Source organism: Scleropages formosus, chromosome 13 (genome assembly GCF_900964775.1).
Source record: "Scleropages formosus chromosome 13, fSclFor1.1, whole genome shotgun sequence".
NCBI lineage: Eukaryota > Metazoa > Chordata > Actinopteri > Osteoglossiformes > Osteoglossidae > Scleropages > Scleropages formosus.
The window spans coordinates 25,134,116-25,422,473 of record NC_041818.1 but is presented as its reverse complement, the minus strand read 5'-3'; the positions used below and the strand labels follow the sequence as shown (position 1 = coordinate 25,422,473).

The following is a 288,358-nucleotide window of genomic DNA, read 5'->3' as shown; positions in this document are numbered from 1 at the left end:
TTTCTGTCCTTTAGGTCCATTTCACATGCAGCCAGAGGCAGGGGCAGGTATAGAAGTGTCCCTTATTTCAACCATGTCTTCATTCACTTAAATGCAGCATTCAAATTGTTGTGGGAGGCGAAGCAACATTCAAAGGTTTGCACCTCATCAACCTCGGGTGACTCGCACTCACTAAGAGTTTGCACACTTTGAGATTTCATGGCCCGTTTAGCTCTTTTTACAGATTCATGTCACAGTTCATCTGTTGAGACATGCAACATCAGACCAAATGTGTACAAAAAGACAACAGAAATACTTCCAAAAGAAGGGGGTTAATGGAATTGTGCGAAAAAGTTTTATAAATATTCATAGAAAGCTGATGTTGGTTAAATGTAATGTTTTCTTTGGACAGTTGATTAATTTCCACAGCATTGCACTGGACAGTAAATGAATCTGAGAACTGAGCTGGTCTTTAGCAAAATGCTGATGAATGTTGTCGATGGAGTATAAGTCTGTCATTAATCTCAGAGGAATCACCCTATCAGATGCAAGACTTAAGGAGGTGCTTTAAATATTGTCTGTTCATGAACAATTCACATGTTCACATGGTGTGGTTAAAGCATTTGTTAGCAGGGCTTCACATGTACAAATATTATCATGACACTATTGTAATGATACAGGGATGCCAAGCATTACACGTAAAACTATATGTACATTTACATTTATTTATTTAGCAGATGCTTTTCTCAAAGTGACTTCCAATCGATACTATGTAGTGCTATCAACCCACACACCTTATTTACCAAAGTGACTTACACTGCTAGATACACCACGTACAATGGGTCACTCATCCATACATCAGTGGAACACACTCTCTCTATGTATAACTGTGCAACTGTAAAACCTAATGCCAAACAAATTTTTGGAGGAAATTTATCATTTCTCTAAAATATAGTATTGTTAGGGGCATGGTGGCACGGTGGATTTGGCCAGTGCCCGCTGTGTGGCAGGTCAGGGGTTTGAGCTCTGCTTGGGGTGCCTTGCGACAGACTGGCATCGTGTCCTGGGTGTGTCCTCTCCCTCTTCGGCCTTTCCGCCCTGTTTTGCTGAGTAAGGCTCCTTCTCGGGACAAGCAGCTGCTAACAATGGATGGATGCATTGATCTCACTTGGGATGGTAGCTTCAGATAACCACCTATTCTTGCCAGGTCAGTGAATGTTACTTCAGAGGTAACCAAAAACATTTGCTTTAGGGGCACTTTAATGTGGGGGGTGCGGTGGTGCAGTAGGTTGGACCGGGTCCTGCTCTCCGGTGGGTCTGGGGCTTGAGTCCCGCTTGGGGTGCCTTGCAACGGGCTGGCATCGTGTCCTGGGTGTGTCTCCTCCCTCTCCAGCCTTATGCCCTGAGTTGCCGGGTTAGGCTCTGGCTCCCTGCGACCCTGACTGGGACAAGCGGTTCATATGGTGTGTGCGTGCATGCATGTGCGCGCACTTTAATGCCCACGTAGCCTCCAGATGCTGGGTAACAACACATTAGCCATTTTGCAAATGGAATAAAATTATGTGTGACTGAAGTTTGGAACAATTGTTTCTTTCCCATCGATGTATTAGGAAGAGGAGGCCACGAAAATAGATCTCCTTAAATTGTTACATTACTTAAGCTTACAGGTCACATTATTCTTTCTATACAGCCCGCAGATCTGGCAGACCTCATATTTTATTCAGCACCCTGAGACAGCTTGAAACTGACAAATCATGGGTTGAGATCTTGGTAGAGAATGAAGTGAAGTTCAAGTTACTCAGAAGCAATACTTCTAGAAAACCTAACACAAGAGTAATTAATAAAGACTAGATGACTCGTACTCAGTAAGAGCTGAACATGATGAACTAGTCATCTCAAACTGAGATTTGGCACTTTTGGAAAATTTTAGTGATACTACGCAGATGTGACCCTAAAATGTCTGAAAGTATGGCGATGTTTTGATTTTCACAGCTAAAGAGGTAAAGAGTGGTTTCAGAACGTAGGCCCTCAGCATTCATTAATGCTCCATTTTTGAAGCCGAGGTATCTGGAGTTGTGCAGTGCTTCACCGAAGTTTCCACCGCCGTTAACATGCTCCACTTAAAATTTTCGAAGGTTTTTTCGAAGGAGACCTAAACTGTTCTTTAGTGCGATTGCTGAAGTTACTATTTTAACATCTGGCAAGAGGAGCTTTTTCAAACAAGCTGCACAGTCTTTTTAGAACTGAAAAAACACTCAGAAGTGATGTATTAGATAAAACAGGAATGATCGGTGGAAAAGTGAGAGCGGGTTGCGCTTGACTTCAAATTGGACTACTGTTTCTGTGTTGCATGAAGCAAAGTAGTCGCTGAAAGTTGGGCCCTGAATCCTGGATTTGCAAAACAGTATCCATGGGAATCACTGCCTGCCATGGGCTAAATGAAAATGTTGCCTTTGGGTCTCCTGACGACAGCATTTAAAACACACTGCCACATTTCTATAACGGATGAGTTTTGTAATTAAGCCCGACAGCATTCTCTGGCAATGTGGCAGCCGCCAGGGGCAAGTTTCTTCGTAGGGAGCCCAGCTGTGCATGGTGGTTCCCCTGCCTTAGCTGCAGGTCCCAAGAAATCATTCTGGTGGTTTCCCCAGGAGGGCACGGTGTGTTTGGCTTTGTGCGCATGCCCTTTGCATTCCCCGGTGCTGCTGTCTTGTATCTCAGCACTGTAGTCAATGCATGCCTCTGGTTGTATATCGCAGAGTCTCCATTGTATCCAGCTGGTTTCATGTTTTCCCTCTTGGACCTGGCTGGTAAGCAGGAGTCGTGGAGGAGGCGGTGATGTATTTGTTTTTTTTTGGAGCTGGAGAGATGCCTCATCTGTGGCCGTCCAGTTTCATCAGCAGCAGTTTATAGAGGACAATACAGATGATGGCACGTGTCCATTGGGAGCCCACAGCCCATCTCTGAGCCAACATTCACCATTGTCTTAATAACAGGCGGTTATTGTTTACAAGGCTGAACACATAAAACCAGCCTCAATCTCCGACGCCTGGTCGATGTTTGCTGTGCCATCCTTGTTATTGTAAGCACTCAACATTTTGTTTGAAACAATTAAGTACCCTCTTTATCACTGGTGTCAATGTAACTTCAATGTGACTTTGTACAATTTAATATATACTGCTGATCTTAAATATATCATAGAAAAACAAATAAAATGAACCCAAGTTATGCAAGATATAATCTTAATTGTAAAGACAAATGCTTGTGCTTTTTAATTATAATTTTTATTTATATGTATACATAGTACTGTTGTACTATGTTTTGTTCTTTTTTGCTTTTGGCAAGAAAGTCATGCAAAAAAACTCTGGCTGTCTCATTAACGTAAGAATTTAGTCATTCCTGATAAGTTACCATATGTTCCCTGAGATGAATGCATCATTGTGGGGAAAAGGCTGTGAGAGGAAGTGACACATTTGTTTGGAATAAAACCCTTTTTTCCTGACTGTGCATGTGCTCCTATTTGGAGGATTTAACATGTGGTTGTCACAAAACAGATTTTACTGCACAAATCTACATATGGTTTGGAAAGTATTGTCCTTCCAATGCCCACTGAGCTTCCTGGTTTAATGGGTTTTTTTTGGCCCTGCTTGATGTTTTTCTTGTGCATGGTTTATCTTTGTGGGGTCAATCCTTTTGAGAGACAAGCTTTCGCAAGCAGCTCACTGTAGTAAACAGTGTTTACAGGTAAGCAGGTACCTTTGCACTATATAGGGATGCGGCACCGGGCTTATCAAGTGCTAGCTTGCAGCGCCTGCCTTTCCAGCGCACGCTTCCCTTCCCATTTACTGGCGCAAAATCTCAGCTCCAATTTGCTAGGCAGATGTTCCTCTGAGGGCCTGTCAAAATCAGACACTTTTAAAAATCACAAAGGTTTCTGAGTGAACTGCACACTGTGCATGACATTTCCGCCTTTTTCTGTACTGCCCATATCTCTACCAGTGTTAATGAGAGAAAACAAAACCTATTTTCACATAGGCACTGCAATAACACACAAATAGGTTTGCTTTGAAACGTCTGTAGAACCCAGAACTAATCTAACGGCCATTAAATCTGGTGTTCAGTCTCGGATTTTCCGAAAGAACCTCAGTTATTTCTTTTTTCTCTGTCTCTTATTTCTATTATGTCCTGCAGCAATGATTCCAACTGACAAAGACATTATCTGCAACTCTATTGTATCTCAAATTGCAACCGTATTATTTCATGCTGTATGGGGACTGGACGCTGTATTACTAAATATTGATTTGATGCTGTTATTAACTATTGATAGGGAAGGACTCCTCAGCATTCCAGTATTATTTTTGAAGTAGTCAGACAAGGTTTTTTGTGCATTTTTTTCATTTTTTACCTCTGCACCATAATGCTGAGTTACTTTACGTTGAAAGAGCAGTCAGATATCCTATACAGTCATACACTGCTTAACATCGTTTCGCTTATTGACTGAGCCTATATACGACGTTGGTCCCATAAAATTATAATAGAGCTGAAAAATTATTATCTATTGGCGACGTCGTAGCCATCGTAACATTGTAGTGCAACGTGTTACGTGTTCGTAGTGGTGCTGCTGTAAACAAACCAACTGCGTTGCCAGTTGTATAAAAGTATAGCACATACAATTATGTACAGTACATAGTAGTTGATAATGATGATGATAAACACTTATGTTACTGCTTCATGTATTTACTATACTGTACCGTATCATTATTTTACAGTGTACTCTTTCTATTTATAACAAAAGTTTATTGTAAAACAGTATGCTTTGTTATGCCGGTAGCAGAGTCATAAATCTTGTGTTTACCGCGTCTCTTGACTGCATCGAGGCTATACCATCTTGGTTTGTATAAGTACACTCCATGGTGTTCACAAAATGACGAAATCGTCTAACAACACATTTCTCAGAATGTATCCCCATCATTAAACATCGCATGTCTGTACACTGAACTACTGTTCAAAGAGCTGTGCTGAGATTCAGAGTAAAATTAGTTAATCTATGATTTAGCTTTGCTAGTTTGCCAAAGAGGCCTCATGTAGATAGATAAGAATAACTAGCTTCACTGTTGTAATGAAAAAAAATTCCTATGCATTTGACTATAGTGCTCCCACTTTCAGTATATACCATTCACAGTCAGCTACTCAGGCATGAATAAGTACATCTATAACTTGCACTTGTAACAGTAAAAATTCTCAGAACCATTAAAATTTTAATATATACAATAACAGTGCAGTGATCCTACAAGCTTTGTTAAGAGATTCGGGCTGCTACCTTCAAGTGCAGGAGACTGAGGTTTGATTCTCATGCCTAGCAGTCCTACAGGTGGGCATTAAGGCCGAGAATGAAACCCAGAATATGTGCACCTTGGTCCTGCGCTCAGTGCTAACTCGTGTGGGAACTCTGCCGGTGAGTGTGAGGGTGACGATCCTCAAAGCCTTATGAAGAGGCCTTGGCTTACTATTTGCAATGTTGCGAAGGTCTCTGGCTTCGGTGAAGTTTAATTCCTGTCATTGGCTATGGTAACAACAGGAGTAATTCATAGACATATTCAATCAGTAGAATTCATTAAATTTATCTTACCCCTAATAAGAAAGTCTAAGCAGAAATGTAACGTTGTGGTAAGAGCTGTTGTCTCTGAACCCAAAGTGTCACGCCCCCGAACGCATGCCCAAAGACCGTACCTGCAGGAGATTAAGGAAGAGGGGTTTAAAAGCAGCAGCCTAGAAACACCTGATTGCGGAACCTCACTGTTAGGAAGACACAACTCGCTCCTCGCTCCGCAACCTAGGACCTGTCTCCTTTCTTTGCTCCTCATTCTCTCCTCTCCGCTCCTCGTCTCTTCCCTCCTTGTCCCCGTGCCCTTGTCTCGGCCGATCCTCGATTCTTTGACCTACGGCTTCGCTTCATCGACCATGGTTTTGTGTCATTCTCCGAACACTGTTTGCAGATCGCCTGACCCTCGCTTGGCCCCGACCACGCATTCGTCTTTCCCTGACCGGACCACGGCACTTGCGATTGAGTCCGTTGAATCGGTCTCCCAGCATGACACCAAGTTCGTACTTCGAATTCCACTACCAGCTGTAATACCCTTGAGAAATGTACTCTAAACATTTCCCATAAAGAAATTACCCAGCTGTATAAATGGGTAAAGAATCGTAGATAGCTTAACATTACAAGTCGCTTTGGAAAAAAGCCTCACCTACATGAATAAATGCAAATTCAGGCATATACCCAAAAGGAAATTAATCATACCTGTTCAAAGAATCCTGCAAGACATGTGTTCAAAAATTTAAGAAAAAATAAAAACATGTATTAGTCCTTATAAGGTTCATATTGAGTCATAATGGTATAGAGCTAGAGTGTACAGAGGGGCACGTCACAGTTTAAGGCTCTGCTTGGGTTAAAATGAGCTAGCGGGACCAAATCACCCAAGGTAAGAGTTTGTAAGTGTGATTGGTCTGTCCTCACTCCACCTATCCTGAGGAAGAGAAGTGGCACTCAGCTGGCAGGCAGGGAGGGAGGGAGCGTTGCTTTTTTCTGGACAATGCTGATCATTCTCATGGTGGAAAAACCTGAGCCTGCAGCATTACAGACCACACTCTAAGTGTTCAGTTCTCCACTGACTAATTGTTTCTATCAATTTACATTTCATGGTTACTATTACTGAATAAACAATAGTGTTTTAAAAAAAAACAGTAATACAGAAGTTCTGACAAGCACAAACTTTGCCTTTAGGGTTAGGTTGATTAAAACTCTTTATCTTGTTAAACCTAGTAATTGCAGCTTTACTAAATGAGCAGTAAGGACCTCATATGTGTTCCCTTCTATGCACAACTTGGAACTTTGTTCAGCCCTCTGAACTGTCCTCTATACTCATTTTGACAAAACTAATCCTTTTCTCTGCCCGCTGCGTTAAGCTGAAGCTTCATCGTGAAAATCTTGCCCACCAGCTGGCAAATGACATTATATGAGACCCAGCATGAGGCAGCTGGTATATGTTTAGTGTGTGAGTGACAAAGAGAGTGTGTTCAACTGATGTATGGATGAGTGACCCAGTGTAAGTAGTGTATCTAGCAGTGTAAGTCACCATGGTGAATAAGGCATGTGGGCTGATAACACTACATAGAGTTCATTGGAAGTCACTTCAGAGAAAAGTATCTACTAAATAAATAAATGTAAAGGTAATACCTCAGTCCAAAACAGTCCAAAGTACCTTTAAATTTCAGCTCATTGTTGGGTATGATGTTGAAGATTTAGCAGCAGCCGGGATACTTCGCTGAGCGATAAGACCGGGGACCAGATTTGTTCTGACGCAAGTAACACAGTGCGACCAGTGACCTTTTTCAACTCCCTGTAAATTCAGCACTTAAGGACTGTTTACGAGTCAGGCTGGAAACCAAAATGTCCTCAGAATACCCTATGAATGTGAATAAGCCGTTTGGCATGACTCCTTATGGGCCTTTTGCGACTGTCCAGAAGGATAATACTTTGAAAATGACCACCTGAGACCTCTGTGAATGGGCAAAGTTAAAGACACAAAGTTTTCTTTTCAAACAAAGTGAAGAATGTTTTAAAAGCTGAAATGTTTTAGAACCTCAAAATAAACACGTATAAACAAATTGAGCACCATCATATTCTACGTTTGCACCCACACCAAAGGAATGTTTGTTGAGCGGAAACAAGCACCAGGTGCGGCACGTTGGACCAGCTGAGGTTTTCCACAGAGAGAGAGCCAGGAGAAGACTCTTGAATAGAGGTCTGAAGAATTTTTATTTTATCTTGGCTTTGTGGTATGTTGAAGCTGAGTTTGCGGATGAGTTTTGACAAATTTACTCTGAAATCCTGGTTTTGTTAGCCATTGTGATTTACAGGTGGTCCAGCAGATACATACACAGTCTGAAACCATTTATTCCAAGCGGGGTTGCAGCAAACCGGAGCCTAACCCGGAAACGCGGGGTGCAAGGCTGGAGGGGGAGGGGACACTAGCAGGACGGGATGCCAGTCCGTTGCAAAGCCCCCCAATCAGGACTCGAACCCCAGACCCACGAGAGAGCAGGACCCGGCCAAACCCGCCGCGCCACCGCGCCACCTAAAACAGATGATATTACACACATACACACACTTTCCAAACCGCTTGTCCCATACGGGATCGGGGGGAACCGGAGCCCAACCCGGCAACACAGGGCGTAAGGCCGGAGGGGGAGGGGACACACCCAGGACGGGGATGATATTACAATATAACAATAATTACTATAGCTATGAGCATACTAATTAAAGTTTCTTCTCAAGAGTAATTGCCTTCCTCTTCTTCTTCTCACCAGTATCACGAGACACAGATGGGCATTTTGTAGACATGATGGATGCACAAAACACTAAAAAATGCTGACAACACAGAATACTGTAGCGTATTGCTTGTATACACTAGTGACCGCATGGCAGACTGGGAGATGTGGATTGCTGCCGCTGCCCAGCATCACGAGAGAGTATTGCACCCCATATCGCTTGCCCGGGGGAAAATCAAAATTCGAAGTATAGTTTCTACTGAATGTCTATCGACAGCTCACCATTGTAAACTTAAAAAAATCGTAAGCTGGACCATCGTAAATCGAGAAACATCTGTACTTTTGCACGTCAGTCATTCTTACCAGTTTTTGGTTTTAAATGCCTGAGCTGAGTAAGCATTATTAATTTCTCACAAGAGTAGAGACAACAAAAATTTCTCACAAGTACTTGGTCAGCCAAGATCACTGTTGCTCCAAAAAAAGATGCCATTCACAGAAAAGAAAAATGAAAATACAAGCTAATTTCATCACAGCTATTACTTTCCACCCCCTTCACTTCCCAGACATGGAACACCTCTCCATGTCCTTCATGTGTTTTATCATTATTAACTTTTTTTTATCTCACACCTTTGTCCAAGGTGACTTGTAGTGTTGGTTAATAACCTACACAGTGACTTACCCATTTTCACAGCTTTTATTCTTTTACCTTGATCAAGGATACTATGGCAAAGAGGTGGATTCAGGCTCAGGATTTTAAGCTCTATCCAGCACACTACCTGCTACCCCTGTGTGTCTGTGAACTTATTTGCATGAGTGTAGAAATCATAGAAATGTGGAAACCTGTGTTTTTTGTCTAGCCCAATTCTTATGGATCCACTAGTTTACCCGGAGTCCTTGTCTCTTTGCCCCTTTGTCCATCCATCCCCGAAGTGGCTCCCATCACATCCTATTCAGCAGTCACGGTTTTGCAGCAGCCCCATATGCTACGTGGGGACAAAATTGAGATCCATTTACAAACAGCCACTAACACACTGTTCAGGAAAGGACCGCGGCCCCCGACTCTCACTCTGCCGCTTTAATTTTGATTGATAGCAAGCTTAACAGGCCGTTGGAGGTTTTTTGTCAAAGCTTGCTTTATTGTCTGTACTCTTGGCTAGAGAGCGAAATAAATCACTCAGCAAGGAAGCCTTAAAATGCTAACCACTTACATCAAGGGCTTTGTGATTGATTTATCATGAATTTCTCAACTTTTTTTCTTTTTTTTTCCCAGATTATATTCTCGAGATTTGCAAACAAAACAAAAACGTATATACAGCGGGCCCATGCTTTTTCACAGATGCCCGATTTGGCCGCGCTGTGGGAATTGTTTACGTGGACGGCAGTGTTTTGGTTCTTCGGGCTGACCTTGGGAGACAATCCCATTCTCCCGCTGAGAGGAAACGACGTCCATCTGCTCCATGGCAAGGTTGAAAGAGCCCGGGTTCCGCCGCTCTCCAAAACTAATCAGTGCGATCCAACAGGGAGCGTGCGTACATATTGTGTGCGGGAGCAGCGTATTGTAACTGATTTTGAAAAAAAGACTCGGAACATCAGCTAAGCAGCTCTGTCTGTGTGCTGAGGGACAGAACAGGAAGGAGGAGGAGGGAAAAAAGCAATATTTAGGAATTCAGCAGCATTTTCCCAATGGAGGAGTCTGGGCTGTGACAAGTCGGGGGAGCTGCTGAAAAGGAGTGCTACGGTCAGATGGTACGTTCCATCGCAGCTGAACGCCATCTAGTACATTTAAGATTCGTAATTCCAAAAGACTAGGCACTCCGAACATCATCAGCCTGTTTTGCGTCTTTTAAATAGCTGTGATAGTTTTACACCTCCTTGCCAGTGTGTAACACCGAATACACTGGAGGCCAAAGCCGTGAAGGTAACAAAGCAAGCAATTGACACGGGGCAAACGTTTCAAAGTGGGCGGCAAAAACTCGAAACCGGCGACGAAAAGAGCGAGTCTGATTAATAGGAACAGGCAAAGTTGTCGTTGTAGGAAAATCAAGCGATGGCTCCCTGGGGGATGCGGTGACATTTGCGTTGTTTTGTTCTGCCGTCTGCGAGGTCGCGCCGGCGGTTTTTGTTATGCTAATGGTGGAGGGGGGGTAGCAGCGGATCTGCGCCGAAAACACTAAAGGTGCGTTCTGTTCTGATTTTCTTTTAGTTTATTTTCCATGAGGAAAAAAAAAAAAAAAAAAACAGAAACTAATAGTTGCTCCGGGACATGGCCGGGAATGTCGCGCAGAGCGCGCAACTGTGAATGACAAGGTGAAAGTCAGAGAGACAGTCGTACGCTGCTATCGGCAAGAGGACCAGTGATCCTTCGCAGTTTAGTTCCCGCTCAGGTGCCTAGAGAGTGCCAGCTGTCGAACGCACTTTACTCACATCCCTTGAGTTTCAAGGCCTTGGGTGGAAGAGAGGGCTGAATCCATCGCTCTATGCCTGCCTTCTAACAACAGGAAGAAGAAGCGGGGAGCTAGTTGTCTCTGTAGCGCTCTTCCCTCTTGTTGTAGTTTGGCATCTTTATTTGTGGTTCTGGAAGTAGCGTAGTCCCCCCCGTATCCGCGGGTTCGCCTTCCGCAGTTTCGGTTACCCGCGGTCAACCGCGGCCTGAAAATATGAAATGGAAAATTCCAGAAATGAACAATTCATAAGTTTTAAATTGCACGCCGTTCTGAGTAGCGTGATGAAATCTCGCGCCGTTCCCCCCGGGATGTGAATGTCGTGACGGGACAAGGGATGCCGGAGCGAAGGTGAGTCGGTCCAGTCGCGGGTTCTGTTTAATGAGCAACAAACCCAAAGCACGAGACAAAAGCAGTAGTCGGGGACAGGCATGGGTCGGGCGATGTGCGTTCGGGGTTTCGAGGACAGACAAGGAACATAGTTGAGGAAACAAAGCGAGGTCAGAAGCCAGGAGAGCAGGACGTAGAACGGACGGAAAACGCTGGAGAGACTGAAGTCGCGATTGCTCCTGAGAGGTTCCACAATCAGGCGTGGACTTCCAGTCCTTTTAACCCCTGCCGTCTTGACGAGGGGCAGGTGAGGGCTGGGTGCGTGTGAAAGTGAATCATCCCTTTGTCGAGCGTATCAACGCTGTATACGCTACCTGCCCGTTAGTCACTTAGTAGCATCTGGGTTATCAGATCGACAGTAGCGGTATCACGGTACTTGTGTTCAAGTTACCCTTCTATTTTTTTAAAAATCAGTACTTATGAGGACCTGGTCATTGCCCCTTAGTTTTCTTTCTTCTTCTTCTGTGTAGGAAAGACATAGTATATATAGAGTTTGGTACCATCCACGGTTTCAGGCATCTGCTGGGGATCTTGTTACATATCCCCTGCGGAAAAGGGGGAACTACTGTAATTTTTGCAGTTTTTTTTTTTTTTTTTTTTTTGCTTTTCTTTCAAGGATAGGTTTTGCATGAAGGAACCATGTCTTGTATGAAACGTTTCTTCACGCTGAAGAAGAGAAGTTCGTTCAGTTTTCTCGCACACAGCGCAGGCCAGTCACTTAAGAGATGCCGTGTGGTCAATTTTTAATGTCCGCTCCTACCGCGGTCTGCCTGAGGTTTAGAGGGGAAATCTCTGCTGTGTTTTAGGAAGTTCAAAGTATTTTTACGAAATCCGGAGAGTCGTCCACGTAAAGTATTAATGAGCCCAGGAGGTTGTTATGACCATGCTGCCTCTTCTCCTTTCTGTCCTTCTTTCTCTCCCTCTGCTCTTTCAGTCCATCTGGGCAGATTCATTAGTTTTATTTTGTTTCATATAAAAAGATCCCAGCGCTCAGATCTCTTGCGCTTGATTGCATGGCTAATGCTGCCGTGAGAGTAAAAGGGCTCTCGATGGGACGTCTAGGACCAAGCAGTGCTGATCCTAAAGCTGGGATAGCACCATGGCAGGCAGGCTGCTGGTGGGGGTGGTTAAAGTGCTTGCAGGTTGACGAGGGTGTCCGCAGAGACAAACTCACTTAAAAATGTCTGACACAGAAAGGAAGCGGGCCAGGGGAGAGCATATTCCTGAGGGGATAAAAGGCAGCGAGATGGAAGAGGTTCATTCCCATTCCTTCGCCAAGGGGTGCACTTATTAATTCGACAGGGCCAGCCTTGACAGAGAATGGCACTGACAAAAAAAAGAAGCCAGAAAAAATGCGGATGAGGAACCCTCTCATTATTATTTTATCGTTGTGCATTTTTTAATCCCAGTTGGCTTAAAATTTATCTATTTAAACTACAGTTCAGAGTATGTCAATTTGGGTTCAGTACTGTTCCCAAAAGTAAGATTTAAGATTTATGTAAGGTTTTTTTTTACAATTATTATATTATCCTATGTTCTCATTAGAAAAAAAAACTTTACGATGAGAAATTCCATCTTGCTACAGCTACAGAATTTATCTGAAAATTGTTTCAAGTACCTTGATTAAGGGTACAGGAGCACAACAATCTTTTGATATTAACTCCAATTCCATAATCACAATCATATCAGTTGTCCATTTTATGTTGTCCCCATGTCATCATAAAATTACTATTTGTGTTTCTCTAAGTGTTTCATACGCTAGTTGTACACAGGGGTGTTCCAGGATTAATATATTCATCCATTCATTCTCAATAACTACTTATCCAGTGCAGAGTCCACAGCCCATTCAGACCCTGTGTGCATATCTTCTGTAAGCAATTTAAACCCTGGACAGGAAGCCAGTCCATTCGAGGACAAACAACACTCATTCACTCGCACACACTTATGATAAAGTCATTAATCCCCTGGAAACACACGTCTTTGGACTGTGGGAGGAAACCAGATCACGTGGAGCAAACCCACATGAACACAAGAAGAAACTGCAAAAATCCACACGGACTAAATTGAATTCAAACCCACATCAAAATGCTCAGCCAGGAGATGTGAGGCACCAACGCTACCCGTTGTGCCATCAGGATGTCTAATATGATATATGTAGTATTAATATCATTTTCCCTTTTGACTCAGGAAATGACAGGGAAATGAACCCTTGCATGGCATCCTTTCTTCTGTCAAATCTACTTTTTTTCTTTTGCAAAGGAAGTTCTCAGAGATACCAGATGACCACATCCCCTCACCTTCCACAATCCCAATTACATAAAACATCATCGAAGTGCTCATTCCACTGAAAGGCAGGTGGGTGAATTACAGACTGGTCCATGATGTGCTCCTGACCACTATTAATGTGTATGGGTTCATGGGTGGGGGGGGGTGTTGCCTGCGCGCAACGGTTTTTCCTGCCTCTGAAAGGCAGCAAGCTGTGTGCATGACTCAATGGCAGACGGGGAGCAACCTACTACTGGGAACCAGGGGGCGGTGTAGGCGGGGCAGGCTCAAGAGAACAGCCCTTCCTTCCTCCTACTGCAGTTAAGCTCTGGCGGAAGCCTAAAAGGCCCATGGAGAGCAGTGTGCTAGAGTGGCTCATTTGAACACAGTGACGGGCCTTTGTGGAAGCCTGTGAAGAAATGCCCTGAGATGGATCAAAGAATACGGTCGGAGCTGTCTCTATAGCAACGGCTCATGAACTGCAGACAAAGAAGAAAAGGATGGAGGAAAGACAGAAATGGAGAAGAGGTCAGTTTGCAAAACGTTATCGCGTTACCCTCATGGCCAAAGAAAGGCATGTCCTTCATCAACAAAATCATGAGCCTCTCTACTTTGAAATGATAGCTGGAGGTACGACATTTCAACACTTCAGCCATGCTTTGGCTTCGGAGATTCCATGTGCAGTGACAAATTGTGAAAACCATCTAATAGTTGTGGTTCGTGTCACCCTGGTGCTTCTCTACTGGAGCATGTTCGGTTCAGTGAACAGATCCAACCACCGCTGCCAAAGAGTCTCAACAAACCACACTTTGTCCTCATTAGAAGAAGGAAGACTCTCCTTTTAGACCCACCAGGACAGAATGAGTTCAATTTCCAGAAGAAACTCTTGTTCTATTAGCAGCAGCAACACTGGGTCAGAGCAACATAGAAACAGAAAGAGCAACACAGAGAGATCATGAACACATCCTCAAATATAAGGATGAAAAATTACAAAAGTTGGAAAAGTGTCATCAAGTACCACTGTCCATTAAGTCCACTGTCCAAAAAGATGTCCAGAGTTTGTATGAGTTGTCAAACAGATAAGTGTTCATTCTTTAAGGGAAGAAAATTTATCACTTGGGTCATCCATGTCCGGTATGATTCAGTATGACATTGTCCTCTCGCACCACCCAGGCATTGTGAGACAGCAGCGCTACTCGCTGTGCCGCCCTGTATTTACTATTTTGTCTTGCTATAGCTGTCATCATGTGTCATATGCATGTGAAATTCCAAGTAGGGATTAATAAAGTGCACATCCTAGATTCCCTGGTTCACCTGGAATTTACATTTACGTTTGTTCATTTAGCAGACGCTTTTCTCCAAAGTGACATACATCTCACAGAGAATACAATGTCCACATAACATTGGCAGAAAGAGACATACAGGACTGTGCAAAAGTCCTAGGCACTTAGATGTTTCACAAAAATATTTGATTTACACAGTTATTTAATGTGTTCTCCACTACTGTTAATGGGAAAGAGCAAATTTTACATTTCCAAGCATTCCTTTTGCAAAAACTTATAGTATTACAGTAAGGGTTTTGTATGTCGTTAAAGAAAGAAAGTATGCGCGCACGCACTGGCTGAAACCGTGTGTCCCGAGCGGGGTTGAGGCAAACCGGAGCCTAACCCAGCAACATAGGCCTCAAGGCTGGAGGGGGAGGGGACACACCCAGGACGGGACACCAGTCCATTGCAAGGCACCCCAGGCAGGACTCGAACCCCAGACCCACCGGAGAGTGGGACCCGGACAAACCCGCCATGACAGTTTGTGTGTGTACCTCACTCGGGACAAGCGGTTGTTGACGATGGACGATTACTAAGCTTTGCAGGAAGTGTATTAATTAAGAGCATTATTTTTGGAAGCATTCTCACGTTGCAGCTTTTTTCCCCCCAACCAAGTGCCTAAAACTTTTGCGCCGTACTGTAGATGCAGACAAGTGATTCTAAGATTTGAAATGTATGATTTGGGGCTGGATTAATACATTAATATAAAACTTTAAATGTGCAGTATGCTACAGCAACTTCTGATTTTCAAAGAAAGCGATGGTTTCCAGTTGACTGCATTTTTAGACTCACTTTATCCCTGTTCTTTAAACGGTCACTAAAATGGAATTGCACATCTGTGTTTGAGAATTTGACGGGTGCTCCAGCGCTCTGTCTGCAATATGTCATCGTAGGGCTCTTGCTTGGGGAAATCGTTATGGCGCACATCTCTGAACTGCAGAGGAACATGAAAAGAATCCATACGTCCCATTTGTCGTAGTTGCCGTGGTGATCGTAGACCAGCAGACATGTCCGTCATGCTGTCTCATTGGCTTGTGGTTGATGGCTGTTAGCCTTCTGATCTCGGCTTCAGAGCCTCAATGTTTTTTAATGCTACAGAGGTCTCACCTGAGAGTCTCTAAGGGGGCTTCTATCAGGCTCCCACATCTGCGTCACTGTTGACTTTTCCCACTTCTGGCAGCTCTTTTGCAGTTTGTTTCACTTCTGAGAATATTTGGATCCCGCCGCCTCTGTGAATCACTTGAATCATCGGCAAACCAAGCGACCTGCTCCGTGAGCACATGCTGTCTGAAGTCAGCCCACGTACAACGTTTGCCAGATAGGGGGGAAAAAAATTGTTTGTGCTGGAGAATCGCGTCAAAATGATTGCCAAAAGAACTTGCGATGGCTCTCTGATTTCATTTTCTCATTTTGTCTCGCTTATTAGAGCCTTAGCTGTTAAATGTATTCCAATGAGAGGACTGCGAAGCCAGCTCTGCTGTTCTGCTATGTCCATACTGGACTTGGCGAGCTCTGAATTGGTCCAGATTTTCTAAAACCTCCTTACTTCCCTTGGCTCTGACAGCTTCTTGCAGGATCTTGCAGTGCATCTGCTCTCAAGTGTAGAAATCCACATGTGAGGCCAAAACCCGCCAACCCCTTTCCCACACTCCTCAGCCGTAAGGTTAACATCAAAGACACCAGTGGTTTATTAACTAGGCCCTCATGAGCTGGAGGAGCTCACAGGGGCTTTAACCCCATGACCAGAGTCTGCTGAAGCAAGTACTTAGGGAACCTCTTGCTGCACCCCTTGAAAATAAAAAGTTTTGCTCTGGATGAATTAAACACACTGCTTGGTTCTGGCAAAATGCTCGGTCTGTCTAACCATTTTCAATAATCGCTTAAAAATCGTTTATCCAGTTAGTGTGATGATAATTTGGAGGTTGTTTTGGGAAACCTAGACGATAGGCAAGAAGCTATCCATGCACATAATTACAGAAAGAGCAATTTGCCATCGAGACATTAACATACCTGTAAATGTCTCTGGCTCATGGGAGACAACCTGGAGGTGAGGACCCCCCCCCCCCCGAGACCACAGTGTGAATGTAGACTGACCCAAAGCCAGATTTATGCCTCCAGCCTTAGCAATTCGAAGCAACAGTTCTGCTCACTTGGTAGGAGTAGCGCTAGTCCTTCATAAAACTCTAAAGGCGAGGCCATACATCAACACACTGCCAGCACAGCTTTAGAGCAGGGGATGCAGTCCAACTGCGCAGCTCATGCGAGACACGCCTAATGTCATTAACTCCTTTCCCAAACAATGCCTCTATGAAGGACTCAAGAATGGATTCATCCAGAAGAGCAGCTGTATCCAAATCAATTACAGCAAATGCGGTGTTCATGAGAAGCCATTTGGAAATGAAAAGCAGAGATTGAGGGGAAGAACGCCGAACTCCCTGTTCTCACCCATCCTCTGTGAGGTCGTTGCTGGTTCTTCCAAAAAAAGGAACCGGTTACTAAAATTTCTCATCGAGATTTTGTAAATGTTTTTTAGGATTTTTGAACATTCACATGTTTCATTGTTTGGGAATATAAGGAGTACAAGGTTTATAGAGCTTAATTTCTGGACTGATGATTTCTGGCCTGGTTGTTTTACCCATGAAAAAGACATTTAAACCGAAAAGCACAAGTAAAATATCCAGATAATTGGATACAATGTCAGTTGCTTCTGAAACAGTGTCAGCCAAACATCCAGATACTACTATTACAACTAATAAGAATAATAATAATAATAGTAATCAAACATCACTGTGGTAATTATCCTGTATGCCTCTGCTCTTACAGTCCCATTAAGTGAACTACACATATTAATCTCCTGCAAATTATCTCCCCCTCCCCGGACCAATAAAGGCATTTCCAGTTTGGGGTTTGCTTGATTTGCAGCTACAGCTCCTTTGTCACGGTTCAAGGAGAAACTGCATACGCAAAGGCCCAGCCAGCAACAGGTGTCTCCATGCACTTCCAATCCCCAATTAAGGGGACTGTGTTCCACAGAAGGTGAAACGCTGATCTTCTTGCCAAACTTGAGCCTCTGCATGTGTCCGTGCAAAGAATATTTTGACTTTGGCCAAGTTTGCAGACACTTGAGTCCTGCGCTATGCAAGCGACCTCCTCAGGCGAGGGATGTTTGTGTGAAGATGGCTGGCATGTAACATGTGCCAGGTAAAGAAAAAATCTGGAACATTTCGTGGAGAACAGCTTGTGGACGTTCTCTTATTCCACTGCCTCGTCTAATTTTGTTTCTGGTCCCACGCAGAAATATACCTCTAATTTCCCTCATGTCTCAACGGGTTTCATCAACTGTATTAGAGTAGCTTCCTTACCATAATTTAAACTCACATACGCTAAAGGTGCCTAAGATACTGTGGAAAGAATCGCTTTAGATTCAGTAGTATAAGTATACAAGTATTTTGATGTGCTTTTGTGCTGGACTAACTGCAGTCATGACCTGTCATTATTCTAGACATGTTGTAATGTGCCATGGACTTGAAAAATGTCATGACCAGAAAAGTAGCTCTACACCATCACATGTCAGCTCCTAAAACACCCAGTGTTTCTGTTTTTTTGACCAAACCAAGTCTGACTTCAAGCAAGTGTACTCAAACTTTTGACCCTTTTGAGGATGTACACTGGTGTGAATTCATATAAATTCCTCAACATGCTAGCTTTTCGCCATCTTTCCAAGGTATCAGCAAATATAGGTGTCATAAATCACTGAGGCGGAGCGGGGATGGATCCAATCGCTGAGTTTTTATTTGACAGGAGCAGAGCAGGATCGAGGTTGTGGGGCAGAAACGAGGGCGGAACCCGCGAAATTGTAGCGGGGTGAAGACAGGATCATAGTCAGGTACATGCTGTGTCGAAATCAGTCATGAGATCTTCGGGATTTGACGAAAGTCATGGTTGTGGGACAAGCAGGGTCAAAACTGGAACAAGGAAGCACTGGGTGCGATAATCCGTAGTTATAAACTGAACCGGGTTGAAGCCGGCCAGGGATACTCTGAGACAATAAGGCTGTGGTTCGAAGACAAAACTGGGTCAATACCTTAGTCTGAGAAGGATTTGTTTATCAAGGAAGCCTAAGTTAAGGCGTCGAAGTTCTTACGAGATTCTGCATCTTCCCTATTGTGGATCCCTCCTATATGTCATAAGTGTTGTTCAGGTGTGCTGGGCTCACGTCTTGGAAGTGCTTGCGGAGGGCGTGACAACAGGCATGTCTGTTTTCCTGTCAATATATAGATGACATTGATCAGCAGTCCCAGTTATCCCAGCAGATCCGGCATCCTCAGCCTTTCCAGCCAAGTCGCCCCCACCGTTGGTGTTGTTCTTTAACTTCCATAGCACAGCAGTACACAACTGGCCCCCCGCTGACTTACAGCCGCATATCGAAACGACTTGGAAATGAAGTGTGATGATTCAGACCCATCTCCTCCCACCTTTTCCACAGTGCTCTGCAGACTGAGTGATGTCCTGAGCCCCGCAGCCCGGGAGCTCGACGGCACGGCCACTTTGTCTGAAAATGCGAAGTCCGTTTGGCGAAATGAAGACAAACAGGCATCGACAGCGAAAGCAGCAGAGAGGAGGAGGATTTGCTCTCGTTTATCCATGAGATGCTCGGACTGGGACCTTAAAGGAAGAGTTGCGTTGCACCTGCTCCGGGGCCTGGGGCAGGCGTGGTCTGGACTGAGATCTTCAGGGTGATTTCACCTAGCTGGGGCACCAGACCTTTACCGAAGCACAGGCCCTTAGGGTACGAGGGTGATGGGGGGGTCATAGGGTGGGGGCGGGTGGGGGCAGCTGGGGGCACAGGCCCAGCAGCGGAGTAGGAATGGCCCTGCTGCTTTTGTTGATTACCAGCCTGCCACAATCTCACACAGAGAGAGAGAGAGAAAGTGGGAGAGAGCAAGAGAGCAAGGGATCTGGGTAGCGCAGCAAAGCAAAGCAAAAATCAATGCTTTATCTGCGTTCCCATGCCTTAAATCCCATTTGGCAGAACATCAAGATAATTGCATCCACTGCTTTTTAGTGCCATCGCAATTGATTGGATTATTCAATTAATGAATGTATTTCTTGTTTCGGTCGCAAACTTAATCCCGCATACTTTGCTTATCGTCCTCGGAAGTCGCTCGCTTGCTGTAGGATCCGGGAAGGAAGTTAATGAATTGTCATGTAACAGAATGCTGATACCATGTGGGTCGCATGCCGTGATCGGAAGGGCTACACCGCGGTGCCATCCATGATGATCACTAACCAGCTTCACCCACAATTAGCCTATAATCACAGGAAATTATTGGTGCTGTGGCCTGGTGTGTGATTATTACATTATTGTAGTAGAATGATAATTCATATATATATATGAACAACAATCCTAATGCTCGATTTCACACACACACACACACACACATTTTCAGAACCGCTTGTCCCATACGAGGTCGCGGGGAACCGGAGCCTACCCGGTAACACAGGGCATAAGGCCGGAGGGGGAGGGGACACACCCAGGAGGGGACGCCAGTCTGTTGCAAGGCACCCCAAGCAGGGCTCGAACCCCAGACCCCCTGGAGAGCAGGACCCGGTCCAACCCACTGTACCACTGCACCACCGCACCCCCTCATCCTAATACATTATAATACAAATCTTAAATGAGCACAGGGCATACTGTTAATTTTACGGCTGAAATGATGCTTTGACGCTTCGTAGAGATATAACATGATTTTTTTAAAAAGTCAACGTTGTTTGGGCCGTAAAAAGAAAACAAAGGGATCATATGTTTTTTCCGACAAAAGCAGCACGTCGGAAAGGCAGGGTTAGAGCCGTGAAAAGCGAGCTGGCCAGCAGTAAGAGAGCAGTGGGCGATGTTTGTGTGTTCTTTTTCCCTCTGCGGCTCAAACTCTCCTCCCTGTCTGTGGGCGAGCGCAGTGAATTGTGCCCTACGCCTCCGTTGCGTGCACACACAGAGGCACGGAGACGCACGCACGCACACACACACACACACACACACACACACACACACACTCGTGCTCATGCAGCCGCCCCCACACCCTCTACCTCCTTTCTTTCAAGCCGGTCACGGGTTCGTTTGGCCGGCTATTCCGAGCAGGAGCACCCCCCCGCTGGGGGCGGCAGACAGAACTGGGAGCCCCTTGGCAAAACCTGTCGGACCTTGGAAGATCGACCCGGCTCAACGCGTCTCACCCATGCCTTCCCAAGCGACAAGTGCATACAGTGTTAAAATTTAGTATTCTCAAAATGTACAGAATATAAATAACAAAACTGAGCAGACTCTAGGATCTTTGTCATGACATCAGAGAAATGCATTGTGGGATGTGTCAAGAGGACGTATCCCAGCAAGCAGACGGAGAAACAGTATTCTAGATTCACACGTAGCATAGCGGTGAAGGGGCGTGGAGCCGAAGTAGATGCCTAGGGCCGGGCAGTTCTGACCGAGCTTGATGGAGGGCGGCACCGGTCAGCCAGCGCTTGTCGACACAGGCCGCCACGGTGGCCGATCGATCCGTTTACTCGTTTCTGTTCAAATGTGAGGCCCAGAACTGGGGCCATGAAGGACCACCGCCCAGTCCTCTACTGCCCTCCTCTGCTTCCGAGCAGCGTTCTGTAGATACCGCCGTTCCCCTTATCGTCGGGGCGACTTACTTATGGCGAGTTGCTGTGCCGCTCACCACATCCAAAGGGTGGTTATTGGGAGGAAAATTGAACTTCTCGGTCAGAAATTGGGTGACTTCAGACTGGCCAGATAAACAAAGGCTGTCTAGCACCCTTGCCCTGACAGTGGTTGGTCGTCGAGCCTCGACTGTGTGAAGAGATTATCGGCTGGAGTTACCCTGCGCATCATATTGATTTGTTACAGGATTTATTTTTATTACAGCAGCATTCTGTCAGACACCTGGACTTTAAACGAAAATGCTCCCAGTTCTGTCCAAAGAGGGCTCCCGCTGTTGTACCATTTGCCAAGGCGTTTGATCTAAATTTACATCAATCTGACACTTTTCTCCAAAACATCTACAGGTATTTACTCTTTTGCACTGCTAGGTAGTTTTTACTTGAGCAGTTCAGGGTAAGTACCTTGGTTAAGGGTACTACAGCAGGAGGTAGCATTCAAACCTGCACCCTCCGAGTCCAAAGGTGGCGGCTTCAAACATTATGCTACCGATTGCATCCAAGAAATAATGTCAGTACCATTATCCAGCTGTATTAAAGAACAGAATGTGTTTCATAAATCTTTTGGCAGAAGCATTTGCTAAGGCACAACGTATAAATTATGTAATTATTATTTATCAGCTTAGCTGCGCTCATGATTTTTCACTTTATCCATTTATACATTGCACCTTCATTTACGCATTTAGCAAACGCTCCAGAGCGGTGTAGTCATTGAGACAAAGTAAAAGAGGTGCAAGTAACAATTCCCAGGAGAGCCGCAGCATCGGCAGTATCCTCATTAATCACGTAAGTGCATTAGTGCGTCTGCAGGAGTGAAGTGCTAGAGCTGCATGGGGGATGGGGTGGTAGGGTCAGTTGAGGCACAGAGTAAATAAGTGCAATCCAATTTCTCACTGTGCATTAAGCACTGCATGTATTAAAGAGAGAGGCAATCGAGTTCTGGGGCCAGATGTGCGATCTTTAGTCCAAGACATAGAAGAGTACATGTCTCTGTAAAGGTGTTGACAGGTGTTGGCAGGTTGTTCCAAAACAGAGGAACTAATGTGTTCTGGCAGGACAGGAGCCACTAAGCAAAAACCTGGCTGAGAGGAGTGCAGAGGATGATGGTATTTTGAACATGTCGATGTTTTATATCACAAGACAGATTCAGGTGTGAAACCTGAGTGGAGGCACCATTAGCAAGCACTGGAAGGAGGACATCATCAAAACTTGATATCATAACCAAGGGAGGTCCAGGGATCCTCAGTCGAGAGCTTGGCCCAGATTAGAAAGAGCGTCGTTTTAGCCTCCTGAGACCTAGCCGTTTATTTCTGACCACTCTAGAGGAGTTAGTTTATAGAAGGCCATCTTTGATTTTAAATGATACAGTATGTTAGGGGGTAAGACTTGGGCAACTTCCTAGAAATTGTAAGAATATATTCAAAAACCTTTTTCACTGGGTCTCAGGATGTTAGGAAGACATGGAAATCCAGGAAAACATCTGCAAAGACACTGATGCCACAGCTGAAGAAACTTGGGATGTAGGATGGGACAAGGAGACAAGCATCCTCACAGAGAATGTGAAGAAAGGAGACGGGGCACAGCTCATCGGGTTCTATGGAAGTCCTCTACAGGAGAGATTCAATGTGTGCTTTCATAACCAAAAAGGAGAAAAAACCAGCAAAAAGGGACACATTGATCACCAAGGGAAATGCAAAAGTCATTCATGTCATGAAATGTCCTCAATAATTCAGTACAAAGGTTCGTTTCGGTTCCAGTCTTTTGGTTCAAAGTTCAGCTTCCTAACCAGTATGCTGAAGGAATATTTTTGATGCAAATACACAATTTCTTGTGTTAGATCACTGAATGGAGCAGTTGGTTAAGAAAGCAGCATGGAAATTCCTCTACATCTGCCAAGATGGGCGGTACGGTGGCACAGCGAGTAGTGCTAATGTCTCACAGCACCCGCGTGGTGCGATAGGACGTGGGTTTGATTCCCCTCTTAGTCTGTGTGGAGTTTGCATGTTCTCCTTGTGTCTGCATGGGTTTCTTCTAGGTGCTCTGGGTTCCTCCCACACTCCAAAGACATGCTGTTCAGGTTTATCCACAATGTGTGAGTGACAGAAAGAGTGTGTTCTACTGAAATATGGATGAGTGACCCAGTGTAAGTAGTGTATCTAGCAGTGTAAGTCACCGTGGTGAATAAGGTGTGTGGGCTGATAACACTACATAGAGTTCATTGGAAGTCACTTTGGAGAAAAGCATCTGCTGAATAAATACATGTAAATGTAGAACCTGCTGGTATGGGTGACCCTAACCATAGTAGGTGTATGCCAGTGCAGTATTTACTACATGTGAGAAATAGCATTTCCCCATCATGAGGCTTTTTGAAATTTCCCCAGTGCGGCCCAGTTAATGTCCCAATTTTAGTAATGCATTGAAAAGTCTTTTTGATACAATTACTAATGCGATCTCTTGCGTGGCTCTGTAACACATCTGGGCTGTTCGACACGGAGGCAGAAAGGAGGGAGTGAGGAAATAGAGAAGTTAATTAAGCCCTCAGAGGGAAAACTGTGTCAGATTTATCTCGTGTTTTTATCGGGCTGCAAAATGAGGCTTGAATCCACAAATGTCACTTTGGCGGCATTAGGCTGGGAATAATCGGAAATACCTGGGAAAGGATTACTGAAGCCCTATGGAAGACAACCGTGTGAATGGCCTGCACTCAGCGTTTCCGAAAGTGCTTACGAAGCAATTGCAGATGGAGGATATTTAGCGGAAATGTTAAAATTTTACTGGTTTTCGAGATTTCAGTCTTTTTGCCACTCTTTTCCTCATTCACGTCCTGAAGCTGTAAACCACCGGCGGAATTTTCTTTTTCTTTCCTGGCTGTTTTTTCTAATTAACTAAGAAAATGGTCAAACTTATTTAGAAAAGGCTAAATAAATTCATTTCAGAACTCTTATGACGTTCAAAGCCAAATATATACACAACACCCAAACTTGAGAGAAAAATTAATTTCTCTAATTTTGTCACGGCTGCCGTGGGGCGACGGACCCAAGCGCGGGTGCACAGTCTCACCGAATGCAGAAGCCGAGAAGGGACGGGAAAAAGCGAGAACCGAGGGACAGGCAGAAGGTCTTTGGGGGCAAACGTCGTTCCGGAGAGAATTCGAGGGTCGTGGTCAGAAGGCAGGCCAGAGTCAGGGAACCAGGGAAACACCGTGATGGGATAGGTCAACAAGGGAACGGGGAAGTCGAGGAAATCGCTGAATACGCAAGGCGTGGACGTTGCGGTGCTCTCAAAGAGGTTCTGCGACTGGATGTGCCTAGGTGCCATGCTATGCCCCTGTACCCTGATCTTCTACAGGTGGGATGGCCCCGTGGGGGGCTTGACAAATTTATTGTAAACAGACATTTGCCATTTGTATTTTAGTCATGTGTAACTCATTTTTGTATCATCTTGTACTAGTGTGACATAGATAACATATCTAATAGAAAGAGAAAATGCTAAAAATTGTATGAAACCCTATCTGCAGAGTGAATATTTAGCTATGCACCAAGCTGTCATACAGCCATACTATCAAACATGCTTCTTGAAGTGAAAAAAATATATGTATAGTTTGACAAACAGTCTCACAATAACACTCATACGGTAACTTACAATGGGTTGCCCACCGCTGCTGTAAATGAGTGATGAATCCATGTGCCGTGTGATATCATAACAGCGGGGTGCGAATCTAACCAGATACACTAAAGCACATGTTCATGGGCATCTTGACGGTGGCAACACTCAATTTTCACACGGAAAAAAAATTCAAGCGGCGTTCGAAAGCCGTGTTTGCTAACAGATTCGAAACCGGGAAAGCTCCTCCTATTGATTCAACAGCGGGTGAGTAATTCCACACTGCGCTCCCCGAGAATTCAAGAATGAAATTGGGTTACGTAACCACGGGCCATTTCCGTCACATTGAACTGTCGGCGGAAAAATGCTGAGAATCGGCCGCGATTGCGCGGGCGAGCCGTTTCTGTGCAGCGAAGGGCGCAGCGTCATCGCTTTTTCTTGTCCAAGTTATCGATGAAAAACACCGCGCAAGGCTGAGGGAGCCCTGCGCCGGTTGACGGACGAGTGCAGGAAGACGTGAAGAGCAGAGACATTCTGTACTTTTGTCAACTTGGGCGGAAAATGACAGGCGTCTCCGGGAAAAGGCTGCATCGATGCGTTGACAATAAAGACTCTTAGACACTGGACTGGTGTCACATGGGCACATTTCTCCCGCTGTCACATGGAAAAGCGATTCGCTTCTCAAAAACTCATATTCAAATTTAAAATGATAGGTCAATTAAAATATGAAAGAGGCCCAATTTTCTTGGCTTGCGGAGAGGCTGTAGTTGAAGAGAGTAATATAACTTCATTTGGTGAATGATACATGCACTTTACACTTGGAAAGATCTATTACCCAATTAACGTAATGCAGGGTTAGCTGAGCAGAAAAGGTGGTGGTGGTGCTGGGGTATTTAAAAGAATCCCGATAAACTGGATGAAGGGACGAATCAATTGCCGGCAAATAATTGATGATGCAAGTTACTCAAGTACAAATGATCCGAACGGGTGACGAGACATGGAATGCACACCTGGACAAAGTGGTGCGTCATGAGATTAGTTGCTTTAGACTTTGTGGTGCAGAATATAGTAATACCTGTAAAATCTGAGTAAAGACAAGCAGATAGATAGACATACATACATAACTCACAGTACGTTCCATAACTTCTCCAAAAAAAAAACTTGGGTGATCTAAAACCAAACTCCTTTCACATTGCCAAAATAAATGTTCTGAGGCACCAAGAGAAGCTACAGTTGAAGCACTACTGAGAATTTCTGAGCAAAATCCAGTGAATACATAGTGGTTAGTGTACAGTAAATTCAATCAATGGGTTTAGAATTTTATTTTGCGATACTCAAAGAAGTGGCCCCATCTTCAAGACTGTCCCTATCTCCTCACCAGACATGTAGTGACACCCGTAATAGTAACGGCCACAATCCCAGTCTTCGCATCATACTGGGCATCGAGCAGACGACCACCCATAAAACCATGAGGCATGACGGAGACGGAAGGAGGCATCTGGGTTGTGTCTCTTTGTCCTCTCTAATCTATCAATGGACGTAATTTCTCTCTGTGAGGTCCCGTCCATCTAAAAACTGAAGACCGAAGGCTTACTTCCAACGGACGGGACTCATAAAATGTAAAATGAACTTCGACCCCCTTTGGAGAATTATGTGATCTGAATTTACAACCTTCAACTTGCCAAGCAGAGGGCTCTTTTAGATGCCGTCGCCTGGCCTGGGAAGGAAATCAGAAAAATGTCTGGAGCCGAATTAATGGAGACGGCATGTATCCAGAAGGCATTCACACTGAGAGCGGATCAAAGCGTTGCAAAAGCGGAGCGCTCGGTTAATTGAAGAGCAAGTCATCTTTACCCTCGGAAAAGTCGGATATGAAAAGCCCCGTAATAGAAACAGCGCTCAGTTATTTGGGAGCGGTACCTGCGGTGCGTTAACTGTCTGCAGCGGTGACCCGGAGCGGACCTGAGCAGGCCCAACGTGAATTGCAGGGGGATTAATAGCATAGAGGCGTTGCAAAGGTCTTGCGATCCTGGCCTCTCTCCCAAGAGCTCGGCGTGCCGGTACAATCCCTGCCTCGGCAAACTGTCCGTGAATAGAGAGCCGTTTGCTTCTGTTACTCGGCCCCCTGAGTATAGGAATCTCGGTCCCCAAGTTGACGGTCCACTGGTATCCGTCGGCAAAACACGCATTTATCTGAAAGCAAACACACTTCATAACGGTTTTCCGCTCCCCCCCGCACACTTAGAAGCGCTCCCTGTAGGTTACGCTGCACGGAGTCGACGTGATTCAAATTAGCGTTGTTCATCGGTCCACACGTATGCGGTTCCTTTGTCTCGCTGTCTTGTTATACAATACGCGGCACGGTAACGCACGGGTCGGCCGCGGGACGCGCGCAGCCGGAATTAAACGGGCGTCTCGTATTTAGAAGATCGAGCCTGTGCTCCTTCCCAAAAACAAAAGGAAACTCACAGCTGTGACCATGTAAATAGATGCACAACACGTTTCAATCAGCAATAACAGCAACCGTAGAGGAAATGTAGCACAGAATTATAATTTATCGCCGGAATTCGCCTTTTTTTTTGCAAACCGCGGCAAACGACAGCCGACTGGTTTAATTTAATAGACGTTTTCCTTTGTGATTCAAGACAAATTATTTTGAATTATGAAAGTTACTGATGCAGCGCAGGGCTGGGAAGGTGTAAATAAATACACAGACAGGAAGAAGCGTTGCAGAAGAGGGCCCAGACATCACTCAGGTTTTATGTATGTATGACTCTTGTGCTGCTGGCGCATGCTGAGTCCATGCTCTACTTTAGTCATAAAAGTTTGATAACAAGAGATATGTAATTCTTTCAGCTGCAATATATCTCTGGATCAAGGAGCCCACTTACCGCACATACCGCGTACGGCCATTATTTATGACGGCAACATTTAGATGAAACCTAGAATCACTTTTCAGTGAACTGCAGCACAGTGAAGGTAAAGTAAAATGCACAAAGAGCAGAGTATGATCAGGGCTGGATGGCACCTTCAGGGAACAAGGAAAAAAAACCTGGATGGTGATTGGTGGGCACCTTGTTTCTCTTTGTCTCGTTCGGCTAATAAAACGTCTCTCCGGCACATGACATATTTATTCCACCACCTGATTTGTAGCAGGCTTTGCGTAAGCTTTCCTCACACAGCAGCATTTTTGGCGGGTAGAAAAATTCAGGGATTAAAAATCGTTACTCCTTTTGTACTGTTTTGCCTCGCAGTGAAGTCCACCTGCAGCTCATATCCGTGGGAGGTTCCATCTGCAGATCTCAAAGTCCTTGTAAAGTGCTTTGAGATGGGATGCAATACAATCTCCAGCCCTTGGTGAAGAAAATTATTAATGTTTAATGGCACAAAGTCTTGGGTTTTCCATCCACCACTTTGTTTAAAGTACTTTCTGAAACTGAATGAGTTTCCTTGGAAAAATTTTGATATCCTCCAGGGCTAGACTGACCACGCAGAGGGAATAAGTGCATGGAAGTGTACATCCGCAATAACTCATTTCCAAAAAAAAAAAAAAAAAAGAACATTCAGGTTCACTGAATAACCCAAACAACAGCTATATAAGCACTCTAAAGACTTTAACAACCAAACTAAACAAGTCCATGTGACCTGTGACCCTTCTGTCTTCCTCCTCTGAAATGTGACTATAGCCTATATATGAGACTCAACCATTCCATTCAGTAGCAAAAGTAGAAGTTGCTGATATCACATTATTTACCACAGTATTATAAAATGAATAGTGTTGATATTCTCCAAGAGTACTGTAATTTCCATTTTTACCCCTTGTAACCCAGATAACCGGAACGAGACAAGTTTGCTTGTTTCCATGACCCGGCACTCAAATAGATTCTTCCTGGTGACATTTAAAGAACTCAAATTCCCATAATTCCCTCTTTGCCTTGTCACCATGGTGATCATGCTACCATTTTACCTGCCGGTAAGGTGTGTGCTGTTTTATAAACTTATTCCAAATGATTTCCAACATTATATGATTACAGACACTATGAATATAAAAATATATTTATATACTGTATATGTGAGTGCAGAAGGTGCTCCATCACTTCCTCTTCATACATTAGTATAGATTGTCTTTCCTTCTAATGGTTTTTTCCTCTCTAATTCAGAATAGCTTTCCAAACATCCTGGATGGAATTTCAGCTGGACTTTGGCAGTGGATTTCATGCTTCACAAAAGGCAAGGTACCCTTTCATTTATACAAACATCTATGAGTTATATTGGAAAAACACACGTTCTTCCTTTTGCACATACAAATCCGCAAATGTTTTCAAGATGTATTTGTTTTTATTTGCATTTTCTTCACGTATCCGTCTTCTAAATTAGCTACCTGTGTTTCCGTGCACACGCAAATGGAACAGGAGTGCGGGGGCACTTTAATTTAAAAATTAAAATGCATTCCAGTAATTAGATTTTTATAAAAGAGGTCATATTTTTAAGTTAATTTTTGTCTCTAAAAATATGAAGGGTCATATTGTAAATAGTTAGTTTTTTGAGACGGTGTTGAAGACTGCTAGCTTGTGTAAGGCTGAGTGAAATCCCTACAGGCATCATTTAACAGCGGTTCACGTGACTGACCCAGCGGGAGGTCGGGATCACCAGACCCTCTCACTGTGGTGCATCCTGTAGGTGGATGGTGTTTCTGTACCCTCCCCATCTGTGTCTCTTGTCAAAAGAAGCAGGGAAGCAACTAAAGCCCGCTGCTTTTCAGAGCACAGAGGTTGCCAAAGGCAACGGTGAGGAGCTTGGAGGTTTCAACGTGGGCTGACAAACATAATAAGCGGGCATGTCCCTTTTGGCACTGAGGTTTACTGACGGGCCTGGACCCTGCGGTGGGAAGGATGCCAGGCACATGCTCCCAGGAGCACTGCTTCCATTTGCTGTGAAAACCATAAAAATTCCCGCACATCATTATTTATGGAGTGCCAATCGTACCCAAAATACGATTCACCTAAAATGACCACAAAGCTGTGGCGAGCGTCCCGCGTTTGCCGTAACAATTCGTTGATATATAACAGACGTAGACTATGTGATCTGTACTTCAGTCCAAAATAAATATACTCGAAGAATCAGGAGCAAACCAGCTAGAAACAGTTCCAGTGCGGCCACAAAAATCTCTGCACTCTTGTTTTCCACTTAGAACATGAAGCCAGTATGTCTTGGGTTCCTCGGGGGTTTCATAGGGGTCAGAGCAAGCCAGAACCTGGGACGCGGTCGGTTCGTGTCGAACCGCTACAGCCATCGTGAGGGACAGCATAAGTATGGTCCCTTCAGAGGAGAAGAAGAGGTGGTCAGTTCACCTGGAGCACAATGAGGTCACACTGAAAGACCACTGCGCTCGGAGGACAACCTACCAATGCTCCCATTGGAGAAGAAGCAGCAGATGGCCGTTAACCTGCTCTGGAAGCCAGGGTTCCGTGAGGTGAGCTGGCAGCGACTGAATGAATCAACATGGGTTTGGCCTGCAGCAGCAGAGCTATCAGCAGAGCCACTTCACATCTTCTCACATGTGGTCGGCGCAGCTTGTTTCTTGCAGGGAGCTCCTCACCCTGGGCTGATGTTTATTGCATGAATTACAATGTCCGGCAGCATGTTACCCGCAAGCCCTATCTCAGTAACTTGTTTTACACGACACCTGATCTACATCTGCGATGGCCACGTGATTTTTGACACAGATTACAGTACAGCCTAGTCCTGCAGAAACTGCATCGATGAGGGGAGTAAAAAACAAAATGCAAATGTATGCTACTATAGCGCGCTCGTGGTGGATGCTTCTTGGAAGCCTTCTGATCCAGTAATAAACTGTAACAACTTTGGAACATCTGATCCATCCCAGGATAAATAGCAAGATACAGCAGATTTAAACGCATACAAGACCACAAAGACCAGACGAAGCAGATACGTTTACATAACATTATTCGCTAGGAAAAGAACAATGAGTCTTACATTTTCTATGTTCAAATGTGAAGAATATTACTGTCCCACTTTTCGAATCAACTTTGTGGCTGTCTCTGCTAATGGTCCCAATCGGTACGACATCAGTACTGACATCACTGCTGGACTGATGGACTGATGGACCAGGACTTGCGCTGCTGTGTGAAGTGGGACTCAAACACATGCTGCAAGCTGGATTCCATACCAATCAGCTTTGCTGTGGTAAGCAGTGATAACACTGGCAGCACATCGCTCACCCATCGCGGGTTTCCAGAGCCAGTTTTGCTACTCTTATTTATCGTTCAAGGTTTAGAAATGGAGAGGTGGAAGGTGAACATTTCTCTGTCACTCAAAAGACAGGACTGAAAATATGAATTGAGTATCAAAGGCAGTTTCTCAAGACCACGGCGTCCAGTTCAAGGCTGCCTTCACCTCTGCCTTTTATAAAGTCCTTTCTCCTTTTTTCGGCAGCCTTGTCAGCACCGGTTGAATGGTAGACTGGACTCACTGCTTAGCCAAGTCAAAGGTCCAGGTGCAATGGGGTCAAGATGTGATTTGGCATGGTGGCACAGTGAGTAGCGCTGCTGTTTTGCAGTGCCTGGGTGGTGCGAGAGGCTGCGGGTTTGATCTCCACTCAGTCTGTGTGGAGTTTTCATGTTCTCCCCATGTCTGTGTGGATTTCCTCCAGGTGCTCTGGTTTCTTCCCATAGTCCAAAGACATGCTGTTCAGGTTCACCCACAGTGCATGATTGACAGAAAGAGTGTGTTCCACTGATGTATGGATGAGTGACCCAGTGTAAGTAGTGTATCTGGCAGTGTAAGTCACCGCGGTGAATAAGGTGTGTGGGCTGATAACACTCCATAGAGTTCATTGGAAATCGCTTTAGAGAAAAGGACCAGCTAAATAAATAAATAAATAAATAAATGTAAGATTGAAACCACAAGGTGGGCACTGTTCCAGAACTGCACAAAACAACCCGGTTCTGCAAGAACAAACTGCAACTGCAGCTATGGAGTCATTACATTATATCAATGTCAGTAACAAATGATAGTAATTGCAGTTTCAGACTGTACGGGAAGTGTGTTAATATAACTCTGTTACCTCTATCAATGTCCAAGCGCGTTCGATAGATAGATAGCTGTTATTTTAACTTATTGTCAGAGATTATTGCCATGTGCCGCCAATAGCCATAAAAAATTATTGTTTGGTTCATCTCTGACCCAAAGGTGCTCATTTTGGGATTTCTAGTGAGTGGTGTTCCTCATCCTGCCCCTTCGCAATTTTGTTGGGTCGCTTCCCTTTCAGTTCAGAAGCACTTGGCGCCACCTCGCAAATCGAATTACATGAAGGGAGGATGACTCGAGACATCTTCCTGGAATAAGATTTTTAATTCAAGACAGCGCCATTCCCAGAAGGACTGACACACTGACGCAGAGCGGGGAGAACTGACGGACGGCAGGAATGAAACACAAGCCTAATAAAATGATTAACACGAAATAATAGCTAACGAGGGAAAGACAGCAGGGCAGCAGGCGAAATCATACGTCGAAAGAAAAAAAAAATACAAGAAAGTAAAAGTAAAAAAAAATGCAGCGATTGCAGTGCACTTTCTAAACTACGATGAATAATGAAACGGACGGGTACCACTCAGCACTGCACTGGGTACTTTCAAGTCTCGTAGTGGGCGGGAACGGCAAACATCGCAGGAGCGTGGCGCTAACGCAGGAAGGTGGCTCCAGGCCGCTCTCACGGTGCCCAGCTGGGGGAAAGATGTTTTCCTGCAGATTGCAAGGTCCTGCTGGAAACGACTCCCAGGATCTCAAGAGCAGCAGCGAAGAAGTAAGGAGGAAGGGGGGGAGACGTTTAAAAGGTGTCAGACGTCGCACCACGGGACGTTGTCCCCTCGGTCGGAAGCAGATGGGGGCGGGCAGGTTCTGGGATTATGGCTCCCTTCTCAGCACGAAGGTCGCCTGGATCGGAGGCGTCACAAACAATGTTCCTCCGCACCCCGCTGCTTGACGGAGAAGCTTGCTGGCAATTTCATCAGCAGACTCCCTTTACAAGGCCTGACAAATGCCTTCAATACACACCGTCGCCATGGCCACCGTGACTCACTGATCCTATCACTCACTTTCCTCCATGGTTATTCGCGACATAATTACTCGTTATTTGTTTGGCAAGGACGAACCTAGCTCCGGCTCCTGCCCGTATCACCCGCTCTTGTAAGCTGTGCCGATCTGGACTGCGAGTCCTGAAAAAGCGGGCGGCACACGTTACAGCCGCGGAACGGATGCGTTCAAATTTTTACACGACATCCCTCTAAAATGCCTCGTTCAGCTCTGGTTTCGCTCCTCTGTGTCTCGATTGTATGGCAAACTTCTGTGGCTGCTGTCAAACTCCAAACCCTGCTCCTGTCAGTTTACTCTTGAATACAAGAGCACCCCCCGCCCCAGCTTCATTACCTGTTCCATTTGAAATGCATGAGCAATTTCAATTTTCTCTCCCTCTCTCATCTCTTACTCTCTTATTTCTGCACCATATGCGTAATTAGGATGGGAGTACAGGTAGCTGCGCACACTGGAGAGCAGGTCGGAGGGATGCCTCCAGCTCTGCTCCAGAAGCGTCTCCATAACCAGTGTCCGCATTGGAGATCACGTCCAGCCTTCTAAGAAGACCTACACAGACTGTCAATTCAGTGTTTCATCATTTGCTTGTTTTGACCGTGTCCTCAATTTCATTATTCCTTTAAAAGATTGTAGTGCCCCTAAATGTTAATCCTCGCATAAGTCTGATCTGCACCAGAATGGCTTAGACGGTTATACTTAATTGTTTTTGTGTCCGTTAGGCATCAGCGCTAGTAGACGAGCTGCACACTTCAAGTTTTGGCCGCAGACTTAGAGTGAAAAGTTCGCCAGGGACTTTGCGGCAGGTTATCGAGGGCCCGTTGCGGTGCCTCGCTCATCTCAGCGGGGTTTTCGCCCAGCGGGATGCTCTCATAGAAACTTCAGTAAAAAGGCTCCATTATTTCCTAGGAACAAGGCAGAAAGCATTTTCCTGTCTCTCGGTCGGTGCTCTGAGCCAAACTACGCAAAGCCGCCGCCACCCACCCGCCATCCCTCCTTGTGCCACCTCCAGCCCTCTTGAACCGAAATAAGGGGGGAAACTAGTTTTGTTTTCCCACAGCTTCCAGGCACAAGTTTCCACTCTTCAATCCAGCAAACTCCACAGCTTGTCTATCTCCCTGCTGCCCTCTGGCTACCACCAGGAAGACATTTACATTTAAAATACATTATGCTCTATAAAGTGTGTTTGTCCCCCCGCCTACCTCCACGGGAGGCTTGGCACCCCAGAGGGGAATGTGTGCAGAAGTACCTTGTTTTCAACTTTGTGACAACAACATAGAAACTCCCCATCCTCAGCAGCTCACGGTTCAGAGCGGCCGCCTTACGCGTGCCACAAACAGAATTAAACGCAATGGCTAACAAGCATGTAATCGGTCTCCCCTTGTTTTTTATTTCCGGAGTCATACCGCCTCGAAAGCGGCGTGATGTTGCACGCCACATTTGCTATTCCCTTTCTTCGCGTGTGGCTCGGCGCAGGGATGGACAAGAGCAGCATTGGAAATCTATCTCTGGGTGTCTGAGCTCTTCGGGGGGACTCGTATCATCTTAATGTAGTCGACAGAAAGACAGCCGGTCCCTCTCAGCTGGGAGTGAGCCATGGGGCAAAGAATATGAAACGAAACCTGATTTTGGGGTGTGGCCTGTGACCACTTTCCCCACTCAAATTTGATCGCGTTACAAGAAGACACCTCTTCTGCAGCACTGGGCTGGCGATTTTTGTCCATAATGAAAGCCCTACATATAGTCTTGGCTGGTGCCTTATCCCTGAAAACCTGATATGGACTTGGACACTATGGCAAAGGTGACCTTTGAAGAGAGTCTCGGAATTGCTGTGAGCCCAAAGCTGGGCATGGTGAGGATGGAAACTCTACAAAAACAGCTAGTCAAGTCTGATTTACAAAGTCTGGTTTCGAAAGTCATTAGTGATGTCAGGCCCTACAAAATTAATTGGCACCCCTAATAGGAATTTGCTTTGGCCGTTGATCATCCTCACTTCCACTCAGACAGGAACTTAAAGGTAGACTTTAGTCATTTTCGTGGAATACGTGGACATCTGTTACATGGGCGCAATCAATAAATTTGGACGTGTTATACAAGGAAAGAAGGTAAATCATTCAGACATCAGCTTTGACTTTAAATATTTAATTTTCGCAAACCACACCAAGGGAAATCCGCTTATACCCATATCCACCACAGAGCTATCAGCTCTTTTATTAATGAGCCCTATCTGTTAGAGGAAAGCAATTACAGGTGTCACGCTTCGAGTTCTATTTATAACAATGTGCCACCGAAAGCCCCGACAAACTCATGGTCTCCGATGAAAGTGCGACACACCTCGGGAGCAACAAACACGGAGACGGAGTTACAAGGAAGCGTCCTTGACAACTCAAGTAATTACACTCACAAAGTGTGCAGGACTGCAAAATCCTCACCTTCTGACAATGCTGTCATTCTGCACCTTTATCTTGTTTCCCAAGCACTCCTCTGTCATGTCAACCCGCTTATTCTTCTGTTTAATTTCTCCCCCGGTTGAGAGACCACACACAAGTGGAAATCAAATGAGTGACAGCCAATCGGCCAATTACCTTGTCTATCATCAGTTACCAGGGTGGTGTATTGCTGGTAATGTAGCGGTTAGAGCTGCTGCCTTTGGATCTAAAGGTTGTAGGTTTGATCTCCACCTCTGGCTGTAGTTCCCTTGAGGAAGTTACTTACCCTAAAATCACCCGGCTGTATAAATAAGTAAATCATTGTAGCCTTAATGTTGTAACTCACTTTGGAGAAAAGTGTCGACTAAATGAATAAATGTACATGATGAAAATGCATAAAAAGATGGGAAGTTAAAGTGAGCGGAAACCCAACGTCCTTGTTACACAAGACAACCGAACTTCTTACGACGGATGCTTTCAGGGGGTGGCGTGCAGTTTGTTTTCACGTTAATGCCATGATTCGTCTCCTCGTATCTCCGCTGGGCCGTGTTCCGTTGCCGAACGAGGCCAGCCGAAGGCAGGGAAACACTGAAAAAGTCAAAGAGGCACAAAATGTCCCCGAGGTCTGAAACAAGAACGAGCATCAAAATGCAATACCGGCCTCAGAAGTTTTAGCTCCTGCACTTTCTTTGAGGCTTCAATTTTGTGAATTTGGTGGCTATCGGCTGATGTCACCCGTTGCCTCAAGTCGTAAATGTCACAGCGCCCGTGCGGTTCTACGGTAGAGCATCCTTACCCTGGCACTTTGATCGCCGGTTGCTATTAACAACAGCGTCACCGTGCTGTCAGGCGAAGCCTTGTCAATCCTGGGAAAGAAATGAACATTTGTGTTCTATTTTCTCGACATCACAGAGGAGTGCCTTATGCTCTGATCTCTCACTTCACCGAAAAAAGAAAGAAAGTACGAAAAAACTCTCAAAGAGCACGCCTGGAGGAGTGGAGCTCCGTAACCGCTTTTTTCTGTTATGAATTTACAGGCCTCCTTAGTCTCCGAGTCGCAGCTGGAATAGCAAATGAGAGAAGGGGGCAATTACTGTCAGCGAGGGCCTGAATAAAACACTGATAAATTCCGCTGTTATTTTTACTCCTTCCACGGCCAGCTCGACTCTGTAGCCCGCTACGCTGTCATCGGTGGCGATAATGCCTTGTTGCGCTCCGTGATGTTTACCTATCAATGCCTTGTACGGAAAGCAACGCCGAGGACAGAGAAGCGAGTCCTGGTACTCAGCTCAAGTCTTCCTTTTGCTTGAGGTTAGCCATCGTCTTTCGGGGCAGTCGGTCTCACTCGATAATCCGCAAAGGCCTATTTATCTCCATGCTTCTGCTTAAATCTCAGGCAAAACGGCAGCTCTAATGATGATAGTATCTGTGCTCCAGTCTTGCCACTTGGGTATTTAAAACTACTTTGGATTCACCTTAGGCCCTATAGTCATCTTTTCCACTCATCTTGCCGGAACATCTTCCCCAGGAACGCGGTCAGGAGTGCGAGGCTCGCGATTCTCACCTCTTCCGCTGTGCAGAACAGTCAAGCAGGCGTGGATCGCAGCTGCAGAACAACTTTAAACGATAACATCAGTTTCCTTTCTCAACCAGCCTTTAAAACTTGAAAAAGGTTCTTGTTTATCCTAATCTGGGAGAACTGAACACATTCCAGAGCCCCAGGATGAAAAAAACCGTGGAGACGATGGGGCTGGTTGGGCACGGGAACGACTCGTCTCCCTCTGAATTCGTTTGGATGGTAGTCAATAGATCCCAAGGCGTGGGACTAACAAGCCTGGAAGCTCTCGACTTGAGTGTTCCCTACCCCAGGAAATCATTTTCAAGTCCGCTGTGAGAGGAGAGACGGGACGACGGCGCACACCTGAAGGCTCCTCGTGTTGGTCCAAGCCCCGCGGTCCGCTCCTCGCGGCCCCTGGGATCCGGCTCCATCCTGGTGACTTGTACAGCCGGAGAAATGAAGCTTCTAGCAGAATTTACGCCACAAATTAAAGAAGTACGGGCAGAAAATGAGCCGGGCATAGATTTACACCCGTGAAGAGATGCGGTGCCTCTCAGTAGAGGTCCTGGCAAGTCCCTGAGTTCAATAATGATCACCGCATTGACTGCTTTTAATGCTTCTTCCTGCTACAAGTGCCTATCAGGCTCCTTTCGCGATGACGCTCCATTTAGATGGGATTGATTTTATAGGCTGCTCTTATGTCATTTTAATCAACCCTTTCAGAGAATCCAGCACAATTTATTTTGTTGCGGAGAAGCAATTACAGACTTTGAATTGCAGCTGTTAATATGAAATTAGCCCACGGCTTTATTTACAGTTTCATTTAGTCATGAAATAATGGATCCACCTAAGGTTTTTGGTATGTCTTCATACCCTGTCTGAAAGAGAGGCCTCATTAAGGACCCAAAAAATTTTTCACACTAAGCTGAAATAGAAGCTGCTAATTATCTCTCTAATTGCCAAAAAGAAAAACTGCATCTGACAGTTGGTGAGGTGGGGAAAAGTACAGCTATTTATGGGCCCCAGAACTGTGGCCAGCGTTGGACTAAGTATGTCTGCTGGACAGGGTCTAATGGTTGTTTTCTAGAAGTTCTGTGAGGATTGATGAGAGACTGCGGGCACACATATATGGCACGAGGAACCTGGGGGAGATGGCAGGGTTTCATCTACTCTGTGGAGGAGCGGAATGGACTGTTGCAGGGGTTCAGACTCTCGGGCTACATCACTGCATGAAGACGCTGCTGTGTCTGCACGTGGACGGGTTTACGTCCTCAGAACTTCCTGGCTATTTTTTCAAGGTGGCATCAGGACACTTATGGTCCAGTGAAATTCCGAAGGAACGGATGCAAAAGGGGGGTTTCAAGCTGTTAGAAATGATTGACTTAAGGCAGGAGAAGGAAGGGTCACCACTCACAGAGCCCTCGAGTCACGGGGAAAGGCACCTGACCGCTACATCCTGTGAATTTTCTTCGAGGTGCGACCTTCATCTTCAACCTCCATTCGTCTGACTGCCGATGCTCAGCGGAGCTTTCGTTCGCTCGTGATGAGAGTTTGTCAAGGCGAGCTTTGATCGTGCTCTCTATGTGAAGGGAGCTGCTGCTAGGGAGAGTCGCTCTGCCCCTTTAGAGATACAGCAGAGGGTGCAAGTACTCTCAGTGAAGAACACGGATCCGCCAGAAAGCCGGGAGGTCGCCAGCCGAGTCTGTGTTTTCAGGGCATCTGAGGCTTTAGACTCCATTCTGAGGCGTGGTGCAAGCGCTGGCGGGCCGACCCGTCCTTCCCCAAACACGGGTCCCGTAAACGGACGGCGGCCACCTTTAGAAAGACCCAGAGAATTAGTGTGAGTATCGGTGTGGAAATGAATCATTCTGAAGGCCCTCAGCCCAGTGGTTTTAACCCTTGAGAATACCTGTCAAGGGACTTATGACTAATTCTATTTGGTTTGTGCACTCAGAAATCTTCACTCGGTTCATGATTGGTGCCCGAGTTTTATTACCGACACGGCTGATGGAACAGGCCATTACAGATTGCTGTGGAATTTTCTTTTTCCTCCATCACCGAGGATCATATTAAACATTGATCTTGGCACAAGACAAAATTTCTCATCTGTATTCTACATATGCTAAAAGAAGATAAAAGATTAAAAGATATCTCGCAGCGTCGCCAGAGCTAACAGTGAAACTAATTAGAAAGTCACCAGAAGATAAACAGGTTTTCTATTAATAATTTCAGAAGCTCTGAGTGATTGGGGGCAATGTTAAAGATCTGACAGAGAATCCCGGAGCTGCCACCGCACGGACCACCAACAGCCTCCTTTGTCCGCATTGTCGCTTCGCCGAAAATTCCGGGAACCTTTTATTCTACGCATTAAATTAGGTAATTAGCAAAGGTGATTAATAAAGAATTAATGGTTAAAAAAAAAAAAAAAAAAGAAAAGATTAAGCAGATGCATCAGTGAAATGCCTGCATGGAGAAGTTTTATGTTGCGCCATGCTCTCTCCATTTAAGACAAAGCCTTTTCTGTGAGCATCTGCCAAGCTTTTGTCTACCGCCTCAAAGCATTGTAACAATTTAATGAGAAAAGGAGATGGTATCGGAAGCTCTCCGAAACACAGTCGGCATGACTCACGTTGGACTATACCGTACTGCATAAAGTTGGGAAAAATGTAAAATAAATGAACTGTGCAAGCCTTCTACTGTTTATGATGATATTATGTATTTGAAAAAAAAGCACTTAAATAAAAACATGGCTCTTTTCTGCTGTGCTATTCAACACTTTTACTTAATGTCGGCGCAGCGGGGTGGCGTAGTACTTCGATCGGTTCCTTTGCAATCGAACCCCACTCCTGCTCCGGTGCCCTTGATGAAGGCACTTTAATTTGCAAATATTTACCGTTGCATAAATGGGTAAATTGGTGTAAACAGCAGAGTGTACGCACCTAACCTTGTAACATCCATTGGAGATAAGCTTCATACAATGGAATAAATGCTCATAATCAGCAAATGTAATACTGGGAGTTTGCAACCATGTGAGTCACAATTCAATTGTTACTGTTGTCAAAGGAAGTTCTGAACAGCTCTGGTCCCCAGGGGTTACAGTCTGTGGGTTTTAGTTAATATATCACTTAGAGGGGACAGCAGGTAGGATATCGCTTTGAATCACACTCGTGGGATTCGAGCCCAACTGCAATAGATGTCTCACAGCGCCTGGGTGGTACGAGGGGGCATGGGTTCGAACCCTGCTCAGTGTGTGTGGAGTTTGCGTGTCCTCCCCATGTCTGCGTGGGTTCCCTCCGGGTGCTCTGGTTTCCTCCCACAGTCCAAAGACATGCTGTTCAGGTTCACCCATAGTGTGTGAGTGACAGAGAGAGTGTGTGTGTTCCACTGATGTATGGATGAGTGACCCAGTGCAAGTAGTGTATCTGGCAGCGTAAGTCACCGCGGTGAATAAGGTGTGTGGCCTGATAACACTACATAGAGTTCGTCGGAAGTCGCTTTTGAGAAAAGCGTCTGCTAAATAAATAAATGTAAATGTACTCAGAATGGCTACAGAAAACACCCTACTGCATAAATGGGCAAATCACTGTGGATTTGCTTTGCCCAAGAAAAATATAGTAAGTCACGTCAATGAAAGGCATCAAGAAAAAAAAATAGTAATTGTTGTCTGTTTGACACCAGCAATACAAGGCAACATGGAGACGCTGTCAGGTTCAGAATTCCAGTGTTGTAATTAAGAGCCGAGGTGAACAAAACCAAGCACCCCCTGCGGCTCTTAATCCGCGGCCTTAATATACAGCAATAAAGAGGAATAAGAACATCCTCCTTCGGTCCAGCAGGCTTAGGGACCACGTTTACGGGGTTCAAAAAGCTGATACAACAGGACATTCGGATGTCAGAAGGAAGGACGACATGTGAGGACAAGTCCCCCCCCCGAGACGAGAGATTCGGCAGCTTCGCTGTAAAAACATTCAGCATTGGGCCTAATAAATCATTGTGATCAACTGGAAAATAATAAGCAAACATACCAGAAGGCAAGTTAGCACAGCCCTCTTCTAGAATTCATGTCTGCATGTCAGATTCAAAGGAAATGTGATGGTTTACAGTAAACACGACAATGTACCATGGTAAATACAATACAATATAAATGTGGTGTTGATTTTTTAAAATAGTTTTCACAACTGTCTAATTCATCTTATTTGTTCATTGTTGCAATGCTGTTTTTGTTGGTATTGTTGGCGTCAGTGAATTAAATATATCCGTTGTCAGGATTTATTCTAGATTTTTCGACTAAGGTTCTAAAGAAGGCAGGTGACAGTATTTAATATATTAATATTATTAATATTACAATATGCAATGTTCAGTTTTATTGTTCTGATTTGGTAGGAAACCTGAGAGTCTGAAGTTTCAGACAGCAAGCCCCTTGCTGTGCCTTGTCAAGTGGGTACATTTTTCTATTTCATTTTTTATCAGACTGACATCAACCGTGATGATGAAAGTTTTTTTTTTTTGGGGGGGGGGGGGGGGTTCCATCAACACCTGTGCATAGTTATGCTCCGTTCTGCATGCAGTCTATGCCCTGCACATGTGTCTTATTGTATCGAGCCTTTAGATTATCTACGCGTGGACCCTGAATTCGAGCGGGATCCTTCTGCATTTATGGAACTCCATGGCAACAGGTAAACGTGGTGGCGAGTGGGCGCGCGCTTTCCGGCGACTCTGCGTGACTGAGAGATGCCTCGCGTGTCACCGTCGCGGGAACCGTCATCGGGATTCGCGAGGCAGACGGCGCTTAGACGCAGCTGAAGGTTAATGGAAAAAGATGCTTGTGTGTGTGCCTGTGTGTGCGTGCTCTCACGAAAGGGAGCGAGGAGACGAAGGCAAGGGCTGTCCTGCATTTTTTTAGCCGCCTATGTTATCATTTACTGTAAAATGGTTTCTTAATGTGACTGGCTGTCACCCTAATGCACCCTGTAAATAAGTTATGGTCGCTAACTTGCCATTAGGCCCATTATGGAATACTTTTGCTGCGGCAAGAAATCCTCCATGACACAAAATGTGGCCATGGATGCTAAAGGCCCGAGCAAACCAAATTTCATAAACCTTTGATTTTGGTACCATGACCCTTTACTGCCTTGATATAACATTTTTATTTCCCTGGAATTGTAGAGCTCACCTTTAATATTCTCTGAATGATTGTGTATTTTGCACTGTTGTCATCCAATTTCTCGACACCGTTATTGCTTTTCTTTTCGTGTTGTTCAGGATTGTTTCTGGTCGATTTTATAGTTCTTCTGCCTTACGACCTTCCGGGGAGCTTGCAGCGCTGCGCTTGCGAGTTCCTGACGCAAGAGCCATAAAACGAGGTAAAAATTCAGTAAGAGCACTTCAGCTAACGTTTAAATCTGTGCAGAGCCTGCTTCCCGAGGGGTGTACAGTAGGTGACGGAACCTCTGATCGATGGTTGTGTGGGCTGCTTTCGTTTTTTGGGGCTTTAAGCTGAGTGAAAAATTACAAATAAGGACCAGTTTGAAAACAGGAACCCTCCCGTTCGGCGCATTTTGTCAATGACTTTGTTTGAAAGATGTACAGAACATCGTTCTGACATCATACGACGATGTCACTCGGTGACGTCATACAATGACATCAGTGACATCAGGCAGCGACATCGCTCTGTGACACCACGCAATGACATCATTCAGTGGCATCAATCACCAGTCTGCAGGCTGTTCGACCATCTCCTCGGCTGCTGTCACCAGGGAGAGGGAAACCTGTGTTCAGATATTTATCATATAAACATTAATTGTTCCGTTTACCTTGCGGTCGTTCTACTGCTGAACTAGAATTTCCTTCATATTTTTATCTGCCATTTCCTGTTCGTTTTGAAATTTAAATTCAAAGTGGCCTTGTTGACATTTGTTTTCCCATAGCCCATGCACTGCAGGTAACTAAACAGCACCCCGCTCCCCCCCACCCATCTCTCCTGTTCCTCTCCATCCCTCTTTCACTGAAAGCCCATTATGCTAATAGATGGGTGCTGTTATGTACCAGACAGTGCCATCAGCTGATCAAATGCTGCTTCGACCCACTGCACCAACCCATCGCCCAGGGATGATGGGGGGTGGGGGCTGCTCACTGGCTATCATGTCCACCCATCACACCGGACACCGGCCCGCCATCCCCCCACCCCACCAGCTGCTTTGTGTACCCCTCCGCACACAGCGCTGCACCCATATGGTGCCGGAGGGGGGTCTTTCTTGGTCTATGAGTCATCTTAGTCCCCCCCATCCAGGGAGAAGACCCTGTGCATCGCTTAATAATAATCATAATCAAAATCACAGCCGTCACCTGCATAGCAATCATAACACATTTTATTTAGATGGTGCTTCTGCTGCAACATATTCAGGGATTAAAAAAAATGCATAAATGTGGGGACAATTAAAATGTTGTAAAACAGAGAAGGAACGCAGAGGCAGCTGATCACGCACGTTAAACAAGTGTACAGTGATACGTTAAAAAAAAAAAAAAAAAATCAATGGTAGCGCACCGAACACCGAAAGCGACGAACAGGTTGAAGAAAACAGGTGGATAAACAAAATTAAAGCGGACAGACCTCCGAGGCAGAGGCACACTGAGAGTGCAGATGTATGATTCACGCGGTCGGCTTCCCGTGAGCCGCCCACCCCGGCCCCGCTGCCACCGTCTCCGGGAACGGGACAGACCCTCGTGGCTTGCTGACTTGGAAGGAAACGTCGTTTGTGACGTAGACCCTGCTAATGCCTTGGGCACTTTGCTGGATGCATGTATAATTCATTGCTTGGACAAAAAAGGGTTTATAATGTGTATTTAGCAATGCTTTATTAAAATGGAAGCAGAGTGCTGCAAATTATTTCTCGTTTCCCTCAGTGAGCCCTTGTGTGTGTGTGTGTGTGGGGGGGGGAGAGACCCACGGAGGACGATTGCTGCAGTCCTCTGGCCGGAGGCTCGCACCCCCGTTAGCTGCCGGGAATTCGTGTCAATGGAGGAACGCGGGGGGCGGGGACACGTCGGATACTGCAGCGCGGAGGGCATCCGCACCCACACGGGGGGCCAACGCAACCACAGACAGGGACCGCCACCGGAGTCTGTGCCCTGGGCCACTGCTGCCACGGTGACATCAACGCAGTACCAGGCCTCCTTCCTCCGGAACCCTTGTCTGAGGAAGGGGGGAAAACACTTGACTTTGCCTCATCTCACCTTCAAGGCTACGGTTTATTTTTATTACCGGGCTTATTTGATGTTTTCATTTGCACAGTTGTTTATCTTACATAAGAGATTCAGGTTAAATACAGGTCCTTTTTTTCGAAGGGCACAGCAGCATCTCCTCTCTAGAACCAGAAAGCTTCTGCTTAAAAATCAATGTCCTCGGAGGAAAGGTCACCTGCTGCCCAGGTGAGCTGAGCCTGCCTCCTATTGTCACCTCAGCACCAGGGTCACCGTTACGGCAACGCCCAGGAATAGGGTATTCAGCCTTGTGCCAAACCTCGAGGGCAGGGCTGAAAGTGGGTTTCCCTCTAAAATACAGACTGAAGTGTCTTCACTGAGAGGGGGTGCGGTGGCACAGTGGGTTGGACCACAGTCCTGCTCTCCGGTGGGTCTGGGGTTCGAGTCCCGCTTGGGGTGCCTTGTGACGGACTGGCATCCCGTCCTCGGTGTGTCCTCTCCAGCCTTACGCCCTGAGTTGCCGGGTTAGGCTCTGGTTCCCCGTGACCCCGTATGGGACAAGCACACACACACACACACACATTTTCAGGACCGCTTGTCCCATACGGGGTCACGGGGAACCGGAGCCTACCCGGCAACACAGGGCGTAGGGCCGGAGGGGGAGGGGACACACCCCGGACGGGACGCCAGTCCGTCACAAGGCACCCCAAGCGGGACTCGAACCCCAGACCCACCGGAGACCAGGACTGTGGTCCAACCCACTGCGCCACCGCACCCCCCTATGGGACAAGCGGTTCTGAAAATGTGTGTGTGTGTGTGTTCGACCTGTCTTCACTGAAGGCCAGCGGTGTGAATCAACCGCAGCTCTTTTCACTGGGATAAGTCTTCAGTTCTGAGTCCAAGGAGATGATGCCCAGAACCCTCATCCCCTCTGAAGCACGGACCGGTTCCTGATACACGAGAGGAAATCAGACACAAGGATGCACGCAGACCTTTGGAGGTGTGTTCACTGTGCATCTAATCCCGACCCAGATCCTCACCCAGAGCCTAAGTGGAGAAGAACAAAGGCTCTCCTCAAACGCAGAGGATTCGGCGAGAGCCTCGCTCTCTGGACAGGTGCACAAAAACCATGTCCAAGTGGAAGCAGTTTTAGCATCCTGGAGGATGCAGCAGGATGTCTTGTGCGGCGTGACGTCAAGCGCTCGTGAAAAGGGACGGGAGACAGATTCCATCAAGAGAACAAAGAATAGAAAAGAAGAGAAAATTTGAAGGGTTGCTGTGTAACGCATCTACGTACAAAAGAGCGCAGCTTCAGGTGGCTCATAAACCGTAACCGCGGGTTCAGGTCTGACTCATAGTCGTAATTGAATAACACGTAGAGAAATATATGTAAAACCGCTCGGGTTCACTCGAGTGAACGGGTCCTCAGCGCCGCAGATGAGTTCAATTCTGAGCGACAAGAGCTGACGTTGATTGCCTTTTTTGATGCCGAACGGCAGCACCGTTTTGGGTCAGGGCAGCCTGACCTGCACCGTGCATTCCGGAACCGACAATAGAACGGGGCAGGAATATCGCGCTTCTCATACGATAGGCCGCAGCCCGTAATGAGCGTAATGTGTCACGGAACAATCCGGAGCCGCCGGTGACCGGAGAGCTGGATCGCTCACCGCGACCCCCTTCCATCCCCCGCGGTAAACCTACAATTATGTCATCGCCTGTGTCGCCAATGGTTCGGTCCACCCGCCGAGTGGAAACCGAAAGGGACGGTGCGGTACGTGTGCTTCAGATGTCCCGCTCGATTTGTGCCTCATCTTAAAGGTAAAACGCCGAAATGAGGATGCAGAGCGAGAGCGACGTGTACTTTGTCCTGCCAACAGAACGCTTTACAAACAGTAATTACATTACCTGCTATGATTAGTAAGTATTGCGGCGGGGGGGGGGTCACAGTTGTAAGTTGACGCACGTGGGGCTAAACTTTGACGCAAGTGCCATCTTGTGGCCGCTTCCCCCCGCTGCACCCTTTCGGACGGTCAGCTTCATGACCGCTGGTCCATATCCGCCCCAGGAGCCGGTAAAAAGCATGATTATTATATTTCGCGAACAGATCACGCAGCATCGCTCAGACCCTCTGCGTCAGACGGGAACCCGCCGTGCGCTTTCCTGTCCACTCTGTGAGCTGGGTCTCCTTGTGATTTCCAGCCCCGACGACACCGTCCGTTCGGCTGGCCTTCGGCCAAGGAGCGCTAACCGCATGCATTAATGTCGCCTATAAATAGCAGCGTCTCAAGACTAGGACAAAGAGCCGAGGAAAAAAGTAGGAAAACCAACTGCGTTTCATATCTTTTTGCTGTTGCTTTTGTGAGCCGGCTGCGGGAGGGCGCTTGGCGCAACCCAGGGTGCAGGGGAGTCGCGAAGTCGGTCCATGCAGGCATTAGCCCTTTAAATGTCAGACCGCGGTTCCCATGGCCTCTTTTTTGGGGCCCGGCGGAGTCTCGAGCCACACGCTTAAACACCTGACCCGGCAGCGGGTCGGATCAAGGTCACCGTCCCGTTTAATGGGACCCTTAACCAGATCCCAGGCTGCTGGCTGAACTTGCACCCCAAAGCCCTAAGAGTAATTTACTGTGTTTATCTTACTGGGGTTCGTCTCGACCTACTCCAGCTTCCTTCCCAAGAGCCCAAGCTGAAGCACCTGCCATGAATTTTCCAATTTTTTGGTTCAAGATGGAAGAACCAGGGGGTTCTCTTCGTGAGAAAGCATTGGATGTATGTTTTCCTTGCCCAAGCTGCCGGTGCAGCAATGAGTTCTTTTTTTCCACCTATCTGCTCTGTGATTAATACCCCTTATCAATTAATTCCATTAATCAATTATCTGTTAGTCAGTATAGATTTTCATTCATCATCCATCTGCCACATCCATTCCAGGCCTGCAGCATTCAGTCCGGCACAATAAAACCGAGACCGCATTTGAGAGCTGCACTAAACGTCTGTGTGAGAGACTGCAGACGCACTGCATTGTGGGAACTGTGTACCCACGCTCTCGGTCACAGTCTGGCACCGTCTGGTCTCACATGTTTCTGTTACCATTCTCTGTTTTCCTCCACTGTGCTCCAATTGTTTTAATCATTCATTTATGTAAATGCGATATAAAGCCTTTGTCTTCTTGTCCAGTCCATGCACACCATCACGGGAAATTTACTTCCTGAAATCAGTACTTTTTAAATCCATAATGTCAGAAGTTGTTACTTGTTATACAGCTTTTCTCCTTATATGTGACATCCTTTAGCGTGATTTTACTGTGAATTTTAGACAAAATAGGCCCCTTAGGAAATAATGGAACAAGCGATTTCACTGGGTCCCGTTCTCTGGCGGGTCTGGGGTTCGAGTCCTGCTTGGGGTGCCTTGCGATGGACTGGTATCCCATCCTGGGTGTATCCCTCCCCCTTCAGCCTTGTGCCCTGTGTCACCGGGTTAGGCTCCAGCTCGCTGCGACCCCGCTCAAACCAAGCGGTTTCAGGCAGTGTGTGTGTGTGTGTGTGATTTCATTGTCTGGTTTTTCGACCTTTGTCTATTTTTAGGAACGAATGAGGACGGGATCACAGGGATGAGTGTATCTGATAGCTTAGCTGAAATTTTTTACCAAGAGAGGTTATGTTTGGCACCATGTGCATCAGCAGGGCCCCCTGCTGGGATCTGAACCAATACCCTTCTGGCTAGTGTTTGCCTTTCACTGCTTCGATACATGCTGGCTCCCGGACAGAGGGAACCTGGCAGGTTGCGTTGTATTTGACTCGGAGGAGACAGGCGATGGAAGCCGCTCTCTCCCAAGCGAAAAGAACCAGGACCCAACAAGCTGCTCGCCTGTTGTCTTCCTCCCCAGCCGGTATCTCGGGCGTGAGCATCTCCCGCGTTGTCGAGGCTCGCCAGCATGAGAGCGAGGCGCCAGCTCAGTTGAGGAATGGAACAGGTGCTGCAGATAACCTTTCCCCCCCCCCCGAACCCACGCAACTCTTTTTCTTCCTTTTCTGCTGCGGAGGCACCGCTGTAACTAGATTTGCCAAACGGCGGCAGCGTCCTGGACCCAGGATGCTTCTCCTTGACAGGAGGGAGTGAGAAAAGCCATGGAGGTGGGGGTGGGGGAGGGGAGGCCCTGGCAAGGGTTCCTTTCTTCCCATCTGGTTAAAGTGTTACGTCCTCCACGAGTCCCACTCGGCTATGCGTGGCTCATGCTTCCCTACGAAGCTGGTTTACCGCGGTGCCAAAGAAGATGATCCTTTGGACCTCGGCCAGGTGTTGCTAATGCCGTACACACCCCTCCCGTATCCATCCCTACCACCCCCTCACTGTTTCTGTTGCGCCACAGAACACGGTACTGCACACCATGCCGCTCAATTAGGGGCATTGTGTTTGTGCACAAGGCTGGGAAATTATTGCTATTAATATTTTTGAGTGGCTTAGCAGGAGAACACAAGTGACTTGCGCAGCTTACACTTTTACAGCCGGCTAATTTATAGAGCTAATTCTAGTTAAGTACCTTTTTCTCCCTCTCCCGGAATCTTCCGGTCACAAGTCCGGATCCTTAACCGTCGATGAGGTCAGTATGCAGATGCAGATGCAGATGCGGAAGTAATGCTGAACCCACCACCCCCTTCCTCCAGAACCTCCACAGGATCAGATGGCAGGTCTGTTTGTTGTGAGGTGTCGCCAGACGGTGTGGAGTTTAGGGAGAAGGTTCTGGGTCCGTGAGGGAAGCCCGGCTCATCCATCACTCCGTGCGCTACTGGGAGAGGGAGAGAAGTTCCGCAAGAAGCAGAGGGCCACGAGGAGGGGGCATCTGTCGAATTGACGCTCCACATCTGCACCACTGGAACAAGTGAGCAGGAGGAGCACGGCGCCTCCTTCAGAGCCACCAGGAGGGTGTCTGGGACTCCCCATTACATTGGCTCCTCATCTTACCCATTTTCAAAGATGCAAAAGTTGTCCCGTTTATTTTTAACTCTGTTTATTTTGCTTTTCTATTTTTAGAATTATCCGATTGCCGCAGAGCGAGCTCAACCTGCGTTTACATGCCCAGCCGATAGATGGCAGTAAAGAGCACCAAAACAGAACCGGCGTGTGGGACCGAATTAATTCAACTCATCTCCGCAGTGCTTACAGCCGTTGTCCGGTGCTCCAGGGTGTCGGTGAGGGTTACACAAGTTGCGAACGTAACGGCATCGAGTAAGTCCTCCTGGAAATTAAATACTTTCACTTTCTGTCATTTTAAATTAGCAGTAATAATTTTAACGTAACTCAAAGCTAATTGAAATACTGAAATGAAAAGCTTTACGTTGTACTCTTTATCACTGTATCTGAGATTTTTTAGAAGCAAACCCCTGAGTACAGTGAAGGAAATCTGTATTGTTAACTTTTTAATCAGTGTGAAATAAAGGTACAGGTGACGTGGGAGTTACTGACAGGCTTGTGGTACGGCTGATGTCTGTAAGCTGACACACCTGTGTATTCTTATTATTATTGTTTTCATCAGTCAACACTTGCATCACGCAGAGCTTATAGTTTCGTGTATTTGTACAGTAAGAGATTCACATGAGAAAGTCGGGTACTGCAAAAGAGCCTCTTGGGGGAACTCAACTACCGCTGTTCAGCCTTCAAGGTACAAGTCCATGTCCTTAACCGCTACGCCACCTGCTGGTGGTGGCTGATGGTGCTCGAGATCATCGCTGGTCTGCATTCGTCTGCTGTCGTTCCCTCTTCATCCACGAATAACCTTCCATCCGTCCTCTTTGTCCTCCCTGTTCAGGCACAATGAACTAATGTGCTGCCAGTGTGATTTCTGTTGGGACGGCCATCGCACCGCAGCCGCCGCTGGCAGCACCATTAAAGCACAGCTGGCTCTAAAGTACCGGTTGCCATTTGAACGGTGCTGTTTCGCTGCTGCCATTACGTCACCTGGCCGCCGCGCTCACCATGCGTCAGGCTAATGGAGCTGCACCTCCCACTTCTCTTACCTGCCTGGCTGCCGTCGGGGGAGGGCTGCTCTATCTCTACAGCGGATCAGGCCAATGCAAAATAGTTACTCATCGCTCAAAATCAAACATATACCCACACACTAAATTAAGGGATTATGCAAATTGAATTATTAGCCATTTTCATTAATTTAGCAGAAACCTTTGTCCAGAACAGACTTTCCGTCTTCCAACACACTATGCACTTTTTGCTGATTTTTTTGCAGGGCTGGGTTAAACGCCCTACTGTTTTTCAAGGGTACAACAGCAGTGTTAAAGTTTTTTTGGCTAGTAGGGGGCAGTAGGTGGCATAGTGGTTTGTGCTATTGCCCTTGGACCCAAAGAGCACAGCTTACATTCCCACCTCCTACTGCAGCACCTTTGAGTGAGGTACTTAGCCTTCATTGATGAAGTAAAAATTACCTTGCTATATAAATCATGCAAATAAATATACAGCATCATGTGGTCTTGTGAACTTCTCACATTTCTCTGCTGATGCACAAGGCTTTGTTCTTGCTTTCTTTGCCCTTTTCCATTCATAATGGTGATAACTGCGGTAACATGAGTGCTACGGGTGAGATTTACCTTGGTGGACCTTGCAAGGCGGTCCGGCACAACACAGATCAGAACGGAGATGCAGAACCGAGGTCCGAAGAAGAAACGCGAGGCCTCTACTGGCAGTGGTCCCGCTTTACGTGTCTTTAAATGGTCTTCAAATGACAAAACCTTTGCCTTGCCTTCATGCTGGTATTTTTAGGCAGCTTGCTTTTAAGACTGAGAAAGACTGGATTATTTTTATCATCTCTTCAGCGTGCAGCGATAACGTGAATTCGTGCAGTCGTGCGTTTTGCTGGACCATTTTTACACGGAGGCTTTTTCTCAAGAGCGCAGCAGAAGGGCTTTTCGCGTTCCTTGTTCCCACCGCTAGTCCAGCGGCCGTGGAGGATTCCCACTCTGTTCGAAGCTCCTGGGCAGGACACAAGCGATGTGTGAAAGGCCCTCCCCAAACGACGGCAGCCTCCTTACTAACCCGGAGCTCTTCTTCCTTCAGCGCATGCCGTAATTTAACCGAAACGCGGCTGCCCCTGTGCGCCGACACCCTCCAACGGTGCCCCCCCATGGACTGGTCCCTAATGGCGGTCTAAAATGGAAGCGGATGAATAATTTACCGCATTTGATATTGTCACAGAGGGACAGAGCCATTCGATATTGTGCCTTTTTTCAGCGCCACAGGCTTTGATTTCTGCTGCACCAGCAAGTGAGGCTCTCCGAATATATATGTATAATTTGACTTTAACTCTGAGCCCAAGGGAAGGAACTCTCTTATCTTCTAAGGCTCCTCAGAAGCCTTCGCTTTATAAGGGGAGGAATGATGGCAGGGAACCGGACACATGATGAAGGGCGAAAGGTTGCGTTCCACGCTTCTCATTCCGAGACAGGTGGTCACCTCCGGGTTACCATCACCTCCCTGACTCCCCCATTCACTGAGCTCAAAATGGGCTTTCATGTATGCTGGCTTTTTGTGAGAACTTACCCCTGGCTGCTGCAAGGGGAAACCCTGGGCCCTGTCAGTTTACCCCCAGCATTTAGCGGTGGGGCAGAAAGAGGGGCTCTGGTGGCTCATTACCGCACTTCATGAAGTTTCCTGTTTCACATAAACTGTGGACTCCCTCATCCTTGTTCTAGAAGTCCTGTTTCATCCTTGTGCAAGAGAAGATCCGGGTTTTTTAAGACAGTGCACAGGTTCCTCAGGTTATGAATGCAATTGCCCATGGAGCACTGTTCGCAATTTGATTTGTTTGTAACTCATAACACGCTAGCATAGAGTGACTCAATCAACAATCAACACAATTTTAATAATAATAATAATGATCATTATAATCCTGTCTTTACAAACTGTAGACTTTGTAAAGATCTCAGATATTGTCATAATAAATGAAAATAAGTTGCTGATTGTTCATAGTTGTTAAGTTGTTAATATTCTGGTTTATTTCAAGCCATACTAAAATTAAAAGTAATTTAAAATGACTGACAAAAAAAAAAAAAATCCTTCTCTCAGTGGTGATTGTCAAATGATTCCATTGGAAATGTAAACACAGTAAACACTGTGGAACTGAGTTGAATCAAGGTGGTACCAAACATCCATTCTATTTATTTGCTCTTTACTGCCATTAGAAGTCACTTTACTGCCACTACGTGGATTTTAGACAATAGAAGAAAGATGAAAATGCAATTAAAAACAAAAGGGAAAGTTGTCGCATCTTCAAAAATCTATAACTCAACCATCTGTATTGACAAAGTGTACTAATGAAGTTTAACATTCACATCCTACAGTGGTCATTTCCCGAGAACAGCAAGGGGGAACATTGCAAAGCCAGCACCTCAGAAAGGGAAGACGCAATTAAAGTCGGTGTTACGGGACTTTTCCGCCCACCGCCCCAAAAGCACCTCCGTCCACCAATGTCTGAGCACAGTGCTGGACCACGTGAAGACCCCTCATTTGTTAACCAGTCCATTCCAACTGCTTGTTAGCACAAGCCATGCCCAGGATCTGGCCTCTGAGTGCTGATGCATTGCGCTCCTAGCCAAAGAGTCAGAAATCGATATTTGCTAAATGTCACATGCACCCCCCACGCTCCTCGAGACACAAAACACTTTGCATGTGGAGTCGCGAGTAGGCCAAAGTGGTATACACAGCACACCGTTATTTATGCGCCTCTTCCTTTCGCTGATGGTAAGGAATAAAGGATTCAAGGGCATCCCTGCTTTTATTGTCGTATCGATTTGGGGGACTCCAAATTTCATTTATGCATGCATTCATTGTCAATAACTGCTTGGCCAGTGCCGGGTCACGGCGCTCCGCAATCTGTCCCGGAAGCCTCGGGCGTGAGGCACGGTACAGGGTATCAGTCCTTCACAGGACTGCAAACTTGCATGTGCAATTTTTTTTTTTTTTTGTGTGTCTTCGAAGTAATCTATTTCCACTGAAGCGGCGGCTGGAAATGAGGCTCGTTTCGTGAGTAATCCTTTAAATTAAATGCCGCGAGCGCTCGTTGCCATCTCTTGTTCTCGAGGCAGTGAAATAGCCTTGACTTCTTCAGACTGTAAGTTAAAAAGTCTGCTGGAGTGGAAATCTCAGACCGGCTCGCTGCCTGTTTAAAAGTTCTAATCCGCGTGGGCCGGGTATTGGATAGCGTTCAGTCCGGTGAATTTAAATGAATGCAGAAAGGCTGTCTTTTCAGGTCCCCTGTAGAATCCAGGCCTCTTTCTCCATTCCAAATTAAATCCCGCTGAATTATTCACACGATGAGAGGAACGCTCGGCCTGATGAACCTGCTCTATAACGCAATGCCCCCACGTCGGCCTGTCCCGCCGAAGATATTTACCCAACAAATGGTCTTTTAAAGTGCATGTCCTGTGAGTCGGAGGAAACAGAGGTGCGGCCGGTTCTGCTCCTCACCCGACATTGGTGTCATGCGGCCGGCTCCCTGATTTGTTTACTGGGCCTCCTTTCCCGAAGCATGAATTTTGCATACCAGTCCTCCGCTGTCGCAGGCGATGTGCATTAGATATGCAAAGACCCTCTCCCTGATGGGGAAAAAGAACCTGCGGAGCCAGCCAAGGCACAGCAAGATTGTTTCCTCCGTTTTTAATCTTACGGTTAATTGGTGCTTTGGCCCTGATGCACCGAGGACATGGAGCACCAAAGCTGGCTGGGGTAGAGGAGGAGGGGGCGAGCAGGGGTATGGACGAACTACTGGGGTGTCCATTGTCACAGCAGGGCCATGCGATGATGTGTTAGCTCTCCCCAGTGATGTTTACGAGTGAGGTAAGGTCAACTCCATCTATTCTGTGCATACAGACAGGTCAAATGCTGGTCTTTTAAACAAAGGTCAGATGTTTACTTCAGAACCCTTTGTGAATTTGGTTAATTAATTTTAGAACACGCAGATTTAATTATTTGTCTGTACTTTTAATGGTCTCAGGGGAAAAGTTAACTGTTAATCCAATGAATTGTTGAAATAATTTTAATTTTGAACTTGATGATTGTGTGTCTGACAGCAATTTGGCAAGAGAATGTGTTGATGGGGTTAAAGACTATTTAACTTCTCTACTGAATAATTTTGTGAGAGTGATGAATGACGAGGATCTAGACTTATTTTGGAAACACATTTGGAAACAGTTGCACATTTTATGCATTTTTTGTTCACTCACAAACACTCAAAAGTTTGAGAATACCTGCTTGACATCAGACTTATCTGGACCAAAGAAACACAGAAACATGATATTTGAGCATTGTGTGTTGGTCAGCTATTGAGTATTTTAAGGCACGGTAAGGTGCGGCGGACACTGTGCATCATGGTGGTGACAGTGTCATGATGTGGGGAAACTTTGTTGCTCACACAGTAAGTGACATTTGACAAGTTCATGAAAATCTCAACGAGCATGGCTACAACATCATACCTCTGAGGCACACCACTCCATCAGGGTTATGGCAACTGGGCAGTCCATCATTCTTCAGCAAGATTTTGACCCAAAACACACCTCGAAGTTGAACAGAAACTTATTTGGAAAAGAAGGAAAGTGAAGGGCAACTCAATCTTCTGACTTGGACATTAAAGGATGTCAGTTATGAAAAAACTGTCCTCCAGCAAGTGCACTCAAACTTTTGACTGGTACTCAAAGAGTTATGCCAGCTCTTGGCTTTTTCTAACGATAAATAAATTTGTCACCTTCACCGCAGTACTTGCAGCTTAGCCATGACAGTCATAACCACAGGGCGACCTGCTGCCACAGATGTAGGTCCGTGCTGGTGGTTGATGAGTGGTTTAGTCTCTCATTGCCCTCATGGGAGGATTGTTGCACAACAAGGAGGTTTTACCAGCATACGGTGCAAGTCCACGTATAGATTAAGCCGTTTTGTCTTGACACCAGGGTTTTCCTCATACTGTCGCCATCTCTGGGCACATTTATTCAGATTCGCATCCAGTTCGCCAGTCTCGTTTTGTTTGTTTGTTTGTCTCTGTCTCCCTGTGGTCCTCATTAGCTTAACAAAAAGTGTCGCCAAAGCTCTGAGAAGCTAGGCCCATGAGGACACGCACTACCTGTCTCCGTTCAACATGCGATCGTCAGAGAAGCCGTTCCTCCCCTTCCTCCACCGTGTCTAGAGAAATCCCTTTTTTTCAGGGAAGCGGGTTTGAGAGAACAAAGCCTGTGACCCAGAACGGGTCTTTTCCCTACTGGAAAGCCTTCCGTCAAACGCGTCATCCTGGGAACCGTCAACATCTGTCAGCGCAGCTTCTGCTGGTCGATTGTTAAAAAGCAAAACGTCCTAAAATCCTGTCTCAACTAAACCAGCCTAGATAAAACACAATAATTAAGTGCTTTTAACCGTAATTGTATAAAATACTGCTTTAATGAACCATCCAGGCAATTAACTACATGAATAACACCAGGCGGTTGAAGAAATTTCTAAACCATCTTCTGAGATCTAATTTACATTAAGAATGCAAATTGTAAATGTCAAATTGATTTTAAAACAGTAATAATTTAGGCAATTACGGTAAACTGTGAAAAGGCCTCATGATGAATAGGATGCTTCTGCACATCCAAAAAAAGCACAGATTTCAATCATACTCAGTGTTTTCCATGCAGTTTCCTATCGGGGGGGGCGTAAAAACGAACCTGTGACTCGAGCTCAGCACACGGACACATGCACGCCACTGGCGCTGGTGGAGGTAATTCTGTCGGGAGGGGAGGGCGGCACAGCTGTTATGCGAAATCCAGAAGGATATTTTCTAACAAAGATGCATTTAGCCTTGTCATGGGTCGGCCCCTCCCCTGCTGGGCATGCAGATCAACAGCCGTAAGGGTAACGGCGCTGATCGTGGCGACGTGAAGGATGGCGAGGGATGGGCCGGCCGGCCGCCCTTTTGCAGCGGCATTGCGCGAACCTGGATTAAAACATTTATCAGATGAACTCCCAGGTGTCATAAAAAGATCAGAATGCCTACAGGAATAGGGATAATACACTCAGACAATGTAGGCGGAGGATAAGCGGAGTGGTATTGGGGGGCGGGGGTGCACTAGCATTTCAAACCCACCTTGACAAGCCAACAATTTTCTCCAAGGCGACATAAAAGGTTAATCTACTTTTACACAGTTAAACAGCTGGGTGATTTTATCAGAGTAATTTAGGGTAAATTTCTTGCTCAAGGGGACTACAGCTAGAAGTGGGATTCGAACCAGTGACTTGCAAGTCAAAAGGCAGCAGTTCTAACCAGAATGCTCCCCAGTTTTTTTTTTCTTTGTCTTTTGATTGCCGTTTAACTGCCATGCCCCAGAAAAATCTGATTAAACGTGAAATTCCATCTCCAGCTGTAGTACCTTTGAGCAAGGTATTTCCCAAAATTACTCCAGTAAAATTACCCAGCTGTATAAATGGGTGAATAAGCGCCAAAGAAGCTTAATATTGTAAGCCACTCTGGAGGAAAGCATCACTTAAATTAATAAATGTAAATGGAATATGGGTATTTTTCACTGTGTATTTCACTGCTATGTTCTCAAACACTTTCAGAAACAAGGAGCCCATTGACCTCTGACCTCAAACTCAAGTGCCACGTGTACCCTCAAGTCTCATTTTCATTGGTTTTAATTTCACGTTCATTATTTAACTTTTGCTCTCCGCATATCATCTATACATTTATTTATATGCATAAGCATACTACCACAAAGAGGTTGTTCTGTTTTGGGCAGCATGTGGTGCAGGTGAGGTTCGAATCCCACCCCTCTGTAGTACCCTTTATCAAGGTTCTTACCCTTAATTGCTTCAAGGAAAATTACCCTGCAGTATAAATGGTTAAATCAAGGTAAGTAGCGTACTATTCTAAGTTGGTCTGGAGAAGCATCAACTAAAAGAATTAATGCAAATATTTTGTACTGTAATTATTTACCAGTTTATCCAGTTGGCGAACGCTCTTGTCAATTTCTTGTGTGTCTTCCGAAAGGACATGAAAAAAGTTTAACTTCCAGAAGTGAGTATTAACCTTGAGAAGGTGTTGGTGGAAAGGAGCGCGGCCCACCGGTGCGTGTCGGGCCTGAGAGCAAACGGGCCTGATGACTCACTGTGCCAATTTAAGGTTGTTATTTACCATTTCAGCACAGACAAACAAACAGACCCCCCCCACACACACACACACACACACACACACACACACACCAGTTTTTTTTATTAATAATTCTGCTGTTTTCACAAACACGGAAAGTAAAGTCAAACCACAAAACAGGCCACTTTGTCGTCTCTTCCCTGGAACTCTCCAGAACTCCCTGGAGCGGTGCCTTCGGTTGTCACGCCTACATATGGTGTGCCACAGCACCTGGGTGGCACGAGGGGACATTTGTTCGATTCCCGCTCAGTGTGTGGAATTTGCATGGTCTCCCTATGTCTGCGTGGGTTTCCTCCGGGTGCTCTGGTTTCCTCCCACAGTCCAAATACATGCCGTTCAGTTTCCCCCATAGCGTGTGTGTGTTCCACTGACGTATGGATGAGTGACCCAGTGTAAGTAGTGTATCTAGCAGTGTAAGTCACCGCGGTGAATAAGGTGTGTGGGCTGATAACACTACATAGAGTTCATTGGAAGTTGCTTTGGAGAAAAGCATCTGCTGAATAAATAAATGTAAATGTGTTGCTATGCTGCTGAGGTCCTGCTATGAGGGACTAGATCTTGTCTCTCCCTGCTTTTATCGCTTTTTGTGTTAGTTCACCGTAAGTGGCGAATCACTCCGAGAAGGTCACTACACGTGAGCAAGTAAACAAATCAGCCCCGTATTCGGGTTACTGTGATTTTCTGTTAGTTTCAGCGCAATATCAGTAGCGCAAGGTGGAAGGTTGGGCTACCTTTTTTTAACCCAAAGGTTGTAGGTTCAAATCCCACCCCTAGCTGTAAGACCCTTCCATAAGGTAATTACCCTAAATTGCTCTGGGAGGGAGGTGTTTCCTGGTGGAAATCCATCAGCAATGTAAGTGAACTATAAGAAGCGTTTCACCAGCTCAGTGCCAAAACACCGCGCTCCTTACCGCGTTTGTGCCAATTTGACGCTGTTGAATTTCAGTACCTGATTCCTGAACAGAAGTTTTAACCAGAAATAGCCTGGGTTACAGTTCCTGCGAGGGATCCAATACCTGTATGAGGAGAGTTCATTGCAAACAAAACAATGACGCCCCCACCCCCACCCCCATGACCAAACATAAAGCGTTTGTCCCCCCCGGAGCCTTTTAGAGTCGACCACCTGATTCAATCAGAACCTAATACCTTTTACTCTCTGTTGGCCTGTGCAGTGCAAACTCGTTTCGGTGCGATCGCTCATTTATGCCAGTAGGATGGAGTGGAGCGAGGACACGGTGTGCTCTCTTTACCGTGTCCCGCGGTAAATTACTCCCCTGTGAAACGGCCAGGTGTGTTTGCAGGTGATCGTTGAACACGAAAAATTCATATGTGCATTTGGAATGTTCTTCAATTCCTCAAGAGCTGCACACGCAGCGGGGACGTTCGTTCAAATAATTACCCAGCATGCACTGCATATATTCAATGGGAGATTTTGCATTTTTATGCATTTCTAGCGTGGCTACCTGTTTTGGGGCAGCTGGTAGTTTTGGGTTTACAGCTTGCAATTCCCACTCAAATAACCTGGATTCAAATCCCACCTTCTGTAGTACCCTTGAGAAACACTTAACCTGAACAGATACACTAATTTTACCCTGCTGCGCAAATGGGTAAATCGGTGTAAGTTGCTTTGGAGAGAAGCGTCAGCTAAATAAGTAAAAATGTATTTTTATCGCAAAGCAAACCAATTTCCAGACCAAGGAACCAACTGCAGTATAAAACTCACATTCTTTTCCTTCTGCTTTAATACTCAGATTCGAACCTTTCTGAAAATTATTTATTATTAAAATGCAACGGAAGGACTTTTTCCTAATTTAAACCGAAAACCTCCCGGTGACAGATCCGTGTTCTTGCCCGTGCTGCGCGTCGCCCGCTGTATGATGGCCACTCCGAGGGATAAAAGCGCGGTAAATGATGACAGCCTGTGCTTTGCGAAGCGAAGAAGATGGTGGGGGGGGCTTTGCGGTGCCCCCGTAATGGTGTGATGATGGAGACCCAGGGCAGGAGGACACAGATCTGTTTTCAGCACCACTTTAGGAACTTGTTCCTTCGGAAATGGAATAGAAGCGAACCCCCGCCCTTCTGTTTCCCCGCTTTTTGTGTCGGAGAAAAGCGCAAGAGAGCTCACTTCATTTGTGTTTCTTTTTCTTTTAACTCAGATGGAGGATCAGGGATCAGGGCCCCGGAGGCAAGTGCCCCCCAGGCAGATCAAGGGCTTAGCGGCTGGAGATGGGAAATTGTGATTTGGCCATTTCATCTCCCCTCTCGCCCTCCGTCTGAGAGGTCGCCGAAGAGTCCCCGGAGATCTGGACGGCCGGGGAACTAAATTGGACAAAATCGCATCCCTTCAGCCTCAAAGCGGCTTCAGTGATAGCGCTGTCATTTCCAACTAGTCGAAGGCTTTTTCCATCCACCACAATCGAGTATTTTTTATTTTTCTTTCTCGACTCGTCGGCCAGATTGGGTCGTCTGGTTGGCCGTTGTTCGGCCGAGTTCTGCTCCCCGCCCCCTTCGCCTGAAACGGACGAGCGGCTTTCGGAACCGGCAGGCAGATCGCGTCTACGGGGAGAATCTTGAGACGGAGGTTTTCGTTCGCGTCACCGGCATTGCGGACCGATTCGCCCTCGAACCCGGGCGCCCACGCTCTCTGCCGTGACCCTGAGGTTCGCCTGTCCTGTCCTGCGGAGTGACGTCAGCCTTCAACAGGGATGCTCCGCCCTATGCCTGGAACACCCCCCCCCCATCCAAAACGCCAACAAAGACGACGAGGCCCGCCTTCGTTCCGTTCCTCCCACAGAGAGCGCCGGCGAGCTTTTATGCTCACACACACAATGCTGCTGTAATCAAATATAATAGCATTCTTCCCTGATTTCCTCGGGGAAGCTTATGAAGATTAATGCCTTTATTTCCCAAGCTCATAAACTTCAGCCAGTCTCTCTTTTTTCACTTTAATTTGATTTCCCCCGACTCCTTTGGGGAGACAGTGTCATTTAAAATTTGCACCCACGCAACAAGGCGCCAGCTCGCGGGCTCCCTCGACTGCTATCCGCCCGCTTCTCTTTTCGAAAAGTCTGCCCCTGCATCCCTCCTGCACCCGCGAACGCTGCTTAATTTGCATGGCAGCGCGATGCGTCCGCTCTGTCCTGCGCGCACCTCCTGTCCGCAAAGACTCGAACCGCTGGCTGCGCTTTGGTGCCGCCCCGGTGCATCGTCCTCTTCAACCATCATAAGTGCTTCTTGAGTTCATCTCAGCTCCCCCACTGTGGGTCTAGACTGACTTTGTGCTCGCTGCTGCCCCCTTTGGTCGTGTTAGGGTACTGCAGGTGAAAAGACGCGCATATTTTATGAGGGAATTAAGAAGGAGGTTGTTCCCTGGGCTACACCAGCCAGCTGTTACATCAGTCAAACATGGTTCTATCAGACAAACACACAGTTAGAGACATTTAATTAAAGGGTTTTTATTAAAAACAAGCCTGGATGAGTCTCAGCTCAGCGGTACACCTCATTAGGCAAACGCAACACTCTGCTTTGGGATCGACCTGGGATTTGAGCACAAAGGGAATCGGGAAGGGGGAATAAACGGCGGGGTGGGGCTCCGAGAGCCGTGATCTTCGTAGGTCACAAGAGGACACAACACACGGCCCACAACACACACACTTTGACTGCAGGAGTCGCTCCCAGGAGAAGCTGCTCTGCCGGTTTCCAGGTTTCCCACGCAACCTGGCTGCGGGTCCAAGGGGTGGTGGCCAGGAGGCCTATTTCACATGTGTCGAACCACCCCCCTCACCTCCAGATTCCTGTCTGCACAGCCAGTAGCCATATGGCAGCCGGCCGACGGCCCCCTCCTTGTCCAAAGAGGCGTGTCTTTGATTCGGTCGAACTCCATCAAAGCACCAACATGACAGGTTCCACCATCACTAAAGCGAGCATGCAGGGGATGTACTGCAGGTCACGTGACCGTCGACAGGAGGGTGCGGCGCAGCTCCGCAGGCAATGTTTACTCAGGTTTTCACAAGCTTCTCCGGGCCCTTCATCAGTATGGGATCGAGGGGGTCCGTCAAGGGTTCCTGCTGAGTCATCGCAAATGTTTTGTTCACCTAGGTCACCCCTGCAAGGATTCGTAATCAGTTTACCCCCCCAGCCCGTTATTCATGCACTTCCTGTTCGCTCCCGCCCTGCCGTTCATGCCTGGGGCCAGGAGGTTGCCGACGGGAGAGCAGCACACCCCGGTCTCGTGTTTTCTGACTGAATACACCACTGATTGCAAAGTGGAAGTCTTCTAGAGGCTTCCCCAGCGCCTCCTACAAAGGATCAGGTGCGGCAGCCCAGCCTCCAGGAAGCCTGCAGAGGGTCGGATGGTTCAGAGCTTTCCACAGAGAGGTCTGGCTATTCGTTTCTGGGTGCTCGACCCCCATCCCGAGGGCTCACCTGAGGGCCTCATGGCTGAGTCCCCCCAACGCAGCAGTGACATGGACACTGGAGATGCAGGAACTCTCCAGCCTGTTATCCCTCCTCCTTCCCACAACACATCAGAACAGAGGATGGCGTGGGTTCGAGGGATGACACATCTGACCAGAAGGTTGCAGGCTCATTTTCACTGTATCAGTTCAGGGTAAGTACCTTGACTATGGGTACTAGAGCAGAAGATGGGAATCAGTGGGATTCAAACCCGGACCCTTCAGATTATAAGGCAATAGCTCTAACCACCACGCTGCCCGTTGAGCATTGACGTCGTATGAAGGTACATTGCGGTTCAACCAGAAGAGCACCTAGAGCCGATTCATGACCATCGAGTGTGGCATGCACTGCCTCGAACCCTGGTTCGTCTAGCCAGCGAGTCCCATTGTCCCGTTGCTGCGCAGCTGTGACCCATTGGCAAGGTGCAGGTGTGCTGATGTATGACACCATTGAAATAGAGCAGGTCCCACTCCCCTGCCCCTCCCCTCCCCCCACCACCAGCACCACCCGTGCGAACGGCCCCCCCTGGAAAAAGACAGGCCGGACAGATCTGCAGCCATCGCTGCAGCCATTCATTTCTCTGCACCTTCCAGGCACGAGTTCAGCAAATGCCAATACCGCTTAGCCTCACCGTGAAGGTTAGCGCGCACTTTGTCTGCCAGCTGGGAGCCTTCTCCCCGATGTGCACCGCGGTAACTGGAAGTGTGTGCGTCTGCCCATCCGCTTGATGAATGTGCGCATCCGGTCCAAAGCGGTTCCTCTATCCCAACGACTTATCGCGCGTTCTCCCCCCGTGACAAACATCTCACGGACCGCGTGACAAAATCTCTTACTTGGGTCAGGCCACACATTTACCACATTCGCATTCATTCATTCCTTATTTCTACAGAGTGACCAACAGTGTTAAGTTACCACGATTTACCCATTTATACAGGTGGGCAGCATTTCATTTCTTTTTTCTTATTTTTATTATTGCTGCTTCATATGCTCATTTGGTTGTGCTTTATGGGGACAGTGGTTTGGTTTACTTTGGTGAGACCAGAGGTTTACCACATTTATGCGTATTTACATATCTCGTACTTTTCCTTAAAGCTATTTACACTGATTTCCTCATTTACAAAAGAAGGCTAATTTTGTTGTTTCACTTCAGGGTAAGTACCATGCTCAAAGTGTGTGGGATTCGAACCTAGGACCTTCATGTGTAAGGGGGTAGTGCTAACCAGTAGCCCCTCTCTGTCACACTTTGCCCCACGAACATTTCAGCGCCGCAGAATTAGACAGCAGTCCGTCTGGTGCGGAAGTGGCGCTGAACAGCAGATGGCAGTGCGGTGAAAGTTGTCTTCTGGGTTAAGCAGAAGGCTGCAGGGTCAAGTCCCACACAGAGTATTAACGTCGCACATTTCTGGAAGATAAGTCATCTGAAAGGCTACAGGATATATCCCTGTAACTTGCTGCGGATGGCGTTATTCGCGGAGAAAATGATGAAATACATGATGATGTGCGAAATGGCTTGTGCCGTAGCGTAATATCCCCGTCCGGAAAAATCTTGCGTGTCAGCAATTCTTCATGCACTTTGTTTCTCTTTCATCATGAGGAGACTGTAATTATGGCCTTTCTCCTGAGCAAAACAGAGGCTTTAGGCCGGCGGAGGCCGTAATGGACCTTCGCTTCGCTTCCATTGTTGTTAAAAAGAGGGGCATCAATCCGGCAAACTAGCGGCGTTTGGCAGCAAATGGCAAACCTTCAGAGGCTCATTCCTCCCAAGGAACCCAGCTCGCTTTTGGAGCGGCGACGGGTGTCTGCGGGGTTCGAGTCGAGCATCCCGGCCTAGGAGGGAGGCTCGACGCCAACCTAACACCCCTTCGTGAGCAGTGTTGAAGGCACGCTACTCGCCGTCTTTCCCTGTCCTTCCCGAAAAGCTCAGAAGGCCGCTGTCACCTTCTTGACGCAAAGGGACGGTAACTGAGGCCTTTCGTCTCGAAAAACTAGAACATTCTGACGGAAACGGATGCGGGCATCAATGCAGGTGTTTCAACTTGTGCTGGAGAGCCGTACCATCTCGTTCCTGATGGACTGATGTGACCGACCTCGGTGAGACCCTCCCTCCATGCTGTCCATGTCGAGAGCCCAGGGAGGGGAAAAAGGGCTGGAGTTGTCATTAAAGCACTGCTAAATGTTTCTGCTGTTGCCATGGTGATGGATGGGTCAGGGATCAGGCCCTCTGGCTCCAGCCAGTGCGATTTGAGGCGGAATGAAGGTTTAGGGGCGTCGGTGAGGCTGAAGGGTATGACCGTCCACTCGGTCGAGGTGGGGTTCATATGAGCCACCCCATGAGGCCGTAGCTGAGGAGGGGCTGCCCTCCGGGAGCTAAGGGTTCCCGTTCCATCGGAAGTCAGCTTCTCACAATCAAAGAGCCCAGGTTCAAATCCCACCTGCTGCTGTATGGCAGTTGCTCCAGGTACATTGCCGGAATTGCGCGGTAAAAATAACCCAGCTGCATAAATCAGTGTTCGGAGCTCAGTGTTCTTGGGCCAGCAAGTGGTATATACGTTAGAGGTGCTGCCAAGGTCACAGGTTCAAATCCCACCTCCAGCTGTAGTTCCCTCGAGTAAGGTGCTTACACTAAATTGCTCCAATGGAACCACACACACACACCATCTGAAACCGCTTGTCCCGTAAGGGATTGCGGGGAGCCAGAGCCTAACCCAGCAACACAGGGCACAAGGCTGGAGGGGGAGGGGACACAAGCAGGACAGGACGCCAGTCCATCACAAGGCACCCCAAGCAGGTTCAAACACCAGACCCACCGGAGAGCAGGACCCGGTCCAACCCACTGCGCCACTGTGCCACCGCACCCCCCTCCCCCCAGAACTACCCAGTTGTATAAATCTAGAAATAGTTGTAAGCAGTTTCACGCTGCAAGTCATCTCAGAGAAAAGCACCAGATAAATGACTGAATGTAAACAGTTTGAGTAAAACAAATTATCCAGCCGTGTAAATGAGTAAATTATCGTGTGTAGCTGAGCATCGTCTGTCACTTTGGAGAACAGTGTCAGCTAAATGAATAATAAATAATGTACAATAATAAATAAACGTAAAAGTAAAACTGCAATAAGAATACAAAAGGGTTTGAAATGTGAATGGCTTTTGAAGAAGGAATCGCAAAACAAATTACAGTGTCAGTGGGGGAAGAAGACTTTAGAAAGGCGGGAGCTGCAGTATCACAGCCCAGGCCTCTTAGCGCCTCTTCGCGCCTCTTCTGCTCCGGTAGATTTGTTTTCAGATGAACAAATATGGCTCCCCAAGTTAATGGAGTCATGGACAAATTCTGAAACGGAGTTAATGAGGGCACCAGGTTCTGCTCAGAAGCCGTCCCATTTGCAGGGCTGGAGGGCTGGGGGGTGGGGTTGGGGGGGGGGGGGGTACACGACCCATTGGGCTGCTGATGGCCCTGAGCCTGAGGCATCCGTATTAGCCTTCATCTCCAACTCCACCCTCCCCCTTTCCCTTCTTCATCTCAGGGACCACGCCTGGGCTGTCGCCACGGGAGACGGCAATGCCTCGCTGCTCGGCTGACGGTCACACGACCACCTCAAAGGTCCACGACGCCAAAATTCAGAACCGCGTACCTGGCATCTGCAGGAGGAGAGATAGACTCCATTCCTCCACTTTCACAGTCGGACCACCGTAGAAGGTTAGAGGGTAAAATTAGGATTAGGGTTACGGTTAGCAATAGAATTTTGGGTTAGGGTTATGGTTAGGGTTAGAGGTTAGAGGATAGGAAATAGGGCTTAGGGGTTAGGGTTAGGGTTAGGTGTTGGGGATAGGGAATAGGGTTAGTGTTAGCGTTAGGAATAAGTTTCGGATTTAGATTAAGATCAGGGGTTAGGGTTAGGGGTTAGAGGGTTAGGGTTATATAGCGCATGGTCAGTGAACAGAGCCATCTGACTACCGATCCACCTTAGTGGTCAGCCGGATCAGTAGAAATGACTGATGGACCAAACTCTGTATGTTTGCCCACTCCCCCTCTCCCCACCCCCGCCCCCACCCCCCATCTGACACTGAGGGACCTCCCACTGATGAGGGGAAACTGAAATCGCTTGGCCTTCATCATAGTGGGTTTTTAATACAGTCCTCAGTTGTGTTTATTGATGACTTTTCTGTGTTTTGCTTAATTGTTTTTAGCTGAATGATTTTGTCGAAGAGCCATTCCTGTCCGACACGGACGCGCGTTGCTGTTATGTCCGAACACGGACGAAAAGCGTAATGACCCCATGTGGAAGGCGTATTTATAAGTGCACAGTGCAAACTGTAAAGTACCGGGTGAAGGTGAAACGACGAACGCGGGACAAAGAGACACACAGCGTATTCGCACAAAGGTGAAAAGTGAAACGTGAATCTGTGAGTAGGACTTGAACACGGAGGCGTGATGAAATACCGAACTGGAACTCTGGACCAGGACTGGAGAACAAGAGGCAGGAGTAGACAGGACGGGAACTCGGGACTGGAACATAAACAAGTATGGAACAAAACTTGGGAAACCGGTAACTAATGATCGCCAAGGGAGCACAATGAACCGCTGATTCAGAATCCACACTCTATCCTCAGCCGCTTGCTCCTTTTATACTTCACCAACCACCAGATTGTGAACAGGTGCCTGGGTCTGGGCCAGCAGCACTGAGTGGCGCCTCCTCTGGCCCGCTGGGGTATTATCCCTGTGGGTCATGACAATTTCATTGTTTCCGTGTGGATGGATGTGTAACTGTTTTACTATATAATTTAAATTTTGTGACTTTTTATAATGAGCATGCGAATTCAGCTGATGCTATACATTTGGAATGAGTTTGGTGTGAATTTGAGAGATTTGTTATGAATTTGGTTTGTGGCACAGTGGCACAGCAGGTAGTGCTGCTGCCTTCCAGTGCCTGGATGTCTGGGCGTATATTTGAATCTGGCTCATTCTGCGCGAAACTTGCACGTCCTTCGTGTGTCTATGTGGGTTTCCTTCGGGCTCTCTGGTTTCCTCCCGCAGTCCAAAGATACGCAGTCCAGGTGAACTGGCGAAGCTAAACTGCCCGTAGAGCGTGAATGGGTGAGTGTGTGCCGTTATCCTGCGATAGACTGGCACCCCACCCAGGGAGTGTGTCATCTATTTTACGTGGCAGGTCTAACGTGGATTAAAGTAACTTTATTCAACAAAATTGTTTGTGGAAAAAAATCTGGGTCACAGCATCATGATGACGCATCTTACCCAACCTGCAATCGAACCCAATTCACAAACTCCCGCTTGGACTCCAGGGGGTGACGTAACCATAGTAACAGATACACACAGGCCCAGTGAGCCTCCGCTCCATGGGCAAAAAAGACAGCGTGGTGGCACTGCGTCAGACTTCCTCTTTCTTTTATTGTGCAGGAGGAAGTTCTTTTCCAACACGGGAGGGTGAGCCAGGCTCAGGTACGAGGCGACTCTGAAACTCCCTCTCGGTCCAGTCCTGGAACACTGGAAGGTGTCTGAGGGTGTGTGAGGGAGGGGGTCAGTGGGTGGCTGCACTGTCTCGCACCGCGATGCTACGGATGGGAGGGGTGGCCGGTGACACTGTTGTCAAGGTGATTGTGGGATTGTGGGGGGGTCCCCTCTGTTTGAGGGGGGGGGGGGGGTGTCAGCCTTTGCCAAGCATAGGAGTTTGTTCCAGTGAAGCCAGGCCAATTACACCCCACCTCTAACTGTAGCCATAGGCAAGTGGTGCGTGTGTGTGTGTGTGTGTGTGTGTGTGTGTGTGTGTGTGTGTGTGTGCGCACGCGCACGCTGGGCTGGGATGTTGCAGGCGGAATGGCAGGGTGGTGACTCCTCTGCGCTAAAGCCAATTAGAGCAGCACACGCCGGCGGGCCGAGCATCTCTCGTTTTTCGGGGATCGGCGTGGCAGGAGCAGGTCGAGGCAGAGCGGAGCGCGCTCTAAACAGCCCGCGCCATTAGGGTATGAGTCATAGCCCACGGGGGAGCCTGTCATTAGCCCGTTGTCACGTTAGGTGACTTGCACCGCGTTGCCTGGGGGACGGCTCCGCGGTGCTGGATGTTCTCACTGTCCAGCTCTATTACATCACAGCTCTGTCTCTCTGTCTCTCTGTCTCTGTGTGGGTCTGTACACAGTCTCTCTCTCACACACACACACACGAAACAGATGCTCTCAGGAGGGCTCTGGGATGAGGGGTCTCGGCGGGTTTTTGCTGCGAAGCGGGAACACGGTGACGTGCGTCTGCGGCGACGCCCCTCCGCGGATGGTGCTCCGTCTCGGCGCCGGATCGCTCGCGCGTTCGTCGGAAAAGGACTCGGCGTTTCCGAATTATCCGATCCTCCCACGTCTTCGATCCATTTCTCAGCCCAGCAAGTCGCCTCGGGGTTTTTAACAGACGGTGCAAATAGAAATACGAATAGCGCGGAGACGTGCAGCGACTGGCATGAACAACAACAACAACAACAACAACAACAATAACGATAATAACAATAATGGTAATAACAACAACATTGAAAAACAAAAGATAACTGTGATTGTTCAATAACGACAACAACAGTAACAGTAAAACCAACAACGGCAGCATCAACAATAATAGCAGCAACAACAACAACAAAAGTAACAACAATAACGAGAACAATAATAGCAATAATAACACCAACGCTAACAATAATAAAAACTATGTAAAGTTAGGGATTGTGTTATTGTCAAAAAACACACACAGTCTGAACCGCTTGTCCCATACAGGGGCGGGGGGAACCGGAGCCTAACCTAGCAGCACAGGGCATAAGGCCGGAGGGGGAGGGGACACACCCCGGACGGGATGCCAGTCCATCACAAGGCACCCCAAGCGGGATTCGAACCCCAGACCCGCTGGAGAGCAGGACCCGGTCCAACCCACTGCGCCACCGTGCCAGCGTACACCCCTTGAATAACAAGAATAAAAATAGCAATAACAATAACAAGAAGCACATTTTAAAGGCTATAGTGGGAGAAAAGCCGAGAAGCAACAAAACAACCATCACAACAATACCAATGATAACCATAATAACAATAATAACATAACAACCGTAACATTAACAATGATAACGATAATAACGACGTTAATAAGAACAACAAGAGCCGCATTTTAAAGACTCCAGTGGGAGAAAAGCCAGGAAGCAACAGGGGAGAGGAAACAAGACTCTTAAGACAGATAAAGAAGGGGAAAAAATCTGGGGGCCTGAGCAGATGGAACCCCGCCCCCCCCCCGACGCCCCAGCGCTAACCAATATGCCGACACTGTATCATTATGACCAAATATTACTGGTTAACAAGCTGTGTTTTGTATCAAGCAGAAGGAGAGGAATGTTAAACTGTAAAGCTGCCGAAGTGTAAAGTCGTGCTCAGGTGAGTCATACACGTTAAAAAAAAGCCGGGGCAATAAGGGCGGTTCAAGTGCCTGTGGTCGGAGCCTCAGCACGGACGGTGACTGTTAATGAGGTGGGGTGGGAGAAGAGCAGTGCCTGAACTTGGTCATGTTGACCACGGGGAGTGAGATAGAGGGAGTAAGAGACAGAGGGAGGTTAGGACAGGGAGTTAGGGTTAGGGATAGGCTTAGGGTTACCATTAGGGTTAGGCTCAGGAGAAGGGTTAGGGTTAGGGTCAGGGTTAGGGTTAGGGTTAGGGTCAGGGTTAGGGTTAGGGTTAGCATCAGCCCTTCTCCCCGCTGTCTGAACATTGACACTTCATTAAGTGGCATATGTCTGAGTTCCAACCACGGCTGGCAGTTTGGCACTCAGCGACTGTCCAAAGCCATCCCCCGGCAGTGGGGGTGGGGGTGAGCCCTGGGTAGCGGGGGTTGGGGGGCAACATCACTGTTGCTGAGGAGAAGCTGCTATGCTCAGCCCTGAAAATCCCTCCTGGCCCCCACCCTCACTGAGCCCATAGGTGCCGCGGAAGAGCCGCCCTCACACACCAGCACACCCAGAGCGAACCTGTCCGGCTGCAGCGAACCCCCCCATTCATCTGGCGGGACCCTTCCGCGGCGTAGCACTGCAAATGACCTCAGAGTGTTTTTTCCGTCCGTCAAACTTTCCGCGACGCATCTTCAGCAAAGTCACCATTTTTAGAGCCCCTTTTCTCCCCAGTCGGCCGTCAGCGAGTCGTCGCCCTCGAAAATGTGTTTCCCGCTGAACTTTACTTCCCGCCTGTGGAGAGAGCCTCGCCCCCCAGCCCCACGTACAGGTTACCCCCCGTACATATCGCAGGCTCCTGTTACCATGGTAACTGCTATTTATGCCCTTTGCTATCGATTCCGAGTTATATTTATTTCCCCTCAAGTGTTTAGCTTCCAAGGCTAACAATATTCGTGGGCAAAAAAAAAAAAAGAAAAAATGGAAAGAACAGCAAAAAGGCCTGAGAATCGATCAGGTCATAATGAAAGTCCAGTGACTTCCAATAAAGGGCTTGATGGCAGTTGGGGGGTAAGGGGGGGGGGGGTTACACAGAGTGAGGGCTTATGGGATACGGGGGTCGGTTGCCTCGCACTCTGATGTCCTGATGGACGTGACTGGTCTCGGTGGGTCGTTCCGGCAGGATGCGCCGCAGCCCCCACCCCCGCAACCCCCAGCTCCCACCAGCCTTGCTGTTTCCCACCACTTCCAGACAGGGGATCGCGATACTTCTTCTTCCTCCTCCTCTTCCTCTTCTTCTGCGTCGTCCGATTTCAACCGTCCGTGCCCGCAGATCACAATTCCGGCAGGCGCCATGGTAACCGGTACAAGACTAGAGCGCAGCCCCATCCCGCCGCTACGCCCACAAAGTCCAGCCGGGGAGGGGTGGCATCTGGAGAGCTCCTGTCAGGAAGCGTGCAGAAAAAAAGTACCTTCTCATCCCCCTCATGCCTCCCTCTCTCTCTCTCTCTCTCTCTCTCTCTCACACACACGCACACACACACACTCCTCCACCAGCCCCGAAGCCAGCCAACCCTACACCATTGACACTATTTGGGCTGATCCTCAGCTGGGCGGCGCCGAGCCAGGAGCCCGGGGCCGAGGGGAGCGCGTGAGAGGTATCCGCCTCCATCCGCGTCTCCTGGAAAGAGATTCTTCTCCAGTTTACGCTCAGCACGGTCAGACCTGAGGTCGCATCCCCCTCCCAGTGCACCCACCCCGGGCCTCTCCCCAGCAGGGCATTGTGCACTTAATGAAAGTTAATAACAGGGTAACAGAGAGGCAGAGGAGCGTGTAATGATGTGGCATGGCGGTGGGCGGCAGGCGCCAGGACCGTTCTACCTTTAATGATGGCATCTCTCGCTTGATGAGCGCAATTATTAGGCAGCCGTCAGACTCTGCATCATGGGCTCGGAGCGCACCACGCGTGCACAGCGTGTGTGTGTGTGTGTGTGTGTGTGTGTGTGTGTGTGTGTGTGTGTGCGTGGAGTGTGCTGTACACGCTGCGTATTCTTGTACATGGCATGTATGCGGCAAGACGGATCAGATTATTGAAATAAACATGAGACTCCAGCGGCGTTTAGAAACCACACGGAGAGGCGTCTTCTTTCAAGGAGACAGCTGACGCGAAGTGCAGATGCTTCCCGTTCGGTCGCAGCACTTTGCTTTGTTTGTGTTTCTGCTCCCTCTTTCTCGGGAGATGAAGAGGTCACGCGTGTGTGTGTGTGTGTGTGTGTGTGTGTGTGCGTGTGTTTGAGAGAGAGGGCCTTTCGCACAGCGCTGCCCACGCAGCCTGTGGAACAGAGGGGAAGCAGTGACCCCTGCAGGCCGCGTGCAGTAACTCCACCTTCATTGATAGCGACAGTCAATAAAGCCGACGCTCCTTAATAGAGTGGAGTTCAGTTGCCGAGTTGCTCGAATGCTCGCGCGCGGAAAGCTGTCTGAAAAGCTGCGTCCGATTCCTTTTTCCATTATTTTTTGGATATTTAAAAAATTCAACTCTGCTTTACCATGGTGGTTTTCCATGCATCCGGTGTTGGATTTAAAACCTGCTGAAGGTAAAACTTTTCTAGAGTAATTGCACGCAAGAGCTTAGTCCAGCAGAAATAAGTACAGGGAGTCTTCGAGTTACGAACATTTGACTTACATACAACCTGTAGTTACGAACCACCTCCCGTAAAGCCTACTATATTAAAAAATTGAGTTGCGTACACACACACACATCGTCCGAAACCGCTTGTCCCATGGGTGGTCGCGGGGAGCCGGAGCCTAACCCGGCAACACAGGGCGTAAGGCCGGAGGGGGAGGGGACGCACCCGGGACGGGACGCCAGTCCGTCGCAAGGCACCCCAAGCGGGACTTGGGCCCCAGACCCACCGAAGAGCAAGATGCCATCAAACCCACTGCGCCACTGCGCAACCGCGCCCCCAAGTTGCGTACGCTGATTCGTAATAACAAGCGGGCGCTACATTGTCCGTCTACAGCGACTCGTGGGTGCGTGAGGTAGGACAAAACCTTTGTTATTTTCAGTCTGACCATATTGCTGTTAAAAGTGTCTCGTGTTTTATTGTATCTGGATTTAATTTTTTTAGTTTTTTCCCTCGTAACCATGGCACCAAAGCATAAATGTGATGCGAGTGATAATGATCCATCTGGCTTCCTATAGCTGCCTGGATCAAATTTAAGACCCTGGTTATAGCCTACAAAAGCATTAATAGAACTGCTCCCAGCTATTTACAAGACTTGATCATCCGCTACACCCCAGCCAGACCCCTTTGCTCGTCTACTTCTGTTCGCTTGGTGGTCCCGCGCACGAAAGGTAAAGCTCGGAGGTCCTCGGTTCTGGCTCCGTCGCGGTGGAGCGAACTCCCTCTCTCACTCAGAACTGCTGGTAACTCCATCCACATTTAAGAAGGGTCTGAAAACTCACGTCTTCCAGACTCACGTCGTCCACGATTTCTTAAGTTCATATAAGGTGTAAATGTTCATGCACTATAACTTTTTGATCATCGGCGCATATAGTGGAAAGAAAGAAACTAACTTTATGTAAGAATCACACGTCTGAAACTATATCTCTCTTCCTCCTAATGTAAAGAACACATTGTATTTTCAATGAGATGTACGTTGCTTTGGATAAAAGCATCTGCTAAATGAATATATGTAAATGTAAAATGGCATTAAGGTGTGTTTTACCTGCACACTCGTCCTCCCGGGGGGGGGAGCAGAACGCCCGCATGTTTGATAACTATAATGACCCAGGGACGATTCAGTCTGAGAGAGGAGAATATTTCACACCTTTGAGACACAATTCATTTTAAAGGTTAAAGGTGAAAGAAGCATCTCCTAAAAACCCCCATTCCCACCGTGAATGAATCCCGAACATGAAGCTGCAGCAGTGGCAAGAAGCGCTGGCCAAGAGAACCAGTGACACCTAGTGAAGAAGCGAAGGAAAACAAGCATTTGCGTTGATAAAATAATGATGTCATTAATTACACGTACATTGATGACGAATACAGGCACGTTGCTGTCAAGTGAGACCAGACTACTGGACGCATCTCGCTCGTCTTCCCTGTGAGCGTCCTCCTTCCCGCAGCTTCACCGTGATGCTCCTCTCCTTGCTTTGGATCTGTTGAGCTCAGCGCTGCCTCCTCCTGAGTGCCACGGGGGGTTACTGATGGCTTTTAAAGACTCGTTCGCTCCTGGGGGCCCAGCCACCCCCCCCCCCCCCCCCGGGCAGAAAAGCAAAGCCCTGCTGTAAATTGTTCTGGGGCGGCAGAGGAAGAGAAAGTGCATTTGAGGGGTGGGCGGAGTGGGTAAATTTACAGCAGGGTTTCCCTGACGGGATGAGTCTGCCGGGTTCTAACATCTGGAACATCTGGCCTCTCCATCAGGGCGGCGGAGGGAGCCGGCGGCTCGGGTCTTTGCCCTCCTTTTATCACCGTGCCACTTTCCATCATGCATCACACCAACACAAGGAGGGAGCTCTCTAAGTGCACAATTTACAGCTGGGCCCCTTGAGACAGCCTGCCTTCCAAGGCCCCTGGTGGGGGGATCCAGACCCAGGCATTCCCACCGACTCAGCCAAGCATTCCCTTCTGCCTGTGGGTGTTGGGTCAATGCTTTCTCCAGGCCCAGGGTTTATTTACGGGGTTTAAAGACGCAACTGGGTCAACAGCCCGCATCCTCTAAAGCGGTCGCCGCGGTCGGAAACGGACCATCTGCATCTGCAAATGGGTGCTATCTCGGGATCGAGAGTGTTCCAGGCTCTTTAACCGCACCAGAGTGGACAGCAGGGGTCAGTCGCCACACAATGTCGCAAAGGCCAGTTAGGCGTCGGGTACGTGGAAACAGGAGATCGTTCAACATCTAACCGTGTTCAGGCTCGGTCAGTGTAGGAAAAAAGGTGTTTTTTTTCCACCCTCGAATGCGACCGCCAGAACATGGTCCCCACACGCTGACCAGACCGTGGGGCGTAAAAGCACTGAGAGCCATGAGAACTGGTGGGAACCAGCGGCACACAATGTGAGAGCTGGGAGCGTGCGTGCGTGCATGCGTGTGTGTGTTTGCAGGCTTCACATCACACCACTGTGCTTTGTCACCTGACTCTGGGCTGGGTTCGGGTGGGTGGTGTGAGCAGCCATCCTAGCCCCGCATGAGCCCAACCCTGGACAGAATTCCCATCACAGCGGTCGTGAGGCCATTTCATCTTGGGAGACGATGCTCCTCCTTCTCCTGTGCCCTCAGGAGCCACCACGTGGGGCCTTCTGAGCTACGGAGTCGGAATACAGCGGCACGCAGGAAGCCAGGCCCCCGAGCCAGAAGCCAAACCACCGCGTTTCAAAACTGAGGGGCGGAGTGGGGTGACAGCTGTACTGTAATATTTCTTATTCATAATTTCATAGCTATCCTTTGGGCATTTTTACTGTTCTGCTGGGGGCAGCAGGAGGTGTGGTGTTCGAACTGAGACCCTGCACTTGAATGAGCCTGGTTTGAATCCCGCCTCCTGCCGGAGTGACTTTGATCAAGATACTTATACCGTAGTGATGCAGAAAAATGTATATATAGTATATACACACACACACACACATTTTCTGAACCGCTTGTCCCATACAGGGTCACGGGGAACCGGAGCCTAACCCGGCAACTCAGGGCGTAAGGCTGGAGGGGGAGGGGACACACCCAGGAGGGGACGCCAGTCCGCCGCAAGGCAGCCCAAGCAGGACTTGAAGCCCACACCCACCAGAGAGCAGGACTGTGGTCCAACCCACTGCACCACCACACCCCCTTATACAGTATATACACACACACACACACACACACATTTTCAGAACCGCGTGTCCCATACGGGGTCACGGGGGAACCGGAGCCTACCCGGTAACACAGGGCGCAAGGCCGGAGGAGGAGGGGACACACCCAGGACGGGACGCCAGTCCGTCGCAAGGCACCCCAAGCGGGACTCGAACCCCAGACCCACCGGAGAGCAGGACTGCGGTCCAACCCACTGCGCCACAGCACCCCCTTATACAGTATATAATTTTATACAAATATACTGCATATAAGGGGGTGCGGTGATGCAGAAGGTTTGGCCGAGGTCTGCTCTGTGGTGGGTCTGGGGTTCGAGTCCCGCTTGGGCTGCCTTGCGGTAGACGGGCATCCTGTCCAGGGTGTGTCCCCTCCCCCTTCAGCCTTGTGTCCTGTGTTACAGGATTAGGCTCCGGCTTGCCGCGACCCCGCTCGGGACAAGCGGTTGTAGACCTTGTGTGTGTGCATGTGTGTGTGTGTGTGTGTATGTGTGTATACTGTATATAGACCCTGGTTTGATCCCACCAAATGAGAAGTGACTCCGCCCACATAATGTTCTCGCTCAAGAGTCTCCCTCTTCCAGGGTGCCTGAATCTCACCAGCACCGGGTCCCGAAAAGCTCTCCGTAACATTTACCTGTAATGTGCAGCTGAGAATGTAATATTTTAATAATCGTCTCCTTGGCAGACATCCGGGCTGATTTACATGGTTTAAAATTTGACCCTTAAATACAGCTGGGTGTTTTATTGCGGTTCATTCAAAAGCTCTGCTTAAGGGTGCAACAGCAGCTCCCCAGTCGGTGCGGGAAGATGATTTTGTGATAAGAACACCTGGAGGGGGCAAATTAGTTATGCAGGTGAAGTAACTGGTTTCCAGTATTCAGAAAATGTCGGGTTTTTTTTTCTGTTTTATTTCTGCTTTTTTTTTTTGCTGATGTTCCTGAGCACAGAAATGAATAAAGAAGTTGGATCCAAACTGGAAGGTTTCAGTTGTGGCAAACTACTGATGCTGAACTTGTGGAACCTGAGGAGGGACCCCCTCCCCCCCCTCCCAACGACTGCAGCTGGAGCAGCTGGAGGTCTGAAGAGGCAGCAAGAGGCTGGATGAGGAGCCACCTGAGCTGACCCCCCAGGCGCTGGAAGAGAGCCACCAGGAAACACTCGAACCCTGAGCAATCAGCTGGTGGGGGGTCGTTAGTCCCCATTTATTTTGAACAGGAAGATCTTGTCAAACATTGCAAACATCTGCTGGGGCTTCTCCTCCTCCTTGGCATCTACACACCCTGAACATCAGGGCGATGATTTAGCAACATGCCAGTAGTTGTATTTCTCATCATATGAATTGTGCCGTTCAAATAGAGCATTTCAAAACGCATTCTCTGGGCTCAATAACCAGTGCGGTGTCATGGTCCTCAGCTGCTTTGTACACCAACACCACTAAATCGTCCTTCTCTCTTTATTGAACGTATGTTCTGGCCGTTATTCAATTCAGCCTGCAAAACAGCTGTGAAATAATATTTACTTCGATTTCATCGACAGCAAGATCATGTCAGAAAACCTGTTTCTTCATCTCACAAAAGTCAGTGTTTTGCATTTTCAAACATTTGAACATTCGCTACATTAATTTATTCCCATTTAATTCCACATCGGGGGTGCGGGAGCGCAGCAGGCTTGGCCGGGTCCTGCTCTCTGGTGGGTCTGGGGTTCGAGTCCTGCTTATGGTGCCTTGCGATGGTCTGGCATTCCGTCCTGGATGTGTCCCATCCTCCTCCAGCCTTACGACCTGTGTTGCCAGGTTAGGTGTGTGTGTGTGTGTGTGTGTGTGTGTGTAATTACACATCTATTTCCTACAATTTTTGTTTCTTGCTGTACGAACATGACCTGCATTTACCCTCCAAGCCAATAGATGGCGGTAAAGGGCACACAAAAAGCAATAGGAGTGTTGCACTGCTTTAATTAAACTCACGTCCACGGTGCTCATACTTCATATCTGGTGTTCCTGACTGTCAGTGGTGAATATTAGGGGATGAAAAACATTGCACACATTTACAGAATGAATCGGTCAACAATCAAGACGGAATATGAGTCTGTGGAGAAAAGGTATTTGTACCTTCAGTCATTTTAAAATCTCTTTGAATTTTAACGTAGGTCAAATTTAACAAAAACTGAGCATAAACACTCTTACAAATTATTTTTATTTACTGTAGCTAAATCCAAGTTACATCCAAGACTTTAAAAATTTTAATGTAAATGCATTCACAGGGAATCTTAAATCATAAATTATTCTTAAAGTTCTTGTTTTGGTGAATTTGTGAAAAAATCTAAACGCGGCTTTCCTCAAAATCAGACGATAAATCGTAGAACAAAAAATTTGTTGCGGAAGAAAGGTAGTGATGCCGTATGGAAATGTGCAACCAACTCGTCGCAGATGGTTGTTGTTAAAAATCTGGCTCGTTTCCTTTCTTTCAGCTCCTGTTTTCTCTCATACTCCTGTGATACGGGAACCGGAGGTGTTCCGGAAGGTTCTTTGTCTTCTGAAAGCGCCGTCCTGTCTCGCCGCTGCACGCGTGTTTTTACAGGATGGCCGCATGTTTCTGTAGTTGCTGCTGAGTTATAATTGAAATTGGAAATCCAGGTTTCCTGGCAGAATGGGAAAGCTGGGACACACACACACACTTTCAGAACCACTAGTCCCATACGGGGTCGCGGGGAACCGGCGCCTACCCGGTAGCACAGGGCGTAAGGCTGGAACGGGAGGGGACACACCCAGGATGGGACGCCAGTCTGTCGCAAGGCACCCCAAGCAGGACTCGAACCCCAGATCCACTGGAGAGCAGGACCCGGTCCAACCGACTGCACCACCCACAAAGCTGGGACAAACATATGAAAATTAGCGGGAAAACCTAGTAACATCCAGAGGCCAGTTCCTGTTTGCTGTAAAAAGTCACAGAAATGCATGTTACCTGTTTTCCCATTATTAGTGATAATCTAACATTATGTTTTTAAAAATAAACATTTTCGCAATACAAAAAGAAAAAATATAACTAAAATACTATAATATTATAATAATATAATGATAACTAAAAGGAAAAGCAATACAAGTAACTATCTTTCCAGTCACCAAGACAAATTCCTTGTATGTGTGAACATACTTGGCAATAAAGCTCGTTCTGATTCTGATAAAACTATTCTGAGAACTTCTGCAACACTTCATTCCCTGGTTACCTGCAAGTTCTACTCATTTACATTTTTACATATTTATTTATCAAACACTTTTCTCCAAAGCGACTCCCAATGAATTCTATGTTGTGTTATCAGTCCACACACCTTGTTCACCATGGTGACTTACACTGCTAGATACACTACTTACACTGGGTCACTCATCCATACATCAGTGGAATGCACTCTCTTTCTCTGTCACTCACGCACTATGGGGGAACCTGAACAGCATGTCTTTGGAGTGTGGGAGGAAACCAGAGCACCTGGAGGAAACCCATGCAGACACAGGGAAAACATGCAAACTCCACACTGAGCGGGGATCGAACCCATGTCCTCTCACACCACCCAGGTGCTGTGGCACCGTGCCGCCTATTATATAACTGTAATTTTTTTTTTCCTGCAAATCTGTATGCAACATATAATGTATTACATCAGCAATCCTGTCCACATAGGGAGCAAGGCACCCCTGCACTGGAAAACACTTACTGATAATCAATGAACGAATGATTAATATTCATTTTCATATCTACGTAATGTATGAAATTCCCATGCAGATGCAGTTTCGATGTGAGCTGCGTCTCTCATCCAAAATTCATAGTGACCATATTAGAATTTTTCTGCCTATAATTTGTATTGACGAAAACAAAGTTCATACAAATTCTCAATTTATAATGCTCAACACATTCATTTATAATTTCCTTCCAGCAATACACCAAGTGTTTTCCATACATAGCCACTAAGAAAACATCGAGGTGGCGTTGCATTCGGCGACAGCGATGCCTTTAACTGTGGTTTCCTCCGTGATAAATGTGCTTTTAAACTGTCAAAATATGGCCTCAGTGCCCAGTCATCTGAGAAACACCAAGAAAATTGGTCACGCTGATGCCTGGCTGTCTTATCTCATCGGCCAGGCATAATCATCGCTATGCTAATTGGTTTTGCTGACAGGTTCATCTGTTCTACATAATTGGGAGAGCTGATTAGGTCCGTTCTCCCGCCCGACTAATGTGCGGACGGAGCGTTTTCAGGCACTTGCTTTGTAAGGGCCATAAATCGAGATTCCCGTTTCTCGGAGACATCCGTCTACATTTGCTTCTTCGCCACCATCGATGGGAAAATGAGCCAGTCATAATTTTGGAGGTTTTTATGTCCGGTCCCGGCGGCACACCTCCTCCCTGGCCGCACTCACCGCTGCACATGATGTGGGCTTGTTAGGAGGAAACGAGAACCAGGTGCGGCCAATTTAGCGGATGAGCAATTTAAACTACAGGCTGGAAAGTGTGACTTTTTTTTTTCTTTTCTTTTCTTCTCTTCTCTCCTTCTCCTTCTCCTTCTCCAGAGCAAGAGAGACTTAAAAAGAACTGCTTTTTCCTCCCTTTCAATTCTGGGATGTCATAATTGCCTACATTTATTCATTTAGTTTTGGTTTTTCTCCAGAGTGACTTACAATTATTTACTCATTATACAGCAGGGTAATTTTACTGGAGTAATTTAGGGTAAGTACCTTGCTCAAGGGTACTACAGCTGGTGGTGGACATCAAATCTACAGCCTTTGGACCCAAAGGCAAAGCTCTACCCACCATGCTACCAGCCGTTACACTACAGCCTTCTTGTATTTCATAGTTTATTGTTGGAAACTTTTTGTGTTTTAAAGTTTTCTGTGAGTTGTTAAAACCCCAGCAGCTGTTGGTTATTCCAGAAAATGATAAATACTCTTTGAGTTGTAAATGTTGGGTTACTCTTATTTAAAACTTATGGGGGTGGGAAATAAAATGCTACTTTTGCCTGGTCATTCCTTCAACCTGACCAGCCTCAGTGTGTTGCAGTCATCTTTACATGTATTCATTCAGCAGCTGCTTCTCTCTAAAGTGATACACAAGTCAAAGTTTTAAAAAAAAAAAAAGCATAGTGTGATGTTAAATGCAGACAGTTGAGGTACAGTTGGTTTGTGTAATCTCACCATTTATACCAGAATATGTTACACAGGTGCTTAGAGAATTTCAGGGTTTACACAAGTATTAAAATGGATATTATTAATTTCTTGATTCTCTACCCCAGAATGGTAAACAGGGAGACTGTGGTTAAAAATAAATAAATCAAATAACAGTACGGGCTTTAACAGTGATATTAACTAAAATAAGATATTGCCTGTAATATACAGAACATGATTTCCTTAAATTTGCAGTTTTCATGGAAGATCCATTATGCTGAACCCAAATGCTCTCCGTGACCATTATATTCTGAACACCAGGAGGATCTCCATTCTGGGCTCAAAAGCAACCCTCTCTTGACCTCTTTCCTCTAAGCCAGGTTCAGGGGACTTATTTTTCACCCACTGTCGTGTCAGCAAGGGGCTGGTGTGGAGCAGCCTAAGACCACCATGTTTCCATGATAAGTTTCTTAATTGTTCTATTAGACCACGTCGGAGAAGAGCGTGGGGGATCGCGGCCAGTCACCGAGCTCCACGTTCCTCTGCTTTGCCTCCGTTCCTGTCCTTAAGTTCTCAGAGCTCTGGAGATCCCATTCCAACCGCACAAGCGGTTCCCATCTCTGCATCCTTCTTCCAACAGTATGATCTCCTGCTAATTGATGTAACTAAATGGATGTGTTTTTTGGTGGGGGTGGGGAGCAGCAGGTTCCAGGAACTGGTCCCCTTTGATGCAATACCTTGGGTTAGTTTGATTGCAGTTCTGATTCATAAACCAAGGTCGTTGGGCTGCAGCTATGTGTTCTTGCTGGGGTTCGTTTTGTACGAGGTGGGCCATGAACCCCCTCTTTCAGCAGCTCATCGTTGCACGGCCGTCGTCCGTCTGACCACTCGAACCGCTGCCCGAGCCAAACGAGAAACTACGCAACTCTGTTGCCGCGTTCGCGTCAATTTGGCTGGATGCTCTTTGGTTGTAAGAAATCATCTGGGAGCCAGTTGACCTGAGTCCTGTGATGGCAGCTTTTCCACACACAGGTGACATTTTTCCTTTTTGCTTTGTTGCTGGCGAGGGCTTTACTATACAGCACCCACCTGGGAGGTGCACAAAGATACGCGAAGCAGTAAAATATCACTCGCAGCCATAATGAAAGTGTCATAGTAACACTGATGATATCATGTGGGCTTTTTTGTATAATCCCATTTTGAACGGGAGCTGTATGATGCAGGAACACCTGTCCTCACTGATTCTCAGTTCCTGTCATCTGGGGTGAATTTCAAAGGCTGGAGATGCAGTGACATTTTGGAATTTGGGCGATAAGCATATTTGGGAGCGAGCTGTCATTTTTGGTGGGTGGGGTTTTCTTTCAAGCCTTTTCTTAATGGCTCTTATCTGGCCCACAGTGAGTCAACCTTTAGATGCAGCGTCATGGGAGGAGGAGGTTCGCTCACCGTTCGGTCAACGCCAACCGACGAATTGGCTCGAGTTGGTCGACCAGCTGCTGGGCTCGGTTTGAACAGCGTACGCTGACTCCTCTCCTGTGGTTCCGATCCGGTCGCGATGAGGCGGCCCCACGCCTGGACAGCACCCGTGGTCCTCCTGGATCCCCACTCCAGGTGAGCATCTCCCCAGAGTCTCTAGCATAGAGGTTCTGCAACATTCTCCTGCAAACCCAGAAGAGCTTGTTTGCCTTTTGTACCAAGGCCATCCTTTGCTAGTTTATTTTGAAATCGTGTACCATGTGCCAAATTGTCTGCAGCTTGACTTCCTAGAGACCAGCCGGTGAGCTGGAATTTATTTTTTTCTCTCCTTCCCACCTGAGCCCCTCCGGCAGCAAAAATGGGAGCGAGAAGAAGCGTGACTAAAAATTGTGTTGATAGACTCAACGGAAATATCCAGGGGGGTGTTAGAGGGAGCCAATAGACACGCACACGTATGCTGGCACAACACCTCTGCAAACACACGAGGAGGTAATTGTATCGGCGCGCACCCCCCATCTAGGTTTAGGGAGATTACTCGGGCTACCGGGGTATTATTGGGGGAACGGGGACTAGCAAAGAAATTCCATCCAGCCAACTGGGCTTCTTGTGCAACAAAGCACAGCCTTGGCTGGGGTCCCTCACACGATGGAGCCACAGCTGGGTACAGTTACATGGGGTTCTAGGAGGGAGATGGGATCAGGGAGCCTGGCGTGTGCTCTGATTGAAACCTACTGACAAACGAAACTCATTTAATCGAAAAGGCAACAGCAGTTCTGCAAATAAACTTGGCTGCCCCCCCCTCGAAAGGATTACCCTCTCTACTCATGTGACTTTATTAATAAACCACGTTTCCTTGATTTGAAGGCACACGTTTAACGACTTGAAAATCGGGACCTGTCGTAGAATCGGACGTAATCGCGTGCATACAGCTCCATTCGTCGCTTCCGTCCATTACTACAACCGCACCTGTTGAATGTAGACTAAATGTGCTTCCCAAGTCTTCAATCCCAAAGCGACTTGGAAGAATGTGATTTTTTTGAAGAAGCTCCAACACTGAGGAGACTTACACTGCAAGTAAGATGAATCACAAAAGAATGCTTCGTTCACGAAGTTCCTCCAGCATCAGTGTTTTTTTTTAACACAACATCAAGTTACAAACAACCCATTAAATTTTATGGTTTGCTTCATACATTTTCAATGGTGTTGGTTAATCACAAACAAATATACCATCTATAATATCGTGTTCACTTTAAAAGGGCACTGAGTGAACATGGCCCTTTATCCATTCATCTGTAATTGCTTATCCAGTGCAGGGATGCGGTGGTCCAGAGCCTTTGCTGGAATCATGGGGTGTGTGACCAGGTCACCCTTGACAGGATAGAAGCCGTTACAGCGAATGGTAATGCAGCAGAGGTTCTGGTGTGCCCCCCCCCCCCCCCCCCCCCCATTCTTGACTCTTGCTGCTGACATCCCATTGAATGAGGGGACGGTTTCCGAATGTACAGCAGAAACATTGTATTGGCACTTCATATCTCTAGAACTGTGTTAATGTTTAAAGTACTAGACCTGTACAGAACGGAGGTGAAGTGCTCACCATGGGTGCACAGGTCTCTAATCACATCAAGATACAGTGATGTATACATAACGTCCCCTCGCACTATAAAAGGAGAAGTTTACAAGGGGAGATGACTCTGCCGATGAAGGGTTTTGATGTGCCTGTGGTCGCGAGAAAGGCGGTTGACACAGATTCCCACAGCTGCAGGTGACCCCAGATGGAGCATGGGAGAACTGACAACCTTCTGCTCCTTCGGGCTGCGAAAGTAATGCTTGACGTTATCTTGCAGAAATACTGAGTCACGCAGACCTCAGTGCTGAAGAGCAGGAGAGCAGCAGAGACTGTTTGAATCTGAAAGTGAAAGGTTAACTGGGTTATGGGGCAGGAGCGGCGTGTTACTCATCATTACTCACCATGAAGAGCGGGGTGCCAAGCTCCTTGACCGTCTTCATGGCCGACCAACTCAGCCCTGCAGCTGAAGACTGGTTGTAAGAGCGGCTTTAGCTGCATTCTTCATTTCCAATGTGAGATGGAGAGGATCAGCGGGTTAGAGAAATGAAAGGCTGAGCTCCCATTTGGACCCACACAGGCAGGGCAACCCAGGAACAGCCAGCAAAAAAAACCTGGACCCTGCTTTGCCCCTGTGCTGCAGCCCCCGCGGAAGCATGCAGCGGTCAACTCGTTCCTGCTCGCCATGCAGACGCCAACGTGCTCTGCTTTCCTCATCAGCGGAGCTGCAACCGTTGTCTTCGCATCTGCGGCAAGAGGAGGGCCGCAGATACATTCAGCTCCAGGGGTTCTCCTCGAAGACACTGGACCGATAGCTCTTCTCACATGTGGCTAATAACTTTTAAAAAAAAAAAAAAAAAAAAAAAACATCTCAGACTCTCTTGTGGGGTTCGATATTTTGATTCCACCCTGTCCTCAGGATGTATTTACAGGTACAGTCTCTTTGTGTGTTCACCGTAACCATTCAACAGCTGATGTCAAACACCCCTCTGTCTGGGGGGCAAAAGTCCTGTTAGTGTTTTCCTGGGCAGCTGTTAGATCTCCGGGAACAGAATTATTATGCCATAATTTTCATTTATTTACTTAGACACTTTTCTCCAAGGCGACTTCCAAAGAACTCTATGCAGTGTTATCAGCCCACACACCTTATTCACCAGGGTGACTTACACTACTAGATACACTATTTACACTGGGTCACTCATCCATACATCAGTGGAACACACACACACTCTCTCTGTCACTCACACACTATGGGGGAACCTGAACAGCATGTCTTTGGAGTGTGGGAGGAAACCAGAGCACTCAAAGACTTACAGTGCTAGATACACTACTTACAATGGGTCACTCATCCATGCATCAGTGGAACACACACCCTGTCACTCACACACTATGGGGGAACCTAAATAGTATGTCTTTAGACTGTGAGAGGAAACCAGAGCACCTGGAGAACATAACTCCATGACTGAGCAGGGCTCAAACCCACATTCTCTTGCACCACCCACCCACTGTGAGACAGCAGCACTACTTGCTGTGCCACCATGCTGCCCATGTTACTTTCCCTTCAGAATGTTTTGTTCTGATTGTACCCAGCTGGGCTTTCTTTCTTTCTGTTATTCCAGCAAGGCAAGTGCAGCTAAGTATAGGATGAGCAGATCAATACACCATGTCTGACTCTGCGTAAGAACAGTGTACCACTGACACTGTTTTTCAAAGCAACTTGGTGTTTCAATGTTGACATTGACAGATTTACCCATTTATACAGCAGAGTCATTTTTACTGAACCAATTCATAGTATGTACCATGATCAACGGTACTACAAAAAAAGATGGGATTTTAACTTCTGCTAAATAGCCGCAATCGCTGCCCAGCTGCCCTCAGTACTAGAATAACATCGTGTTTTCATCTCATAATGTGGATTGGGTTAAATACGAAAACAAGGTCGTTTTCTGTAGTCGTCAGCATGCGGGTCCAGGACGCATCCTAGTACCCGTGGACGTGCAGGTTGTTGCCCCGAGTTATGCAGGTCGACAAATGACTTCACCAAGCCTGCATGAAGACGTTGCCCTTTGCAGTCAAGGTAGAAATATGACTGCTCCCTTGTTTGCACGATAACGTCTTCTAGATGAGCCCTTTGCTAGGAGATAATGGAGGTTATTGATGTGAGCATCAGGACCCGTGCGAAGAGCCACGCTGTGCGGGGTTACGCTTTGGCTGCAGGATCATCTCCTGAGCTCATTCATGTTTATTCATTTGTGCAAGCTTTAATATACATGAGGTGGAGTTGCAATCAAAAGACATGGGTTTGAATCCCTGCTCCTGCTCAAATAGCCTTGATGAAGGCACTTAAGCTGGATGGTGCAGTAAAAATTACTTGGCTGTATCAATGCGTAAATAATTGTAGCCTAATATACTTTGGGCTCCCGTCAAATTTGACCATTTGCAGATTTTGTCGATCATAAATTTGATTTCTTTTGTCTGATTGCCGTAAGGTTTCATGATACCTTCCACACCAGGCATCTGAACACATACCACTAATGATCACCAGTTTCATTGATTGTTTTATAACTCCTTTACAAACAATTACGATGAGCCTCCCAGTTTTGGATGAGAACTCCCGAAAGTTGTTTCAAACGCAGTCCGAGGGATAAGCGTCATTTCAAGGCGTGCACAGACTTTATGCTCTGTATTCACAATATTTGTTATATCTGCTAGAGGGAATGCAAAACGCATTTTTCCGTGAAGTCTAAACCTGCTCAGCCCAACGCAGCCCTCGTGTGCTGGATCTCCCTTCGCTCCATCCTCAGATGGGAAGGGTTGTCGGCTGATCACAATTACAGTCATGGAATGCATCCTGGAGCGACCGCATCACAAACGAGTGTTTGCAGGTCCCAGGTTTTCTGAGAGCAGCCAAAACCTCTGCTGGATGGCTTTGTGTTGGCTCGACGTCAACCTTCTCGCACAGTTCAGCGTAAACAGCCTCGAAACGCATTTACCTGCTGTGGCCCGATAAGAGCAGCGCCTGCCGGAAGGCACGGGTATTGCAGGCATCGTGGGGTGACACGTCGACACGTAGGACGGACAGGATGCGGCCGTAAATAAAACTCACCGAAACGGCAGAATTTTTATGAGCGGAAACCTGGGCTGCATCTCCGGATGCAATGTCACGAGCCTGAATGCAAAACCGTTAGAAGCAAAAATCCAAGGATGTAGGGCAGATAATCAGAGGGCAAGAGAGGAAGGAAGGGACTCGTGGAGGCACCCAGGTTGGTTGATGTGTGGGGGTGCGGGTGGGGGTGGGTGGTGCTCCTAGCCTCTGGCTTCAAAGCAACAAAGGTCTCCTTCTCTCTAAGTGGGGGAACAGGCTTTGTGAAAGACCCCTTGTGTCTGAAGTACTAGTAGATTCTGGCAGCGGACCATGAGATGAGAGGCAACAAGAGAGGTCGTCAGCCAAGGGACACGCTTTGGAATTCAGACACGAGATTGAGGGCGAGGATAAGGAAGACGGAGCGCTCCGGATTGGACCCGACACGGCAACGAATGACAACTCCAGAGAACTGTTGGCACTGGCATTCCGCATCACGCAGGGTTTCAAAGGAGAGTCACCACCTCATTAAATAGGCTGTGGTTGAGGTTACACTCATACAACAGGTGCTCAGTGAAGGCCTGGGGGGATGCTTTTTTTTGCAAGGCCAGCACAAAAGCCCACAAAGAACAGAAGAGTCTGAATGGTACAAATGTAACTTTATTAAAGAAGACTAATGATAAATAATATAAAATCAATACATACACAATGTCTACAACCGCTTGTCCCGAACAGGGTCAGGGCAAACCGGAGCCTAACCCGGTAACGCAGGGCGTAAGGCCGGAGGGGGAGGGGACACACCCAGGACGGGACACCAGTCCGTCGCAAGGCACCCCAAGCGGGACTCGAACCCCAGACCCACCGGAGAGCAGGCCCCGGCCAACCCCGCCGCACCACCGCACCCCCTTCTAAAATCAATGCATATATAAGAAATTAAATATTTAAGAAATATTTTATGAATAAAACCTTCAACGCACATTCTTTGTGAGAATTTAGGGCTGAAACCCTAAAGCACATCAGTTTTATTACCCAAACCAAGGCCGTGACTTCAGAAGGAATGCGAGGAAAAAAAAAACACAACGCCGACGTGATCCGTCTTTGACAGGTTCGAGTCAAAATATCAGCAGGGTTTCAAGTCGAAGTATTACTCTGGCACCCCCCCACCACCCCACCCCTGTCTCTGTGGAATTTGGTTTATGGATATTTTCCAAAAGCACCGCTCGCTAAGAGCCGTGTTATTAAAGCTACATATGAATGCTAATGCCGCAGTAATAGTTCTGTTGAAATGGGGGATTCAGCAGGCATCAAAAGTGCGAGGTGATGATGCGCCACGTTGTCGCACTTGGGCACAAAGGGCCTAGGAGATGTTCTGAGGCTAAATACGTGAAAGAAAGAGGAACTGGAGTCTTTTAGCATGACAAAGAAAAGGAATCGCATTCACGGAGCACGTGAGAAACACCCAAGAAACCACTAACAGGTTTATACTTATATACACATGGGTGTAAACCATGAAACATCTTCACTCGCTCTCGCTTCCTGGGAGACTTGCTAAGACGTGCATCAGCGTGTAAAACCTAAAACCACAGATCCTTTTCTTGTGCTAAACCCATAAGTATGGAACAGAGGCAGAGATATTAGGGAAAGAGGAAGAAGAAGAGTAAGTCAATGAGTGTGTGTGTGTGTGTGTGTGTGTGCGCGCTGCCAGTGAACGTTACCATTATTTTTCTGATAAAAAAAATGACCATTCCACCTTTTTTTCCCCTCTTTTTTGTTCTTGGGTTGTGTAATGTAATTTCTCATGTAATTTCTGTACTATGGACTGCCTTTTGCTCTTCCGTTTCTAACAGTAGAGTCTCGCTTCGCCCAAAGTTGAACGCATGTTGAGAAAACGGGACCTTCGATTGTCGGTTTGTTCACCTGACAGGGTGTGTGCAGGTGAGGAGAGGTAGGGAAGGGGTGCGGCTTATGCCCAGGAGAGAGAGGTGAAGGTGGGGAATGAAGGGGTGAGAGAGAGAGAGAGAGAGAGAGAGAGAGAGAGATGGAGGGAAGGAGGTGGGGTGTGCTGGAGGGCTGATCCAGCTCCACAGCATTCAGGGGGAACTTAAGCTCTTCTCCAGATGTGCGTTACTGGGACAGCTGGACGTGGGGTTGAAGTCTGAAGGCCAGACCTACACCTCCGTCACTTCGGGTCCAAGGACCGGGTGAGCGCGCCCCGAAGCCCACGGTCTCTGGGTCTCCTGGATGATAGGGAAAGTGAAAAATTAAGTGACGCTGCTGGGGGCCACCGTCATTCTCCTCCAAACTGCCAGGTAATCTTTGATGGCTACTTATGAGTCTGGAATAACAATAATTGTAGGAATGCTAATAGTCTCTATTGATTTTTTGTCATTTGCTGCCGATGAATATGTCTTTCAACACTAGTATACAATACAAGGGGAAAATGTTATTTATTGTCATCATGCACTATGACAGATATTCTCATTATTTTGTTATTTAAGGAAAAAAAACTGCAGCTAAAGAAACAAAAACTCAGAATGGCTGAACAAGAAACTTTGTCTCAAAATTCAATATTACCGAACCATGATATATGTGAAACGACATAACCATGAGAACTCTAAAACAGGCGCCGACGCTCAGCTCGAACGCGCCGACACAGGTGTCATAACATTTTCATAACACAATTACCTCATCGCAGTATATTTTAATGAATACAACAAACAAACTATTCTATATTGCTCTGCTGACAGATGTATGCGGTTGCCGTGATGAATAAATCATGCGTTGAGCCGCATAAGCGTCCTATTGAGGAAAAGCTTTATTACTGGTACTTTTCCAGAAAGTGGGCTTCCTTCCAAGGTCTGTGCGGTAAATAAAGGAAGGGAGATCCGTGCTCCATCCAGCATGTCCTTATCACTCAAGTCTGATAGAGCGCCTTCGAAAGGCAGCCTTGGCTCACCGCGCTGGGAACCGCTGCCGGAGCGGTAACGCGGTAAACACGTGTCACATATGAGGACCATATGGCGGAGAACACGTTACATGTGTTGCCTTGCGGCGCGCGGCCGTGTTTCGAATCGAGCGGCTCGTGTCGGACCCGGGCGTGAGTTATGAACGGGTCGTGAGAAGCCGCGGAGGCTGCTGCTGGACCAGATGGCGCTGATTTCACCGCACCGAAGCCGCTTTTGTGCCTCTGCCACATTCTGCTCTACATGACCCGTTGCGGTAGCCTGCGTGAACTCCTACCGAGCTTTAAGTTATCCCTGGATTATTACACGGTATGAGGAGGCTTGGGGGATCGAGGCGGAGGTGTGGGTTGGGAATTACTGCTGCAGGAGCAGGCAGAAGGCCAAACCCATTGAAACACACACTTTCTCTATGCCGCTCTCTTCATCGCGCACACACACGTGCCAAACCTTTTTTTATCAAGTATTAGACATAAATTCATACGCAGACAGGCCTAATGACCAGCAGACATCTGTGAAGTCTGTTTTGAGGAAAGTTTCCTCGCGGCTGTTTTGTCTATTCGGAGAAGAATCCCAGGCCGGCGTCCTATTCTTGGTCCCGGTCCTTCCTCCTTGTGCTCCAGAATGGATATTCTCTTTCTGCAAAACTCGTCTGCGAAGTTATGAAGCACTACATGGAGGCCTTTGTGTCGCATCAGCATGGATTTCGCCTTATTGGCGAGACCTGCGGTGAACAACTAGTCATCGACCATAATGGGGATAGCTGGTAGTGTAGTGATTAAAGCTACTGCCTTTGGATCCGTAGGTGACAGGTTTAATCCCCACTTCTGGCTGTAGAACCCTTGGGCAAGGTACTTACTCTAAATTACTCTAGTAAAACTACCCAATTGTATATGGATAAATAATTGTAACCGTTGTAATAATTGTAAATAAGTTACTTTGTAGAAAAGCATCAGATAAATGAATAAATGTAGATGTTAACAAGCTAGACGCTCAACCTGACTTAGAAGTTCACCCTGTGCTTCCATAATAGACTCTGAATTACTGATCGTGACTCGAAGAAGCAATTGAATGTATGTTGTGTGTTCTGTGTGTGTTTTTTTTTGTCTACTCTACACTATGAGCCATTGGGAACCAAAGCCAAATTCCTTGTATGTGTGTGCATACTTGGCCAAATAAACTGGATTCTGATTCTGATTCTTGAACAAGAGGTTGTCGGTTCAAATCTCCTCTTCCCGCTGTCATACTGTTGGGTGAGGTACCTACTCTAAAGTGATTCAGTAAAAACTCTCCTGCTATATAAATAGGTAAATAGTAGTAGATAACAGTGATTTATTTTGAACAAAGGCTAAATGAATAAATGTACACTGCAAGAAAAATTTGGCTCTGATCAGCACCAGTGTGTGGCATCTGTAGCACAGTTACTCTCATATTTCCATTTACTGTGATGCCCAAAGGGGGGGGGCAACTGGACACACTGCTGGCCTCAGGAGGGAGGGTGGTTTATTCGGCCTGAAATGCTCCACATCTCATCATGGGTCATTAACGTGATACTGACAGCCAGGCTGACACAGCTATTTCTGGTCTTCCAGTCAACCACCCCCCCCCCCCCCCCCCTATAGTATGCACCCCTGGCCTTAGGTGTCTATCTGGGCTCAGTATAACATATAACAATGAGGTTGGATAGTTATGTACATACTTTTCCTTTGAGGCAAATATTTCAGCATTTACTTGTCATCAGTGTATTTTTTTCTCCCGTTATTATTTTTATTATTTTGGCAGTCTGAGGCTTGCTTGTGCAAGCAGGGTGTTCTGAAATTAGTACTGTAAATTGTGAGAATTTTTTTCCTTCCCTCTACACCTAGTGGGTGTAGGTGAGATTCTTACAACCCAAGTTCTGCTTGAGGGCAAATAGGGCAGGGGTGTCAGCAAAGGGGTCCTGCCCAGAGAGTGGTAGTGGAGTTGAATGGCAGTACTCATAAGGCCCAGTCAAATTACTATTAAAGGGCATCATAGGGCAGCAAAGCCTCTAGCGCATCATGCATAATGCATTATGACCAGGAGGATGGTAGGTGAAATCCAAACCCTAGGAGGATAAATCATGATAAGAAAATTGCTATCTACTTAAATGGGTAAAATTACAAGCTATACAAGTAGTTTGAAGTATGATTAAAGTCACTACACCTAGATATTTTTCTTCTTATTATTATTATTATTACTATTATTATTATACAGTATGGTAGCATGACAGCTGACAGAACCTTCCCACCAAAGATTCCTCTCGTTTCAGGTCAGATGATGTCGTGAGACTGAACGAACAATGACTCTGCCGGGTGTCCCTGCCCTCTGGGCTGTAGTGGTGCTGGTTTCGCTGCTGGCCATGTCCACGTCCCTTGCACGGTCCACCTGCCCCAAGTCCTGCAGCTGCCCCAGCCCCCGGGAAGTGCACTGTACCTTCCGCCACCTGAAGTCTGCTCCATCCAGCCTGCCCGATGATACAGAGCGTGTGAACCTGGGGTAGGTTGTAGACACACCCCTCTGACACACCCCCCACCACTAACTGCCCATCATTTCTGAGCCTGGTGAACTTTGACCTGTAATGGGTTTTCTGAACTTAGAGTTGCTCCTGGATCTGTGTCTATGGGCAGCTTGCACGTTGAGCCAGAGTTGTAAAACATGAACTTAATTTTACCATCCATCCTGTATTCACTTAATGGTTCCCAGACTGCTCAGAATTCAGACTCAAATGCAAGCCCTTTTTTGGCACAGTCTGCTCTCAGCAGCACCTGCCTGTGCACATATGTTAATGATGAATTAAAAAAACAGAGCTATTTACTGAGCGGTTGTGTGGCTGGGAGGCAATCAGTGTAGTATGTAGTGTAGTAGCTAAGCTCACTGACTTACAACCCAGTTCAGTTCAATTCCGCTTATTTTCACTGAGCGCTCTTCTCAGCAGAATGACAAAGAGCACTGAAGAAAAGTTAAAGCAGGGCAATTACAAAAATAATGATAATATATTGTTATGGGAGCCAGCTGGTAGCTGAGGAGAGGAAAACAAAAGACCCCCAGTCATGATGAAGGCGAGAAAAATTAACCTCTGGGGGTCAAGCTACCAGTGGCTGCCTGCCTCTCCTGGGCATTCTACTGTGGTTATAGGGGACCTGTGCGGATATGCAATACAACAATGATCACAAAGTTAGAACCTGTGGAAACAGAAGTAACGATCCAGTGCTAGGTGGTTGGCCCAGTGAGGGTGGTGAGTGGAACAGCTTGAAGGCTGTTGGCTCCAGTCACAGCAGAGGGGCCTTGCTCTACTACTCTTGAGCCCAACCTGAGTTAGTCAGTGGGTAGAAGTACAAGGTCAGTGCTTGAGAACATTGTCAGCTGCCAACAAAACAATGAAAAGGCAATGGTCCCTGTTTTGCAATCATTAACACAATCAATATTTAGGAGCAGCCTGTTTAAGACTAAAGGGGGTCTCAATTCCCATTTGCAAACACTCCAGCGCTGCTGAGCATCATACCAGGCATAATGCGAGGTGAGCTCCCATGGGCCAAGAGGGCCTGTTGTTTCTTTTGCTTGTCGAACCACAACTTGTGTACACATGGAAAATGTAGCGTTGATATTCAGCAAATAAATCTTGCTAAATTTGCCACTTACGCCAAAAAATTGCAAGCAGTTGCAGTTGCAAGCACAGTTTACCCAGTGTTTGTCTTAACGGCATCTGTGTAACCTCCAACGTGGAAATTTTTCACAAATTTTTCTTTTACATAATGTTTTGTGCACGTACTGGGAGGGCATAGAATGCACTAGCCGTCCCTGCAGCGTAATGAAATCTGCCTTTATCAAGAGGCTTACATGTCATTCTGCTAAGGCTGAACTCTGACATGATTTCTTACCCACTTCAGCTACAACAGCATCCAGCAGTTGGGCACCTCTGACTTTGCCAGGCTCCAACGGCTGGAGATGCTCATGCTCCACGGGAATGACATCACAACCATATCTCCGGGAGCATTTTACAATCTTCGCTCACTGCAGGTACTGTTTAAGACGATAACTATTACCAACCAAAAGAATACCTTGATCCGCGAAAGAAACGCAGCAAGATTCCTCCAATTCTAAATTCTTGTGTCACTGTAGAAGTGCACCATCACAAGAGATCCTGATGAAAAATATTTAATATGAGATATGAGATGTACTGCAGCTTTCAGTCCTGGCATACTTTTTTTACCTGGATTTGGCTTCTTGCCACCTTTCCTAGATTCTGAAACTGAGTTACAACAAGTTGAAGCGGCTTGACCCCAGCATGTTCCAGGGGCTGCAGGGCCTGGTGCGACTCTACCTGGACCACAATGCTATCAGCTTCATCGAGCCTTTCACCTTCAGTGGACTGATGTCGCTCAGGCTCCTACAGATGGAGGGCAACCAGCTGAGGGAGCTGCACCCCCACACCTTCATTACCATTTCTGTCTCGGGATGCTTCTGGGGCTCCAGCCTTCGCCACCTGCATCTGGCTGACAACCGCTTGGAGCACCTACGGCCAGGCACCCTGCAACACCTGGACAGGCTTGAGGTGCTCTCCCTGCACGGCAACCCCTGGGCTTGCGACTGCCACCTGCACTGGCTCCAGGATTGGAACAAGAAGAAAGAGGGTAAGTTGTTTGGCTTCAGTTGCACAGGCCATGTGTGTCCACCATTTCCCTGAAAATGAACCGTAACTGAAAGCGTTTACATTGCGTCTCCTTTCCTGGAAATCACTGTCGAAAAAAGTCAATTTGTTCCATCTTTATTTACAGCTGGAAATTTATCCTTACAAATGTTTCAAATGTAACTTCTGATGAAGATACACTACCGGGTGATCACTGTATTAATCGTAAACAGGCTTCCTCTCATGTTCCGCATAATTGATTCGCTCTTGAGCGTGGGACATCTGTGACCTTCATTCTGAAGCAATTATAATATCAGAAATAAATAAATAAAGTGGAGTAGAAATATACTTTCTGCCCTTTTTTCTGTCTCTCTCCTCACAGGGGTGATAAAATGCAAAAAGGAGCGTAATTCTGGCCCAGCAGAGAGCTGTGCCGCCTGTGCCACACCTCAGCACCTCTATGGCAGCCAAATCTTCCACATGTCCCCGGAACAGCTCCTGTGTGAGAGGCCAATGCTGAGCTCACCGCTGAAACTGAGGGACAGCACCATCTGGGAGGACTCAGAGCCTGACCTCCCATACACCAAGGATCTGGAGCCCCCACTTGGACACCTTACCTTCATGCTATCCGACAGCCACGGCAACCAAGCCCATGTCAGCTGCGTGGTAAGCCGCCCCAGCGACGGCAGTTCTGTCACTTGGGAAAACCTGAAGACACCAGGACAGGTGGTGGTCAACGTGACTCTGGTTAGCCACCTAGAGTGTGAGATTGACCGAGATGAGCTGCAGAAGCTCTGGAGGCTGGTGGCCTATTATTACGAGAGCCCAGCAATTCTGGAGAGGGGTCCTCGACAGAACAACACCACGTTTCAGTATTCCCAGACAGCAAACGAGGAGTCCCCTTACTTCACGGAGCTGAAGGGGCAACTGATGGCAGAGCCAGAATGGCTGCTGCAGCCGAGGGTCACCCTTCAGCTGAACAGACGTAGGACAACGACGAAAAAACTGGTCCTGAATTTTTCTGCTTTCATCTCAAAGCAAATTGATAGCTGGGAAGAGAAAGAAGCCAGCAGGTACTCCTGGGCCATGATACAAAGAGCAGGACCTGGCAGGATACAGGCTGTTCTGGAAGGTTCTGATGCCAGGCTCGAATGCAAGGTGATTGGTTCAGGAGGAGAAAAGATAGAATGGATGCTCCCTGATTTGTCCCTCCTGAACAATTCCCATCCACGACTGATGTCCTATGAGAGTGGAATACTGGTTATAAACAAAGTTACACTATCTGATTCTGGACTGTACCACTGCCTCTTGCGGACAGACAATGACATTGATGTTGTGTCCTTCAGGCTAACAGTGAGGGAGCTCCTTCTCAGTCCTGAGTCTCTGAATGGTCAAGTGATGTCTGTGGAGAGTGGAAAACCACTCTTGCTTCCTTGCTCTGTGTCCTCAGTTCAGCCCATGGAAATCATCTGGTACCTTCCCAGAAATCAAATCTTGAAGCCCTTACCTCCAAATGGCAGGACCTATGTATTGTCAAATGGCACTCTGGTCATAAGTAAGGCCTCTCATGAGGATGCTGGGGAGTACAGTTGCCTGGCATCTAACCTCTACGGGGTCGACATGCTGTCCCACCTTGTAGTGATCACAGGTGATAAAGATTCAGAACCACTAAATGGTTCAGGTGTGGTGGCAGAGGAGCTGCCAGGAGGAACTCCTATGAAGGTTGTAAAACCATCAATGGAGGACCCTGAAAATGAAGGGTCTGGTTTTCAAGAGCTAAAGCGTTCAGTTCCCACGAAGACACCACATACGACCAGCGGACGGCTTCACAGCTCCAACAGGAATCTGAGCCAAGGAAATAAAGGGACAAAGGTCAAGGAAGCGAAGAGGAAACTGAACAAGTCTGTTAAAGAGCTTGACCCTCATCGCTGGGCTCAGATTCTGGCTAAAGCTCACTCCAAAGGCCAAAAGGTGTACCCAACCACATCTATTGCTTTTGGAAAAATTACACCAGCAAATAGACCAACACCTGTACTTGCAACTCCCACACCAACCCCTACTACCACCAGTACTACTCCTCCACACACCGATAGTGTCACTATCACTACATTTGATTACAACGAACCGAAAGGACTCTCAACTTCATCACCTATTTACCATGACAGTAGCGTATCCAATTATCCTAAACCTCAGTTGAACGTCACCTCTTTCACAGTTTCCGATACTGGCAGGAATCAAGTAGCTACTCCAAGCCTACAACTGCACACACAGACTGAACAATCGTTGGACAAGCGTCTGATGAAGGACAGAGTGAAATCTAACAATAACGCACTAGAGGGACATCGAAGGAGGCCCCCATTCAGACGCAGAAGACCTCCACATCGAAGGATTCAGCTAATCAATTCCACCCAGAATCCCTCAATCCTCTCTGTGAGTAACTCAGAGGCCACCACAAGTCAACAAACTTCAACAAACACAAAATCACAGGCATCACCTGCTTTAAAAAATGCTGACAAGTCAAGTGTAAACACAGAACTCTTAGCTGAAGCAGCACTTCCTAAAGGACCTACAGTTATAGATGGTTCGAAAAAACAGGACGAAGTACCTTCCCACAGTCATTTTTCTTCTGTAACAGTGGAGCTTGGTCTCTATCAACCACAAACCCCATTACCTACGGTGGCGACCTGGCAGAGACCATTACAACCTACTTCATCAAACATAATGATTACACCACTATTAGACCACAGGCTGCCCATCTCCCAGTTACCTGAGCAGGAGAAGGAAACAGGAAACGAAAACATTGACATTACTGTACCGCCATTTGAGCCAGATGAACATAAATCAGCATGGATAACAACTACAAAAAACACACCTGTTCAGTTTAACCATAGCAGAAACATCAAACCACCACTGGAATACATCAAATTCAGTACACCTTCAGATAAAACCACCGGACCATTTTTGACTGACGTCTATTCAGAAGGAGAGGAAGTTCACAGAAAAACTGTCCCTCCAATCACTACAGTCCAAAACTCAGCTCAGAAACATTTACCAAATGAAGCCAAAGACATCAGGCAGAGATTAAATTCAAGCTCTAGGGATCCAGCTGAGGAACACAGGAATAAAGATTCTTTCCTTGGGATAAATGGATGGAAAGATGATTCCTCAAGATCTAAATCCAAGAGCTCTCATTCCCCAGTCGTTCCCGTAGACCACCCCTGGCTCAGGACAAAGCACACTCATAAACATGTGCAGATCCCAAACACGCAGCCCCCCTCTACAGCCACCTTTTCCTGGGGACACTCCAATCGGTTTCCCATACGGCCCTCTATTCATAGTTCGAGACATCATCCCTCATCGCCATACCGACCCTGGCATTCTCAGAGCGCAGCAGTCACAAACCGACCAGAAATCACAGCACTGACTGTCAAAGCAACTGCCTTACCATTCGCATCACCCCCAGCATTGATTCCACAACCGCCTCTGAACAATTCTGTCAGTAGAACCAGAGACCACTTGTTGCTCACCAGACTCAGAAACAGGTATAGACAGTCGCAACTTGACGCCTATCGCCTTTCACAGTTAGGGAAGACCATTATGCTGAAGCCCAGAACTAATTCTCCTACTCCAAAGCCACATGAGGCTCCCAAGACCCAAAAGAGTTTTGCTCCAGTGACTCCCACACCCTTTCCTTGGGAGGGATACAGGCAGCACTCCACAGCAAGCATTTTGTACGGCAGCCGATGGCACTACAGCCATTGGGGGCCCAGGAGGCTGAGCACAGCGTTGCCCTTTCCTCACCTGATGGGCAGTGGAACAAAGCCAAGGATCATCTCCACAAGCGCCGTCAGTGTGTCCACCCTGGCAGAGGCAGATGTGATCCTGCCCTGTAAGTCCTTGGGTCAGCCAGAGCCTGTGCTCTCCTGGACCAAAGTCTCCACAGGTGAGCTCATCCATGTTACCCGTAAAGAACATCTTCTGATGGTCTGAGTGAATTCAAATTAGACATGACTAATATTGCTCACATCCCAAAAGTGATCCTTTAAAAATCCATTAAATCAGCTTAGTTTTCAAAATTGTGTGTCATCTATTTATCGATAATATGATTCATAGTAAACGCTGACAGCATGATGTAGAGTTCTGTTGATTTCTATCATTTCACAAACAATGCTTTATTTCTACTCAATATGGTTTGATGTTAACCTTCTCTGTAAGACATAGATTAAAAAATTGGCACTAGTGGAATAGTTTCATGTATTTTTTAGGACACGAACTTTATATCTGTAAGCCAGATCTTGCTAATGTGATGTTCCACAGACTATCTGCAGACACCAGCAGCCGCAGACAGAATTTTTGTACCATTTATATAGCACATTAATCTTTGTCCACTGCGACCCCACTGATTTAAGGCAAACTAATGAGATGGCAATTATCTCCTCTAGAACTGACCTGAGGGGTCAGACTTGTCTGTCTCTCATTAACAGGTGCCACCATTCAAGCTAACACCAAGCACGGGCAGAGGTTTGAAGTTCTCAGCAACGGCACGTTCGTGATAAGGAACGTTCAGCTGCAGGACAGAGGGCAGTACCTCTGCACGGCACAGAATAAATTTGGAACCGATCGGATGGTCGTCACCCTTGCCGTGCTGACCCAGACTCCAAAGATCATGCACCCAAATTTCAAAGACTTTTCCGTGTATCTGGGACGACCGATCACCCTAGACTGTGTTGCGGTGGGAAAACCCCAGGCTCAGGTATCCTGGATCCTTCCAGATAGGACGTTCTTGCGCGACGTGTGGCATCAGAACACAGGACTGCCCGGCTTGGGGCCTCCCGGTTCAGCAGCCGTGCAGCTCCTGTCTAACGGCACCCTAAGGATCCAGGCTGCCAACTTCTCGAGCAAAGGAAACTACAAGTGCATCGCCAGCAACGCGGCAGGTGCCGATACACTCACCTACAACATAAATGTTGCTGCCCTGCCTCCGGCTATCGAGGAGGAGGCCTCAGAGAGCACGGTATTGCAGACGGGTGGCAATATCTACCTGCACTGCACAGCCAAGGGAGAGCCCCCTCCAACTCTGAAGTGGAGTCTCCCCAAAGGGATTCAAATTAAGCCCTCTCAGGTCCTCGGTGGGCGCCTTTTTGTCTTCCCCAATGGGACACTATACATGACGAGCACCACGTCCAGCGATTCTGGGAGATACGAATGCTCTGCTGTCAACGCGGTTGGCATGGCAAAGAGGGTCGTACAGCTGGACATCGTGCAGGGGGCTTTTAGTCCCCGGCAGCACCAGGTCAAGGCCATGTATGGCTCCACGGTCTATCTGCACTGCCCAGAGTCTATGAAGAGCCCACGTGGTGCACTCTGGACACTCCCCTCCAAAATCTTGCTGGATTCTCGCTACAGGTACAAATACATCGTATCAAGTGGTATAATCATATATAACATAACACAAAACAAAAATGCTTTTTTTGCTACTGTACTTTTGGAGTTCACTATTTCCAATTATATCACCAAACATTTGTCTCCTAAAAGTCCCACAATGTTAAAATGTTGTGAATACTAATAGCACCAACCTTGAAACAGAGTAAATATTCATAGCAGCCTGACAGAATATTAAAAGAAACCACTGAAAAAAAAATCCTCTTACCCTGTTTGGACAACATCATTTTTCAGATACAGAAATTTGCCTTTAGCCTGCATACTTTTCTTAAGTCTAAAACAGGAGACTAGGATGCAAGGCATCATCACTTGAAATGTTTTATTTAATAGCTTTCCCAGATGGCTACTTTAAATAAGCTTCATATCCAACTGACTTTTGCCTCCTTTGCCCCAAAACATTTACACCAGTCAGTTTATAAGAGCCTTAAAAGGTAATAAATGTAATTAATAGTAACTAATGGTCCAAAAAGCTTAACTAAGGTCAAATGCATTAGCAGTTTGGACACATGATAACTCCTGCTATTAAATACAAGCCTTTGAAGACATCCCAGTGTCAGCATTTATCTAGTATCTATGAAATAATCTGTTTTTTCTCTGACATCTGAAATATTGAGCAATTTCAAGATGACTTTTTCTTAATGATTCTCAAAAATTCCTGATCAGAAAATATCAAGTCTGAATATAGAAATTAACAAGATGTGAATAACCTGCCATGAACTGTAAATACACACACACACACACACACACACACACACACACACACGCACAAGCTGAAACTGCTTGCTCCAAGCAGGGTTGCGGCGAACCAGAGCCTAACCCGGCAACACGGGGCATAGGGCGAGAGAAATAAAAAATTTTATTGTATGACAAACTTTATGCTCTATTAAAAGCATTTAAAAAAATTTCAAAGTAGTTCATATCCAGTGTATTGACATAAGTGAGTGTCATTGTTTGCCAGGATCTTAGAATAATCAAGTAAAATGCATCATTCTTTTTTCCATTTGTGCTGTAGCCCTGAGAGACCCGTTACTGTCTTCCCCAATGGGACTCTTCGGATCCATCAGCTGACAGCAAAGGACGGAGGCAGTTATCGCTGTATGTTCCAGAGAGCCAACGGGGAGGACATGGAGCTCTTTCAAGTGGAGGTCCTCATGAAGCCACCAAAGATTGAAAATTTGGAAACAGCCTCAAAGAAGGTTGTGTATGGCGCCAACTTCCAGGTGGACTGCGTGGCCTCGGGTCTGCCGGACCCAGAGGTCTCCTGGAGTCTGCCAGATGGCACCACAATCGGCAATGCCCTGCAGTCAGATGACAGCGGTGTCCGCTCCCGCCGCTACGTCATTTTTGGAAATGGTACTCTCCTGCTGCGACAGATGGAGAAGGCAGATGAGGGCAACTACACGTGCTATGCCAAGAATGAGCTTGGAGAAGATGAAATGAGGGTTAACGTCAGGGTGGTCCAAGACTCCCTCAGGATCTTATCCAAGAACCAGGTGTCTGTCAAGGGTCGCCTTGGGGAGCCAGCCTACATGAAGTGTGATACCAGTGGTGATCTTCCACCTACGATTATATGGCTCTCACCAAACAATAATGTTATCGCCTCTTCATCCAACAGATACCAAATCTTAGAAGACGGGACTCTGGTAATTAGGAAGGTGGGTGTTGATGACCAAGGAAAATATGCCTGTGTGTCCAGAAACTCAGCAGGAGATGAAATAAAAAATGTGAAACTGGAAGTGGAGGCGCAAGAGCCGCAGATTGGTGGTAAAGGAGGAAAAACCAGCATGAAAGTTCTGGCAGTGTCTTACCAGACAAAACTGCTACACTGCAAAGCCGAGGGCATGCCCAATCCACGAATCACCTGGACTACCCCTCAGGGGATCTCAATGCTGGCACCCTACCATGGAGGAAGATTCCAGGTGCACCAGAACGGAAGCTTGGAGCTGCGGGGCCTGAGGAAGACAGATGAAGGTCGATTTGTGTGCCAAGCAAAAAATGACCTGGGGGAGGCAAGTCTGGAGATGGAGTTGGAAGTGGCATCGCTTGCTGAAAAGCCCAGCTTTGCTATGCCCAACATTGAGGTTTTGCCCCTCAAGGTAGATGCACATGAAATCACTCTGGAGTGTCTTGCTCGTGGAAAGCCAATGCCAGAATTTGTGTGGTTGCTCCCCAATGGCACAGTCCTGAACCCAGGAGACAGGCTTGAACGATTCCTGCACCATCCTAGCAATGGCACACTGCGCATACTACGTCCAGTCATGGGCGACAAAGGTGCGTATCGCTGCCTGGCCAAAAATGTAGCCGGACAAGGCGAGAAACGTTATTCTCTTGAGCCAGGAAAGAAGCCTCAGATTCGAGGAGCTCCAGGACCCATGAAGATCTCTTTTGGGCAGAACCTACGCCTGCCTTGTCTGGTCGATGCCTGGCCCCAGGCTACCATAACCTGGACTCTCCCCAGTGGCTTAACCCTCAACAAACCTCAGGTCATTGGTAAAGTTACCTACTTATCCAATGGTACACTCCAGGTGAAAGATACCACCATGTTTGATCGAGGTACCTATAGCTGCAAAGTCACCAACACATTTGGCTCATCGGTTCTGTCGTACCCAGTAGCAGTGATGGTTTACCCACCACGCATCACAAGTGCACCCCCCTCCATAACACGGGTGGCCAGGGGATCGCCCGTAACACTTACCTGCACTGCTACCGGCACCCCCAAACCCGAAATCTCCTGGACTCTGCCAGGACGAACAACACTCGTTCCCAGTAACCGGTTCGCCACACAGGGCAGCATCCATATGACCATGGAAGGGAACCTTGTGATTCAAAACCCGGTGCTCATGAACTCAGGGATTTACAAATGCAACGCAAAGAACGCACTGGGTACAGACTTCAAAGCGACATACCTGCAAGTTATATGAGTCACTGGGCCTTAATCGACCTTGCAAAGAGATCACAAGGGGAATTTAATCCACTGGAAGAGGAGCATGATACGTGCAGTGCATCCAGAATGTAACCATAAACCGTTACGTGAACTTTTGTAAAACTTGGCAGGTTCTGTCAAAAGGGAACTTGTGCTTCATAGTTGGGGTACTGAGGTTCCTGTAACTTCAAGAAATCTGACAGCCAACATCACAGAGCTCTGCAGTGAGGACCATGTTGGAAAATCAACATTTTCATTTAATTTATGAAAGTACCACTTTGTAAATATTTAATTATATACACTATTTACTGTATAAAAACCCATTGTTATTGCTTTGCTGTAAGGCGAGCGATTTTTTCGGAAATATACTTAAAAGTGAAATTGCCGTTTGCTTTGTGTATGTCAGTTTTGCAGTTTTCTTCTGCCCACTTGGAGCACGTTGGGGATAAGCTGCTCTTTCAGAATGCACGACTGTCCGTCTGAGGCAGCCGGGTTCGGGCTTCGTGAGGCGTCCCAAACAGAGCAGCCTTTCAGGAGGCCTGGAGAAGGCAGCTTTGTGAGGCGCAAATAAGTCCGGATTGTTTCTTAAAGCAGACAAAAAAATACAACACTTGTTCATTATTCATACAGTTATTCATGTATATTTCTGTTCAAGAAACACTGATTCCAAATGGAGGAAAAAATACATTTTAAAATGCATTTTTGGCAAAGATTAATACTTGGAAATGTCACTAAAATAAATATTAGCATACACCGATGATGTATTTGGAGAGATGTGTAAATATAACTTAAAATAAATAATATTCCATAATATTTGCATATATAATTTATTTTGCGGCCATTTTGAAATATGTAAATGTATTTCTATTGGGTTTGGAAACTCTTCATTTAAATAACAAAAAACGGTGACTGTACTGTAGTGCTAAGACTAGTAAGTGCTCACAGAAACAAATGATATTGTTGCTCATTAATAATATATTAGCGTATTTAAACATATATATTGCTAAATACATCACTAGACAGGTACAAGCCGGCATGTTAACAGTAATATTAGGCATTCAAGCTGAGATGATCGTGGTCATTATTTGACATTTTTATGAACATGATTTTTTAATTTTTACCGTCTTGGAATCCCTCCCTCACCTCCCCTCCACCCCCCGCCGCCGCCGCCGCCGCCGCCGCGCTACTGTCACTTTAACAGCTCCATGTCGGGGTGGATTCCAGCCAATCGGGTTTGGATGCGCGGTCTGCTGCTCTGGTGTAGACCACCTTAGGGGGGGGTGGGGGGTCGGGGTGGGACAGGTGTCGCACAGACGACATCTGGTGTCCTTCGGCCCACCTGTTTCTGCTGTTTGTACTGGATCCGCTGTAATGACGGTGCACGTGGATGACCATCCCTGATGATCCGCCGGACATCACACGGATTTTTATTCCGAGACTGCGGATCTCCTGCACGAGGACCACCCACCCCCCTCCCCCGCCGGCCCTCCCCCACCCCAGCCCTCTCTGCGCATCCTCCGCCGCTCCTCCCGCATCTCGGTGCGGATGCTGCTGATGGAGGTGGACCGCCGCCCCCACCGCCGCCGCCCCCGCCGCCGCTGCTGATGCCCCGACCGCTCGCGCTTCCCCCCGAGCGGAGCCCAAGGCCCGGATCCCAGCCGCCGCGTCCGTCCGCCGCCGGCCTCCGGCGCACCGAACCCCGTCCCGCGATGGCAGACGAGACGAGACAAGGGACGGACCCCCCCGTGGTGGAGCTGAGCTCGTCCCTGGAGCACAGCGTGCAGACCCGCATCTTCAAGATCATCGTGATCGGGGACTCGAACGTGGGCAAGACGTGCCTGACCTTCCGCTTCACGGGGGGGGCCTTCCCCGAGAAGACAGAGGCCACCATCGGGGTGGACTTCAGGGAGAAGGCGGTGGAGATCGAGGGCGAGCGGATCAAGGTGCGACGCGACGTGGTGGACGCGGACGCGGCCGCGATCCTTTCTTTGCACTGACTCCACTGATGCAGGCAGCACTGACAGCACGGGGTTGACAGTGATCGCACTGATTACTGATACACTGACAGCGATCCGTGAACAAAACTGTTGCTGTTACACCTATTGTTGTTACAGTGAGAGCGTTAAAACACTATCGCTACTGTTACACTTACACTGCTGACACATTGTTAGTGTTATTGCTGCACTGTCACTGATGATGTTACACTGACAGTGTTAATAGACTGTCACTACTGTTACACTGCTGATACATTGTTAGTATTATTATTACACTGTCACTAATATTATAGTATCATTGCTGTTACTGAAACAATTGATTTACTGTTATAATTAGTTACACTGACACTACTGACAAATAGTTGCTATTATGGTTACGCTGACACTAGTGACACTTATACTGTTTGGGCAGCAGGGGGTGTAGTGGTTAGAGCTGCTTCCTCTGGACTCAGAGACTGGCGGTTCGAACGCCGCCTCCTGCCGTCGTACCCTCGAGCAAGGTAGTTACCCTGAATAGCTCCAGTGAAATTACCCAGGTGTATGAATGAGTAAATAACTAAGTTACTGTAGGTGACTGGAGGAAAGCGTCGGCTAAATGAATAAATGTAACATCTCACCCTAAACTGAAGGGCGGTTTATCAGCGCTCATTGGAATTAATTCAGTTTTGTACGATTATAACTGAAAAGGGAAGAATGAGATTATAGTTACACCATTCGTGTGACCTCATAGCCACAGAATGAGTCAAGTGCTAAGATGGGCTCATTGATCATCTGCAAACGGTAATCGCGGGTTTACGGCATTAACGGTAGCCTGTTGTACAGCGGCTGCAAAGTAGACTTCACCGCGATTTCATTTTTGGGTTCATATCTTTTATTAAAGTGTCCATGTCAGCGTTGGGCCTCGGAGCTCGCTGCAAATACACGGTTTCTCACCGGTGTCAGTTATTGGTGTTGTGTTTCTCTTACAAATGATATTCACCCTGAAATATGAGGTGCGGGAAACGGTAGAGAAAGACCGTGAACCGGGGGGTTTGAGATCACCGAGCTGGACGTTGACGAACAAAGCGGAAGGTTTGAGGAGCTCCACGGACACCGTCCGCAGGACCGGGGGCCACTTGGAGCGTCACCAGCGCGTCTTCACTTTAAAGGCTAATTTTAGTGGTTTAAAAATAGACGTTTTGCTGTCAAACAAGAAAGCGAGGCTGTCTCACCACACACCGCCTTCTCGGAGGTTTTAAACGATGTACAAATTGCGTCCTCTATTTGCAGAGACCTTCTGCAGTCATCGGGTGTAATCGTGCTTGGCGGACGCCTTCGTGCTACGCAGCGCACTTTATTATTTACAGTTTCACACTTTATCCATCTATATTTAGCGGTGTCATTCAGGGTAAGTACCTTTCTCAGGTGTACAAATAGAAGGTCCCCTCTTAGTGGGTCAAATGGCAACCTCGGGAGCCCAGATTCAAAGAATAAATCTCCTTCATTCATTGTTTCACATTGAATGTTTTCATGTCGTCAACCGAAATGTTGTTTAATGTGAAGAGCACCCGAGCGAACACAGACGAAACATCCATCCATCCATTTTCAGAACCGCTTGTCCCATATGGGGTCGCGGGGAACCGGAGCCTACCCGGTAACACAGGGCGTAAGGCCGGAGGGGGAGGGGGACACACCCAGGACGGGACGCCAGTCCATCGCAAGGCACCCCAAGCGGGACTCGAACCCCAGACCCACTAGAGAGCAGGATTGTGGTCCAACCCACTGCGCCACCGCACCCCCCCAAGATGAAACATTTTTACTTATTTATTTACTCACTGAACAAGGTTACCCAACACCGTGAAACCGTAATTGCGCTTAATTACTGGCTGTGTCACCTTTCGCTGCTATGACTGCAACTAAATGCTTCCTGTAATTCAATATCAGTTCATCAGATAAGTTAAAAAAAAAAAAATACCATTTGTCCACTCGGGTGTTCTTTCTTTAATACTAGATTTTAGCTGAAGGCTGGAACACATTCGATGTAATAAATTTGCAATAATAGAATAAATCTGGAGGAGGGAAACTAGTTTTTTCACAGCACTGTAGCAACTGTTTTATATTACATTTATCTGACACTTTTCTCCAAAGCGACTTACAGCGTTAAGGTCGCTGTTATTACATGCTTACAGTCATTTACACATTTTTACAGCTGGGTAATTTTAGTGGAGCAATCTGGGGTAAATATTTTGCTCACGGTACAACGACAGGAGGTGGGGATCAAACCCACGACCTTTGGATCCAACGGCAGTAGCTCTAACCGCTACGCTACTTATTCATTAACCGACGTATTCCTCCAAAGCAGCTTACAATGGTTGCATTATTAAGGTACGCCTTTATACAGCAGGGTAATTTTTACTGCATTTACTTGGTCAGTACCTTGGGTGCCTCAGCAGGAATCCAAACCCCAGACCTCTGAATTAAAAGACAGCGGCTCTCACCGCGACACCACCCGCTGCCCCATTTTTTTAAAACTGCCTTTCTGTCCTTTGCCTCCATCGAGCTGTAGCGGCGGGGGGAGGGGGGGCATCGGCGTCCCCTCACTCCTCGTCTCTCTGTGAACAGGTGCAGGTGTGGGACACGGCGGGGCAGGAGCGCTTCCGCAAGAGCATGGTGGAGCACTACTACCGTAACGTGCACGCCGTGGTCTTCGTCTACGACGTCACCAACATGGCCTCCTTCCAGAACCTTAAGACCTGGATCCAGGAGTGCAACGGGCACCGCGTGTCGCCCGCTGTGCCCCGCGTCCTCGTGGGCAACAAGTGCGACCTGGTCAGCCAGATCCAGGTGCCGTCCAACACGGCGCTCAAGTTCGCCGACGCCCACAACATGCTGCTGTTCGAGACGTCCGCCAAGGACCCCAAGGAGAGCCAGAACGTGGACTCCATCTTCATGTGCCTGGCGTGCCGCCTGAAGGCTCAGAAGTCGCTGCTCTACAGGGATGTGCAGAGGGAGGACGGTAGGCTGAAGCTCAGCCAGGAGCCCAACCCCAAGAGCACCTGTCCTTGCTGAGGGCAATCCCATGATCCTCCACGGGCGGCCCGCCCTTCTCCGTTCTCCTGCATGAGAGCGGAACGTTCCCGCATCCTACGACAGACACAGGGACGACGGCAGAACGGCTACGCTGGGAGAAGGTGCCCGGGATCATTGTTGTCCGTCTCCATGGAAACCCCGTGTGGCTGTGCTGCGCTTTCTCTCTCTCTCCCCCTCCCTCCGATTCCCTGCCGTTCCACTCCAGTGTCCCATCGAACCGCCTCTTCTCCTTCCGGTGGCCTTCAGGAGGAGGCGCCGAGCGACTCCTGTCCTCCTCCGTGTCGCCGCTGTAAATAAAACCATGTGGCAAAATCTGCGCTACGACTTTTATAAATTAAAAACCAATGACACCATGTGGCAGAGCTGGCAACACTGACTTCACCCAAGTTGTACTGGTTTTTAATTTATAGCAAAGTGTGTCAAAGTGTTCAAAGTTCAAAGTGTGTGAGCCCTAACGGGATGGTCATCGTCATCGTATGGAATATTAAAAAAGGACTTATGAAATCTAAATCTTATAATTAACTCATAAAATGAATAAATAAATGTGATTTTTTTTAATTAAATTAATAATCACTGATTTACACACTATTACCGTGTTTCTACTACACACATGATTTCCTCTAAAGCAACATTTGGAATTCATAATTACACACCCACTGCGTCACATGAGGAACACTGATTCTTATTAAATATCTATTTCGTGGTAAAACTAAGGGACACAAGGGGTTCACATACTTTGAAGCAGCAGCGTATAACACTCCTTTTTGACTTTTTTATTGCTCTATATGAAAAGTCCGTTACTGTACCGTGTTTGAGGACGGTACGGTATGTCGGTACAGGAGCCATAAATCGAACAGCATCAAAGGAATTGAATTTTACTCGGCCCACGTTTAAAACATGAAAAAGCTCAAGACGTCACACTTTAGCCTTATGGATACAGACGAACATTTCACTGTGGGGCTCAGTTTTGTTGTGCGCTACGCTGTCGGGGCCTTTTTGGGAGGTAACGCGGTAAAAGCAGGGTGACGGCCGGGGGCCTTGTTACAGTATTTATTTCTCGGGGGTGGGGGGGGGGCACCTTTCTCTTATTCACGGCTGTTGTCAGTAGCTGAATGTTCTTTACGCGAAAAAGGAGCCGTGAGGAGCACAAGGTGTCGAGACCCAGTTTCCTTATGGGTGCGGAACTTTGATGTTATAAATTAATAAATAATAATTAATAAATTAGTACGCTACCACTTCCTCGATAGCACTTTGCGTCGCAGCATGAAAAATCGCGACCGCTTAGCGGAACATTCCGGAAGAGCTCTCTCGGCCCTCATCCAAAGTCGAGTCCGAAATCACAACTTCGACGTGGAACCACTTGATTAATGTACTTGTCTTGTTAAGATTTTTACCTGGTTTTTACATCACCGCAAGGCTGGAAACGCTGAGCGCCGGCTTCCACGCGGATGCTGGGTATTGGATCGATCGTGTTCGTTTGCGTTTTATCTCGCGCTCCGAACGGCCCGTCGCACCGCTCTTACTGCTCGCGTTTGTCTCGTTTATCAGTGCCGCTGTGAGCGTGCAGGTTCGAGTGTTACTGCATGCACGTGGAGGTGTGTTCGAGACCCGCCGCTCAAAGGAGCCCAAGCAGCCCCTCAAGCAATAAGACACCGGGGGGGTCGGGCTCCACTCCAGCCTCCTCATCTCGGTGAGCGGCGTCACTCTGCGGCCAAACAGGAGGTGGGATTCGAACCCGTGTCCTTCAGGCAGTAGCGGTAACCACTGCCCTGGCTGTGACCTGGACGGGTACGGTCCTCCGATTAGGGTTCGAGACGACCGCTCTCCTCCAGCCTGTTCCGGACTTCAGTACACCTGGTGCCTTAACTGACACCCCCCCACCCCCCGATGTTGTTCCTCGTGGGCCGCGGTGTCCGCAGGTGTTTCTTTTCCTCATCCAATGACTAGAGAGCCTTAGCAGTGAAATTACTGATGTGAAAAACACAGGAATGCTGACCCCCCCCACCAGAGCGCCCCCCCCCAGGACTGGAGCCCAGCGCCTTTCATATGGAGATCCAGTTTCCTTATGATACAGAACCTTGAATACCACCCCACCCCCCCCCCCCGACCAAAAAAGAAACATTATCACTGTGTGTGAGAGCAGTAGTTTATGCCCACCCAGGACGCTGGGACCCCCCTCCCCCCATCCCTCATGGCTCTTGGAGGCCCTCGCTCTTCGCACTCGTTGTGTTTACTATACTACACCAGGATGCTTTGGGCTTTGGGTTTGGACGCCAGTTAACGCCACGTCCTGTCCTGTCGCTGAGTGCCCCCCCGCCCCCGACTCCTCTGCTTCCATGTCCTCTTTCCACAGGCTTCCTCCTTGCTCTTTTAAACCACTTTTCCAAAAAGGGAAGGGAACAAAGATGTGATGTGAGCTGAACCTGATGCCGCTGGTGTTTAAAGCTCCGTCCCGGAAAACCGCTGCCGTGTGGACCATCCAGCTTGTGAGAACAAGAGACTTTGCCGTGAAATTGAAGGGACTGCATTGTTAAACATATATCCTTCTGTAATGAGTCTTATGTAGATTTTTGAGATTTTTTTTAACTGACTTTAACATGTTAATGTGATACCCTAGTTGCGAAATTATAATTTTTTTTAATCGTATGCTATGTTGTGAAGGCATATTAATCATATTAACCCTGCATAAATTTTAAAAAAGAACCCAAATATCACTACTGATTTCTCTCCTGTTTCTCTTTATATTTTTAATTCTGTCAAGACCTCAGTTATGGTCTGGAAGTATTTTGATATATTCAAGCTTTTGCACACTGCCTAATCTTTTTCTTTAATATCACTAGTACTTGTAAGGATACAATATTATTTAGCAAAACAATTAGACTGCAGCACCATGAATATATTTGTCTCTTCTTAATAAAACTGGACTGTGAGACATTGCACTTCTCATGCATGTTGTGCCTTTTCTCCTTTATCTATCTATCTATCTATCTATCTATCTATCTATCTTTCTGTCTATCTATCTATCTATCTATATGAAGATGAAAAACTGATTTATTTCTGGAAGATTATGACGCTGCAGTACCACACATCACCACTAGATGCTGCTAAAAGATCAATTTTGCTTGTAGAATTTGAGTCGACGTTTCAAATCAGAACAATCAAATGAATGATTTGATAAAGTTTGTGTTTTATTGCGCTTAATAAAAATTACAACGTCTGTTATGAACGAGACCATTTATTGCAAGAGTCAGTGCAGGATATGGCGTTTATACCCAGAAAATAACTTTCATATTCAGTCCAGCATTTTACTGCGACATGATTATCATGCATTGCTTCCCTATTACGATTAGTGTTGTTAACTTTATAGTGACAATTCATTTTTTTTAATTACAAACATTTGTCTATATTATGTCTATACAATGTCTTTATTGCCTTGTAATGGTTTATCATACGAGAGTGGTACTTCAGCTTCTGCCGAAACAGCCTTGAGCAAATTACTGCCTTTGAATTGGTGGAGTAGAAATAGTAATCCGTACGATTTAATACAGTTACACTGTGGGAAAACACGTAAGGTGACCAAATTACTCATTAATTAACGTTAACAAAACGCTTTATTCACGTTCAGGACGAGGCTGCACTGCGGCCTCCTACCACTAGGGGGCGATGTTAATGCGAACTCTACTGTAATGTCTGCGCCTCCGGCCGGTCGTTGGCTGTAACGCAGAGGAAGGAGTGGAGAGGAGATCACATAGCAGACGTCTGTAGACATTCGAGGTTTCAAGGTCTTCAAACGCAACGTATATCCCCTGGTCCCGGGGGCGGAATGGCGGAGTACAGTCAGGCGGGCATCCTGACAGCACTGCTTCTCTTCACGGTGGTCACTGTGCGGGACATTTACCTGGGCAAAAACATGAGCGAGGAGGTGCAGCAGCAGGCCGCGGAAAGCCCCGATCTCGAGTCCCTGAGCTCGCCGACCGCGGACGCGCAGAGGACGGGCAAGGCCCGGATGTACATGGGCCCGGTGCTGCGCTTTCAGTTCTGGTACACGCACCTGTTGAGCACTTTACTTATTTCTTCTCGTTGGTTTTGCGTATGTTGTTTTTATATTTACGTAATAATTTCTTCTAGAAACTGTTCTTTTCGCCCTTTTTTCCGTGTTCAGCTGTTACCGCCGCGTACGTGTCGTGTGTTTTGTTTTCTTGGTTAAACTCCGCGGCCTGTGCAATAATGAATGATCACTAAATAACCATTTTGCGGCTCCTGAAGAAGTTGTTTTCTCTGGAGGCCTTTGGATTTGAAAGGGTTCTAGAGTTCTAGTTTTTATCTTTCTTTGTATATCTTAGAGTGGTCTAAATTAAATATACTTAAAATATTTATGTTTGTCAGAAATCACTGTGTGTGTGTCATGATGAACGCTTATTTCTGTAGGTCTGGTATATTTTTGCAAATTAAACATGTTCAAGTTTGTCGTACCTCGAAATGTGGAATTTGTCACCATTAGGCTAGGAAATAATACAACAGTAGGAGCCTTTTATAGTTTCAAGTTTGTGTGTGTTGTTTGTTAGACAGCGTTGGAAGAGAGAGGAGGGTGTGTGTGTGTTCTGGGTGTGGACCTCTTGGCAGCGACAGTAACGCTGCAGCCCGGCCCTGTAGAAAACAATGGTGTTCAACACAGTAAACATCCTTATGCAATCCTGTATTGCTTAAAAATGGTACCATGGTGGTTAGAGCTGCTGCCTTCGGACCCAGAGGTCGCAGGTTCGATTCCCACCCAGCCGTAGTACTCCTGAGCAAGGTACGTACCCTGTCAATACGAAATACCCGGGCGTAAATGTTTGTATACCTTTGAGAAAGTATAAAAAGAAATTTGTAGGAAGATGATCAGGAATTAATTGTCTGTTCTGAGTTTTATGCAGTTACTCATGCCATGAACATGGGTGCATAAAGTGGAAACGGTTTACTTAACAATCACGTCTGCAGCCATGTCTCTTTTTCCTAATGTAGTGGACAAATTATATTTTCGCTGAGATCTATGTCGCTTTGGAGAAAAGTGTCTGCTAAATGGAAAAACGGTAAATAGCTGCAGCTGTAAATGAGTAAATAATTGTCAGTGCACTAATGTTGTAAGTCAGTCTGGAGAAAAGCGTGTGCTAAATGAATAAATGTACATCTGGTGTTATGTAGCTGATGCTTTTCTTCAAAGTGAGTTTTAGCATTAAGCTGTTTTGTGCTTTGCCCATTTTAATAGAAGGGTAATTTTTATATAGCATCAGGTCAAGAGAAAGCATCTTGATCAGGGTACTACAGATCACCAGGCAATGGTCCTAACCACTGTCTCACCTTCTGGTGCTGTTTTCCCTCAACAAGGAAAGTGAATTACATAAATTACAAGTAACGTTGTTCTAGAATGTTGAGCATCTGCAGCTGTAGTTGAGCTTGAATTAGAGGCCTGAACACAGTGCTGAAGCACTTTCTGCAGTTTATTCTACATTCAGTAATTGGTTTTAATATTATGTAAGAGGCATCACTTCATCTGACCCAAAAAAATAAGTGGGAAGTACCACCTAGCAGGATGTCATGTGTCCTCAGTGGGAATTAACTTAATCGCTTGCATGTAGTTAAGGTTTTATATATGCAGGCAGTGTTGTTGGTTAAATAACTGGATTTTAAATCAAGTCCCTTGATATTCTGTGCATTGCTCTAAGGTCTCCATCAGGCTGGATTAAATGTTGAATTGTAACATGTTTGAGGAATCGATGAGCCGGTTTACAAAGTCGTTCGATGTCTGTATTTTACTGATGCCTGTTTGGGGAGTTGATCAAGACCAGAAGTGGTTCACTGCCTTGCACGTCGATGCCAAGGGGATTCAAGTTATATTTCTTCCGCCTGTTACTGCAAGTGTAGATATTTCCTATTGCTTGTTTCATTGCTTAGCCTTTATTAGTTTTACTTGCCTGGGGAATGTTGTTTTTGTAAGAAAGCCTAAATTGCTGTACTACTTGTCATCCAACAAATCTCAAGCAAATGATGAGTTTATGCAACAATAAAGGCTTGAAATGCAGAGACATTGATTAAATGGTTTTGCTGTGATATGGCTGCAAGTTCAGAATGAATTTTATGGTGGGATTATGATTGTGGCCTTACTTCTGCCATCTGGCAGAGCTAATTAATATAATGGAAATGAGATGACAACATGCGATAAATCCCATTTCAGCTTTAATCCTCTTAGTCCAACATGTTGCTGGTGGAATTGGCTGGGTGATGTGGAGCCACTTCTTTCCCACGCTGTTACTCAGCTAACGTAGCATTTTGTCAGTTTATTAGTTATAAATGTGTCTTCACGTTTATTTGGAAGTCCTTGAAAACCCTGTTTAATAATTGGTTTTCGTATTTTTTTCTACATAGTATTTCCTGAGGGTACAGCAAGGTGTACCAGGAGTACTCCAGGTCTATCAGCCAGCTGTACCCGGACATCCGAATTGAGGGTGAGAACTATCCCCCAAAAGCCATTAACAAGTAAGTCTTCCTTATATAAAAATATTTTCCTGTCTGCACCGAACAGGCCAAAGACTGAATGTGTAACACTTAAAACCTCCTCTTGTACTCTACAGATACATTGCAAATTTTATTTCGTACTTCAAACTCCTCGCCATTGCCCTGATTGTCAGTGGCCAGAACCCCTTCCCCCTCCTTGGAATGGACACGCCAACAATCTGGTCATGGGGACAAGAAAATAAGGTAACAATAGTTTTCTTGGAAGTTCTTTTCCTTTATGCATTCCATATGTCAAATAGCATTGATGTATAATTTCAACCCAGAACTTTATTTTGCCATGTTATGTTGTAACTCATGTGGAATGCCAGGCTCTTTTCAAACTACTGTCAAATTAGGTCTGGGAATCCTCCACTTGAAGACTGAATTACACATACTCCAAACCATGAAGTACATTACATTTACTCATTTAGCTGACACTTTTCTCCAAAGCAGCTTACAATTATTTACCCATCTATAGAGCTGGGTAGTTTTACTGGAGCAATTCAGGGTAAGTACCTTGCTCAAGGGTACTACAGCTGGAGGTGAGACTTGAACCTGTGACCTTTGGGTCCAAAGGCAACAGCTCTAAGCACTACGTTATCAGCTGTCCCAGTACCTGACACTTCAAGCAGGATGAGAAACTAGCTGGCTGTGCTAAAGAGGGCACTAACCTATATAAACAGCCTTGTATGGGTCCAGGGATGGTGCCATCATTGTGGTTCATGACAATCTGTAAAGTCCTGTGTCAGCAGCCAGAGTCTGTGGCTTATTAAAGGAGCTGAAGCCACCTGGGAATCTGTGATCTAAATCTATATTCAGATTACGTAGCAAGTAAGCTTTTAGGTTGTGACTAGACTTGTTTGCTCAACCTAAGGACAAATACTTTTTACTGTTCCACTGAATGGGTGGAAGGGTTCAGTGGTTCATGATGTTCGAGTCCTTTAATGTAAAAATAGCTTGTATAACTGGTTTTTCACACCCATCGAACTGTCGTCCCCCCCCCCCCCCCCCCCCCCCCCCCCCCCCCCCCCCCCCCGAGATTGCTGTGCAGTACCGTAAATGTTTGCTTTGCTGTCTCTTGCAGATATTTTCATGCTTGATGGTGTTTTTCCTCAGCAATATGCTAGAGACCCACTTCCTGTCTACAGGTGCTTTTGAAATTACGCTCAATGGTATGTAACTTTCTACCTTTTCATTGCTTGAACTGCATTAAAGTGATGTGGAGACCAGTTTGTCTAGGGACTGTGCCTTGCTTCTTATTGCACACCTTAGAATTATTTTGCCCAGAATCTTGCTCCTTGGTGATGCGTAGATGTCTGTAAAGACATTAAGTATTAATTGAAGCTGTTTCTCTCTCTGCCTGTGTTACAGCCTGTGCATCTGCTGATTGTAAATGCGTGCTTTTTTTCTGTCTGTACATTGAGTGAGTGAAAAATGCTGTGCAACAAATTAGTCCTGTAGGTTGGCAACATAATTTGTCCTCCTAGTGCTCAGCATCCTTGAAATGGCACGTCCCCTCGGCATCAGTCTCCAATAAGAGTCCTCGCACTGTCACTGTGGGCTTTCAGGAAAGGCTTCTGTTGGCTGTAAAAACTTTAATGTGCCTTCTGAAGATGATGCCATTCTAATGGGTTTGAATTAAACTTCCATGTTGGTCTTTTAAATTACTCTAGAGGAGTGTAAATCCCTTGCGCAAGCTATTAAATTGAAACTGCCCTTACATTATCTGTAAATGTTAAATTAAAGGTTGTCAGCACACTCTTCGTATTTTACATTGTCATAAAGTAAAGTAATTACATAAATGTCCATTTTAATGTATACTTTCTAGTGTTTTTTTTTTTTTTCTTTTCTCTTTCCCTCCTCCCTTCGTTGTTAATGAGTCTTTATTAATCATGTTTCCTCTTGCTTGGTGAAGATGTACCAATTTGGTCAAAGCTGCAGTCTGGACGTGTACCTAACATCCACGAGCTTTTTCAAATCCTTGATAATCATCTGAAGATGAATCAAGTCGACAAGATCTCCTTCCCGGCTCCGTAGAACTGGTTTCCAAGCAGCCAGATTAGTAAGTAATTAAGCCAATATGCCAGTCACAGCCTAGCAATCGACGTCGTGCAAGTGTGTGATGGGCAGCTTGTTAATTGCATCCTAGACTGAAAGGACACTGTGGACCTCTGGACCACCCCTAGAACATTGTGATTGGCACACTGGGTCGAAGCGCAGTCCCCTTCCATTCAGTGCGAAAATGGGCTAGACCTTTTTCAGGCACCTGTCTTAGGACTTGCATTCATTTGCAATCTCTTGTTTCCTTCTAAAAGTCAAGGATAATTTTGAAGTGTTTAGTGATTGCATGGTGTTTTGGGGAGCGTTCTTTAAATGGAGGTGTTGATGGGGTGATGGAGTTGCATCCAGAAGGTCAAGATTACTGCAGTTCCTGTCAGGGCCCTTTGGTCTCTTAATGGAGTGCATTTTGCTTTAGCACACGTGCAGGGCTCTTGTCATCAAAAGCTGCAGCTCTCATATGTCGGGGCTGTCTCATTTTCGGTCCTGCAGGCTCCTCGGGTGTCCGGAGCTGTTTCCCAGTCGTGCGGAACTGTCCTGTGGCATAATGAAGGCCTGCGCTGCAAACAGCTTGCTGTAGGTGCTGGCTGGATGTCTCTGCCACTCTGCGCACTGCTGCCGCCTTGGAAACCCTCCCACACTGGAGGAAAACTCCACACTGCCAGCACGGTCAACTTGGAAGTCTGCTGCTGCGAGCGTCATTGATTAACCTAATGTGTTCCACCCTGTGGTATTGATCCACTCTGTGTATAGTCACTGATAGGGTGCTGTCCTAAGTTGCCCTGCTGTTGAATGTCTTATTCTTTCCTGTATCTGTTCTTCAGATATGGGAGAAAGACTTGTCTTATTGGAGGCAACCAAGTTGGTTCTCTTGAGCTGAAAGCTTAAAATGCTTGAATTTTTTTTTTTTTTTTCTTTCCCCCCCCTCCTTTCTCCTCCTCTGTTTTAGTTTCATGACTGCAGTTTGGTCTTAAGTGTATGGGTCTATTCTGTAAAATGTATTTGGTTGGAGGTTAAAAGTACAAAAAGAAATGTTGTGCAGGGGGAAAGGAATACACTCCATCTATGGAGCTGGCCGTGGTGGTGATTTTCTTAAAAGTCTTGAACGCTGGAGAGTCATTTTGAGTTTATCAATACCAGACCATGAGATAAATACAGCATATAGGTGGGGTCTTGGGTATCTGTCAAAATGAAAAATGTACAGTTGGTTTTTGGCCACAAATCCTTTCAGTTTGAAATAACCTCGAAGTCATCGCTACAGCGGTTCCATAGCTCATGTACATACCTCACCACATAGCACCTGTAAAAGAAAAAATATGTATTGTGGATGCTGTTTTGTTTTGGTAGAGATGCTAGAGAGGAAATGACTCATTGTACTTGTCGCTTTAAAGGAACAATACGGTCTGAGTTTTCACTACATGTGAGTTACATGCAGAATTGAAATGTGATGTGCGACTGTCCTCATGCCGCCGCAGAGCACATTTAATCCCCAGGAGAAGACACTGTCAGATCCACCTCATGGGTTTGTACTTTGTTTCCTTATGCATAGAGAAAGTGAGTAATTGAATTTTAAGATTAATGGGAGTCTTACCTGTCGATTTATAAAGCCTGTAGAAGAAATAAATACAACAAAGATGCTTAGCACTGTCTCATGGGTGTGGATTGCTGTTTGCCTGTCTGTTTACTGGTACAAAATGAGCACCTTGATTCAACGCACTGCCAGACTTTCAATAATGTTTTTATATGATGAAATGGAAAAAGTGTGTGGAAGACAAATTGTATCTCACCTGTTGTGTCACGGATAACTTTGTATTCTTTGTGCTGCAACGTTACTCCTTGAACTGTGTGTTGTTGTCATGCACTCGTTGTATTTCAGGTTTAAGTTTAATTTGGAGAAAAGCGTCTGCTACATGAGTTAATGTCAATGTAGCACCGGAGGACAAATGTTTCGCACTTAGCCGCTGGGTGGCGCCACCGGGCGACGAGAGAGTACGAGCGATCCTCCACCTTCCCACAATTCCCAGCGGCGCGTAGCGTAGCACCTCTTAGCGCTTCGCGCTTTGTCCGCCTCTCGCTCAGTCGCTGACAGGACTTGAGGGGGCGGGGGCCCTCTACACTCCCAGAGTTCCTAGCGGCGCGCTGAGGGCTCGCTCTTATAGTAGCGCAGTTTGTCAACGGATTGCCGAGCGACGGCGAGGAAGCGGGTCAGAGGCTCTCCTCCTCATTCCCACAGTTCCCAGCGGCGTGCGAGCGACCCTCTTGCCCGGCTTTCGCGGCTTCTCGACTGTTTGCCTGGTAACCGCGAGCAGGAGGAGGGTGGAAGCGGAGTTCCGCGCGGAGACTCGCGGTCCGGGACGAGTCGAGACGAGTGGAGTGCGCGAAACTGTGAGTAAAACACGGTCGTTTTCTCTCAGCCGGCGCCTCGGGGCGCGCGCAGGCAGCCCCCTTCCAGCGCTGCAGGGATGTGTATTATTGTGTTTGTTTCGGAGGCAGGCGGGTCCCGGACGCGAAGTTTGAGCGAGCTGTCCGGAGTGTGTGGAGCGGCCGAGGGGACGGGGGACACTGACTGACTAACTCAGTCAGTGGGACCCAGAACCGGCCCGCGGGTTGCACTACCTCGCTCTTGTTGGGGGGCGAGAAATGACATTAAATTTTAAAAATGTGTTCAGACAGTGGTTCATCCTGCGCTCGCTTCTGCCGCTGCGAAGAGAAGTCGAGAGGGACACGATTATTACTTCCCCCTGCGGGGTGCTGTTGCCTTCGTTGTTGTTTTTTCTGTTTTTTGCTGTCGTTGTTCTGAGCTCGTGCGGCGACTCGCGTCGTTTGCGCACGCGGCTCGCGCTGTCGTGGTCCCGCGAGCCCCCGGAGCCTCTGGAGCCCGCGCCTCTCCCGTCACCGCTGTCCGCTGTCCTGACGGTGCAGTTCCGGCAGCGACCAGAGGGGGCGCCTGTGCTTCATGTAAGATGCCTTGGTGTGGCGCCTCGGCACTCGGCTCAGCTCGACACCCAGCTGGAGTGTCTCAAACCCGCGGACTGCGCGCACACGGCGGGGGTCCTTCTTGCTCATGAACGCGAGCAGCAGGTGGCGCGGCGCTTAAGGACGTGCACGTGTTGACTGCTGGTCGCTGGTTCGAACTGCGCGGCATGCTGCTTCATCAGTAGTGAATTACTACAGTAAAGTGTATTATTTCTGGGTTAGCAGCACACTTTATTAACTTATCACTCTAAAATTTAGTGGACTAAAACCGGCACCACTGTGTGTGTAAATGTTGGGGTACCGTGCTTCAGGGCTTGGAGACCTCCATCTGTCATATCTGTGGTATCTGCCACTGGGTTCAAACAGAACCGTGAAAAGGCCTCTAACTGCAAATTTATCTTTTACTTTTATAAATGACAGTAAAAGAATCGGGTGGCGCAGGGGTGCAGCGGGTACTGTTGCCGCCTCAGAGCCTGGGCTGTTCGGGCTTGGGTTTGGATCCGGCTCCGTCCGTGTGGGGCTTCCGTGTTGTCTCCGTGGGTTTCCTCTGGGTGCTCTGGTTTCTGTCCACAGTCAAAGACGTACAGTTCTGGTGGATTGGTGATGCTAAATTGCCTTTAGTGTGCAAATGTATGTGCGTGTGTCGTACCCTGCCGTTTGCCGGTGTCCCATTCAGGGTGTACCTTCCCCCTCTCAGCCTTCTGTCCAGTGATTCCGGGATAGGGTCCGAACCACCGTGACCCTGACAGACCAGCAGTTATGGGAAGCGAAGGGGTGACTAAAAAGACGAGCGACGTGCGTGTCGGCCAGCCTTTGCCGACGGTTGAGTCTTTCGCTCTTAATTCCCTATTACCATTTTCACAGCTGCTCGGAGCCCTTTGGTCCTCTCGGCTTTATGAAACTCTTGCTTCTCAGTACTTTAATACTCGTGTTGCAAAATGTAAACAAAAACTTGAATACCCCATCACTGGGACAAGGATCATAGAGGTGGGGATTTTTACCCTAAACAGGTTCGGGAAATTTTCAGCCAAACAAACGGAAGCAAATAATATACTTATTTATATGGTAAGGTATTCTTACTGTATCAGGTTAGTAGGAGTCAAAGGCGCTACAGCAGGAGCAGGAATTCAATCCCAGAACCCTCTGGGTGCAAGGGCACATCCTCACCCCCACTTTTCAAGTGTACTGTGACGAGTCGGTGGCTTTCGCTGTCTGGCAGTTGACGATCTGAAAAACAGGTGATGGTTTCAGAGCAGTTGACTTGTGGTCGCAGGAGCGACTTGATGCTCTTAACTAGCACAGTTGGGTTCGAATCTGGCGCAGTCTGTATGGAGTTTGCATGTTTTCTCCCTGTTCATGGGGAGCTTTCTCCAGGTGCTCTGGTTTCCTCCCGCAGTCTAAAGGCATGTGTTTCAGGGGAAATTAGTGACTGAATTGTCCGTAGTGAATATGAATGAGTGTGTGTGTGTGATTCTGATGGACTGGCAAGGTGTCCAGGTTTGCCCTACTCCATACCATATGCTTCCAGGATAGGCACCTGAACACGGTGACCCTGTATTGGATAATTACTTAGTAGTGGATGCAGCTGCCTCTTTCTGCAGGGCAGATCTTAGGAACATCCTCAAATAATGCTGTGCAGTATTTAATAACATTAACTATTTCATTGTTTATTATTTGTTTTACCTCAATTACTGTGAAATAAACAAATCTATTTGGTGCCTGAAATCCAATAAATTAAGCCAGTGGTACAAATTGGATGTCGTGGATTCATGGCTAATGTGGTAAACTGACCCCAGGGGAACTGTAGGACTCTTGGAACATCACCAAATTGAACCAGTATGAGAGCGTGCCAAGTTCAAGCCTGTTTCTGCTTAAAACTTTTTTTTTTTGAAGGTGGGGGTTGCGGGTAGTGGTAATGCTCTGCTTCTGCCCATTGTAATTATCAGCAGCCGCTGTTTCACATTTACATGTGCTGCATCAAGAAATTCTTTTCATGTCCCCTTTTATCTCATTATTCTTGTGAATTTAGTTTTAATCCAACAAAAAGGCGACGAGCGATAAACTCCATTAAAGCAGCACGGGAAAATGACCTTAAAGTAAGTGGGGAAGCATGCTGGGGCGTCACGATTTTGTCAGCGTTCAATAGCCACGGGGACCGTCGGTCACACGCTCCTGATTAGGCCGCATCTTTGTGGACTCCCGTTTTTGCATAATTGTTGTGTTGTTCCCTTCGCCCTCGGAAACCGATTGTAAGTCAGTGCAAGTCTCTTCCGTTTCCTGTTGATGCTGTTAGCTTGTTGCTGCAATAAGAGGAATATTAATATCTGCACATGTGCCTTTCATGAACTCCAGTGTCTCGGGTTAGTTGAGGTGACCTTTGTTTCTCGGCTGCAATGTGCTTTTATTTATTTTTTTTTTATTTTTTTTTTAGCATCCCCCCCGCACCACCCCGCTGTACGTGAGTGCTATGAGAGCTCGCCGAGGTGCGTTTGGCAGGGCGATCAATATGCATTTTATTAAATTGCGTCTCGCACTGCCTCTTGGCCGGGAATCGAATGCACCCATTAAGGGGTTTGCTCGACACCAACATCTGACCCAGGCCGATCGTTGGGTTTTTTATTTCTTTCTTTCTTACCTTGACCCTGATATGTGGCTCGTCTCGACTTAACGTCTCTGTTTATCATTTCGGATCTTTTTACTTTTATTTCCCAGAAAGATCTCATCACCATTTATAGCTGACACTGGCACTGTTCCAAGGGCCCCTCCCAACTCTGTACTTTTTTGCCTTATACATAAAAGCTGCAGTTTTTATATATATGGCTGTTCTTGTTTAGAAAGGTGCTCTTTCTCAATTACATCGAGAGCGGTGTGCACATCTTAGACTTTTTTTTTTTTTTAAAACCCTAAAGTGCAATATTCAATAGTATATATAATTATTAATTGGCGTAAGTTGAAAAAGTAAAGATGCGTTTTAGGCTTCCTCTTACTAATTAATACAGCGCTTTAGAGTTCTTTAATTTATTCCTGCTCTGTCATGTTGTGTATCTGTTTAGTCATGTCAAAATTGTAAGTAATGATTAAAATAAATTTAAATTATGTTTTCATGAAGAGAACATTGCCCACAGGAAAAACATGTATGTTTATTAATAAGTTCACATTAGCCATCCGCTCACAACTTTTAAAACAGAAATCTCATCAAAGTTTGCATTGATTAATATGGCTTCTTTGCACACTGACGGATATGGACTGTACCGCAGTAAATTGGAGCAGGCCCACTTCTCCTTTTACACATGCAAATACCTGTATTGATTTGTGGCCTCACCTGGAGGAGGAATTGGATGAGCTGTTCGAGGGACTGAGAGGTTGATGGAGGCGAAAGCGTAGCCGTGGCCCCCCCGTTCTCGGCAAGAGCCGTGCCCGACGCCCAGTCGGCGTGTTTTCGCTTTCTGCTCTAAAATTAAGGAAATTAGGTGGCCGTCGCGCTCGGCGACCTGCTGGATGAGATGATTGTACGAGTTCTCACCGTTTGCGGCCGCTGCCTGGTCCATACTCTCCTGCAATTTCTCCTTGTCGACGCCGTTGTTTCCGCAGTCATTATTCTCGTTAGTGTGTAATGGCTTTTGGAAGTGGTTAAAATTTGATTGGAGAGTATGATTACATTCTGAACGTGTTTAGTGGAATGGAGAGCGCAGGAAAGAAGGCGATAAGCGTTTCTCAGCGTTTCAGCCTTTTTTCTGCAGCAGTTTAATGAATATTAAAAGAACGAAGGTGGTGTTGGGATTATAATTTTAGCAGTAACCATGGAATCTGGGCATTCAGTTGAGTGTAACTCTTGTTGGAATGTACTGTACCGTGGGTAACAAGTGTGATGTAGGCTGGTGTTACAAGGCAGCCAGCAGGTGGCAGAGTAGTTAAGGGTCTGGAAGAATAGAATTCCATAGCAGGAAGAGGTTTAGTGAGGTGTGTCTAATAAGGTAGGATAATTGCTTTGTTGTGCTCTTGGTTGATTTACTTACTAACTGTCGGGGGGGGTCAACTACTTGCACGGATCTCAAGGGGGGGAGATGAGGTTCAGAGCTTGGCTCATCACACAAGAGCAGAATGGTATGATTCAAGAAAGCTCGTTGCCAATAGTAGGTTTCTCTTGACTCTTTCCTCTTACGCGCACATCTTTCAGTTGTTCCGAGGGCAAGTGTCTGTCTGTGTTGGCTTCTTAATGGATGAAATAGTCCACACTCTTTTAAAGGTGCAAGAATTCCAGCAAAGTTTGACTTGTCGCTGCAGACGCTTATCCTGCATGCAGTGACAAACTGTGTTTCAGACCAGCTCTTCATATCCTGCTGATATGACTGATATTGTAGAAAACGTGATGCCAACAGTACGAGACAGGTGAGGCGAAGTAAACAGCGGTGTTCCGTTGAACGTTTTTGTTGTGATCTCGTTGCGGGGCCAGTCCGCGAATCCGTGGCGAGAAGCGGCGCGGGGCCCCAACACGGGACTACGGCTTCTCAGACACTCGTTATTCACCTCTTTCTCTTTTTCCCCCCTTTGTTTGCTCTCCGCCGCTGCTGCTGCATGTGGCTGTCACTTCCTTTGGAGGCATCGTGGCTCCGTCATCCCCGAGATGTGATGAAAGCCCGCGGAAGCGGATCATCCCCCTGTAAAGAGAGACTTTACGGTGATTTACTCCACAAGGCCTGCGCCTGTGCGTCAGCACGCTGCCTGCATCAGACGAGGATCAGTACACACCCGGGAGTTTTGGTCAGGAGTGTTTCGGATAAATACGATGCTGACGTAACTTCTGCGTTTAACGTCTACTAATGGTCAATTACAAGATTTACAGTTACAAATGGGCCTCTCCTTTGAGTCCTGTGTTGTGCTCTGCGCTGTTTATTTGCATTACTTTGAAGTACCATTAATATTCACCATAAACTGGAGAATATATGCAACAACATGTTTGCGTGAAGTGGAGGGTCTGATGGGTACCTGGATTCGCAGCAGGAATCCCCAATTACTGCTCAGGTGTAATGTATTCCTGCGGCACTCGATGAGCGGCGCAGGAGCCCACGTAGACAGCGGCACTTCGCCATTTATCAAGACTCCGTGTTTTCTATGAACCTGCAAGTGAACATAATCTTTTCAAGTGCTTATATTTATCTCAAGTGATCTCAAGTTTATATTTATCTCAAGTGTTTTTTTTTTTTTTTTAATCATATAACAGGGCTCCGTGAAGAATGTTTCCATAAAGTTTATTTCCCCCCCACTTTTTTTCTTGCCTTTGGGTGTTTTAATTTTTGTGTTGCCATCACATCCGACTCCCAGCCTCATGTAGGCATATTGCTTTTTTGATTAAAGTGCGCTGAATTTGAGATTAAAGACGGGCCGATTCGGCACACATCTGCTCCTCTGCACAGCGGTTTGCTAAAACACAGACCGGGAGAATCATCTTAATTACCGTGAGCTGTGGCAGAGGAGCGCAGGATTGAAAGGTAAATTGCGGGGAAAAAGGTTTTAAATGTGTAGATGTGGCCTCTGTGGTCGTTAAGCATTTATGTGCTTTTCGTTTTTAATAAACAACAAGCGTGGAGGAAACATTTACACGCTCACAGTTAGGTTACAGGTTGTTGCTTGGTGGTAACAGAACCTTTTATTCTGTTTTTTTTTTTTAATTATTATTTTTACATTTTTTAAGCTGACAGCTGAATATGATCCAACTTAACTTTTGATCTTGGGAAATGATTACATATCTTGCCTTGCAGTTGAAGCCCTTGGGTTTGAATCCCTTAGAACATGATTTTTACCCTCAACTGATGCTATTAAAAAAAAAAAAAAAAATCGCTCAGATGCATAAATAGCTGAATTATTGTAAGCAGTTTAGCAGTCAAAGTTCAAATTGAAAGTAACTTTGGAGACAAAGTAACCATTTTCAATGTTTGACTGAAATTGAATTGTTTAAATTCCTCCAGGTGCTCTGGTTTCCTCCTCACACATCCAAAGATATTTCAGATGAATTGCTGACTCTCTGTTGCCCTTGTTGTATATGTAGATGAGTCAGTTCTTTGTGTGTGTGAGATGACCCTGTGTTTTCAATGGTGTCCTGTCCACGGTGTACCCCATCCTCATACCCCATGCTTCCACGATAGACTCTGGGCCACTGTGACCCTGCGTTGGACAAGCAGTTATTGGTAATGATCGAGTGAGTGAAGTGGTGCTGCTCAGCCGGGATGAGTGTCAAGGTGGACTCTGCAGTTGGCATCAGCCTCGAATGAACACAGGTTAAAAATATAATGTGCTAATGGAGTAACTGATGCTTCAATGCGACTCTTATCGATTTTAAATTCGAGTTACAGAGGCTGATGTAACCTTGATACAACACTTCCGCAGACCATTGGTTGGTGAAAGGCATCGATTTCCCCCGTCACCCATTGTACCTCGATGTCAGAATGGCCCGTCCTCAGCACTTCCACTCCATTCCTGCCAATTTACCGCAATTACCATGTTCTTTCCCATGCGACTTCCCGTCGTCGCTTTGCGATGATGACTATACAGCAGTTCAGAAAGGGTTATTGAACTTAGGAAGGAATTATCGTTTACCCCGTGGAATTCCTCCAAGTGTGTATCAAGAGGGAACGAGTGCTAAGAACGACACGGCGTCGTGTTCCTAACGCCCTCTTGGAATGCGCGGTGTCTATTCCCTGTCTGGCATCCCATTAATCTCACTTTATGGGACGCCGCTACCAGTTTTCACCCCAAACAATCCTCTCCCTCATTAGATTGTACGCGCCTGTGCCCCCACAGTATTTTTTGAGTGCAGGTCTGCATGGAAGGCGGTGTAAATTACAGGAGTTGGGGCAGGGCGCGAGACCGTTCATGCAAAAAAAAATTCAACACGTCCACCGCGAGCGATGCACAAAGTTTTGTATCCTAGCAACAGATGGGAGAAGATAGCGCTGGCGGATACGCACCCAAGGCAGTTGAGAGGTCTCGTTCCGTGAATTGATGAGTCAGTGTTTACTAGCAATCACTTTGTTTTTCATGTGAAAGATTCAGAAAACCCCAAAGTAGATTGGAGATGTAATCACTCCTCAGTGATATGATTATTTTTCACCCTGCTGTTGGTGTTTCGCCACCGTCCTGCTTCCTTTGTTTTTTTTCTTCTTTTGGACCTCCCCCCCTCCCCTGAAATCAAGGGAAAATGGATGCAATCAAAGGAGGTGTTGGCTAGAGTGGTGGTTCATATTAAATGCTGTTTTACAGTTGGCCGTCTTCCCCGCCGGTGGAGATGATTAGATGCCACAGGTTCTCGCACTTGATTCAGTGATGTCCTGGTTCCCTCCCCTCCCCTGGGAGGAGGGTGGTTCGTTGTGGGTCGGATTGTCGTCTTTTGTGTTTCCAACCCAAAAACCGATCCCTCTGTCCATTTCGACCGCAGTGGTGCTTGAACCCGGGCTGTCGTTAAGCCGGCTATCTTGAAGCATCCCAGGGTTCGGACCAAGAGGAATCGCCTGGACGGCAAGACTTCGCGACCAGGAGAAGCAGGGCGAGGTGCGAGGTGGCACCGCATGGTGTTTACAGGATGTGGGAAGGCAGCAGTTTGTTCATATGATCAGATGATGTGAGGGCTCCTCTCGTTCACTGGTTTCGGTCTTCATCTTTACGCTACAGTGTAAACAGGTTCGATTCCCCACTCTTGCTGTTGTGCCATTAAGCGTGGTACTTTCTCGGAATTCATATATTACTACTTACTCTGCTGTATACACAATTTCAGGTTTTATTGTCAGATTTATTCAGTGAGTACAGTAATTTTTTTGTTCTACAGTGCTCTTCTATTACAGTAATATACATTTTGGAGGGATGCAGTAGAAGGTTATAAACAAACACAAAAACAACAGTGCAGGACAAGGTGATGTAGGACAGTGCGGTAGAGAAGTGCAAACTCAGGACAATAAAACTGCAACTCATAGTACGGTGGATGTAAGGAAAGGAAATTTACACCAAGTAAGAGGTATGAAAAGTGCAGGGTGGCAGAGTGTAAAGTGACAGCTGGAGATGACTATTAGAGTGCAAATGGCAGTAACGATTTGTGGGTAAATAATGGTGGGGGGTGACTAAGCCGCTTGGGAGCGAAGCTACTTAATGAAGTCATTTCCTTCAGGAAGCGATTCCTGTGATTTATTAAAGAGGTGACATAAAGGCAGGAGCAGCCCACCTTGGAGGGTTGATCAGGTTGGCACCGGCCGTCGTATCGTCTTCTGAGCTCCTCTTGCCACGCGTCACCACCTGCTCGGCTCCGTGGGCTCTTACCCATCCCGCATTGTTTTTGCCCCAATGCTTGTTTTCATTCATTCATTCGTTTGTTTTGAACCAGATGGAAAGAAGTGAAAATGCGGACACGCACGCACATTACACATGTTCACAAAAAACCACCCCGCTGAGAAACGTAATACCAATTTCAGCATTCGGCGTGTCTGTAGGACACGGCCCGAGGGACTATTAAGTGATTTTAAGAGTTTTCCTCTCTGCCATTTATTTCCTGATATTAAACCCTCTGCAGAGTGTTCCTTTTTATGGGTCCAAAGAAGACAAATACCTCTTACAGTATATATCTCAGCAGTTTCCTCCCGCAGTCAGAGTAATGGCAGTCATTTTGGTAATCAACCACGGCACTTACATTACTGTAATCTGGCTAATTGTTTAATTGCACGCTTAGTGGGGACATTAAAGCACTCCAACATCTTACTTGAGTTTATTATGTGCGAAAAGCTTTTTTTCTTCCCCCCCCCCCCCCCCCCACGGTGTGAAATGGTGCGACCGAAGAGGGGCCTCGTCCCAGCGCGGCAGTGCAGAGTGATGCCGCCGGCTACCGTTTTAATCTGCCGATTGGCCTCGTCTGTTTCTGCAGAGGCGCAAAGCGCCTGTAATCCTTTGTTGTCGGTACACAAACTCAGGATTTTGTTTTATGGATTACGCCTGCCGTTCGCTCCTCCAATTGTGCGTTTTGAACGTTGCGAGCTAATGCGCCCAGATCCCAATTCATCCCAGTGTAAAGCGACTCTTCGAAATGTATGGCTCCCTCCGGTCGGCCTCTGCTCCCTGGCTGCGTGACAATAAATGTAATATTTTCTTTTGACGCGCAGTGATAAGGTAATCAACGGAGCGCGGACTGACCATGTGAGCAGAATGCGGGAGCTGTGTGTGATAAGGAGGTCCTGTCATTGGTACCCCCCCCCTGTAAGACACACACACACTCTGATAGACAAGCGCGAACACACACGCTTAGAGCTGTGCAGTGCAAGGCCCTTATCCTGCCGGGTGAATTAAGGAATCTTAAGGCTGAAAGCAAGCAGTCGGACGGCCTCATCTGAATTCACCATGGCGCGCGATCACGGAAACGTTTTGTTGATTTCATTGTCGCCACCGTTGGCAATTTGCTTCAGCGCTATTCCAAAAGTGCACTCGTCACGCCATCGTTGCGAGCATGAGCATCCGCGTCCTTTGGCAGGGACGCGAGTGAATTGTGTGCACGCTTGAATGGCGCGCAAACGCAGGGACGTGCTCGGGTCCGCATGCTTGCGTACTCGGGGCTCAGGTGGGACTCGGCCACAATGGCAACAATGCTAACCTCGCGTTTTTGTTAATATTACACGCCCGTATACACAAGTCTGGTAATGTGGTGATGTAGATAGTGTGGTAAACCGAACGGTGTCTGAAGGGTACCGGGGCGCGCTCTGTGCAAATTCAGCATCTGAGGCAGCGAGCACACGACCGCCTGACAATATTGGACATCGCGCCCTCGGCAACAGCGGAAGCAGAGTGTAGCGTGGCGAGGGGGGGGCGTCCGAGGTAAGACAGCCGCAGCTGGGACTAATTGCTGCCTCTATTTCTTCCGCCGGTGAAGTGAGAGAGGAGGACGAGGAGAGAGACAGAGCGACTGAAAGTGGCAAAGGCATTCCCAGACTCTATCCTAGCCCCAGATCACGACCCTGCCTCCGGTCTCGAGTCCCCGGACGTCACGGCCGTCCCCGAAGGACTGCCCTGACACGTCTGTTCCCGGTTCCCCCGTTTCTCCCCGTACCTCCTCACCTCCGCTATCATGAATAAAGAGTGGCGATAGCCAGACGCCTCCCGGGTTTCGGCACCACTTTGCAGCAGACGGAGGCGAACCCGAGTCCCAGCTGCGACTGTCTTACCTCGGACTCTGCCCCCCTTCCTCGCCGCCTCGGCGTGCTACGCAAAGGTTGCAGTGCCTCGCTTGCGAACGCGTTCCCGTGGAGTGTCACGTCACCTCGTGGAATGTTTGAACTGCTTAAAATGTTATTACCTGATGTTACCGTTGTACCGCGGGGGTGGAACTCCACAAACAAGGCTCCCCGCCCCGCGTCTTGCCTCGCTTTGTGTTAAGGTACTCTAGGTGTTTGTACTGTGTTTTACAGCGTGCGGATTCCCACTCCTCCTTGCAGCATAATGGAACACAAATGCCAGTAAGACCTAGCAGAATATGCGCAGAAAAGGGAACGGCTTGAAATCATAAGTTGCTCCAGGCCTCGGCTGGGATACCTCAGAGAAATGGTTTTCAGGATGATGTGAGAGAAGAGGACGCGGCCAGCAGAACTGAGCACGCCGTTGCCATTCGGCTTTACGTTCCCATTAGCAAACTGTTTGGCAGTCATGCGCCTTGTGAGGTCCTTTCTTGCAGTTAGAGTGCAGTACCCGCTGTCCCTGGCCAAGGTTCCTGCCGAGCTCCGTTAAATGACATTGCTTTTCAGAGAGGCGGAGGAGTTGAAAGGAGGCCTTGACACTGGTGTCGAAGCCTCGACCTGGCAGCAGTTCCACTTCTTCAGCCTTTGGGGAAAACTGGTCACGATGCTGCTCTTCTTTCCCGCAGTCTTCTTTACGCACCGAGACGGGGAGAGCATCTTTGAGAAGTCGCCCGCACAAAAACCCGAGTGGGCCTCCAGCCACGGCCCTTTTCCAGCGCTTCAAAAGTGTTCCTGTGCGGTTAATGCGCCCGTGGGACTCGCTGGGTCCTGGAGGAATCCCCTTTGTGCACATAGTGCTTGTTAGGCTCCGAGGACCCGCGCACGCCAAGCGGAACTGGCAGAGATCAAACCCGGGCCGTCTCCGGCTTGGGCTCGGAGCACCCTGCGCACCTAAGCGTCTGTAATGGACTCATTACCAGTGCTCACTTGGGTTTGTTTAATTTATGGACTCGTCCCAGCGGCACGCCGAATATCCTTTTACTGTTTGTGTTGCCCATGAAAGATGAAACGATGCTCCGCTACAGCCTGAAGCCAAGATGATTAAATTCTCGACAGGTGAGGACTGCAGGGCCTGTAAATAAAGCTGGAATTACATTTTTGTACCACGGGTGTTCCGTTATTTGGTTTTCGAACACGATTGGCTTGTGCTTATTTTTTAAATGTATTTTTATTTCTTCTTTTTGCCGCCGTTCTCATAAACTCTCAGAATAGTAGTTATTGGTATCCGTATGGTGCCAAGGGGCAGTGGGAAAACTGCCGGAGACTTGATTGCCCTCGTGTGTGCCGTTTGTTGTTTGCGGGTTCGTGAGACGTGTACCCGCGGTGCCGTTTGAGCAGTTACGCGCAGCCACGGCGAACAGCTTCTTCTCGGCATTCCGAAACCCTAGCTCGTACTTTGCCCGCAGCCGCACCAAAGCGGGCTTCTACAAAGGAGCGGCGAGGTCATTTGCGAGGTCACTGGCGGGTGACGCTAGTCCCTGTCGGGCACAGCAAGGTCGCGGAGCGGAGCCGGGCTGCCGCCGGTCCATCACGTCCGCAGGTTCCGCCTCATTAATCTGTCTGATTGATCCGAACAGCAGCCAGGCTTGATGACCTTGCAGCGCAGAAATAACGGATGGATATCCAGGACATTTTTTTTGTAACGTGCTCTTCTACAGGGCCTGGAGGCGTGGGGCGCCGGTGTTCATAAAACACACATTACGGTCTGTTGAACAAAACCATGTCAGTGCTGCTTTCCTGCTGTTCATAAGTCATGGCTGTAGTGCAGTGGTGCTTTTTTTGTAAGGAGTAGGAAGAAATACCTGATTATTATTTATACTGTGCTTTTTTTTGTCCCTTTTTTTGCTTATTTATTGTTGCGCTGCCAAATAGTTAAGTGTGAAATTGGCAGTGCTGGAGCAAAGCCCGTCTCTGGGACGGCTCCAGCTATTAGCAGCTGCCTCCTCACTGCACTCGGGGTTCCTTCCATGCCGTTCATGTTTTCAGCTTTGACTAGTGGGCCCAATGACCTCTTTCAGCATTTGAGGTCCATCTTACATCCTGCAAATGTCTGTATACGTGCCTTTGCGACGCTGTCTGATGCAGCAGCTAATCATGGAGCCTCACAGTGCCTGAGCTGCGCTTTTGGGTGTAGGTTCAAGTCCAGTTTAGGGTGTGTGGAGTTTGCGTGTTGTACGGTCCAGAGACGTGTGCATACAAAAGCACTGGTAAACCTCTCAAGTACCCTTCTTAACCCTAGCTATGAGCGATGGCCACAAATCTTCTTTCTCGACAATGCTCACCCTACCCTTGCTCCTTTTGTCTTCTACCCTACCTGGTGACATTCAGATGTCATGATTGCAGGTTTCCCTGAGATCTCTCTACACCTTATGATTCTCTGAAGAACTTGTTTAAAGTAGAGAATATACATCAGATACTTCCTATTCCAGGTGGTTGGGACCCGAATTACTAGTGAGGCGGGTTGTGCTGGTAAACTTATTGACAAGTTAGAGGCCACATTAAAACAAAATCAATCTGGAGATGCCTATGTGTTCGGTTCACTTCTCTTTTTGTTCAAACCTCCAGTGCGTAAGGATTTTTTTTTTTTTTTTTTTGCATATTCAGGGATAGCAAAGCAGAACAAAGGAACACTAGAATATTTATTACAATGCTTTTTTAAACTTTATGCACTCGGGGTTTTGATCACATTCACAGGCTCCCTTTTAAAAGGAAAGTGCAGTAACGTTTATTTTCCTGCCGGTTATTATTCTCCAAATTGTTGCAGTTTTTCTTTAATGTAAACATGGTTGAACCTTGTGCGGCACTTCCCACTGAACTCAATCGCAGTGAAAGAGGAGTTGGCGTCGAATGTCCTGAAGACGCGAAGGAAGGCGGTGAGGGACACGTGGCGTACGGTGGGACCGGAGTGCTGAGTCTCAGCGGTGGGTTAATGGTGTGTGGTGGTCCCCGGACCCCTCCTGGCCAAACCGAGTGGCTCGGGATCTGGGATCTAATGAGAGGGCGAGGATCGAGCAGATTTGCTCCAGTGTCATGTTTGTGTGCAAGGGAGATTGGTGTTTAGTAGATAATCACTCATAAAGTGGGCAACAGTTCAAAACCGATGGCATATCTCTAACCCAGACTTGCTGAGAAGAGGAATCAATGCTGGTTACCCACAGCGAGTGCAGTGGAGGAACGTGCGATCTCTCTGGAGGCTATTTCAGCCTGTCTGCAGCTCGGGTATATCAAGGCTAATGGCTGTAGGTGCTCTGAATAGAGAGACTCCCTCCACATCACCTCACCGGGTCACCTTTACAGCGGCGCCGGAGCTATTTAGTATTCATTAGTCTTACATTTATTCATGCAGCTGATGCTTTTCTCCAAAGCAGCTTACAATGTTCAGCTACTGAGAATGCGTTCAGTGCAGGTGTCCAACTGTAGACAAGTAAAGTATAAATGTTAGTTTGTCTGCATGAGTTTTCAGGGAGATGGCAGGCAAGGCAAGTAGCATAAAAAAACAGGGAAAAGCACGTAGAAAGTTGCTTTAGTTTTCACCCCTGAGGTTCAGTTGAGTGGCGCATCGCGTTCGCACTCGGCCCACGTGCTTCCGAAGTGCGCTGCGGTCATCAGCCACATCGTCAGACGCTCGTTGGGCTGTTTGTTCCTGCAGCCATGTGCTGTGTGCAGGCCTCTTAGCGAGAACGCCGAGTACAGCGGCGCCGCCGCCAATAACATGACAGCCATTAGCATAAGGCGAAGAGCTGCATCCGGTGCGCTTGTGAGGTGCAAGTCGGCCGTCGCTCGGTCCCACGCTTACCAGCTCTGAGCACATCGCTCCGCTCTATGGAAAGTGCTCTGCGGAGGGTCCCCGGCCTTATTCTGAAATCTTGTTTTTAGGGGCTGCTGTATGACAACGCTGTCGGTCTGGTGCTTCGTCTTCCTCCAGTGTTCTAGAAGCAGAGTTAAGCGGCTGTAGTTAAGGACTGATCATGCAAATGGGCTCCCTCCGGTCTTCCACGTTTCTGATCCAGGCTCCAAGAGTGTGCGTGCCACGCCCTCGGTCCCAGTTGTTGACGTCTGATCCCCGGGTGCATGTTGTGGTTAGAGCCATCACCTTGCAATTGAGGCTCCTGGGTTTGAATCCATCCTCCTGCTGTAATACCCCTGATCGAGGTACTTACCCTGAACTGGTACAGCGGGTGAATAATTTTCTATTGCTGCAAATCACCTTGGGGCAAAAGGTGTCCGCTAAATACTACGCAATATTCCTTTAAGTCGTCTTGTGCATTTACCTTTATTCGTTAAGCGGGCACTTTTTTCCAAAGCACCTACCGTTGTAAGCTACTTACAATTATTTACCCATTTATACAGCTCGGTCAGTTTTTACTGGAGCAGCTTAGGGTAAGTACCTTACTCAAGGGTGCTACAGCCGTAGGCGAGATTCGAACCTTCGTCCTTTGAGGCCAAAGGCAGCAGCTGTAACCGCTACGCTACCAGCTGTAGAAAAGTTTCTGCTGAATGAATAAATGCAATTCTAACGACCTCACTGTGCAAAATCAACATTGTTTTGACTCATCTTCTCATCAGATTCCCCCCAGTTTAAGTGCGATTGCTCCTCCCCCTTGCGTGTGGGCTGATGTGCTGTGAACTGTGCGTGCTGTTGGAGACAGTACATCGTCTTCCTCCCGGGGCCAGGGATCACGGTTGGGGAGAAGACGCCCGTGCTGCGAGGACAGGCTCCCGACACACAGCCTGGGTCGTCACCGACTCTGCCTTCCCACTGCTTATTAAAGAGATTCCCTCCCCCGCTATCAGACACACACCTATGTTAAGGTTGGCCTCGTAAGCCTGTCACCGTAGCAGTCATCCGCCAACGCTGGACCGCCCCCCTGCTCTCGCTGGGCCTTTGCATGGGGGGGAATGATGAGGACCCGTCAAGGTGAGTTTCGGCTGAATCTTGACCCCGCCCTTCCGACCTGAGTCTAGATGTTTGCGTGCTCAGCCATGACCAAATTGTGCCCGGTGTATTCCGTGTCTTACCTTTTTCCTCTGCTTCTTGTCGTGCGTCACCTTAATTCCACATCCTCAAAAGCTTGCAGCCCCCTCGAAATTTGATGTCATAGAGCGGATACTGTGAGACGCTATTACTGACTTTTCTGACGTTTTTTCTTTTCTAACAGAGCGATGCATTACCTCTTCTCTGTGGGTTTTCCCTGACATGTCTGTGTGCTTATCTACCCACGTTGGTTGGAAGGAACACGGAGAACAAGGCCTCGCGCCCGACACTCTCGTGTTTCGGATATGAAATATTCTTGCTGCTGCTGTGGTGTCGTTCTTGCTGTGCTGCTGCGGGGGGGGGTTTCAGCTGTCAGGGTATTGACGGGTACCTGTCTGTTCCTCGTCTGAGTCTCACACACACACACACACAGGATTCCACGTTCAAAGACCTGCCCTCTACCCTCATTATTCCTGCCATGTACAGTCTTCTCCCACCCCTCTCTGTCACAGTCTTCAGCAGCGGTTGTTAGTAACTACGGAAGAAACCAGTGGATTTAACGAACCAAACGATGAGGGTTTGTAGTGTGGATTCACAACACGTGAGGCCATGGATGGATCACCCCTGTCTAACATGCAGCGGACCTGTTATTGAAAAATCAGTTCCAAACCACCAAGGAAACGTTCCCCATTGCCAGGCTCCACACCAGATGGCCCCTCCATAAATACATGGTCAATTCAAGAGGCTCTCTGTGTATTTGCATCTTTTTCAATTCTCATTCTGTCTCTGTATTGTTGTGACCCAGTTCTGTTTGTATTGACTAAAAAAAAAAAAAAAAAAAGTTCAAAGGTTCCACTTAACCTACTTATATCATTGAATTAAGCACGTATATTTGATTTAGCATTTTCCAGCTGTATAAAACGAGGAACATGGGATATGGGAGCTTTGGATCAATGTGTCAGCTTATTGAAAGTGAGGATATCTGCATAAATATACAGTGTCTGGCAAAGAAATAAATGGGAAGAATAAACGCGGAGCATCCATGCGACTTGGTTAACGGTCAGAGCCGGTGGCTGCCCCCGCGTCAGGCCAAGGAAAGCTCGCCGTCTGCTGCATTGATACAGAGATTATGGGAGGCCGGCCTTGATTTATGGCAGCTTCTGAGCTCCGTAGCGCTCTGTAATTTGAAAAAAGGCAGCCTGGCTCCAGATTGCGCCGGGGGGCACGGGGGGGATGTTGGAGCAGCGCCTCGCAGAATATTAGTGCTTCTGGAAACTGACACGTAATAGACACCGAGACAAGATTACCGTGGCACCTGCAAGTCTGTTGATTGCTCAGAATCATGTGCGTTTAACAACCCACCCTCCCTCGTCCCCGTTTGCCTCTCTTCTCCCGAAGTGTCAGCTACTTTAAACTGTCGAATGATGGAAAGCAGTGAAGTACGAACATTTCCGCAGGGGTTCTTTGCATTGAAGACAACCGGTATGCGCGTGAGCCACAGAGGATGCCGGATGTGTGGGTGCTGGTGTGTGAGCTTGCATTCACCAAGTTGGCGTTTTCCCCCTTTCCCCATCTCGAGTTCTCAAAAGGAATTTCCGCTGAAACGCACCTGCCTACAGGATGTCTGAGTGCAGTGTGATGGCAGGTCCAACCTGGTGGGCTCTCATTACAGCGAGTGCCTCTCTTTGATTGATCCGAATGTTAGTGGCCAGAGGCAGGATAATAAAAGCACATACAGGCTGCACCTTATCCAGAGGGATTCAAAACCCCCGCATTCCTCCACCCCTACCGCAGGCACTTCGGTCCCACTGTGACGTCCCCATTGGACCGATGCAATAAGCCGTCCTATCGGAGCCGAGCGGTTTCTGATTTAAGATGAAGCCTGAAAGCAGGTGAACTAAATGAATTTCATGCCCCGGTACCCTTGAAATCACGGGGTCTATGTACATAGCCCCCTGGCGCCGGCTCGGTCCCACCGGCCCCACCCAGTGGGGTAAACACCGCTGAAACCCCAGATCACATTATTCAAATCTGCAGGCGTCTGTCAAAGGCTAAAAGAACTGCACGCAATGACCCTCCCGGGGAGACCGGCCCTCGTCGGGCGGTCAGGAGCGGCACGTATGTCTTGCCGACAGCTAGTCAATGCAGGGGTCTTATTGTGTTTCTGCCCGTGGAATTGGAACCTCTTTATTGGCCCTAAATGCTGAGCGCCACAATAAAATCTGGCTATCGTGACTACAGGAACCCTTTGTCTCCTGCCGTGCGCCGCGCAGACCTCAAAACCTGTCGACTGGCAGTTTTAACATCGGCAGCGACCGCTCAGGCCTTCCGTCTGTAAGTCTCACCCTCGCTGGCTCTTGTAGGACACAGCAGCTCAGGGAGGCGTCGTGGGGAGTCGCGCTGCGCAGACCGCGGGGTGGCATGAGAATAAGGCTGACTGTGGGGTTAAACAGCACGGTGTTTTTTGTTTCATTTTCCAAAAGCGCTCTCGGATAAGCCCGTGACGCCCAGATGGTTATTGATACAGGAGATAGGGTAGAGGGACGTGACAACTGCAGCAATTGAAGCTTAAAGCGGACCTGTGCTGCGTTTGGAGAGTTTTTGTCGCTGGCTCTGATAATGAGCGCTAATAGAGTCCATTAGGGGCGTAAACAGCAGCATCTCCACGCTAGAAATTGTTCCTTAGCTATGGGTGGAATTCCCAAAGTGAGCCGATAAAAAGGTTGCCTCCTCCTCCTTTAGCGGCAGGTGCTTTCAGTTTTGCTCATTAATTTTGCATTTTGGAGTTGATTTGTTTTGCAGAGCCCCTTTTTTACTCTTTTGGTGTCAAATGAAGTTGGGTCCCATCCTAGAGGTGCATCTGCATCTGGTAGCTGGGAAAGGGCTTCCGGAGCATCGCGTGTACCGCACAAGACCGTAGCCGTAAGCATTCGGCCGAACGGATTCGTCTCCTGTTTGGTCACGCGACCCGCACATCGGTACTGCCACATGGCGTGCCCTCGGTTGCCTATCGAACGCTATTGACTGTGCACTTTGCTCAAAGAATACAGAGGGGTCCTTCAGAATGTGCCGCCGATGTGAGAACGTCAGCATTTATTTTCCTTGCAGCTCCGTTTCGGCAAATTGTCACCATTCTTGGAGGAGGAAACATGCAGTCTGCTTTTAATAACTATTCAGTGCAAATTTTGTCCCATCTTATTACATCGAATCTCAGCAGATTGTTAGTGTTGTTGGGGTGGTGGTGGTGGTGGGGGGGGGCTTTGAACAAAATTGACTTGGATGACAATGCACGTAGGTGATCCATATTCATCGGGCTCGCTGTTGTATGTTTTGGCTTCTAATTACACTGCTATAATTAGCAATGGGGAGAGTTGGAAGGGCTGGGAAAGCAGCTGAAAATCAGTGTGTGTCTATTGTGTAGAAATCGTGTGATATTGTGACTGTTGAAAGAAAAGAGAAGAAAAGGCTCTTTGAAATTCCAAGGAAATTTAGAGCGAACGTCGGTGGGTTAAACTGAGCGGAGCTTCTTCCTCGTTCCTTCCAGGCTGTGGAAACGTGAGCAATGCCGTGACTGATGCTTTCAGACAGCAGGCAGCCCAGTTTCCGTCCTCGTGTGGAGCAGCCTGTCCTTTGGAGAAATGGCCCATCCGGAGCCGGAGTGTACAGGGTGGACAGATCAGACAGCTTATCACCCTCCCCATATCCACCATCATCTCCACAATGCTGCCGTGACACTCCACCGTGTGCATCAAGAAGGATCTGGCTTCAGCAAGAGGGGCCGGCCAGATGTCAGTGATACACCTGCAATTGCACATAGACACTCTTCCAGGTTGACGGTGTGTCGCGCCCCTTATTGCACCTTGAGGTGCCTCTGCGGGCATCGGGGGGGTGTCCTCAGATTTCCCGTTTTAGTAATGCTGGGAGGTGGAGAAAAGGGACGTACCCTCTCACGAGTCTTCCGAAGTTCATTTTCTGAAACCTGCTCCAAAGAGTTGGATGAGGCAGAAGAAGTATTTTCCCCAGATTTTATGTACCTGGGGGGGGAGAAAAATAACAAAAGTCTTACCGTGGTATTGCAGAAAACCCGGCGGCGGCGGCAGGTAGATAAGGCGACATCCGCGCAGACAGTTTAGTTAACTGCACTGGGCTCCTGACACAGCATCATTTAATGGGGACCTGGGTAAAGTGAATTGTTTTTGTTGTCGCTTGTTTTATTCCCTCGAACCGGTGCGCGTTGGCAGTTGCAATTAACACATGGGGCAGCGTGCGCCGGCGAATACCAATCGCGCCCGATGGCCCCCGAGGCGAGGACGGATTGCAGCTGGTACGTAAGGATTCGTTTGGGCTCCGCGTAGCAGCCTGGTAATTGAAAGTGAGCGCGGTAAGAAGGGGCCGCTGCAGCTGGGTGCAGCTCAAGCTGCTAATTGGAAGGGAAGCGACTGTAAGGAGCATCTCGGGGCCCCCAGAGTCACGGCGACGCGGAAATTAAACCTAACAGGTAGACCCCTCGATGAGAGTGGAAAAGTTTGCCTCGCTGCAAGTCACCGGAATGTTCTTTGCTCTGTGAGTGGCACATCCGTGCTGATGCCGAGTAGTAATTGCACTGCTTATACTGTATATTATACGGTGCAGTTAAACAGAAATTACTTACAGTACTCTTTAATAGTATTATACGTTTTATAATTTATAATGTTTAATATTAGCAACAAATTCAACTTGTAAATACTTCAACTGGGGTAAGTAGTACGGTAGAAAAGTTGATTTCACCTGAAATTAAGTTCTACGTGTTCACACCTATGTGTGCTGACACAGTTGGCCGTGCTGTTGCCTCAGCACGTTGGGTTGTGGGTTCGAATGTGGCTCTATCTGTGTGGAGTTGAATTGGTGGTTCTAGATTGCTGTGTGTGTGTGTGTGTGTTTGGCCTGTAATGGACTGGCGCGTACGCCGCCCTGGGTGTTCTCTGCATCACGCTTCTGGGATAAGCTCCGGGCTGCGGTGACCCTACCCTGGACAAGCGGTTACTGATGATGTTTACAGGCAGAATATTTCATGTTTGGTACCACACTCAAGAGGAAGATGGCAGGAGCTCTCTTGGGACCCGCAACCTTCGTGACCTTGCGCCCTTACTGCGGTACTTTCTCCTCCGGTTGCTCTTACTGCGTTGCATTTTAGACTAACAACAACAAATATGAGCTGTATTTCTTGTTAATTTTTTTTTGTTTGTCTGCCGTCTGCATCTCGTGCAAATCGCGTGCGGTTTTGCTGGGCGTGAACAACGGAGCACGGCCCAAACACACGTACACGCACGTCGCTGTAAGTATGTCGAGCGGCGAGACGGCCGGCGTTTCTCCGCCAATCCAGTCACGGAGCCTCTCCCTCCCTCGCTGCATTAATCCCGACACTTTTGTCTCAGGTTTTCCACCTGCTAAGATTAATGAGCGGTGTGTCATTACGGTCACCGCAGGCTGCTGTGTCTCTGCTCGAACACAGAAATCTTGAAAAGCCTCTTTAATCAAGAATATCTCTGCCGTGTTTTGGCAACTGCGCCGTTCCCACTTAACAGCGTGAAGCGAGGGATGCCAAATCCCTGGGGCTGTTGCGAAGAGCGCAGGGACACGATCGCGTTTTCTCGCTCACACGTGAGGCTCTGTAAAGCTTCTGTTGTCTTTTTAAATCAGAGACTTTCTCTCTCCCCCCCACCCATCTTGATGATGATGATGATGAAGAATGAGCTTTATTGCCAAGTATGTTTACGCATACAGGGAATTCGTCTTGGTGACAGAAACTTCCACAGCACAGACAGAATGACAGTGACAAGACACATCTTCAGCGGTAGTAAGGAGCTGCGAGATGGTCAGCAACCCCACCCGACCAGGTCCCGTGTCTTCTCAGCTCTCGTGGCGAAGCAGATCGATGACAGACACCAGTCAGTGTGATCAACAGGCCACCACACAAACCAGCACCTGCCGCTTGTCCCTCTCCTCTCGGGGGCACCGTTCACCTGAGGGGCAGGACTCCCTTCGCCTCCTTAAACTCAATCATGGAAGCACAGGGCATCAAGCTGGACACACCCTCAATGTGATGCCAGTCCACACACACCTCCCATCACCTGCGATGTCTGAAAGGCAGTAGTGTATTGATGTTATATCTGAAACTTTTCTCTAGAGCAACATTAGGTTTGTATCCTAAACTGGTCAGTGGGGCCGCGGTGGCGCAGGGAGCTGGACCAGGTCCTGTTCTCCGGTGGGTCTGGGGTTCGAGTCCCGCTTGGAGTGTCTTGCGACGGACTGGCATCCCCTCCTGGGTGTGTCCCCTTCCCCTCCGGCCTTACGCCTTGAGTTGCTGGGTAGGCTCCGGTTCCCCGTGACCCTGTATGGGACAAGCGGTTCAGAAAGTGTGTGTGTGTGTGTGTGTGTGTGTGTGTGTGTGTGTGTGTGTGTGTGTGTAAACGGGTCAATCACCCAGTTCTTGTACAGCTCGGTAGCTTTTACCGTAGTAGTTCAGGGTAACTACCATGATAAATGGTACTGCAGCTGGTGGACAGGTTCTTACCTGGGTCCTTTGACTGAAAGGTGGCAGCTCTACTACCGACTTCCCTCTATGAGTTGTAGGCTACATATTAGCGCAATAATAATTACACAACTCATTTGTTGCGAATCATTAGCTGCTGTGACTGAGCATCACTTTGCCTTATTACTCACATTTGAAGTCACATTTTAAATAAGGTGATGTTTGTGTCGGTGCCACGACTTTTGCCCGCTGCCCCAGCCCGTCGCGAGCGGCACATATCTGCATATTTGTTGGATTATCCTGACAAATCCCAGAATGTCCCCCGTAGAGATGTTTCCAATTTGATTCGCTAACCAGCAGGAAAATTAGAATAAATAGCACCGTCTGTGTAATCCTCTAAAACAATTCTTTTTCTTGTTCTTCTGCTGCGATTTATCATGCGGTGTTGCCCCAAACAATCTCCCCCCACCCTTGTGCACTGCAATAAGTAGCTTTGCATATTTTAGATGATCCCCCACCCCGAGAAACGCAGCGTGTTGTCATTTGTGTAATGTTTGAGGAACCGCTCGGGATATCGGCGTCTCGGGTCTTCTGTCCTGTTCTCAGACGTCCTGTGGGGCTCTGCCCCGGAGGTCCTGGATTAAGCAGATTGGCACGTCCGTCTGTTTTGGGTAAGATGTGCAATTAGGCAACAGGCCATAGACGCCCTGGTGACCACGTGGGTGAAACCTGGCGTGAGGTGGCTTGGACTTTGGTCCCCGCAGTTTGGTCCAATCATCAGGAGGAGGTGTGGTACAGGTAGCGTACAATTAAATTTATTCATTTAGCTGATGCTTTTCTCCAAAGCGACTTAGAATGTTAAGATATTTTTTTACAATTATTTGCCCATTTATAAAGCTGGGAAAATTTACTAGAGCTATTTTCAGGGTAAGTACCTTGCTCAAGGGTAATACAACCGCAGGCGGGAATCGAACCTGTGAACTTCAGGTCCCCTATGTAGTGGTTAGAGCCACTGACCTGCAACCAGGATGTTCTGGGTTTGAATGCCTGCTCCTGCTCTAGCATCCCTGACCAAGGTACTTACCTTGAATTGATACAAACTGGTGGGTAAATCATTGTTACTAATTTTGTGTGCAAACTTTACATTGTAAGTTTCTGTGGCGGAAGGTCTTTGATTCATTCATTCATGTAACTATCAATCGATCAGTCAGTGAAAGTGGTGGTGAAGTGTGAGGTGGGGCACCAAACCCAGGAAATGACCACCTCCCCCTTCCTTTCTTGTGCCGCATTGACTCCTGCCTTCCGCTCAGGGCAGGACAGGGAACAGAGGCTCCTGTTCGATGGATCAGGAACGCAAACGGTGGAGCGAATTCTGTGTGGAAAGAGGTTCTTGCAAAAATCCTCAGTGATCGCAAGGAGATCATTGCAAATATGCTCAATGGCTGTTGTTGGATGACTGTTACAGCAAGGCTTGGCAGTGGTTCCGGTTCAGCAAGTCTTTAATCAAACATTTCCAGTGATTTGGAGTGAAACGCGACCGTGTCGCAACATTTTCATTCGTTTCATCTCGACCGCCGTCATTTCAGGCACTCTCATCGGCGGCATGTAAGAGAAAGGAGCACGCTCTTTGATTTCGATTGGTTAGACTGTTATTGCAGACATTCTCATTATAAGATGTAACTGGAAATGCTCTTGATGATTCTGATTGGAAGGCTGTTATTTCATTGTTTTTTCATTGCAGCACATCGCCTTATTAGCACAGGTACCGCTGCTCCTCCGGCAGGCGTAATTGGAAGGTACCGTCGTAGCAACGGTCCCCCATCTAATTGTCTCCCTCTTCAGAACGGGTGTCAAAATGCAGCCGGAATATCAAAAACATTGCCCATCCGCCAGCAGGCTGCTGCAGCTCTTGAACACACGCACACGCGCACACACTCTCCTCCAGCCGATATAATTTAACTGACCCCTGTTATGATGTTCAAGAGCACTTGTCTTGTCTCCTGTTTTTCTTACTGCTGCATTATTTTCTAAAGCATTTTTTTTAATTTTCTTATAAACAGAGGGTGTCTCATCAATAAAAGCATGCCAATAAGAGAACAGTTTAATTTCTGCGTCGCTGCTGAAGTTGATGGATGTATTAATTACCCTTTTCCAATATTTTGTTCAATAGGACAAAGTAATTTATTCCTAAGGTGCACCGTTGTTTCAGTGCAGTAATTACTGCTGCAGTTACTGAAGGGTCAATTATCATTAAAATATGTGTGTTCATTTTTCCTTGAATTTTTTTTGGGAGAGGGAAGTGTGTAATGTGCGTGTCCCGCTCATCACAATTTCAGACGGCAGACGTTTCTGAGAATAAATTCAAAGCGTTAAATCATGCGACGTTGCAATTCTTTAATTATGCAATAAAGACGTGCGTTCGCATTCGGCGATGAGTGGAACTGACTGTCAGAATGACCCCGTGCTCTCGGTACACATGTTTATCCTGCTCCGTTGGAGTGGTTTCATTAAGCAATTACGCACACGTAGCCCAGATGCCTGGAGAAAATGAAGGGAATCGTAGAGTCTTAATAGAGGGGCTTCGAGGAGCACTGTGCCGCAGAGGTCTTTGTTCTGGAGCAGCGCAACCATGGAAGTTTGTAGGAATTTGTCTTCTGTATTCTGCGTGTGGGTGGGTGTGTGTGTGTCTTCCCAGCTGAAGGCTGCTCTGCTGGTCGAGTGCAACAAGGTCACTTTGCTCCATGTAGTTGTCTGCAGCGGAGCCGCCGTGTCGTTTGGCTCTGCTCGCCGTCCATCTTCTGCATGCCTTCTTCAGCGTTACCGTTACGTTCACCTTATAAAAAGCATTTACCTTGGTAATTTTATATGTTTCGTCAACACCGTGCGGGAGCCTCTTATGTTCATCGTCTCACTGAAGGTTCCAGTTTCAGCTCCACTCTTAGGGTGTCAAGTGCTTGATGTCCCGGTCCGCTGTGGAGTCACCGTCTCGTTGCTGCTGGGTGCTGTGCGTTTTGACTCTCGACAGCCACATGGGTGGTGTGTGTCTAGAATGTTCTACCCACCGTTTGCGTCCTTAGGGTGCAAAGGGCTGTGTTGAATGTCGCTCAGGAAATAGAACTGAGCGATCAGTTCTCGTGTTTGTTCCTGTCGGCACATCGGCACATCCGTGGACCTTTTCCACATCTTCTGTTGCAGCTCTGCCAAGCGCTGGTCTTCCGTCTATTTCTTCACCTCCCCAAGACAAAGCGGGACCCGAAAGCTGACAAACTGCTCCACGAGCTGAGGTCACCTTTCCAGGACAGGAGGGGGTCTGAAAGCCTTTTGGCCTGACCCAAGAGACGCTCATCTGGACAAAGTCTCCCGTCCCTGTCCACCGTGGCACAGCGTTCGCCTAGCTGTCTCTTCCTCTATACATTTGTGTTCCTTTCTTCTTTTCTTTGCTCCTTTTCATTACTGCTCTCTGTTATTGACACTCTTGACAGGAACGGTGATTTATTCTGATGCCCACAGGAGCTATGGTGCACCTGAACGGCCCGCACCCTTCCCCACCCACCCCGCCTTGCACGGGCACTCTGAATGTCAGCTGGGAGACGCCTGCTCCCCGTCGGCTGTTGGGGGGTGGGGGGAGGGGGGACTCGTGCATTTTCATATCAACACGTAGCAAAATGCCCTTTTCTGTCCCGCAGCATATGTCAAACATCTGCTGCTGGATGAAATGGCAGGGCTCGCCCTTGGACCACCTTCGCTCATAACATGGCGCTGGAGGGACGGGAGAGAAGTTGCTGGAAGGCTGGGCATTTAAATGAAATCAGCTTCTTTTTTATTTATTTATTTTTTTTAAATATATCCCCCCTCTCCCCGCTCTGCAATTTCTCTAATTTGTGCTCCTATATCCTTTGGCAGTCTATCATAAAACTTCCTCCCTCCCCCCCCCTTTTTTCCCCCATATCCACAAATGTCTATAACCGACAGCTCTTGCTGCAAGCTGTTGGCTTTACTCAGCACCAGTTTGTGATATTTAAGTCTATTTTATATATTTTTTTTTTCTTTCTTTATAACAGCCTTTTAAAAATGAGAACATCTTCCCGTTTAGCCTGTGCTTACTAGTCACATTTTCCTACCATAAATAATTCCTGTCGGAAGAAATGTACGTTAACCCACTCACAGGAAGCGTGTGAAGGTGGGGATATTCATTTATATCATTTGTTTTGTCTTTCAAGAAAAGTGCAATGAATAGAAATCTCAGATGTTTATATTAAGATGAATTATAACCATCCAGGTTTACAGTAATAAATTAGTTTACAGCAATAGGCTGAAACTGGGCAGTTGTTTTGTTTGCAGATGTTAATGTGAGCAGAATAAATGACTGCAGTGTGTTCGAAGCTGGCAACCCTCCTCAAGCACCTCTGGGGCACTTTAGTCCCGCTTTGTGTGCGAGTCCTGCCTTCCTGGGTGTGGTTACTGCAGATTTTACCTTGCTTCTTCACCCAATGTTGAACAGCATCCCGTTGCTGCTGGTAAATGGAGAAACCTGCATATTTCAGGGTTTGTTTTCCTGCGACCTCCAGGAAGAGGGTACGAGACCCGTCTGCATGCCGGGCTGGGGTCCAGGATCCCGGGGCTCCAACAGACAGGAGACGGGCTGCACGCACCCCTACCCCCACCCCCCTGAGCGCCGGCACAGGGCTGCGTTCGGCTTCCCTTTTATTAGCTTTTGTGTAACGGAAGAGGCTCTGAAAATGACCCCCAGGTCCAAGGTGACGGTGTGAGGTGACCTGCCTGCCACACGGGAGCGGGGACAGAGACGATGGCGCAGGAAGTCATGTCACCCGGTTAATAAAAGAGTGTGACGGTCGCGGCCCGTAAGTGGAGCCTCGACCAGCGGAGCAAATTCCCGCTCGTATGTGTCGCGCGGCTAATGAGCAGCAGCTCGTGAGCCAATTTGTTTGTGCCACAGCCTCGCTGTAATTAGGGCATTGCAAAAAAAAAAAAAAAAAAATCTTCACCAGAAATTAAATTTGTTCTTTAAAATCGCATTCGGGAACGAAATTGGATTTCGTCTGAAATAAATGCGCAAACTTGCACGGCGATGCATAAATCAGCGTCTCTAACGAATTTCTGGCTGATGAACACGCTCAAAGGAAGCTGTAAATGTCAGGAGCACAAATGAGACAGAAAAAATGTAGTTATTTAGCATGTTTCCGAAGGGTACCTTCTTTTTGTTTTGTTTTGTTTTTTGGAGGCGTGTTTCTCAGCATCCTTTGTGGCTCCGGCAGCAGCATCGCAGCCCAGACTAAATCAGACCCGGTAGTTTTTTCTCTCTGTCATGTAGTTGTGTACTTTCTAGATTTGGATGAATGTAGATTAGCAGCAAGAGGTTGAAAGGGGAGAAAAAGGAAAACCATCAGAGTGAATTTGGCAGGGTGGCGCCCCTCACTCGATTCTGCGCTCGTCTTGAACAGCGGTGCCCCAGGAGGATGGCTGTCCAGACGGGAGCGGAATCGGAGCGTTGTGCTGCGGAGGTATAGCCTTGACCTCCGCCCGCTGCGTCCGGTTTTGTTGCCGAGTGGGCTGTGTGGTGACGGTGGCACAGCGGGTTGCCCTGGTGCCTCGCAGCTCGAGGGCGGTGGGTTTGGGATGCGGGTGAGTCGGTGTGGAGTTTGCATCTTCTCCCCACTTTCTCTGTTCTACTCCCACGGTCCAAAGACACGTGTTACAGGTGAACGAGTCGCTGTAAGTTGCCTTTGAAAAGTGTGTGTTACATTACACTAGTGTACATATGGTGACTGACTGCAGGGAGTTTAGTGCCGCGTGTCTAAACTTTGATCATGCGCTTTAAGTCCCTTTAGGTAAAGGTGTCGGTTAAATACTACTTAATACTAGTTAGTTTCTGTAGAGAAAAGCATCAATTGAGTAACAAACACACACTGTCTGAAACCGCTCGTCTCAAGCGGGGTCGCGGCGAGCCGGAGCCTAACCTGGCAACACAGGGCGTAAGGCCGGAGGGGGAGGGAACACACCCCGGACGGGACGCCAGTCCGCCGCAAGGCACCACAAGCGGGACTCGAACCCCAGACCCGCCGGAGAGCGGGACCCGGCCCAACCTGCTACACCACTGTCCCCCCCAGTCAATTGAATAAATGAACACTTATCCCTGTTACCAGGTTCTAATGAAATTGCTTATTTTGTTTTTTTTTTTTTTTTTTTTTGTGGGTTGGAGGAAAATTCCAGTTTGTTCCAAGTCCATCCCAAGGTCACGCTGAAATTACCCTAAATACCTAATGCCATAAGGAAAAGTCGCATAACATATTGAAATTTCACAGCTTTGCTTTTTCACAGTTTTCTCCCAGAAGAGATTTTTTTTTTGATTCCATGACCTCTAAAGCATTTTTAAAACACACAAGTACCCACAAAGCGTTTTTGAATTGCCAACGCAGTTGTAGTAGCAAACACACGTCTGGAATGTGGAATAAAAGTATGAGCGACACATTTTCTTTGTTTCGCTATATTTTACGTTCAACTTTTTTCTGCTTCTTTACAAAAGCAGCAATTAAACACTTATTTGTAATGTTTTCTTTGGCCCCTTTACTGCTGCTACTAATGATAATAGTGGGAGGACCCCCCCGCACAGCACATTCTGCACATATATATAGTAATGGTGAGCTACTCACATAAGCGTCAGTCACAAAGGGTCTAGTTTGTATAAAATAAACGTTAAAAAAATAATGATTTTATAAAGCGAATAACAGCGGTGCGGTGGTGTGTGTGGACTTGTTTCAGGAAGACAAAGGCTATATGTCACCTTGAAATACTAAATGGAGAATAAAGATGATTAAAGCGCAGTGTGTCTCGCGGTCGGGCACAACTGCAGTCTGAGTTTATCGCACTGGACCGAATGTCGAGGGCCAGACCGCATGCAGCAGACCGTATAAATGACAGTCTGCACCAATGAGCAATAAGTGGTATTAATGATGTCGCACCAGATATGTGAAAAACTGTATATCAGCAGAGCGAGCGACGGGGCTTGAGTGTAAATGTAAATGAAACCTTCTAAGCCAGCTCATGTGGGAATTCTTTTTTGTGTGTATGTGTGTGGTTTTAAACGCCCCCCCCCCCAAAAGAATGAGCGCAGCCTCGACACCACATTTCTGTCCTTTTGTAATTGCTGCATCCGCTGGATGTGTCCGCAAGGACATATAGACAAAAGAGCGCTGTGATACTTGTCTCCTCCGTGGAAGAGCGTAACGTATGCACAAGCGCGTTCAAACGGCGCAACGCGCGCATTTCCTGCTTTAAAATGGGTCGGGAGCATCGAAGGTTTCTTCCGTCTCTTTCGTAGAGCACGTATAAATAGTCGCGGGTTTTCTGAGAGCCCCCGGGATGTGGGACGAGCGCTCTTCTCACTCCACCGATTTTACAGGAAGGGCTTGTTTTATGAATCCCCACAGTCTGGTGCTTTTGCTTCCAAGCGTCAGTGGACTGACGTAAAAGGTGACCGTCCGCTCGTCCGCTGCTCAGTAGTCCGTTGATGTTATTAACCCGTGCACCTTGGGGACAGCCCACTTATTTGCATATGACGGAAACCATTGGTATCTCTCAGGCCTTTCTTACGAAGTTGCACCAGGAGGGATTCCAAGAGTGTTGCTTCTTTTTTTCTTTTTTTTTTCTTTTTTTTTTTACCGTGTTTAATTCTGCATGATGTATTTCATATGTGACGCTTTAACTATCGCACCGTTTTTTTTCCATAGTCATAGCTTTTATTGGTATCTGTGTGTGTTGGACGCTAAGGGTCAGGCAATTAGGCTGTTGACGTGTGTGATATAACCGGTTATGTAAATTTACCCTTGATACCGAATGAAATCAGAGAATACAGATGTTTGCATATGTTTCCTCTCCAGTAGCGTGAGGCTTAAAAGGTCGTTTCCCTTGGATAAGCTTTCCGTGGAATTCCTCAAATAGCCCACAGTGTCTAAATGTGGGGAAGCCATTAGTCATCGGGGCAGAGTCCCAAAAGCCGCCTGTTAGAGGAGGATTTTATTCCTTCACCCTCCACTTGTTCCTTGTGTGCTCCCTGTCTGACAGACTCATCGTGCCTCCCCAGCCCCACCCTGCGTGGGGTACAGCGAAGCGGATCCACTGCAATATGATATCCGGACTTCATAAAAAGCCCGGGCTGAGTTATTACTCCAATAGCTGCCCTTTGACACGGCAGGAACAGTCCCCTCTGTTTTATTGAGGGTGATAATGTGTAGCTGTCAATACACGGCATGCCAGCCCATCCCCCACCAGGCTCCGAGCTGATACATCTGTGGACAGGTAGACCCACTTGGAACAGTCCCCTGCCGACGGCGGTCAGTCCTCTGTCCATTCTGGTGCTGGGGACTCGGCAGCGAGCCAAAGCTTCGGAAACATACGTGGCAATGAGTCTGGGTCCAGGTAGCTACCGTCTCCTTTCTGAGCTCCTTACGACACTGAGACAGCCGTGTTCCTTCGCTAAGCGGAAGCATGATCGCCCTCTACGATGCACCGAGAGACATATTGCCCCTGCTTTTTTTTTTTTTTTTTTTTTTTTTTTTTTTTTTTTTTATTTATTCCCTGCCCTACATGTGATCTTAACCCCGTATGATCTGCTGAGCAGTGCTGTGCAAGAAAACATAGCTGAAATCCCTGTAAAAGCCTAATTTTAGTACTTTTTTTTCTGGGTTCAAAGCCTTAGTAGTGTGGACAAACAAGGGTTGATGACAATCCCCTCCATACGACCCCGGTGTGGCATTTGTTCGATGTGGAAAAGCAATATGACTTTGTTAAGAACAAAAAGGAGCAAAGTCCCAGGTTCAGCCTTTACCTACACTGTCCTTAGGAGGGAGAAAAAGGCCCCCGAGGCATCGGGTCTTCTGTCCAACAGGCCAAAATCCAATATTCCCACACCAGGATCGGAAGGCCGCATGGCAGCTCTCAGGCAGGAGTTTTGCTCCTTTTCAATTAGAGCCCCGGAGTTTTTCTACTGGCTTCATCTGGGCCCTCCATCCAGCCGGATCACAAATCAGCGCGTCACTTAAGGCCCAAATTGGTGTGTTTGTTGGGATTGCCTCTTTAATGCCTCTCCCACCCCCGGTGCGGAACTAGAAGGCAGCGGGAATTGCGGAATCACACTTCGAATGGCACCACACGGGGCGCGACCGGCACGCACCTTCAACGGCTTCAATTATTTTTCCCTCTGACTCCCGCGATGCGTCTGCCCACCTGTTTTCAAGGCTCAGGATAGCGTTGTGCCCAGTGGACACCGGCCTCCAGGAGAGGGCAGCCCGGTTCTTAGCACCCTCACCGCTTCAGTAGAATGTTAGTTCTTGTCCTGAATCGCCTCCGTTTTTAACCCCGTGTTGGCACCGCTCGAGTCCCGCCGCAATGTCCCTCGCTTCATCACAGCGCACGTTTCACTGAACGCGCTGCCTGCAGCAAATGTAGACTTCCTCCCAAGCACCGCTCCAGCGAAATAAAGGCAAGTGTCCAGAATTATTCTTCAATAAACCGCGGTGACGGGGTTATTATGAGGGAGAGATAGCGTCTTTGTGTGGCGCCGCACTCCATTTGCTGGAGCCACCGATGACGATCAGCGAAGAGGACGTTCTACAACATTTGTCCGAGCACTCGGGTTTATTAAAGCCTTTGTTTGGCTTGAATTCAGCTCACGTCATATTTATACAGACCCCCTTCTCCACCAGGTTACTTCAGCGTTTCTTCAGAGCGTTTAATAGAAGATCTGTCAAGTGCAAGGATTACAAAGAGAGATGCAACAACAGGCAGCGGTAGCACTTCGCCGATGGATATGTAGCTAATAACAAGTTTGAAGGGGAAGAAAGGAGGGAGTGAAAGGAAGAAAATGAAAAGGTTTGAGCTGGTACAGGAGAAAAACTGTCTGCCCAACGCTCCCGGGCACACTAACTTTGCACACACATGTCCTTGGGATAAAATTATTTAAATGAGTTAGTGCCCTGATGAACATTAGCCGCTAACTGCCAAGTGACCCAGCCATGCGGAAAGGTTGTGAAGTTACTTTCCTTCCAAACAATAGCGTTCATTAATCACTTACCTGCTGGAACTAATCAAAAGCCCACTGACCCCGTAGCTCTCCGAACGCAGTGTTTGACATCCCTGTTCTAAAGTGGTAAAGTGCCACTGCGGGTACAGTGGAACGGACCGCCCTCCTTTTTGCTCTTCTGTAAATGGACTACATTCTTCTTTTTGCTTTGCCTATTTATTTTGAAAGGAAAGTGAATTTCGAGGACCCGTTTCTTGGCGAGATGACTAATGGAAGCCGTGTCACAGGCCAGCGTTGCCTCCGAGGGCGCAGAGCATTAAACCGAGCAGGTCGTGGCCTCGACCGTCGCCTCCGTCCTCAGCCGGCCACCCTCTGGAATTGGCTCGTCCACGCCAAATCCCCCAGGGAAGCAAGAGAATCGAATTTCTCCGACAGCACCGCTCCAGGGGGTACCGCGACTGCGCACTGAGATTCCTGTGATGCTGGAAGTGATATAAAAAATTTATGACGAGAAGTGCCAGGAGGGTGGTGGTGTTAGAAGTATGTATATTCCTTGTGAAATAGGGGAAAAGTTGCTTTTTCAACTATCCGGAGTTTCTCCTGCTGTCGATTCAGCCCTCTTTGGAAGCGAGTAACTTGCTGCAAGTTCTCTTGCTGTTAAGCAACAAACAATTAGGTGCTTGTGACAGAATCCCTCCCACGGATCCCCCTCAAGCTGTAAGGCATTGTTGTTGAGCCTGTTAGAGAGCCGTAGCCTCGTGGCGCTTGTCAAATCACAGGGGTGCAGGCATCATTATGAAGGCAGACTTGAGAAGTGCATGTGCGCCTCCTAGAAGTTCTTTCCATCAGTTCCAGCTAAAGTTGCAACACCCAACGGACACTTCAACAAGGAGAACATAAAGAGTTTACAACACTGGGTAGAATGTAGCCAACTGGATCTGACATCAACGCTGAACATTTTTTGTCAAGGTGTTGATGCAGCAGGTGCCACACAGGTATGTTGGTTTAGACTGCAGTTTTTGGGATTCGGGGCCCATGAAGATGAAGATCTTTACAAACTGTTTCTGCTTCCCGGATAACGGAGCAGGAAAGGACAGGGAATTGCTCGACGGGAGATTCAGGTTGCTCAGCCCCCAGTCCCATGCTTGATGGCCAGGTCCTTGGCAGTTATTTATTGTCCCGGGTATAAATAGGGTGGCAGCAACATCGGGGCAGGTGGTCCAATATGCAATCTCAGCTCTCTGCTTCAGCTGAGTTTGACGTCCAGGACCCAGGGGCTGGGCCGCCTCAAACTGCTCGTTCAGGGCAAGCAAGAGCAAGCGTGTGAGAATCAAGCTTTTGAGTAAGAAAAGCGGAAAGGCGTCTAGCAGGCTCTTGTTTGTTTTCTTGCCCAAAGAGATGTTGAAAACTGGGCGTCTGCTATGAGCGATTTTAAGGTCACTACCAAGGCTAAATTAGTGTGTCCGTTCGCTGTCCCTAAAATGCCCTGTGCTGTGTGTGCACGATCCACCTACAGTGGATTGGTGTCCCATTAAGGGTGAACCCTTCCTTTTGCCCCATGTTTCTGGGATAGGCTCCGAACCACCACAGCTCTGCTTGGATGGGTAAATGGATGGGTTGGTTTGGACTAGTGTGTACTTGCTGTCTCCAACCTGCATCGCCGTCTCCATGAAGAAGCGGTCGCACCGTTCCCTTTCACTCGTCAAGCAACAGGACCTGCAATCTGTCAAACAGGACAAAACAATATTTCAATCATTGCCAAAACTTGGAGCAGCCATTGAATCATCCCTACACAGCAACACCGCAGTGACTCAGCATATCCTCCAAGGAGGGAAGAGCAGGAGCTGAGAGACCGGGAGAAACGATGCCGAAACGCTGTCACGACTCGCTCGTGTTTGCTAACGGAGGTTAGTAGCGACACAGAAGCTGCAGCGCTCTCAAGCAGTTGATTTTACACGGAACATCTATGCTATCGTCTTGTTGAAAGTGTGGTTTTTTTGGGGTCTGTTTGCATTGGAGAAATCCGACGAGCAGAATGGCAGCTTCTTGCTCATTTAGTTTGAAAGCAAAGATATACCCGCTTTCCCCCCCGACGTCTCTGAACACCTGAATTATTGATCATCTGAGTTCAGCTTCACGCCAAACTGTTTCAAGACCCGAGCGAGGTTTTACAAACCACGGACACATATTCCAGTTTCTGGTGGAGGACAAGCGATGATTTAGCAAAGTCAACAATGTCAGCGAAGTAGCGTAGTCTTTTTCCTAACCTAACTGCGGTTAGAATATTGCAAATCATCTAGCGTTCAAATTCAGGGTACTGTCACTATTGGCAAACCGTACATTGGATGAAAAGTTCCACGGGATGCCGCAAAGGTTGCCTGAAGCCGAATAGACGCTCATCAGCCCTTCGGTGAACTGTTGTGACACTTTATTTTGCCGTGGGGCTGGGATATACAGACGCATTTTTCGTTCATCGATGCAAAGAAGCTGATCGTGCTGGATATGAGCAGAGAGTATGTATGGATAATAAACATCTCCCTCCTGGGTGTTTACAGCTGTGGAGCTCATTAGGGTCTATGTTTATGACGGCGCATGGCAGCAACTAACGAGCACCACAACAAATGGAAAGCCGAGTAATCTACGCTGTCTGCACGAGCTGGGAGGGGGTCGGGGGGGTCAGTTCGGCAAGTTGCGAGCGTGTACCAGCGTACATCGTTCCATAATGGCTGCTGCCTTTTGGAGCCGCACAGGAACTGGCCGGGGGTCATGCAGCTAGAGGTGGATAAATGCTGAGCCATTACTGTAACCAGGGTTTGCATTAATAAAAGCGACTCTTCGTAGGAACTCCTGTCCCAGAGGAAATTAATTTCCGACTTGAGATCGTTTTCTGCGAGGCGGGGATTTCGCCGTTGGAAGAGGGCTGTTCCTTGCATCTTTGTTTTCCGTGATCGTAAGAGGAAAATTGCCTTGGCCTCTGGTTTTGGCCTGTGGGCTACTTCTTGATTGGGCCCATTTTAGGGGTATTATTTTTATTGTTCTGGTGAACGTGTTTGTGCAAGTATTGCGAGAAATTAACTTAATCACCATATGGCTGTGGCGGTGAGAGCATTCCGCCCAAACCGATATCTCGATTGCCTTGGACGGTGGAGCAGGTCGGTGTCCCGTCGCCAAAAACCTGCAGTCGACACGCTGCTGTGCCAGGCGCGAGGAACGACAGAAGGGAAAGGAACAACAAGGGACGTTTCCTGCATTTTTTTTTTTTTTTTTTTTGTCTTATTCCTGCCAGTGTTAAATCTGTTCTCATGTGGAGTTGCCAGCAGCAGCTTGTCTTTTGTCAGTTTTTCTGGGATGTATCATTTTACCCTCCCTGTCCAGTACTTTCTCAAAGAACACCACACCTAAGTTTTGTTGGATGGGGGTGTACCGTACATCTTCTCGTCTTTATTTCCAAGAATGTCGTGCCAAGGCCTTACGACAATAGTTTGTTTTAAACCCAGTAGCGTTGGTTTACCTCCAGAACAGCATCATTACCTTTTCAACTCTGATCCTGATTGTACTCCCTGAACATCATTTGACATTGTGTCCCATATGAGTCTGGTTTAACCTTTCCACCCATGTTCTTCCTGATAGAATGCTGTCCTAAGACTTATAGCCATAGGAAGAGGAGGGTAATTGCAGCATCTGGCTCTTACAGGTGAGGCCATTAAGGACGGCTGGGAAGACGTCTTTGTTGTGCTCATCTTTTGGAGGCGTCGCAGAGAGAGCACGTCACTTACTGGATCGAAGCCCGCAGCTGGCAACAAGTACAAAGTTGCACAGCGACGGGACATTTCTGCTGTTGACAACCGAGAGGAAATGTTTGCTGGCCTCAGTGTGTTGTGAACAGATAGCCTTTGTGGTAAGGAAGCACGGGAATGTGCCGGCGTGGTCCTGCTGTGTCTTATTTCCGGGCGGTCTATGGTTGGGTCCTGGCAAAATGACTCCCTGCTCATCTGTAATGCAAGCTCCATCCCCCCCTCACAGAGCTGGGAGAGGGTCTAACGTGAAAACAATTTGAAGTCTGGAATGAATTTACGCGCCCCTCCCCCGTCTGCCCTTCTCCTCATTCCAGTCCAGTGGTGTCCAGAGAGGTAAAAAACAGCTCTGCTAGCAGGTCGCCGTGTAACCTGGGTGTCGGCAACCCACTCCGGCCTCTTGGAACGGCGGGGACGTTGCCATCGATGACGCTAACGGCCACAGGTACCGCAATCAGCCTCGATGATAGCAATTCATAATATGAGCAAATTAGTATTCCTGGTGTGAGCCCTAAACAATGAATAATTTATAGTTTGCTTAAAGCAAAGGCACTGCTTTGTAAGGCTTGAAAATGCTGTGGAGGGGGTGGGGGGGATGAGAAATGCCATTTCAATAAAGGCCCTCCATGTATGCCGTGCTCTCAGTAAGACCCCCTAGTATGCTTGATTATATTAGCACAGTGAAACAAGTCCTGAATGACTTGAATATAGATTGGACCATGATTTAAGGGAAACAATATTGGTTTAAATGTATCATGCCCTGAAGACTATTAAACACTGAAGGGCTTTTGCTCATATCGCAGCTGCACGATACATATGTGACGGGTACGAAGAAATTTGGCCAAATGCTGTCATTCTCTTCAAGCAGAAATCCTGAGTTGTGCAAGTAGCTATTGAAATATAATAAATCAAGCATGTGGGTCGGGTGCTTCCTGACGTTGTCTGCTTCCTCGTAATAGGTTGTCGCTTGAGGACTTGCGTCGACTGCGTTCGAGTTGCGACGCAAGAGCCACAAAAACAGGAGTGACTAATGCGATTACAGGCAACGAATTTGGGCTGGCGACAAATCAACTTTAAAAAGTCTCGCGTTGCCAGCCGTTAGTGTTGACGTCCCACCCCACATTACCGACGAATCCCCCTCGTTTCGAGAATCCTGAGCTGTATGAACTGCGAGATGCTGTTAGATGTGTGGCCACACCTTTCATTAACAACCTGCGATCCTCAGCACTTGTTGAGTCTGTGAATGAGCCGCTTACTCGATGCCACCCTGTGGACCGCATGACTCCGTCACAAGCTTACCGGCGCCGAGATCCTACTTGCAGCCTAGCAATGTTAGAGACCCCCTCTGCATTAAAAGATTTAATTTAGGCTGCTTACTGAAAAATCACGATAATATAACTTTGAAGAGTAAACATACCTGTGAATTGTTTACCGTTTTAAGGCTTCTAGATGAATTCCTATGCATCCCGTGCAATTTCTTTTTAAATAAGACCCTTTTCCCTGTGGTCATGCAGCACAGACAGTTTTGGGGGTTATTAAGCTCATTTTAGAGCAGTAGAATTATTCTCAAAGTATAACTACCATGTGTCTCCAGGGAGCAGCACCCAAGAGACAGAGCTGCTTATGTTTAGTTGGAAGTTGTTCTTGTAGGGTGCAGCATGGCCAACCATCTTCCATCATTATCTCACAGTGAAAGAAGGTGGCACCCAACACACACACACACACACACACACACACACACACACACACACACACAGTTCATTGAGCATTTGGCTCTGATAGCTCGGGGTGGGGAAGGCACAGTTCCTGAAAATCAGACATCACTATTTCACTACATAAAGGGAAACAGCAGAGGGCTGATGAGACTTCACACCCTTCAAAAAACACACGGGGAGCGTATCGCCGGTGAGCCCTGGTCATGTTCTCTGTCAATAAGAAATCAACTGCCGTGGACCATTGCTAGCATGAGGCTGATGGCGCGAGTGACTACCTTTCGAATGCTCTCCTTGTGCTTGTTCTCATCGGTTTGCTGTTTTGCTGCACAGATTTGAGACCTGATTGAGTCGCCAAGTTCTCTCTCTGCGTCTGTGGACTTTAAAGGCTCCGGCGACTGGACTTTGGCAACAGGCGCCAGGCGATCTCAAGGTGGTGCCCTTAGAGCCCGTGTTGTTCAAACTCCCGCTTTTTTAATAATTCGCTGAGCGCACTCCTTCATTCACGCCTCCGTATCAAAGCTGCATTCCTTTGTGATTCGAACCTGCTGTCAGCAGCCATTTCTTCAGTGTCAACTATTATGGCCGTGGGCACCACCGGTGGGGTCATTTCTGAGGCTCGAAAAAGCATGCGCTCAACCGCTGTACATACCACCCACGGTCTCATTTCCCATAAGCGTCACTGCGGGTGCTTGTGGGGGAGGGGGTTCGGCATCGCTTTAATTCCTTCCAGTTCTTTGTCATCGAAATTGCTTTCCACACAACTCTGTTGTAAGAACTAACATTGGCTCTAGGCTCCGCTCTCCATTGCGTCGCTTCCTCTCAAGGCTTCCCGATGGCTCACCGACAGTGCATTTTACTCCTGCTTTTCTACGAGGATTGAACCCGAGCGCCAGGGAGTTGGTACGCAGAACCTTCGACTCCAACTCCAGTAACCCAGTAATTGCTTCCGACTCCTATTCCGCAACACTGCCCAAAAGTTGCACGTTATTTTGCGGGTCGACTTACCTGACAAATATAGGCCTAAACCTATATTACACCTCTAATTTTTGGGGGTCGACTACTACGCCGGCATGTACGGTACATTTAGTTGGAGCCCACACGTGTTTTTTCGACTCTGACTCCAGTAACCCAATAATTGCTTCCACCTCCGACTCCACAGCACTGATTTTAACGTCGTCTCTTCCTATTTCTTTGCGAGTTAATTTACCCGGCACTTCGCTCGCTACGCAACGTTTATTTTTGGTGGCAATTGCGGTTTTAGAACAATTCTGTTAAATGGCATTGAATCGTAATTTCGTCCTTGAAGCCGCGAATGATGGTTTTCATGTGGTGGTTGGTTAATCTCCACGGACTAATTAGCACATAGAGAACTGTTTATCTTGGCCAGTTCGTTCAGGAGACGATGCAAGTCGTACCTTCCTTGCAGGCAAGGGGAAGCATATATAATATGGTGGAGTGGAATTGCTCTTTCTCAACACCCTGTTTTTTTTTTTTTTTTTTTTTTTTTTTTGTCAGAGGAGAATAAGAAATAGATTATAGATGAGATCAGTTTGCCCGTGTGATGTCGCCGAGGAGTGTGCGCATCGCCGTCCTCAGAGAGGGGAAAAAGCAATGCTTGACAAGGATGACCGAGTGATTTCGGGCTGCTGGAAGTTTTTATTCGCATTTATCGGAAGTGAGCCGCGCACGTGCAGACAACGCAGCGCTCATACCTGCCTTGCGTACCGTACCGATAATGTACCACGCTTTTCATTTATCTCTCTGCTATTCATAATTGCTTTCTTCCCGTTTATAGCACAGCCGGTACAGTATTGCTCGTCTCCCCGCCCCTTTGGTTTTAAGATTCATAACTAGATCAAAATGTTGTATAAAAACATTCACCACATTAAACGACGCCTGTAGTTTGGCGATTATGAGCTACCTTGGTCTCCCACATGACCACCATATTTAATAATTTTTTTAAATCTCATCTTCCGCCGTCTGCTGCAGAACCTCAGGCAGACGATTTGAGGGTGTGCTTTAAATGCCAGAGGGCAACATCGATACCACCCTCAGTGAGCATCTTTCCTTTTAATTATATATGATAATGATGTTACTTTTTGCCTTTTTGGTTTTTCTGAGATGTTCTGGAATTGTGTGGTTATAGAACATAACGGCTCGGCACGTGTCTGTTTTGTTCCAGTGTTACTGAGAAGCTACTGTCATATTAAAATGAAGAAACAGATGGAGAAGTTGACCGATAGCCTTCTGGGCATGTTCGGAGGGGGCATTTCGTCGTGAGAGAAGTTCTGTTACTGTCATCATTGGATTTCTCCGACGCCCATCTCTCCGCACGCCACCTGTGGTTCGCCCTGGGGGGGTCTTTGCGTGGGGAAACAGTCAAAACAAGGAAAGGCTGAGCGCCATGCGCTTCACCGCGGTTCCGTGGCGTCTCGCAGAAGGTTCCCGGTCTTAAGTAATGAGGCCTGGCCGCGATTCCACGCAGAGATGGATGACGAGCAGACGTTCTGCATCCTGGTGCGTGGCATCACCGCTCTTCATAATTGACCATCCACACGACATCAGACTATCGCTTCCCCCCCGAATGATGAGTCTCCAGTTACCCCCCCCCCCCCCCCCATATATTTCCTGTGCGCCTCTGAAAGTGTCTCTCAGTGCAAGGGAGCAGAACTTTATTAAAGTACCTTTCAACGTGGCCTCGCAGAAGGGAAACATGGAATCGAATATAGGAAATGTTTGTGTTTTTATGTCTATTTTCTGTGAGAATTAATGAAGCCCGTCTCGGTAGCCTGCATGTCTCATCATCGGGAAGCCTTGTGATCTCCTGGCAGCTCGGTGCGGGCAGCTTTAGTGCCGAGTGTGTTTTGCGGACGGCCGCCCGTGTCGTGGCAGGTCTTCACGCTCCCCGGGCCTTCGGCTCCTTCCTTTCATCTCCGTCGTCGATGCCAAGTTAATTACGGCGCGAGGCTCTCCCCGTTTGCCTTTTGCCGTTCCTCTCGTTGGAAACACGCGTGCTTCACGTGGACGTTTTACATGCAGATGCGACGCCAGGCTTTCATACAGGGGTTCAAAGCCATCCTGACGGGTAATAAATCCTCCAGCCAACACAGTGACTTGGTGATGCTCTGCTCTTCTCTCTTCCAACCTGTTGTTTTTATTTCCTCCCAAGATGAGCACAGGCGTTCGGCGCTCCCCAGCTATTGATTTTCTCCGTCCTTGACTGCGGCGAGAGGGAGGGAGCTGTGTGCATGGCTGCGTCGACAATGCGAGGATTTCACCGCCTGGTGCTTAGGTCCTTGTTTTCTCTGAAGATGGGGATAAATAAAAATAAAGTCAGAGGGAATTGCGGCTGCAAGCAGCATTTATGGGGGCCCGTGCAGACGAGCAAACCAAATGGACCGTAGTACCGTTATGTGTGTTATCAGTGTTGAAGTACTGTACTAATGTAATGTTTACCACACCTGGTCGCTAAGGACTTGTAAGTCACTCTGCTATATACATTAATAAGTTTGAAGGTTAGGTGAAGACCAAGTTCTTTTTTCTTCAAACCAGGGTACATACTGACGATGTCAAACTGATACCAAGAGAGGTTACCTTTATTCGTTTAGCTGATGCTTTTCTCCAAAGAATATTAAAATGTTTAACTACTTAGATTCATTTAGCCATTTGTACAGATGGATGATTTTGCTGGAGTAAATTTGGGGTAAGTACGTTGCTCACAGGCTGGAGGTGGGATTCAAACCTGCGACCTGTGGGTCCAAAGGCAGCACTTCTACCCATTATGCTACCAGTTGCCATATGTTCCCAAACTCAGCATCCCCCCTCAAAGTCATTCTTCTGAGCTACCGGTCCATTTTTTCCTCTAAAACACACCTAGATTTAAATATATAGCTTCATGCGTTTGGGGTGTTTTTGAAAAAAAATTGTACAATATTGATTAAGAGAAGATTTAGGCAAAGATGACTGGTCAAGCGGTGTAAGAGGAACTGTCAGGATCAGCCTGGCAGATCTAGAGAAGATGATATGCACGTGATGTATGATTTTTGTGATAAAATGTCAAAATTTGAAATTCGGGTTTGCTGTAGGGCCACCCGTTGTCCAAACTGTGAACAATTCAGTCTGAATATGCAGGTACTGCCGGTGCCACGCAGCTCCTGAGCTGCGGGTTTGGATAGGCTCCGGACCACCTCAACCCCGTCCTAGATGTGCAGCCAATGAAAATGGAATGGAAACTTTGTCAAAGAACCCGTCTCTTTGCTGTTGAGTTCCAGCTGGATGCAAAGGTTCACTATGGGCAAAGTGACAATGGTGGAAAATCCACCACGGAGGATGTTTGTAATCCCTAAATCAGATTTGTTCCTCATGAGAAGGTTGGCTTACATGCCAGGTTTTGGAGCTCTTGGTCAAAAGGTGTGAAGGACCTCGATGTTCGAAGCTGATAATTGTAATTTGCTCTGCGTGGTGGAACGTGGCCTGGAAAAATGCCGTCGCCGTTGGAACCAGAGCCCAAAGGAGGCAACAGAGGAGAACAACGGGCTCCGTGAATGGCCCTCCTGATTAATGCTGAGAACGTCTGAAGGTGCGAGTCATGTTGATTCTCAAAGCAGCGTTTGGGTCATTTCCTTGCTTATGACGCGTAGAAACAGCCACTTTGCTTTTAGTTCATTTAATTTTTTTTTTTTTTTTTTTGGGGGGGCGTCCATCGATGGGATGTGGAAAATCATCGTAATGGGTTGTTGGTAGCGAGCAGGCAAAGGCCGGGTCTGGAACACAAGTGTCCAGCAATTACCGTAATGTGGCATCTGCCCTTCAGCAGCAGCGGTGGCGGCAGGGGGTTGCCATGACAACGGCACACAGGTACAATGAAGTCCACAGAAAGGGCTAGCTTGGGTGCGCTGCCTCATCGGGGGAAGGAGCCCGTGTGTTCTGCTCAGGGCCCCGTCGAACCCTCGCTGCGTTCCGTGTGTCCGCTTGACTGCTGGGCCAGCTGCTCTGTTGACCTTCAGCTGCCTTGTCGAGGGGGCTCGGGGTGGGGGGTACTGAGAGCTATATGAGTAGCATCGGGGTCAGTAATACTGATATTTGTGGCCAATAACTGCATTTTGGTCCAGGGCTGAGGCCAGGGCCTCAGCTGTGTTTAGATTTAGGGCTTATGGGAAATAGGTCTTTTTTTAATATTATTTTTAAAAACTCCCTTTGCGTGCAATTTTGTCTTTTGACTTTATATAATTATCTCCTCGCTTCCTGAAATGAATTGGTCTCATTTAATGAGCCCACAATTTCTCCTTCACTATGTTCATGTGAGCCCATAAAGCGTGAAAACACTAACTAGGAAGTTATACAGTGACTTACAACTGTTTCTGGACACTGGAAAAGGAGAACTTGTTCCTCCTCACTAGAGATACGTGTTGCTGGAGCGAAGCAGCTCGTGTCGCGCCGCGATGAAGGGTTTGGGCGCGTCATGTATTTGACACACATCCCTATAATCTGTAGTTTATACTTGGGTGTGTGTGACCAAAACTGCTCTTCCAGTTCGGGTCACCGGAACAAAGAGTTCAAACACACAGCGCGGCAGCACATGGCTCAGTCCAAGCGGCGTCGCGGTGGTCACCTTCTGGAAAACACACTCGTTATACAGAAGGATACTTCGTTGGAGCGGTTCACGTGACTGAAGGGTATTACAGGAGGATCCCTGCTGGGATTCGAACCAACAGCCTTCGCGTCCACGTGACCCGCTTGCCGGTGGAAGGCCCAGCGTGTGTAAGAAGTGACTCCCCGCTGTATTTATTCGCGCTCCTTTATTTCCTCGCGTGTTTGTTCGGGCCTATTGGTGTTTGATTTATCGTGATGAATTGGGGTGAGGACTTGATACAAGTGGGCGTCGCGCGATTGATTTTCCGCAAAGTGCCCTGTGCCAGCTGTTGGTGTGGAGAATGCTTAATCAAATAGAATTTAATCAATGACAGTTTTCTCTTCTCTTCTCGCCCAGCTACGTTTTGGCACAGCGGTCAGGACGGAATTAGAAATCATCCTGATTAAATATTAACATCATTTCAGCGCGTGTATTCATTCGGTCGTTGGTTCCCACGTAGCGGCGGTGGGCAGCCGGCATTGCGGCACGAGCGCCTGGAGCGAAGTAGCGTCGGTACGGGAAGGCGGCGCGTGACGTTGGTGGCTATGGCAACCGGCAACCTCCAACCGGCCGTGACACCCGGCTTCTCGAAAGACCCTCCGGCGGAGCGTCACCCGTGGAGGGGACACCAGATGGCCTTCGGGGTCCCTCATGGACTTTGGGAACTTTTTGTTTTTTTTCCTTCCTTCCTCCCCCCCTTAAAATGGTTCACCTTGCCTGCTGTTTTGCTCTCTTGTCAAGCCCTTTGTTTTCAAGAAGCGCTTTCTGTGCTCTGCTCGAGTACATCGCATTTCGTCAGAACACGTAACCCCCACCTTCCCTCTGAATGGAGCCAGCCGGGTGGGCCCGGTTCACCTCCCGCACATCTCTTATCCCGGCAAGCCTGCCCCCTTCGATCCACGGTACTTTGTCCCCTTAACGCATTCCATTTTTTGCCTTGGAATGACAGCTTGACATTTTGTCGTACCGACAGGAGAGATTTTTTACCCTCTTTTTACCTTCTTCTGTTACCTTTCGCATTTATTCGTTTAATTTCGCATCGCATTTCAGAAGGAAACCTGCCGCGCTGCTCCTAATCTCTCTGTGAATTCATAAACTGAACTGCACTTCTTACTTTCAATTACTCAACCTGCTGGCACCTTAATGTATTTTTTTTCTACATCAGACTCTGTTTGTGATCTGGACCTTGAAGCGGAAGCCGGCAGCGCTCTGGAAGATGCCGTAAGCGCTCCGTTGCCTGGGAGCTGAAGAAATCTGTTGGAGGAGATGCTTGCGCTGTCCTCGACTCCTCCTTATCGGCAGGAACCCAGCGTCTCGGCCGAAGTAGAAGATCACGAATGACTCCGATAATGAAAGGTTAAGAAGAATGCAGGGAAACGACGACGAATCGATTCCCACATGAACACTGATTTCCCCTTCCCTCTGTACCGTACTTTGTTCAGTTCTCGTTTATGGTGATTCTTACCTCACTTTCATTTAATATCCTGAAGACTAATTATTTCACATTTGCCCCCTTCCTTCTCCCAGAGCAAAGAAGGAGAAATTAATTTATTTTATTTTATTTCTTTGTCTTGCTTAATGGGACCCCATCTTAGCGCGGTTAGGTCCACTGCAGCAGGGCAAGGGGGCATCTCACCTGAACGTTGATCTTCTGCAGCAGTCATCATTAGTGCTCCAATTAAACGCTTATTTATATGTTGCTTCCCAGCTCAAGCCATGTGTAATTTCAGGCTGGTCGGGTTTCCGGGGCACGAATGTCAAATCCTTATGGTGAAGATAGTGAATAAGAGATGAGAAGAGAGATGAGCACCGTGACGTTGTTGTTACCATCTGCCGTGCTCAATGGCACCCACCCAGCAGGCACAGCTCTTGTGTTCGTCTCACTATTGTCTACTGTTCTTGTGGCCTCCTGGTTAGAGCCACATAATACAACTGGAGGACCTGGTTTCAAACCCTGGCTCCCACTGTAGTACCCTTGAGTGACATACTCTGAACTGATGGGTAAATCGTTGTAAGTATCTTACTGCTTGCACCCCAACACCGTAGGTGGCCTTGGACAAATTGATCACAATGTTGTGGGGCAACACGTTTAGAGCTGCTGCATTTGGACGTAGAGCTTGCAGGTTCAAATTCCACCTCCTGCTGTCATACCCTTGAGCAAGGTACACACTCGGAATTAGTACAGTAAAAATGACATGGTTTGTAATTGGGTAAATAAGTGTAGGTAGCTTAATTTTGTAATTTAATGTATAAATTTAAATGTATTTAATCACCTAAAGAGAAAAGAAAACAATAAGCACAGTGGGACTGCAGAGTTTAAAAAAAAAAAAAAAAAAATGTTCCAAGATATGAGTTTTTTGCCCTGTTTAAGTGTGAGAGTATGTGTGGGAGAGACTTGTGTTCATTGTGTATTTTTATGAGTATTTTGGCAGCAGGCGAATGCTAATCTTAGCAGGTGTCCCATTATGGTTGGGGAAGTGAAGCAATTTGAAGGCAGCTACAGCGGCGCTCTTACACCCCTGCCCTCTTGTCCACGCTGAAACTGCTGCCTGTTGCTCACAAGGAAGCAATTTTGCCACTGCGACCAGCTGCCCTCCATTATCGCGAGCTGCGATGCCAGCCTCGATGCTCAAGCTTATTTTATACATGCCTTTTTCTACTCCCTCTCAACATAGACTGGGCCAGACCTGGTTCTATCTATCTGCACTTCCTATGTGCGTACGCACGCACGCACGCACGCACGCACGCACACACACACACACACACACACACACACACATTTATGGTCTTTAACCACATACCTCCTGCCTATAACGTATCATCAATTCAAAGAATTGTTTTATTCAGATAGTTTCCGAGTGGCAACATATGTGACTTACGATTACCTGGGCTTACGATGGCTGTACCGGTAATGTTTCCGTATTATTTTTGAGTCCCGACGTTAGGTCGTGCGGTGTAACGACAACCGCTCCATCGGCTTTACGGTAACATCGGCCGACTGCGCTGTCACAAGGCATCATATTAGTTATTGTTTGGGTCTCAGCCAGTCTTTGGGAGTCCAGCAGTGACTACGATTTGTTTACAAAACTTTTCATTTGTGATTGCGTTCAAGATGATTTTTCTGTAAAAATGACTGCCAACCAAAAAAGTGAGTGTTCATTATTCATTAAAGAATTCAGTATAGTATTAATTACATGCTAACATAAATGTGTGAAATTTCAAAAAGCCCTATTATATAACGTAGAATTCATGAATATTAATTTAGTTTCTACATCCTTATGATTCACATAATGCCGGGGGCGTACAGCTTACGACAGCGTTGTTGGACCCATCCACACTGTAAGTATAGCACCACTTGTGTGTATATACACACACACACACACACACACACATACACCCAGTCTGAAAGTCTATAGCCAAAAATTGCGCCGCGTTTCATACGTCTATTCTGAGCTATAACTACTTGTCCTGAAGGCCTGTAGCATTCAGCGGTTCGATAAAACATTGACAGCAGATTACTCAAGCCGTCTACGCACCCATTTGTACTTGTGACAGGGAACAAACCAGTGTTTAAACTGAGCGACTGAGAATTTAACTGCCAGTGGTTTCTGCGGGACTTTCTTTCCGGTCTCTCTCCATACGACTGATAATTTATTACCCTGTTACAGTACCGGTTTGCGTTAAGGAGTCGGCCAACTCGCGGTGAGACGTTTGCGACAGTGTCTTCGGCAGATTTCTTGTAGTGTCCCTTTTAAGCAGATCACTAATACAAAGTTAATTAGGTGTGCGGTTAATCATTCTTTGTCCCTAAAGCAATTTGTTAATTGAACCAGCGCATGCTGATGAATGTTAATTGACGTGACTAAATTGAGGCACACGGGTGTTGGTTGACAGGTTGAAATGATAGTTTCTGCTTGTTTTGTTCTGTCTCATTCACAAAAGACATCATTCAGCTGAGAGCTCTTTCAAAGTAATGAAGTGGTTACTACAGGAGACAAAAGGGTGCTCCTTTTGTCATGTAGGTACTGTTAGATTGTCAGAAAGAACCATGGTAGGTGGACTTTCTTCATTTCCCTCCATTTTTTTCCCATAGCGCTTTTGATCCATTGGTATCATAAGCTTGGTTGTTCTTGGAAACACATACCTAGTAGAGGTTTGGGTTGAGTTGTGTGTTTTTATCTGGGAATACTTGTAGCGGTCCAGCCTTTCTGTAGCTTTGCACACTTCAAGGTGAAATATACCGTAATATGTCCTTTGCTAGGGTGCTCAATGTCACTTCCTGTCATGAGCACTAGACATTTTAGCCAAAGACATCTAAACAAATGCCATTCAGATAATTTCTTCACCTGATGATTTTTTTTTTCCCTCCTCTCAAAACATTGTCAGGCTTTAATTTTTTTTATGAATGTGACAATGTGTGTGATGTCAATTTGAGTTAGATGGCTGGTTTAACTGAAAATGATCACCTTCATAGTTCTCCAGCTACATTGTATATAGTCATATATATTGTTTTTTAACACATTATTGTTGATAAAATTAAGCAAACATAGTCTCATGCCCATGAAATGCATGACGGTTATGGTCAGCTGAGGAAACCAACGCCAGGTTTGAAAATTTTCAAAACTTGCAAAGTGTTTTCATATTTAAAGGTCAGCAATATGTAACTGACACACCAAGGCATGTCTAGTCCAAGGAGTGACCAGGCGTGACACACCAGTGGCTGGACTTGCAGGATTTATTGCTGTTATGCCCCAGGAGTTCACAATGGGCTAACCGAAAATTGAAAATAACCAAGCTCAAATGGTATGTATAATAAACAAGGGAAAATAAAAAGCCCTCATGGGTCACTGAAACAGACTTTAGAACTCCCAGCACAAAAAACAGTCTTAAACTAAAAGCACAAAAATAACCACGAAATGTTCTCTGAAAACCATCCTTAAAATCAGCCATTCATTGTACTTGTACTGGTGTCTCTGAGACAGCTTGATGTGCTTGACTTCATGGCAGACTCATGGCTTTTGCATGAGGTCACCCATAACTGGGGGCAAACGTGGGCACGCCATACTTAATAGGGTCTCAGGGCTTCTGAGACTCTCGTTTGCGGTGACACTGAAAATCTTGTATCTTGTGTAAAGCATGGCTTTGTGCAGTCCACTCGCTGTGAGCCTGCTGCTCTTGTCCCTTGGCTCCAGGACTGGCAGACAGTGCTCCTTGAAATCCTTCAGTACGGTTTAGATGCCAACTAGTGACATTTTGTATAATGAATTGTTCTTTGTCGATTATATACCGGCATCTATTAGTCCGTACATTTCACCCTTGGATTGATTCGCGGGGTAAGTTTTGAAACTGTCAAGAACTCAACTCCTCAGATCTACTGATGGCCTGATGATACAGCTCTTTGTGTGAGGATGGCATCTCTACAATGTCATGATCTGGCAGAGGCTTTATACAGTAAAAGTGTGCATCACTTAATATTTAATTTTGAGTTGTGTCGACCAGTAACACGGCTGTTTCCTGCTGCCATCATCTTGGCAACTGTTTTTTAACGGGCCAATTGCAGTCCAAGTGCTGACTGTAGGTCCTCAATAGAGTACAGGCCATTTATAATCCTCCTTTGTATTTTTTTCCCCTCTAAAGCAGTGCACAGAATGCATATACATATAAATTGATTCATTAATCAAAATTGTTTTGCATTTAATTACAAAATTATTAGTAATCAATGCTCCCCAGCAGTTAGCTGTTTGCTGAATGTGATTAAATACCCCAGCCTACAAATTTCTTTTATTAGCTTAAGTCAGGTGCACATATGTGGAAAGAGGGTTTTTAAATTCACTGATCTTAGCTTTTATCTATTTTTGGCATAATATAAGCTAAATGTAAAGTTAGTTAATCTGTGATGTAATCCTTCTACGGTTTTCTTTCTTTGTAGGGTGGTATAGAAAAAACTATTCTCTGAGGTGTCTTTCAGCCATCAAGGCTGAATGAATAATGTCTTTCGGTATTAGAAGTGGCTATTGACAGGGTTGTGGTTTGAGTTCGTTTTGAATGACACTTTAATGAAGGAATCCTACAGTCACAGAGATGTTTTATTTAGGAGGAAAGCAGAACAGAAAAGAATGAGGACTCTCCTCCAGGTCACCTGTTTTATACACTATTTTCTAGCTGTAATTCAGTGTGACAGGTGAAGCTGTAGCACCAAACTTCTCTCCTAACTCAAGTGCATGTGTGCGGACGCAGGGAGTACTGCTCCTCCAGTAGAGTTGACTACTCTCATATCTAAAGGCACAGAGAAACCAGGCAGGGGTTACAGGTCACCGTGCCACAGATGCAGCTCTGTCACAGTGTGACTCTGGGTCCCTGGTGATATGACCTTTCTCCCTCCCAGTAAGGCAGGTGCTTAGCTTTTACCGCAGCAGTTGCTTGGAAGAGGAGGGATAGTAGGTGGTTGGGTCATGGAGGTTACTCAGGTGGAAGGGATGGGGATGTCTTGTCCTGTGCAGGTTGTATTTGACATTCTCTCTCAGTCAGAAACTGATTCTGTGGGTGGAAGGTGTAGCCTCTAATCTGAAGTCACAGGAGAGACTGTTATATAATCAGAAGGCAGAAAACTTCCCTCATGCTGTCATCTGCGATGTGATCCCTCTGCACATGTGTTCCAGTTTGTTCTAGTGCTGCTGAAACGGTGACCATTGCACAGGAATATTTAGCCCATTGTGGCCTACAGTACTAGAGAATAATTTTGGGCAACTTCAGATCTTGCTGCTCATTGGTTTTCCAGGTCTGATATCAGAGCAGTTGGCAGTTTTTCAAATGTCGGAAACGTGGGGTGTGGCAAATGGATTTTCGGCAAGGCTCGCAGCTTTTCTGCGAGTTCACCGGATGTTCTTGAGCATGAGAAATGGGTGTGAGGACTGCGTAACCTTTTCAGCAGTCTGCATCAAGGCTGTCTCGGCACAACTTCGGCAGGTTATCAAGACCGCTTTATAAAAGGACCAATTAGTCGTGTCATGGCTACACCTTGTGGGCCTTTTTCACTCCAGTGTAATGCACTTTGGAATGCATTCTGCTCCTGTCTCTAGCATGAGTTTATTTTTGTTTCTTTGGGGTGTCCCCTAAGTCCGACTGTTAATTGGACCACCGATGAACCCCCCCACACTTAGTGACTGAGCTATTTTTGCTCCAGGTCATGCTCTTGGCAACTAAATACTGCAGTACTGCATCACTGAAGCAAGGCAATCCCGTCAGTTAAGACACTGGCAGCATTGTGCAGTATTATTTTTGTCATTCCTATTCTTCTCTTGATGGTGTTTGGGACAAACACATTCAGCAGAAGCACCTTTGACTCTGTCCACGTTCTTGAAGGAGGCAGTGAAGAGCGAAGCCTTTGTCTTGGCAGCGTGATTGAAAAAAGATTGAGTGTTGCATTGTTTTTTCTTGACAGAGCCCAGAGGAGGTGCGATCAGAGGCCAGCCTGTCGCCACCACCACCAATGATGTACAAGGACTACAGATCAGGCCGAGCTGGAGGTGAGGAACTTGCTCTTAGAGTTTCTCCCATGAGATACCGTACTACCCATCTAGAGCGCTCTGTGATGTCTGGGATAGGGGCATCAGCAAGGAATCTGCATCATGTCTAATTGGGGAGTTGTGGAAAAAATGTAAATGGATTTAAAATGAACAGAGAGAGACCAAATATAAAATATCCACAAACAACTTCAGTTGTGTGGAGACTTGTTCATGCTACAGCTTTTAGTGGACCCTTATGGTATGGTATGTTATGAAGAATGCATTCGATGGGTGTAATCATTGGTTGTTCTCTTTGAACATAACATACATTCACAGAAGGTTTTGCCCCCTCTGAACTGATGTCAGAAAGATTATATATGATTTTCAGTGAGAGGAGTCCTAATCAGAGTATGGATTAGGGTTTACCTCATTACTAGTTTTTATCACTCCTGTTTGTCTTTCAGGATATTGTTTTCTTTAAATTTGAAAGAAATTATAGCCTTCAACTGAACCAGGTTACACACTACAGTCCAATATCGCATAACTGGAGCCGGTGCTTCAGGTTTTTTTTTTTTTTTTTTTTTTTGACGAGAAAGCCACTTTTCAAAGACGTCTTTTGTTCCAAGAGGGTGTTGTTCTGAAACCTGTACCTTTTCTCAAAATTAGGTTCTCCAGGATAGCAGTTTCCCTGTGTCTGCAATTGTATTCTCCTCGAGCCTACGTAGGCTTGAGGCCGTATTGAAGGGTATAATAAGAATGGTAGGATGAATCGGTACAATTGATTGATTGAACAAAAGGTGGGGTGGGGGGGTGTATTAGTGGAAAGGAGATCAAGCCAGAGAACAAATCTCATTTTGAGGTTACCGAGATAAATGGAATAAAGGAATATTCAGTTGCTCACATTAATAGCAGTCAGATGGCTGCTGTGCAATTTGAAAAAGAAAATTGTTGGCAGTCAGGTGCTTCCTCCATATGTCCTGACCCATCGGTCTCAATGGCCGTGTCCCAGCGGCCTCATTGGCTGATGTCAGCAGATGTAGCCGACCTTCTTCAACAGAAAGCTCCCCATCTGATGATTGTGTGTTTCCGAGATGGGCTGTGCTCTTGTGTGAAGTGGAGACCGACTGTGAACAAACACTTGAAAGACAACATGGCACCTCCTCCAGTCAAGAATAATTGAGGTCATCAAAGGCAGCTGTTGTGATGAGGGCTTTCACTAGCATGTCATTTTCATGACCTTGAGCTTTTTGTTCCTTGATATTTTTTTTTTTTTCCTCTTACATTTTTTTTTCCCCTCACCAAAAAACATCAACTAGTTTCATTACTTGGAGCTTTTGGAAGCATGAGAATACTGCACTGTAAAACCAAGCATATCTGGTATTTTCTTTCTGGAGGAAACCCGAGTCTAATGTTCCTCTCTTTGCAGCGATCCTTTGGATTATTTCTGTATAAACAGGGAGGTGAGCAAAAGGCTTTAATGAATCACAAATGTTTGAGTAACACGTGAAGCATGGAGACAGAAGTGAGGCTCATCTGGAAACTGAAGAGCTGACTTTTAGCTTGAGGCTTGTAAATAAACTCAACAGTTAATGCTGATATATCTGAGACCTAATGCCCAAATGCATTCCAGGCGTCTTCAATGCCAGAGTTCATCGCTCCACAAGTTTTCCAAAACAACTTTTCTTTTTGTTTTCCATAAAATCCAGTGTGAATGCGTAAATTAGAAACCCCCCCCCCCCCCCCCCTATCGGAGACTGCCAGTCAGTCATGGATCTGGCAGTCTTCTGGCTGACGTGGCCTTTGAAAAGGTCTGCTTTCTGCTTACTTGGGTGGGTAATACAGTGGTACATGAAACACCACAATCCAAAGCTTTGCCTGAGCTTCACAATACCCTCTCTCCATGCTGTGGTCAAGTTCAGCTTATTGACTTCCTGTCTGTAACCACTGTAAATATCATGTAATATCCCACCCTTTTTTTTTTTTTTTTTTTTAATCTCCCTTGTGCTGTGACAAAGACTTGCCATTAACAGAGATTTCATTTGTATTATGGGGTTAAACTTCCTGTCCGTGTCTGATGCAGCGTAGATCTATGGATAGAGAAGAGACTAGAAGGAAGTCCCTGTTCTTGACTCTGAAAATTTTCTGGGAAATATACATTTCACAGGCCTCATCAAAACAGTCCCCGTACCTTGCTGGGGTTCTTTCCATTTCATATTTTAATTAAAGCCTTCTTAGTTGGCCCAAGGAAAGCGTAGCATCGATAATGAAATATAGCCTTTATTTGTATGTGCTGTAGTCGGTCTGGAGGCAGAAGGGGGTGGATTATAATTAATACAAATGTTTCTGATTAGTTGAGTACTCACCCCCGCAGAAACTGACCACGGTCAGATGTTTGAAGCTGCATTACACGCAAATGCATGCATTTTGAGGGGCACTACGCTCCTGTGTAACTGTCACATCTCTGAAGTGATGAACATGAGTGCTGCTGCTAAAGACACATTGAATGTTTTATTTACTGCATCTAAATCATATTACGAAATGATCTCTCTTTTTTGAACAGTTACAATGATGGCTTTCCACTTATTATCTGTTCATTGTGAATGTTTGAGTTGGGACAGATTTTCCACATTTTCCTATTTCAGCCAAGGAAATCGGTAGCAAACATCTGTTGTCAGTCAACGATTGTATTGTGTCATAATTGGCGCATGCACAGTCAGTATCGGTGCGATGCCAAAACAGGCTAAACGCATCCATATTTCTGTGGGTACAAGACGAGTCATCGCTTTGTCATAGTTGGCAGATGCTTGTCTTTGTGAGACTGAAGAATGTAAGCAAGTCAGTATTTCTGCATTATTAAACAGCATGAAGAGTTTGCCAACTGCAGAAATCAGAAAAAAGTAGCACTTTCTTAGTTTGTTACACCCACTGCAGCGATTCGGCTAATTATTTCGCATACTTCTGTCAGCTTTCAGCTTAGTTAACATTACTCCTAAGATACTCTGGACCTGCGAACGCTGACTCGATTCATATTTAGAGAAATTAGTAAATTGTCTGTGCATAAATGTATCAGTCGATACAAACATCTGAAACAATCAATGGACAATCAAAATACTCATTTATTTTTATTCATTTATGCATTGATTTGCTTTGGAGAAAATGAATACGGTATTTTACTGTAACAATGATCAATTCAAGCTAAGAACACTGAAGAAGGGTGCGATACATGGAATGCGGGTGTGAAACCAGCCGCCAGAAATGCAGGGTGCTGGCACTAAGGACTACGCCACCTGCTGCCCATTAATAAACTCAGGAATGCGTGGGGTGATCACCTCGTTAATTTATTAATTGTAGGTAGGACCTTGCGTAAAAGTGGCTCAGTGAGATGTTGTTGTGTGTCTACCTGCAAGGAGAAGCGGTAACGCATCTGGGAGGGGATGTGCAGTTTGCTCTAAATATGTCAAGTGTCCAGAGAGGAAATCCATTAAGCGGAGGGAGAATGGCGGCTTCTTTGGGTATCTGCTGTATCTCAGATCTCCTGTCAGATAGCACTGCAGTATCTTAAGACGGGGGAACAGCTTGGCATACTAAGATAAAAGTAAATCAATGAAAAATGTGCTCTTCAGATAGAGGGCCAAAACCGTTTTTATGTCATTAAAATAAAGTATTTTAAAGTACGTTGTATTTAATGTAAGGTGTTCAGGGTTGAGAATTCTTCTTCTGTGTATGCAAATTTAATAAAGGTTGTGTAACTTCTTTTAAACAATTACGTCAATGCCTTAATTAACATCTTTTTCATAACATTTTAAGCACATTTTAAAAAGCTTTAAGACCTTTTGGAGCTGATTGCAGTGCGGAAATCCACTTGACTTCTTTGTGTCGTAAATTTCCTTGCAGTTTCATTACTCGTGATTAGTGGAAGCTGGAATTGTAAGGGTTCGAGTTCCTTTGAATTATGGTATACCTCGAGGGTGCCGTGGCTTGTGTGACGATGTCTTTGAAGGGGAGAGCGGTGACGGCGGAGTGTTTGTCTCCATCTTCTTTTAACTGATACTGTTTACCCGTTTTGGTAAGGCACTAATGACACATTCGGAGTTGACATTTGGACCCCTCCGCGCTCGGGGATGGGGCGCGTTGCCTCTTTCAAGCACGAGATAAGTCAGGCCCATCTACAGGAGCTGCAAAGGAGATGCTTGATGATATGCTTCATTAGAAGGTATGTGTTGCACCTTCCCACAGCCAGAAGCATGGAGTGTCCTGCTATATTAGGGCGTATTGAATGAAAAATGACTACATTTGAGTCCATTGACTGTGCGTCGAGTTAAACCGATGAGCAGGGCAGAGATTTAGCGAAGCCAGTTGATGAATAAATGGAGAAAGCGTTTCCAAAAACAGATTTAATAGTCAACGCATGTTTCTTTTACCACGTACGCAAAGCTATACCACATCTCAATAGTTTCCAGTGCTTGACCCGCTCAAGGGTGTCATGTGGACACTTGGGCTCCTTCTGAACAGCTGCACCCATCAGTCAACAATGATACAAACCGCATAAGATCAATGTCCTCTATGGACCACATTGCACCCACTGAAGGCAAGGGAGTTCATTAAGCACCCTGAACCCTTTATCGCTGGCATTTCTGCTCTCTGTCGGCACTGAAATTGTACATTTTATTGATCTTCGGACAGAACTCTCCAAATACCATTGCAGTCCATAGCAGAAACTCTTGCCGGTTTGCTGGCAAGTCGATCCTTTAAATACCACTTCCTCCCAGACTTTTGACAACTTTCCGGAGTGCTGCTTTGCCACAGTGCCTTGAGTCTAATGCTGTTTGACATTGCCGGAGCTTTACCCAAGATAATTTCAGGACCTCGCTTTTTCTTTTCATCACGGGATTCTCATGGTTTCATTCGAAACTGCAATGCATGTCACAGAACGGTGAGTGAGCCAGCCTTGTCTCAGTTTTCCGTCTTCGTTGCTCACCTAGATGGTGTCACATCTTGCCACGCCTTTCCAGCGAAGCTCTTCGGAACAGGAAGGGTTAATGAAAAATAAGAATTTAGGTGACAGACTCAGGTTTATAGCTTTATGTTTGGAGCGGGAAGCGTTGTTTAACTACTTGAGAACGAGGTTCTTAAGATGCGGGAATGACGGATACAGCAAGCCTTCAGACAGAGGCTCTTCGACATGCTTCTCTTGTACCGGGTTACCAGCGCGTTTAACAGTCTGACTCTGAACGTTGCTCCTTCTCCAATGCTCTCGAACCGCAGGACGCCCTGCTAGTAGTCTCCCGATGAATTCCTCTCACACCTGTGCTGCTAATTGCTTTTATGCCCCTTAGACCGAACGTCTGCTGTTTTACAGACCTCCAGCAGGCAGTGCCCATCTTTGCAGCTCAGTCAAGAAGTCTGGACAGCATGGATGGAAAAGCAATAATAATAATAATAATAATACTACTAATAAATCTGATCAGAGCTTGAATTTATTGCTCGCTTCTTTCATAGCCCCTTAGAGCATCTGGTTCCAGAAGTAATTTACATTGCTCACCATGAAATCAGCGTTTGCCTTCATCTGCTGGTGAATAAAGTCAAATTAGTGTTTGATTTAAAAGTCCTCCGCTTCTAAACAACCCGTGTCTTTGAAAGGACGCCATCGCAGGGCGAGGCCGGAGAAAAAGCAAGCGTTCTCCCTTCGGGGAGACATAAATTGAATAAGAGCACAAGCCGACTTTTATTCATTTTATGTTTGGTGACACGGAATGAATTAAATTCAGTCTGAAAAGCATTAATGTTATTTATGACCTCTCTCTTTACGGTGGGGAAACGCACAGAGTGAGCGACTTGTTTTTTCCGAGGTCTCTGTATTCTGCTCGAATCTGTTGACCTCCTGAAGGCAACCTGGCCAGCGCTGAGTGACTGAGCTCACCGTAAACATCGTGGACCTGCAGAGCTCCACGTGTTCAGCCAGGACCTCCGGATGTCAATGTAGCCACAGCAGACTGACCAAACAACATGGGCATTGTTGACCCGTTGACCTCATGCGGTAGGTAAGCTTCGACCTCTTGAACCCTACCCCCTCCGTGATGTCCAGACGCACCACTCTAGAAAAAAAAAAAATTCTGCAGCTCATCCAGGACATTTCGATTAATACTTTATGGCCTTAAGGGCAGAACTGACGTGATCAAGCTGTAGTACTTTTTACCAGGCTACCTTTCTTGAATTGCTGTAGTAGAGATGTCAAGCAGTGAAACTGTCTAAGGACCGAAAATATAATGCTTGTGACACTGTAAAATTCATAGGACTGTCACAGTCCTCCATGACGGAACATTTACGTTTATTAATTTGCTATAGATGGAGTCGCATGATTTCCAAAGTAGTCAGTTAGTCCAACACCACCGTGTAGCCAGTATACATTACACAAGTAGCTGTACGTAGAATAAGTAGTGATGATTTATGGAGGAGATAGATCACATAAGAGATCAGGAAAGAAATGGGTCTTTGAGTCCCTTCTTGAATGTTGAGGGGGATTCAGTGGCTCTGAGGGACAGTGGGTGTTCATTACACCACATTGGAGCCGGAAACAAGAGCCTACAGGCTTTTGAATTTGGTGCTTTTCTGCAGAACCACCTAGTGACCAGAATGGAGGAGGGTAGCGATCTGACTTTGGTGTAACAAGTGATCAGGTCCTGCAGGTATTGGGGAGCAGATGCATTGATGGTCGTGTAGGCCACAAAAACAGTGTTGAACTTGACACAGGACACACCAACAGCTGAGAGACACCGCATGTCACGGCCCACCTGCATTTTTTTCCATTAATGACCCATTTGAGCAATACAGTCCGACTCCTGTCCGGTGAAATCGCCCCGTGAGCACCTCCTGCGGTGCTGCTGTAGAAAAGCTGGAGCCCACAGGAGAAGAGTAGGCGGCACACATCTCCTCACCCAGCACCGTGACCATCGACCAACTTCCAGGACCTCGTCACGTGAACCGTGTGCTGATGCACGCTCCTCTTCGGACCGTTCTCAACTACACGCTGCAACTTTATCTGGACTGAAGATTTGAGGCGGAGACTGCGGGGAAGAGACGGGCGTGACCGCACGCGAGCAGCTCGGTCACCCAGCGGTTTATTCCGGTTCGGAACTGCGGTTCTGTTGATGAACGCTGCGACTCCTCATGCGTTGAGTACTTAATTTTTCTCTCCCGCTCCGGAGTCTTATGATTTCTTCTTCATCCGATTGAGTTATCGCTGCATCACTCCACAGCTCATTGTAAACACATCGTTTCCATATCGAGGAAATGGCTTTTGGAATTGAGCGGCGCCGCTGTCGTTTTGCCAACTTAACTTTGCCTCATTTGTTTCTCTAATTGCTTCAAAGTTGTGTAAAAATCAATGCGGAAAGATATTTAATAGTGGGGCTAGACGGAATCTCCTCGCTTATCTATTTCTAATTTTAAAATCATCTTGATGGTCCCCCCGCGTTTGGCAGTCTTTGTTCTTCACTCTCTTTGGCGGATGGTACTTGGCCTTGCAGTACTGGAGCAGTGGCGTTTGAACAGGGCATAACATCCCACCGCTTTGCTCTGTGTTCCCATGTGGATGGACTAGATGGTTTGATGGGGTAGCTGGTACACTTGGAGTGGGGCGGAGGGAAGCCCGCCCTGCACCCGTGTCACGGCCTGGGGTGTTAATAGAGTCAGGGATGAACAGCTTAGCTGCCTCGTGGCACGGTGCATTCCTCGGGTGCCACCCCAGCCCTAGGCATTTGCGCACTTCGGCGCTCCGACAGGGCCGCCACACCTCGTCTCTCTAGCTCTTACGCAGACCTTTGCTGTTCTTTCTCTCTCTCTCTCTCTCTCTCTCTCTCTCTCTCTCTCTCTCTCTTTAAGGCTGTTCTCACTAGTAAACGGCCAGGCGCTGAGATGGTCCTCGGTGCTTCTTCTCCGGAGCAGGAGCTATTCCTCTCGAGTGTCGTTGGGAGCCTCTATCTGCCGCGCTTCTCCACCTCGACCCGCTTGGTGGTCCCACGCACACAAGGTCCAAAATGAAAAGCGCAAAGGTTTTCGGTTCTGTCCCCGATGTGGTGTAATGACCTCCCCCTCCAACTCGCAACTGCTGAATCAATCTCAACGTTTAAGAAGGGTCTCAAAACTCACCTTTTTCATACTCACTTCTCCCCTCATCTTGTAAAAGCATGGTAAATGTTTAATTTTTATAAGAAATTGTTGCGTGTACTCATGTGATGCACTCCGATTCATATGGTGGAACATGAGTAAATAACTGTACTATGGAATCATATGTCTGCATCCAAATATCTCCTACTGATGTAACGCTTGCATTGTATTCTTCTCTGTGCTGTACGTCGCTTTGGCGAGAAGCGGCCGCTAAATGAATACGTGTAAATATAACTTAATGACACGAGGCAGGCGACTCGTACGGAGGAGTCAAAGGGTTAATAGCACAACCCCACTCCGCTGTGCACTGCTTCGTGTCACCGTGGGCTGTGTTTCCGTTGGGCGATGCTTCACTTCCCAGGGTGCGCTTCTCACCGCAAGTGTCTTTGGGTTCGCCGCTTTCAGGGGCGACAGTGGGATCTCTGGGATTTAACTGCATCCGTCTCTGACCGCAGACTAACGGATGTTTTACCTTCTTTGACGCTTTATTTTCGCTCATTTATTTTGTGTTTTATGAGTCTGTAAATGTACTCGTCATCTTTATTAGAGACATGAGGAACGTGGGCTGGTAAAGTCATCATGTACAAAACGTTTTTATATTTATCTCCTTAATAAACTTTGCTATGATTAATAAAATTTCTTTATAGTCTTTGTTATTCTGAAGCCTTTTACAGTGTGAATCCCTTTATTCCTGGTATAATTAACATGCAGGGAACAGTACTGTTTTGTATCGCTTCCTTCTCTTACATTAATGCAGTTAGATAATGGGAGTACATTGAATTATTTGTGCTTTATAGATTAATCTGTGCAAAGCACTACATGAGTATGGATTAAAAATAACATGAATAAATAAATTAGCCAGCATGTATAAAATGTGAAGCTGAAAATGATTCCTTTACCCCACTCTGAGAGTTGAATGTTAACTGGAAATCTTGGTAGGTCCAGCAGGTGGCGTAGTGGTTGGCACTGCTGTCTTGTGCTTAAAGGACCCAGGTTCAAATACTACCTCCTGCTATAGTTCCCTTGATCAAGGTACTTATGCTGAATTGATACAGTAAAAATGATCCAGCTGTATAAATGGGTAAATGAGCGGCACGGTGGCACAGTGAGTACCGCTGCTGCATCAGTGCCTGGGTGTTGCGAGAGGACACCGACCGGTTCGATCCCCACTCAGTCTGTGTGGAGTTTGGATCTTCTCCCCGTATCTGTGTGGTTTTCCTCAGGGTGCTCTGGTTTCCTCCCACAATCCAAAGACATGTTGTTCAAAGTCCCCTGTAGTGTGTGAGTGACAGAGAGAGAGTGTGTGTTCCACTGATGTCTGGATGAGTGACCCAGTGTAAGTAGTGTATCTAGCAGTGTAAGTCACTGCGGTGAATAAGGTGTGTGGGCTGGTAACACTACAGAGAGTTCATTGGAACTCGCTTTGGAGAGAAGTGTTTGATAAATAAATGTAAATGTGTAACGTAGAGAATGGAGAGAGAGGCTCTGCTGGTCACCTGTTCGTGAGGGTGACAGTAGGAGAACCGAGTTTCCCGATGGTCTGAAGGTCCATGCAGGGTTGTGTCTGTGCGAGGAAGGCTTTCTGCGGTCAGCGGTTCTTCACCGGGGGCATCGGGAGCACGACCACAGTTGCGCAGTACGGTTGTGTTTGTGTTCTAAGGATTCCCGGTAACTCCTGTTTAAAGAACTAAAAATAATTTTCAAAAAAATGAGACCGAGTTCGGCAGGGTCCGTCGGGTGAAAAGCTCGGTTCTTGGTCTTTGTGTACGGCAGTTGTGTCGTACTTCAGTGAAGTAAAGCATGAATTATTTAATTACACAGCTATAATTGTTCCATAAATAAAATGTGAACTGTGAAAGCACAAGCAAATCAAGATATTTTTAATGTGCTGCGGTTGAACTTGCTGTATTAGTTTCAGGTATTACGTTGAAGAGCGTTGGTGTAGAGAGATGAGTACAGTTTTAAAGGAGCGTCTGCTAAATGAATGAATAACTGGATGATGATGATGATAATAATAATTTAGTAATAAGTCAAGCTGTCTCTGTGCTCTGAAGGGACCTGAAATGTGTCTGGATTGTTTTTTGCGTTCATGAGAGTTTTGACAGATGTTCACGCCGGGGCAGGAACCCAGCGAGAGCTCCTGCCGTGCTGGTCCTCGACAGCGAAGGATTATAATTTGGGCTCTCGCTCTCTTTCTCTCTATCCGCAAAGCCGAAAATGTGGAATCGCTATATGTGTGTTGCACTGTTTAGGACTTGTGTGGCTGCAGGTCGGTGTGTGTGTTATTAATAGGATCCCGCAGTCCGTGCTCTAGTTCCTGGGATCTGGGAACCTGTGAGTGAAATGGGCCTGAAACCCAGTAGGCCCAGCGTGGCCGTGGTTGCGCCCTCTTGTGGCGCCTCTGGGCACCGCACTTCCCTTTCTCTTCATCCTTGCTGGATGTTTCCTGCTCAGTGGCACCCCCTCGCACCCTGACTCGCCCTTCTTCGCCGTGCCCATTGCTCACCCTCCGTGCGGGGGTCCGAGGTGTTGGGTGCCCTGTCGGGTCGTCGTCGGTTTCATCAGCCGCGATCAGCAGCCGCCCTGAGGTCTCTGACCACACGCTGTGAGGACATGGTGGTGATGATGGTGGTGGCAGTGAAATGATGGGGTCAGAGAGGAGATGCTGATTCTGAACTATTCCTCATTTGTACAGAGAGCTGGATGGAGCTCACTGCTGTTAGCCTTTGCTGTGTGTCCTGTGACCCCTGTCTGGTCACTGTATGGTCACTGTGTGGTCCCTGCTGGATCTGAATTCTCATTGTCACTCTTACAGTGCATATTTCACGAATAACGAACAGGTAAAACAGTGAGTGAAACGGACGAGTTTTTATTTCTAGAAGTACGTGTCGTCTGTTCCTTCCTGCAGCTCTGAGCTCCGACAGCAATTTAACGGAATTACGCTCTTTCTCTCCGTTACGGATAGAGCCGCTAGTTCGCTCTAATTATGCTTTATAGGGTTATCATATATGATAAAAGCCCACCGCGGCTCCGCATCGACAACCCGTAACCCCCTCCCCCCCCGTCTCGCTCCCGTCTGTCCGCCTGCCCTGCGCGCGCCTGTGTTCCCTCCTCTCTGCGCGCGGCTGAGCACGCGACCCGCGTGCGCTGAGCGCCGCGGTTATAACGGGACGACCGAGTGCCGCCGCGGCTCAGACTGTGGAGCGGAGCGGAGCGGGAAGAGATCAGCACGAGATCGCGAGGAGAGCCGGAGACTGAGCTCCCGCGCGCACCGACCCCCCATTCTCACCTCCACCACCAGCACCGCCGCCGCCGCGCGGCTCGCTTTCAGATCGCATTGCCCGGGATTAGAGGCGCGAGGAGCTGCTCGGTCGCGCTTGGCGCGAGCTCCGCGGACCATGTTTCTCGTGCAGTACACAGGTACGGAGACGCTTCGGCGCGCGCGCGCGTGCGTGTTTCTAACGTTTCTGACGTGTGTTTTAATCATGTCAACGGTGTGCGTTTTCGGCGAGAACGGCGGTGTTCGTGTGCGGTGTTCGTGTGCGGTGTTAGTGTTTGTGACGTGAACGTGCGTTTGGACGCCGCCGCTCCGGTCCCTCGTCACGTCTCTCCTGGTCCGATTCTCTTCTGGCTCTTCTTTGACTGACGAGGGTGCGAATGATTGGGAAGAAAAAAAGCACTTTACTGCCGTACACAGTACAATACTGTAGCGTAGTAGTACAGCGCTGCTGTAGAAACGGTGTGTTGGCCGCTTCAGGTTTTTCTTCTGTCTTATTTCAGGCAAACAGCGCGCGCAGCAGTGTGTCAGGCAGTTTGTACACCCCCTCAGTAGGTTACTCCAGCTTTACTCACCCAGCTCCTTCTCCGCTCACATCATCATCATGTACTCTAGGGGTCTCCGGCTCCCTTGCCCACCCTGGAGTCACCGTCCGAGTTCTCCGTGTCCGTCATCTCTCAGTCGCCGCTCTTCCTCGGTCCGCCGTCACCGGGTCAAACCGCTTCGCGACCGCTCACCCGGAATTGAACCCGCACCGGGGCTCCGCTGGCGGGCGGTTGACCTCGGGCGTCGCTGCTCCTTGACCCGAGGCGAAGAAAACGGCTGGACCTCAGTAGCACCAAGCTCCCCGACTAACTAAGGGTGCAGGAAGCCGGCCGCTTTACCGTTTCGTATCGTTTCGGTTTCCGGCCTTCCCGACGTCCTCCTGCTGCCGCTTGTCCGACATCTCCCTCGGAGCGCCTCTTCCCGAAGATCGGACCCGGGCGGTGAATGGCCGCTCTGTTCCACGCGGGTCCTCCGTCCCGCAACTTCCCGCTTAATGAAAGCGAGCTATTGACTCGGCGTTAAGCCTGCGGTTGGACCTGCCGGCGTTTCCGTGCTGGAGCCCGGAAAAGAGAATTTCTCACAAGTGTCTCCTGTGTCCCGCGGCCTGCTTTCTTGCCCCTTTCCCTGCTATTTATTTATTCTTAAAATTTCACGTTTTGACTCGGCCTGCGTGAAACGCATTTGCTTTTCAAGTTTCTTCTTGCGTCTGGGTTTAAAGTCTAAGCTTTGCTCATACCTTTTTAAGTTCACGTGAATGTGTAGTTCGTGAATGCTCGCAGTTGGTACAGTTAGCTACCTGTGGCGGTTGGGGGGTCTTTGTCGTCTCCGTGGCTTGTGGGTGTCCGTGTGCTTTTCCAGCTGAGCGTTTGCAGTTCATTTTCTTTCTTCATTTATAATTTGCATAAATATCTTAAATAAACACTAGCTGTTAACCGGTACATTTATTCGCAGTCACAGTGTAATTAAGTGGGTTTAATAACAAGGTCTCGGATGCTGTTTTCATGTGGAAAAATTAACATCAACAAAGGGACTCTCTGAACCCCAAATTGTAACTGGGTAATTAAAAGTGCCTATTGATGAAAAGCTGTGCCAGAATGCTGTCAAAATCCAACATTTCAGTCCAAATTTTTTCCCCCCCTTTTTTTAATAAGATAAAACAAAAAAATCTTGGATATCTTTAGACCAATATAAACAGTTATCCAGTTCACATAAAGTGCATTGTTTCCTAACTGACGTGCAGAGAAGTATGTGAGAGAGGCAGAGGGCAGTTGGGATTTTTGCCTGGGTTCTTTCATCCCCTACATTTGGCTCCGTTTGCTGGGCACAGGTTTTTTCTGTCCAGCTGTAGAGTCCCAGTGCTGTGTATACTGTCTTGTGTTTTCTTCCTTCTCCTGCTCCTCCTTCCATGGCTGGGGGCTACAGCTGTCTGAACAACTGTCTGGGCAAATCATGCCTGGTCTCTCTTCCTTTTTGCTACCTAGGGTGGGGGGGTGGGGGAGGGTTCTTGTGGGATGTAGTTGCCTTTTGCTTTCATCCCTATCATTTTGGTTTCCAGCCTGCGGGCTACACGGATTTTAAATTGCTCAGGAGGTGCATTGAGAGCAAGGATATATGCCTCAGTCATGAGAGCCGTGTCGGAGAGGCGGACCGCAGAAAGGATGATCTGCGTGGCTTTCGGGCAACATCCCTCTAGAGAAACTGGTCCACTAGAATTATTCAGGAGGAATTTCAGGAGAAAGCAGACATTAAAAAGAAATAAGGTCAAACTGATACTGACATGGGTTTTGGGTGCACAATGGCAACAGTCACATGTTTATGAGTATGCAAGCTTGCAAGTATTGGGTCTCTTGAGTTGTGGGGGAAAAGGGGTGGGGTGATGAGTGCATTCAAACAGGTGTGCCTTCTTATTGATTATTCCCAGGATGCTACAAGACCCATGAGGGCAAGTGTGTTGCCTAGTGCTCTTTATAATGAGTATATGTTAAGTTGCTATGGTTACAAGACTTTGGTGCCTGCCATCTTTCAGTCTGAGCATGTGGTCATTAGTCGGTCTATTCCCCTCCCCCCTACCAGGAGAAGGACAGCAAGGATTAATCGTACTTTCCTACAGCAGGTAGCTGAGTTAAAAATACCTATCGACATGCCATCAATAGTGCTCTGTCCCCCCTGGACACTAATAACCAGATCCAATTAGTTTCCGTCATTTATAGAGGTACCAGAGTTTCCAGTTCTTTCTGGCCAACTTTTCCAGACACTGCTTTTTTGCTTGTTCATTCAAAAAGGGTCTTAATCGCTGCAGTGATTTAGTAATGAGTGCTCCGTGATGGTCTCCTGATGGCTCTTAACATCCAGCATGAAGCATGTCTTCTGATGGAGGTTGAAAAGTAAATGACACCCCTTTTTATGCATGGCTGTTCAAAGGCAGTGTCATTGCGCTCCGGGATCCCCTTTCATGGTAATGTGTGTCATATGAGTCTGCAGCTCTTCTAACAGCGTGGTGCACTGAGTGAGCTCACGCAATATCCGGCACGGTCCCAAAAGAGCACGTGTGTCATGGCAATGCTTAATTGCACAATAATGCATGTTTTATGGGATTATGTCTAATTTTGGGGCACTCCGACATAGGGCTCTGGCATGTCAGCTCAGTGGGAACGGTGGCAATTTGGTTGCCCTCTGAAAGCAATTCTTATGATTTATGTTTCTTTTCCAATTGTCACTTTCTGTTTATCGTTTCCATGGGGCCTTTGTTTGTTTGTTTGTTTGTCTGTCTGTCCCCCTATCCTCTCTGTGTATCTTGCTCACTGGAAACGTCCCAGACCTCCAGAAAGCCAAGAGCATTTAAATATGACAAGATGGAACAAGTTTGACTCTGCCGTGTTCCACAGGCCTGGGTTTCCCTCGTTCCCATGGCTCTGCTTGCGTCAAACACCAGAACCCACAGCAGCACGGTTTTATTTGATGATGATTTTATCTGCCTGAAACCACTGAAATTGCTTAGTGAAAGAGCAGCTGATAAAGGCAGCACATGGGTGAAGTGGTTAAGGGAGCTAGAGCAGTCACCGAAATGGATGGGATCCACTGCAAGTCATGTAACACTTTTAACCTGTATACGTTAAAGAAGATTCTAGATTAATAGGAGTTCTATTTATTTTGTGTGGTGACTTGCTGCTAATGGAAAACATGACCTGTGAATACCCCAGACGCATGTCTGCCAGGCCCTTTTGTGCTCTGCGGTCTCATGTTTTTTATAAGCAGTGTTGAATGTGAGGTCGATGGCTCAGGCATAACTCTCCACATTTTCTTTTTTTTTTTCTTTTTTTTTAATTTAAATTTGGTTGTCTTATGATGACAGCCATCATGTCAGAAAGTACTTGTCTCAGTTGGCATCAAGCGATGGTGTTACAAAACAGTTTTGGAGGGTTTGTCCATAGCAGTGCAAAGGTTGAACGTCTTTTTAAATATTTTTCTACTTTTGCTCGTCTCAGAGAGTTGCCACACATTAGAAAATTGCGGTGGAATCAGAATCTTTTCGCCATGTGTTGAGCAGAATCCCTTGGTTGTTCATGATGGTTTTTACAGTTTGCTATGAGTTAGACTATTGTAAACTCCCTATTTATTCTTAACATGATGTTTGCAGTTAGAAGCTGCGTGAGCAGCCTTGTTTGTTTCTCGCCAAAGGACTCTGTGTGCTGTGCCAAGCGCTGTCTGATCGGGCATGCTGTACCAATGACAACATGAAGAACCGCAGAGTTGGGGCAGCAGGTCGTGTTGTGGTAAAGGAGCTGAACTATGGGCTAATTGACTGCCAGTTTCTAGGAGGGCCTGTAGAACTTGTACCCAAATTGCTTCAGTAAAATGCCTGGTTGTGTAAAAGAGCAAAGTGTGAGCTGTACAAATTACTTTGGACAGACGAACCTTTGGTTTTTTGGGCCACGTCAGGAGTGTTGAAAGGGGAGACTTGGCTGGAGCCCCAGTGCTTGAGGGGATTGCATCTTCCACTCCCACTGGTTTGTGAAATACACATCCATAGGGATGTGTCTTTTTTTTCCTCTCAGAAATTGCTGAGCACGTATCTAAACTTTTCCCTGTGGCAATGGGGTGGTTAACCACATCTGTGGAAAGGCCTGGGCATCCTCTACGTGGCAGGAGTGATGAGATGAGTAACCAGAGTCTTCATCCCAGCTGGTTTTCTGATGAGGGTTACTTGTAGCGCATAGGCATTTGCCACTACAGTGCATCTACCACTCCCTTCCCCCCAAGGGAAGATGGAGCTCCCACAAGTGAAATTGTGCCTATAACATAGTATCACTTCCAGAACACAAGGTCCTCAAGGGAGATAAAGTGAGCCCAAGCTCTTGTTGTTTCTGGCCTTTTCTGCACCCTCCCAAAACACACACACACACACACACACACCTCTCAGTGCTCCCAGGAAAAACAATTGGAAGTAGCAGTTTGCGTGGCATGATGAATGACCAGAGGGTTGTGGCGCGCTCCCTCTCGGATCCAGCCTGTTCCTGCCGCAGCCACCAAGGAGCAGGCGGAGCTTCACTGCCGCCTCTTACAGGATATAATTGGAAAAACGTGTCTCGCTGGACTCCCTGGAGCACAAGCACTGCAGACGTGTGCCTGGGAAAACCCAGTCAGCCCTTTCGGATGAGCCTCAGGACTACTTCCTCATCGCACCACCTACTCCCACCCTTCTGCCTCTACAGATCCCACTTGCAAGCCATGAGAACCCGTTAAGAGAGGCTTGACATCCTCAACATGTCGTCCTGCCTCTTGTCCCTTTGTGGACTCTTAACGGCTAATTACCGTTTGTATTCCTGAAGAAAACCCACAGGATTTATCTCCTGCAACCTTTCCGCTCCCACCATTGTCTAACCACACAAACATGGAGATGGGAGCCACGACTCATAAAGCTGAACACTGAGTTATGGATGGTGAGAAGCCAGCCATGGGCTGAAAATCTAGCAAGGCTGGGTACATGGATTTCACAGGCCTAGGAGCAGCAAGGGTGGCGTCGCTGAGGTGTGGCTCTGCAGTGTAGCTGTCTGGTTAATGTCATGTCTGTTCTCCTCAAACCACATTTGCTTTGTTTTTCCATCACAGCTGAATTAAGGCAACAAGCTCAACGAGCTCCACGGAAAGGACTTAGCGCCCAGTCTGCCCGTCTCGCCCACAAGAGTAGGGCACGTTTGTATGCTTGAGCCTCCCCAAAAACTGCTCTGAGAAGTATTCGATAAACTCTTGAGCTCTTTTATAAGTTCCTGTTTATAGGATTTCAAAAAAGCACCTTTTTCTTGGTCTTTTGCAGGTATTTGGCTGTGAACAGCTTGGCTGCGGGGCGACTCCAGTAATTTTCCATCTTTTTTGGGGGACCTCGCACCACTTTTAAGTCTCCTCCAGTGGTTTTTCTACCTGTTGAGCAAAAACATTTTGAAGTCCCTCTACTGTGTGCTGGTTTTAAACTGGGATATTTTGTGAAAGGGCCATGGAGGCATAACCAGTGCAGTGTGTTATTGGAAGCAAGTTTGCATCAAAGGAACGTTTGTACCTGCTTGTTTATAGCTGCCTGCGTGCAGCCGATTGAGCAGCTGCCTCAGACTCCTGTGATTTCGAAACTTGGCTGCTTAGCCCAGCACCACGACCGCTGCCTCCAGATCTTGTTCCAAGCGCGCACAAGACTTCACAGTATTTTAAAGTCCTTTCTACTCATTTCGCTCAGTAGCACTTGCTGTCAATCCATAGACTCAAATATACGCTTCCACTAGTAAGCTCTTGTTGAGTTTTTGATTTATCATTGATTTTAATACCACTGTTTTTTCCAGTGGATTTCAAGCTCTACTTAAAGGCTTTAAAGACTTTAAATGCATGTCCTTGAGCACAAACTACTGGCACAGTTGAATTTAGATGTTCGACTTGTAGCACACTGGAATGAATGTCAGAGACAAGGTCTTTAAATCTATCAGATTCTCTTGTTCTTACTGTGAGTGCTTTTTATCTAACCACTTTTAGTGGAGCAGAACACCGAGGCTCATGGTCATAGCAATTCTCTCCTGTTTTTACCTCCTAAATGTTCCTGCCTTATAGCTCCTCCTGCTGTGTGCTTAGCAGGACAAAACAGTAGGTAGTTACCGGTTAGGCTGTCTTTGATAACAGCTGCAGACTGAACCTCTGCTCCAATATCAATACCCGATCAAGTCCTGAGGAAAAAACGTATGTTGAGCAATATGGGGGGTCTTAAAACAATGCCGTAATGTGTATGGACCCCGTAGCAGCAGTGAGTAGAAATCTGGTTCCTTGACAGAGTTTCCTTTGTGATGCTCGGTTATCAGGACAGCACCAGAGTTAGCCTCCAGATAAAGTCCTTTTTTTCCCAGTGCCTTCCCTTTGCTCCTGTGGTAGATGAAGGCCCAGGGACTATGAAAGTGCTTTTCAGTTTGCAACAGCTCTCAGACTGGCATCCGAAAGTTCAAAGTCAGAATGGCCGGTGTGTTTCCCGTGAAAGGCAGGGGACTCGTTTGGAGCATTGGAAAGGGATGGGACAGCTCAAGCATTTCCCATGGAATGTGGGGTACTCGTTTTGGAGTGTGAGAAAAGGAGGAATAGCCAGAGTGTTTCCTAGTGAAAGGCAAGGGACTCGTATGGAGCGCGGAGAGTCGGATTTTCTTGGTTTTTATGCCCCATTTAGAACATCCGAAGGCTCTCTGTTGATGAAGGTTGATTGCTGCCAGATTTCTCTGCTGCTCCTGGAGTCCCATGTTGGATTTTCCAGCTGTTTCCTTCCAGGCTTTGAGTGGCTCACTAGATGAACTGAGGAGACCCCCCATGGGACCCAGAGACCCAGGGCTTGCTTTTTCCTGAGGAGTAAATGATGCTGCAGTGGCGCTTCCCAGTGTCTCGTCGGGTTTGCTTTAGTGATGTGAAGTGAAGTTAACTGGGAGTTCGACCCAATTGACATTTGGTTTGCAGTTGGGGGACTTTCATCAAAGCCTTTTAGAGAAGTGGCACGTCTTTGTCCGATTAGGAAGTTTTGCTTTCTTTTGCTTGAGAACTGCATGTTCTCGTGTCTCACCGGCAGTCTGTACTGTCTGTGTAAACATGTTGCCTGTAGAAAACTCAGAATGCTACATGGTGGCCCAGGCAGGGTAGTGACAAAGACATCCTGGCTTTTATCCTAGGCTGGAATGACGTGCCGATAGCTCCAAAATGGAAATACTCTTTTGATCGATGCACGGGCACAGCCTGTTGCTTCATCTTTGCATCGACGCATCTTCACGTGATGTTTCCTTGTTGACGGTGTACGTCCCTGGGCGATTGTCAGCTCCATATCAGTTGGTGAAGACTGCAGACGTGATGTACACCGCTGTACTGGTCTACGAAGACTATATGGAAAATAGTCTCTGTGTCTCTTTGAAAATGGTGCATCCAGAAACCCATAAACCAGTACAAAAGCTTAGGGCAAACCGTGTGTATTCTCTATTAATCAGACTTTTGATGAACCTCAGAGCTCTTCTGGAGGGGAATGGCTTCAATGAGTGAGCTCGCTGCTGGCTTTTCAGTTTTCATTATGAATGTTTGGAAAAAGTTAAATTGTTATGCAGCTTCCACAACATTTTTACATTATTGCATAAGCGTGTTACAGCATATTTTAATTACCATATTACATTATTGCCAAGTACTGTTGTTCTATTGTGTTTACAGTATCAAAGTGTGAATAAATCTGTGTTCAATGGTTGAATTTTTGTTTGTAGTGGCAAAACTGTTCATACCCAGTTATTTTACATGTAAATCAGCAGCTCATGTTGTGCCTCCTGTTGTAAGACCACTGCTTTCTTTAATGCCCATAAATCCTCTTTCTCCCTCCTTTTTTTTTTTTTTTTAAAAAAAATATATTTTTTATTTCAGTGTTGCCAGCCTAGCTGCCGCGATCCCTTTTTGCTCATGTCGTATTACTGGATAGGGTAGGAACGTGTCCTAGGCCTCTGGGATGGACACGAGCGACAGCCTACTTCATATCATCACCCTGAACACAGCCATTACGTAGCGGAAGTAATTGGATCCACAAATCAGTAAATGGGTACAGGTTTATGGTTGCACACCACTTTATGGTGCAGTATTTCACAGCCTGGTGGGAAGGCTGTCGGGGTGACTTCTGATGCACGTTGCACAGACATCGTCCCTTGAGTAGCTAGACCCCTGGGCCGGGATCTCTGCGATAAGGGAAACGATTCTGTCCCGTGCGAGGATGAAGTAGAGACCTCACCTTTTCGTGCTCGTATCCCTAGAGTAACACCGGTTTAACACGGCGTTCAAGAGAAAGCGTAACTCCAGAAGAACGGTATGCTATTTGATGGGGAGGTTTAGCGTGTCACTTGTAAGAGGATTGTCGGAGAACTTGCTGCTCGTTTGGTGTCTCTGGAGGGGAGGGGAGGGGTGGGGGGGGTAGTGTTTCTCCTTCTCTCTGTTCCATGAATCATGTTCGTTGAGGCAGGAAGCCCACTGGCCACGATAGATGGAGCGTACAGCGGTTTTTTGCACAAACTGTAGCAAAGAACCTGAACCAGGAGAAGGGCCCTGGGCGTCACTCAGTGTCGGGGGGAAAGAACAGGAAATGGAGGCCATGCGCTGCCTACCTTGCGTGACTGTCCTGTTTCGCCAAGAAATGGCTCATGGTCTGTGGCTTGAAGGAAGATGTCTATCCAGGTAGAGTGAAGAAGGTGAGCACGTCATCGGTACCTTTGTATTCCTGTCCAGTGGAAATCCTTTGACCCTTTTTTTACTAATATTTCTCTCAGTTTTTGTCTCCGTTTACTTGAAATCTCCTGCTTTTGCCTTTTTTTTGCTCTATGAAGGTTGCAATGTAGACCTGAAGGACACAGACAGATTGTGGCACGTAACCTTGTGCTGGTTGGAGAAGGGTATGCGCCTGAATGTGTAACATTAGTCATCCTGCCGCCTTTCCATCTCTTTGGCTCTTTCCCTTGTTGGTAAGGAAACGGAGAGATGGTAAGGGGGGCACGTCCAGCAACTCGGCTTATTTGGTGCCCGCTGAGTGCCCATATGTCACTCGGAATATGCTCTCGGCAAGCTGCGGCACGTTAAAGATGTGCTGGGCTTGACTCCAGGAGCACCGCAGCGAGGCCTTGGCCCTGCGGGTTCCCAGCATCCTTCAGCCTCACCCTCTCCAAGAGGCAGCCTGCGCCGGGGCCTCGAGGTCCCCTCCTTCGAGCGGTTACTGGTGAGATGGTGGCCCCCAAAATGAAGCGTCCCAGAGCCTTGCTGTACCCGTTAACGAGGTACCTCCTGTGCCTGTGGCATGCCGGCTTCTAAATTGTGTGGCCATGTCGCGTCACTGTCTTCACCGCAGCCCGATACCGAGAAGAGCGAGGATCGCGGGGCTCGGTTCGTATTTGGTGTTGAGAAATAATGCGTATGGTGTGAGGCTGAACGTCTGCGTTTTTTTTATTTATACCGTCTTCGCTGTCGGTGCTCTCTGGCACAGTTGACTTTTTCCTCTTTGTGTGAATGAGGGCCACGTCTGTCATGCCTGAGAAAGGCGCTAATATATGGATTAATGTCAATAAAACGGAGTGGGATTTTATGTAGGTAAATCCTCCAGTATCCCAGTAATTCATTTTCTGTGCAGTTTTACCTTGCACATAATTCTTCATTGAGCAAGGTCTACCAGATTTGTCTAACACAAATATTATAAAACTAAGCCCTTCAAGGTCATTGTTCCTTTAATTTTTTTTCCTCCGCTGATTATTTATCTCTGAAGTATTAAGTTTTGGGGAGGATTGTGCTTTGACAAACAGCAGCAGCTCAAACTGACAGATGTCTGGGCGCTTGTCACTCCAGGGGCTCCTGTGAGTCTGCCAAACGGAGATGCCGGTAAAAATATGGAAACAGCACTTGAGTAAAAAGGAGCGCCCTAGCTGGGGGTTTGACGAGCCTGTCTGGAAGGCTTTTTAGTTATTCTGCGGCTGAACCCTACACCCCGAAGGAAGCGAAACCCACACTTCCTTGACTCCCTTGCAAATTACATAAATCCCACCCAAATAAAACAAACGGCTTTGTAGCGTGCCGTGCTAAGCCCAGGAAGAGCAAACTCCTGCATGTTATCGTCTTCCCAATAATGTTCGACACGACTTTGCACAAATAAAATATTTAAGCATGCCTTTGCATATTAGGGCTATATCAAGGCATTAGATTTTTTTTTCCCCCCTTCTAAAAACTCTCCACACCCACAATAGATCAAAGCAGCCGTTCAGAAGTGTGACTGCGCACAGACTCTCGAGCGCCTTGAAGCTCCCTTCCTGACAGCCTGCGGGTAATGGCCATTGTAAGGATTTTCTCTGAAACTTTGTACTCGATTAGTGGCGAGACTCGTTTGTTCTACCTGGAGGAGGACGCTGAGATGTTACAGCATTACACCAGTGGCTTTCTGGCAGAATATGAGAAAGTTCTGTCCCTGTTTCTCAAGCTTAAGCGATGGGTCTTTCTGTGACGTGAAGAAACATCGCTTCTGCACGTTTTGTGTCTTGTTCCTCTCCACGGATAAAGCTTTTAAAGGAGCGTCTGCGGAAGAATGAGGTCGGCAGCCTCTGGGTTGTTTGAGAAGCTAATTAACATTATTGACGGGTGCAGCAGCCCATCTTGCATTCCCGAATGCCCTCGCCCTCTTTTCCTGACAGGTCGAGACCTGAGAATCCTCTACTCTTGCGTGTCAGGAGCTCGTCTTTCGCAGGTGGCTCTCGGCCAAAGACTGCGGTGGCTTCCCAGCTGTTCCCAGCCCTCTGCATTAGTGGTCTGCTTTTGCTTTTCTTCTTGCCATTTATGTTATTGCAGCTCTGAAGGCACCACATTTGATGGGTTCGTTTACAACCTCTGGTCCCAGAAGAAGCTTAATCTTCAGCCCTTTCTCCCAGACCACTGTTTTTATTACATAAATCAGGTACACGGTCAGGTGACTGGACTTGCAAAGTCCGTCCATCCATCCATCATCAACAACCGCTTGTCCCAAGCGGTGTCACGGCCTAACCCGGCAACATGGGGCGCAAGGCCGAAGCGGGAGGGGACACACGCAGGACGGGACAGCAGTCCGTTGCAAGGCACCCCAAGCAGGGCTCAAACCCCAGACCCTCCACTGATTTACCCTGGATGGCTGGTGTCCGCCCGCACAGGCACACAACTGTGCATACTACGCTGGATAGGCAGCACGATGACACCGAGGTTCATGTGGTGCCTTGCAGAGAGATTCAGGCATGGGTTCGAATCTGGGATTGCTTGTGCGGAGTGTTCATGTTCTCCCTGTGCTCCTCTGGGTTTCCTTCAGACGTTCAGCCCCCCCCCCATGTTTCAGGTGAATTGGGTTCTCTGTGTGTCTGAGACATTTCTTGGCTGTGTGAATTATGAGCACCTAGTGAAACGTGTCTTGCGTTGTAAGTCGCTTCAGATGAATACTGCTTAATATTAATAACAGCAGTAATAATATGTCCAGCATGGAAATATGAAGGGATAATGGACTGAGGCGAAAGGAGTTTCTGAAGGCCAGTCATCAGAAAGGAGCTGTGTGGAACAGCCACTTTTTTTCCGCGGTAAAAATCCCCATTCCGTCAAATGCATTAAGCGTCTCGGAGCCTTTTTCAATTCTGCTGCTCATACATTTGAAACACTCCTTCAGCTGCTTCTGTTGAGATTTTGCACTGGAGCATTGTTAGTGACCTTCTGATTTTGTGTGTGTGCGTGTGTGTGTCAAGTTGCTAATGTAAACTGCTGGGCCGGTGACAGCCCCACATCAATCTCCTTTCTCCAGCTGAAACATTTGCTTTATCCAGCTTTGAGGAATTAAACTTTAATGACAGCCAGCAGCGGACCCCTGATGGCCTGGCCGCCTCCTTCGGCAGTCCCCATCAGCATGGGACACGGTGGGGGGTGTAGGCAGGCGAACAGCTTCGGTCACGCAGGGTGTCCTTGTGCAGGCGGGCGTCCTGATCCCGCTGGCCGCACATCTGCTGCACTCTTTGCACATCCAGCGTGGCTCCTCGCTCTCACCTCTGTGTGATGTCAGCAAATAAGACAAGGCGGTGGGGGTGGCAGGAGCAGCGAGGGGCTGTCAGATAGCAAGACTCATTGCCCTGTGTGTGTGTGTGTGTGTGTGTGTGTGTTTGTCACATTAGTCTTGTTCTTTTTCCCTCGTTCTCATCCCCGCTTTTGTTGGACGTGCAATTAAACCACAGAGCCGCCGCAGCTACTTGCTGTTTGCCGTTCTTGTCTTCCCTGCTGCTTTTTGTCCGTCTGGCCTTCTTGTAAGACAAGATAATTAACAGCCGGTCACCAAAGGAGTCAGAGGGAGTTGCGCTTGCGGACACCGCTCTGCATACGCACTCGGCTGCCTCTTGCCTCCTCTGCACATCGCTGGCCGGGGGGTCCAGAGGGAAGGCGTTTTGTAACCAGATCTCGCCTCCTGTGGAGAGACGCAGGCCTGAGCCCATGGGCAAGACTGATCAGCGATGGGTCACTGCAGTGGAGGGCAAGCTAGGGACAACTGTCGGAGCCTTCTCCTGAGCCGATTTGACAATAATGCAATGATGGGAATTTAAAAATACACACAAATTACATGCTGCACACTTTTTAACCAGTGATTTGCTGTGCAAGGAAAATATAGCATTTCCACTAAGGTTGTTGTTGTTGTTGTTGTTGTTTATGAGACAGCCTAATTACCCAGCCATCTCACTTTGCTGTGTGTTTGTGCCACATTATTAGCGAATTAGTGTATTATTTTTCTCGGTGCTTTAAAACACCCCAGTTAAAACACCAGTGGACAGGCTTTCTGAAATGCTGGGTAATTTACATAATGATCAGTCTCACTTTGAAGGGAGCGAGAAAGACAGCCTGCATTTGCCAGCCGTGCTTTGGCCTAAATTTGGCACTTTTCTGAGTCTCTGCAAGCTGTGGGGGAAAAACATGGGAAAAAGTGGAAGATGGCAACATTCGCTGTTAGAGATTGAGTTAATTCACATGATGCTCTTCTGCTGCTCAGTTTCTTCTTGAGTTCTTTGCTATAGACGTGGACTCTGGTGTTCCTCCATGGCTGGAGGGCAGTGGGTTTAAAGCAGAGAATGGGACTGTCCTCGCCGTGCTGGACCATGAGATCACTTTTATAGTTCAACATCAGTACATTTACATTTATTCATTTAGCAGACGCTTTTGTCCAAAGCGACGTACATCTCAGCAAAAGTACAATATATGCATTACATTGAGAGAAGGAGACATAGCTGCAGACATGAAAGTCTCAAGCAAACCTAGTTTGTTCCCTACCACTTGCTGCACCGAGGTTCATCATTGAAGTAGGTGCATAAGACACAGGATAGACAAATTCCGATACCCACACCAATTTTTTTATTTTAATTTTTTTGTTTGTTTTTTTTTTATTAAATATTATAAGATACACAAATGAGCAGTACAATACCAGAGTAATGGCTGAATAAAGGTTGTATCTGGGGATGCTTCTGGAGTTACATTGCGTGAACAGTTGCACCATAGATGAGCTGGAGAGATCTTGGGCGAAGTGGATCTGGAAAAGGTGGGGTTTTAGACCCTTCTTGAAAACAGAGTTTCTGCAGTTCTGAGTGATAGGGGAAGGTCATTCCATCACAACGGACCCAGAACCGCGAACCTCCGAGCTTTGCCTTTCGTGCGCGGGCCCACCAAGCGAGCGCAAGTAGATGAGTGGAAGGGGCTTGGCTGGGGTGTTGATCAAGTCACGTAAATAGCCGGGAGCAGTTCTATTGATGCATTTGTACACAGTAGCCAGGGTTTTGAATTTGATATGGGCAGCTATAGGGAGCCAGTGCAGAGAGATGGGTAGAGGAGAGATACATGGGAGCACTTTGGCAAATCAAACACAACTCGTGCAGCAGCATTCCGTAGAAACTGCAGAGGTTTGATGGCATTAGCAGGAAGGCCACACAGAAGAGAGTTGCAGGAGTCCAGACAGGAAGTCACCATGGCCTGGACAAGTAGTTGGGTGGAGTCAGTAGTGAGGTAGGGATGGATCCTACGAATATTATGCAGGATGTATCTGCAGGACCGGGTTGTGGCTTCGATATGTTGAGAGAATGACAGACTTGCATCAATCATAACTCCCAGACTCTTAGCAAAGGAGCTAGGCGAAATGAGTGGGTTGTCCAGTTTGATCAAGAGGTCGTGACAGGAGGACAGGCCAGCTGAGAGGTAAAGAATCTCTGTTTTGGAGAGGTTGAGTTGGAGGTGGTGATCACAGATCCGTGAAGAGATGTCCAACAGGCAGGCAGCAATGCGTGTGGAGATGTCTGATGCGCCAGGTGGAAAGGAGAGGAAGAGCTGGGTATCATCAGCATAGCAGTGGTATTTGAATCCATGGGAGGCTATGACCGGACTGAGGGAGGAGGTGTAGATGGAGAAGAGAAGAGGACCCAATACCAAGCCCTGCGGAACACTGGTTGAGAGGCAGAGGAGAAGAACGAGAGCTCCGCCAGACCACTTGATAGGATCTGTCAGAGAGGTAGGACTCAAACCATCTTAGTGCCGCACCTTTGATCCCAAGCTGGTTAAGAGAGGAGAGTAGAATCCGATGATTTACAGTGTCAAATGCTGTAGACAGCTCGAGAAGGATGTGGACCGAGGAGAGGGAGGCAGCTCTAGCAGCTTGGAGAGCGTCAGATACCGCCAGAAGGGCGGTCTCAGTGGAGTGACCAACTTTGAAACCAGACTGATAACCATCAAGGAGATGGTTCCCGGTGAGGAAATCAGACAGTTGATCACAGGCTGCCCGCTCAAGGGTTTTGGACAGGAAGGACCAGTCTGTAATTTTCAACCAGATTGGGGTCCAGGAAGGATTTTTTTTAACAGAGGTGAAATTAGAGCGGTTTTGAAGGCAGCTGGGAAACAGCCAGAGGAGAGTGAGGAGTTGATGATAGAAGAGATGAAGGAGGAGAGTTGCGGGGAAATGTTCTGAAGGAGTGATGATGGGATCGGATCAAGCAAGCAGGTGGTGGCTCTGCGCAATATCAGGAGGTCAGCGACTTCAGATTCGGAGAGCTGCTTGAAGTTGGAGAGGATAGCTTTGCAGGGAGGTCCAGCGTGAACCGGGCAGGTTGATAGTGAGAATTCATCAGTGATCGATTTGACTTTGTCTCTGAAAAACAAAGCAAAGTCTTCAGCAGTGAGAGAAGAGGGAGGAGGAGGTGGCAGGGGACACAGAAGGGATGAGAAGGTGGCAAAGAGTCTGTGTGGTTTTTTTGGATACAGACTGTATTTTATTGTGGAAGAAGGAGGTTTTAGCTGAAGAGACAGCAGACTGAACACTCTCCCCTCGCAGGTGAACGAGCGCAGTACATGGGATGGACCCTGCTATGGGGAGGGGGCCCTTTGTGCTCAGCTACCATAGTCCACTGTGCTTGTGTAACCTGAGCACATTGAAGACAGAAGAGGAGTTTCCAGGTACTCCTCACAGCCAGACTGACCTGCTCCTTAAAAAATAAAAGACATGTCTGAGTCAGGCCTGTGTATTGAAGTGCAGGGACGTGGAGTGTGGTCTGCAGGCGCCATGGGATGGCTACAAAAGGAAGTACTACTCTGAGGTACCCCAGTGTGGCTACACAGATGTGAGACCCACCTAATGCAGAAAGTGGCAGGGACTTCCCGTGTGCCTTGTGTTGGGAGCCCTTTAACGTCAGATGGATAACAGGGCTTAAATGTCGGTCTGATACTCTGCAGTTGTTCCATGTTTGTTGCTGTTTAAAAAAAAAAAAAAAAAAAGCACACACAAACTCTTCATGTGATGCCATCACCCACGCCAATGCTCGCTGTAACCTGAAGAGCTATTTGGGAATCTTTGAGATGACTGCACGCTAAAAGGTGCTGAGCCACGCCTCCATAACAGGCTCCCAGGACGTAGGTGGCAGGTGCACTTGGATGCACCCGATCAGGTGTCCGTTGGTGTCTGAGGTTCCTCAAGCACTGGTGAAGAGAAAGGGGAGGGTCCTGCATCTTGCTGATCCCCTTCGTGCATCGAGCAAAGCCTCAGTCCCTCTTCGATTTAACTCGCCTCGCTGAGTCAGTGTGGGTTTTTTTTTTGTCTTTCTTTTGAAATGGGTCCTGCAGCTGTCTGTCACTACGATGCCCCCTGGCAATAGTGCATCATCTGGTTGCTTTAGCGGAAGATTTTATCTGACAGACTGTACAAACTTGACAGCCTTCTGTTCCTTAATTTTGTTTTTTTAAATTTAATTTTTTTAAAACATTTGTCACTGTTAATTATCTTACTGCACTTTTGCCACCAGCACCATTCGGAATGGAAGGTTGGGGCAGGTTGAGGCCACCTGCTGTAGTCGTCACCGAAGCAGTAGTAGCGACAAGTGTGACATATTGTCGTTTAGGCAATTTAAAGCCATCGCGCTGGAGGGTGGCCAGAACAGTTTTGGTTCTTGTACCAGACGTATGGACCCATGGGTTTTTGTCATACGCAGACTCTAGATTTAAGCATATTCAAGTACCAAAGGCTGCCGTGTTCCCATAATTCATTGCTCTGTGTCTGTGATGCTTATAATTTAATAATCACAGTTTTTGACTTAAGAATTCACCCCACAGACTATACTGCAGTCAGGGTAGCTGAGGGACCTCGCTTTGGTGTTCCTGCCTATATTTGTGTTTATTTTGCTCTAAAACCTTAATTGAACAACTGAAATTGAGACCCTTACTTGAAAAATTCTCAAACCAAAAAGCGGGACCCCCTTGTGCACCGTAACTGTACTAATGCCCACCTGGCCCTGCCTTTTTTTATACCTCTCTCGAGACAGGGCAGTGTGAAACATAGGACGCAAATGTCATGGCGCATTCCTCTCACCACTTAGCTGCTCCATCCCCACCCGCTAGCGTCACCTTATTTTGCCTGTGGCACGTTTGCATGCAGAACTTGCGGAAGCGACCTGTTAATGCGTTGCTTGTCGGTTGTTTGATTTATTGGTAGCGTTGCAACGGCCTATTTTGGGTAAGTCAACCCTGCAACGCCACTAAAACGTCTGGGGTCGTGACCACTGTTGTAAGTCACCGATTGCACCACAGAAGGCTTAGCCAATGGGACTTTTACCTTCCTCGGTCCCATCGCTGCTAGAGTCATTATCTGTAACGGAATAGTTCTGAAACAGATACAGTTTATGGTCACGGCAGATTATTCCATGACACTGGCAATGTGTAGAAACGACACCTCGCTGTGCCTTAAAAAGGTATTAAATGGCAGGCCGTGCGTGTGTGTTTGGCAGCGCGACCTGTGGTCCTTCTCCCAGTGAGAGCCTCCACAGCTGGGAAAATCAATTAAAGGAACCCAGGCCCTCCCTCGCCGCTCCTTGTAAAGGGGCGACCAGCCAGGAGAGCCGGCCGCGGGCCGTTAATCTTCCTGTGATCCCAGCTGCCTCGTCCGACAGCTGCTGCTAAGGTAGATGGGAGCCGTGTTTTATTACCCCCATAAAGCTCCGGGAGAGCTCTCCTTTCAACCAGGCCGTGCATTTGCATGGCAGACAGCATTGATCTGCACCAACTAATCTTCTTTGCCTTACTCAAAGGTAGGGAGGAGGAAGAAAGGGTCTTGCCGGCTTCGCCCCCGATGCTGTTCGGACATCTCGGCTGTCGTGTCGGTCCCCTCTCGATGCAGCGTGGTGCAGTTTCGGGGAAAGGGAGTCAATTGTGCGACGGAGGCCATTGGTGGAGAAAATTAAGCTTCGGAACTTCACCGAACAGGACTTGAGCCATGCCTTGCTCTCAGGTAGTGCTGCGTGCAATTTTAGCACTTTAAAAAGTATTAATGAAATTTGAAACTTGGGTGTTCTGCTCCAGCCGTTAGGCTGCTGTACATTAAAGCAGAGCCAAGTGAAACAATTCGTTCGCCTTCGCACACTTCTGCTGCCCTCCTCCCGACTCTCAGAACTCGTATCTGCCTAATTTCACATAATCCATGTCAGCGGTTGTAGCAACAGTTACCTTATCGTCAGCTTACTGGAAGAATGTTCGTGGCATGATATTCACCTCTATCCTCTATCCAACCCCCAAGACTGAGCGGCTGCAGTAATCGGCAAACGTACTGTTTCCCTTCCGTTCTGACCTTTGTATCGCCTCTTATAATCCTAATCCGTATTAGTTTTTGCAGTACACTCTTCATAAGCACACAAACCTACTCTGAAACTGTTTTTTTGCGTTCATTTCCAAACAGTGGCAATGCCAGTTGCCTGTCTTTCTGCAGCCTCCCGCCCCCATTCCCAATCCCTTCACTATTACTCAAATACTAAATATAACCTGGTCGGGTTCTGGACCTGTGAACTGCTGGCTCCGTTCTTCAGGAACTGAGGAGAGCGTCTGCTGCGTTCATACCTAGCATTTGTTATTACGTGCTGCACTTTCTGCTTCAGCTCCCCTCTATCGAAGTGTTGTAATACTTCATGTTTGTGAGCCGTACATATTAGTGCGTAAGCTTGTGAGAAGATTAAACTGTAAATTTAAAATGATTTACGGTTTTCTAAGAACAGGCAGCCATCTTTGCCCTTCTGTGATCTTTTCATTCCGCAGTCCATAAAGCCCTACTTCAAACAGGCTGATAAACACGGCGCTGTCGGCTGGACCAGGACTTCTTGTGGAACTCGGAGTACAATGCGACTGTCACGGAGAGCTCAGCATCGAGAGCTGTGGCGAGGCATCGGAAACGTTTCTGCAACCTCATCCGTGTATTTTAAGCTTCCAGGCGTCTTTCAACAGGTTCGGCCCGTGTACTTTCTCGAGGAGCTCCCTTCAGCGTGGACTTCCAGGAATCTTAAAGACCGTAGCTGCAGTGGAAGCTATGGCTTAGTTCCATTTCAGAGATGCTCTCGTTTTTGCTCAGTGGCCAAACAAAACACTGTCATGTCCCTAATTTCTTGAACTGGCTCCACGTTGTTTTCTGTTGGCTCCTTGTCGAAGCCCATTTGCTGACGGGGTGCTATGGCATCGGTCCATCGTGCCATGGGGCTCTTGGTGCTGGTGAGAGGATGCGTGTTCTCTCGCACATTTCCTTTAATTCTCAGTCTCTCTTTAACAAGGCTGTCTGTTGAACAAAGGCATAAACTGTCAACAGCTGGGAATGCATAACTGGCTTAATTGGATCTAGCAGATGGTCATCTGACCTTGGGAAACAAGTGTCCCCCGTCGGTGTCCTGCATCTGTTCCACTGGGTCGGAGAGATTCGGCAGTGGGCAGCCGGATCTCCCACGTTTTCCCTCAAAGTCAGACAGTTGAGCCCGTTCAAAGAGAAAGTGTCCATCTAACAGGAAGTCTTTGCGACAACATGTGGCAGGAAATGGTGAAACTGTGTGGTTTAAGTGATCTTTTACCTTGTGGTAACTGGGTTAACTAACCTGGGAATGCTTTCATTGTGTAGTGTGTGATGCAGATTGTTGCTAACGTAACGTACAGCTGACACGAGTAGCTCTGTACACTGCGGCGTTTCTCCATTCGCCTTCCTGTGAAATACCCGACTATTGCACCCCGACCTCCTCGCTGCGCTGTCATGAAGGTGAGTTGGAGGCTTTCTCCACTCCGGTACTTTTACACCTCTGCAGCTTGGGAATTGTCTCACGCTTTGAATTCCACAGGGAGGCATTGGTCCGGCCTCTCATGTTCTGCTGCCTTTACTCTCATTCTTTTCCCTGCCTTCAAACGCCCAGCGAAGGCAAACAAATGCAGACAATCGAGTGCTCGCTCCATTCTTTGAGTACATTAGCAGCCCCTGGTGTGTTGGCACCTGGTGCGGAGCCTTTGATGGAAACGCGACGGGGCTGACGGGATCCAGGGTCACTGTGACCCCCATCAGGCATAGGGGTTCTGGGCCTGGTCGCCTCGCCTCGCTCCTGTACTGGCTCTCGACCATCTGCATCTCCTCTCTCTCAGGTAGGCTCTCGTCAGCCAGCCTCACGAGTGCCACCAAGTTGGTCTCCATGGAAACTTGCCAAAAACCTGGCATCCCCTGTCGTTAGCCGGACACATCCCAGGATGAAGGAATGTGACACCACCATCGATTGATGTCTGTCCCCAGTGCGAGGGCCCGTGCTGTGACGGCTGAAACCCAACGCCCAGGTAAATATAGACAGAATACGAGGCATCTGGCAGCACTTTTTTCTCCCCCTTGCGGGCTGCTAGCTGTATCCTGAAATAGCTTCAAAGCGGAAAACCTTTTCCTTTCAAAAAGGCTTCTGAGTGTGAGGAGGGAGCTATTCAGTGCACAGTCGCTTGGGTGGTCCTCGTCATTCAGAGACCATTTCGACTGCTCTCGACGTGGAGAAGAGGAGTCGCGTCATCGGCGGCGACTTGAGGTCTCGGATGCTCTTCCGTAGAGCTCAAAGCGTCAAATGGGCTGCGGCTTGAGGAATCCCCGCTTTCCTTCATTAATTGGCTTTGTTGGGCTGCCTCTGAGAGACCAGTTTAAACCTGAGACCAAGTAACGAGTGCATGCTAAATGCCCCCCGACCCCAGAGACGAGATGGCTCCGTAGGGCTGGATCTGCCTTCCTGTAAGCACATTTGTGCTCCTCGACCCCCCCCCAACCACCGCATCCTCCGTTCCCTCTGATCCGACATTCGTCACAGAAGGCATGGTACATTTCTGGTGTCCTTATTAGGGCATTGTTGTCCTGAAAATTAGACTTCCTCGCCTGTCTGCCCGATTTGTCAAGCGGTAATTTTTCACTTTGCTGCAGAGGGGGATTGAGCTCCCGCGCTCCGCAATCTGGGACCCTCAACGCTCCAGCCGTGAGCGGATCAGCAGCCCACGCGCAGGAGCGAGCGGCAGCAGTCGGTGCTGCCTTTCCACCCGGCTAAGGATCCTCGCTCTGCGCTCATTCATTTGTCCTCCTCGTGAGTCATACGCGCGGGATTACGTGGCGCTTAATTAGAGTAAGCGCTAATCACGTTGCCTCGCCGCTCGTGAATGGCGGCGGAAGTCTGGGGGCTTCGTGTGGCGCGCCCTCCATCAAGATCCTTCTTTCATGCGTCCGTCGAGAAAGAAAGGGAAGAGGGGAAAAAACAGATCAATGGGATAAATAGACCATAAAATTTTCGAGCGGGAAAGAAGAAGTGTTGGCACTCATCCTTTTGAAAGGTTCTGCTGCAGGCTCAGTAAAGAGCTATTAATGGCTTTTGGGATGTCGAGGGGAAAAGGGAAGAGCGATCGAAGGAGACGGTGGTGGTACTGTTCTACTTTTTGGGGCAACTGATCTGGCTCATAGCACCGCCAATCTATTATTCTTCCCTGCTTGAACCCTCGGTCAGACTTTCTCTCCGATCGATTGCTCAGCTGCGTGGCGTCTTGAAAGGTGAATGAACGGTGTGCTCTCAAGCGGAGATGACTTCGGGGAGGGGGGCTCCATTGCTCTTCATGTCTTCGTTTGCCAAATAAGGAGAGTATTTAGATTTCATGCATTGACAAAGTTGTTCAAGTGGAATTGGGGAGTAATTCAGGATTCCTACTGGTGCAGGATTCGACGGAGAATAGCGATTGAGGACTTGAAGCTGGAACAAAGGAACAGGTCAGGGGCTCCGAGTAGCAGAGGGGCTGAGAGAACAACCCGCAGCGGAGAAATTCTACCTTTGGGTCCCAGGAGAGAGACGCTGTTGTGCCTTTCAGGGAGGAAGTGAATGTACCTCTCCTCGCCCAGCCGTGTTAATGAGTACAGAGTACGGCTGTAAATCGGTGAAAGCTGCTGACCCAAAAGGCTACTCGTAGTCATTGTTGGGGTTCCGCTGCCGTCACTTTAATTGCTCCCAACTGTGCGAATTGAGGGAATATTGGAAAGCGGTTACCCGGAAGAGCAAAGAAATTCTGTCATGTCACCACAAGCGTGTGCCGCTAGGCTTTTCTCAGAGGAGAGTCCTCCAGACCCCTACTGATGGGCACCACGATCTGTCAGTAAAGGCAGTAAAGACCAATTACTGGTCTCATTGAGCCCGACCGCCGCTCGAGTCCGGACGCGTTTCCTGGCACAAGAAAGGCAACCGTGGCCCTAAGATGCTCCGTTCTGGCCAGCGCACGGTGTCCCGAACCCCTTCGTTACATTTTGTCTCTGAGAATGGCCATAGGAAGAGGCCCAAAATAAGCACAGGTGCTCTCCCGCTTCCTGTATTGCTACACATGTGGATCGCTGCCAGACTTTCTGGAAAAGAAAGGTCTGCGGATAATGTATCCGAGCGGCGCGGCAAGATCCTCGAGGCGAGCATAGATGGAGCTAATGGGCCGTGCCCGCAAACATCCCATCCGACCCCTGGCAAGGCAGCCATCAAAACACGGTTCAAAACGAGCCAGTGAGGCAGGCGGTTGATTTCCTTTTCCTCTCCCTGTCCCCCGCTAATGTCCCTGTATTAATTCCTTGTCACTTTCGCTTTGTCCTAGTTTCACTCTAACCAGATTCAGAATGATTACGTTAACAATACAACTGACACTTGTCCCTATTTCGTAATTAAACCTACGTAATTCTTTTTCCGTCTGTAATGAATAAACAGCGTACACATTTACACCCGAGGCGTTCCCGCGCGAGCCGATACCTGCGGCCGTCTCCACGCCGAGCCGGGTACGCGGCACATCGGGCGGCGCGCCCTGGGAGATGAGACGGGAGGGGAATTGATCTTAGAGTCTGTAGTGTAATGGAGCAGGATGGCGGGGGCTTATGTTGCTGACTCCGCCCGCATCCCTCCGCCACACCAGACCGCCACAGCCCTGCTAGCGGACAAGCGGTTACTAGTAGCGGATACATGGCTAATGTCTTTGCGACGTGCACACCCACGAGTTGTGTCCCTACCGAGATTTCCCAAGTATTCGTAACGCGCAAATATTTGTACCACCCTGCAAGAGCGTGTCCAGTGTTTACAGTGTGACCTTTGTTTTTTTTTTTTTTTTGGGACACTTCGGTATGAAGACTCCTCCTCGTCTCCATGTTCCTGGAGAGATGCGAGGACTTTGACAGGGTAAGCTGATTAGACCGCAAACCAAAGATTCATTAGTTTTGTTTAATGGAATTGAAATGAGTGGTCGGGAGATTTAAATAAATTAACCTTCAGCGAATCCCCCGAGGGCTGCGGGAAATGACAGACGAGGTGAGCAGGAATTTTCTCCTTGTCACCGATATAATGAATACTGATTACATTATTTTCACACGGACTGCATTGTCGTCGAACCCCAGACTCCAGCTGCGGCACTGGGAGCAAACTAGTAAATGTGGTCCCTTTGACGTTAGCTTTTGAAGCAAGTGCAAATATATCCGTGCATGTTTACGGCTGCATCGCGGGCCATACTGTACGCTCTTAGAAATGCTCATGGGTTCAAGCTTTTCCTCCATGCTGCAGCAGAGCGCTATGAACATTCCCAAAGGAGCAGCGTTAATTGAATTGTTTTCAAAAGACGGGGTACACAAGTTCCTGAAATGAGCATGTGTTCCTCTGCGGGTGTGTGTGGTCTTCGTTTGCACATGCCGATCTCCTGCGGAATTTTTTTAAGGGGCCATTGGCGTTCAGGTCAAATGAAATGTAAGCTTTTCTGCATTGTTTGTTTTTGTCTCCGTTTATGGCTCCACTGCGCGGGGTGGAGGTGGGAGGGGAGAGATGCTGTCAGCGTGTTCACTGGTGTAAGTGTGTGTTATCCCTGTGGACGTGGAGCCCCTCTGAAATGTCATCCTCAGTGTTCTGGGCAGGGCCTTTTTCCAGCAACCTCCTGGTGCAAGTGTGTGTGTGTGTGTGTGTGTGTGTGTGTGTGTGTGTGTGTGTGTGTGTGTGCGCGCGCGCGCATAGCTCTGTGGAACGGCGCGCGTTTGAGGTGGAGCAGCCAGCGGACTCGTGACCCTCAGCTCCAGAATAATCGCGACCTTCTACATGGAGGTGTTGGCTGTGGGCACTTAGGACCCAAGCAAAGTGGCACAGTGTTGAGTGGAAAAGTCCAGAAGCCCCCCCACCCCCATGACAGGGCAGTGATGGGATTCAGAGCCCACTTGTTTCCCAACTGAGTGCTATGCAGTCTAGCTGTCTTTGCCCTGATAATAACAGTGCAGCCTGTGTGTGTGTGTGTGAGTGAATGAGTATTCGGGCGCTGCTGTGACTCGAGTGTCCGTGCGACGCTTCTCCTCTCTAACTGGGCAGCAGAAGAACCTCCCCGCTGCTCCGAACAGTCGCCATCGTCTTCTCCCCAACTGCACCGGTGGAGCTGCGATCCTCCCACTCCCTCTCTCCGGCGCTTCCTTAGCCATCTGTCTTGCGGTGCCGTCACAGTGATGGAGGCGACCACTGCGCCTCGTCTACGACAAATATTCACCCCTCTAATTTCAATAAGCCGAGTTGAATTGGCTTCTAAACTACAGGCTTATCCCGTCTTTTTCCGCCGTGATGGATGACGAGAAACAGGCCTCCAGCCATGTTCCAGGACTCTGCCTCTACAGACAGAGCGCTCTGTGTGCGTGCGTGCGTGCGTGTTTGTCACGGCCCACTGCTGGGGTTTTCGTGTTTGCACCCAGGGGCAGGTGTCTGGAGCAGACACAGCCGCCTATTGACGGGCCTCCTCTCCAGGGGCCGCTGCCGCTCACGGGTTCGAGAAAGGAGCCCGCTGTTCTGGGCTCAGTCACGGAGCCGCCTCTTTCCACACCTTTCACTAATTCATGGCCGTTTAAGGAGATTTGCGGTCCGCCCGACGGGCTGCCCCTCAGAAGTCCGTGCCGGGGGTCTGAACAGACGGCCCGTTGAGGGAAGCGGCAGTCGCTCTTTGCACCGTGCGCCAAGTCCGCGTCTCCTGCTTTCCTTCCTCGTCATGAGTGCCGGCTGAAAGAGCCTCTGCTGCGACGCGCAGCGTGTTGTTTACGTTACGCCGCCCACTCTCACACTCTAAATGTTCTTGCCCAATGTGAAAAGTTAAGTTAATGGGACCAGGGTGTTTGGCATATGTCCGTTTACTTGATAAGCTGCGCTGGCCGGATAGCTTGTTCTCCCACCTGTGTGCTGCGAACCCCCCCCCCCCAACGCACTTGTACCCCTTGTGACTGAGTGTCATTGCCACCTTCGCAGGCATTTATGGAGCACGGCTTGTCACCTCGGCTAATTTCAGAGCTCGTGGCCCAACGTGTCCCTGCAGGGGGGTGACCCCGGAGGGCAGAGCCTATCCCACCTCGGGGGACAAATTGAAGGCGACCCGGCTAATGGTGGGCGACACATCGGCGCAGCAAGTAGCACAGTGCGAGAGAACATGTGTTCGAGCCCTGCGCCGTCTGTGTGGAGCTTCCATGTTTTCCCTGTGGGTTTCCTCCTGATGCTCTGGTTTCCTCCCACACTTCAAAGACATGCTGTTCAGGTTCCCCCATAGTGTGTGTGTGTGTTCCACTGACGTATGGATGAGTGACCCAGTGTAAGTAGTGTATCTGGCAGCATAAGTCACTGGCTAATTCAAAAATGAAACAAAGTAACATAAATTGGTGAACAAACTGGGACGTTTATCTGGCTGCAACACTGAGATATTTCTTTAGGCAGTATGTTAACAAACAGTTGCAGGTCACCACGTCTGCTGTAGCGTAAACAGTGACGTGAGTGTTAAACTATAACAATGACACTTTTACACTGTTTTAAGCATGGTGATTTTCAGTGCAGGTTACTCCATACTGCATAGGTTTAAACTGAGCAGACGTTGCAGTAATAAGAGCGTGTGAAATGTCTACTCCTGCTCTCGGGTGGTTTCGCAAAGGTGATCCGTCCATCTGCAGGCGTCCAGCTCACAGTTCAGGTGTCGGCTGAGTCTTCGTGGCGGCAGCTTGTAGTGACAATCGGCGCGGTATGAGCCGGAGCTGCTTCTCGTGCTCTGGACACAAGGTAGTGTCGGCAAACAACGGCACGCAGCCCAAATTTGGGAACGTGGCCTGGGGTGGTGTGTCTGTAATGGGGATCAAAGGGGCTCGAAGTGGCTGTTTGTGAGATGGAATACCAAACACACAATGACAGAATGGCCCCTGAGAAATTATTTCTGTGCCTTTTCTATACCGTGGCCAGTTGGCGTCTGTGGAAGGCGGCGCGATGGAGCAGGGAGTGCCGCTGGAGGGGCTTCACAGGCCCAGAGAGGATGGCGACTTCGGGCTGCCCTGGGAGCTGTAAACACCGCATGCCAAGCATTCTGCGGTTGGCAGAGCCGCCCCTCTGGGTCGCCGGGTTGGAGGGCACTCTCAGGCCGCCCAGCTCACTTTCCCTAATAGGAACACAGAACGGGGGATTTAAAGTGTCCCTGGACACACGGTTCGAACGATTAGCCCCAGCTGAGTGTTTTCAGTCTTCCCAGCTGCTGAGGCTTCGGGGGGGGGGGGGTTAGTGTCTGCAGGACCTTTTTAAATAGACGAAGGTATAGCGTTCTGGGCTGTTGTGCTGTGGAAAGGTTTCTGTGCGTGTGTGTGTGTGTGTGTGTGTCTGTCTGTGTCGTGGGATCTCACTGATCAGAAAATACAAGAACAAAACAAATGATGCAGCTACCATCCATAGGTATATGTGCGATGCGTTTCCTCTGGGAAAACTCTCCGACACTCGGTGGAAGCACTTGGGGGGGAGGGTCCTAGCAGTGGCGGGAGAGCGGTGGAGTCTCCACCCCCAGCCTGCCACCATGCTGTGTTCACCCGAAGCAACGGCGCTCTCATTCCCTTCCAATGAAAACATCTCCAAAACGTGGGATTAGCAGGGTGACAGCCGCGACTCCCAGGTTTGCCGAGGCTCAAGCGGCATTCATTAGGTCGCTAATGCTCTCTGCCACGGTGTCGCCCGCTACTCTCGGAGACTGATGGATCCCAGTTAATCTCTCTGTAAAGGTGCTCCTCCAACTGGTGGAAGATTAATTGTGCACTTCCCCTCCTGCACGGTTGCACGCGGGAGCCACTCGGCTCTGGGCTCCGGGCTCCGTTCCAAACTCCGGTGCGTTCCTGGGACCTGCTCCTGCCCGTTAGGACGTCATCTGACCGAGTTGACGTCAGCTGCACCGCGTACGGTACCTGAGGGAGGAGGAACGAGAGAGAGGCACATCTCAAGGCAGAAGAGAAGTAACCTTGGTGCAGAAAGGAGAGGTTCCTGAGCCAGTTCCTCACCGCTGGCTCTTGTTTCCGGCATGTTTATGCGTTAAAGCGTGCCTGTGTTGCGTGTCCCCACAGGAGCTAGAAGAGCAAAGAGCAAAGTCACTTAGATGTTAGCATGTCGGAGGAACTGCGGAACCCTGCTTTGTGAGTAATGCCAGAGAAAAGTCTCTGCGACTGCGCGCTGGGGGCCGTGGGGGTTGGAGCGCGGAGCTCCAGGTGGCGACGGGAGAGCCGACCGCTTATGGATGCCGCTCCTGCGCTTTGAAGGTTTCCTGCACGACCTTCCACCCAGGGTGAGGCGTTACTGTCTACAAGGCCAGCTTTGTTTCAGTGTCCCATCACACTTTAGGCGAGCGTTTACACAAAGTAAAGTTCTGGCCGTGTCACATTTTTTTTATAGTTAAACGATGCGTGCTGTGGTGAACCCAAGCCGTGGGGAAAAACTACGACAGATGTTTGCCGATGAGAGAGACGCTGAATGTTTTCCCGATGGCAGCGGTCCCCTCCGTTTCAGCCGGTGGGCTTAGAGCCAACGAGCGCGATGTGAGCCCAGCAGGTAGCACAGGCCGAGCCACCGGCCCTGCCGCCCCGGTCTTCTGGAGGACCATTGACTCTGAACCACAGGAAGATGTGGTGTTGGGCTTGAGGGTAGGGGGAGGCAGAATTGACACGGGGGATCAAAACTTGTCGCGTTCTGTGTTGCACCGTGAAGACAGTGCTATCGCTAAGCATCCACCTGGCACTCGGAGCTCCCGTGCACCGGCTGCTGTAGGATTACCATATTAATTACACACGACCTCCCTCACTGTGCCATTAGCCAGGCCCCCAGTGCCAGTTTGCCAGTGTCACCACCATGGTGGCACTTGCTGCCCGCCTCCCCCCCCAAACCAGCCCCATCCTCAGTTGCTCCCACCATCTGGCCCTTGTGTGTTTCTGCTTGTGTGCTTAAACCTGGCCTCATTCCGCTGCCGTCTTTATTTTTTTTTTTCTTTTTCTTTTTCAGCCAGTCATGATGTCTCCTGAAGCGTCAGTGCCCTTTCTCCCCATTTGCCCATTTCTCCGCAACGCTAACCGCCACCTTCCTGTTTAGCTCTCATACCCAAGTCTCTGCTTTTATTTGTTTGTCTTTGTTGTCATTGCCCGTCTGTGTGGGGAGTCTCCGTTTTAAACACAGTTATGGTCTGTGGTTTCTCCCCTTCGAAGTTCAACCAGATGTTGCGTGCTAAAGCAAGCCGCCCAGGGGGGGCGGAGAATGGAGACAGCTCTGAGTTGAGTGCAGGCAGGCGTCCCGGGTTCAGAGTCCTTCTCTTTCGCCTTTTCTAGAACCGCCTTTAGACACATCCTACGAGAACCAAGATCTGTGTTCACGTTGTAGCTGGAAAAGGAGGAGAGTCTAGCAGGAGGCATGGTGGCACAGCGAGTAGTGCTGCTGTCTCACAGCACCTGGGTGGTGCGAGAGGACGTGGGTTCGATCCCCGCTCAGTCTGTGTGGAGTTTGCATGTTCTTTCTGTGTCTGCGTGGATTTTATCTGAGTGCTCTGGTTTCCTCTCACAGTCCAAAGACATGCTGTTCAGGTTTCCCCATAGTGTGTGAGTGACAAAGAGTGTGTTGTGTTCCACTGATATATGGATGATTCTACTGCGGTAAAGAAGGTCACGCTGGTTTAGATGGAAACATGTGCTAACAGGTCAATAGGTAACCCTGTCGTGGGGGAACTCAGAAATAAATGACACAATTAAAATGTGTGTTAAATACACAACCTGATTGTAGGTGGTCTGCAAGTGTTTAGTGTTTACAGGGCCTCTTAAAATTATTTCTGTACCCAGAATTACGGTGCTTTTCTCCCACCCACCGTCCTAGTCGCCTTAGCAGAAACACAGCTTGGTTGTTTTCACCCAGCGTCTGGCCAGATGTTGCGGCAGCTCCGGCAGACGGATGGCGACAGCAAGAGCAAGGAGGCTTCTTTTTGTTCTCCGGTACCGAAGAGCGAGCGAGCGAGTTGCTAAGGGTGCGTGGGAAGCTACCCAAGGACAAAAAACAACAAGGGTAATAAGTGTGTGTTGTGGAAGTGGCCGGGAGCTCAGGTTGCCTTCAGCCTCCATGGTGCTGTTCCGTCACAGAACGGGCAGTGGGGGTGTTGGAGGGCTAAAAATAGCCTTTCTTCCTCCTTGATTGCCCGTCGGATTTCCATCTAAGAGAGACCGAGGAGGAAGCGCTCTCTTTCTCACATGCTGTTTATCCAGTTCATTATTCCACAAGAAAAGGAGACGGAGACATCAGAGCGCATTGTAATGAAAATGTAGCGATGCAGAGCGCAGTGGAAGGATCCCGGCGAAGAGGCGAGCGCGGGCGATTTCTTTCTAATGCCGCTGTTCAGTGGGATGGACGTGGCCGCGAGCTGCATGGGCGGATTGAGGAAGACATTTAAAATTCCCATGTAAACACATTAGAGAATCAGTCACCTTTGTTCCTCCGTCGCTGGTCCCATTCATCAAAGTGCTGCCTCGGCCCATCCGTACAGACGCGGCGCTCATTACGCGTGAGCGTCGGCGTCGTTTCGGCGTGCAGGGTGTCCAGCACGTACGTCGTACTGCTAAATCGGGCCCGGTTCCCCATTCTGGCCGCGGGCCCGGCAACAGACGTGACCGTTGATCCACTGAATACCTGCTCTTGTGACCAGTGCGTTACTTTCTTCGTCCTTCGAAGGAGGACGATCTGAATTAGGGGCTTAAGTTACACACACAAGGTGCATTTGATAGATAAATATGACAGCGACTGACCCCCAGTGCTTCCCCCATCCGCGCTGATTTTACTCGTGTTTCATACGTGAACGCTGGGCTCACATTAGGGTGCCTTGTTAAAGAATTTCAAAATTTAATGTCTTCTCACCCTTTTCTACAATGAAAAGATGCAAGAAATTGAGCACTTTTTTTGTAGTTAATATATTCAGGCCTTTCGGGTATCAGCGGGGACGTTTTCCTTTGTTGCTCATGAAAGACCAAGTTTCTGACTGTCTTTAGGGTCCAGACATCTCTGGAATCACGAAGCGCCCGAGAGGTTGGAGGTCAGGCGACAGCGATGTGCCACACTTCGGGCACAAATTCTGCGTGTGGTGGTGAACCCGTGATGAAGTGTCAACACGCGTCCCCAGACCTGCTGGTTGCTGGAGAGACTGTCCCTCCTTGACGTCCGCCGCTGTTTCCCACTGAATCAGCACATCTTGGTCGGCCTCCTTGTCTTATTTGCATAGATTTGAGTTCTGGTGACTTCTCCAACTCCGGCAAGGACAAAATACTGCTTTTGCTTTACTTCTGTAGACTTTTTTCCCCACCCCATTGTTCTGGCAGATGTTATTGCACGAGAAGGTTGTTTCTTTGTGTTTGGCGCACACGGCACTGCGGGTTTTCCAGAATGTTCTCTGGGTTGAGTCCTCAATAAAGGGTCGAGAGGCCCACCTGGGCAGAGCGTGAACGTCGCTGATGGAGTGACTTGCCAGAGACTGGGGGAGATCTCCCCATGCTGCCTTCTGTTGGGGGCGGGGGGCGGGGGACGGGGGGGAGGTAGGTGGTGACTGTGTTCTCTGACATTTTGTGGTTTCATTGTTGTTTCCTTCAGAAAAAAATAAACAGAGGCAAAACAAGTGTAAACCTAGAGAAGCGATGAATATTTCATTACTGCGGGCTCCCTCTCTACCCGACCCTGTTCTGAATGATAAATAATGCACTTTTTTGTGCACTGAATATGACTGATACGTGAGCTTTAACACGCACTTTAATTTGCTTATTATTTCTGAGGACTTTTGGGCAATATCCACAAGATTGTTATTGTATCCATAATTCATCACATCTCCTTTATTGCTTTACCTCCTGGAAAAGCGTGCCTCTCTCTCCGTCGGAGGCACACGTAAACTTTTGGAAATTGATAGTTGGCTTGGAGCAGTCGCTCAGGCTCTGTCGTTTCGCCGTCTGAGACGGCGCACAATTTCGATAATGGAATTTTATTAACTCGGCGAGGGGGTTAATAGCGAAAGGGAGCCTTTTCAGCTCCTAATCCCCCTTTTGTGCTCCTCCGTCCCCGCAGACGTCACCATGGAAGTGAGACCACGGAGTTTCACCGAGATCACAAAAAACTCTTCTTTCAGCGTCACCCCCTCGCCCTACCCCCACCCCATAGGCCCACCATCAAATTACTCTCCGGTCCACCTTCTGCCAGGAGGCCTCCGCTAAAAGGCTTTGGTTTTCTCTTCCTTTGTGTTCTCGCTGTTTACTTCTTCTGAGGATCTACTTTTGTGCAAATCCTTTTTCTTTTGTACGTTAGAACTAAGGCTGCTTTGTTCCCCCCCATTTCAAACTGGGTGTATGTTCTTTTGGGGTTTCCCCTCCCCTTTTACATTTATTACGTGTCTGTGTTTGTCGTGGTGCAGGTTTGAACCCGCTGTCATTCGACCCTGCGACCAACAATGAGCCCCTTCAGTTCAACAGCACCAACGGCCCGCTGGTGTCCGAGTGCACGTTGGAGAACGGTGCCGAGAACAGCAAGAAGAGGAAGAGACCCAGCCTGCCACCAGGTAAGGCCTCGAGCCGCAAAGGTGCCAGCAGTACCAAACTGAGTCGTGAGACTAAGAGAACAAGAAATTCCTCAATAACCATAGTAAGTAGCTGTAACACGAGTGATGGCGGCAACATATTGGCACATTCGGGCCTCGTTGAGGAAACTGCACTTGGAGCAAAGGCGGAGCTGTGGACCTTGGGCCGCAGTCACAGTAATGGTTTCCTTTGACACGCGTCACCTGCACTGTTCGGGATTCAAGGCATCTGTCATTTTTATTCTTGGCCAAGATGGCATTTAATATAAGAACAGCCAAGGGGCTCGAGGCTACGGCAGCGGCTTTGACGTGCAGGTGTACTGGACCGATTGCAGCCTCCCAACCAAACGCGTTATTGCCAGCTGTATAGGTCTAATAATACAGCAATAAAAAAGTTAATTTACTGTAGATGACCTGCAAATGGAGAAGTAATATTTCCCGAGCGGCTGATAAATCTTTCTCATTGTCATCGGCTTTGAAAGGATTCACCACTTTTAATGATTGAGAAATATGCTTTTAATTAACGGCGCTTGAAGAGGGAGCCATAGTCCCGAAGACGGAGAGAAAAGGCGTCCTAATTGTCCTTGCGATAATGGCACAGGATTAATTGTCACAGCGTTACTGAATGACTATCGCCATATTTCGGGTTATCGTGGCTGTTTTTACCTTTGCTCTTATCGACATCCGCGTTCCCACGCTGTTACTAATAGCGTTCCGACGAGCTTTGAAGCTGCGAAACCAGTTGGGTTCTAATGGAACTTGCAGACAGGTGATGGTGAACGAGAGCCACCCTACTTTCTTTGTAATAATGCATTATTTATTGCCTTAGCTAGCACATTGATTCAGAGAACGTTTTGTAGTTTACAGTAACGCGTGCTTATACTTACGCAGCTGATCATTTAGCCGTGTAGGTTCAAGATCCGGCTGAAGAACGTGATGGCAAATGCCGCTATATGGTTTGCAGCTCAGACCTCTTACCATCACATTCTCCTTTGCAGACTATAAACATCTCATTAAGGGAGAATAGAAACAATTACACGGTTTGTTTTTAATATCAATTGATTAAAATCTGACTTTTTGTCTATCTTCCACCGTGTAACCATGGCCGCCACAGTAAAATTGGATGTCATAGACTGAGGTTTATACATTGGACATGCTTTAGTTTATATAAAAAAAGAAAACTTTTCTCCATAGATGTTGCGGTTGATCAGTTTATTGCCCTTCGTGACTAATTAGCCAAGTAATCATCGTTATGCTTGACCTATTAGTTCAGTGCTGTGCGCTTGGCTTGTTTATGTGGTCACACTTTTGGCATCAACCAGTATTAAGACTGTACAGCATGATTAGTTTAATTAGCTTGGAGTGGTATTGGCTGACTGGTCAGACAGATCCCTGAATATCCAATTTAATTATATGCATTTTGGTTAGCGTTGATGTTATTACGATAACATTAGCTATTAGCTTGTGCTTTCGCTTGCAGCTTGAGTGAGTTCGCTGTTGTAAAAATTACAATATTGTTGTCGAAGGCATTTGTTCAGTTACACACTTGTGAGAGGTTTAATAAGGAAAGTAAAATAATATTAAAGAGCTAATTATACTTTCGCATCTAATGGCTGCAATTTATTTGTGTCTTTATTACTTAACCAGCTGCTACACTGATGGTTGCAGAAAACTCTAAAACTGTCATAACTGAAGATGAAGTGTTTATCCACATGAAAACAGAGAGGAATATTATACATTCTGTGCATTGAGAGTCCATCTGAAGTGCACATGTTCTGAATACTGTGCACGTTTGTGGCCCCTGTTACTTTCTAGCAGGTGGGTGCCATCGAGAGGACATGTCTTGCTCAAACGTGGTCTGAGGGTGCACCAAAGTGGCATGTATACTGGTGCAGTGGGCAGGTCTGAGTTTGCGTCTCTCAGACCATAAATGCCAGTTTTACTGTAACTCATCAAAACTGCTACTGACTACAATAGATCATAGTCACAGGGGGTACAAATAAACCAAGACAAACCATGGCATATAATATACATAATAATGGGCTGGTGCAGAAATAACAGGTGCAACTAAAATAATAGGATCAAAAGCAAACAAATAAATGACAGCAGACTTAGGCAAATATAAATTATATTCTCATAAATGAAGTCTTTTAGGATGACTAAGTAGCCAGTTGGCAACAGAGGAAGAGGTACTGTTAGTAAAGACAACAGATTGACATGAAACGGGAGAAAATAAACCTTTGGGGGACCCCACAATGACCTAGACCGGCTGACCGCCCACTTCCCCAGGCATCAGTCTGCTTAAATCAACTCAGAGTGTATAACTGTCCAGCACATGTTCACTCATGCCTGGAGATCTCTTGAGATGTCAGTACAGATTCCAAAAGGCTCCCACATCATTTTCAAGGATCTGGAGCATTCAGGTATTACGCATAAACGGTGGCTCCAGTGACACCACGGGATACCAAAAAAAAGAACAAAAAGATTGTAGAGTCCATTAGTTATGGTGCCCAGAGCTACAACAGGTACACTAAGTTAAACATATGAGCCTTAAGCCCGGATTTAAAGGGCAAGACCAAAGAGGCATCCTTTGTATTAGCAGCAGGTCATTTAGACTTTGAATGCTCTATGGTTAAAGGCACAACCTAGGCATCTGGAGATTCTAAAGAACACTCCGGAGTGTATGCATTAATAATCTGACAGCAGTAAGATGGAGCAGAACTACTAAATGCTTTATCGGTTAAACAACCATGAAAACTACCTGATTTGCCTACACTTCTGCTGACATTTACATTTATTCACTTAGCAGATGCTTTTGTCCAAAGCGACTTACAACGGATACTATGTAGTATTACTAGCCCACACACCTTATTCACCAAGGTGATTACATTGCTAGATACACTACTTACACTGGGTCACTCATCCATGCATCAGTGAAACACACTCACTCCGTGACACTCACACACTCTGGGGAACCTGAACAGCATGTCTTTGGAGTGTGGGAGGAAACCGGAGCACCCAGAGAAACCCACGCAGACACGGGGAGAACATGCAAACTCCACACAGACTGAGCGGGGATCGAACCCACTTTCTCTCGCACCACCCAGGCGCTGTGAGACGGCAGCGCTACTCGCTGCCACCGAGCTTGGGATCACAGCTCTTTCATCTACAAGGAAATTGATGACTGGATTTAGTTTTGCTCTCTGTGATTGGACCAGATGGATGCCGGCAGTAGGGAGTGTGGGAACTTGGGCCAGTAAAAGCTGCAAGCTGCAAACCTCATCTGTCTGTCCGAGGTGAGCGTTCGATTCTCCTGAGGCAGGAGACCTAATACTTGTCATTTTCACACACAAGTTACTTGCTCCATGTGGGTCATCATCACAATGTTAGCAGCAATAAAGATGGCCCGGTCATGCGTTGGAAAAGTGACTATTATTTGTGAAGGATTCTGTTACGATCTCCTTGAAAACCCTATAGTACCCTTCCCTTAAACCGTTATATTTGTTTTTTGTTTTTTTTTTTTTTATTTTTTTTATTTTTAATTCCTTTCCTCTGAACAATTTGAAATGCTGTGGATTTTTGCAACTACTGTACAATCTATCTCCTCTAATGAAAAAAAAAACATTGAAATGCCCACATTTTTCAGCTTCTGGTAAACAATGCATTATGCTTCCTTAATGTGCTCTGGCAACACAAAACATAGAGCACATCTCCTACTGTCTCCAACAGGGAGGACGGCACATGGGTATTCACTAATTAACACTGCTGCCGATTTACCCTCGTTAAGGAATTATAATGAATGGATTCATCTCATTAGTTTGGCTGCTCAATTAGCTGCCAGCCCCCCACCCCCTCACCCCCCAGATTTTGGATGCACCCATTATGCAGCAGCTTTGGCAATGGCAGTGGGAGGGGCCTGCATCACGGATCACGTCTGGCCGGGTGCTCGCACCACTCCGCCGCATCGCGCTGCCCTGCCCGCCACGAGCTGAGCGGAGGCACTAATTGGGGCCCGTTTCACTCGATAGCCCCAGAAAATGTTTACCGAGGTAAATAGATTTAATTGCCCTGTCAGGTTAGTAACGGGTCCACCTCCTCCAACTGCTGGGAGCCACAAACAGGTGCTGAGGATCCTAACCCCATGTGGGCGGACGCCCCTGGAAATCACTGCTCGTCTCATGACGCATTTACCGTACCATGGTCCCACGAAAGAGGGGGAGAAATCCCGAGTTAATTCGGCGTTGTGGCATGGCCTCAGGCCTCGTGGAGCGGAATGAACCACCGAATATTCGAGAACGTTAGCAAACAAGCCCAGGTTTATTTATTTATTTAGCCCCCTCAGTGACAGCAGCGCGGTTGCATGGCTTTGGTGGCTCCGGTTCCAAAACAGTCGCGGTGCGTGGCTTCACCTTCCTCCGACAGTCCCGGGAAGCTGCTGGCGAGCCGTGCGGGAAGCTTGCTGTCAATTCTCGTTTCTGTCGTCTCAAGCTGCCTGGTTCGCGTCTCCCGTCGTGAGCAGTCGGCACGAGGAGACGCGATGTCGCCGGGGACGGTCTGACCGAAGGAGAGACTCCAGCAGAACCGGGAGCGTGAGCGGTCCATTGAACTGGCTGAGCATGATTCTCTTTAGTGTGCCTCTGTTTATTTCCACAGCAGGCAGCCGCATTGAAATCATATCCCTAATGAAAACCAGCAGCGGAGAACATTTCACTTCTACTCCTGACACAGGATATCGGGCGTGAATACGAGATTTTTGTCAACGAAGGCCCTGCAGTTTTAGACGTTAAAGAAATATGAAGTTGCTCGTCTTTTCTGAGCCAAAAGGTGCACTTAGCAGTTGCCGTTACCAAGGGCTAGAGCGAAGCGGAGAGGCGCGGGCAGCATCTTCAAAGGGCTCCGGGCGATGGCCTCTTGTTCACAAATGGAGCACGCTGGCGTCTCGGTGGTAAAGACGGCGGTACGGAATAATGGTCCCTTCCTAGTGCTGCTTTTGTACCGTCGTGCAGTTTCCTGAGGCTGAATAACCCGAGTACATTTCTAACTTTGTAGATGGGAATGTCCGAAACGTCCACGTTTGTCATTACGGCGTCTGCTAACAGGAAAAGTACTGTAAATAAAGCAAGTCACCGAGGGACTGATGACCGTTAATGCCTTTTTTTACGGCTCTGTTTTGTCATCGGTTCTGAGGTTAGATAAATGCGGTCGCAGATACCTAATGATCGTATGAGATTTGGAGAGTGACAGGAATTTGTATGGCCAGCAGTGCCCATTAAATGCACTTTTTATGCCTCCTCATGTATTTCTCATTAACCTTATGTAAGAGCTGTTACAGAGGCACTGAACAAAAGTGGATGGATGCAGATGGAGGACAGCGAGCGTAATGAGACGCTGCAGGCGGCGCGTTCCCCACTCGCTGTGCTCAGAGCGGCTGCGCCTGGTGTGGGTGGTGAGGAACGGGCACGCTAACGCACTGCAAAGTGTATGTTGATTTATGTGCATTTGTGTCTTAATAAAGCCGAGCGTGTGTTGCAGTTGCAGCGTTGCCTGCCGGTAAAGAGGCCTCGCACGCAGGGGCAATTTAACCGCTCTGCACCTGTTCAGCTCTGTCCCCACCGTGTCCCCAGTTTGTGTCTCGGCTGTTTGATGGGATGTTTGGTCTTATGTTGGATGAAGCTTTACGGTTGCATGTTCCTGGAGGTGGAACCTGAGTGACGTAACGACAAGCGCGCTTCCTCGCCCGTGTGGACGATCCTCGCTTTGTGACCTAGCCTGGATTTTGCATCATGTTCGACTGCTCGGTTGCTAACTGTTGTGCCGTGGAGGCGTCTTATTGACTTTAATTTTTTCCAAGCACGCTATCCTAAGAAGTGGGCGGGTAGAGGGAGTAGCAGCATCCACGTGCGCACACACACACACACACACGCAGCCTCAGTCTCCTGCACTTTATCTCAGATCTCTCGTCGTGTCGTGGAACCATGACTTGTCAGTCATTCTCATCCTCTTTGGCTGAGACTGAGGAGGTGGAGATGAGTGTTCTGGATGCTTCATATGTACCAGACTATCTGTGTGTGTATTCATGTATTTATTGTGTCTGCGTTGCCGCACACAAGCGCATCTCTGCCTGTAGGTCATCAGAGGGACAGCAGCCAGTATACCGCATTTGCGACGATCAGCTGTCCACAGCCTGTGCTGTCGACATGAATAAAATATTCCTCGCATTTAAATGGCATCGGGATCCCCTTTCATCCAGGGCTGCGAGAAGAAGGGCTGACACCCCCCCCAAGGCCCCCGCCTCTGACTGCAACGTGTTCATTAAAACCAAAAGGACTTTAATCCCACGTCTCTCCCCCGAGATGAATACCTGCAAGCCCCGTCCTTTGTGAAATGGATGCACAGACTCTTCCCAACCCCAGGATTCCACCTTCTGATCGGAATGTGCTGGAAGGCAAGCACGCTTTCATCAAGCTCCACAGAACAGCAGCGAGTCCCCCCCGCTCCCTGAAGTTCGTGGCACCGGAGCCAAATTCTGTCTTCAGGGGGAGAGATACTGTTCGGTTTCGCATCCACCTTTTGTTTCCCTATTCAATAAACAGTGGTGATAGCTTCACATGCAGCAGCGCAGAGGAATAATGGGGGAAAGACAAACAATTAGGTGTTCGGGATGTGCATGCCTCCCTCCCTCAATCGTCCGTCCATCCATCCGTCCATCAGCCTTTAGAGACTCACAAACCTGGAGCTGACAATTTTGACGGTCATCTGCGCTTCCCCATTCTTGGCTCTTAGGCAGCAGCTCTGATTGACTCCAGAGGAGATAGACTTTAAGAGCCAAAGTCAGACTTTTTCTTTTCAAAAATAAAAAAGGTACTTTATTGTTAAGGCAAAAGAATAAGAAATGAAAATTCAAAACCTCCCTGACGGGTGAAATATGACATTCGAAGGGTTCTTGGAAGGCAATTTGAAACGTATTTTGTTGAGGGCTATTGCAGTCATTACTATTTATTATAGTAAAACGCTCTTGTCTTGCGGTCCACTTCCTGGAACCACTATCACTCTGGTCCTGCTTTGTTATGTTCCAACCTGGGGTGGAATGGACTGGTACAGAGATGAAGGGGGGGTTGAATGGAATTCTGGGAAATGTGGTGCTCAGAACAAGGCCGCCAGGATTAGAAACTACCACTTTGGCCAAAAGCTTTTAATAAAATAAATAAAAAGAAATGAAGGAGAACACTAGCCTCAGGGCATTAGCTTTTTAAGTGCATGTGAAGGTTTTCACCATGTTTTTTTGCAGCATTTATTGTGCTTAAGACTTCCTGGCTCTGACCTAGGCTGTTGGACTGTGTGCATTTCTGTAGCGTCTCGGACTGAGTCTCTTACAAAACCTCCCTACCGGGGGGCTGATGCTCTTTCCAGTAGGTGGACATATTGAATTCTGAATATTAACATCTCATATTCAGTGCCCTGTTGGACCTTCATCAAACCCCTAAGCTTCATGACTGCTGCTGGTCCCCTTCTTCCTACTGTTCCTACAGTGAGATTCCTTTAGGGGAGATCAGTGTTTCACGGTGTTAATGAAAGCGCTCTCGGGCGGCGCTGGGGAGTCCTCCGCATTCCAGTTTAATTGAAATTAGGCCTTTCGTCACACAGACACTGGATTTACTGGGTTCACAGTGTGCCAGCAACAGGTTGGGACCACGGTGACTTTGTTTGTTTGTTTGTTTTTTTGATAACGGATGCTTTCTTTCGCGCAACCCAACCCTCGTCCCTCCCTTCCGAAGCACACGTAGCTGGGGACGCTCCTCTCCATCTGTCCCCATCTGTCGAGAGAGGAGCTCATCCGCTCCTAACACGCGTCTCTCATCGCTAAGCACATCGTGAAACCCCTATAGTTCCTCCCTCATCTTCAGATTGTCACCGTGACGGCAGGCGACCGAGGTGTCGAGGAGGGAGGGCGGGAAAACCAGCCTGGTTCTTCGAACCCTCGGCCCATTTGAAGAAAAGCCTAACTTTTGAAGGAGCGCAGAACCAAGAGCTTGTGTTTACCCCAACCGGTCCCCCCGCCCCCCACTGCATGAACAAAGAGGCTCCGCAGTGTTTCTCTGAAAGCCGCACCCCTTGGAGTTCCTGTCCGTGTCATTTAGAGGAGCTGCGTAATTTATCTTACATCCATTGTTTCATTTGACATTTTTCTCCAAGCTTCCTATATCAAGATTTACCCAGTTTTTTAGCTGGGTGATTTTTGTTGTGTCAGTTGCAATCTGGGAGATAAAAGAGGAGGATTCGAACCCGTGTCCTTAGACTGTGCGTACTGTGCGGACACGGAAGCCCTGTCGTTCCCCTTCAGCGCACAGCTCGGCCCCTCTTCCCCGACCGCTTCCGCCAACAGACGCAGCGACCCGGGTTCGGCTCTCTACGTTTCTTTCATGCGTTCTCAAGGTTTTTTCCGAATGCAGGTTTCGGCTTAATTTATTACTTTAAAGCGAGATTCCGTGCGAAGTGCCTGCAATGTTACATAAACAGATTATCATTTTCAGCGTGTTGTACTCTTGTTTCGCTCGCAGGTTAGTTCTGCTTGGGCCTCAGTCACCTGGACATCGTTCGCTCTGTAGAGACTCTTTACCCTCATTCACACACCCCTGCTGGTCAGACGGGGGCATCTCGGAGGTCTCCAAGTTTAGGCAGAACAGGACAGCTCACGCAGCCCGCTGGTCTTTTGCTTCCTCCTTAGTTCATGCAGCAGAAGGGCTGTGTAGTCGGCGGGAGCCTTTCCCGTCATTCCATTGACCTGCCGATGAGAGAGCCTGACCAACGTGGCCATGCGCTCTTAGCTCGGGAGCAGTTCCCGATCGTCCTCTCCCGCATCACCTTCACCTTTACTTCTCTAAAAGATGCATTTTTTTTCAAAGCAGTGTAACCAATCTCAGAGGAAACAAAAGTGCTTTTCACAAGACAGCTATATACGCCAACATGAATTTTGAAGCACCGTCAGTTTGCCTCTTACCGCTCTGTTTACCAGAGCACATTATGCGAGCCTCCCGCTGGGCACCTCTTCCCCATCCCTAAGGGAGCACTGCCACCCATGTCTTTCTCTGTCGCACACTTACACGCACAGAGTGGAAATCTGCCACGCTTCCCAGGGTTGTGTGGAGCCAGGAGCAGGTTAAAAAAGGCCTGGGCTCCAGGAGAGTTTTGCGTTTTAATTACACAGAATATAAACGGGTATCGATTCAACCACCCTGGATGAGAGCGCTGCTTTTCTTTTCATAATTGTCATTGCACTCCCATAATTTGATTTCCAAATTGTCTTTTTTGTGATGGATTTGATGTGGGACGGGGAGGTGAATGTTGTGCTCCACACATCAGGTCACCCTGGGAGCCCCTAGTAAAACCCGCATCTCCTGTTTCACCTTTACGTGTGAACGCTGCTGTGTGGCCAGTCTGAAGCATCCACAGAAAGCTCACCGTTCTCTTCAAAGGTAGCAGGTAGCGTAGTGGTCAGATCTGCTACCTTCGCATCTGAACGTCGCGGGTTCGAAACTCACCTTGTGCTGTAGTGCCCTTGAGCAAGGTGTTTACTCTGAATTTATCCAGTAATAAAATGACACCGGTTGTTGGATTGTGTTTGTTACTTTGGAGAAAAGTATCTGAAAAATGTAGACATCTTCCTCTCCTGTAAGCGCTACAGCAGGGAGCATGAGTACCTTACAGCACTGGGGCTGTTGCTTTGGATGTGGGTTCAAATCCCAGTTCGGTGTGTAGGGAGTTTGCATGTTTTCCCTATGTTGGTGTGGGTTGTCCCTCGGGTGCTCTGGTGTCCTCCCACAGTCCAAAGGCATTTGTTTTTAGAGTGAATTGCTGGCTCTGAGTTGCCCTGTGTGTGTTCTGTGCAAACTGGTGAATGACTGTAGGTAGTCCAGTGCGTCCTCTAGTACGGTAAGTCACCTTATAATTTGTTCTTCCCAGAAACAAACTGCAACATCCCAGCAGAGAGCCTCAGGCCACACAGGTCCCTCTGCCGCTCAGAAAATGGGGTGGACAGCGCTGCGCAGCTCACATGTCACTGTCTTCCACCACTAGTCTCACACGCTGTCACTCACAGAGCGCCAGACCCTTAGGTGGGGTCAGGGAGCACAGAACCCACTCCACCTTAGTGCACTGAACCGGGAAACAGCAGAGACCATGCTAGTGTCAATCTCCATCTGCCACAAACACGACAAAGTTCCCTCCGCCACCACACACACGCTAGCTGTGCAATGAGGGTCACGCTCAGAGGGTGACGGTGCCGTCAGCACCAGCGCCGACTCTATCCTTATGTTAGAAATGTTCCGGATATTGAAATCTGACCCCAGTTTTCGCTGCCTGTGTCGCTTCTCTGCTTCGTCTACCATATTTCCCTTCTCTACGCCAACGCGCCATCCCCACATCGCTTACTGTGCCATTATGAGCCGTTTGGAGCCAATTAATCTTCATCGTGCATAGCACTGCCTGGTGAAAGGTGCGAGCAAATGATGGGACAAAGTCCTGCGTATAGATGGAGACCTCACTTACCTTTGCTTCCGAAGTGGGGGGTGGAAATGAAAGTATTATTTCAAGGTTATGGTGAGAGAACGGGAAGGGCCGTCGCTTGCAGCCCCGAGCAGCACCGGTCCGGGTGCCGCGCGCTCAAAGAGAGTGTATAGAAGGGGTATGCTGGGGTAAACGCAAACATTGCTGTTGGTCCCCTTCAAGAACGCTGACTGGAGTGGCGAAGATTTCCATGTTAAAGAAGTATGCAGGACGCCGCCATCGTTCCTCGCAGCTGTAAAGAACAAACAACGACACACTTCAGTGATGCCAGGGAAGGCCTTCTTGCGACAGGTTGTAAAAATGTAATTAAAAATGTGCTTTGCACGAGTGTCTGCTTTCTCCCATCCTGGTGACATTAACATTGCATTGATCTAGCCGACGAGAGTATTGATCGAGGCCAATGTGAGAAAAATCTAAGAGACTCTGCGTGTCAACAGTCAATATCAGCGAAAGAACTCGGATAGGGGTGCCCTGAAAAGACGTGGACAATGGACACAGTAAATGACAGTACTTCTACCCTGCATGAATAGCGTTCAGGTTTCCTTGTCTGGGATTAAAAGTGAAACTCATGAAAATGTCACATTGGTGTCAGGTGTGTGATCTCATGATGCAGATCTTTATGGGGACAACTGGTAGCATAGTGGTTAAAGCTCCTGTCTTTGGACCCAAAGGTCGCAGGTTGAAACCCCACCTCTAGCTGTTTATTTACCCTTGAGCAAGGTACTTACCCTGAATTGCTCTTGTAAAATTACCCAGCTCTATAAGCAGTAAATAATTGTAAGTCTCTTTGGAGAAAAGTGTCCAACGGAAAATAATGTAAATATGATTACAGTGTAATTATGCACGTTGTTTGAGAGAAAACAGCAGTGAACCAGTGGAAACAGGTTATAGCAGTAGGAGAAAAGACTGGATGTCATTCCTCATTACTCCTCTTCGCTACGTCACACGGTTTGGTTTTAGAGGGAATCTACGTCTGTAGTTGAGCAGGACCCCTTTCTGGATGCGTCCACTGGTTCCATAAAAGGAAAAAACGGCAAGGAACTTGATCTGGAATGGCCTTCAACGGCTACGCGGTATGACTTAATATCCGATCACAAGGATCTGCTTCCCCGGGTGCTGGTGGGGGGGACTATCGTTTAAAAAGTAATTATCAGCGAAGGCATCAGAAGTGTAAGATCTGAGTCGTAATGTTACGGCTGCCGACCGACCCCTGTCCTGGGGAATTCCTGGCAAACGGAGCTGTGAGATAATTAATATCGGCTGGCAAAGCTGTTCTCTTGGCCTTGTAGGGTTGTCTCTTCTTGAAGAACTTGAAAAGCAATTTCCTTCAAGCAAAAAGGAGCCTTATTCGCTCAAACATCTTAATTGAGTCTTCAGTAGAATGTATGCTAATTAGTCCAGATTAAAATTATCATAAAGCGTAGATCCTTTTTTTTTTTTTTTTTTTTTCTTACCAGAGCTTTGCTCCTTAAGTAACACTTTTAGATATCTGAAAGGAATTTACTCCAACATCCTGCAAGTGGAGTGACTCTTTGATGGAAGGCTTCGAAGTTACCGTTTGTGAGAATGGGAGGGAGAAGCGTCGCTGCGATGCAAATTACCTGGATTGTTCTCTGCTCTTCTTCACTTGTCTTTATCTTGTGTTGGATTTTAAAGATGTCATTCTTAGTTTTTTGGACCGGTGGGATTATAAGTAAGAGGCGCTTGATCGTGGAACGGCTCGTTCTGTCTGGGCTCTTCAGTGCTCAATTGGACTAATTATTACCTTAATTGAAGCAATTTGGACACCTCCCTCGGTACTCCGGCTGTTGGTGATGTAAAAATGACTGGGGGGACCTGCTTATACACTACCACCTGACCAAGTCTGGACTGAATGGAGGGAAAAATGTTAACATGCTTTGTTCCTCTGAATGTTTTCTATTTTTTATTATTATTATTACTACAACTACAGTGTGTCCTCTTCTTACCTGCTTAATTGGTACCAAGATTTGTTTGTTACTAAAAGTTCATTAGTCAGTTGTGACAGTGAGTCAGGGGATCTTGATCAGTTTTATGATTGTATTCTGTTGGGGGGCAACTGTTGGCATTGTGGTTAGAGCTGCTGCCTTTGGTCACAAAGTTTACAGGTTCAAATCCCTTCCTCCAGCTGTAGAACCCTTGAGCCAAGATACTTAACCTAAAGCAGGCCAGTAAAATTACCCAGCTGTATAAATGGGTAAATAACAGGAAGTTGATTTGGAAAAAAGCATCTAAGTGAGCAAACGTCAATGTCGGCAACATGACGTATGTATGTATGTGCCTGTGTTGGAGACCCTTGGATGGGTGGCATTTTTATTTTTTTATTTTTTTAAAAACTTGTCATAAATACAAAAGCACAGTAAAGAACTATGACTAGAGCACTAAAGGCCACATTCACTATTTGCAATCCCTATGTGTCTGGAGCATCATGTGCAGCTTTGGTGTGCAGTTTAAACTCTGTGATCATCCTCTGGAATACACACACACACTGTCTGAACCACTTGCCCTATTTGGGGTTGCAGGGAGCCAGAGCCTAACCTGGCAACACAGGGTATAAGGCTGGACAGGGAGGGGACACACCCAGGACAGGACACCAGTTTGTCACAAGGCACCCCAAGCGGGACTTGAACCCCAGACCCACCGGAGAGCAGGACCCGGTCCAACCTACTGCGCCACCGCACCCCCTTGGTTCCTCTGAAATAATAAATACTAAATACTTCTCAAAGACATTTTTAACAGTGAAAAGTTTGTTACTCGAAAGCCTGTAAGTCAGGGACTGCTATCATTGTCTTGCTACTGCTTAAGAGGCTTACTCAGCGAGGCTGATGTGACGGACTAGTTTTACACCTTCCTCGTGACACTTTTACTGCACTTTCACAGACTCCCCCTAATTCCGTAACGCCGATGTCTCTGCTTCGGCTGCATACACAGAAGCTGCATTTCCTCTCCTGTTACCTTGAGGCCCTTCTCACAGGACTTGCAAAAATTAAATCCATCTGATAGCCCTCAGTCGGATCTGTGTGCGTGCGCGCCCACGCGCCCACCATCGTATCCCAGTAACATCCTGCAGAAGCAGACTGTGCTCCCCGCCGAGGCCTCGCCGTGGCAGTCAGCAGTCGCTCGAATGCCCTTTTGATTTGTTCACCGGGGCCTTTCTTTCTTGGATTAGGCAGATAGCTTGCGGATTCACTGCACGTTCACTCCTTAACCCCTCGTACAGCGAAATAAAGGCACGAAAAGGTCAGCCTGCAAAGCTGGGCAAATAGGAGCATGTTGTGGCCTGAGGAGTTGACATGTTCGGTCAAGTCGTGTGTGAAGTGACAGCCGCATGGCGCCCGTGCAGTTTCTGTCTGATCATCGAGCTGGAGAAGGAGGAAGACCTTAGTCGCTCCAAATTACACCATCGCAGGATGTCCTAATGGCCATGGGCCCTCCATGTTGGTAGTGCATTTTACTACCAGATGGGATCATGGGTCAGAGACATCTGCTCCAGGGTGATTTGAGGGCCATCAGGGTGGTCGCGGATCATCGACGCTGCCGCCTGTTCCGCATTAGGCTGTACCCGGAGCTCCTGCACTCGTGTGGCTGCTCCCAAACGACGTAAGAAGAGCAGCCCATTACCTGTCTGCCCGTCCAAGCCGGGAGCCTAATGAGGCACCGCGGTGTCCATAACCTTTGTTCCCATGTGCCGGGTGTTGTTCTTTACAGGAAGCTGCCTTTCCATTTCAGAGCAACCATAACCTCGGCGAGCGTGATTGGCGCGCTGTTCCAAGGAGGAGGAGGGGTGGTACGGCTAGGAGAATAAGCGAAGCTAGAAACAAATCCCATCACCGTCCCCGTCTGCCCGGCCCGCGCTATCCTGGAGCCGGGAGTCTGAAAACGGCTCCTCTCGCCGCCACCTCCCCCTCCCTCTCCCTCTCTGCTAATTTATTTTTAATACTGCGATTCGCCAGCTAGGAGGGTCAAACAGACTGCCGGAGCAGCTGCGGCTGTTTCATCTCCTTGATAAATAAGAAATAAATGCCTTAGGATTCGCTTACTAATTGCCGGGAGAGCAGAGACGGTTTTTTTAAATGTACTTTTTTTTTAATTTGCTAGAGGAGGTTTTGAGAGGTGCGTGGGTGTTTTGCCCTTTCGAAGGGGGCTTCCCCCCGGCGAACCCTGTCATCGGTGGTGGTGACTAAGAGAAACTCGGTGACTGAGCTGCTGACATTTTTGCAATGCTGCCCCCCTCCTCCCCGTTTTCATAATTGGCGTCACTTCATGGGATCCAAGGCTAGAATAATATAACGGGACTCAGTTCTGCAGGAACCCCCACAATGCTTTGCTCTCCTCTGAACATCCGGTGTAGGGCTCACACTGATGTCAGTTGTACTGAGGTCATAGACCTTCAGCCGTGGCCTCGCTGCAGTCTGACCGCAGTCCTGGTTCTGCTTCACCTTTAACTGTGCCCCTCTCTGCAGCGTGATCATTTGCACTCAGGTGTGGGCCGTTGTGTGTAAACATGTCAATTTGTCTTCATCAGCTGTGTGTCTCGCTGTCGGCGGCTAACAGCGCACAGCCTGTGTGACCCATTACAAGCAGTCCCACCCGCTGGATACACCCTCATCATGCGGCTTTACTCTGCGTGTGCGCACAGTGTGAAGGTCTGGTTCTGTTGGCTCACCTCGCTGCAGAGGGACGGCGAACCAAGTAGGCAGTACAGAACCCCATGTCTGCCAGCCTGCCTTTTTTTTTTTTTTTTTTTATTATTTTTTAAAATTTATTTTTACTAGACATGCAATTATGTGGCGATAGATAGTAGAAATTTTATTGATCCCAGAGAAAATTGCACAGGGCTACAGCAGCATATATTATCAGGAAGTGATGGAAGATGCTGGAATAACACAGAAATGGGGAGATGATGCAAAAAAAAATAAAGAAAAAGTGAGCAGTGCAAGAATAGCCATTGGATGCAAATAAGTAAATATTGTAATAATGATAATAATAAGTACTACAGACAGCTAAGTACCACTCTGACAGCCAGAGGAATCATTATGGAGGTTAATTGCTTTGGGCAGAAGTGACCAGGGTGGCTTTCAGAGGGTGAGTCACTGTCCACGATGGATCGCAGTGTCGAGTCCTTCTCCATACCACGTCTTCCAGAGGCTCCAGACTGCATCCCGGGTTCCAGTTAGCCTTCCCGACTTGTTTATTCAGACTGGCGGCGTCGCCTGTGGCCCTCTAGAGCACACCGGCGGAACACCTGAAGCGCTGACCTCTGTGCTCCAAAAGACCTGAGTTTCTTCACAATCCGACTGTGACCCTGAACCTTCCTATACAGAGCCTCGGTGTTGCTAAGTGAATCATTAACCATCTCTGCTTGTACACCCCCTAAAGTGGAATTTGTCATTGCTGCCCAAGTGATGTCCTCTGCTCAAGCACCGTACCCAAATTAATGAAGCTCTTCACGCTGCCACGTAACCGTTCCGTTCCGTTTCCTGGACGGGACAGGAGGACACTGCGGACCCCAGGTACAAGTTGCCAGCTTTCTGCAGCACCCCATGTGAAGTGCTGGTACGCAGCACTGAAGGAGGACTCTTTGGGCACTGAGAGGAGCTTCACCACATAATCTGGTTTGTGGCTCCAATGATGGCTTGGTTACCCAGGTGCTCATGTTGGCTGTACACCATTTCACCACCTCCTTGTGGAGAAAAGCACTGCGGTGTGGTGTGTGTTCCTCTCCCGAGAAAGTTCAGAGCGGGACTCCCTTGTGGAGGCCGGGAGCTTCCAGCCCTGGGACCTCCTCCTTAAATCTCTCTCCCAGGAGAGCCAGCAGGTCCTGGAGCAGTTCAAACGGAGGCTTTCGCACCTGCTCACTCCCTCCTCTCCTGGGCTTTCAGCTAGACTCTTCTCAAAGGAGACTCTTACATCACAGACGAGAGGTTCTAGGTGTTACCACACCGGTTATCCTCTTCAGTTGCAAAGTCCTTTTTATAGAATTTTATCGATGGTTCCTCTCTTCTAGGTAGCGAGTTTTTCCCGGACTCAGTTTTTGATGTGTTGCCTTGGAGCAAACACAAGCCCCAGTGTATGGGCCGTACGAGAGTGTGTTCTGCGGGGCAGCTAAATCCCCGCTGGTTTCGGTGGAAGTTTGGTCGTGTTCCTCCGTGTACCTCGCATGTTGGATTTTAAACCTCTTTAATGACTTCACTTGACTTGGTCTTTTGTTTGTAATATCTTTTTATTGAAAGAATCCTCAAATGGGAAAGACAGACTTACAAGTAATAACAGAATGATTAATTGCCACCTGTATGTGGGATTTGTAGAAAGGCATCGGGTTGTATTGATGTTTGCCGCATATGACTGTGGCAGTGGTTCATGCAGAAAATGAGCAAATGAAACCAAAGGCAGAAAGCCTTTGCAAGGAGGCCCAAGATCCTGTTCTGGTCCGACCAGGTTCAGCTGGCCAAGGGGTGCTTACAAGCAGTGAGAGTCCCCATTGTCAGCCTTCTTACCTGCGAAGTGTGGACCGCAGCCGTGAATTGACCGGCACCTGCCCGGGTGTTCTGACCCATCTGCCAGGTGTGGGTTGTGCCACGGCGCCCAGCCAGTGGTGGGGGAAGCAGAGCAGCTGGAGAGATTGCCGGCCCCTTACAGTCTCGTTGTGGTGCCTTTGTGCCTTTTGAGAAATCTTGAAATGGCAGCCGATTACATAGTGGGTAGAGATGGCACCTTTGGACTTGGAAGATGCAGGTTCAAATCGCCCCTCCTGCTGCAGCACCGCTGAGCAAGACAGATACCTGAATCTACGTTTAGTCATGTTGCCGATGCGACTTCTGCTTTTGACCAGCAGGGGCACTGCTGAGTACAGACCACATCCTGACCTAAAGTTCAGGTGTCTTTTATGCATCGAGGCTCGTTCGTTTCTTTTAATTAAAAGCCGAGCTAATTTGTGACTCTTGTTGCTGCTAATGTTGCAGATGGAGGTTCCGCCACAGACAAGTGTGCAAACGTGTGAAGCAGCTATCAGAAAGCACGGATCTCGAGAAGCTCTGGCCTGTTCAGTGCTTTTACGGCAATCTGTCACAACGCTCTCCATGGCCTGCGTTACGCTTGAAACCCCAAGCGTACAGCCTGCACTGGAGAGGCTCTAGATGGCGAGAGAAAGAGCGCAAGATAAGCGCACGTTTGAAAAGGGTTTGAACATGAACTCTATCAGGCGGTAGGGCGCTGTCTTTGAAGACAGGGTTTTATCACCACAGATGCCAGGAATTAACATTTCAGTGAAGTGAGCCTCCCCACCCCAGGGGAAGCGAGCCCATTGGTGCCGTCGCCGGAGGTAACCGCATCGGGACTAGATGCGGGATTTGTAGCACCGGCAGTCGTGTGGGAGAGCAGTAAGAATAGAGGTCAGGAACTTGGCAAGGATGAAGGTAGGTGGTCTCTGTTCTAGGGCCTTCAGGACTCTGCAAGACCTGTGAAGCTCTGGTTTGGCTGGGGGCCTGGAGAGGCCTGTGCCCTTTGCACCGTCGCAATCTGCATCAAGGATGACCACAATGACCAGCCTTGCTCACTGCTCTGGCACCTGGGCGTGCAAAAGCGCAGACCGGCTACAAACCGGGGAGACCAAAGTCTTTGTCCGCAGTCCGATGCCCGCAAGGGACTCCACTGACACCCGAACCTTCCTTCGAAATGGGACACGTTCTTTTCAGGACGCCGTTTCAGGCACTAAGAGCATCGGGGGGCATCAGGTTCTAGTTAACTGCTGTTCTCTTTGTTAATGAGTTCAACATTTATTGAAGTGCAGTGTCTTGTTGGTCAGTTTGGTGAAGCACTTCCAGTATTAGTTTCCATATCTGGAGCCTGTGTTTTGTTGGTCGGGTCCACACTCATGTAAAATGAGACTCCATTCATTCATGTGTTGGTTGAGGGAACACTGTCTTGTTTTGTGTGTTTGAGCATGCAGCTAGGAGATATTCCTCACTCTGGAGCTTTGGGCTCAACATGGCACTCGCTGGGCAGGGCTCCTATCGCTGACCTTGGCACAAGACCTTCCTCTCTGTCTCGTTCATGTGACACACAGACCCGTGCCAGACTCAAGGATGGGTCAGGGGGATGGTCTCTATGCTCCACAGGACACCTTGTGATCCTGCCCCAGTGGCGAGCCTCTTCAGGACCTTCATCCCACAGTCATGGCTTCATGGGCACCGTGGGCTTGAGGAATTTATCACTTCACCCCCATGTCATGTTCTGACACAATGCATTATGTATGATCCATTTTTAATCAATATAACCTAATTAGACTGAAGTGCATAAATATGTTTGCAGCATTATTGGATTTGACTCGTGCTTTTAAACTCTTACTGATGTAATTGATGCCTCTGCTTCAAGAATGGAGATGTAAATTATCCAACATGAAAGCACCGCCCGAAAACATTTTAATGACAAATCGGAGGCTCCTTTCCCCACTGTTGACTCCCTTGGAATCGTTTGCTTTGATACAGAAAAATGCATCTTAATATTTTTCCCATGCTAACTTTCCTTGTCAGCCCCCCCACCCTCACCCCCCACAATCGCTGTCTAACCGGCATGTTTTTCCTCTTGTTCAAGTTTCTCCACGTTTAATTTCACGCAACAAAGTGCCAGCTCTGTGAAAGCGGTTCCTTGGCACCCTGACGTCACGGCGAAAAGGCGCTCTCTTCAGCAGGTCTTTGGAATGAGAGCGACGCGCTGCTCCGCTCTGCGTCGGTGCCCTTGGGCTTGGAGACGGCCAGGTGGGCGGCGGTTGCTCCTGGCATGGCTTGTTTAGCATCCGCCTCCGCCAAAAACAGCCCCAGCACACCATGCTTGGCCCTGGGGCCAAGCAAGCTTCACGTGCCTGATGCCAAACAACGTGTTTGGTAGCGTGCGAGTGACAACAGGGGAAATAATGGCATTCCACAGTGGCGAACAAGAACAGAAAACTAATTATTGGGTTTATTCTGGGATCCGGGGCAGAAGAGGTTCGTAAACACGACACGGTTGCACGGCATCTTCTTTCTGGCTCTCTGATCTGGCATCTGTTTGAAGTGGTACTTCCTCCTGGCACCCCCACATCCTGTGTGTATGTGATGCAGTACAGGCATTGTGTTGATATTGTGATTATTCTTCAGTTGTGTAGTAGACTGTTGTGTCCAAATCCATCAACAGCATGTTCTCTGTCGCTCGTACAGCTCTATGTCTCACCAGAGCAATAAAAGGTAGGAAGTTTTGTGAGGAAACAAAAGCAGAGCTCCCCTTAACTCAGACATGGAGTGTTTTGGTCAAAAGCCCAGTTCCTTAATCACTGTATTATGAGCTCAATCTGTTCTGCGATCAGACTGAAAGTTTTACAGATTTCACCTTCTTAGATGGCAGTTAAATGATGACTGTAAGAAATAAATACATCCTGTCCGTTATAACGCATACAGCAGAGGGAGAATGGCAGTTTTCTTCTTTTTCAAATTTGTGCAGCTAACATTCTCAAATCTTCACTGATGTTTTACTTTGTGACAACTGCATCTCCAATGATATTTCACGAGGAAGGAAGACGTACGGCGACCTTGGGGGCGGTTTACGGCTGTCCTTGTGGACAGGATCCCTTCATCGCTTGTCGACAGGTAGTCCCAGCGACCGAAACTCCAGGCGCAGGAGAAACCATTGAGGTTGTCGCCCAATCGATGCTTGAGCAGGTGGCTCTGTGGGAGTGTGTAATCACCAGATAATGACACTGTCCTCGTTGGCCCCCGCTCCACAGATAATCCACGCCGTTTTAATGATGTTCAGACCTATTGATCTGAAGAGGCGCTCAATGGTTGCCCTTAACGATGGCAGCTTTCAAGGGTCTTTGACCCAAACTCATGGACTTTCAATTCGCCTGAAGTCGAATACCCTGGGAAGCAGATTCCAGCAGTGCTGTCCTCTCCACATTTGAACTTGTACCGCTGGGTGTCCGCGAGTGCACCGCGGTACCCGTGGCAGCGGGTCGGCTTCACTCGTATGATCCGTTTTCTCTCCAGCCGTCACACAACCCCTTCTCATAATGGAAGAAACCCGAGGGGATGGAAAGAGCAGAGTGACGCAGCTCGAAACCCTTAACGTCTTTTTGAAAATGAGGCGGAGAGCAGCACGTCCCGCAGCTCGATGTGGTTCGAGAAAAGTTCGACAGTTTTGCTGTTGTAATTAATGCCCTTTTGTAACTCCTGTCCCGTAAACTTGTCATTGATGGTTTCCCGGTGTCCTTGGGTCCCGAATTAGGGAGGGTGCCCTCGCAGTCGCTTTCCACCACGCTACACGTTTTTAGAAGCAACTATGTATTCGGGCAGAGATAAAAGGATGAAGAAGTTGACGCTGCAGAAGGCGGCTCTATTTTCGTGGTTCCATTTTGAATGATCGACACCGTGCATAATGGGGCTTTTTTTGTCGGATGATTGTAATTGTCAGCTCAGCGCCGCTGTGTAAATGATCCTTCCCTCAAGCACCTCCTTCTGACAAGCCGTCGAGTGCGCAATCCGGTCTCGCGCTGCAAGTGAATTTAATTACAGAGGACTTCAAAAGGTGCTTGCTAATTTCAGACAAAACGGTTATCTCATTTAGGCTGCAGCGCCATATCAAGGGAAACGTTGTTGACCTCGTCGCTTCGACGGCCCGCGCCGTCAGCCGTACGTCTCTTATGATACTTTTTTGTGATCAAAGTTCGGATGTGAACTGTTTTGTTACTGCGGCATTTCGATATAAATATTTGTCGAGGGCCGTTGCGAGTGCCGCTTGAAGCTGTGTGACTCGCCGTGTTTACCGTGGGGATTTGAGGTTGTCTTCTTGAGGTGCCCAGATGAGCGGAGCAGACAGTTGCCCTCGCAGCCACAAGAGATGGCAGCAAGCAGCTGAAGGAGAACACCTTGCCGTGGCACCTGCTGGGACACGGAGATGACGCTCGGGGGCTTCCGTGGGGATCGTCGTCATCGTCGTCTCCCGCACGCTCGCCAATCTGAATTTTCAATGAGCCGATACCTTACGGGGAGCTGTATTTTGTCAAAGTGCAGCCCTGTGTCTGATAAAATGGAAAAATAAAGTGCTTACCCTGAATTGCTTCAGTGAAAAATTTTCCGGCTGTAAAAATGTGTAAATAATTGCAGTACTTTAACACTGTAAGTCACTTTGGAGAAAAGCATTAGCTAAATGCATGAATGCAAAAGTGGTTTGGATTTGGGAATTTTGGAACCACCATCACATTCGACCAGTCGAAGACCCCTCCCGATCTCCTTCTGCACCGTGTCTCATCGTATCGTTCGTCCCCAGGGGTCAGCAGTTCTGGATCCCACAGCTGGATGCCAGTTTCCTGTCGGTAACAGCTGAGCTGCAAGCGATGGCTCTGCTAGCTGGAGCAGCACCTCTGTGAGCAGTGTGTTCGTTCGTAGTCGTCGTTTTCCATCCAAACGGTGGAGCCACGAATTGGGGGGGTTCTGCGGTTCCACGAATCCACGAATGTCACAATTCGCTGCTGGAACGCTTGCCTTTGCTCTCCCGCACGCTTCGCATATCGCACTGTTGACGCTGTGTGCTCTGCAGACTTCGTCATGGAGGAAACGTCGTTCTTAAAATCCTATAATTGGGCTCTTAGCTGTTAAGACTTTGTAACCTCGTAAAATATGTTTTCTTGGGTCTTCCTTGGCACACTAAGCTGCCTTCTGATGGAGTGAAGCTGTTAAATGAGCAGTGTCTGCTGCGGAGAAGGAAGTAAACTTTACGTCCATTAAACAAATGTGTATATATAGAAGAGAGAGGCTGCAGTGTCTTTGTCCTTAATGGTTTTAAAATGGCACTCAACGGTCAAACGGCTTCTGATAAATATAAATTGATTGATCGAAGACTCAAGATGGCTCTGCTCAAAGGATCATTAGTGTGTCCAATTATTAAGCAATCGTAGCCTCACTTTTTCATTCTTGCCCCGACCCCCCCATCCCCCTTTCCCCTTTTTTGTCCTTTTTTAAATCCAGGACTTTGGCATTGTACTTTTACTGGCGTATGGTTTCGCAGTCCAATACCTTGCTGAGGTTTGAACTAGCAGTTTTCTATTGAGAGGTCCAGTTTCTTCTGCTGCTTGGTCAAAGACTCAAACGTGAAGATTTCTGGTTCGCATTTTACCCCGATCGTGTCGCTAGCCCTTGGTCACTTTCCCCGAACTACAGAGTTTCATGTCTGTCTCTCCTTCTCCCATCCAGAGCCCTAAGCAGGAGGAAGGAAGGATCCTGAGCCTTATTTTACTCGTTCCAGTTGCTCTTTGCTATTCAGAAGAAGCTCCCCATCTGTCTGCTCCTTGATCGGGTTCAGTGCTGTCGGGGGAAGCCATGCGAGGCCGAGCGCCATTTGTGTAGCACATCACGTTGAACTTCCTACCGAACCCGTAGCCGTCACAGGGCAATTGGCTTGCCGCCCGAACTCGTCTCACGTCTCGTCCTGCGTGCGCTAATGCGACCGAAGGCAGTCGAACCGCGGCTCTTGCGTTCGCACGAAGGGGACCCCGGTTTCCAAGCAGACGGAGCACTGCTGGGAAGGGTTCAGCTGGCTCTCTCAGCACGGAAGCGGGGTTAATGCCCACGCCTGCCAGCAAATCGCCATGGCAAAATAACAACAGGGCCCACGGCATCGTGGTAACGGGAAAATGAGACTGTAATTACTGAATGCGGGGGCGTGGGGCCAGCAAAGGTAACCGTATTACCCCTTAATTACGCGAGTCAAGCAGCTGCGACGGAACAATTCGGTCGGCTTTTAAGTGATTTGCCAGAGCGCCGGGATCTCGGACTGCCACTCGCATATGGCATTTGCGTTAGCCGCGGCAGCATTCCGATCCAGAGACCAGGCCGCAGCCACCTGTGAGGATCTTAATAAGCGACGGCGCTTGAATTAGAAAAGCTGCTTACTTTTTTAAAGGGGTGAGCGAGCAAGGTTGTACCATGGTAAACTTTCTTGTTTAATGGAGCATGTTCAGTGGTTATTCAAGCTTCCCTTTGGACCCATGCGCAACAAGTTGATGCTTGTGTCCCAGTACATAGTGCCTGGGTTTTGTAATTATCCTCAGTTAATGCGTCGCAGGGCAGCTGTGACCACATGGAGACAGAGGCCGGGTGCCCTGTTCTGTCTGATGGTGCAGTAAAGCCACTGCTCTATCTGTTGATGGAGTCCTCGATATGGAACCGCTCTCCACGGCGCCAAAAACAGCATCTACGATGCGGGGTCCCCGATGGAGCAGCTTCTCCTAGGAAGTAGCAGGACATGAGATGGGGCATTCCGTGCGCCAAAGATGGTTATATTGGCCCTAGTCTATCCCCGGATTGCCGTACTCACGCGATTGTGGTTTCCGTGGTGGTTCAGGAGCCTCGCTCTCTCATTTCATACATATTAATGTCAATTACTGTCTGACAAGCAGTGTTTATGATGTCTGTCCTTGCAGGGCCTCACCTGCAAATTGCCTCCTTGGACCGTGGTATTATTAATCCAATTTTAATTAAATAGGGGTTAAGTAAAGAGCACCACTTGTCTTCTGAACTGAAAAGGTGTCTTCTACTGGGCACTCGGTTTGTCCTTTTTTTTTTATTTTAAAAAAAACTGGTTAATAAAATCTGAATCGATGTCGCTCCAGAACCTGACGCACCCAGACGCACTGGACAGAGCCCCAACTTCAAACGACTTTCGTCGCCCTTTTCCAACTACTGTGAGCCACTGTTAACCTGCTGAGCCCCTGTATCTGCACTTTCTGTAACTAACAGTCATACGCTTTTCAAAATCTCTAAAGTGCCAGCAGAAAGGATGAGGCCTCCCACGCTGAGCCTTTCTCAGCTCAATAACCGCACAATTCCCTATGAAGTATACGTTGATGCTTTTGACCTGAAACACCCCTCACATCCCTCTCAAAAACAATACGAATACGGCTCACCGTTGTTGCTGCAAGCCTCCTTTCTGCAAAGGTTTAAGTTGAGTTATTGGGAATCTTTTTTCCTCGCTAAGAGGTCTTGATTTTTTCGTATCCATTTTGTGGATGCTTAGATGTAACTGCTTTTAAAGTAGTCTCGTTGTGAGGGCATTCGTGAAGACCGCATGAAGACCGTAGAGTGGACAGCCCTGAGAGCTCAATCTAGGACCATGACCCTCTGACCTTTTACAAAAACACTCCATGACGATACTGTATCCAGCTGTGCAAGATCTTCGCCCATTCAACGACACGTACAGTTTCATAGCTACTGCCTTCTCATTGATGCAGAGACTGAAAGACGACCCCCTTTCCTGGCTCAATTATATGTACTGATTTCTCATTGGTCCAGAGACCGAAAGACCACCCCCTTTCCTGGCTCAGTTATATGTACTGATTTCTCATTGGTCCAGAGACCGAAAGACCACCCCCTTTCCTGGCTCTGTTATATGTACTGATTTCTCATTGGTCCAGAGACCCAAAGACCGCCCCTTTCCGTCTCAGCCAAATTAAGGCCCCATAGCGGAGAGCTTCAGCGGCAGGACAAGCAGCAAAGCATTAAATGGCTGATTGCATCTATAATATTTGCAGATTATGAAAGGGAAACAGGAGGCGGGACGTGGGGGCTGCTGTTGACCGAGAAATGTCTGATACAGCTTTATTGACTTTCTGTTTGCTTCAGGCTTCTTCAGAGCTTTGGAAAAGGATTTGGTTTTACTGTGCAAGACGCCGCACTTGGCCAGAGGTTGTTGTCTCAGCCGAATTTGTTCATTATCGTTGCCTCCTGTCTCCTCCTCCATCCCACACACACAAACACACACACACACACAGTTTTAATAACCCAGATTATACTGGTACTTGTGAAGTGAAGAAAAAAGTTGCTATCTTCTTCTCCCTCGCTGGGTTTAGTCTGTCCACAGAGAGAGTGTTTTTTGCTTTCTTTTTCCAATCAAGAGGTGTGGTTTTCATAGCCGCCCTGGGTGCTCCCTGGGAGTACCTTGTGTGGTTCCCTCAGAAGAAGACCTCGCTCCGCTCTTTCCCCCAGCGCAGAAAACGGTGGCTTTTAACGAGAACATTTGTGTACTACGGTGCAACATGCGCACCTCACTCTGGGCAGGGATGCTGTTACTGTTGCTCACTCATCGGTGCTCCTATATGTGCGTGACCTCTGACCTCACCTGTATGTTTCCTCTTTTTCTGTGCACAGAAGGGATTCGCAACATGACCATGGATTCTGGCCAGATGGGAATGCCGATGTCAGACCCCAACGCCTGGGCCACAGCCATGAACAACCTGGGGATGGCGCCCATGGGCATGACCGGACAGCCCCTCATGTCAGGTAGGGCAGCTGCAGAACATCACGGGCGCGTAACCTACGGCAGTACCAGCAAGCCGCCCTGCGCGTGGCATCTGATACGGTATCTTGTTGTGTGTCGCATCAATGCATCCTGGAGACGTGAGAGGGTTATTGATTACCCTCTTCGATGGAAAGCCCCGAGGCAAAATAAGTACCGTCCTCCATCCTCACGTACGCCCTCGGAGAAACAGACATCACCAGCCCATCTCCACATCTGCGTGCCTTTCGGCGGAGCTCGAGGACACTGCATTGCGCAGTGGGAACTGTGGAGCCGCATGCTAGCCAGGTCTCGGGTTGCGGTACGAGCGGAGGATTGATGCCAGGGGCTCCTGCAGCCACCTGTACGCGCTGCTCCCCTGGCTGTTTTACCGCTGAGTGTGCAGGATAAAGTGGCCCCTCTGTTACATCCAAAACGTTCTTTATGCCTGAAGGAGGAGTGTTTCGACTGTGAGACAGCTCAAATGTGGAGGGGAAAGGAAGGCGCTGCTCTTCACCCTGATTGTCATTCAGGAGCCTCATCGCATGTTGTCAAGACATGGGGCCACCCAGCAAGGGGCAGTAGGGAGTGCTTTGCAGGGAGAAGTGACGTCCTGTAGGCCATGGGCACGGGCCACTCGGCCAGTGAATTCTGGGAGGTCTGGGCCTGGAGGTGAGGGGTGCGACAACACAGAACTACCGTAAGACGCACTCCTGTTTTTTTATTTTTATTTTATTTTTCAATATCATTAAAAGCCAGTGGAAACATTTATCACTCCAACATTAGGTTTACACACCAATCTGATACTCCGGCTGTGATGATTAATGCGGGCCCGAGCTCACTCCTCCCAGCGCCTTTCCTGCCCACTTTATAAATCACCTCCTCGGCGGAGCTCAAATTCGCTTTCTTATCGTAAGTGGAGCCGTAATGCGTGCGGCACAGCGAGCCTTCTAGATGAAGTCGTCTGCATGGGGATGGGGAGGGGGTGTTATTTCCATCTCCTGTATTCTGCTTTCCCTACTGAACTCTGTTCGCACGGTTTGCTGAGCTACGCAGGGGTGGCGTCCTTTAGCCATCAAAAGAGGTTCAGTTAGGAACACATGGAGCCGCTTACAGGGATCTCTCGGGGGGGTCTTCACTGTGACCATGCGGTCAACGCCGGTGCCGTACTGGGGTACTTCCTCGGCACCACCTCTGGGAGGGGCAATGCAAACATGGTTCCATGGACACGAGTACAGGCCCGATCAACAGACCCCCTGCCGTCAGGATGGTGATTCAGTCCCTTCCCAGCCCCCGCCATCCATAGTCATTAATCGCACTTGGGGGGCATCTCCCTCGCGTTCCCGCCACATTAAAAGCAGAAATTTCCCACAACTTAATTACCGCTGTAGCGCGAGCCTCCTCAGAGTTAGCAAATGCCGTACGCACACTCATACACACCTACACTGACTCTGTGCGCCCATGCAGATTTCATCTTGTTTACTTGAGTCATTGTACTTCCAGGAATTGGACTATTGTGCCTGAGAATTGGGTCCTGCGGTGCCTCTGTAGGGTCTGAAGAGCTCTTCCAGTTGGGCTGGTTTATCAGCGCTCAGTGGGATCCACAGAAATGCTTCTGCGCCCCTCCCCCACCGGGCTTTTGTCAGCGGATAAGGTGCAACTGGTACTGTAACGCAAAACATATACAGGTGTATGACGGCCGCGGTACAGCAGGTATTCGCGGCAGGAGCTTTCACTCCGGGTCTGTTTTTCATTCGCTTATCAAAGCTCATCTTACCTGTCAGGAATACCACACTTTACTGTTTGCGAAAGCACAGCGTTACATTCGCAGCTGGCCTGAGTGAGAGTTGTGAACGAATTTCGGGTATCGACGCACAGCATCTCGACAGCACAGCCACGGGATCTTTCAGAGTGCGATTTATGGAAAGTGTGTTCGGGCTGCAGGACTGATTTATGTTCAGGAAATTTATTTGGAGAAGAAGGCACTCGAGCCACTGCTGTCATGTGTTTTGGCAAAATACTTAAATCGCAAATCAAGCTGGCGCTCTTGCATATTCATGGGGGAGATTACAGCGCTGTCATTATTTCATTTATTAGCGAAACGCTTCAGTTCGACTCGCAGTTTTAACCATTAATGTGGCCACATGTCTTAGCGCAACAATTCAAACCGGGCACCTTGCTCAAGGATTATGTCGTTGAACTGACAGTCTTAGTGTTACAGGAGCATGACCTTAACAGTTGATGGACCTTTAACTTTTGAATACATAAAAAAGTTAAAGCACCCTGACTTTTTTGCTCTTGAGTACCGTGAAAGTTAAAAGGGCTTCATAAGTCTTATATCTGTTTCCCATTAAGGTATTGATTTTGCAACATGGGGGCATAGTGAGTAGTGCTGGTGACTCGCAGCTCCTGGACCGTGGGTTTGGGCACGGTTTTGACTCTGGCTCAGTCTGGGTGGAGTTGGTATGTTCACGTGGACTTCCTTTGAGTGCTGTGGCTTCCTCCCACAGTCCAAAAACATGCATTTCAGATGAGCTGTGCAGCTGTGTGTGTCACATTCCTCGGCTGTGTGGATGATAAATAACTCTAAGCAGCTTTGTGTAGTGCATCTAACATTGTAAGTTGCCTTGAGCATAGGTGTCAGAAAAGCACAAATTAATAATCCTAAAGGCAAATATCATGATGGTGTTCCGTAGCTGTTTCACTTATACTGCATTTCAGGGGCAAAACCTGAGTGAACCCGGTCAGCGGTTGCTCTCATCCGTTGTGAGCTGATGGGTGCTACTGCCTGACGGGGCGGGCTGAATTGATGGTCAGCATCCCCCCTGCTTCTTGCCCCTGCTATGCCTCAAAAGCTTAATGAAGACCAGCTGCTGCCAGTTCATGGGTAATGAGCACGGACTTTAAAGGCAGCTGGTCTCAGGACTCGAGAGAACGGCTTGGGGGAGGTGTGGTTATTTATTCTTGCAGGTTTTGCCCTAAAGGGGTCTTTTGGTAGTTTGTTTTTGTTTGGTCTGGTTCACAATAAATGTTTTTCCGGAAAACTCTGCTGTCCTGCAGCTAAGTCCCGCCCCGTGGCCTCCTTGCCTTCAACCGGCCACTTCATGCGTGTAGCACGGTACGCCAGAGCGGCGCTAAGAGCGGCAGAGGCGTCAGGGTGAGAACAGTGTGGACGTTGGCACAGTTCAAGATCAGCGCCAAGTTTCCGAACTGTGAATGAGCCTTTCTTTCAGTCCCGCTCAACATGGTGAAGGGGGGTGGGGGCGGGACACCAGATCCTCTTTATAGCTTTTCAAGCTGTCTACTCCCCACACTGTGAAAATAAAGAAAGCTCAGAGTGTTTTTTATCTTCCACCACACAGATCCTCGTTGCTTTATCGCGCAGGAAGGGGCTGCGAGCGTGTGTGTGTGAAGCACGTTTCCAGGACGACGAGGCTCTTCTGGCTCTACAAGTGCAGTTCGGGCCGCGCTCCTTTGTGGCGACTCCATGGCGGAATGGCGGAACGCGACAGCTAGTCTGGAAGTGCTTGATTATTGCATGAGCCTCGAGGAAAGTTCCGGAAAATCCGTCAGCACTGCTTCTGCTTTCTGATTCCCGGGGCAGGATGAAGTCTCCGCTGATTCCCGTGCTCTTCGCCGTAATTTTTATGTATTTATTTTTTTTTGTGCATGCTTTATTAATGTGTCATGCACGCTGTGGTGTGCATGTCATACGCTGCTTGGCAGTAGATCCGACCAGAGCGTGACGCTCAGCACAGAACCAAGTGAATGTATTAAGAGATAATCCAGGGATTGAATGCAGGTGACATAGTGGTTAAGGAACCCGTAATTCAGAATGTACTGCAGCAGCATAATATGCAGATGTGTGAGTGGTGAGTGGTTGAGGGACAACTGTAGACATCCTTGCACCGGTCTTAAGCAGACTGACCCTCCAAAACTGAATGGCGGTGTTTCGGACTGGAGGTCCGGTAGGACGGCGTTCCATATCCTCCTTCCTCCAGCTTGTTGTGTCTCCATGTCGTTACCATAGTCTGGTCGTTATCATTCCAGCATCCAGTACAACATCCTGTGTTCCTCATGAGCCTTGAGCCTTAATATTTTAATGTTGCCTTGTCATTGTCAGCACAGTAAAAGCAGTGTACCCTCATAAGTTGCTGGAGAGGGAGGTGTCCATCCCACCCTTCACTGTGGAGAACATGAGAATGTGGTTCACGTGACACATCGCCCATGTGGGCTGAACATCCCAGGGCTCGGACTACACTGCTGGGCACGCCTGGGTGCATCACAGCCACCTCACAGGTGAGCCTTCGTGGGTTGTAAAGAGACACACACGCGTACACACACGTACAAAGGGTTCGTAGAGAGCGGTAGTGTGAGCTCGTACACGCAACACTTCTCCTGTTCACTGAGGTTTTGGAGATAAAAAGAAAGATCATCATACCTGAGCTTGTGAAGATTAATGTACCACACTTTGCCATTTTTACTTCATAGCAAAAGCGCCATGGATTTGTGATGTACAGTTTTGTGAATATGGGGCTGTGATATATTTTTAATCTCCTTGTACGGAGTTGGGGGGGAGCATGAGCATCAGACGTGTGAAGGCGTTAAAGACTTTGACCCATTCTGGTTTTATAGACTGTGTCTGCTAAATTGTGGGGAAAGACAGGGCTTGGATAATTTACCAGGGACTGGTGTGCGTGGAATTTGGATGAAGGTTTTTTCTTTTTCTTTTTCTCAATTCCAGACGTGCTTTTTCAGAGGACCCGTCGGACCCGCTCTGCTGCGTGTGTCTCATTGTTCTCTTGAGGCCACCGGGGGGGGAGAAGGAAAGTGGTCCATGCATTTGACACGAGCGCTGTATACCGTGCTGCGTTACTTACGATTTGGTCGTCATCGGGTGGAAACGCAATCTGGCAGCTGCCATTTTTGTGAAAAATTGCTGTAATTATTTGCGTGACATGTTTCAAGAGGACTTGACCAGCTGTGCTTCTTCGCGGTTGAATTGGAAGTGTGTCTCCGACTCGCGTCGAGCACAGTGTCGGGCGGCGGGAGGCCGACGGAGACGCGCAAGCAGTGCCTCCTCCTCCTCCAACTCTGTGGTGAACACTGTGCCTTCGCTGTAACTGTGGACTGGGGTCACGGTCACTGTGTTTGCGGTCTTCACCTACCCCGCGCGGTGTAGATAATGCCGCGCTCTCATGTTCTTCTGCTTCTGATCTCTTGCTCTGCACCAGCTGTCTATGATGACACTCGATGGTTCTCAAAATTGAGGCTTCCTCCGTTTCTAATTTAATCTCGTGTGCTCTGTCATGTCTTAAGGTTAATGCATCTCCACGCCTGTGTTCTTGGGTCCTTCTCATTATGTTTACCCATCTGTTCCTCGCCGACCTTCAGTACAGGTCATTACTTATTTAAATTGATTTGAGGTTCTTTAAAACTCTCCGCTTCCTGTCTTTCATCCATGTCCTGCGATTAGCTCCAGACCGGACTCTCGCGTCCAATTGTATAATTTGACATTGCTGGCAACTGCCCGTTTTTTGTGTGCGTTTCTGAACTGTACAAAAGATTTACCATGCCATATATCACCGGCGACACCCTTCAAAAATGACTGTTGTTGCTCGGCTTATCGGAGCCCCGCAGCTTCCCCGCCGGTGGCTCGGGGGCAGCGTCGAGTGCCTTCTTGCATGAAATGACGACGGCGGCGGCGGCGGCAAGACTTCTCAGAGAAACGGGCGGAACGACGGCTAAAACAACGGCGCAACTCTAAGCGCAGGCGAAACGGTCGAAACTTTGTGTCCTTTTCAGACTCCAGTCCCTCTCCTCCCCCCGTCCTCCCCTTGGGCCGTCTTTCCCGGACACTTTGACAACATATAAAAGGCGTTTCCTTTTCTCCAGCTGAAACAGATGAGAGAGGCCAGTAGCCGGATCCGCTTTTCTCTGCTGCCCGCAGGCTGCGCGGCTGCTGCTGAATAGCTGATGGCCAGTGTTCAGGAGACACGGCGCTCCGAGCTCTCCCCGAACAGAAGTGGGTCCATCCAGAGGCTTTTGGTGACCGTTTGCACAGGGACGCAGCCGCGTTGCCCGAGTCCTCATTGCTCCCTGATCCTGATCATCGGCGGACATCAGAGTTTTAGTCCCCGCCGACTACGCCGACGTGTCCCAAGGTCCAAAGGGGCCTTGCGCAAGCACGGTCTCGGGCCGAGGGCCTCCTGCGCCGATGTGTTGCAGGATACCTGCTGAGTGGCATACGTTTCTCTCTCGGGGCTCCAGTCGGTTTGCCTAACCAGGTAAGTCGAAGCGGGAGCACGCGGCACCGTGTGTGTGTTCAATAATGGAGGGCGGCGTAACGTCGAATGTAAGCAAAGTACTTTCAGTCTTCAAAAGCAGGACTGTTGGAGGGATGGAGTTTCCCCAGCTCAGCTTTTCCATCCCTCGTATTCGTTCCTTCCTTTTCGAGTCAACCTCGGTGCAGCTGATTGGGACGAGCTGCTCGAACCTGGCGAAGGCGTCCCGCCTTTGCACGTCGCTCTGTTTCTGTTTCACACTCACTTAGTGCATTATTTCATCCAAAGCACCTCACATTTTTAACTTTTTAAGCTTCATCCATGCTTGGAGCTAGGTATTTTTTCCCCTTTATTACCCTTATTATGATGTCTGAATACATAAGTGTTTTTTTTACTGTTTGGGAAATAGCACATTTGCTGTGTCGGCCTTCTGTTGTAAAAGCCGAGCTAACGACGCAGTCTGCCACCCTAAACAACTCGGACCAGTCCCTTCTTAAAAATTTCTCGGAAGAATTATACGCTGTATTCTTTAATCTGAAACAATTCTGTCAACTTGCAATGAAATTAACAGCTAAAAATTTTGTCGAGGGAGCTGGAGCATCTCGAGGGTAAAAAGGGAGAGAAAGGTTGTCAGCGAAATTATTTCCGAATGTCTTGGCGATGTTCTCCTGGTGGCTACGAGCCATTTCAGGATATTCTCCGGAGAAACAGCTGTGTTTTACGACCGCCGGCACTTTGTTCACACGTTCGTGACTGTGCCCACGCACGCAACTCCGCCGCATCCCTTACAGCCCACTTCAGACTCCGGGCCGCGTCTCCTGTTATCTTTGCTTCGGTTCAGAAGCGCGACACGTAGAGAACGGCGGGCATCGGACATGTCGGATTCCTCCACGTTTCTTCTTGAAGCATCTGCTGCGCGCTACCCACTTCGGCTACTTAACGCTGATTTACCATTTATACAGCTGGGTCATTATTACTGCACCATTTCAGGTTAAGTACCTTGATGAAGGGTACTACAGCAGGAGGTGGGATTCAAACCTGTGTCCTTTGACCCATGACCCTGACACCCCCAACTGCCTTGCCCTTTACCTATTTTTACAAATAGGGATTTGAGCAGGACGTCCTGCGGCCGTGGTCCACGTTCTCGTCCGTCATGACACCTCTACAGGCCGCTGTCCACTTCCCCGGGTGGAGGAATAATGACACAGCATGGCATCCACCGGTGGAGTCTGCACGCTTTGGCTCGCTGCTCAGGGCTCAAGCTGCAGGGAAGCTGTGGACCAAGCTCCACGCTGGACTCCCCAGGACCGTTTGTGGTCATAATGTGACTGTTCACACACTAAGGGGCAACTTGACGCTGCTCCGCTAGTTTAAAGGGCAAATCGGCATATCGACCCATCATGTTCAAGCCTTCGTGTCACTGTACTAAGCGTGGGGGGGTAGTGAGGGTCCCCATCCCATGCCCTGTGTGTGTGTGTGTGTGTGTGTGTGTGTGTGTGTGTGTGTGTGTGTGTGTGTGTGTTGTGTGTGAGGAGCGCAAGTGTGGTGCAGTACTCAGCTGACATCTGTAACTGCACTAATCGCATGTGATGTAGTGAGACGTTTAAGCTCAATCTTGCTGAATATACACAGATTAATTTTGTTTCTCTGCGGCTGCCAGCGTTGCCTGTCTGACATTTTGGAGGCCATCAGGAGCACCAGGCGCGGCACTCGTAAAACCACACGGCACACTTCAATGTGGCGAGGTCATTGGTCCGTTAGTGTCCCCGCGGCTGCGGGCGCGCGGCCCGTGACGAGACACACGGATGCGCCGGTCGTCACGCACGCACTTTTTCCTTTATGAAGTCTGTCTTGTGAAGAAAAGCGTCAAGGTATCGAGGCAGCTGGAAGGGTAGTGGTTAGAGCTGCTGCCTTTGGATCAAAAGAACGCAGGTTTGAATCTCAGCTCAACTCTAGTACCCTTAAGCAAGTACCTTAATTTACCATAAATGGGTAAATTGTGAAAGTAGCTTAACATTGTAAGTCACTGTGGAGAAAAGCATCACATAAATAAATGTACAAGTGTCCTTCAGAGCTCTTCTTTACACTTCGGCTCATCACTGTCACAACTGTTTTTTTAACACATTTATACAGCTGGGTAATTTTACTGCACCAATTTAAGGGAAGTACCTTGTTAAGGATTCTGTAACTAGAGGTAAGATTTGAACCTGCAAAGGGAGCAGCTCTAACCACTATGCTACCAGCTGCCCCAACATATGCTATCCTGTGCTACCACTGGCTCTTGGTTTGTTTGAGGAGGACCCTGCTGTGCTCCCCAGCTTCACACCTACTGATGTAGTGCAGCTGTCACTGAGGGAGACCGGTTCTTCTCCACGCACTCGCTTGGTAGCCTCAGTGTAAAGTAACTGCTTTCAGGAAGCAGTGTGTTAGCAGAACCACCCCCCTTCGCTGTTTGGCTGGAGAAGTCTGGCTTATCAAACCGCAGAGACTTAATCGCGTTTCCCTCCTTCGTCGTTATTTCTCACGCTGGCACCTTGAAAAATCTAATGGAATTACCAGCGCTAAATAATAAGGCAGTGGAGAACGGCGCCATCCGCCCCCCTACCTGAGAAACAGCCCAGCCCCGATCACGTTCCGCTGCTTACTGAGAGCAAAGCGTGGTAAATGGACAGCTTGGCGTTTACCGCGAGGCCTTTTCACAGCACGCAGCAGCACCTATGCGAGCGACTTGTCTTCTTTCGCTCTCCTTATTTATTTATAGGCTGGCCAAGCATGGGAAGGCGGGACTTGGTACAGAGCGGAGGCTTTGTAATCCATCAGCGTCACACGGGCACCTGCTGCAGCAGGTCACAGGGGCGTAGGGCCCTCACCCTCAGCGCGAACGCCTTTCCAGTCTGGGCCGAGGCACCAGATATTTTCCACTCATCTCCTGAGAAGCACTGGGGGAGGGGTGGGCGGAGCAGGAATAGCATCTGTGCGGTCAGGTCAGGACCGGGACACGCACGCACACGGATGGACACAGTTGGACGGATGCACACGAACGTTTTGCATTCTGGCTTTGCCCAGTGAGAGCCACTTTGATGCCGTTTCCCCACATCGATCAGTCCTGCTGACGTGTGGTTCTCTTGGTGCTCTGCTGCTACAGGCTGCTGCGTGTGGATCCTGCCGCCCCGCCACCGTCCAGCCTGCATGTGGCTGTCATAGCCACGCTTTAATCGCCTTTCTCAGCCACCATCACATCTGCCCCAGTTCACAGCACGGCAGCGGCACACCTGAGAGCGCTAGGTGTGCGCTCGATAAAACACAATCCACTTTTCCAAAGAGTTCAAAGTGCGTCACTGTCACGGCTGCTGCTGCATGGTGCTGGGGGACAGGGGGCGCTGTGTGACAGCGTCCATTGGCTAATATCACCATCTCTAGGGGGAAGGTGGTTCAGCTCAACCAGGTTCCTTTTGCTTTGTGCGGAGGGACGCTGACCGACGGCACAGCCTGGTCACCAATACTGATATAAACCATTAGGACATATAAACAGTTAACAGGTGAATTCTGTGTTATATTATAGCGCTTTGTGATATTTGTCACTAATTACATACATTATTCATGTTAATACTAATATACACTAATATTAATACAGCATAGTGTCGTAATTATGTTTTCATGCTGCACTGTTTTCACTTTAGTTTCTAAATCTGTTGTTGTTCTTTCCTTTTGAACACCACTTATTAGCCATTTTAAATATAAAGAAAAGTAACAAACAGAAAGTGTTAATAAAACGCAGGCGCTGCTGAACACCCGAGCAACGACCGAGACCCGAACGGCGACTGATACGGTGCCTTGGCAAAGCGGTCAGCAGATGGAGCGGTCACCGTTAGAGAGTGTGACCAGACAGCGGAACCCAAAAATAATATGATAATGCCAAGAGCACAGCCGTCGTAACTCAGGGTCGCCCTAAGTCGTAACTCAAAGACCCTCTGTGAAATGCCATCCCCCTCCCAGACTGGGGAACCTCTCAGGAGCCTGTTTGGTCCTGGGTCCAAATCCTGCGGCGCTTTGCTGCCGTCGTCCCACATTCTGCCATCAGGTGTATTCCTCTCTTCTTTCTGTTGGCCGCGCGAACAATGGGACGGATCTGGTACGCTTCCTCTGGATGACGGTGCTCTCTTTCTCACTCTCTCACACACGCAGAGGGAACTGTCTTTTAAGTTTTCACTTGCACAGGTGAGGCTTGGGGAGTGGTGTCATTTCCATTTCAAACTGCCGCGATGCCCTGCCAGCCTCAATCAATAGCTGTAAATGAAATCCCGCGCGGGCAGCAGCACTTTATTGGAGAGACGAACGTTGCGGGTGGTGGTGATGGGGGGGAGAGAGAGGGGGTTCGCACGGTGAGATGGGCTCGGCCCGAGTCCGCAACAGCAGAGCGCCTTCTCCCACCCGCTTTGGCATTTTGTTGTTTGTTTGAGTGCGTTCTGAAGCCGGCATACAGGCGGATGGAGAGGTGGAGTGGTTGTTGTTCTTTTTACAATGCAGGAGAAAAGTATGAAATTTACGCTGAGTTGTCGCCTAGGAAAAAGCGGCTTGGGCCACCATCCTGCTCGCCCTGCTCTCTCCCTCCCTCCCCTCTCTCACCTGTCACCCCTCTCTCTCCTCCGCAGACTTCGACCCCAGCCTGGGCATGATGACGGGCATCGCACCCATGAACCCTCTGATGCCTGGCCTCAGCATCGTTCCCCCGCCCATCTCGCAAGACATGCCTGTCGTCAAGGAAATCATCCACTGCAAGAGCTGCACTCTGTTCCCTCCGAACCCCAGTAAGCCCACCCTGTACACGGACGGTCTCTCCCACTCTCACACACACACGCGCACAGAGAGCCTGGTCTGGGTCCTTCCTTCCATGTGTGCAAACAGCTCCTGCATCCTGAGGTTTCTTCAAGCATCGATAGGCATCACCCCAGATAGACCACTCCCTCTGCATGCATTTTAGATGACGGTATCGACTGCGGCAGGCCTGACCTGGAACCGCCGCCAAACACGGACCGTCAAGGTGTCTCGCAGGAGCGCTGCAGGGAATATTGACGTGACATTAACATTGGGACGGGAAATAAACTTGACGGCGCAGCAGAGATGGACGTGGCCAGGGTGGGCCCAAGCTAGTCACCTACTTCGGCGTGCAAACCAAATGGTGTTGTTCTGAGGTGGCACAGCGGAGGCGGAGCTTAACCCCCCCTTCATGTCCCACCAGCTGGGGCTCATTGCATTCCTGCTTGTTGAGGTGAGAACCCCTACCTCAGTCATCATGATATCAGGCCGCTACATGTCTGCGTTGCGGTGCTGAGACCCCCAGATCAGGCGTGTCTGGCCGAATGGTGAGAGGAGACCTTCGTGTGCCCCTCGTCGCCATGGTTACCCCTGCACTTGGGCCCTGTTGAAAGGCCTCGCGTCTCATTGGTCCTCGAGCCCACTGTGCGTTTCACTCCATGACACTCTGCACTGCCAGCTGTGGCTGCTCAGTGGAAGGAGTGTCGCCCGCGCTCATCACAATGGCTTTTTTAACCATCTCATCTGCATTCTCACTGAGGATGAGCAGCTTGGCAAATCCAGCAATCCGACAGAACTTCAGAGCCCCCATATGCAGCCACAATTACCTTCCCAGTGTCCCCCCGCTTGTTGGCCGGTGGTGCCTGATGGTGGAAGTTTCCCGTCTTTCCTGTGAGTGTGTATTAATCAGCTCGCATCCCCCAGAGGAGTCGCTCTGAGGTAGTTTTCACTCCGTGCTGCATTTAAAGCGCTCTCCGAAGCAGCTCTCGGAAACGGGGCAGACGGACTTGGATGGTGTCGCCAGAGTGACGTTCAGTCACACGGAATGATAACATTGTCATGCCGCACTCGACTGAGTGAGAGACACTTCCTTAAGGATGTGGCGTGTTCTCCTCCTCTACTGGGTTTACTGCGCTGGGAAGGACCCTACCCTGTCCCGTCCCGCACTGGTGGAAATCTGTCCCCGCAGACACGGTCCATAAGAGCGACATGTGCGGCTGTGTCTTAAAAAACCGAATCAAGACGTTTATCATCCCAGGACAGGTGCTTTGAGCAGGCGGTTTGACTGGGTTTAGAGCTCCGTCCAGCAGTGTGGACAGTAAGGTGTCATCAAAAATGTATTTCACAATCTCGCACCTTCATATCATTCCTTTTGGCAAGAAATCGACGTGAGGCAAATTTCAACAGAACCCAGTGACGTTCCATTGTTGCTCACCTGTTTGTACTCAGGATATGTTATATTGTCCCGCATAACACTGGTTTACTGGGCAAACCCACAGTCCACACTCACTTCACACTTCAGGCCTTTCAGAAATGTGCTCCATCAAGTAATTCTCTCGTATATTTGTGAGATATTGGTTTTTTTGTCCATAGCGTGTGTGTGCGTAAAAATAATGAATCTTGAGCAAAAAATTCCACTTCAATCCAACAGACCCATTACTGTCCTGTCCCAAGAAAGAGTGTGCTGCTAGTGAGAATTGAAACTAACAGTTACATAAAATAAATAGTCTTGCTATAATAAGTAAATGTCAGTATTAAGATGACCAGAGGGTTTTAAGTAGTACCCGATAGGCTATAGAATAGTATGCATGGTAAAAGATTAGACGCTGAGCGACTTGTTGCACATGAGATACAGTAAAAGTTCTAGCCCCCCCAATTTTTTTTTTTTCCTCGAATGGAACAATTTCGTGTTCAAGGCCCACAAACAAGATATTTTTCTCTGCATCTTTTACTGACACCCCAGTGGACAGTGTACCATCTGTGTGGCTCCCAGCTTCTCTTGAGTATCCCTGCTCTTGACACCTACCTCCTACACCTCTTCCGCTTAAGGTACCGCCTTCCTCAGATCGCTGCAAGAAAGACGCGTCACAGCTCGGCCGTTGCCAAGGCAACACTTCCGCATTTCTTATTAACTTTCCGTAACATCGTCATTCCTACCTTTGAAATGCATCCTCACGGTTCACTGGCTGCACATGCATGCCTCACTCTGCCCCTCAATTGTATTTAATCAACCATAGCCGCTGGGAATATTACAGTGTATTTTGCTTAATTTGTACCCCCCTCCCCCCCCCCCAACACACACACAGGAGGTCAGTTTGCAGGCCTCTTTTCCCTCCTCCGCTCAAGTGGCCCCGCGCAGGCGCAGCCGATGGGACAAGAGCGATCGTGGGCGACCTGGGACTCAGGCGTCATTTAGTCCTGCGATCCGTGAACTTCTTCAAATAACGACCTTTGTTAAACAAAGAAAAGGAGGTGGAACAAAAGCGAGCGCAGTGATGGGCCACCAGTGGGAGGGACCGAGGTGAGGAAAGGTTGGGGGGGCTGTAGGCGTGTGTTCAGCTGCTTTACGGGACATTTTAATGATGCCACTCTCCAGATCCGCCCGTGGTGTCAGAGCCCAGCACTCGCTTTAGCTCTTTTCTGAGCATCCTGCTCCAGGACCTGCTGGCAGGCTGTGTAAACACATATTGACAGGCCATCTTCGGCTGTCATCTCATGATTCGGGGGCACACAGAGAGCAGAGCGAGCGATCTGACAGTCTCGGCTCACCCTGCGGTCGCACCGCCACTTCCCCTGCCGGGCCGGGGAGTGACTCACCGCCCATCGCAGGTGTACCTGTCATCAGCAAGGCGATGCACAGATGGTGTCTGTCATATAGCTCCAGCCTTGCAGGACCCCCCCCCAGGCCCTCGACCTCTCTGAAAGTGACCTTCACATCCAGTGCTGACCTCTTGTCTCCGCTCTTTCCTGCATCACCCCTCTGTAGAGACACACAAACCTCTTCTCCTACTCGTAATTCTTCAGCCTTCTTTCAGCTGCTGTTTGGCTCAACATCTTACCTGTTAAATAAAGGCAGTAGAGAATTCCAGCTGATTCATCCAGGAAGAGGTGGTGGCTGAGTTCATTAGAGTTGATGTAAACACCATGGGCTGTCATCTGCTCTTGACCCGTGTTGCTTTACTGACTAACTGCTCAACACATTTGTATATCCACCCTTACTGCATGCAGTCCTCTGCTTTGCTTGTGCTTGGTACTGGACCAGGTCATGCTCTCTATGTCTTTACATCTGCTGCGTCCAGGTTCCACTCTAAACTCTTCTTTGTTCGGACACACAGCAACGTATACACTTGCTGGCTACTTTTTTAGGTACACCCAGCTAGTACCAGGTGGGAGCTTGTTGTCCCTCCAGAATAGCATGAATGAAATGTAAATTTAGCATCGAGGTGCTAGGCTCATTCCCCCGGGCTCGTGGTCCATGCAGAGATTGCACACACCATTCCTGTACCTTCACCAGTCTGTACTCCCAATGTTCATTCTTTTTACACTGACATCTGATGTTGCCATCAATATGTCGCAACAGAAACTGGGAGTTGACCCTGTTGTCCATTGTGGGGAATTGGGTGCCCACTGTATCCTCCTCATCTTTTCTGAGCTCACAGGCGATGAACACTGTGTGTGCGGCCTTCTGCTGTTGTATCCCATCCACTTCAAGGTTTGACAGTTGTACACTCTGAAATACTTTTCTGCGCACCGCTGTTGTACTAAACTTTTTGCACTTGTGTCCTTTACAAGTCTGCCCATTCTCCTCTGACCTCTCATTAACAAGATGTCAATACTGCTGATGGCATAGTTTGTTCATCGCTCCATTCTCTGTAAACTCCAGACACTGTAACATGCAGAATCCCAGAATTCTGTCTATTTCAGAGATACTTCATCCGCTACATTCGCACCAATAGTCACACTACATTCAAAGTCACTTAAATCACAGATCTTGTCTTTTCTAATGCTTATTCTAGTGTAAATTAAACATCTATATATACATGTATTCAGTATATATGTTGTGTGTGTGTGTGTGTGTGTGTGTGTGTGTGTGTGTATATGTATACACAACATATATACTGAATCACCACCACCTGATTCACTGCAACGGGCTGCCTTAAGAAGTTATGTACCTAACAAAGTGGCCAGTGACTGTATGCATGAATGTATGCCACTCGGTGTTGCCTGCTCCGCAGACATCTACACTACTAGGTGCACTCTTATGTAGTTGACATTCACATATACTTAGCCCCTTTGTTCAATATGCCGTACTATGTATGTCAAAAAATAAAACTACTGTCATCTGGATCACATACCTGTGTGCAAACGTCAATGCCCTCAACTGATAAGAGTAAAAAATACCATTGTATAAAGGACCGTAAGTAGCCTAGTGTACAAACGTAGCACTGTAAGTGTCAGCTAAATAAAAAATAATAATAATAATGCACTGAGTATAAATGTTGCACTCAGCACTCTGTAACCCACATTGCCACAATGTTGCATATTGGAAGACACAAAATATATTTAAAAATATATCAGTGTTCTTTCATTGCCAAAAATCAGCATGACTATTTCACGACTAATGCGTTGATGATGTATGTTTTTAAACTGTTTACATTCAGAGTCTGTTTTCTTCTTTGGTCCCTTCCCTGAGATCCTGCTTTGTTGTCGTCATGACAGATGATCAGCTCCTCTCCGGCCGAGCTCTGCATTAACTGTCACCGGTGTGGCGGTACGGATGAATTGAACAGCATGTTTACATGCTGTTTGGGGCCAGCATCATACCAGCAATATGTTCACAATGCGAGCACTGTCCTCATATATATACCTAGGGTTCAGGTAGTGACAGCAACAACATGTCATCGCTTATGAATACAGTCATTTAAGCACGAGGAATGGCGTATAAATAGTAACTTTCACGAACAAAACATACAGGTGGCTTTAGATCCTTGCAGAGCATCAAAGTGCTCAGTAAGCTGGTTTTCCCCAGATTCTCGACCCTCAGCCACTTCTCAGGTTGCGTGTCTTTGAGCGCAACCGTTGGTGGGGAGACGGGTTTGTGCGCAGCATTGAATATCGTTGAAATGCTACTTATTAGCACACCGCATGACATTTGTCACACCCAGGTGCGATTCATTAGTAGATCTAAAAATGTGAACTGAAGTGCAAAGAAGCTTTTAATTAATGAAGCACAAACAAAAGTAAGTTTTTTTATTATGTTAGGGAAAGAAAGAGGTAAAGTATCATTTAGCGCAGCAAATTGCTGCTGGTGACAGTGATTTTGACTAAACTTGCCCTGTCCTAATACAACGGAACAGGCAGCTGGTAATTAGCCTGACACGTTTCCTCCTTTCCATCTGGGACACACTCGGCGTCGCGCCCTTTTAGCGACAGGCGCCGTCAACCTCCAGACAGGGATAGCACAGTCCTGTCAGTGGGTGTCCACTAGCGAATCGGAAAGGAGACGTCTAAGATTTGGGGGGGGTCCAGTCCCCGCGCTAAGGGCCTCTTGCTAGTGTGGCCAGGTTCCTTCGGCTCATGTTATAAGCTTGGATGTTAGCTGTCACCAGCCAATTGGAACCAGAGACAGCTATTGACCAGGATGTTCTCTGTGCAGAACTGTCCGCTCATGTGTTGGGGTCTGCCAGTTCCTGGTGGCCACTGGCACCGGGTCGTGGTTCTGTGGTCCCTTCTGCGCCAAGAGGGTTGATGGCAACCGGAAAAGAGCACGAAATGGAGCAGGAGGAGCTGGGATGAGAACTGAAGGAAATCACGATAATGATTTCACTGTCAATCCCCCACAGACCTTCCGCCTCCTGCCACCAGGAGCGCCCTCCCGGCTGCAAGACAGTGTTCGTAGGGCGGCCTGCCAGAAAACGCGACGGAACAGCTCATCGTGGAGGTGTTTGAGCAGTGCGGTGAGATTGCTGCCATCCGCAAAAGCAAGAAGAACTTCTGTCACATCCGCTTTGCCGAGGAGTACATGGTGGACAAGGCCCTCTTCCTGTCCGGTACGTTTCCCAGCAGGCCTCGGTGCGCCTGCTCTCTTCTTCTTCCGAGCAGTACGTTCCCAACCCCATCCTTCTCGTAAGCAGTGTGGCCAGAGGTGGGCCAGGGAATGTGCCGTTCTGCGCCACGCTTAGGTCCGCTCTGAGTAGCACTCAAACCCAATTAGGGTTTGTAGAGGACAGTTAGAGCCCCTTAACGCAGGTCACGTGACCATGGCCGTGCCTCTCATCTTATCACCGTCTACCAGTCGTCGTCCACAACCAGCCCCTAAATCTCGCTTTGTGTGCAAACAGCAGGAATGTATATCCGTGCTCCTCAAAGCGCATTAAAGTGGCCGGCGGCTCCCGTAGCGCTATGGCTCTTATTTACCGCTCCTGAGCGAGTGGCTCTGCAGCAATGGCTCATATATTAGAGAAGCTTGTGATGGGACCTCACGAGCTCGTCCATAAATAACCCCGTTTATTCTGCACCCGAAATGCACCAATGAAATATTTAACCACATCTAGGGGCTTCAGAGCCGAGGAGGAACCCCCCCACTGCCACTTCCACCCTCCCACACTCAAACTGCTGCTTAAGTGAAAGGACCAGGCAGAGCAGTGAGTGAAGGCCTAAGCCAGGGAGGGACACACAGTGACTCCCTTCGCTCGCTCAGGGCATTAACATGTTTTCCCGCTCATTAAAAATGTCAACACTTAGGCATGATTTTGCTATGGGATGCTTGGAAATTGATTGGCAAGGGGACATGAAAAGACAGGGGAGGGGGATGCTGTTCTGTGCCGGAGGGATAATTAGCTGGCGCGACTTCTTCCCGCCGCGTGCGTCACAGGGTCGCGTTGTTATTCCTAAAGGGGCCCAAAGCGCGCGAGACGCTAATGCGGCCGCGACAGCAACATAAACCCATCGAAACATAAAGATGTCGGGGGACGGGTCCGGAGGCGACGGAGATGGACGTATCATTTCCCCACGAGTGAGCCCCGAAAATGGAGATGCTGGTCCTCAATGAGAGCTGACAGGCGGTGCGAGGAGGACGCCCTCAATGGGCAAGACGATGAGACCGCTGCGCCACCAGGTGCCCCCTAGGCATCTCTGCCGGGGGCTGCACGCTCTTGCACCTCGCGCCTCTGTCACACAGCGTTGCTCTTTCGAGATTACGCTCATTTTCGGAAGAGCCTCTCGTTTCTTGAAGACGCTGCTTTAAAAAAAAAAAAAAAACATTTTACATGCAAATTAAAACGAGAGCTTATTTGCTGGAGCTCGCTGTAGGTGGGAAAATGAAACTGAACAGAGAACAATGTGCATTTGAGAAGGAGGGAGTCACATTATGGTTTATCACATTAGAAGCTCCCAGGAAGTGCGCCTGTGTGTTGTGGCACTTAAATGGCAGATTAGCCGGTGTAAAAGCACGGGAAACGTGGCCCTGTGCAGTGTGTGTGTAATCCCTAAGCCGATTCCCAGGAGGCCTCCTCTGTAAACTGCGACGGCCGCCTGTTGTGTGTCCTGTAAATGGGAAGAACAGCCGGTGCCCCTTGGGGGTTCCTCCAGCTGCTTCTTCCTGTCTTCCGCCTCCGTTTCCGCTCCTCTGCCGCTTGTCCTCCTCATCCCCGGCACCGTTCCACCGCTCAGGGTACCGGATCCGGCTGGGCTCCAGCACCGACAAGAAAGACACGGGCCGCTTGCACGTGGACTTCGCCCAGGCGCGGGACGACCTCTACGAGTGGGAGTGCCGGCAGCGCATGCTGGCCCGTGAGGAGCGCCACCGCCGCCGCATTGAGGAGGACCGTTTGCGGCCGCCCTCACCGCCCCCCATCGTCCATTTCTCGGAGCACGAGTGCAGCCAGCTGGGCGAGAAGCTCAAAGGTGGGTCTTTTGTCCTCCCTGAGCTCCCCACGTACTTCCTGTTACCCCTGTCCCCCCCCCCCCCCCAGTACCACATGTACACTCAGCTCTGCCCTCAGACTATACCAGCTGTGATCCACCACACCTGAAGTCAGGCCTGCCCCCCCCCCCCCATAGGTCTGATCTCACCAGCCACCTCCATGTGCGTCTCACACAGCGATCAAGGTGCCTCTCTGACTCACCTATCTCTGAGACTGTCAGTTATCTCACGTTTGCAGGAGGGTCTCATCCCGAGCCGCTCACAGGTGGGCGGGGACTGCAGTGCGGCTCGGGAGACAGACAGATAAAGACAGAGAACACGTTTCGACTTGGCCTTCCTCACTCCGCCGGGTTAAACAAACTACCCTCAAAGCGGCCTGAAATATTTATGTGCTGGATGGACTACAGTGACGAGTGACCTCACACTGGGCCCCGGAGGACAGGGTGGGGGAGCAGTACACAGACATTGACAGTCCCTGAAACACTCGAGAGTGTGCTTCCTCAGCAACGGTCACCAGCTCTCCGTGCTCTGCGGGTCAGCGGCTGTGCCAACGCGGTCTTCGGGGAAGGAGCGTAAAGTACCGCTGTCGCTGTTTCGACACTTCCAGCTTCACTAGAAGAGACCAGTGCAGGTATTCCTGGCCAAGTGAGTTGATATGGGTAACAGTAGCTGGTGATCAGAAGAGGCGAAATGACGCAAGATTTCCTCGGAAGTTTTGTCAGGACGTTTGATCAGCGGTTGACGGTCTTCATCTGTAGCGCTGGGTGGAGTCCGTCAATAAGGAGTCCATGGGGTTGTGTGTGGAGCCGCACACCGGCATCCCAGGATCCCATCAAGTCAGGAAGCTAAAACATCCTATAAATGTGTAGCCCCAGGGGTCAGAGCTCACAACACGCTGATTCACCAGGCACACGGCACAACCGAGCGCTGATGGACTGTTAGTGCCGGTGGCCCGACAGTCCCGCGGGCTCCTGTGCTCCCATGTACTGTAAATAAATGACATGTCCTCCAGCACTGTGTTCTCACTGCTCATGGCAGTGGGGCTAAATGCTCCCCCTCCCCCACCGTAGGGAAAAAGAGTTGTGGTGCACTGAGTGATCAGTGATGCAACAGGGGAGCAGGAGGAAGTGGCGCCTCCTACAGCATCTTCAAAGCCAACCCCCCTCCTGTCCTCAGCTGCAGCCGACGGCTCCCTGAGTACCGGCGCTTTCCACACGCTATCGAAACGGGCGAGCAATAGCCGAAACAGATGGTCGGCCTTAGCCGCCGCATCCAAGGGCGCTTGGGATGCTCTTAGTTACAGCGGCTTTGCCAGATCTTATCCTTCACCTGCTGGCACTGGGAGCAGATGGGGAGCCAAGGCTCGGGTTGGGTTTGACGGTCTGTTGGAAGCTGCTTCTCTCTCTCCCTGCTGGTGCCAAACAGTCTTCACGCCCACCTTGGCAGCTCTGCGTGTGCCATCGAGACACACCGTGGGAGATCCAGCCCTCAAGGCAGCGTCCAGTCGCGTCCCCCGGCACCGTTGATGATGTCGTTCTCTGTCTTCTTTTCGGTCTAATCCCATCAGCCCCCCACCCTTGTGTTCCTGTCCGGTTTTTCACCGCTCTCATCATGTCGTCCAGAGTTGTCCCAAAAAACCCCGTTCCGCTCAAGAGCCCACACACATCGGTCTCGGCTAACCGGATGCTCGTCCGTCCGCAGACGACTCCAAGTTTCCTGAGGCCATCCGCGTGCTCCTCACCTGGGTGGAGCGCGGCGAGGTGAACCGCCGCAACGCCAACAACTTTTACTCCATGATCCAGTCGTCCAACAGCCACATCCGGCGGCTGATGAACGAGAAGGCGGCTCACGAGAAGGAGATGGAGGAGGCCAAGGAGAAGTTCAAGAACGCCCTGGCCGCCATCCTGGTGCAATGTGAGTTCCCCCCACACCCCGAAACACACAAAACACACCTCCTGTCTTTGGTCTTTGCGTCCTTCAGCAGGACTCCTGTGCGTCCCCACTCCTGCACGTCACATTCACATGGACCACAGTTGTGCATTTGATGACTTACGGGAGCAGAGCGCGCGCACACACACACACACGCACACACACACTGAATGCGCGTGCATGCTGAGGACTCGGCACTTTTCTCAGTGAAAGAGGAGCAATCCAGCAGGCAAGACATAGCTGCAGGCTGTGTCCCCGGGGTTCACTGTCCCTGCTGGGATGTCATCTACGGCGAGACCCTGCGGTGAGGCTCAGAGCTTCATACTGCACTCCACCTTCTGTGGGCCCAAAGTGAGCAGACCCTACAGCGCCCCCTGCAGTGTTCCTCCTGTAAAGCACAGCTGTGACACAAATGCCGCTTGGGAAGAAAGTCCCGACCGGCGCTTGACTTTTGTTTGTGTCAAAACACCCTTTGAGTCAGATGAGCGGAGCCTCGATGCGAACAGGCAAACACAAGAGTGACTCGGGTCGAGAAAAGGCCAAACCTGTAAATAGGGAGAGTTCATTTTCACTTGCATTCTCATTCCGAGCCTTTTTATATGCACCAGCAAAAAAAAAAAAGAAAAAAATCAAAACTGTTCACACCTCCTACAGCTACAGGCAACACTACGGAGGTGGGGTTGTGATTTTATGCTCTCGCCTTGTTTTTTTGCACAGCTTGCCCCCGTTTCACCTATGTCCCCCCTTCACAGAACTCTTTACATGAAATTAAGGGTATAACTAGATAACACGTTGTTTGACAGCCTAACGCTGGAGGGAGAGGTTTGTCAAGGGGAATCGCAGGTAAGTGTTTGAGGCGCCGTCAGGAGTCTTCGGCTGAACAGCAGCCGGTGGGATACAGGTAGAGTATCGGGGCGCTTCGCTAATGAACACACATGAGCCTCGTGACCCTCGGCTGCATGAAAAGCAGGGGGCGTTAACAATAGGCATTAATATAGGTTGTTAGCGTGTGGGCAGCTGACCTGAGGGTGATGCGAGGACCGTAGACCAACGTAAGTGAGGACCAGGCAGGCTGCAGCGGCTGTGGCGAGGAGGTGACGGAAAGGGGTAAATGCTGACTAGAGCACACCTCTGACAGGCTGAGCAGGGATGGCACATCCCCTAGCCTCCGACCTTACACTCTACTCAGCAAGCCTTGTCTCATTGAATGGCAGCACACATGCAAACACAGGGTGACGCGTGACATCGCTCCAGATGCAGATCCAGCAGCGTTGTTATAGAACGTGACCCTCTGGACATAGGTCTCCGCCTGCATGGCGACAGAGTGCTCGCACGGCCAGACCACCGTTCGGTGTCACCCTTCTTAAACGTCCAGAGACAATCATCTGCGTCGTGGTGGTTAGATGCAGGCGCTGATGGAGACACGGGCAACGCTGGCAGCAGCGCTCGTTTCTTCCCCTCGTCGTACGTCTTGTGAAAAGCTCTGGAGCACAGCTGCCCGACAGGCCATTGTACAAGGTTACGTCAGTAAAAATTATTCATCGGCACTTTGATCGGCATAATCGCATGAATTTGTCCATCTTTTATTCCAGATGGATTTTTTCATCTCATTACATTGTGTTTATTGAAACTCCAAATGTATCAGGTTACACATTTCATCAGTGAGATAATTCTCCTTGACAAATAATAAATGGCCTAATTAAAAACGCTGGCGCTGGGTCATATTTGCAGATTTTTATTTATTCACGTTGTCGTCTGTTTATGTTGCTTGTGTCCTCCGAGACCCAAAAGCAGCCAACAGAGACGGCTCTGATTATTTGTGTCGGGACGCTTCGTTCACGGTGGACAGAGAGGTCGTATGGCAGCAGAAGGCAGCGTTTTCAAGTGGGACACTTTGGATACTGCAGGAACGAGCGCAGTTATACCCGCAAAGTATACGCGCACACAACACACAAGTTCACCCCACCTCAGACAAGAATTGACTGTCTTTTTGTTTCAATTTCAGATCCTTAACTGTTTAGTTCCCTGCTGCTCCCAAAGGTCTTGGCCAGCTGGGATGAGCATACGCTCAGGCCGCACTCATACACACACTGTGAGGAAGCTGCGCAGACACCCAACAGTCTGGTTTGTTATCCTTTCTGCCCTTCGCTGGCCCAGAATTAGGGCCCGATGTCTCACGTGGCGAGGGAGCCACCGGGTTAGACTTCTCTCGCTGCTTTTGAGGGGAGAGAAATGGTACGAAAAAGAGTTAGAGCGAACTAGGCAGCCGGCCCAGCTTGTTCGGAGGCATCTGCACGCGTCACGCCGCGGGTGGGCTGCGCCGCGGCTCCAGTTCGTTATTCTTGCACTCAGGACCACCGCGTAGGCCCGTGTGGGACTTTGCGAGTCTGAGTCACTGCTGCGCGCGCGTGCTGGATCCACAGTTACATGCATGCTTGTGCACACAGATATTTGCATGTGTGTGTGTATACGCACCACGGACCTGTGTTTCTCTTATCTTGTGCAAAAGTTAAGTGCAGCCACTTTACAAATTGCCTGCTATATTTCACCTACGTGAAGTTCCCCGCTTGACCATCATACCCACGCCAGAGTGTCAGAGGTGCCAAAGTGTTGAGTGGGTGGAGATCTCCTCTTGAGGTGTTCAGCTGGGTTCCCAAACACTGCACACACGCACTCACACCCACCCACCCACCACCCAACCCACTCTGGCCTGTGCTTGGAGGTGTGTATGAGTGTAACTCACTATGTTTTATTTATAAGATTTTACTCCACGTAAAGAATGTCTCCGATGACCTGCTCTTGTAAGGTTTTACATTGAAATGCTGAGTAAACGTCCAGAGTCCCTCCCCAACCACCAAGTCCCCCCCCCCATCAGCTCCTGCCACCCCGCATTAGTAACTGAGGCTTGAGGCCTCCTCCACAGGCAGGTTTCGACCGCAGGTCATGTCGCATCCCAGCAACTCGCAAAGCAGTACGCATCCATGCATGCTTAAGCACACACACAGGATCCTCACTCAGTGTGTTCGCGCTGGTAATCGCACCGTGCTCACTGTCAGAGGTGTGTAATAGGTACTGTTAACCCTTCACGGAAGAAGTACAGTCTCCAGGGACGCAGGTGTTGAACCATAAAGCTGTGAGGATTGAATGAGGCGTCGGCATCCGGCCGTCTTTTTTCTCTTTGGGGTTAATTAATATCTTGGCTTCGAAAGACGAATCGCGTTCCAGGGGGTTAAACGGATCATATGTTGCCCCGTGGAAAGCGATGAGGTGAGCCGCTCTCGGTTCATTAGGTCTACTCCGCACACAAGCTGTCTCGCTGTCAGTGCCTTTGCTCCTGACCAGTGACGAAGGTGAGAATTTTGGGTGGTTGAGGCAGAAGCACGCATCGCCAGGCGTCTCCACACAGGTGCTGAAAGCTGCTTGACTCCTCTCTGAACATCACACTTGATTTCCTTTTTATACGCTTTGTTTCCTTGGGGATTTTCACGCACATCTTTACACCTGGTTATAGCACAGAATCAGTTAAGGTTAAATACCTTGTTGAAATAGCTGAAGTGTGTGATCACTAATCTCCCCTTGGGATTTAAATTTGCAACTGGAGGTTTGAAACCAGTACAGGCTGCCCTTGTACCAGTGGTTCATTTTATGAGAGTTTGGACTTAAGAGCAAATGTAATTTGTGCCATAAAATAAGGAAGGCCTTATAAGAGCAGAAATGTCCGTTCAAATGTGAGCCTTGGTGACATCGAGCACAGCAACAATTTCAGCACTACACCCCCAGTATTTAGCGTGGCTTCTTGTCGTAATCATTAGTCACTGTAGTCATTGTAGAACATCGCACTCATTATTCCATTCACAAGCATTTATCAGAAATCTTATCTTAATCTCTTATATGCAATTATGTACAATAATAATGAACCCAAAAGCAAAAAAAAGAAGTGATCAAAGTAGAAAAGGCAAAGGAAAGCCTTACCTATCAGTTTAAGGGACAGTAGTTAGAGCTGCTGGACCCAAAGGTTGCAGGTCTGATTCCCACCTCCAGTTGTGGCATACTTGAGCAAGGTATTTACCCTAAATTGCTCCAGCACTGTCCGCTGTATAAATCCATAAATAGTCTGAAATTTTACATGTGTGGTAGGAAAATGGATGAACTTTTGAGGATCAAGAACACATTTTTCCACTTTTAAATGAATGTGTTCCAAGAATTCACTTGAGCAGACCTTCAGGGTGAGGTGAAGCCTGTTCTCTGCTCCTTGGGGTTTTGGGTGATGGCAGGTGTCTTCAACACATATTGCAATGCAGCAGGTGATAGCTGCAGAACAGGAAATGGGTGTAAACCCTGCCCTAGACTGGTGGATGGGGGTGGTGGGGGGGGGTAGGTGAGTGTATGCAGGCAGGTGGAAGCGATTTGCTGACCATGGAATGCTCCGACACTCTGTTCCAGTCAGATGCTGCAGTGATGATGGAACAGGGGGCTTTTCTTACTCAGCGGGGGGTGGGGGTGGGGGCTGGGGGCAGGAGGCGGGGGCTGGCTTATCTTGACTTTGCTCCCCAGTTTTCATGCAGTGCACAGCCCCGTCTTGGGTGTTCCGCTGTGGGGGGTCCGTCTCTAGGGCGGGGCTGTACGCTCCTTGCCCCCCACTCCTAGAAAGTTGGCATGAAGCCCTGCCCAGAGGCGGAGCCAGCACCCAATCACAGCGCTGTGCCGCCCACAGGGGAGAGGAGAGCGACAAACGCGAACATGAGACTGCCTTCCTGCCTGATTCCACTTTTTTACCCCCTTCTGCCTCTTCCCGCTGCCCCCTCCCTCCCCCACCTGGACGGTACAAATGGGCGCTGCACCCCCCCCCCGCCACAGTTGAGCAGATTGTGTCTGTATTCCACGCTGCTTCCAAACAAAGAGCATGGGACCATTTCTCCAAAGCCCAGCGCAAGAACCTGGACATGTGGCGCAAGCAGGCCGAGGTTGGTACTCTGCCGTTCGCTCTCTCTGTCTCTCTCTCTCTCTCTCTCTCGCTCCCCTTCTCTATTTCTGTCTGTGTCTTTTGTGTTTCCCATATGAAATATTGGAATATGCTGTGTTTCTTTGTAAAAAGTGATTTTGTTGACTGTGTGAGCCCTTCCCCTCCCACTCTGCCCACTCTTGCCCCTTCCTCCCACCCCCCCCCCAACTTCCTCCACCTTCCCATAACCCCCACACCCATTTCCTTTGAGTTTCATCTCTTCTCTTATTGACAGAGCAGTGATTACAGTTCGAGCAGGGAGGACGGAAGGTGAGCGGAGTGCTCTCTAAAGGGCGGGGTCTGGGAGGTGGGGGAGGGGAAGGGTGGGAGGAGGTGACCCCACACAGCTGAGAGGGAACTCACCCTGAACAGACACCCTCACCAATTGACAGAAAAGGTAAAGCCACAGACAGCAGGCGCCTGGTTATTGTCATGGAGCAGCTTTTCTCCCACAATGCCCCGGCGGTGTCGGACCCGGACCCACCCCCACCCCGATGAACCCCCATCGCAGGCTTTTACACAAACTGCAACTGCAGCGTTACTGCTCGCGCATCGCTGCAGAACAGGGCAAATCTGATTAATTAATGGGTCCTGACAGTGTTTGTTTATACTCCTCCATTATCTCCATCGCGCAAATACCAAATTAATTACAGCGAGGATTTTTTTTTTTTTTTTTTTAATGACGGGGGTGTTTGCATGTAGCGTTCGCATTGTCACTCTAGCGGCATTCACTCGGCTTCATCGTTGACAGGCCTGCCTCGACCGCCGTGTAATTAACCGCCTAATCTGCTTCTCGCGCTGTGATGAAGAACCCAGATTGCATGGATGGCGGTGCTGCCAAGATCCCGGGTCTTGGGGTCGCCCCCGTTTCTTCCTCATCAGGAGGTGCTAGGAATCCTAATTAATAGCTGTCCTGGAGCTGGAATCGCACTCGGCCACGGTACGAGGCCCACTCCGACCGTAGGGTTTTCGGCTGCAGAGGCGGCGAAGCTCCAGAATGTGATGGAATCTGCCCTGTGGTCCCAATCCATCCACTGGGGACCTGGATGACGACCCGCTAATGTGCCGGAGAGCAAACAGTCCCACAATAACAAGCCGTTACATACAAGAATTGTACAGTTAACCACCAGACGTGGAGGGGCTAGGATCTAATATCCTTCTATTTGCTTTATTGATATTGATTTCTGTTTATTTCCAAAGGATATAATGTCTCTTTTCCCTGCTAACCCCAGTAATTTTGTTAGGCTGACACCCCCACCCCCCCCAGCCACAAACCACAATAGTGTCCCCTACCCACCCTGGTCCGGTGGTGCCCATTTTACCCATCTACCAACACTAGCTGGGCTCTAGGGGCTTCATTTTCACATAATATTTGTCGCACAGTGTTTTTTTCCCATTATTATTGCTGTTTTTTTAAGTTTACCCCCATCCCCCCCCACCGAGCTGTACCCACCCAGGTGAAGTGGGCTTATTAATTTTTATGATCCTCAGCACTCCAAGTGCTTTCAGCCTCCTTCTCTGCCCGTGAAATTGAAGCATCACATTTTTTTCCCCGTCAATTTCGTTTCCTTTCGGCCTGAGCTGTGGAGATCTGGGGGACTGAGGACAGGGCACTTTGCAGTAATGCTTCCCTTCGGACTGCGTGCCCGTCCCTCCCCCCCAGGCCAGCACCAAGCTTTGGACCCGCGCAGTCCTGCGGTTGCCGAAGGTGCGCAGTTTGTTTGACTCGTCTGAGACATGGGTGTTTGCTTGCAATTGCTCAGCGTTACCCCCGTGGGCCCTCGGTGAGCTGCCCGTTAGCGCAAGGTAAGGAGAGCAGGAGGGACTTCATCATAGCGCACACTGTCTGCTCAGCGGACGCAGTTCCTCGGTAAGTCCGTTAGATCGTCCCACGGGGCCCGTGTGGCTACGGTAAGTAGCGGTGGAGTAACCAGGGTAACCCCCCACCACCACCACCACCACCACCGTTGCTGTCTTTACTGGGAGAGGTGCAGGCTGGGTAGGTAGGACACACCGCGGCCCGCAGAGCGAGCTCCTTGGCGCCTCGGTCTGTCTTTTCCAGCGCGCTGTAATTTTCCTGGATGAGAACTATTCCATAGGCTTTTAAAAGTTGCGGCTGCGAGGGCCGTGCTGAGGAAAGTGCAGCCGCCCCCAATTCCCCCCCGACCCCCCCCCCCCCCCCCCCCCCTCGCTCCAACTCACGCTGAAACACCTTCATGCAGTGATTCCCTTCTCTCACCGGCCAGATGGGCTTGTTTGTATCAGTACCTGTTCGACCCCTGTAATACGCTGTATGATTGCGTGTTGCGGGCGCCAGGCAGATGGCCCTGTTTACATGAAGCCTGTGTTTTGTTGCCGTGGGAAACGCTCCTCTCCCCATGGTACCGCAACAGCGTCTCCATCAACCCCCATCTTCCCCGGCTGAACTTCACTCTCGCTCCATTAACCAGCGATCACACCCCCTCTTCCCTGATGCCGCTCGCCCCCTTAGAGCTGGGGCTCTGACAGCTGTTCCCATCTGCGCGAAGCGCTCACAGCCGCCCCCATGCACCCCCTTAAATCTCCATCTCTGCCGTGTGCCTGTCTCTGCCGCCAGCACTCAGGAGATCAAGAGAGTCATAACAGACCCGGGGTGCCGGTTGGACCCACGGGATGTGAGTAGAAAGGCCAGCACTTGCCTGCATCTGTCCCTCAAACCCTGTGCCCTCTCCTCGTCTTCACCAAAGACTTTATCCCTCAAGTGTGGGACGTGAGATTGCTGTGGCCCAAGGCCGTCTGTGCATCGCAGAAGCTTCATCCCCACTTGCCACCCCCCTGTCGCCCCCTGCAGGAGATCCGGAACATCCACAACGAGGAGCTGATGGGCATCCGTCGGGAGGAGGAGATGGAGATGTCGGACGATGACATGGAGGACGCTCCGGAGAGCAAGGACTCCGACGACTCGGGTATGACAGCGACGTGTCTTTTGTGCGCACGCGCACACAGTACACTGCGTGTGGCTCTGCCACAACAGAACTCACTGGCTGCATGTGAAGAAGTGCCCTGTGGGAAATCAGTCGGTCGGTTTCTTATTTCCAGAGGACGCATGAAGCTCACCATAGATCAGATGTATTTCCAATTAAGTGGCTTTGCTAATTCCCCCTGCGCCGGTGTAATATCGCAGAATTAGAGGAAGCCGTGGATCATTCGCCACATCCTCTCAAGGACTTAACAGAGTAAGTCAATAGTACCAGTGGAGAGTGTTTTAATTGGCTCGTCCTCCAGTGTTTCTCATTTTGCCTGTTGTCGACAGCCCTTCAGCCTAGTTCTTCACAAGAGCTTTCTGGACGTCGGGCACCATCGCCTTAGTGCTAGCAGGCACATCACCGAAAGTCATTTGAATGCGGTAAAATAAAATAAAAAAAAAAAGGACAAATCCACCTGTTTCCATCTCTTGGTGGAGTAACTGGGGCGGGTTAGCGCTGCTGAGTCGGGTTCCGGGAGCAGGACACAGCGACAGCTGCTCTCAGGGACTGGGCATTAAGCGTCCTTCAGCTTCTCACATGTGACAATCGTCCTTGTTAATATGGAAATGCATGCAAATTAAATCATTAGTTTACCACACTCTCATTCCCTCTCTATTTCATTTCTAACCGCAGTTATTTAAAAAGATAATAAAAATCTGCTTGGAAGGCTTCGTCACCAAGACCAGATATCATCGGTTGGTGTGTCACAGATGTCACGCGGCAGGATAAATATTTATTTTAGCAAATATTTTACACCTGCTGGGTTTCATAACAACTTTTGCAAGGTGGCGGGGGGGCTTGTTTTTTATCATGTTTTACTGCCTTTTATCGCTTTTTTCAGCCGAGAGCGGCACACAGGTGTCTGGCGTTGCGCTTTGAGGCTGTTGCCACAGCGCCTGCTGTTCGACACCCAGCGACTTCAGCCCTCTGGCGGCAGAGGCAACCTACCTACAATCGCCTCCGAGGGCACACTTCGGATGGGCGCTCCTATTTAGTGTAGCGTCACACGGCTGTCTGCCTGTGGCCCGACGGGCTGGTTAGTGAGGCGAGGGAGAAGGGCCATATTGGCCACAGTTTAATTACCGGTATTTGATAACAACGCACTTGGCCCATTGAGCGAACTTTTTAATTAACGTCTCTTTATTAGAGCCCCTGTAATTAGGCTAATATGTGTTCTTGTAGGAAACGGGGAGCGATGAGCATTAACACCCTTTATCTGCTCCCTCGCGGAGCCTTGGGGGGGGGGGGGGGACGACGATGACGATGCTGGGAGACGCCGCATCAATGGCCTCCATTTTTGAGCGTCTTTCGTCTGTTTATTTAGGTTAAGTGACGACAGTCGCTCCTTTGCTCTTCCATGTCTTCCCGACACCCCTGTCTGCGTGCCAGCTGAGGTTTTGTGGTCTAAATCTGTCTCTCGTACCCTGGCCTATATTCCTGAGCCTCGGTTCAGTTGAGCAGGCATCAGTGGCTTCATGGAGGTGTTTGCGCAGCCGAGGCGTTTGAACAAAAATATGCGATTCACACAAAAAGGAGGCCAGTGTGATACAAGTGTTGCGTAAACAAAACATGCAACATAACCCTGCTCAGGAATAATCCCGTTTATTGTTGTTACTATTGTTGTTGTTATTGGGATCATCAGACCTCTGAATGGATTGCATTCTCTTCTCTTCAATTGCACCCTTATTGTCTCTCCCTGCCTTCACCCTTCCCCTTTCGTCCTTCGTCCAGGCCCGGCAGCACAGGTCGAGGCCCTGAAGGAGGAGAACGACAGCCTGCGCTGCCAGCTGGACGCCTACCGCAATGAGGTGGAGCTACTGAAGCAGGAGCAGGGCAAGGCCGTGTCGCAGGCGCCACGCACCGAGGAGGAGGCCACGCGGCAGCAGCAGCTCAGCTTCCTGCAGCAGGCACTGCAGGGCATGCAAAAGGTCCGCCGTCGCACGCACCCTCCCGACAGTTAATCCGCAAGGGGCGCGCCGCCCCCCGTCATGCACCTAACGCTCATCAGGTCTTCCGTGTCACTTCATCTGGAGCAGGGGTGGGCAACCTATGGCCCGAGGGAGAACATTTGTAACATTGACACATACTGTACTTACAATAAATACTATCGATTTTATTGATTCGTTCAATCATGCAGTTAGTCAGATGCACTTGAACACACGTTGCACCGAAATAGAAGACAATTAAATATATAGTAATTTTTCTCTTTAGACATTTAAGGAATCCGTATGTCCCCTATGTGTGCCGTCCTCAAACCCATTCACAGCAGTGATTGCGGTCCCTGACCAAAAAAAACTGACACCTGTAATTTGATATTGCCTCGTGACCTCGACTACATGGCCATGTCAGCCCCGCTCTTTCCTCTAACCCTAGTGGCCTTTCTGGGATACTTTCAAACAGCGCTTTGAGGATGTGGTGTTTTTTCCTCTCGGTGTCAGGAGTCGGCCGGGGAGCACAGAGCTCTGCTGCAGACTCTTTGGTGGAAGAACTGTCCATCTACCTGCTGCTCTTACTGTTCTCGGGCCCCAGGGATCCCGTATCCCCACTGCCATCGCCATTGCAGTTACCATGGAAACGGCTCTCTGATACTGCCCGGATACAGGGCCCCACGGAAGGCGCTGTGATCAGCCGCCGGCCCCCAGCCCTCGTCCCTCAGCTCTTCCCATCGCTGTTGCCTGCAGACCTTCCTGACCATGGACGGTTTAATAGTTGCACGTGTAATTGTTTCCCTGAAATCTGAGCTGAAAGCCAAGATCAAAAATGATGATGAAAAACAGGATTAAAAGATTGTGTTCATTAAGCTGGTGAAAAGCTGGGAGACAAAGGGCTCTGCAGGTTCGAGACCCCTGCTACAGAGTGCTAATTAATCGCTCGGCAAGTCAAAGAAAAGCAGGTGACACATGCCGGCAGGCCAGCAGGTCTGTCTCGTGCCATTTTTTACTGCAGGGTTTTGCGTAAATAATCCCTGCACGTCCTCCACGCCTGTTTCCTGGCACACGCGCTACCCAGCTGCACCGGTAACATATCGCGGGACCTTCTTCCTGGGCAAATGACACTTCGGGCCCTTCTGTCAATCCAGCTCATACCCAGAGGTGGTGCCCTGTCGGGAAAAGGCCGTTTGGACTGTTCCACCGGTTGGTCGCTCCTCCACCAGAAGGGTGCGGTCTGAGTATGCGTGGTTCCCCTCTCCCCTCCCCATGGCGGTTCCGTGAGGATGCCAGGTGCTCGGCGAGGCTGCGTGTGATTTATTCATGGAGGGCACGACTTAAATAGCAGCAAAAAGGTTACCCAACCAGGTAGCGGAGGCTGCGATAGATAACAGCTCTCTGAATATTTGATGTCACCCGCCACGGAACTCCTAAGCAGACAGCTACAGATAAACATCGGCCACATCCTGCCGGCGTAATGAAGCCGCCGCTCAGCGTGGAAGGTCTGCGCCGTGTTGCCAAGCCGGAGTGTCTGCAGGGGTGTCTGGGGACACGGACGCGTGGTGCCTGTGGATCATACGGATCTCCCCCTCTGTGGCATCATCTCCCTCGGACTGCGGGCCCTCGACTCCAGAGGAAGTTTGGTAACATGGGGAGAAGGAAGTCCAACTGTCAACCCGGGAGGGCAGAGTCAGTCGTCCAGTGAGGGGTCGCTCTTGTAGGCGGGGGAGGCGGTCATCCTAATCCGAGACCCTGGGTTGGGCAATGACTGAGGTACGGAAGCAAAGAGAGGGTTTCTATGGGATAAAAACAGCTGCAGCTCACGGCCGAGGTGTCGTACACGATGGACGGCAGGTCAAAGGTGCCGCAGGGATTCAAAATCAGGCTCTGTGTTGGGGGAAGTTCTCAGGGGCTCCTCACTCATACGTTCCCTTCCACCCTCTCGGTCTCTGCAGCAACTGCTGAAGCTGCGCGAGGAGCTGAAGCAGCGGGAGGTGGAGCTGGAGAAGAGCAGTGAGGAGAAGCAGCAGCTGGAAAGTCAGGTGCACAGTCTGCAGGAGCGAGTCCTGGCGTTTCCCCTGGCGAATGCAAACACGGTGTGTCGCTGTGACCCCTCCCCCCACACACCGTACACATTTGGTGTCAGTGTAGCTCCTCCCTGATACGCCATTACATATTCAGCGTCAGAGGTAGCCCCTCCCCCATTACATCTGTAAATATTCATACGGTGAACATGGTTGTTGACAGTCCGTTTGCTTTAAGTATCAATGTAAATGTATTAACGTAACGTGTTTCTCCTGTGGTGTGTGTGACCTCGCGCGAACTGTCGTCGCGTTTTGTTTACTGTTGGTGCCGCAGACGTTCACCTGAGACACGAGAGCAGCTCCATGCGGCGCCCACATGATCCCAGAGGCCCCAGCCTGCCGTCGTTCTTATTCAGACACATTTTGGCGAAGACTGCACTCGTGCATGCACACACACACACGCACTCCAAAGGGGATGACTGTGAATCCCTACATGCACTGTTCTGCTCAACCCTGACAGCGCCACCGTCTGTCCCCTTAATGTAACAGCAGAGCACTGAACCAGTGGCTCCGCTTTCATGGAGACAGAGAAGAGTCATGGGTTCGAATCCCCAGCAGGGTATTGTACCGCGGTTCCTCTGCGTAGACAATTTGCTTTGGTGAAAATCTGGCGGAGCAAATGGAAGAGTTTAAATATGAGCGTATAAAAATAGATAACATGAAAGAAATAGATAGGAACATTTGCTTTGCGTATAAATATTAATGGTGATTGATGACGCGGCTGTCAGCTCGAGTGTGTGTCGTGCACTCGTTCCCCATCGCTCCCGGAACACGGGCCCCTTGAGAGCTTTGGGTTCGGGCAGCCGGAAGCGGCAGGAGGACCGATGAAGGAAGCTCCAGTAAGGGAAGCGCGCCGGTCGTCATTCCGAGGCCCCGGAATGGATTGGCTGGACCCGATTGGTGCTCTAATTCAAATGAAATTAAGTGAAACTGGTACTGTGCCGGTACCGTGTTTCACCACTAATTCTTCTGCTTCTTTATAAGGTTTCATAACAATTCCGTCACCTCTTCTGAGTGTCCGTTAGAAAGACCAGCGACCTCATCTTCTGCGGCTATGACGCCTGCTTGGCTTCGCACCGCTCCCGCCCCGTGGCCTCTGCTCCACCTTGCCCAAAACGGTTAAGACACCTCGCGGCTGCGGCAGACGCTAATGAAAACTAATGGCGTTTCGGCGTGACAGGGCAAGCGCCGCCAGCCAGCAGCAGTCTCTTCCCATTAGGTGTGTTTGCGCGCCTCCGTCCGCGGGGGTCTGTCTCTTTGGAGGAGGCGCACGTGGACAGCGGAACATGTCGCTTTGAGATAACGGCCTTTAATTGGTGGCGCTGGCGGGGAGGCGTGTCGCCCGGCTCCAGGAGACGTCCTCATCGGCGTCATCTTGCTCCGGGACCTCCCCCCCTCCCCCACGTCATCCCGACCGTCTCCAGTCATTGCCTCGGATGTCATGGTTACTGGTGATACTTGGCTCAGGCAAGATGACGTTGACAAAATGGAAATTAAATTATTTTCTGTGGCGTGTATAAATAATCCGGATATATAAGTGTGAGTATAATTCCCAATGTGCAGGACTGCGTACGTAAATGGCCTGTGACAGTCGAGTTAATGCAGGAGAAGGAAATCAATTAGACGGGCGTGTGTGTGTGTGTGTGTGTGTGTGTGTGTGTGTGTGTGTGTGTGTGTGTGAGAGAGAGATAGACAGCATGTGCTATGTCTCTCGCTTGTCTCCTGCCATCAGTCGTCTTCAGGTCTCCATTGATGTCATCCTATTAAAAAGATCCTGATGACAAGTCATTCATCGTTCGCACCTTGTCCTCTAAACCGGTTGGGGTGGGGGGGGGTCACCTGGTTTGCCGTCCCACCCGTCACCTGCCAGGAATCAAGGGAGACGCTGTTTGTGCCGCTGTGCATCCACGGTTCGAGGGGCATCTCCGTAGGAAGGTGCTGTGCGAATATCAGGGAAGGTGTGACGCCGCGGTCGCTGTTCCCCACATCTGTCACGAGTGTGTGTGTGTGTGTGTGTGTGAACGTCGCCGAGGTCCCCCTTTCTGCTTCTGCTGGTCTGTGTGATTTCGTCTTTGTGCTGTCAGTCAACCGCAGGTGTGTGTGTGTGTGTCTGTCTGTCTGTTCATCCGTCCCTTGTGTCTCACGAACGACTCTCCTGTTGGCTGCAGTTGGAGGCGGCCGAGGCACTGGACAGGGAGACGGAGGAGGGCGCTAATCAGAGCAGCGTGAGTAGAAACTCCTCCTCACACCTGCCCCAACCTAAGATAACCTCTCCCAGTGACAGAGGGTGCGCGCACACACATACATATATATACATACACCACCTGCCTCCCACCGCTACACACATCACCTGGCTGCTTCTGTTCCTCCCCCTGCTGCCCCCCTGGGTCTGTGATGTCACCATTGCCTCTGTGTGTGTGTGTGTGTGTGTGTGTGTGTGTGTTTGTGCGCGTGTGTGTGTTTGTGCGCGTGTGTGTGTGTGTGTGTGTGTGTGTGTGTGTGTGTGTGTTGTGTGTGTGCGAGCGCGCACATTTTTAACTGAGGGGTGCAATGCCTGTGCTTTCGCACCTCTGACATTCTCTGGTACTTTCTTCCTCCTCCGACAGGACGGGGCCGCCTTAGCCGTGGTCTCCTGCAGCCAGGAGAAGGAGAACGCCCTGAGAAGAGCCCCCCCAGCCCAGTCAAGTCTGAGAGGGAGGCTCTGCTTGTCGGTAGGTGGGGTTAAAGGTCAGGGGGTCACGCTGTGCCATTTGACATCCCCAGGATGTAAGTGTACAGGCAGACAGAGCCGCCCCATCGGTGGGCCCTCCTCCTGCTACTTCAGTGTTGATTGGCTGCCAGCTCAGGTCCTTCATCACCTTCATCTTAACAGCAGGGTTTCGGCTGTTTGATTCCCCCCAGCACCTGCGCACCCCCCCCGCCATGCCGGCAATAGCTCTCGGCCACAGATTGTTCATGCAGGGTGAGGGGTCAGCCCTCACACCCAGGCAGCAAACCGCAGGGTGTGTGTACACTGTCAACGCGCTGTCCTAACGCGCCCCACGCCCCAGTGCTCAGCAGGGCGTCAGAAAGACACGCGTGCGCGCGCACACGCACACACACAGAGAGAGAGAGAGAGAGAGAGAGAGAGACCGCTATGGCGTCGAGGGTAATTCCACAGCGGAAGGATCCCTGCGATGGTGCTGTGCCACTTAGGTGACTAATGGGGCTTCTCCTTCACAGTGCGCCGGAGGCCCAGTCCGACAGTGCTGGAGGTGTGGCTAACACACACTCCATCTTAGCATCGTCACACTCTTCAGCACACACGCTATTGCAAAGTACCGGATAACACTACCTAAACGCATGTATATCACTGTGAGCCGGCAGGGGGCGTAGCGGTGAGAGCCATTGCCTTTCAGTTGAAGGAGCCTCTCGCCTGTGAGTCCCACCTCCTGCTGCTGATCTTTCCCCTGAACTGAAATGTGTGCAGGATCTTTGGTCCTTCAACATGACCATACTTTGTCACCTGGGTCCTGGTCGCTGCCACCCGACCGCTGCTGAACCACAAGCGCAGGCGTAACTCTGGATGGCAGGGCGTGGTGTGATGCGCTCTGGAGCCCAGCAGGAGCAGAGGCCCTGGGGGTCCTGGTACGCTCTGCCTCCTGGACCTGTAACCACAGCTGCTGCAAGACATGTCTCCATTAGTCCATTAGTACCGTTTGCTGATGAGCAGAGCAAGCAGCGATGAAGTTCTCGCTCTCTGTTAGCGGCAGAACCTTCGAGGGCCCAGAGCAGACGAGCCGGACATCCCACGCACTTCCTTTAGCACCTCTGCCGTGACATATCCCACAAAGCCTTGTTCTCATGTCTCCTTTAGGCATCATCTCAACATTCCTGCACGTGCACCCGTTTGGCGCCAGCATCGAGTACATCTGCTCTTATCTGCAGCGCCTCGACACCAAGGTAGGTACGGAGCCTCCCTGTGCTCTCACACAGACGACGAGATGGTTCCGTATGGGCGGGACACTGAGTGGGGGGGGGGGGGGATGTGAGGGCGGGGTATGGAACCATAGAGACCCCAGAATGTTCTCGAGGTTGGCTGCTCTCACCTCTTGCACACAGTTCTTTGCAGACAGAGACCTGCTGTGAGGACAGGCCCCCCTGTGCCTCCTGTGCTCATTGCTGCCCTGCCACTGGGGGGCACTACACTCACCTACATTTACATTACTTCATTTATCAGATGTTTTTCTCCAAAGTGACTTCCAGCAAACACTATGTAGTGTTATCAGCCCACACTTTATTTACCCAAGGTGACTTACACTGCTAGATATACTACTTACAATGGGTCACTCATCCAAACATCAGTGGAACACACTCTCCCTGTCACACACACTATGGATGAACCTGAACAGCATGTTTTTGGACTGTGGAAGGAAACCAGAGCACCCAGAGGAAACCCACTCAGACACGGGGAGAACATGCAAACAGATTGATTGGGGATTGAACCTACATCCTCCTGCACCATCTAGTGCTATGAAACAGTGTTACTGTGTGATTGAGGTGTTGTGGACATTCACACCGTCTGTGTCCATTTTACTGTTCTGTACCGTAACACAAGTGAGGTATGACACCAGTCCTGTAGGTTTGGAAGCCACTTGTGTTGCACGTTGCCCCTGTCTTGTACTGACCTCTGCCTGTGTTCTGCCCCCCCCCCCCCCCCGGTGCAGATCGGGCCCCCGGAGGTGGAGGCCCTGCTGGGCCGACTGCCCTGCACCTTCCGCCAGGAGCTGACGGGCGTGGGAGCAAGTTTGGAAAAGAGGTGGAAGTTCTGCGGCTTTGAGGGCATCAAGACCGCGTAGGGGCGGGGCCTGGGGGGGCAGGGACAAGGAAACAGGGATTTGAGCAAACCCCCCCATCCCACTCGGTGGCGGCTCAGGATCATCGAGGCAGAGAGACGATCGGTTCCTCGGCCGGCTTCGTCCCTACAGCCGCTTTCTCTCCTTGGCTCTCGTCTCCTCGCTAATTTATAGGTTCTGTATAAATGAAGTGAAGGTATTTTACTTTGTTTTCTTCGCTCTACAGGATGTGAACTGTTTCTCCACCTCTTTCGTTTGTACACAGAATGTGAGCTGAACGAGCGCAGATTGTTTTGAAAAAGCAAAAATCCGAAAAGGAAAAATGTTTTCTTTTTCTGCTGCTGGCGTGAGGTGCTGGTTTAGCTGGGGTGACTCTACAGTGTGTGTGCGTGTGCGTGCGCGAACGCAAACACGCATCGTTGGGTGCACCCAGGTACAGAGTCCGGGGGTCCAAGTGGCTTCAAGCCTCACCCACGGAGTCCTGCGTTACTCAGCAGGAGGGTTTCTACACAGTCACACACTGCTCACACACAGTTCATACTCTGCTCACACGCACCTCACACACTGGCCTTTGCTCAACGATGCAGGACCTCAGCAAAACCAGGGAAACCAGGAGCCTTTTCCTCCAGGTGGTCCGTCCTCCTGAAATACTTGGCAAGAAAAGTGTGCCGGTGCCTCGGTCATCTGGCGGCAGGTTCAGCGTTTACCACAGGTGCACGCTTCCCACGTTGCAACTGTCATCTCAACCATAGCGCCACCGCAGACGCTCGCTCGGTATCGGTGCTGGCGATGGGTTATGCTGCTGTTTCAGTGGCTGGGAATCATGTCAGTCTTCGGGGGGGGGGGCGGTGCAGGGGAGTGAGGAGTGGCTCAGGTAGTGAACACACCCCCTTCACAATGTCACATCCCAGGGTGCAAAGGCCCCTAGAGGCGTGGAACAACAAAGCTCCTATCAGTCGCTGATGCCGAACAGGTTTGACCAAATATAACAGTTATTTGTGTAGGGGGGGGCGTCTGTCCGGAGACCTGCGTTCCCAGCATTCTTTGCGACGAAGGGGTGGGGCCACAGCCTTGCAGAATCTCTCGGCAACCCTCACACACTCCACGTGCTCATGAGCAGTCGAGGGCAGGTGCGTAAGAGGTTCAGCGTCTCCCCCTGCTGGCCGAAGCGGGAGAGCAGCGATTCAACAATGGGTGTCGTGTGGAGGAGCTGAAAGCACTTTTGCCTTCATCGTTACCTTCCGGCGTGGGGTCGGAACAGCAACGGAGGACTGGAGTTTTTATACCACTTTCTGAAAGGTGACGTGAAAGTGCACCTGCACACACTGATTGCTCTGCTCTCCAAACAGGCACAACGTTGCCTTTGCTGAAACACGGGGGAGAGTAAACACCCCCGTCCCCACGGGGAGGGGGGTGCTCCCTGTCGGACTTACATTTACGTTCATTTTTACACTTTTCTCCAAAGCGACTTACAGTGTTAAACTACTTAGTTTTTAGCCGTTTATACAGCTGGGTAATTTTACTGGAGCAATAGGGTAAGTACTGTGCTCAAGGGTACTACACTTTGCACTCATTGTGTGTTTGTGTTGGGGGTGAAACACACAGAGGCTCTGCGGGTGGCGCTCTGGACACCTGTACGAGCTAAAGCAGCGCATCTCGCCCCGTGACGCAGTGAACCCCCAGCCTTCTGTGTGGGGGGGGGAAGGCTAATAAGAGTAAAACTTTGTACAGGAAGTGATTATCTGTATTGTTGAAAACTGTATTTTTAGAAATAAAGTCCTTCTTTCTTAAGTTTGTCTTTAGAAGTCCATGCGTCTGCTGGTCCTCACCGGGGGCTGCGCTGCAGTTCATTCCTGCCAAGCCACCCCCATCCCACTCCTCCCAAGTGCCGGTGTGAGGGTCAAGAGCTGTAGAAGGTCATTCAGCACTTCAGTCATCGTGGAGGGGTGGCAGGAGACAGGAACCACTGTCCACACACCGCCCCCCCTTGGTGCCAATAGCTCTTGAAGAATCCACGACTTAGTCTGGAGCGCAGATTCACTTTACCCAAGAGAAACATCCCAATCTGATCATTTGTTGCAGTTAACAGTTCCTGTCACCTCTCACGGCTCTTTGGGGCTTTTTTTGTGAGGAACTGGAAACAAAAGTGCCAAGTCGAGACTGAAGGGCTGAGTTTGTGTTGGAGAAAAAAAAAACTCTTAATTTCTCTGACTAATACATTTATTTACACATATAAGTGATGCTCAGTGTCAGTCTGCTTACACTGATTTTACTCATTTATACAGGAGGGTAATTTTTACCGTCTGAGTCCGGGGCAAATACCTTGATTGGCAGGAGGTGGGATCCGACCCTGGAGGCTTTGATTGCAAGGCAGTGGCTCTAACCACTGCGCCCCCTACTGCCCACTGCGAGACGGGTTTGATTCCTCCCAGACGATGTGATGAGACAAGTCCCAGCTCATCTTCCCTCCCGCTGCCGGCCGTCCTCTTGCACGTTCTGCTCACGGATTAGCGGAGACACTACGCTCCTTGTGCAGACGGCGTCCTACGGAGACGCGGGAGGGCAGCTGGATACGATTCCTTGCGGAAAAGACCGAACCAAGATGGTGATGAAGATGATGATTAACTTTTCTCGATGAACATCTTTCAAACTAAGAAGACATTTTGTTGGGGGATCTGCTTATAGGAATTTAAGGTTTTCTTTACCTTTGTTCACTGACACCTTTGCAAAATTTCTTTCAATAGTGTGAAGCAGCGTAACTTACGGTTTAAACTGGAAAACACAGTCGTTCAGGAAGCGCTTCACTCTTTTAGCACATTTGCACGGCTGCTAGTGCTGAGGGACCGATAGAGGCCAGTGTGGCACAGCTGTGAAGGACAAGCAGTGGAGCAAAGAAAGGAAAAGAGACGCTCTGGAGGACATTTCTGTGGTGAACACATGCAGAAAAGGTTAATTATGCATTATGAGTTAAGTATTAACTGTCATAACAGAATAATACACATATAGAGTATGATACTCAGAAGAATACCCAAAGTACAATATTCATAACTAAGAATAATACACGGTAAAATTTTGATGAATGAGAAAAATACTCCGTATAAGAGAATAATACAATACAGAGAATAATATTCATAACTGAAAGTAATGCAGAATAATACTGATAACAGAATGATGTTTGGTGTAATATGATACAGAGTATAATAGAATAATACACATATGTAGTATAATAGTCATACCACTGAATAATACTCAGTATAATAGTGATAACCGAGAATAATATGTCATTAATGTCAATAATATGTCAATAATGTCATTCTGTCCGTGCTGTGGAAGTTTCTGTCACCAAGACAAATTCCTTGTATGTGTGAACGTACTTGGCAATAAAGCTCGTTCTGATTCTAATACGCATAACAGAGATAATATACGCGAACGAAACAGGTGACAGGTGACAGCAGTGACAGTTCCACGCGATGCTGAAAGAGCCCTCGAAAAAAGGAAACAGAGAGTCCAAGAGCTGACAAAGCCCCAGGGTTCGAGAGCTGCTGGCCAGGTGAGGGGAGACACACAGTTAGTACGAGTACCGTACTTAATGAGCCACATGTGGAGACTCTTCGTGTTTGCGTCTCCTCCTGCGGTTTAACGCATCGAGAAAGGCCAATTTGACACTAACCCGCTGACTCTGTGCGCTGCAGTGGGCGGCCCAAGGTTCGAATGTGCGTTTGCCCCAGCTGGGCTGCCGGAGAAGGCAATCGCCGCCTTGGCCGGGGTGCGAGTGGCGGTGGAGGGGGGACTCGAGCTCTCCATGGGGACCATCTCTGCTCTTGGGAGGCCTGGGACCTCAGAGCCGCAGGGTCACGTGAGGACATGTGCAGGTGCCCCGACCCCCGACCCCGCGTGCGCTACAGCTCCTCTCTCGCTGAGGCGAAGGTTCCAGTAAATAATTATATTTTGGAATTTTTTTTTTTTTTTTTCCCCCAGTTTCGACAGAAGCAATCTTTCATTTAACGAATAGCACACCGAAAATTCGTATTTATTCCACCGAGATGCCGGCTGTCTGACACTTCCACCGAATCAATGTTGCGCGGGTGATAATATATTTTTTTAAAAATTCTGTAAGTGAACTTTTGTAAGCAGATTTATTAGCACTTGAGACCTTGTTCATCTTAACCTCCTCACAAAAATTGCACAAACAGCTGAATTTTGTTTGGTAAGAAACTAGAACTGTTTCCGGTGAAATCAAATAGGAGATTAAATCTTTTTTTCTTTTTCTAAAACTGGTATGTTACATATAACAACATTTTATATTCTATTAATGTATAACAGTCTCGAGTGTGTTTATGTGTGTGTGTCAATACGTATTTTCAGCAGTCATACACTGGAAACGGACTGAGTCTGAGGTAGAAGAATCGCCACAGAACTACTACTAGCACATGATAATTTCTGACGTGAACATTTTCCTCAAATTTCCCTCAGCTTCTTTAAAGCGGTTCCAGCTCACAGTGTTTTTATTATCCGCACAAAAACCACTTTACTGCAAACATGAAAACTCTTTAAATGTAATATTTCGTTTATCCCGTTTAGTGTCACTTCACAACTCGCGCACTGTCTGGCGCCCTTTTTTGTAAAGTACGGTGCGGACGGCTGCTACGGTGACGGAGCGAGCGGAGCGCCTATTGGCCGGCCTTGCGTGACGTCACAGTCATTCCTCGGCCGCCGCGTCAGGGAAACAGGTAGAGGAGGTTCAGGAGAGGGAGGCAGAGGTAACGGCGGTGGCGTGACCGTCGTGGACGGAGCTTAACGGTAAAAACCTCGATCAGGTGGAGGAATCGACGTGGACATGAGAAAGGAGAGGGAGCTGCGGTATTGAACAGATACTGAACTCAACATCTCATCATCATTTAGTGAAGTCATCATCAGCACTCTGTAAACTGGCACTGACAGAGCATGTAAGTGTAATTTTGTGATTGCTTTTATTCATATATTCTTATGTATAGGGATTTATAGATCATTTCTATATAATTAAATATTTTCCAAAAGTTTCTGTTGGGTTTGGTTACAGTTAGGCTATGGTAAGTTAGGGTTAGGGTTGATTTATTATGGTTAGGTTGATGATGGTCACTGTCCGATGCAGTTTTGCATGGAGCAGCCGGGGGCTGAACAGCTGACAACTTGCTGCATGTGTCTCTAGATAAAAATGCTGTGTCAGAGTTCATGGCAGCCTCTCCTCCTCATGTACCACTGGTTTAGCACTGTACTTATTGGTACACTGATTGATTCTTCATGCTTTAAATTATTATTTTAACTGAACTCCGAGTGTACCCTTTGAACAGCAAGAAGTTTTTCTGGTGGAACAATAACATATATTAAAGAAACCACATAATTTTAGCCTCAACCATAAAGTTATGAGTCTTCCTCATCTCCTCATTTTAACCTGGGGCTCGTGGATGGGCTTCGGGGGGCGGATCTGTAAAGCACAGGCTTGCTTTGAAGATAAGTGTAAATAAAGTTTAAAATTCAAATATTACTGTGCTACTACTAGCTGCAACATAATTCTTTGTGAAGGTAATACATTTTCAGAGCAACATTTTCTCACAATTTTTGTCTGCACATTTGTCTAGTTAGGGTCCCAAGCTTTTATTAGATTCTTCAAAGGGTCTCTGGCCTACAAAACGGTTAAGAATCTCTGTCCTGTATAAATCGTTGAAAAGTCCCCAGTGGTGTTTAGGAATAAAGTTATCGCGAATATCATATCATGCCAAATCCAGACACTCGAAGGACTCTGTCTGGGGCATTTGGGTTCTGACGTAACCCTACACCTTGTGCAGGCTCTGTCGCTCAGTCGTACCTGACTCCTACCACTGCTATCAATAATAAAAAAACTGCGCTCCTTCCCCCTCTCGGCTGTCTCCGCTGGGGCCCAGTGTCTTAGCATTTGGCCACGTGCCCAAGAGGATCCTTCCTCAAAATACTGAGGAGCTGATGACCTTCTCAGGGAAGACGCCGTTGCAGGAGCAGTGACACTCGCCACAGACGCACAACCCTACTTATACACCGCCCCCCCAACCCCCTTAGCCCCAAAGGCCCTCGAGCACAGGGCCAGGAGGCGTCCCTAAATAGATAAGTGCTTTATATTTACGGTCTGGGGTGTAGCCCCACGGTGAGTCAGCAAACACAATCAGGCACAGACAGACCAGATCAAAATAAGTGCCCACCCCCCCCATTCTGTGCTCCCCATGAAGGTCAGACCCATTTCTCGATGTCCTGGAAACTGCCGATCAGGCTGAGGGCCTGCCCATCTCCTCCCCTGGGGCCTTTCCTGGTCCTGAGGATGAAGACGTGAAGCATGGTGCGAGGGTCGGCAAGAGGAAGGACCGCTACCGACACAACCTGCATCTTCTGAAGCCTTTCAGGACCTCAAAGAAGTAAGAGCGGTTCACGCTTGTGTTGTTCTCTGTCCAGCTTCAGCAATGTGCGTTAGACTCTGCACACTACCTAGGGTGTCATAGACAATGAAGGGAAAAGACACACTCTCTCTGTCTGCGTCCTGTGGTGTTCTACACTGCCTTCATTTTGTAGACGGACCTGCAATGTTATATTTCAACTTGCATTGCGTGATTTGGTCAGCCTTCCCACCTTCACTCAGCTCTGTTCACACCCAGGTGTTCAGTTTGCGCCCCTCTGCCTTCTCCACACAGGAATAAGCATCCAGTGGACAACGCGGGCCTTTTCTCTTCATGACCCTGTCGTGGATGTCCCCGCTTGCCCGGAAGGCCTATAAGAAGTCCACTCTAGGGCTGGACGATGTCTGGGCCCTGTCCTCCTGGGAGGCATGTGACACCAACTGCCAGAGGTGAGGCATCACCTGCTGATGTTCATCCACATTCCTGCAGCTAAATCTAGCACCATTCTTCTGCGCTCGATTCCACCGACCTCTCAGCGTGAGCTGTCTTCAATCCCAGAGTCCGTTGGTGTTACATGCAAAGCTACATACAGCCTTGTGAAGACCTTTGCTCTGGTCTAGGGGGTATTTCCCACCCTCGTGGGTGGAATGCCGTGCGGCAGGTGACACCTCCTCAGTGGAGCTCTTTGGGTATTAATAGCAGGGATTAGAGATTAGAAAGAACCCTGCTCAGGAACAGTTATGGCATTAGGAGTCACCCTGTACACAGCAAACACCTTTTCCTGAGCAACCGCTCCCATTGGGGCTGCTGCCTTCCACACCGCTCCTCCTCTTGGCTCTTGGGCTTAGAGAGGTGAACTGCGGTCAGAACTCCCCACATACTCTTCCCCGGTCATCCTGCTTTCTTGGCATAGGTGTGGTTGTGTGGCTTCAACCTTAAATGTCACCTGGCAGCAAAGCTGACAGTTCATTCCTCACAGCAGCTATTCTGAGGCTGAAGGTGATTCTTCATCAGAAACACTGCAGCAGAAGGAGAAGGAGAACACAACGCTGAGGTGTACTTTTCACAGCCGGCTCTGACTGCTTTGCAATGTCTCGGCACCAGGCCAGAGCCCCCCTCAGACAGAGAGAGACGGAGCGCTCAGTGTTGTTGACGGTGGGGGGGGAGCTTTAGTACTTGTGATCTGCAGCAGATACACAGTGCATCTTCAAAACACAAGTGGAGAAAAGACACAGAGAACAGCACATGCACAGCCTGGGAGCCACTGCTCTCTTGGTATTTCTAAGGAGAGGGAGCAGTTTAGGGAAGTGGAGTAATCAGTCCAACAAATCTCCACTCAGCAAGCACTAAAGTAGTATTAATGCTCTTTTGTTCAATGTGCAAGTCTGTCCCAAGAGCCCCCAACATTTCCCTTTATTTATTTAGCTGATGTGTTTCTCCAAAACAACTTACAATGTTAAGGTACTTACACTGATTTAGCCTTGTATGCAGCAGGTTCATTTTTAGTGGAGCAACTGCTGCACCACCTGCTGTGCACTATTTTTATAATGAAACTGGCTGGGACACTATTGGTATGTTTCTTAGAGGTAGTAGTGAATCCCAAAACTTTATATTCTCTAGATAAAAAGAGAAAAATGCTCTCTCAATGATCTGATATTCATTGCCCCTTTATTCACTGTAGTGATGGCACTTTATACTCCACTTACTCTCTTGTGTGCTTTTACACCACAGTTACCTGGTGCAGGAAAAATGTGTTTCCGTGCTTCGTTTTTCCTTTGAGTAGAGTGTGGATGACCTTCAGACCACACCAGGTGGCCAGAACAAGGGTAAACATTGCAATTCTTATCTTTTCTTTGTTGGTCAAAGTACCAGCGGCTGCCCGCTTCCCCTGGGCATTCTGCTATAGTGATAGAGAACCTCTATTGATATGTCTAATAAGCGCAGTTGTCAAGACTAAAACTACACTCCACAGAAGCTATAATTCATTGTCCAAGCCCAAGGTTGCTAGGCCTATCGAAAGAAAAAAGTAAGTCTTAAACTTGGATTTAAAGGCTGTGACAAAAGGAGTATTCCTGAAACTACCTGGCAAATTATTGCAGAGTTTAGGCTCTCTGTATTGGACAGCTCCTAGTGTAGTGGTTAGAGCTACTGCCTTTGGATGTAAAGGTTGCGGGTTTGAAGCTCGCCTCTTAGTGTTGTGCCATTGAGCAAGGTACTGTAAGTTGCTTTGGAGAAAAGCATCAGCTAAATTAGTAAATGTCTGTCACTAAAAGCACACTCTCCCACTGAAATGTTATTTGTCATGAGTACCTTAAGATATCCAGTGCCCAAGGATCGTAGACAACATTCAGGAATGAAGGAATTAATAACATCAGTAAGGTAAGCTGGAGTGAGGCGATTAACTACCTTGTATGTTCAGAGGAAGATTTCATAATCTGCTCTGAATTTAACTGGAAGCCAGTGCAGCAATTAAAAAACTGGTATTATATGCTCATATTTCCTATACAATCCTAGCAGCGGCATTCTATGCAGGCTGGATATGGTCTGATGCAGTCAGTCTCTTAGTGCAGCATTACCAGTAAGTGATTTGGCTCAAGATAAAGGTAAGGAGCAGGTTTTCCATATTTGTCTAGATAAAAAGCATTTCATTTTATTTATATTTATCAGCTGGAAGAAATAAGACCCTGATAAAGCAGCAGTATGACAGCCAAACAATAGATTTGTATAGAATAAAACGCCCAAGTTTGTAACACAGTCAGAAAAATTAAAGTGTAGTACTTGGAAATGCAGAATAGTAAAGCATAGCATTGGGTGTAGTGAAACTAGAGCTTGATCCCTCTTCCATAGAACTCCATCTCTCTTCACCCATAGCGCCTAGGGTAAACAGTATAATCTCTCACACACACGCACACACGCACACACGCACACGCGCACGCACACTGTCTGAAACCGCTTGTCCCACGTGGGGTAGTGGCAAGCTGGAGCCTAACCCGGCAACATGGGGCGCAAGGCCAGAAGGGGATGGGACACCAGTCTGTCGCAAAGCACCCCAAGCAGGACTTGAACCCCAGACCTGCCAGAGAGCGAGCACAGGCCAAATCCGCCATGTCACCGCACCCCCTGCAACAATATAATCAACGCTAATAATATTTACTATTGAAAACAATAATAAATTCATCATTTGAGATAGGAACAGCATAAAATTGCTTTTCAAAGTTGTCAAACTGTCAACAGTTTTAAAAAGAATGTAAGGATTGTTTTTATTCTCATCAATTAATTTATAACAATATTCAAATCTGGCTGTAAAAGTGCTTCCTTATACTTTTCAGCAAATTCAGTCCAAGCTATATGATAAACATGCAGTTCAGGCTGAACTCCATTTATGTTCTAGTGTCCGACATGGCCACTTAAGAGTCCATGTACAAACTCATTCAACCACAGTGAATTCTATATTGCACTAATTTCAGGCAGTCTCCAGATTATGAACGAGTTCCCGATTCTAAATCTGTCTTTAAGTCAGATTTGTACGCAAGTTGGAACAGTTAGGTACGGTTCATGTCTAAAGTCATTTAGTGAAATGTTTCTTAGTGTACAGTGTAGTATAGTGTACTTTTATTCATAAAAAACATTAAAGAAACACTTCCGGATACACTGAAACATCTTTAATATAACAATACAGTAATAATAGTAATACAGTGTAATGATAATTATAATAATAAATGTTACTACAGTATTTATAATAGAGAGGGAGAGTGGAGGAGGAGAGAGAAGTGTGTGTGGGAATAAAAAAAACATTAAAGAAACTTTAATGTTTCCTTTCCAGTGTTCGTTGGCATTTCACCTTTCTCTGATCGCTTTATTATTTCCACTTTACTTTCAGTCATGGTTACTTTCCTTTTCTTTGCATCACCATCACTTGCATCACATTTATGCTTTGGTGCCGTGGTTAGGAGGGTTAAAAAAAAAAAAAAAAAAAAGCCAAATGCAGTAACAAACGAGACACTGTCAACAACAACGTGGTCCGTGTCATACTAAGCTGGCAGGAGACTGAGGTGTGTGTGTGTGGACCCAATCACGGGATCTTTATTATCGGTACACAAGGGAGCAGGCAAGATTCGTGGTCGGGGACAGGACAAGCGTGGGTCAGTCGATGCACAAACGTACTTCTTGGGAAGAATCTGATGTCAGAGTCAAGGAGGCGATGCAAGTGTAGGGAGCCGTGGACATCGAGAGCGGGCACGAGGGATTGAGGAGAGCAAGGGATCGGGAAGGACGGGTAGATTGTCGTGGGTTCAGTCGAGAGGGCTGGAAGACGGGTTTCTCAAATAAGATTCCGCAACCAGGGCGTGCAGGTGTTGCTTCTTTATACCCCATTGCTCTGATTTCAGGGCGAGGTCATGGGTGTGACATTCCAACTAAAAAACAAAGTCTTTGTCCTACCTCGGGTTCACGAGCCGACAAACCGCCATAGACATGCAATGTTTTGATGCGCCCGTTTGTTATTACAAACCATTGTATGTAACTCAAATTTTTAATATATTAGGCTTTATGGGGGGTTCATAACTACAGATTTTACGTAAGTCGGACGTTTGTAACCCAGGGACTCCTTATACTTTAGTTTTAGGCAGTGCCGCAGTATCCAAAGACTGCTTTGCCAATTATAGTCAAGTCAGCTGATCTATGCACAGTTTTGTTAAAACGCTTGACTTCATCAGAAATTTCATATTTTGCGGTACTGTTATCATCTAAATGTTGCACAACTCGTCTTATTGGAAACAAATGACACTGGCAGGTGCAAATGAAAGGCTAGCAGAGAATCACCAGTTTCATTTAGTGGATTTCTGGTCACATAAAAACATCACCATCTTAAGTAATAATAACATTGAGTGTATGATTATGAGAATGAACTGGACCTTTAACAATCTGAGTAAATTCTACAGTTTAGGAGAGATTCAAAACCTTTGCTGCGTGTCTGACTCCTCATCTATGTGAAATTTACAATCCCCTAACAATACTACTTTGTTGTGAGTGATAATTAAAT

At 48.2% G+C, this 288,358-nt stretch overlaps 3 protein-coding genes, 1 long non-coding RNA gene and 1 pseudogene across 4 annotated transcripts; all 5 read left to right on the top strand.

The window, feature by feature from the left end:
- Positions 1-88,535: 88,535 nt before the first annotated feature.
- LOC108922928 (matrix-remodeling-associated protein 5) lies at positions 88,536-102,688 on the top strand. Its single transcript, XM_029257611.1, has 7 exons — positions 88,536-88,796; positions 91,738-91,964; positions 93,356-93,485; positions 93,709-94,099; positions 94,478-98,038; positions 98,580-99,501; positions 100,550-102,688. Exons 2-7 carry the CDS (start codon positions 91,768-91,770, stop codon positions 102,456-102,458), a joined length of 7,110 nt encoding a protein of 2,369 aa, XP_029113444.1. The 5' UTR covers positions 88,536-88,796; positions 91,738-91,767; the 3' UTR covers positions 102,459-102,688.
- A 613-nt stretch (positions 102,689-103,301) lies between these two features.
- On the top strand, positions 103,302-108,092 carry rab33a (RAB33A, member RAS oncogene family). Its single transcript, XM_029257612.1, has 2 exons — positions 103,302-104,403; positions 107,056-108,092. Exons 1-2 carry the CDS (start codon positions 103,861-103,863, stop codon positions 107,500-107,502), a joined length of 990 nt encoding a protein of 329 aa, XP_029113445.1. The 5' UTR covers positions 103,302-103,860; the 3' UTR covers positions 107,503-108,092.
- A 3,129-nt stretch (positions 108,093-111,221) lies between these two features.
- Positions 111,222-117,756, top strand: selenot2 (selenoprotein T, 2). Its single transcript, XM_018733252.1, has 6 exons — positions 111,222-111,564; positions 113,929-114,039; positions 114,135-114,261; positions 115,142-115,229; positions 115,973-116,119; positions 116,608-117,756. Exons 1-5 carry the CDS (start codon positions 111,347-111,349, stop codon positions 116,092-116,094), a joined length of 666 nt encoding a protein of 221 aa, XP_018588768.1. The 5' UTR covers positions 111,222-111,346; the 3' UTR covers positions 116,095-116,119; positions 116,608-117,756.
- Positions 117,757-118,282: 526 nt separating this feature from the next.
- Positions 118,283-276,919, top strand: LOC108923131 (ecto-NOX disulfide-thiol exchanger 2-like; annotated as a pseudogene).
- A 4,738-nt stretch (positions 276,920-281,657) lies between these two features.
- On the top strand, positions 281,658-283,643 carry LOC114912094 (uncharacterized). Its single transcript, XR_003798074.1, has 3 exons — positions 281,658-281,862; positions 283,156-283,338; positions 283,612-283,643. It is a non-coding gene; the product is annotated as an uncharacterized LOC114912094 (long non-coding RNA).
- The last annotated feature ends 4,715 nt before the right edge of the window (positions 283,644-288,358 follow it).

Coding starts and splice junctions, on each gene's coding strand:
- LOC108922928 (XM_029257611.1), top strand. CDS start 91,768: ATGACTCTGCCGGGTGTCCCTGCCCTCTGGGCTGTAGTGGTGCTGGTT. Junction 93,486..93,708: donor ACAATCTTCGCTCACTGCAG/GTACTGTTTAAG, acceptor CACCTTTCCTAG/ATTCTGAAACTGAGTTACAA. Junction 99,502..100,549: donor TTGCTGGATTCTCGCTACAG/GTACAAATACAT, acceptor TTTGTGCTGTAG/CCCTGAGAGACCCGTTACTG.
- rab33a (XM_029257612.1), top strand. CDS start 103,861: ATGATCCGCCGGACATCACACGGATTTTTATTCCGAGACTGCGGATCT. Junction 104,404..107,055: donor TCGAGGGCGAGCGGATCAAG/GTGCGACGCGAC, acceptor CTCTGTGAACAG/GTGCAGGTGTGGGACACGGC.